General features: G+C 43.6%; 1 protein-coding gene across 2 annotated transcripts; it reads left to right on the top strand.

The window, feature by feature from the left end:
* Nucleotides 1-81,836: 81,836 nt before the first annotated feature.
* RGS17 (regulator of G protein signaling 17) lies at nucleotides 81,837-277,224 on the top strand. Of its 2 annotated transcripts, none has more exons than XM_077486289.1 (5): nucleotides 81,837-81,979; nucleotides 177,005-177,142; nucleotides 225,204-225,281; nucleotides 244,757-244,991; nucleotides 268,218-277,224. In XM_077486289.1, the coding sequence occupies exons 2-5, from the start codon at nucleotides 177,024-177,026 to the stop codon at nucleotides 268,404-268,406; spliced, it is 621 nt and encodes a 206-aa protein (XP_077342415.1). In that variant the 5' UTR covers nucleotides 81,837-81,979; nucleotides 177,005-177,023; the 3' UTR covers nucleotides 268,407-277,224. The 2 variants fall into 2 exon arrangements, with proteins under 2 accessions (XP_077342415.1, XP_077342414.1); XM_077486288.1 differs by having other exon boundaries at nucleotides 225,192-225,281.
* Nucleotides 277,225-288,358: the final 11,134 nt, after the last annotated feature.

Here is a 288,358-nt window from a genome sequence, read left to right as displayed (position 1 = left end):
AGGGAGCAGATACGATCTTCCATCCTCATGATTTTTTTGACCGTAATGACCCACTGTCGGATGGTTGGAAGGGTGGAGTCTATCCATTTGATTGGGATACAGGATTTAGTTCAATAGATAAATAAGGACTCAGGAAGTAATTATATATATATATATTTTTTTGGGGGGAAGCAGGCTGAGGTGTAAGAGATAGGCTGCAATGTTGTAGCCTAAACAAAATGCTGTAAGTTCAGTGATTCTGTTTTGTTTTTCCCTCCAGAAGGGTTGAAAATCAGGCATCTTCTATAGGTGTAAGTTTCAATTCTCATTTCATAGCCTCCTCTTGCACTAGGCTTACTTCCAAATCAATCACATTAACTGCTTGTTGTGGATGTTCAAAAATCCCCTTGCTATACTAAACAAATGATTGGACCATTACCATTTAATCAGAGCTGTATCACAGATGAGGCACAAAGCTTGAGTACGAGCATAACAAATGTTTTAAAGATCACAGCGTTGCAACATGGAGACCAATTTTTGATTTTCTTAACAAATGAAAAGTTAGCTGTGATTTAATTTTGCTATCAGATAAACTTCACTTTTCATATTTTATTTTTCCAGTTTTAATGTTCTCTTAAGTGTTATTAGAATTTGACATACCATCAGGGCTGTCTTTAATGTTGATTGGGCCCTGGGCAAACATTTTCTTGGGGCCCCCAACCGCTATTAGACATATAACAAATAGCAGCAAGACCCAAATCAGTTTACTGCAGCAGATCAGGCAGCAATTGCAATTGGTTGCCAGATGATACAGCATATTATTACCGATCACTGACTGGTTGCTAGAGGTTACAACACATAATTTCTGCTTCCTCATTCATTGCTAGAGGTTACTGCACATCATTACTGCTCACTGAGAAATGTAAGACAGGAGATGACCAGAGAGTGCGGATCTAATACAGGAGATGACCAGAGAGTGCGGATCTAATACAGGAGATGACCAGAGAGTGCGGATCTAATACAGGAGATGACCAGAGAGTGCGAATCTAATACAGGAGATGACCAGAGAGTGCGGATCTAATACAGGAGATGACCAGAGACTGCGGATATAATACAGGAGATGACCAGAGACTGCGGATATAATACAGGAGATGACCAGAGACTGCGGATATAATACAGGAGATGACCAGAGACTGCGGATATAATACAGGAGATGACCAGAGACTGCGGATATAATACAGGAGATGACCAGAGACTGCGGATCTAATACAGGAGATGACCAGAGACTGCGGATATAATACAGGAGATGACCAGAGACTGCAGATCTAATACAGGAGATGACCAGAGACTGCGGATCTAATACAGGAGATGACCAGAGACTGCGGATCTAATACAGGAGATGACCAGAGACTGCGGATCTAATACAGGAGATGACCAGAGACTGCGGATCTAATACAGGAGATGACCAGAGACTGCGGATCTAATACAGGAGATGACCAGAGACTGCGGATCTAATACAGGAGATGACCAGAGACTGCGGATCTAATACAGGAGATGACCAGAGACTGCGGATCTAATACAGGAGATGACCAGAGACTGCGGATATAATACAGGAGATGACCAGAGACTGCGGATCTAATACAGGAGATGACCAGAGACTGCGGATCTAATATACGAGATGACCAGAGACTGCAGATATAATACAGAAGATGACCAGAGACTGCGGATATAATACAGGAGATGACCAGAGACTGAAAATCTAATACAGGAGATGACCAGAGACCAGAGTACAGGAGGTGATAAACTAAGTAACCATTTTAAAAATTTTCATTGCAATGTACAGCTATACTGTTCATAAAAAACAGGTTAGGGTTAATATAACAGTCATCAAGCAGTCTATGGGGAGAATGACCTACCTAGCCTGTCAGGCTCACCACCCGCTCTCATTGATTCAGGGATAGCGCCTTCAGGGGTCCAGGTGGGGGGCCCTCAGGGTCCAGATGCGGGGCCCTCAGGGGTCTGGAGGCAGAGCTTGGAAAGTTCCGGGGGCGGGACTCGCAAAGGTCCGGGGGTGGGACTCGCAAAGGTCCGGGGGTGGGACTCGCAAAGGTCCGGGGGTGGGACTCGCAAAGGTCCGGGGGCGTGGCTCAAATGTCCGGAGGCGGGGCTAAAAGAGGTCCGGGGGCGGGGCTCTCATCTCTCCTACTCCGATGTCAGCTCCAAGCCTCCGAGCATACAGGCTGAATGGGCGGGGTCAGAGCGGCAGTGGAGCTCCCGGCCCCGCCCCCATCCCTGGCCGGGGAATACAGCAATTTATTTCTGTGCTCGGAGGGGTTATCATGGCATGGTTGGGGCCCCAATTTGCAGGCAGCGCGGGCACAAAGGACAGCTGCTTTGGCGGGCCCCCCACAATGACAGGGCCCAGGGCATTTGCCCCTTTTGCTCTGCGTTAAAGACGGCCCTGCATACCATCCAATGGTATTTCCTGGCAGTCTTCAAAATTTCTAAAAACAAAGATATATATGTACTGTTTTTATGGATCATCCCCTAAGGGTTTATGCGTAAAACGATATGTATTACAACTATTCATATATAGATAAAAGGCTTTCTATCACTGGCAGTGAATGAGTTGAAAAAAAAATAACCCCATAGGAAGAAAAACGCAATTGACAGTATTTAAGAAATTTATGAAGTAATTTACTAAAGCCGTTAGACTTACACTGGCTTGTGTTCACTGCCCAGTCAGCTTCAGAATCAATATAAAATATCTGAATATCTAACACATGAACAGAGACTCACCAGCTCTCTCTGTTTTTACCACTTAAATGGCCCAGCAACATCCCTTACCCTACAGTTCTTTTTACATTTTTTACTAAAATATGCAGATGCTGGCCGAAGCGGTAACTCTTATAGGTAGAAACATCTCTCTTCCACCCTGCTTGAGTCCCCCCCACAGCTACTCAATGATATAATCTTTCACAGGCTTCCACTTAGAGATGAAGGCAAGAAAAGCAATAAACCAATGGAGAGCACTAATACTATGCACAGTTTAGTAGTTGGGAACAACAAGAAATCAATTTATGACTGACTTCAATTAACTAAAATTTGAGTAGATGTTATGGGTGTAGCGGCAGGCTCCTGAAGAGCACGCGCTATGCGTTTTTTCAAAGTTAAACTTTACCCAAACTATAGTTTGGTCTGGGTCTATTTGCTTAAATTAGACTTCTGTGTCAGTCTGACTGGTGTAGAACTATGGTCTGGTCAGACGCTTAAGTCCCTCCTAGGAAATCGTTCGCAGACAGTAAAACTTGGAGAATTCACCTCTGAATCCCGGGCAGTCGCTTGCGGAGTCCCTCAAGGATCGCCTTTGTCGCCAGTCCTCTTCAACATATATATCCGGCCACTGCTCCAATTCATCAGAGTTTCAGACCTCTGCTTCCACTCGTACGCTGACGACATGCAACTTTACTTCCGTATCACCGGACAAAGAGACCATCACCAACAACTAGAAAATTGCCTCAATTTAATAGAAGGCTGGATGACCACCAACTCGCTCAAACTCAACGAATCAAAAACAGAGCTTCTTATCCTACACGCAAACCATAACTCCGTAACCAAGCCCTCCTGGACACCACCCACCATCTTTGGGCAATCCATCTCCCCAAAGACCAAGGTGAAGAGTCTCAGGGTCATCTTGGACTCACAAATGTCAATGGATGCACAAACAGGAGCAGTAGTTAGTGGTGCTCACCATCTGCTACGCAGACTAATCCCATTCATCCCACAGAAGGACAAAGCAGTGGTAGTTGGAACAGTCATTAATTCACGACTGGACTACGCAAACTCACTTTATATAGGATTACCCCAATATCAACTTGGGCGATTACAACTTATGCAAAACACAGCGGCAAGGCTGATAACAGGGAAAAAACCCTGGGAATCAATCTCCCCTTCCCTGAGGAGCCTACATTGGCTAACCGTAAAAGAATCGGATCACATTCAAGACCCTTTGCCTTACCCACAAATGCGTGCATAAAGTCGCTCCTCAATACCTAATTGAGAAAATAAATCATTACACACCAAACCGCTGTCTACGATCATCTAACAAAAATCTCCTTCTCGTTCCCAAAGCACGGTACAAATTGAAAGGGGAATCGGAGATTCGCTGTCCAAGGACCTCGGCTATGGAATACTCTACCAACCAACATCCGCCTGGAAGAAAACCACCAGGCCTTTAGGAAAAAACTCAAGACCTTCCTCTTCTAGTTGATGACAACTAAGCTCTTCACAGTGCCTTGAGGCGATTCAGTTCACGTTGTGCACTTTAGAAAATATTTTCATTCATTCATTCATTCATTCATTAAGTTACTCTCTTTCGGAGCCAGGTCAGTGGGAGTGGCCCTCTCGCTGTGCCCTCTGGGAGAGGGTATTTAAGATATGGATGTCACGTGGTTCCGGTCCAGTATGATGTGCTGACTACTTGGTCCTTGTCCTCCTGACCAGCCCCCAGGAAGCCCAAAAATAACCAGCAGCTCCTTCGGGGGTTAGTGCTACACGTGGGGGCTCGTAGTCTGGGATTTTACCATTAACTCGCAAAGGAACTGTACATGTGTTAAAGCAAGGACAGAGGGTTGTGTTTTGTAACTGTGCCATCCAAAGACCTCCTTAGAGCCATCTTTACTCAGACTTTCACTGAGGTGTGCAAGCGTGGGAGGAGCCCTTGCCGAAAAACCCACAAAGTTGCGCAACCTGAGCACCCCAGTGGAAAGAGTCTGAGTTCTTCCCTGCATGAGGCACCACGTGAGATTGTGCTGCGGAGGGAAGAAAGAACGGTTGACATTTTTTCTCAAAGTTTGGAGAAAACGTTTTTGTGAAGATGTATCGTGCTCCGGGTGTGCAGCCTGCGCAAGGACTGAGGATGCCTCTCTGAAGGGGTCCCACAGGAATACAGTTGCCTGGTACAGTACTTACGGACACGGCATCCGCCTGCTGCCGCAGGGGCGGTTTATTCTGTATACCACTGAAGACATTGAGGGCCTGGGTATGCTGTGTGGAAAGTGTGACGGCCTAGTCACTAACCCTCAGCCATTCTCCAGGTGCAAGAAGTGTGGAGAGTACACGTTCAAAGTGGAGCAGTCAGTTAAATCACCAAGGGCATACCGCATGAACTGGACCACAGGCTTGACAACCGAGGAGTCGGCCATCTTCACCCCTTTGGTGGGGCCTTCCACAGCGGTGACACCTGTCGTTACCGCCGTGACGGAGATCGCTGTGCCTCCTTTGGAGAAAGTGGGGCACACAAAGTCTTGCCGCAGTCGACATAGAGTTCCGCCACCGAGTCCGGCTGGATCCAATCGGTGGAAGAAGGATGCTTTGGGAAAAAGTCTGACTGTGAGTACACCTTTAGTTAACTAATCCAGAAGAATCCAGATATTCGGAGTTAGAGTCTCTGTCGGATATGGAAGATGATGACATTTTGGGGACATTGTCGGAGGAGTTGTTGTGGGCTGGGGGGATGACGGAACCCCCACTTGTACAGATGTTTCGGACTGGCTATCTCTAACCTCAGGGGATGGAACACGAGTGCGGAAAATCCCATCACGGTAAATGTGACTCTCCCTAAACCCGTGAACCTACCCACACTAAAAAGAGACTCTGCCACATTGGTACAACGGTCCCCAAACTCCTGCATACCGCCTGGGGAAGGAAGTGCCCATGCATTACCGAGATTTGCAAGGTCACAGAGACTCCTTCATAAGAGAGTGGCTAATGAGTACGGGTTGGAATTCCCCTATGTTCCAAGAGACATTATGACTGTCATTGAAAATAACCATGAGGCCTGGTACGAGGACTATGTTTGGAGCTATTTGAAAGTACTGGAAAAAGGCTTTTTCACCGGAGCTTTATGAACAGTTTGTCGGATGTCTACAGCATTGGAGTTACGGTCGGCATATCTATGAGGACAAAGTTGTGATCTGCAGACAAAGACAGTGCTGTGTACTTTATCACTACTGTGGATGCACAGGGGGAAAGATTTAACTTTGCCTGATCCCCGTTTTTACTGGTGAACTGTCAAGACTTTGAATTTTCAAGGAGAGCTTCTCCAGGTCTTCATCTCTTTTGCAAGAGGTTACCCCTCCTTGCTTTACATCACTTTACCAATAAGACAAAGAAAAATTTCATTCAATTTAAGGCAGATAACAATACCCCCCTCATGCGCATGTGGTCATACCTTCAGGCACGCAGCTACGCCAATAATAGTGCTTGCAAAAGTCACTTCATGAGAGACCTCACTGAGTTTGAGTCGATGTGCCTGAAAGGAAAACAGGTTCAGAAATCTACCTCTACTTCGTACGCATGGTTACAAAATTTAAAGACACCGGGCCCAGACAGGTTCAGAGAGAGATGGACAGATGAGCTGGGAATACCAATCATGAATGACGAATGGGAGAGATCCTGTATTCTGGCCCACAAATGTTCACTTAGCACAAGTATGCAGGAAACTAGATATAAAATCCTTACCCACTGGTATGCCACCCCACCCTCAATCCTCGGACATTTGCTGGAGATGCAATAAAAAAAAAGGTACCTTGCTACACATTTGGTGGCAATGCAAAATACTACTTCCATTCAGGTCAAAAGTGAGAGAAACTATCTATAAAATTACGGAAACGAAAATTACGCTTGATGCAGCCTGCTGCCTGCTACACATTTCAATGTTTTCCTTTAGGAAATACATATGATAAATTCGGCTAAATCTCTGATTCCGCTGTTTTGGAAATCAATGAATATCCCCACACTGAAAGACTGGTTAAACAGGGTTTCCTCCATCTGCGAGATGGAGGACACCAAGGCCCAGTATTCATGGAACGTTATCACAAAACTTGGTCTCCCTGATTTGTCTTTAGACACTCTTTAGACACACATGCAAAAATACATATTTTTATATATGAATTTCCTTGAAAACTAGTGTTGATACATGCTTGATCTTAGATGAAAATTTTTGGTAATTTAAAGCATCCTCTCAATACATGCCATACACCCTGGTAGGGTAACAACACTCTCTTCTCTTTCTCCTTACTTCCTTCTTTCTTGTCTTAACTTTGTCTCATATCTCTTCGAAAATAGCAAAAGTGTGTTTGTCTTATTTAACCATTTTGACACTTTCTTTGTGAAATGGTAGGGGTACTTTTGTACCCCCTTACCATTTCAAACAGGGGGGGGGCCGGGATCTGGGGATCCCCTTGTTAAAGGGGGCTTCCAGATTCTGATAAGCCCCCCGCCCGCAGACCCTCACAACCACCGGCCAGGGTTGTGAGGATGAGGCCCTTGTCCTCATCAACATGGGGACAAGGTGCTTTGAGGGGTCACAGACCCCCAAAGCATCCACCCAATGTTGATGGTATGTGACCTGGTACGGTTCAGGAGGGAGGGGGGCCGCTCTCTCGTCCCCCCCTCTTTTCCTGCGGCCTGCCAGGTTGCGTGCTCAGATAAAGGGTCTGGTGTGGATTTTTAGGGGGACCCCCACGTCAATTTTTTTTTTAATTTGATGCGGGGTTCCCCTTAATATCCATATCAGACCTGAAGGGTCTGGTATGGATATTTAGGGGGACCCCCACGTCAATTTTTTTTTAAATTTGACACGGGGTTCCCCTTAATATCCATGTCAGACCTGAAGGGCCTGGTAATTGAGTTTAGGGGAACCCCCACGCTTTTTTTTTTTTTTATCAATGAATGAATGAATTGTCGGCTAATACAGAGAACACTGTTTGTGTTGAGTGTTTTCTGTATTACGGGAGCCGACAATTTAGCCGCAAGTGATTTTAAAATACTTTTTCCTGCACAAATGACACTTTGTGCAGGGACAGTTCTAAGCACCAGAAACATGCGCTCCTTCACAGGCATACTATAGATACCCCCCCAGCTACGAAATTTAAAGGAATATTACACTTTTATTGTTTCACTTTAATCATTATTAAAATCACTGCTCCTGAAAAAAATGCCGTTTTTGAAACTTTTTTTTGCATTGATCCATGTCCCCTGGGGCAGGACCCAGATCCCCAAACACTTTTTAGGACAGTAACTTGCATATTACCCTTTAAAATTAGCACTTTAGATTGTGAACGTTCGAGTCCCATAGACTTTAATAGGGTTCTAAAGTTCACACGAAGTTTAGGTCTGTTCGCAGGTTCTGGTGCAAACCGAACAGAGGGGTGTTCGGCTCATCCCTACCGGGGGGTGATTTGGATAGAAAATTATTACAAATTAAAACAAGATGGATTTATTCTTTACAGGCGACTCGCTTCCCTGGCCTGAATGAGGGGATCAGCTATAAACCATTCTTGTAATGAGGTGGTTTTGGCCCCATTTGGGTGTACTTTAATTCTTTTTAAATTCATCTTGAGATTATCGCCCTGTGGGGATGGTTCCACTTATAGGGTAAAACTCGTACGATTGGTGCCTTTATTTCAGTGTATGATTATTGTAATTGATTTTATGTTATCTGTCATCCATGGAGTGCCTGCGGCACTCTGCCTTTGGGATTTGGCTTTGGTGTTATTGCCACTCCTAGCTGTCAGATATCAAACTACATATTTTTGGGGTTGATGTTTAACTTTTTTATATTCTGTGAAGTATGGTATATGTGAAATAAATTTGTATTTTTTTTTGTATATTTCTTTCTAATTTTTTTCATTTTCAATATTTGGTACCGCAAAAGTCCCTTACCTCCAAACTTTTTGTGCAAAAAAAGGTAAATTCTAACGTGAATCTGATGGCAGATTTACTGCTCATTAAGGACTGGGGTAGTTTGTGCACTGTGAACGCCACAGTACTGTAGGAATCAAGTAGCCTGTGATTGATTTGGTATTCAAGGTGGTCAGGTGTTTTTTTGTTTATTCTTCTTTTTGTGTTACACTACATTCCAATCGCTCTGAATGTCCATCTTTGAGGCAGAAGGCGGACCAGCTTTGATGGGTATCGCCAGCGATAATTAATATCATGATTGCGCAGTGTCTTTGTGATAGGTAGAAGGGATTTGCGCTTCTTCATGGTGAATTGCACAAGATCTGCAAAAAGTTGAATAGAGGAGTATTGCTTAGGTGGTTGTTGGTTTTTGCGGAAAGCTATCATAAACTGTTCCTTTGTATGAAAAAAGTGCACCCGCATCAAAACATCTCTTGGAATATTATCCGGAAGATGTGAAGGTTTGGGAAAGTGGTGGATTTTGTCCACAATCAAATCTGGCGGGTAGGCTTTCATGAGGTCACGTGCGTATTTCTGCAGTTGTGAGGGTTATGTAGTTTCAGGGATTCCACGAATCTTAATAATGTTCTTACGTGACCTGTCCCCGAGGTCAATCACTTTGGCCCTAAGCCATTCACCTTTTCAGACTGGTCATTGTGGGCATCTACCAAAGCCTTGAAAGAGGTAGCATACTCCCCCATTTTCTTCTCCACATGGTCAACTCTCTCTCCCAGCTAACATACTACGGCTTTAAAACTTCTCATGCAGTCTATCATATCAGCATGCAGGGAGAACAGCATATCTTTTAATGTAGTGTCTGATATTTGCTGGTTAGTGGTGAGAAAGGTGTTGATCGTGTCAGCAAATCCCTGGTGTCATTTAGGAATTCATGACATGTGCTTACCTTAGTGTTGCAGAGGTCTGACAGAGTTCCGACCGAACAGACTTGTGCACACACATGATTACACCAATATCTGTTTGTTTCGAATGCTGTGACATATGACGGAACTAGAAAAGGAAGTTCAATAGCCAGTAGCCAATAGCTGCCCTTGCGTTGTATTTGGTCAGTCGGACCAGCATACAGACGAACGGTTTTCCCGATAGAAATTGATTCAGTCAGAAAGATTTAAAACATGGTCTATTTCTAGGTCTGTCTGAATTTTTGAAGAAAAAAGTCTGAAGCCCACACACAATCGGAATATCCGATGGAATAATTCCGTCAGACCTTTTCTGCCGGAAAGTCCGGTCGTGTGTACGCAGCATTAGAGTGATAAGGTGTTATAAGTGCTTCACCAAAATCCTTTCCCCCTCCCCAAAAAAGGATTCATGCACCTGGAAGACAGTACCGGAGAAAGCAGATGGCTCCCCAGAATAATGAGAATAAAGAGAACTTTTGTGGTGCACCATGCACAAAATAATGTTTGCGGGACCGCGTCTGTCACGATCAGGGGTCAGGCTCGAAGACCAATTGCTATAGCAGTTGCAGGACTACCACTAACCAGCAGGATAGGAACACAGGCAGTCACCCTGGCAGATGACACAGGCTCACCTGAGGTGCGGAGTCTAAGTACTGACCGGTTTTCACCAGAGCTCCAGATGGTGGAGATGGATTTAGCTGCATGCTAGTACCAGGTCGCGGTCCTCAGGATCGCCCCACCAGGAGGTGAGCAAGCTGGGGTTGAGTAACGGATGAGCAGGTCATGATCAAACAGAAGCGTGGTCAGTAAGCAAGCCAAAAGGTCGGTAACGAGTAGTTGCAGGTTGGAAACAGGCAGAAGCGTAGTCGTGGAACAAGCCAAGGTTTGATAACGAGCAGTAGCAAATATAAGCGGCAGCAGGGAAGACAGGAGCGAGATACAGGCTGGAGATAGCACAATATTCTGGCAAGAAGGAAGTGCAGAGACATGGCTTATATCAGGAAGTTCATGGGTGGAGCAAAGAGTTCAAGGTTCAGCTGAAATCAAGGTACAAGGCAGGGTTGTCTAAAGGATCTGACAAGGCACTGTCCAGCATCTTAGATAGCTCAGAGAGAAGATTCAGTGCCAGACACAGCTGAGGTCCCGGGTTCAGGTCCTGACAGCATCCACAGTTCTCTTTGATGCCTGACGGCCTATTTAAAGGGTGCTCTGACCCTTGCTTAACGCTAACTGGTCTTCAGCTGTTTCCCTGTGACCTGCCTGTATCCTGTTAAATTATCTGTTGCTGACCTGACTTACCACTGACCTACCCTTTGGATTCTGATTATACTGCTGACTACTGGTTCCTGATTCTGGCGTGTCTCTGATGTTGCTTCTATCTGATGCCCTGGTACTTCGCTGCCCACTTGCTCCTGACTCTAGATGATCCTCTGACTTTGCTCCTGTTTCTTGTCTGGCTCCACGCCCCCTTCAAATACCTGAGCTTGCTTCCTCTCATCCAAGCTCCATTGGACACAGCGCACTCCTGTCTCCTGTCTGCTGGAAGTCTCAGCAAGCCACATATTCTGAATCTGCAAGCCTGGTGGAGTTCCCCTTTAATCTTGGGTGATCTATCCAGCATCATCACAGTTCCTGACCTGATGTTCTGCCTGCATCTCATAGTCCACAAGTCTCACCACACGCTCTGCAACCAACATCTACAGGCACTCGTGTTCCTCCTGTCCCTTGGCACCCTCTGTGTCACTCTCAGTGGGGCCTGGGCTGGAGAAACAAGGGAGGCCAACCTTGTTACTTCAGACTCCGACCAGGTATGTGACAGATGACACCAACACAACTGAAGCACTGGCAACCAGACAGATGGTCCAAGACCTTTGCCCCACACCTGCGGCAGTTCTGGAGGCCCAGGGTGAGGAGGAGGAGGCTATTAGGGATGGACGAAAGGTTCGGCCCGAGCATAAGTTTGGGCCAAACTTTGGTTGTTGGGATGTTCTGCAGAACACTGAACAATATGCTGTGTTTGGGGCAAATTCAAAAGCCACCGGAACACTGTTAAAGTCTATGGGACATTAACATGAAAAATCAAAAGTTTTATTTTAAAGGCTTATATGCAAGTTATTGTCAGAAAACGTTTTGGGGACCTAGGTCCTGCCCCAGGAGACATGTATCAATGCAAAAAAAAAAAAGTTTTAAAAATTGACTTTTTTTCGGGAGCAGGGATTTTAATAATGCTTAAAGTGAAACAATAAAAGTGAAATATTTATTTAAATTTCGTACTTGGGGGGGGGGGGGGGTCTATAGTACGCCTGTAAAGTGGCGCATTTTTTCCATGTTTAGAACAGTCCCTGCACAAAACTAAATTTCTAAAGGAAAAAAAGTCATTTAACCACTTGCCGACCACCGCACGCAGATATACTATGGCAGAATGGCATGGGCAGGCAGATTAATTTATGGGTATGTTACTCCCCTCCCGCGGGGTGCCAAGGCGGTCGACATCGTTCCAGGAGTGATCCGTGCTGAGGGGGAGTCCACTGATTCATGGCCACCCCCTCGCAATCGCTCATGGCAAATGAGAAGCTTCCTCTGCCTCTGTAATGTAAACAGAAGCAGAGGAAGTGATGTCATCTCTCCTCGTGTCAGTCTTTTCGGTCTGGCGCGCAAGGAGAGAAGACATCAAGTAAGTGCACCAACACTACACAAACAGTAGAACACATTGGCACACAAATAACCCACCAATCACCCCCGCTGCTCCCCCTATCACAGTGACACCAATAGCAGTTTTTATTTCTTTACTGATCACTGCATTGGTGTCATTTGTGACTGTTATAAGTGGTAGGGCAGTTAGCAGTTGGGCCCTTTATGTCTAGGGTACCCCCTAACGCCTCCAATAAAGGTTTAACCCCTTGATCATCCTCCCAGTTAAACCCTGTCACCAGTGTCACTTATGCTGCGTACACACGATCAAACAATCCGGTGGAACTTTTTGTACCCAATACGGCTGTGGATGTGCTAGTCCACCGTACTTTTGAAATGAACGGACTTTTCCCACACGGTGAAATGAACTGACTTTTCCTGCACGGAGAAAAGTCTGTTCATTTTGAGCGCGGCTCCAGGTAGCCAGGACCAGCGAATGAAGCGTCGCTGGCCCCGTCACCTGGTATGGACTTAAAGGGGAAGCCTTTAAAAAAAATAGTTTATTGCACAGCTCCGGGGGTCTTCTTCCGTCTTGGGGGGTCTTCTTGACAGACTCCTCCACTATCTTCTGCTAGCTCTTTTACTAGCGGAGGAGCCCGGCTTTCTTCTTCGTCACGTGTGGGCAGGTCCGCTTGTTCAGACAGTCCGGGGGACTTTACGGCGGTTTGTCCAGCAGACTTAGTCTGCCGGACAAAGTCTGATCGCGTGTACGCGGCATTAGCAATCTTTTTTTTGATCGCCATATTAATGTCATAGATGACGCTAGGTAGCCAGGTAAGTATTTAGGTTCGGCGTCAGCTTTTTATAGCATCAGGTACCCCCATATACTACCTAATAAAGGTTTTTAACCCTCTGATTGCCTCCTAGTTAACCCTTTCACCAGTGATCACATATAAGTATTACAGGTGATGCTGGTTAGTTAGTTTTTTTTTTATAGCGTCAGAGCACCTGCCGTTTATTACCCAATAAAGGTTTAACACCTTGTTCGCCCGGCGGGTGATATCAGTTAGCTTTTAGGGTCAGATAGGATCTGCATCGCCCCAGGTAGCGTCAGGTTAGTGCCAGTACCACTAACACCCACACACGCAGCATACACCTCCCTTAATGGTATAGTATCTGAACAGATCAATTACTGATCAGATCTATACTAGCGTCCCCAGCAGTTTAGGGTTCCCAAAAATGTAGTGTTAGCAGGATCAGCCCAGATACCTGCTAGCACCTGCATTTTGCCCCTCCGCCCAGCCCAGCCCACCCAAGTGCAGTATCAATCGATCACTGGCACTTACAAAACACTAAACACATAACTGCAGCGTTCGCAGAGTCAGGCCTGATCCCTGCGATCACTAACAGTTTTTTAGGTAGCATTTGAATCAGTCGCTAACAATCAGGAGCTTTTTTACCTGTGAGTCTCACTAGTGTACCACTAAATTTAGAGCCCAAAATGGCAAATCGAAGGTACACTAGTGAAGAGGCCTACACGTTTCTGAGCATGACAGATGTGAAGAGGAAGTCGCTCATCTGTCAGATTAAGGCTCAGAATACAATCCTGTAGATGACAGTGGCTCCATGACAGATAGCTCTGACGATGGAGTTGTGGTCCCTGCCAGACCCCGATATTCTTTTGCTGTTGAGGTGCAAGAACCGCAAAGGCTCTCGTATGGAGCAGAGAATTACTAGTGCCGCTATTCCTTCTGGTGAGCTGCCAAGCACCATCGGCCTAGTACACGCTGGTCGTAGTCAAACCAGCACTGCAGTAAAACGTGGTGACGTGGCGAGTCCCATAAGTGAAGTTCAAGCTGGTGAGGTGGCAAGCACAAGTAGTGTCCCGCTCCCACCAAGAGGAAGACAAACACAGGCCCTTCAAGCCCATAGTGCCCTTTCTGCTGCATTCGCCAATCCTAATTGGGAACCCACCACTTCTGCAGCACCCGTACTTCCCCCATTCACTGGTCAACCCAGCATTCAGGTGGAAACAGTTGATTTTACATCACTTGATTTTTATTCGCTGTTTTTCACCGAAGCTCTCTATAGATCTATTGTGGACCGAAGCAATTTGTATGCTGGTCAATACATTGCAGCTATTCCCCAGTCCTCCCTTGCCAGATATTAGAAACCAATTACGGTTTCCGACTTTAAGATCTTTCCGGGCCTATCCCTGCTCATGGGCATAACCAAAAAAGAGTGAGTTGCGGTCATACTTGGTCCACTGACCCAATTCACCATATGCCAGTGTTCTCTGCCTCCATGACCAGGGCACGATACCAGCAGATCTTGCGGTTCATGCATTTCAACAACAATGAACTCTGTTGTCCTCATGGAGATCCTGGATACGATTGGCTCTACAAAATATGGCTACTCATAAACCATTTCAACCAACATTTTGTAGACTTGTTTACTCCCCATCAAGTTGTCTGCGTTGATGTGTCCCTGATTACATTTTCTGGCCACTTGTCTTTCAAACAGTATCTTCCCAGCAAGCGTGCCAGATACGGGGTCAAGATGTATAAGCTCTGTGTCAGGGCCACAGGCTATACATGCAGTTTTATGGTTTACGAGGGAAGAGATAGTCACGTAGAGCCAACAAACTGCCCTGACTACATAGGGAGCGCTGGCAAGATTGTGTGGGACTTGGTGTCACCCTTATTCGGGAAGGGGTACCACTTGTACATGGACAATTATAATTATTACATGAGTGTGCCACTTTTTAGTCACTTGTTTGATCATCAGATTGGAGCATGTGGCACCGTGCAACCTAATCAGGGCTTTCCCCAGTGGCTTGTAGATTCCCATCTTAGGCTGGGGGAGAGAGCTTGCCTCGAGTGTAATAATTTGCTTGCTGTGAAATGGAAGGATAGTAAGAATGTTTTAGTTCTTACCTCCCTTCATGCAGACACGACGGTCTAAATTCCTACGGCGACTGGTGTTGTGGAGAAACCCCTCTGTGTCCACGACTATAACCTTAATATGGGAGGGGTGGACCTCAGCAACCAGTTGTTGGCGTCGTACCTAGTTGGGCCAGACACTGGTACAAAAAAGTGTCTGTTTATTTATTTCAATTGGCTTTGCTAAATGCTCATGTGCTATACAGAGCTTCAGGACGGACTGGATCCTTCCTTAAATTCCACAAAGAGATTGTCAGAGCCCTTCTTTTTCCAGATGGTGCTCCACCTCACCTTCCCAATCCAAATGCAGTAAGCCGGCTGCATGAGAGGCATTTTCCGTATGTCCCCGTATCCAATGAGTCCCCCAAAGAAAATGCTGTGTCTGCAGCAAGTGTGGATGTAGGCGTGACACCCGCTATTATTGTCTCTCCTGTCCTGACAATCCTGGTCTTTGCATTGGTGAATGTTTTGAATGCTACCATACACTAGTTGAGTATTAGCTTAGGGTACAGCACTGCACAGACTAGGACACACTTTTACAGGGTCTCCCAAGATGCAATCGCATTTTGAGAGACCCAAACCAGGAACCGTTATGCCGCGTACACATGATCAGACTATCAGGCGGACTTGGTCCGGCGGACCAGAGTCCACCGGACAATCCGCCCGTGTGTGGACTCCGGCGGATTTTTTTTCCTAAAAGTCCGGCGGACTTACAAAAGTAGTTTTGACTCAAAAATTGTCTGCCAGACTCGCAGTCTGGCGGACAATCCGGCCGTGTGTGTGCTAGTCCGCCGTACTTTTGAAATGAATGGACTTTCCTGCACACGGAGGAAAGTCAGTTCATTTTGAACGTGGCGCAGGTAGCCGGGACTAGCGAAGGAAGTCAATGACACGTTGCTGGCCCCAGATATGAACTTAAAGGGGAAGCCCTACACTGAAAAAACGCAGTGGGAGTCCCCCAAAGTCCATATCAGACCCTTATCTGAGCACGCAGCCCGGCCAGTCAGGAAAGGGGGTGGGGACAAGCGAGAGCCCCCCTCCTGACCCATACCAGGCCGCGTGCCCTCAACATGGGGGGTGCTTTGGAAAAGGGAGGCCGTGCGGCCCCATCACCCCAAAGTACCTTGTCCCCATGTTGATGAGGACAAGGGCCTCTTCCTGACAACCCTGGCCGTTGGTTGTCGGGGTTTGCTGGCGGGGGGCTTATCGGAATCCGGGAGCCCCCCCACCCTATGTGAATGCGTATGGGGTACAATGTACCCCTACCCATTCACCTGGTGAAAAAAATGTAAAAAAAACACCACACAAGGGTTTAAAATAATTTATTGCACAGCTCCAGGGGTCTTCTTCCGTCTTGGTGGGTCTTCTCGCCGGACTCCTCCGCTATCTTCTGCTAGCTCTTTTACTAGTGGAGGAGCCCGGCTTTCTTCTTCGTTGCCGCCTAGGGTTCTTCTTCCGACTTGGGGGGTCTTGTCCCACTCTTCGGTTCTTCTTGCTGGGCCTCCTCTTTCTTCCTTTAGCTCTTTTACTAGCGGTGGCCCGGTCTTCTGTCACCACCGCCGCCTCTTCTTCCGACTTTGGGGGTCTTGTCCCCCTCTTCGGTTCTTCTCCCGCCACAGTCCGGCGGACCTAGTCCACCAGAAAAGTCTGGTTGTGTGTGGGCAGGTCTGCTCGTTCGGAAAGTACAGCTGACTGATTGCGTGTACGTGGCATTACAGTTACATAACAGTGTGAAAAAACACAAAAAATATATAAAATAAAAAAAACTCTCTGTCTTTCTCTCTCTCTCTCTTTCTCTCCTCTTTCTATTGTTGTGCTTTTTTACTGTATTATATTCTGGAATGTTTATTGTTATTATGTTTTATCATGTTTGCTTTTCAGGTATGTATATTTGTTATACTTTACTGTTTGCTATGTTTTATTGTTAACCATTTTTTCATTTTCAACTAAGCTATTCAGCTGCAGCGCGGATTTATTTATCTTGACAGCAACAGCGTTTGCTCCCACAATACATAAAGCCGTTACTCCAGCGCTGTAGGAGGTGATTTCACCACCATAGTTAAAAAAAGAGCATATATGCCGAAGCATGGGGGCAGCAGGGGTGGAGGAGTGATTTGCTCCTAACTTTTGTGGGCGAATGCCCTCATGCTTCAGTATATATATATATATATATATATATATATATATATATATATATATATATTAGGCACAGATTGCATTAAAAAATGTTTATTTTTACAATTTTTTTTGTATTTGCTTTGCAGGTATGGTATGTCTTAGGCCGCGTACACACGAGAGGATTGTCCGTCCAACTTAGTCCACTGAAACGTGTTTCAGCGGACAGTCCGCTCGTGTGTGGGCTTCAGCTGACTTTTTCAGCGGACAGTCTGGCGGACTAAGTCTTTCGGAATTTCCGTAATACAGTCCATCCAACTTTGGTTTCAGCGGACAGTCCGCTCGTGAGTAGGCTAGTTGGACGGACTAAGTATGGCGCATGCTCAGAAAGGATTTACACGGCCGAAGGTTGCATTGCAGTGTATTGGACGTCGTATTTCTAGTCCCGTCGTACGTGCTGTACACGTCATCGCGCAAGCTTTCAACGGACTGTCTGTTCATCGTGTTGGTCAAGTCCGTTCATTCAAAAGTAGGACGGACTGTCTGTCGGATTGTCTGACAGACTTAGTTGGACGGACAATCCTCTCGTGTGTACGCGGCCTTACTGTTATACTGTAATGTTACTTTTTTTATTGTTAACCATCATTTGCTTAGCAGGTACGCCATTCAGTTGCAGCGCGGATTTATTTATCTTGACAGCAACAGCGTTTGTTCCCATAATACATAAAGCCGTGACTCCAGTGCTGTCGGAGATGACTTCATCACCACAGTTAGAAAAAAGAGCATATATGCCAAAGCATGGGGGCAGCAGGGATGGAGAAGCAATTTACTCCTAACTTTTGGAGCCGATGCCCCGATGCTTCAGCCTATATTTTTTAGGCCATTCAGCTGCAGCACTGATTTATTTATCTTGACAGCAACATTGTTTGCTCCCACAATACATAAAGCCGTGACTCCAGCGCTGTAGGAGGTGATTTCACCACCACATTTAAAAACAAAATGGTGCATGTATGCCCATCATTAGAAGTGGGTGGAGGAAGGGAGGTATTCTAATGGTGGGCATACCCACCTATCAATCTCTCTTTTTCGTTCAGCCCACAGGCTGCATGAAAAAAAAGATTACAATATATGCCCAACAAGGACCAGCAACGTACTGGTATATTGCTGGACTTTGAGTGGTTATACCAGAATGATGCCTGTGGGTTTAGGTGTCATCTTGGTATCATTCTTTTCAGCCAGCGGTCAGCTTTCATGTAAAAGCAATCCTAGCAGCTAGTTAGCCTCTAGACTGCTTTTACAAGCAGTGGGATGCAATGTCCCCCCACAGTCTTTCATGGTTTTCTCTGGCTCTCCTGTCCCAACAGGGAACCTGAGAATGCAGCCGATGGTTCCACCAGCTGACTATAGAGCTGATAAGAGACCAGAATGGCTCCAATCATTTCTATGGCCTAAGAAACCGGAAGCTACGAGCATGTCATGACTTAGATTTCGCTGGATGTAAACAGCGCCACTGGGAAATTGGGAAAGCATTTTATCACACCGATCTTGGTGTGGTCAGATGCTTTGAAGGCAGAGGAGAGGTCTGGGATCTAAAAGACCCACATTTTTCAAAAAAGAGTACCTATCGCTACCTATCGCAATCATAGAGGATATTTACATTCCCTGAGATAACAATAAAAATGATAAAAAAATTAAAGGAACAGTTTAAAAATAAGATAAAAAAGCAAAAAAAGAATAATTAAAAAAACTAAAAAATAAAGAACAACCCTGTTGCCCCCTGCTCTCGCGCACAGATGAGCGCAAGCATTGATCTGGCATCAAATGTAAACAGCAATTGCACCATGCATGTGAGGTATCACCACGAAGGTCAGATTAAGTGCAGTAATTTTAGCAGTAGACCTCCTCTGTAAATCTAAAGTGGTAACCTGTAAAGGCTTTTAAAAATGTATGTAGTTTGTCATCACTGCACTGTTTGTTTTAAAGCATGTACTCGGCCTAAGATCATCTTTTTTATTTCATCAAACATTTGGGCAATATAGAGTGTTTTAGTGCAATAAAATTTAAAAAAAAAGTGTGTTTTTCCCCCAAAAAATGCTTTTGAAAAATCGCTGCACAAATACTGTGTGAAAAAAAAAATTAAACACCCCTCATTTTAATATTAATAATTTTCATGTAAACAAAGTGTCAGAAAGGGCTTTGTCTTCAAGTGGTTAGAAGAGTGGGTGATGTGTGATATAAGCTTCTAAATGTGCATAAAATGCCAGGACAGTTCAAAACCCCCACAAATGACCCCCCAAGTTGCGGGAAAAATACACTTTTTTAAATTTTTTGCACAAAGTTGTCACTAAATGATATATTGCTCAAACATGCCATGGGCATATGTGAAATTATACCCCAAAATACATTCTGTTGCTTCAGAAATTATGGGGGAGTACGGGGATAACACATGTGAGACTTTTTAGGAGCCTAGCTGAGTACGGGACCCCAAAAACCATGCACCGCCTTCAGGCTTTCTAAGGGTGTAAATTTTTGATTTCACTCCTCAATGCCTATCACAGTTTCGAAGGCCATGGCATAACCCCCCCCCCCCCCCAAATTACCCAATTTTGGAAAGTAGACACCCCAAGCTAGAATATTTTGCAGACCTCGCTGTTTGTCACAAAGTTTTGAAAATGTAAAAATAAAAAAATTTCTTTCCTTTCTTCATTTTCAAAAACAAGTGAGAGCTGCAAAATACTCACTATGCCTCTCAGCAAATAGCTTGAGGTGTCTACTTTCCAAAATGGGGTCATTTGGGGGGGGGGGGGGGGGGGGTGCCATCTTGGCATTTTATGGCCTTCAAAACTGTGATAGGTAGTGAGGAGTGAAATCAAAAATTTACACCCTTAAGGTCCGTACACATGATCAGACTTTTTGACAACAAACATGCAAATTAGCTGTTTTGGAGCAACATCTGACCATCGTGACATCTGGCATCGTGTGTACGCAAAACCATCGGACTTTTGTACAAGGTACAAACACGCATCCTCAGAACCAATGCAAAAGATCAGATAACAATACAGAAGTTGACCAAAGGTGGCGCTGGAGTAATTGAACGTCTTCTTTTGAAGTGTCGTCAGTACATTGAAACGTCACTACGTTTGTGTTTGTTGCCTAAAAAGTCTGATCGTGTATATGCAATATCAACTTGTGGACTACGCCCTTTGTACAAAAGTCCACGGGAAAGTTTGTACAAAGTCCGATCGTGTGTATGAGGCTTTAGAAATCGTGAAGGTGGTGCTTGGATTTCGGGGACCCGTATGCAGCTAGGCACCAAAAAAGTCCCACAAATGTGGTATCCCCATATTCAGGAGAAGTAGCAAAATGTATTTTGGGGTGCAATTCCACATATAACCATGGCATGAGTGAGCAATATATCATCAACTTTTTGTACATTTTTTTTGTCATAATTCAATCACTCGGGACAAAAAAATGTAATATTCAATGGGCTCAACATGTCTCTCAGCAATTTCCTTGGGGTGTCTACTTTCCAAAATGGTGTAACTTTGGGGGGGGGGGGGTTGTACTGCCCTGCCATTTTAGCACCTCAAGAAATGTCATAAACTAAAATCTGTGTAAATTCCAGAAAATGTACCCTAGTATGTAGATGCTATAACTTTTGCGCAAACCAATAAATATACGCTTATTGATTTTTTTTTTACCAAAGACATGGCTGAATACATTTTGGCCTAAATGTATAACTAAAGGTGCTTGGGTGCTTTGAAGGCTGGGGAGGGGGCTTTAGGAGCTACCCCAAAGAACCCTCCCCATGTTGAGGGCATGTGACCTGGTACGGTTCATGAGGGGGGGGGCGCTCTCTTGCCTCCCCTCTTTTCCTGCGGCCTGCCAAGTTGCATGCTTGGATAAGGGTCTGGTAGGGATTTTTGGGGGGACCCCCACACCATTTTTTAAAAAAAATTGGCGTGGGGTTCCCCTTAAAATCCATACCAGACCTGAAGGGCCTGGTATGGAATTTGGGGGGACCCGTACGCAATTAAAAAAAAAATTTGTTCGGGGTTCCCCTTAATATTCATACCAGACCCAAAGGGCCTGGTAATGGATTGAGGGGCTCCCATACCATTTCTTTCAATTAATTTTATCAGTATTGCTGGGACCGACACTTCATTATAGCTGCGAGTACTTTTAAATGACTTTTTTTCATTTAGAAATGTAATTTTGTGCAGGGACTGTTCTAAACACAGGAAAAATGTGCCATTTTACAGGCATACTATGGACACCCCCAGGTACGAAACTTAAAGGAATATTTCACTTTAATTGTTTCACTTTAAGCATTATTAAAATCACTGCTCCCAAAAAACTTCAGTTTTTAAAACTTTTTTGGGCATTGATACATGTCTCCTGGGGCAGGGCCTGGGTTCCCAATCACTTTTTCTGACAATAACTTGCATATAAGCCTTAAAAATTAGCACTTTTTATTATTCATGTTCATGTCCCATAGACTTTAACAGTGTTCCTGTATTCTGCCAATTTTTTTTGCCTGTTCGGAATGCCCTGGTGCAAACGGAACCGGGGGGGTGGGGGGGGTGTTCTGGCCATTCCTAGTGGCTATCACTCCCGAACAGCTGTTCAGTATTCAGGGAGAGAAAGGAGTGGAGGTTGTCTCCCCTCCCCAACAGTTAGCCGGAGCAGATGATGTGAACGCTGAAGTGGTAACAGGGTAGAACACTACTGGCCTCTGCACACAACAATCCATTCCACAGGAGCTCCAGGGAGAGAATGCAATTGGCACCTTACATCTGCAGCTTGATCTGGTGTCAGTGGATGGGCCTGTGGTCTCCAATAACAGAAACCCTGCTATCATAAAGTAGAATAATAATGTATTGAACCAGGCAGGACCTCAGTGATGCAGGTTTATTAATAACAGCTCGGAATACAGGTTTATGTTCAAAGTATTACAAGATGCAGGTCTAATTTATATAGTTTCTTACAATGCAAGCATATTAGGCACAACATGACTGGTTCCTAATATCTACATCAATGTAACTAACTATAAATCTGACACTTGTGATACAACCAGACAAACTTATTCAGTCCCAGAATTCCTACATATTTATTAAAATGACTAAGCCCCCATTCACACCTATGCAAATTCGCAGGACATTTTAAAATACATTCATTTGAATGCATCTGGTTCACATATGTGCGTTGCATTCGCACTGTGCATTGCACAAAAAACGCGTGCGGTGCGAATTAAAACCCATTATCTTCGATGGGAACACATCTGATTCGCAGATGCATTCCGTTCTGAACACAAATTCTCTCCTTCTCCTCACTACACCTCCCCCCTCTCCCTGCTCACTGATCCACAGCTAAAATGCAGAGGAACCTCTGAACAACCGATTATTATCTTTCGCAGTGAAACTGGAGCTTCAATTCACAACACACATGTGTGAACCCGGGCTTATAGCTGGTTTTGTCTATGGTTTTATCCATTACAGTACTTGTGTAGAGACAGTATGGCACCCAGTCATGTTAAATCAAACCCTCCTTGTCCCGATAAGACTTTACCAACTCAAGGATAACAAATTACGACTTTGGGAAAATGAACTTTCAATTATAACACCATATGTTATATGTCTTATTGTTTTTCACTATACAATCATATGTGTATATATTCATATATTGGTTTCACAAAAAAGTACTGTATCATTTGCATATATACATACACATACATACACAAAGCTAACTACTTAATTCAATATTGTCTAAGTATCCATACATACATACATACATACATAAACATCAGTGTTCTTCTCATTCAATTTATTTTAACAGTTTTATTGAGGGCACTGTCAGAAACCATGAACCAGAACAAGAAAGAAGTACAATTAAATCACACTTGTTTATTAATAAAAAATAAAAAGGTAAATAGAGTAAACGTAGTCAAAGCTCAGAAGTCAGGGAACCAAGTGGAGCAACAGCAAGCAGGACAAGGAGCCAGAAGGGATGTCAGCAAGCCAGTCTTTAAACAGAACCGCAGGAAATGGTTTCTTGTGATGTGACCAAGGCGAAGGCAGAGATGAAGTGAGCTGGACAGCTTTAAGTAGGCAGGTCAGACAAGCAGGATCAGGAACAGCTGGTAACTGTGGAGAGAGATGAGAGCTGGCAATTAGCCAACAGCTGAGCAGCCAGCCCAGAGAAGGAAGGGCTAAGCCAGCCCTGACAGTACCCCATCCTCAATGACCCCTCTCCCCGGGAGGGCCACCGGGCTTGAGGGGAAAACATCTATGGAACTTGCAGAGGAGGACAGGGGCATGTACGTCCGAGGATGAAACCCAGGAGCGTTCCTCCGGACCGTATCCCTTCCAATGCACCAGGTACTGTATTCGCCCACGGAACCTACAGGAGTCAACAATGCACCTCATACTCCTCATGGCTCTCAACCAGAATAGGGTGAGGACGTGGCACCGAGATGGTAAATCGATTGCAGACCAACGTTTTCAATAAGGAGACATGAAACACATTTGAGATGCGCATACTAGGAGGAAGGTCCAACGCGTAAGCCACTGGGTTAATCCTGCGAAGGAAAGGCCCAATAAACCAAGGTGCAAACTTCAGTGAGGGAACACGAAGTCAGAGGTTGCGAGATGACAGCCAGACCCTCTCCCCAACCTGGTAGGAAGGCGCATGTAGGCGTCTGCGGTCAGCATGGAGTCTGTACCTATCATTAGCCTGACGCAAAGCCTCCTGGACTTGTACCCAAGTGGAACGAAGACAAGGGAGATGCTCCTCTAATTCAGGAATACTCTGCGGAACAAACGAGTCAGGTAACATGGAAGGTTGGAAACCATAATTCACCATAAATGGAGACAATTGGGAGGCAGAATTCAAGGCACTGTTGTGAGCAAACTCTGCCCATGGTAATAGGTCTGACCAGTTGTTATGGTGGTCAGTAGGGATGAGCCGAACACCCCCCAGTTCGGTTCGCACCAGAACTTTCGAATGGACCCCAAATTCGTACGAACGTTAGAACCCCATTGAAGTCTATGGGACTCCAACGTTTGAAATTAAAAGTGCTAATTTTAACGGCTAATATGCAAGATACTGTCCTAAAAAGGGTTTGGGGACCTGGCTCCTGCCCCAGGGGACATGGGTCAATGCAAAAAAAAGTTTTAAAAACGGCCGTTTTGGCGGGAGCACTGATTTTAATGACGATTAAAGTGGAAAAAAAAGTGAAATATTCCTTTAAATATGGTGCCTGGGGGGTGTCTGTAGTATGCCTGTGAAGTGCCACGTGTTTCCCGTGTTTAGAACAGTCCCTGCACAAAATGACATTTAACGGAAATAACGTCATTTAAAGCTGCTTGCAGTTTTAATGTTATATCTGGTTCCTGCAATATGGTTGAAAATAATTGAGAAAAATGGCATGGGTAGCCCTCCCTGCCCATTACCAGCCTATTTGGGTCTTGTACGCATATTAAGGGAAACCCTGTACCCATATTAAAAAAAGGAAATGCGTGTGGCCCCCAGGCCCTATATACTCAGAACAGCAGTATACAGGCGGTGCAAACAAGACAGGGACTGTGTAGGTTTGTTGTGTTAAGTTGAATCTGTTTGTAATTTTCAACTGGTACATTTTTAAAGTGTAGCTCCAGTCAAAAAAACTATTTTTAAGCTTTTTGGAAAACATAGGGAAGGGTTATCACCCCTGTATAATTTGTTTTGTCGTCCATCTTTTTTCATCTCACTTGCTGTTGTCTCCTTCCGTTTGCAAGTAGGAGATGTTTGTAAATTGGATGTTTGAAAGTAGGGGCCTGCCCTATATGCTCTGCAGAAATGGCGGAACAAGGTGTTGGTTTTGCCACAACATTGTAAGCCCTCAAAGTGACTCTTGGTGGGCGCTGGAGCGCCCTGCTGTGAACGATTATATCAAGAATTGTAATTACATGCCATTGTTGAACAGTGGTAGAAAAATTGACCTTTGGTGGTTGTGGTGCTGGTGCCACAACACTATAAGTCCTCACCGTTACTCTGGGTGGGCACAGGAAGGGGCCCTCCTGTGAAATATTATATCAAGAATTGTAATTACATGTCCCTGTTAAACAGGGGCAGAAAAATTTGGCCTTAGGCACTGCTGCTGGTGCCACCACACTGTAACCTCTCCCATATACTCTAGTTTTATTGCAGGAATTAGCCCTGCTGCAAAGCATTGCATCAAAACTTGTACTTAAACGCCCCTGTCAAACAGGGGCAGAAAAACTGGGCCTTAGGCACTGGTGCTGGTGCCACCACACTGCAACCTCTGCCATATACTCTAGTTTTATTGCAGGAATTAGCCCTGCTGCAAAGCATTGCATCAAAAATTGTAATTAAACGCCCCTGTTAAACAGGGGCAGAAAAATTGGGCCTTAGGCACTGGTGCTGGTGCCACCACACTGCAACCTCTTCCATATACTCTAGTTTTATTGCAGGAATTAGCCCTGCTGCAAAGCATTGCATTAAAAATTGTACTTAAACGCCCCTGTTAAACAGGGGCAGAAAAATTGGGCCTTAGGCACTGGTGCTGGTGCCACCACACTGAAACCTCTTCCATATACTCTAGTTTTATTGCAGGAATTAGCCCTGCTGCAAAGCATTGCATCAAAAATTTTAATTAAACGCCCCTGTTAAACAGGGGCAGAAAAATTGGGCCTTAGGCACTGGTGCTGGTGCCACCACACTGCAACCTCTTCCATATACTCTAGTTTTATTGCAGGAATTAGCCCTACTGCAAAGCATTGCATCAAAACTTGTACTTAAACGCCCCTGTTAAACAGGGGCAGAAAAATTGGGCCTTAGGCACTGGTGCTGGTGCCACCACACTGCAACCTCTTCCATATACTCTAGTTTTATTGCAGGAATTAGCCCTGCTGCAAAGCATTGCATCAAAAATTGTAATTAAATGCCCCTGTTAAACAGGGGCAGAAAAATTGGGCTGATGGCATCAACCAGAACCAGAAATGTTCTTCCAACATATCAGTGGAGGAGGAAGAGGATAGACAATCAACATAACAGGACAGTCACTCAGCATCAGCATAGGCAGTCTTGAAGGGATGTGATATTTCAAAAAAAATTATTCTGTTACATCAGCTTCAGGTGCTTGGTAGCTGTGGGTGATCCAAGACTGATTCATCTTGATGAAGGTCAGTCGATCAACTGATTCGGTGGACAGGCGCACCCTGTGATCGGTAACAAAGCCACCAGCAGCACTGAAGGTGCGTTCCGAAAGAACGCTGGATGCAGGACAGGCCAGTAGCTCAATTGCATACTGTGCAAGCTCTGGCCAGTGATCCATTCTCAAGACCCAGTAAGCCAGAGGATTTTCGGTGGGAAAGGTGTCCAAGTCTGACCTTGCCCCTAGGTATTCCTGCACCATGTAAATCAGACGCTGGCGATGGGTGCTGGAACCGATCATACCTTGGGGATGCGGACTAAAAAATTGTCTGAAAGCATCAGTCAGACGGCCACCTTCTCCACCGCTCTTTCTGACCGATGCCTCAGCAACACGTTGTCCAGGACCAGGAGTTTGTAACCTCCCAGTCTCTGGGAACGCGTTGCACAGACCTTTCTGCAAGGCCTCCCGGAGATGTCTCATCCTCTGCTCCCTCTGCAATGGCAAGATAAGGTCGGCAACCTTACCCTTGTACCGTGGATCAAGGAGAGTGGCCAGCCAGTAATGGTCCCTCTCCTTGATCCGAAGAATACGAGGATCCTTCCGCAGGCTTTGCAGGATCAGGGAGGCCATGCAGCGTAGGTTAGCTGAGGCATTCGGTCCGGAGTCCTCTGGGTCACTAAGGACAACATGATCCGCAGCTACCTCCTCCCAGCCACGTACAAGTCCACGTGTTTCTTGGGACTGTAAATCATCCCTACAAGACTGCTGCTGCTGCTGATGATGCTGAGTGCCAGCCTCCACCTCCATGCTGACACAATCATCCTCCTCCTCCTCTTCCTCCTCCTCATCCTCTTCCTGTGTGATGGGTGGCACAGCAGGAACACTAAAGGGGGCCTTGAGAGGCAAGGAAGTCCTCCTCTTCCTGCCTCTGTTCTGCCTCAAGTGCCCTGTCCATTATTCCACGCAGCGTATGCTCCAAGAGGTGGACAAGAGGTACAGTGTCACTGATGCATGCACTGTCACTGCTCACCATCCTTGTGGTCTCCTCAAACGGTGACAGGACAGTGCATGCATCCCTGATCATGCCCCACTGGCGTGGTGAGAAAAAACCGAGCTCCCCTGACCCTGTCCTGGTGCCGTAGTCGCACAGGTACTCATTGATGGCCCTCTGCTGCGTGTGCAGCCGCTGCAGCATGGCCAATGTTGAGTTCCATCTGGTGGGCATGTCACATATAAGGCGGTTCTTGGGCAGGTTCAACTCCTTTTGGAGCTCAGCCAGCCGAGCACAGGCATTAAATGATCGGCGGAAATGCACACAGACTTTCCTGGCCTGCTTCAGGACATCCTGTAAGCCGGGGTACCTGCCCAAGAACCGCTGCACCTCCAGGTTAAGGACGTGAGCTACACAGGGCACATGGGTCAGTTGTCCCTGTCGGAGGGCGGAGAGGAGGTTGGTGCCATTGTCACAAACCACCATTCCTGGCTTAAGCTGGCGTGGCGTCAACCACCTCTCGGCCTGCCCCTGCAGAGCTGACAAAACATCCGCCCCAGTGTGGCTCCTGTCCCCCAAACAAACCAGCGCAAGCACGGCATGGCATCGTTTTGCCTGCGTACTTGCGTAGCCCCTGGAACGCCTACGAAGCACCGCTGGTTCTGAGGACAGAGCACTGGAAGAGGCCATGGAGGAAGAAGAAGAGGAGGGGGTGGAGGAGAGAGGTGTGTCACAACCAATAGTAGCATTTTGGAGGCGTGGTGGCGGAACAACCTCCAACACTACTGCACCTTGTCCTGCATCCTTCCCAGCTGCCAGAAGAGTGACCCAATGGGCCGTGAAAGACAGGTAACGTCCCTGTCCATGCCTGCTGGACCATGAGTCAGCGGTAATATGCACCTTACCGCTGACCGCCCTGTCCAGCGAGGCAAGGACATTGCCTTCCACATGCCGGTAGAGAGCCGGAATCGCCTTCCGTGAGAAAAAGTGGCGTTTGGGGACCTGCCACTGAGGAACCGCACATTGTACAAACTCACGGAAGGGGGATGAGTCTACCAACTGAAAAGGCAGCAGTTGAAGTGCTAGCAATTTAGCCAAGCTAGCATTCAACCGCTGGGCATGTGGATGGCTGGGAGTGAACTTCTTTCGCCGGTCCAGCAGCTGGAGCAGGGACATTTGCCTGCTATAATCGGACGTGTGTGTACCGCTAGCAGAGTTCCCGGAAGCACTTGGCTGTGACACACCTAATTCTACACCTTCATTCCTCTCAGAGCAGGTTTCAGAGAGGACTGAAGGTCTAGTGGGGTTGGAGATGCTAGCTGATGAGGAGCAAGGAGAGGTCCGCTTTGTTCTTTGGTGTGGGTCTTTGAGGTACGCTTGCCACCGAGCTGCATGGCAGGTCAACATATGTCTGGTCAAGCATGTGGTGCCCAAGCGGCTGATGTTTATGCCACGCGAGATACGCTTGAGACATATGTTGCAAATAGCAGCGGTGCGATCTGATGCACTCGTCTCAAAAAAAGCCCACACCAAAGAACTTTTAGAATAACGCGCAGAGGCAGCGCCCTGCACAGGCGGAGCTCTGCGGTGTGATTCAGTCGGTGTGCTGCCCCTAAGCTGGCCCCGGAGGGCATCCTGCCTCATTGGACATGTGCCTCCTCCTCCTCCTCTCTCCTTCCAGGCACCCACGTGGAGTCAGTGCCCTCATCATCCCCTCCCTCTTCATCGCTGTAGCAAACCTGGCAGTATGCTGCAGCTTTTGGAACATGACTGCCAGATTGCTGTCCTTCTTGAGCATCCCCTCTCTCTGCGCTCATGCTACTGCCTTCCTCTAGCTGAGTGTCATCATCAGAGCCCACAAAACACTGGGCATCCTCCTGGAGCATGTACCCAACACTGTGCTCAAAGAGTTCAGGAGACTCCTCAGGAGGACGTGGTGGGTCTAGGGAAGGAGTCACTGATGATGACATTGAGAGGAGGGAAGACGATGCGTTGGCAGCTGCTTTGCTAGTACCCTGAGACTGGGTGAGAGAGGATGAGGAGGATGAAGAGGGCTTGGTCATCCACTCTACCAAGTCATTGGCATGTTGCGGCTCAACATGTCCAGCTGCCGAAAAGAAGGACAAGCGTGTCCCATGGCCACGTGCTGATGACAATGCACCGCGTCCACGACCAGCACTGTTGTCTCTAGACACAGAGCCTGCTTGCCCTCTTTTATCGGCTCGCGCCTGTCTGCCTCTCCTTGCTGGCCTTCCAGACATGGTAATGGCCTGAAGGGAGTTGGGTAAAAAAGCAGTTGGGTAGTGTATATTGTGCTAGAGGCACACAACACCCACTAACTCCTGCAGATGCCTTTATTATAGAACACCAGAGATAAAGGGGTATATACAGATGTATACTGTGCTGTGCTGGAGGCACACACAACTTCCAATAACTCCTGCAGATGGCAAGTGGTCTCAAATAGAGAAGAGCTATGTAGGTGGATATAGCGGTATGTACTGGGTACAGAGCACGCAGACAGCACGCACTAGCTCCTAACACTACTGACTGCAAGCTCTATTATAAAAGATAGATCACTAGCTATATAGGTGAGGTGAATATAGCGGTGTATACTGCGGTCAGGGCACGCAGACAACAACCACTACACAACAGCAAGATCGAAAATCGTCCGAAAACGATCGGTGTGTACTGTGTTGAAGGTACACAGAACACCCACTAACTCCTGCAGATGCCTTTATTATAGAACACCAGAGATAAAGGGGTATATACAGATGTATACTGTGCTGTGCTGGAGGCACACACAACTTCCAATAACTCCTGCAGATGGCAAGTGGTCTCAAATAGAGAAGAGCTATGTAGGTGGATATAGCGGTATGTACTGGATACAGAGCACGCAGACAGCACGCACTAGCTCCTAACACTACTGACTGCAAGCTCTATTATAAAAGATAGATCACTAGCTATATATAGGTGAGGTGAATATAGCGGTGTATACTGCGGTCAGGGCACGCAGACAACAACCACTACACAACAGCAAGATCGAAAATCATCCGAAAACGATCGGTGTGTACTGTGTTGAAGGTACACAGAACACCCACTAACTCCTGCAGATGCCTTTATTATAGAACACCAGAAATAAAGGGGTATATACAGATGTATACTGTGCTGTGCTGGAGGCACACACAACTTCCAATAACTCCTGCAGATGGCAAGTGGGCTCAAATAGAGAACAGCTATGTAGGTGGATATAGCGGTATGTACTGGGTACAGAGCACGCAGACAGCACGCACTAGCTCCTAACACTACTGACTGCAAGCTCTATTATAAAAGATAGATCACTAGCTATATAGGTGAGGTGAATATAGCGGTGTATACTGCGGTCAGGGCACGCAGACAACAACAAGATCGAAAATCGTCCGAAAGCGATCGGTGTGTACTGTGTTGAAGGTGCACAGAACACCCACTGCTTCAGACGCCAACACACTACACAAGGCCGCCGCGCTGGCGGCCTTATATAGTGTGGGGCGTGCACTACACAGCCTGAGCTATGATTGGCCACAGGCATCCTGCCTGTGGCCAATCATGGCTCTCCTCGCTGCTGGCGCTGCGATTGGCCAAGCATGCGGGGTCACAGTGCATGCTTGGCCAATCATGAGCCAGCAATGCACTGCGCCATCGCAGTGCATTGTGGGCCGTGAGCGCCACACGAATTTGGCACGAACGGACCAAAATGTTTGGACTTCGCCGAACGGACGAACAGCCGATGTTCGAGTTGAACGTATGTTCGACTCGAACACGAAGCTCATCCCTAGTGGTCAGAAATATAACAATGTAGGAATTGCTCCAAGGACTGATTGGCTCACTCTGCGGCCCCATTAGATTGTGAGGGATACGCAGAAGAGAAAGCAAGCTGGATTCCCAACTGTGCACAAAAAGCTCGCCAAAATCGGGAGACAAACTGACTGCCCCTGTCCGAGACAATCACCTTGGGTAGCCCGTGTAACCGAAAGATCTCCAAAGCAAAAATGGAAGCCAGTTCCCTAGAAGTAGGCAACTTCTTAAGTGGAATACAATGACACATCTTTGAGAACCGGTCAACCACCACAAAGATAACTGTGTTGCCCTGGGAGTTGGGCAACTCCACAATGAAATCCATTGACAGGTGGGTCCGGGGCCTCTCTCCATTGAGTATGGGTTGTAGGAGGCCTACTGGAAGGTGTCATGGGGTCTTACTCTGAGCACACACAGAACAGGTAGCTACGAAGGCAGTAACATCAGCCCGTAGACTAGGCCACCAGAATTGTTGAGAAATGGCCCAAATGAGTTGATTCTTCCCAGGATGGCCAGCTGCCTTGGGAGAAGGGTAAGTCTGGAGCACGGCAGTATGGAGACTCTCTGGGACAAAGCAGCAGTCACAAGGTTTCTCAGGAGGAGCGTGGACCTAAGCAGCAAGAATTTTGTCACCCAAAGGAGAAGTAAGACTGGTGCAAACCGTAACCAAGATACGATCAGGAGGAATCACAGGAACTGTAAACGACTCCGACTTGGAACTGGAGGAAAATTGTTGTGACAAGGCATCAGACCTTACATTCTTAGTACCGGGTAAGAATGAGACAATGTAATTGAAACTCGACAAGAAAAGAGCCCATCGCGCCCTTCTGGGAGAGAGGCGCTTAGCCTCAGACAAAAAAGGAAGATTCCTATGGTCAGTAAGAATAAGAACCCGCACAGTGATACCTTCAAGGGGATGTCTCCATTCTTTCAGGACTAAAATGATCGCCAACAGCTCTCTGTCACCAATCTGATAATTGCACTCAGCAGGTGACAATTTCTTGGAAAAGTAGCCACACGGATGCATAGCACTCTCAGAGTTAGGACGTTGAGACAGAGGGGCACCGACTCCAGTCTCAGAAGCATCAACTTCTAGGATAAAAGGCAACGTAGGATCAGGATGTGCCAACACAGGAGCATAAACAAAGGCAGCCTTGAGAGTCTCAAAGGCCTTAATGGACTCCGGAGACCAACTCTGTGGATTACCGTCCTTTCTGGTCATATCAGTCAGCGGCTTGACCAGAGACGAGAAGTTACGAATACATTTCCGATTGTAGTTGGCAAAGCCCAGGAAATGCTGCAAAGGACATAAACCAACGGGTCGAGGCCACTGTAGGACTGCCAAAAGTTTCTCTGGGTCCATCGAAAAACCAGCAGTGGAAATGACATAGCCCAGGAATGTAACCTGTTCACGATGGAACTCGCACGTCTCCAGTTTACAATAGAGATTGTTCTCTCTTAGTTTCTGAAGCACACGCCAGACATCTGTGTGGTGGTTCTCCAGGGACTTGGAAAATATGAGGATGGCATTGAGATAAACCACCACAAACTGCCAGGGCATTACAAAGGCCAAAAGGCATTACCAGGTACTCATAATGGCCTGTTCTGGTATTAAACACAGTTTCCACTCGTCGCCCTCATTAATGCGCACGAGATTGTATGCCCCTCTCAAGCTTCGTGAAAACTGTTGCTCCCTTGAGGCGGTCAAATAACTCTGTAATCAATGGAATCAGGTAGGCATTCTTAATCGTGACACGATTGAGACCCCTATAATCTATACAAGGTCTCAGTTCACTACTCTTCTTCTTCACAAAGAAGAAATCAGCACCAGCAGGAGACGAGGATTTGCGGATGAAACCTCGAGAAAGAGCGTCTGCAACATACTCTTCCATGGCCCTATCCTCCATGACCGACAAGGGGTAAACCCGGCCATGGGGAGGTATGGTAGCAGGTTGAAGGTCAATTGCGCAATCATAAGACCAGTGTGGGGGCAAACTACTGGCTTGACCTTTGTCAAAGACATTGCTCAAATCGAGGTACTCTTCCGGCAGGGAGGAGAGTGAAGAGGTGCACAGGACCTTGGATACCTTCAGGAAGAATGTCTCACTGCATTGTGGTGACCAGGAGAGAACTTCAGCCTGGAGCCAATCAAAAAAGGGGTTGTACCTCTGTAACCAAGGATAACTAATAACTATCAGAAACCTGGGTGAGGAAATAACTTGGAATTGGATTATGTCATGGTGAAGAGCCCCTAAGGCCACGGACAATGGAACCGTCTCATGAGTCCTATGGGCAGGCTGTAAAGGTCTCCCGTCAAGAGCCGCAATGACAAGTGGAGTGTCACGCAGCTGCAGCGGAATCGAGTGCTGCGAAACAAATGCAGCATCAATGAATAGGCCTGCAGCCCTAGAGTCGATTAGAGGCTGTATCTCGATGGACGACTCAGCCCAAGAAAGGGTGACCGAAACCAGGGGCTTATCCTTCTGGATAACCGGGGACAAAACAACGCCACCTAAGGTCTGACAGGACCTCAAGGTTCGGGCGTTTCCTGGACGGGTAGGACAAGACTTCAAAAAGTAACCTGCCTGGCCACAATAAAGGCACAATCTCTTCCTCTTCCTAAAGCCTCTCTCATTCGCAGAGAGACGCGTGAAGCCCAGGTGCATGGGTTCATCTTCACTAACCGACTTGGTACCAGGAGGCATGGGAGGTGAGGGAGGCATGGGTGGGACTGCAAAGCTCAGAGGCAAACGTACAGGAGGCTTCCACAAGCGCACCTTAAAAGAAAGTCTTTCTCTGAGTCCGGAGTCAATGAGGATGGCAAACAAGATCAAGCTCTCCAGCTCAGTAGGTATATTTCGGGCTGCTATCTCATCCTTGATGGAATCCAAGAGACCATGAGAAAAAGCAGCCATGAGACCCTCATTGTTCCAAGAAACCACCGCTGCCAGAGTACAAAATTAAATATTAAATGGCGTAGTCGGCAACAGTTCTCATACTCTGTTTGATGGACATGAGGCACTTGGCAGCAAAAGCGGAGCGTGCGGGAACATCAAATATCCTTTTACAGGAGGCCATAAACTCAGGGTAACTCAAGACAACAGGTTTTTGCATCTCCCATAGAGGGTTAGCCCAGGCCAAGGCTCTCTCAGAAAGCAAAGATATCACAAAACCTACTTTGCATTCTGTCCGTGAGAAATGCCTGGGGCAGCATCTCGAAGTATATCTCAACTTGATTGAGAAATCCTCTGCATTGAACTGGATCACCCCCAAATTGCTGGGGAAGTGGAGCGGAACCCAGACATAGCTCTTATAGAGGTAATACTCGAGGCAGGTGCCTGCACAGAGACTGGTGCAGCAGCAGGGATGGCCTGTGTAGCGGAGCAGCCACAGTGGGGGATTCCAGCTGAGCCGTGCGACTTAGGAGCGTTTGTAACGCCATGGTAAACTCATCCATGCAGTGATCTTGCTCATCTAATCTGGAAAAAATATTACCAACAAGTGGATTGACTGTATCTTCTGAATTCATGGCGTTTTCCTAATGTCAGAAACCATGAACCAGACCGAGACAGAAGTACAATTAAATCACACTTGTTTATTAATAAAAAATAAAAAGGTAAATAGAGTAAGCGTAGTCAAAGCATAGCCAGAGTCCAGTAACCGGATCAAGTAGTCAGCCAGTCCAGAGTTCAATCACCAGATCGGGTAATCAGACAGGACAGAAGTCAGGGATCAAAGTGGAGCAACATCAAGCAGGATAAGGAGCCAGAAGGGATGTCAGTAAGCCAGTCTTTAAACAGAACCCCAGGAGATAGTTTATTGTGATGTGACCAAGGTGAAGGCAGATGGACAGCTTTAAGTAGGTAGGTCAGACGAGCAGGATCAGGAACAGCTGATAACTGTGGAGAGAGATGAGAGCTGGCAATTAGCTGACAACTTAGCAGCTAGCCCAGAGAAGGAAGGGCTAAGCCAGCCCTGACAGGCACAAGCAGACCTTTTTGACCCTGTCAAACTGAATTAATATACATAACTTTCCCATATTACACATAATTACTTTTTAAGGAGTTTTATCACTTATTCTTGACAATGTTTATTTATTGCCTTCAAGGAATATTATCTTATCAGATTATAGTTCAACTGCCGTCAAAGTATTTCTTTTCTAATTAGCAAACTTAACTAAAAATGAACTATTCTAATGAACTTTTACCCAGTAAACTTGTGACTGTCTTATAAGAAATACCTGCATGAAGCAGAGAGGTCATCTAAAGTTCAACATTTAAAAATGAAGCCTTTCTCTATATTTATGAAATAACATAGTATACATTAATAAAGATTAATAACTATTTAATAATAATATTGATAAGACCACAGCTATATAATAATAATAATAATAATATAATTATTATTAATTATTATACATATCAATAAAACATTTGCAAATTAATATGAATAATATAAAATATATTGGTTAATATGAAATTCTAATAAAGGTTGACTGAAATTATGTAAATATGTAACTAACTGCGTTTCCGTTAAAAGGCTTCTGTTGTGTGGACTCTTCCTTCTTTAAACCTTAAGGTGGGGGTGTCCTCTAGGAATAAACTGGTGCTCGGTGAGTCTGCTATAAGGGCTATTGCCGTAAGACCTGAAGCAGATTTAGGACAAACTACTGGTAGTAAATGCAACAAGGGATAGGCGGTTGCCATGAAAATTGTCTAAAACATAATTTTTTACCCATGCAGGTTAAAAACAGCCATAAAAAGCCAACCTTTCGGCTATCATCTTAACACACAACCAACAAGTTATAGACCCAGGTACTAAACAGAATACTACAAGCTGGCATGTCTTGCATCCAAGCTGCTAATAAATGGCAAGTTGCTCAGATGTGAGGTTTGCAATCACAAAGCTCAACAATATCAACTACCAGCTGTGGAAGTTCAAGCTGGAGATGCTGCTAAAGTAAGATGACTTGTGGCAAGTACTGAATACACACATAATTACTAATATATCCACAGTGGAATGGGACAGGAAGAACAAGCAAACAAGAGCAATCATAAGTCTCCTAGTGGAAGATGATCAGCTCATCCACAGAAGCAAGGAAAATAGATAAAGGTAGGTAAAGACAGGGCTTTTTTTTCAGGGGGAACTTAGTGGAACTGAGTTCCACCACCTCTGGCTCAGACCCTCATGTTCGACTCGAACATTGCCTGTTCGCCTATTCGCCAAACAGTGAACAATTTGGAGCTTTCGCAGCAAATTCAAAAAGCTGCGGAACACCCTGTAAAAGTCTATGGGAGAAATCTAAAGTGCTAATTTTAAAGGCCTATATGCAAGTTATTGTCATAAAAAATGTTTGGGGATCTGGGTCCTTCCCAGGGGACATGTATCAATGCAAAAAAAAGTTTTAAAAACTACCATTTTTTCGGGAGCAGTGATTTTAATAATGCTTAAAGTGAAACAATAAAAGTGTAATATTACTCTAAATTTTATACCTGGGGGGTGTCTATAGTACGCTTGTAAAGGGGTGCATGTTTCCCATGCTTAGAACTATCCCTGTACAAAGTGTCATTACTGCAGGAAAAAAAAGTCATTTAAAAAGCACTCGCGGCTATAATGAATTGTCGGCTCCCCGTAATACAGAGAACATTCTCTGGATGGTCCAGCGCAGTGCATCCATCCTGTCTCCACTGGAGACACTACGGGAATCCCGCCAGCCTGACACGTCTTAGCTGAGGATGGGGCCACCCATCACCTGACCCCGCCCCCCTCTGATGCAAGGGGAAAGCCGGGCTTCCCCAGTGATGTATGGGTGACCCCGCCCATTTTCGTTACATCAGAGGGGGCGGGGTCACGTCACTGGGGAAGCCTGGCTTTCCCCTTGCATCAGAGGTGGGAGGGGTCAGGTGACGGGTGGCCCCGTCCTCCTCAGCTAAGACGTGTCTGGCTGCTGGAATTCCTGCAGTGTCTCCGGTGGAGACAGGATGAATGCTCTGCGCTGGACCATCGGGAGAGATCACCCATCTCTGGATCAGATCACCCATCGCTGGATCCCAGAGAAGAGATCAGCCATAGCTTAATAAAGGACTTTTCCCAATGGTGTGTGTGTGTGTTTTTTAACAATTTTTTACACTTTCTTTGTGAAATGGTAGGGGTACCATTTCAAAAAGGGGGGGCGGGATCTGGGGGGTCCCCTTGTTAAAGGGGGCTTCCAGATTCTGATAAGCCCCCCACCCGAAGACCCCCACAACCCTGACTGGTACAACATGGGTACATGGTGCTTTGAGGGGTCACAGACGCCCAAAGCATCCTCCCAATGTTGAGGGCTTGTGGCCTGGTACGGTTCAGGAGGGGGGGCGCTCTCTCGTCCCCCCCTCTTTTCCTGCGGCCTGCCAGGTTGCATGCTCGGATAAAGGGTCTGGTATAGATTTTTGGGGGAACTCCCCACCATTTTTTTTTTAATTTGGCATGGAGTTCCCCTTAAAATCCATACCAGACCTGAAGGGTCTGATATGGATATTTGGGGGAACCCCACATCATTTTTTTTTTAAATTTGACACGGGGTTCCCCTTGATATCCATACCAGACCTGAAGGGCCTGGTAATTAAATTTGGGGGAACCCCACACTTTTTTTTTTATCAATGTCTTTCAATGACTGTTCTCTGTATTACTGGGAGCCGACAATTCATTATAGCCACAAGTGCTTTTAAATGACTTTTTTTCCTGCAGAAATGACACTTTGTGCAGGGACAGTTCTAAGCACGGGAAACATGCACCCCTTTACTGGCATACTATAGACACCCCCAGGTACGAAAGTAAAAGGAATATTACACTTTTATTGTTTCCCTTTAAGCATTATTAAAATCACTGCTCCCGAAAAAACTGTAGTTTTTAAAACTTTTTTTTGCATTGATACATGTCCCCTGGGGAAGGACCCAGGTCCCCAAACACTTTTTAGGACAATAACTTGCATATTAACCTTTAAAATTATCACTTTTGATTTTGAACGTTCGGGTCCCATAGACTTTAATAGAGTTCTAAAGTTCATGTGAATTTTAGGTCTGTTCGCAGGTTCTGGTGCGAACCGAACCGGGGGGGTGTTTGGCTCATCCTTACTTGTGTAGCAAATATAGTTTGCTGTTTAAGTTTGAAAGAATGAGCAGCTTTTGTAGTGCAGTCCACATATCTTTACCCAGGGCTTTTTTTCTCAAACAGCAAACTATATTTGCTACACAAGCTATATAAGATGAGGCTAGAAAAAGACCAGAAAAGTGGGAACATGTGAATGCCATGCTAGAAATCTAGATCAGCTATGTGCAACTGGAAAGGAAAAAAATACCATGTGGTGGCACTACTGCTATGGATCCCAACTTTAATGTCCGGATCCACCCAGATGCCTGACAGCTGGCTCCCTCCCCCTCCCCAGCCCAGCATTCCAGTGAGCGCCGGAGGGGCAGAGAAGAGAGCAGGTGCCTGACAGTGACCGGCCCTCTGCTCACTGAAGACTGAGAACTGAGCAATCAGCAGTCTTTGATCGCTCAGTTCTTGGTGTAGAAGTGGCTGGCTGGGGACAGATGTAGAATCGATCTGACCTTTGTGAGTATCTATGTTTTTTTTTTTTTAAACTTGCACCTATCTTTCAAGGTGCACAAAGGCATAAAGCAAAGAAAGCTGAGCATGTTTTTGCTCTAAAAAGACTGGTCACCTGAAAAAGGACTGTTCCATTTGGAAAGCCAAGCAGCGAAGACAAGAGCCATCCACAAAAGAAAGAGTTAAAGCAATCACAAAAGAAACTGAAGGTATATCATGGAGTGGCACCTTTAAAGTGACTCAGAGTAGTATACCATGTGGTTGGTGTGTAGACTAAGGTGCAACATGCCACATAGCCAGTGATGAGAACTTCTTTACAGAAATTGATTTCAGTGCAAAAGACAAAGTCTTCCAAGAAAATGGGAAAAGTATTACTGCAGAAGGTGGTCAATGGTTCTTGAATTGCATCACACCATAAAGGTACAAGCAAAGTATCCTCATGAAAAAATGTACTGTATGTCCCGAACCTGCAAGGAACACTTTCATCAGTGAAACCCTTGCTAAAAATGGTCTCACAGTTCAGTACCAAGGTAATGAATGTCCAAATCAAGAAAAAAGTAAATCCTCAGAAAAGGAAGATTGTATGAACAGCTATACACTCATCTCCGCAGGTGAGCAAGCTAAAACTGCCACTCAGTATCCCAACAAAATGCATCAAAATGCGTCTGTATCACAGGCACAAAAGTACCTATGACGCAGACGATTGGGGCACTGAAACCCAGAAGCCATTAAGGAAATTATAAAGTGTCTGTGTGTGTTTAGAAATGCTTGTATATTCTGCACAGGATGGAAGTTTTTTCTTTCTGATCTCTCCTGTAATGCTGTTCACATATGTATAATGTTCTCCTATGCAAGTAAACCTGAATTCTTCATTCCTCAAGATCTCAGTGCCTCCTCATATCACATAACCAACAGTCTCATTCCTGCAAACTGATACATCTGGAAGAGACCTTGCTCTTTTGAAAAACAACAGGCTTATTAGTCAAATAACCAAGTGAAAATAGAGGAAAGAAAGCCTAAAAAGAAAATGAATGCAGCCATAACATATAAGAATTGGTAAGCTGCAATATAATAAATGTTTGCCTTTGGGTTTAATTCTGCTTTTACTGTAACAATTAGATTTAGGTTAAAGTAGAACTGTGCCCATGCTATGTACATTCTAATATTGGCATGTTTTAGGACTGGATTCACATGTATGCAGGTGTGGGACTGTGTGTAAATTGCACACTTTCCCACACCTACAGCAAGAATGCACTGCTGTTAGTATATATGTGCAGGCATGCCATTAATTCTTAATGACACCCCTACATACTGGAACCCACAGAGCATTTTTCTGTCCTGGAAAATGCATAGCACTATGCAGTTTCCCTGCAACTGTGATTTTAGAAGTGGTGCAGCAAACTTTTCAATGCATTTCCCACAGGTACAGCTGCCCATTCAAATGAATGGGCTGCTGTGCCTGAGCAAACACGGCTGCAAGGAAACCGCAATAGTATGGACCTAGGTTAACAAAAAATGTATCAACTTTAAAACAAGCCCTCAAATATCATTTTATCTGCAGCCACTGTAGAGCAAATTCATTTCCAAAATGTGCCTACTTATTGAGTTAGGTAGAGGTCTAATTTAAATGACACAGTTGTTTCTCAAAAAAGAAAAAAAAAAACCTTACAGTATAGGCATTTTCCTGAAAAAGAGAAATGACTTACTTATTTTACTTATCTCTCTACAGTACTATCAAAACTATCTTCAGCCAATGGGCTGAATCTTATGCATGCCACTCTGACACAAAGCTATTGTGATATGTTGTGATATATTGTGACTGTGCACTTAAAAATTCCTAGGAGACAAAGGAAAGGATTTTTTAGCAGAACACATCTCTTACTCCTAATCCTCTCCATTTTTAAACCTTAACACTTGACCTTTTAATATAAACCTTAAAGCAGTAATAAACCCAAAATCAAACATCTATTATATTGTAGGTTGACTGGATCCTGTCTAAAAAAAAATTTTTTTCCCTAGTATGTGTATGTATGACTGTGAGTTAGGGACCTTATATTGTAAGCTCCTTGAGGGTAGGGACTGATGGGAATGTACAATGTATAAGTAAAGCGCTGTGTAAATTGACAGCGCTATATAATTACCTGAAATAAAAATAAAAAATAAAATATTGCAGCTTACCAAATATTAGATGTTATGGCTGCATTATTTTTCTTTTTGAAGGCTTTAGTCCTCTGTTTTCACCTGAGGATCTAGCTAGTAACACACCTCCTGTATGCTTACATTCTGGATGAAGGAGCAATAGAGACACCTTTGTCACCAGTAGGGATGAGCCCAGTGTTCGATTCGAACCCATGTTCGAATCGAACATCGGCCGTTCGTCGAAAACAGAACGTTGTGGGCCGTTCGCATCAAATTCGTGTGATACGAACGTCCCACAATGCACTGCGCCAGTCGCAGTGCATTGCTGGCTGATGATTGGCCAAGCATGCACTGTGACCCCGCATGCTTTGCCAATCAAAGCGCCGGCAGCGAGGAGAGCCATAATTGGCCACAGGTTGGATGCCTGTGGCCAATTATAGCTCAGGGGGTTTAGTACATGCCCCACACTATATAAGGACGCCAGCACGCCGGCCTTGTGTAGTGTGTTGCGGCATTCATAGAGAGAAGGATAGGCAGGGACAGTGTCAGCTGTGCTTTACTTCTTTAGATTGCACTGTTACAGTGAGTGTAGTGTTCAGGGACAGAGCAAGATAGGCAGGAACAGTGTCAGCTTTGCTTTGCTTCCTGACCTAGCACTGTTACAGTGGGTGTAGTGTGCCTCCTGCACAGCATACACCTGAATCTACCTCCTCGTTGCTGGTGTAGTTCATTTGTGCAACACAGGCATCTGCCTAACATTAACATAACATATTTTGGGTGCGGGGTTCCCCTTAATATCCATACAAGACTGAAAAGGGCTGGCAATGGGCTGGGGTAGGGGGGTGATGGGGTAGCCATGCCATTTTTCTCAAAGATTTTCCTCCATATTGCCAGGACAAGACATTACTTAATAATTACTTAATTAATGCTTTAATAGCCGCAAGCAGTTTTAAATGGATTTTTTTTTTCCTTTACAAATGTTATTTTGTGCAGGGACTGTTATAAAGATGAGAAACACATGCCACTTCACAGGCATACTTTAGACACCCCCCAGGTACGATATTTAAAGTAATAGTTAACTTTTTTTTCACTTTATGCATCATTAAAATGACTGCTCCAGAAAAAACGTCAGTTTTTAAAACCTCTTTTTGCATTGATACATGTCCCCTGGGGCAGGTCCCGGGTCCCCAAACCCTTTTTAGGACAATAACATGCATATTGGCTGTTATAATTAGCACTTTAGATTTCGAACGTTTGAGTCCATTGTAATTAATAGGGTTCTAACGTTTGTGCGAACTTTTGGTCCGTTCGCAGGTTCTGGTGCGAACCGAACGGGGGGTGTTCGGCTCATCCCTAGTCACCAGCATTGTCAGTCTGGGAAGGGGGGGGGGGCAGTGTTAGACTAACAGATTTAGATGGACTTGACTAAATAATTTAAGCCAGACTTCATCTAACACTTTTTAAAGAGAAAACAAACCCTGCAACACAAAGGCATAATGAGCTAGTATGCATTGCATACTAGCTCATTATGAAATACTTACCTCAGGACGTTGCCCTGAATCGGCGTCGGCACTCCAGGTACACGGCGGACATCTCCCAATAGAGTTACTTCCAGATTTGTGGCTCCGGCGGTGTGATTGGCCAGAGCCACAATGAAGTCACGGCACAAGTCCTGCAGGAACGGTACCAGCAGCCCATTTCTTCCGTGTGCATGCGCCGATGATGTTAGCAGCAGCGCATATACTGACTATCTCCTAAACTGTGCAAGCTTAGGAGATATTCAAGGTAACTACAGATAAGCCTTGTTATAGGCTTACCTGTAGGCAAAAGTGGTGTAATATAGTTTACAACCACTTTAAGCAGTACTGTAGCACTGACCCCTAAAAGGGCCCAAAGGTTATTATGTCCCAAAGGTTATTATGTTAAGGTTATTAGGTTAATAATTTGTTTAAATTCCTTTTTCAATTTTTTTTATTAGCCACTTTGTATCCAGGACACTTCGCTCCTACATGTAAAAATCTACTTCTTTTTCTAGAAAACTACTTAGAACCCCCAAACATTATATATCTACAGATATATTGTTATGGATTGTTTAATACTTTGATAAAATTACTATTTCTATTATGTATACATATATATGCTAAATCTCCTTAGTCAATATGGTCACCTAGAGCACCCCCTCCCATCCTGTGAAACAGGAGTACTCAAGCCTCCAACAGCAGAAAACCTGGAAGAATCTGGCCAGAAGACCCTTTAGATAAGGAACATCCAATCCATGCCTGACAGCACAAACTATGACTGTGATGATGCTTTTGCAAACAATGACTCATGTTCTATATGATGTTGAAAGAGATTGACACACTGGACCCAGCTGCCGTGGACAAACTCCTTTAGAAGGGTGATAGTGCGGTGTAGCACGTCACTCAGAAGGGGGCGTCAGGGATGCAGATAGCGTGGAAGGAAGATATTATGGAACATCCTTATGAACTGCTGCATTCTTTATAATTTCCTAAGGAACAATGCAGCCAACTATCTGGCCTCAGTTGTGACTTAGGCTGACTCACTTGCACAAACAACGACGGTGCTTGAAACTGGCCATCCTGGCTTTCCCCCACAAGGTACAGCAAAGCTATGTGGACTACTTCGTGGGTAGGGGGCAATTGATTTACCAGAGAATCTGGAAGCTCTTTAAAATTATTTTCTTTTGAAAAACTAAACTCATATTTCATTTGATTTACTGTTTGTGTTTCTTATCTGTCTCCTAGCTTCTCCAATGGCCTTTTATTTTTGGCCATTTTCTTCAATAGTGCAAATGTAACTTATTTGATACATGAGGTGACAATCTCTTCTTCAGCCAACTATTATGTTATGTTGTGCTGAGGGTCTCTTACACACACACCATGTTTTTGTTGTTAATGTATGTAATAAATGTGAAAAAAAAGTTGCAATACCAGTGAATCTAGAAAAAAATAAAAATCTGCAGCTAGCATCAACAATATACGGTAGTGAATTGCATGCCAAACAGAAAAAATATAAAAAATCCAGGGTTTATGAAAATTTCTAAATCCCCAGAGTGACCCCTAGGGGTAGGGCTAAACTGATGACTGCCCGTTAGTGAAAAAACAGCATCATGTAAATACACAATAAATGTGTTGGTGTGCAATGAAACCTTGTATAATATAGACAAATGTGTAAACAGTAACTGTGAAATAAAGATAAAAAAAAACAACTCTAGTGAACAAAAAGTAAGTAGCAAGAAGATTGGGTACACTTACTGCAGAGTGGACACACGCGCCATATAGCGTTGGGTCAAACAGGCATTTGCACCATTCAATCCAGCAGGTCTTCAGTGGAACACTTATGCCCAGTACACACGAACAGAATTCTCGCTTTGATGGTGTTCCCGATGGAATTCCGACAGAATTCAGACGGAATTCCGCTCAAGCTGTCTTGCCTACACACGGTCACACCAAATTCCGATCATTTAGAATGCAGTGACATCCACCACGTACGACAGGACTAGAAAAGGGAAGTTCAGCACCACGGGCTGCTTCTGCTGATCTCGTGTTTATCACGCGTTAGTAGAAGTTTGGTTAGAGACAATTCACGCTTTTCAGACTTGTGCTTCAGATTGTTCCTGCTCTACAGTTTGTGCTTGTCTGTGCGTATCTACCTATCAGTGCGTGTAGTCAGTTCGCATTTGTTTGTCATTGCGGCCTATATTTTGGTATAGTACGCTTTGATTTTCAGTGCTCATTGTCCGATCGTTGCTGATTTGCATTTTGTTCTTTCAGGCCTTGCTGTTTATCAGTTTTTTCTGTTATCCGTTCTGACCAGCTGACCGTTTTGAAGCCATGTTGCGTGTACGCACTCGTCGTAGAGTTCGTGCTGTGCGGGGCCTTGGTGTTGGGGTTCTTACTTTGACACAAGCCCGGGCCATGAACAGGGTGGGGAGGAGTTCATGGACCAAGAATTGGTTGCTCCAGCTTGACCAGTTCTCTCATATGCCTTTGCTGCGTGAGATCCGTGAGAATAATCCTGATGATTTCAGGAATTATCTCAGGATGACGGACCCCGTTTTTCACCGTCTTTTGGCTTTGCTGTCCCCTTATATCAGCAGGCAGGATACCTGCATGCGGCAAGCCATCACTCTGGAGCAGAGGCTCGTCACTACGTTGCAGTACTTGGCGACAGGGAGAAGCCTTCAGGACCTCAAGTTCTCGACAGGCATCTCCCCCCAGGCTCTGGGAATCATTATTCCAGAGACCTGTTCTGCCATCATCCAGGTCCTGCAGAAGGAATATATGAGGGTAAGTTTTCTCCTTTAACATCACATTATATTTATTTACTGTTTGCTAATGTATTGTATTTCTTTCATCATTCTATAATTAACATAATTGTAATAAGCTGGGAATTTCCTCTTTGTCCTCATGCATGTTGGATTTTTGTATGCTCCTTTATTGTCCTTCATGCATATTTGCCTTCACTAACCCGCCCAGCATGCTATCCAAGGCCCATATACTCCTAGTCTAGTCACTTAACAATGTATTTTGTCAGCTCCATTGTAATGCTTTACCCTAAAGACCCCCTAAAATGTGTACAAATGTTATTGTTGTCCTTAAATTCATTCAGAGTGCCAGGGGCTTTTTTGGGGGGCCCAAAATCATTTGGAACCCCCCTCCCCCCAACAGCTAAGTCAGCTGATAGCAATCCTCTATCTGCTGACTTTGCCAAACCCAATACACACTATACCTACCTCTTTTGTGGTCAGATTTATGGATGAATTTCTCAAAGCATGTAGTGCAAGGGCCTGCCTGAATACTTTCGAATGCTACTGTTTCAAATTTTCTTCTCCTATTATTATCTTGATAGGTAATTGCAGAATCTACAAATGTGCTTCCATTTATTAATTTATTAAGCATAGGCTGGCCAAAGTAACACAAATTACTTTGTTACTCCATTACATAGTGGAGAGGGTGGTTACCTGTCCAAAACATACCTCCCCCCTAAAATATTTTCAAGGGGCCATCAGATGGGGGTGATGAATCTGATAAGTGGACCTTATATTTTAGCCTTTAAATACTCTTTACAAGAAATGTTATACTGATGTTGGCCAACAATGTTTGAGTCTAATCTGCTTGTAATGTTTCTGTTCAAAATTACTAATTAGATTTTTCTTTTTTGACTCCACAGTTTCCTTCAACGCCACAGGAATGGCAGACTGTGGCCTCCCAGTTTGCCGAGCGATGGGATTTTCCGAACTGCGGAGGGGCAATCGATGGGAAGCACATTCACATTGTCCCACCACCCCATTCGGGGTCATACTATTTTAACTATGAGGGGTTTCATAGTATCGTGTTGATGGCGGTGGTGTCGGTGACATATGAGTTTCTGTATGTGGACGTGGGGAGGAATGGCCGGATGTCGGATGGAGGTGTATTTACCCGGACCGAGTTTTACCGACGTCTCGAGAGTGGTGGCTTGGGATTGCCACCCCCTGGAGGAGAATGTCAAAGGACTGCCATTTGTCTTCCTAGCAGATGAGGCTTTCGGTCTGGGAAACCATGTCATGAGGCCATTCCCCCAGAGGACCTTCACCCCTGAGAAGAGGGGTTTTAATTACCGGCTGGCCAGAGCCAGAAGAGTTGTGGAGAACGCGTTTGGGATTCTGGCCAGCCGGTTCCCCCTGTTTCAAACGGCCATTAATATGGTGGAATGCAAACTTAATAACATCTTGATACATCCTGCATAACTTTTTGAAAAGAAACAACCCAAATGATGTGGTCACAATTGGGCCTGACGCCGGACTTCAGCAAACAATGATGTCCCTGGAAGCGGCCCGTCCTGGCATGCCCCCCCAAAGCGCCCGTGAAGTGCGACAAAATTATTTGCAATATTTTTCAGGGAGGGGGGCCATTGCTTTACCAGCACATGTTGAATACATTTTACATTTAATCTGCAAAAATCTGGATTTTGATTTTCTGCTTGTGTTTCTTTTTTCTGTCTCCTAGTGCACTTGTAGTGCCAAGTGGTTTGTAAATTATTATCTAAACCCATTGACACTGTAAACACCAATTTAAACACAAAAAATGGTATTGATCATTGAAAGAAGAAGCAACACATTGTTGAGTAAAAATCCTTTTACTCCGTACACATTCACATGTGCGTTGTAAAACATTTTTTGGTAAAAAAGTGTAACATTTTGAGCTATCTACATTTTTTTTTTTAAAGGTTACATGAACAGCCATGTTTCAAAACAGAACTTACTCTAACTAACTCTGGAACTTACAAAGTTCAACATTGAAAAACTTAAAAGGCAAGATCACACATTATATTGTCAAAAATGTGTGGATCTTGCTTAAAACAGATGGGGTGAAGTCACCCCTGTAAAAGCCTAATTTTGAAGATTCACACAAATTGGGAGTCAAACTGGGGATTTACATTCTGATCCCATGCCTAGTGTCAACATGTGCTATCTCCCATCATGGGGATAAATGAATGTGTTTTGGGGGTGCAACCCCTTCCTCTCACCTACTTGAGTTTTGAGGAAGGGGTTGCAGGCACAAAACGCATACATTGATATCCCCTGATGGCAGAGAGCACATGTTGGCATACTGTGTGCATCTTCAAAATTAGGCTTTTTTAAAATGTTGTCAAAATTTTTGCAAAAAACACAAAATGGTGCCAATTGTTTTGTAAATTAAATTCTTCCAAGGGCATCAATCATGTTCTTATGTTTTACTTCAATATCCATAGTTTTTTGTTTGATAATCTCTAAATCCTGACTACACCACATGATGTCCTGGATTAGCCTTTAGGCACTGTCACTGGTGAAATGATCTGATTGTTCTGCCACAACCTGTACATCACCTAAAAATCAAAAAAACACACCATGTATTATAAATATGCAAGCATACATGTCACGAGGATCCTGCCAGCAGCGGTCAGCCCGGACCTTCCGCCGCGGGTGCGCGGGTGCGCTCGCGCGGCCGTGCGCGCGTGTGTGCGCTCGTTGGCGCCAGGCGGGCTATTTAGCTCAGTTGGTCACATCCAGTTCTTGCTGTCTGATCTACAGCGTGCGAGTACCCTGATTCTGAGAACCTGCCTTCTGTGACCTGTTGACCCGGCTTGTTTACCTACTGCTCCTGCTATCCGCCTGCATCTGACCTCGGCCTGCCTGACCTTCCTTCTGCTTGTTCCTTCGGTGCCTTGCTGCCTGCCCGTTTACCGACCCGGCTCGTCCGACCATCCACCTGCCTGATCCTTGGTACTTCTGCTGACCGCCTGACCTCCGACCCGGCTTGCCTGACTACTCTGCTTCCAGCCTTCTGTTCTGGTGCCGTCTGCTGCTCTATCTCCAATAGTGGTTCCAGCACCTGCCTGAAGTCCTGCCTCTGCCAGAGTTCCTGCATTGGTGTCCTGGTTCAGCCTCTCTGCCTGCTGCCCTGCTTCAGCTTCCTGCACCTGCCTGCTGATCCAGTTTCCCTCCGATCCCAGCACTCCCTGATCCAGCTGTTGATCCTGCCAGACACTCGTGCCCCTCTTGACTCTTGTGTTACCTGTATACACTACCAGGGCCCTTGAGTCTGAGCCGCAAGAGAGGTCTCCTTCTGCAAGTCGGGCTCTACCACCAGGTACGTGACAGTATCAGACAGCCATGTCCGAGCCCGCGCAGGGAGCCTCTCCCATGGACGAACTTTGTCTGCATCTGGCTGGCCTCACCCAGGCTGTTAAGAGTCTCCAGGAGGCATACACGCGTTTGGAGGAAAGGGTCCAAGCTCTCACTTCGCCCACAACCGCTCAGGGGCCTCTTCCGTCCACTGCCGGCTCTAGCACCTCTTCTCCGACAGTGGTAATGCTGCCTCCCGAACCCAGGGTTCCCACGCCTGAAAAGTTTTCTGGGGAGCGAAGTAAATTCAGAGCGTTCCGGAACTCTTGTGAACTGTACTTTGCCCTTCAGCCTCGCACCTTCTCACTTGAGGCCACCAAGGTGGGATTCGTGGTGTCCTTGCTCCTGGGAGATCCTCAAGCTTGGGCTCATCGTCTACTGGAACAGAAAGCAGAGGTCCTAACCAACCTGACCACCTTCTTTGATACGATGGCCCAGCTCTACGAGGACCCTCAACTCTCCGCCACGGCCGAAGCCGCCCTGCATACCCTTCAACAGGGGCGTAGGGCCGTAGAGGACTATGTCGCTGAGTTCGGCCCTTGGAGTACTGATACGGACTGGAACGATGCGGCCCTTCGCTACCAGTTTCGGATGGGGCTCTCAGACCCACTGAAAGATGAACTGGCTCGTGTGGGAGTCCCACAAACTCTGGATGCCTTGATTAATCTGGCCATTCAAATTGATCGAGAGCTGAAAGAGGTCCTGGGCCTACTCGCCCCACCAGGATGCTGCCTCGGGTACCTAACTACTCTCATCCGGCTCCCATTCCTAGTCCTGTTCCAGCACCTGATACTTCTGAACCTATGCAGCTCGGAGTCCTTCGCCCTGCTCTCACGATGGAGGAGCGCCAACGTCGTCGGGTCAACAACTTGTGCCTTTACTGTGGGGAACCTGGGCACTACGTCAGGAACTGTCCTGCCAAGCTCCGTAAGTGCATGTCTGTCTCGTCTGGCTCTACTACTGCTTGGCTTAAGACCTCTTCTCACCTCGCCCTTTCTGTATCGTTGCAGCTCCCAGGAAAGACTTTGCAGGTCCCCGCTATCATTGACTCGGGGGCTTGTAGTTGTTTCATGGACTCTTCTTTTGCCAGTAAACACCAAATCCCTTTGCTGTACAAGGCTCAAGGACTCTCTATCCACCTGGCCGATGGCTCCACGATAAAATATGGACTAGTTACGCAAGAGACTACCCCCCTTTCAGTTTCTGTCTCTAATCTGCATCAGGAACTGCTTCGCTTGGACATTATTCCATCTCTTTTGTTTCCAATCATCCTTGGCATGCCATGGTTGCAGGCCCATAACCCTGCTATAAACTGGGTGACCGGGGAGATCACATTTTTCTCTCCTTATTGCCAGCAGTACTGTCTCCTGAAGAATTCTGGCGAATCCTCTGCCTTACTATGTCTGGATTCTGATTCTGAGCTTCGCCAAGCAGTTCCCGAAGTATACCATGACTACCTAGATGTCTTCAGTAAGAAGGGGGCAGAAACTCTGCTGCCCCATCGGGCATATGACTGCCCCATCGAACTTCTCCCCGGGGCTGAAATTCCCTTTGGCAGGATCTTCCCACTGACCGAACTGGAACAGGAAACTCTAAAAATGTACATAGACGAAAACCTGAAGAAAGGCTTCATTCGACCCTCCACTTCCCCAGCGGGTGCAGGCATCTTCTTTGTGGAAAAAAAAGACCATACCCTCCGGCCCTGTGTTGACTACAGAGAGTTAAATAAGATAACAGTAAAGAATCGATACCCGCTTCCTCTGGTACCAGAATTATTTCAGAGACTGGGAACTGCCTCTACCTTCACTAAGCTGGATCTCAGAGGGGCCTACAATCTGGTTCGTATCAGAAGTGGGGATGAGTGGAAGACAGCTTTCCTTACCCGTTCTGGGCATTTCGAATATCTGGTGATGCCCTTCGGATTGTGCAATGCTCCCGCTACCTTCCAGTATTTTATTAATGATGTCTTCCGGGACTATTTAGACTTGTTTGTCATTGTCTACCTTGACGATATCCTCATTTTTTCCCCTTCTCTAGACTCTCATCGCAAGCATGTTAAATGTGTCCTGGACCGGCTCCGGCAACACGGGCTGTACGCCAAGGCTGAAAAATGTGCTTTTGAACAAGAAAGTATCTCATTTCTGGGCCTAGTTATTTCTGTTGAAGGAATAAGGATGGATCCACAAAAGATTTCTGCAATTCTTGACTGGCCAGCTCCCACTGACAAGAAAGGGGTCCAACGTTTTGTTGGCTTCGCCAATTTTTACAGGAAATTTATCAAGGGGTTCTCCGCTATCATCTGCCCAATCACGCAACTAACCAAGCAAGGGGTGCGTTTTCATTGGTCCCCGGAAGCTCAAGTCGCTTTCGAGTCCCTCAAGAGACTGTTTACCTCCGCGGATGTCTTAAAACATCCCGATTCTTCTCTACCATTTGTCCTGGAAGTAGACGCCTCTGAAATCGCTGTTGGAGTTGTTCTCTCCCAACGACAAGGTACCAAAGCTTCACTTTTTCCAGTTGCCTTCTTTTCCCGAAAGCTGTCCCCCGCGGAGAGAAATTATGACGTAGGCGATCGGGAATTACTGGCCATAAAATCTGCCCTGGAAGAAGGGCGATACCTGTTAGAAGGAGCTGCTCATCCTATCCTGATCTACACAGATCACAAGAACTTGGAATACCTGAAGTCTGCAAAGAGGCTGAGACCGCGACAAGCTAGGTGGGCCTTGTCCTTCTCCAGGTTCTCATTCCATGTTACTTACCGGCCCGGCTCCAAGAACACGAAACCCGATGCCCTCTCTAGGATGTTTCACAAATCCGAAGGAACTTCACCCCCTGACACTATCCTGGCCCCAGGGAACTTTCTCCTGTTACAGGAAGATCTGCTCTCGCGGTTGAAACAAGCTTCCATGGGGTCAACACCCACCGTTGGAACTGAGTTACAGGTCAGGGATGGACTGTTTTGGTACGGCAGCAAAATCTTTGTACCCGAATGCTTACGAGTGGCCATTCTCAAACTTTGCCATGATCATGCACTAGCAGGGCACTTTGGTGCCTATAAGACTGCTGATCTTGTTCAGCGTACTTTCTGGTGGCCCCAAGTACTTAAGGACTGTAGGAGTTACGTGGAGTCCTGCACCACCTGTGCCCGGAGCAAGACCCGTAGGTCCAGAGCCTGGGGGTTATTGAAACCTCTGTCCATTCCAGATAGGCCGTGGAAGATGTTGTCTATGGACTTCATCGTCGACCTGCCCCCTGCAGCTGGGCATACTGCCATCTTTGTGGTGGTAGATCGGCTGTCTAAAATGGCCCATTTCATCCCGATGAAGGGTACCCCCTCTGCTTCCGAGACTGCCCAGATGTTTATCAGGGAAATAATTCGACTTCATGGAATTCCGACCAATATAGTTTCTGACCGCGGAGTGCAATTTACCTCACGGTTTTGGAAAGCGCTGTGTAAAGTCCTGGGAATTACGCTATCATTCTCCACCGCTTACCATCCTCAGACGAATGGTCAGACCGAGAGGACTAATCAGACCCTCGAGCAATACCTGCGTTGTTTTTCATCCTTTTCCCAAGATGACTGGGTCACACTGCTTCCGTTGGCCGAATTTGCTTATAATAATTCCATGCATTCTGCTACCAAGCAAAGTCCGTTTTTTGCTAATTATGGTTTTCATCCAGCTTTCCTTCCTAATTCCATTCCCGAATGTTCTGTGCCAGCAGTCTTGGAGACTATACATTTTTTCTCTTCGAACAACCAATTATTACAGAAGACCATGGCAAGATCCCAGGAACAGAATAAGGAAGTGTTCGACAGGAAGAAGCGGGGTGAATTGCTGCTCAAACCAGGTGACCGTGTATGGTTATCCTCTGCGAACCTTAGATTGTCTTGTCCTTCCAGGAAATTGGGCCCCAAATTCCTGGGCCCTTTCCCTGTAAAGAGGAAAATTAACGAGGTGGCTTATGAGCTGGAGCTCCCGGATTCACTCAGAATCCACCCTGTCTTTCACGTCTCCCTGTTGAAACCCTTTGTCCCCAATCCTTTTCCTGACCGGAATGTGAACCCTCCAGACCCTGTAATGGTGAATGGGGAGGAAGAATTTGAAATTGAAGCTATCCTGGATTGTAGGAAAAGGAACAACCAAGCTCAATTTTTAATTAAATGGAAAGGTTATGGCCCGGAGGAGAATTCTTGGGAGCCTGTGGAGAATATCCATGCAAAGACTTTAATCCAAGCTTTCAGGAGATTGCACCCTGAAAGATGGGCCCGGTTGGGCATCCGGAGGCTGCCCCTTGAGGGGGGCAATGTCACGAGGATCCTGCCAGCAGCGGTCAGCCCGGACCTTCCGCCGCGCGTCCGCGGGTGCGCGCCTGCGCGCGTGCGCGGCCGTGCGCGTGGGTGCGCGGTCGTGCGCGCGTGTGTGCGCTCGTTGGCGCCAGGCGGGCTATTAAGCTCAGTTGGTCACATCCAGTTCTTGCTGTCTGATCTACAGCGTGCGAGTACCCTGATTCTGAGAACCAGCCTTCTGTGACCTGTTGACCTGGCTTGTTTACCTACTGCTCCTGCTATCCGCCTGCATCTGACCTCGGCCTGCCTGACCTTCCTTCTGCTTGTTCCTTCGGTGCCTTGCTGCCTGCCCGTTTACCGACCCGGCTCGTCCGACCATCCACCTGCCTGATCCTTGGTACTTCTGCTGACCGCCTGACCTCCGACCCGGCTTGCCTGACTACTCTGCTTCCAGCCTTCTGTTCTGGTGCCGTCTGCTGCTCTATCTCCAATAGTGGTTCCAGCACCTGCCTGAAGTCCTGCCTCTGCCAGAGTTCCTGCATTGGTGTCCTGGTTCAGCCTCTCTGCCTGCTGCCCTGCTTCAGCTTCCTGCACCTGCCTGCTGATCCAGTTTCCCTCCGATCCCAGCACTCCCTGATCCAGCTGTTGATCCTGCCAGACACTCGTGCCCCTCTTAAATCTTGTGTTACCTGTATACACTACCAGGGCCCTTGAGTCTGAGCCGCAAGAGAGGTCTCCTTCTGCAAGTCGGGCTCTACCACCAGGTACGTGACAATACATCTCTTAATACCTGAAGCTGGGGTGTCAGACACTCACCTGCTGTGGTCTCAACCTCCACCACCGCTCTTTCCTCCACATCCTCAGCTTGTGACCTCTGTTCCCCTTGTTCAGGAGGTGAGGGGTTCCTGGTGACCTAATATTTCCCGATTCTTTGCTCTCCTATAAGAATGAAACAAAAGGTATACTTAGCACACAGATATTTGAGGCAACAAATATGAATGATAAACATTGCCTGGAAGTGGGGTACAATTGTCTGTTTGGGCAGAATTCCAATCTGAAGACATGATTTATTCCTTTACTAAAGCTGGAATACTTACCTTTTTTGGACCGCCAAGTATCCAATGGAGTACCTGTTTTTGACACCCTAAAAAGTTTGTTCTTGTGTCCCACACTAGTGCACCTGAGTCCAGATGTGTAAACAGCTGCTGAGTGTCCTCTCCATACATCACACTGAATCTAGTTTGCTATTCTTTCTAGGTTCAAACACATCTAGACAACAATGTCCTAAACTTCTTTTATTAAATTCAAAATTAGCATGAACAAATGTATTTAATCAGGTATCTGGGAAAACATTGTATTTATTTGAGAAACGAGCAATGTTTACTATGACCAATGACTGTGTGTATGAACATAAAAGTAGCCATTTTTACATGTACAACACCTTAAAGAAAAACACATGGTGCAGCATACAGTATTAATAATAATAGGAACACATGACAAATACTTTTTCGAAGAACTTTCTTGATCTTTCTATACTGATCCTGCTCCCTTAATTTTAGGTCTGACCAGCGTTTCCTCAATTGATCCTTGGATCGTCGTACCCCAAAATTCCTGTACAGACTCGTCACAACTTTAAGGTTACATACGTTTTTATTAAATTTTTTTATCAGAATATAGGCAATTAAAGATTGTAAAGTCAGTAAAAAAAGATAAGGTAGGAGCAGGGCCAGGTGTCCGACAATGGACTGGTGGGTCCAACAATGTTAAACACAGTATAAACTTTACAGGTAAGGATAGGATAAGGCATACTGTCACAGTCATGTAGCACATTAGGGTACCCATCTATATTCACAGTAGAAAGCATGTAATATATACAATACGGGTATCCTACTCGCTGGACTGGGCGCCCCTATGGGAATCTGCTGCGTCCAGTACCAGGGGAGGGCGGGTATTAACGCTAAGTCTGCTACGGCGAGCCTGACCGATAGGACAAGGTCCATATGGAACCCTTAATGTGCAGTGGTTACAAATTAGTGAACCAAGATGCCTGTAAGCACATAGAAAGGCCAAGAGAGGCCTGATAGGATGGGAAAGAAGAAAAGAGGTGGGGGAAAGTAGTGGGGGGAAAGGCAGACAGGGGGGAAAGGAGGGACAGGAGGGGAAAGGGGCAGGGCAAAGAGACAGCGAGCTTCATTGAGACTGGGAGTTTCAGTGTATAAGACCTAGGTCCATATGGAAACCTTAATGTGCAGTGGTTACAAATTAGTGAACCAAGATGCCTGTAAGCACATAGAAAGGCCAAGAAAGGCCTGATAGGATGGGAAAGACGGAGGCTTTGACTAGGGGGCGGGGAACCACTCCAAGATACGGGAGAGCACCGTAGATATATGATAGAGCTCAAAGTCTGGTAAGCCGGTACCCCCTTTTGCAGTGGGAGAACATAGAAGTTTGTGTTTCAGTCTGGGATAGTTCCCCTGCCAAATGAATCGAATGGCCATTGAACGTAGGGTGTGGAAGAACGCTGCCGGGAGAGCTATGGGAAGAGCTTGAAAGAGATATAAGAGTTTGGGGAGTATTTCCATCTTCAGGGTTTGCATGCGACCAAACCTGGACAGTGGAAGGTCCATTCGGCTTTCCGTGAGGCGTCTAAGTTTGGTAAGAAGAGGGCTGAAGTTCAGGGAATATATGTCTTGGGATGGCTGTTCCTAGATAAGAGATAGCGTGTACTTGCCACTGAAAAGAAAAAATATTCTTGAGGGAGGTGAGGGCATTATGTGTCAATGTTAAGTTTAGTGCCTCCGTTTTTGAAATGTTCAGTTTGTAATTACTGTGATGTCCAAATCAGTGTATCTCCGCCAGTATGGAGGTTATGCTGATGTGAGGTTGAGTTACATAGAATGAATGAATGAATGAAATACTTGTATAGCGCACAATGCGAACTGAATCGCCTCTAGGCGCTGTGGCGAGCTTTGATCATCTGCTAAAAGAGGAAGGTCTTGAGTTTTTTCCTAAAAGCCAGGTCATTTTCTTCCAGGCGGATGTTGATTGGTAGAGCATTCCATAGCCGAGGCTCTTGGACAGCGAATCTCCGATCCCCCTTGGATTTATACCGGGCTTTGGGCACGAGGAGGAGGTTTTTGTTGGCTGATCGAAGACTGCGGTTTGGTGTGTAATGATTTATTTTCTTCATTAGGTTTTGCAGAGCTTCTCTATGCACGCATTTGTGGGTGAGGCAAAGGGTCTTGAACGTGATCCGATTTTTTACGGTTAGCCAATGTAAGCTCCTCAGTGAAGGAGAGATGGATTCCCAGGGTTTTTCCCCTGTTATCAGCCTTGCCGCCGTGTTTTGGATCAGTTATAATCACGCAAGTTGATATTGTGGTAAACCTATGTAAAGCGAATTTGCGTAGTCCAGTCGTGAATTAATGATTGTTCCAACTACCACTGCTTTGTTATTCTTTGGGATAAAAGGGATGAGTCTGCGAAGCATGCGCAGCAGATGGTGAGATCCACTGACTACTGCTCCTATTTGCGCATCCATTGACATTTGTGCGTATAAAATAACCCCGAGACTCATCGCATTGGTCTTTGGGGAGATAGTCTGCCCAAAGACGGTTGGTGGAGACCAGGAGGTTTTGGTTGCGGGCTTATGATTTGGGTGTAAGATAAGAAGCTCTGTCTTTGATTTGTTCAGATGGAGGGAGTTAGTGGTCATCCAGTCCTCTATTGATTTGAGGCAGTTTTCAAGTTGTTGTTGGTGATCTTTTTTTCCATTGATCCGGAAATAAAGTTGCGTGTCGTCAGCGTAAGAGTGGAAGCAGAGATCTGAACATCTGATGATTTGAAGGAGTGGGCGAATGTAAATGTTGAAGAGAACGGGTGACAAAGGAGAGCCCTGAGGGACTCCGCAGGTGACTGCCCGAACTTCGGAGAGGAATTTTCCTAGTTTCACTGTCTGTGACCGATTTCCTAGGAAGGACGCAAACCATTGGAGATCTATGTCTTGGACTCCGGCTACTTCTGTGAGGCGGACGAGTAGAGTATTGTGATCTACTGTATCAAACGCTGCACTTAGGTCTAGCAGTACGAGGAGACACAGCTCTCCATCATCTGCTGCTTCGAGGGCGTCGTCCCAAATCTTGAGGAGAGCTGTTTCTGTTCCATGACCCGGGCGGAAGCCTGATTGCAAAGGGTCCAGGAGTTTGTGAGTATCCAGGTGGAGTTGAAGCTGATGTACTACAGCTTTCTCCATGATCTTAGAAATGGTGTTGAGACTTGTAATTGCCTACGGTTGTTTGGATCCTGAGGGTCCAGGTTTGGTTTCTTGAGTAGAGGTTTAACGATGCCTTGTTTGAAGATGCTGGGAACAATCCCTTCGTGGAATGATCGGTTTATGAGGTGTGTTATGGTTGGAGCCACGATGTCGGAGCATTCTTTCAGTAGTTTTGTGGGGATGATGTCAATAGGTGAGGTACTGTCACGCAGTTTATTAATGATGTTTTTGCGGTGTCTACGGTGATTGGGGATAGTGAAAATTTCGGCGGTTGCGGTATGTTGGTGCACATATCCTCTTTATGTATTTACTGGCTGAGGTCGGATGTTTTCTTCTGACAGATTGTTTCCCTGATGGTTTTTACTTTATCGATGAAAAAATCCGACAGTTTGTCACAGTAATCCTGGGATTCACTTTCTGGGGGTTCTAGGCACACCGGATTCATTGATTGATTAACCAGTTTAAACAGTTCCCGTGGTTGGTTTGTGGCCATTGAGATTGTAAATGAGAAGTGGTCCTTTTCGGCTTTGAAGATTGCTTTCCAATAATTCTCTGTGAGACCTTTGTAGTTAAAGTGGTTTTCCTCGGTGGTATTTCTTCTCCATGTTTTTTCCGCTCTTCTGCATTCTTGCTTTAGTATGGCGAGGGAGCTATTAAACCATCCAGAGTTTTTCTATCTGATGAGAGCCCTGCGTTTTGGTGCTACCGAGTCTGCTGATTGCAACAATGCCCTGTTCAGGGAGTTGAGTGTTTCCTCTGTAGAGTGGTTTAAGGTTATTGTAGTTATCTTGTGGGACAGAGTGGATTTGAAGGATTCGGAGTACAGTTTTTTATGCGATCTGGTCCAGTGCGTTGTTGTTACAGGATTCTGCTTTTCGTTGGTGATGTTGGTAGCGATTTTGAATTTGATGGCGTGGTGATCCATCCATGGCAATGTTATGTTGTCGAGTATGTTGACAACAATGTTCTGTTTGAAAATTAGGTCCAGGGTGTGTCCTGACCCATGCGTGGGAGTCTTTATCAGTTGCTGGAGACCCAGTTCTTCTAGTTGATTGATGCAGGCAGTCGCAATGGGGTCTTTGGGCTCGTTTGCCCAAAGGTTGAAATCTCAGAGTGCCAGGAAATTTTTGAATTTTAGGGTGTGCATTGCGAAGGATTCCGTGAGAGGTGAAAGAAGATTGGACTTTGGTCCCAGTGGTCTGTAACACAGTAGAATATGAGTGGTGTCATGGGGTGTTGGTTGAAGATGTAGCGTCAGGGTTTCCATAAAAGGCACTGGGTTCTGAGATGATGGTTTAGTGAGATCCAGGTGACCTTTAAAGATCACTGCTTTAAGAGGAGGAGATCATCCGCGTATAAGGAGAGTTTATAGTGGGCGGAAGAGGTGTGGATGCTGTGTATGTTAGGGTTAGCTCTAATAGCCTGGGCCAAGTGTTCAATCACTAGTGCAAATAAGAGAGGAGAAAGGGGGCAACCTTGTCTAGTGCCGTTTGCAATCGTGAATGTATCTGAGTGGGAGTCGTTTACCAGGATCTTGGCTGTGGGTTTGGAGTATAGGAACATGATGCGGGAGATCATAATAGGTCCTAGGCCTAGTTGGGGCAGGGTGGCATGAAGAAAGTGCCAGCTTACCCTGTCGAAAGGCCTTCTCTGCATCGCAGGAGAGAAGGCAGGTTGGTAGTCGGTGGCCCTGAACGTAATGGATGAGGTGAACAGTTTTGGTGGTATTGTCCCTGGCTTCGCGGCCGGGGACAAAGCCAACCTGGTTCGTGTGGATTATGTCTGGGAGCAGATGTGATATGCGGGTAGCAAGAATTTTTGCGTATAGTTTCAAATCAATATTTAAGAGAGAGATCGGTCTATAATTAGGGCATAGAGATGGGTCTTTGCCCAGTTTTGGAATGAAAACTATTTGGGCTTGGAGGAGGGCAGAAGAAGGGGTAAGATTCCTGTCAATGGCGTTGAAAGCTTTAACTAAAAAGGGGATAACTTGGGGTGCAAAGGTCTTGTAGAAGCGTGCAGAGAACCCATCTGGGCCGGAGCTCTTGCCATTTTTAAGGTGCTTTATGGCCGCCTGAAAGTCTGCATCGGTGAAGGCAGATTCTAAATCTGCTTTATCAGTGACTGGAATAGTGGGGAGTGTAGTGTCCTGGACATATGTGGATAGGTCTTGCAGGTGAGATGGGGAAGAGGTAGACAGGGGGGTAAGATTATATAAGTTGGAGTAATATTGGCAGAATTCCTCCCTTATGGCCATGTTATTCATCACTTTGCCTTTTGTTTGGGAGTTAATAAATGGGATGGGCTTCCTGGTTTGTCTGGGTTAAAGTGTATGCGCTAGGTGTCTACCGCATTTGTTGGCACATGAATAATGGGCAAAGCGCCCTTTATCCCTCACTACTGCCTCACGGTGGGCAAAGATTTGCAATAGGTCTCTCCTGGCATTAGTAAGTTCTAGCAACATTGTGGCGACCGGAGATTTCTTGTGCGAAGCCTCTAAAGTGGCTAGTGGTATTGAGGAGACGTGTGATATCATCAGTACGTGCGCGCTTGATACGGGAACCACGTTGGATACGTTTACCCCGAACTACGCATTTAAGCGCTTCCCACTGCATAAGCGGGTTGGTGGTATCGTGGGAGTGATCTGATGCGAAGTGTTTAATAGTCTGTACGATATCCTGTGGGCAAACTAAGTCAGATAGCAAGTTGTCCTTAAGCCTCCAGGAAGATCTTTTATTTCGTGGGGGTAGTCTTCCCAGGCCCATATGAATGGGGGCATGATCAGACCATAGGGTAAGGCCTATAGAGGAGGAGGGGGAGTAGTCCAGTAGGGATTGAGAGACAAAAAAGTAATCAAGTCGGCTGTAAGAGGAATGGGCTGGGGAGAAATAAGTATAGTCTTTAACGGTAGGGTGTAACAGTCTCCATACGTCTACTAGGGATATGTCAGATAAGAGTGTGCGCATTTTGGTCAGAGAGACTGGGGAGAGCGATGACTTACCAGTTGAGGCATCAAGGCGTGGTATCAAGGTGGCGTTGAGGTCCCCTCCCAGAATCTCGTTGGTCGTGCCAAACCGTTTAAGGCGTGAGATCACTTTAGTGAAGAAATGCTGCTGCTCTTGGTTGGGAGAGTAAATGTTAACCACAGTGTAAATCTTGTTAAAATGTGACAGTTTGATAAAGACATATCTGCCCAGGGGATCAATGTAGGTATCAAGGACATCTGGGGAGAAAGAGGCGTGAAATGCAATAGAGACGCCCTTGGATTTTGCTGAGGGATTGGTGCTGTGGTACCAATAGGGTAGTATTTATGCGGTAATTGTGGGATATCATCTGATCTAAAGTGGGTCTCCTGCAAGAGCAATACTTGAGTCCCCAGTTTGTGAAAATGATATAGAATCTGCCTTCTTTTCTCCAGGGTGTTAAGGCCTCTACAATTAGGAGAGGAAATTTTCAACGAGACTGGTGCTGCCATCAGTTGGGCAAAATAATGGGGTTATTTTGAGTATCAAAGGTGAAGCTCGCTGTCTCAGAGGGGGTGGAGGGAGAAGTGGAGAAGAAGGAACCAGTGGCTCCGGGTGGGGGGAGGGGGGAGAAGGGGGGAAAAAGCAGGAAGAGAGGAGATGTAGAGAGAGAGAGAAAAGAAAGGAAACCAGGCCGGATAGGCCAAACTATTAGAGTTGCAATCAACATATCAGCTGAAACCGCTATGGGCGCTGAAAACCCTAAGTGGGGGGAAATGCGGTCAACACACAGAGAGGCCCGTACACGCCGAGCAACACATATATAATTTCTGCTAGTCATTATAAAGCTCAAAACCTTGTAGTGCTAGTTAAATGTTAAACTACCATATGTGGGCCCCTGGAACGAATGTCCCAGGGGTCCACATCTAAACGATGTGCATCTAGCAGGACACAGGGAAACTCACTCTTATGGAGAACAGGACACATCATCATTAGGGAGAGGTGGGGGAAGGCTGGAGAGAGGGACCAGGTGGGGGGGGGGGGGGGGGGTGATGAGGAGAGGGGGAGAGGGGGGAAGCCCATGGTGAGCAAGGGACATTAGGGAATAACATACAGGTCCCTCCTATCACAGGGGGCCTGTACCCTGAAACAGAGTGATAGTACCTTCATATGCAGATAAGAAATAAAGGATAAGGGATTAGGTAGATTAACAGAATATCCCAACAACAGTGTATGCAGGTGCATCTTCAACAGTCAGAAGCCTGTGAAGGGAAAAAAAAGTTAGTCAAGGTAGCTGCATTAGGTAGTCATCCATCAGACGCTTTGGAGGCTTCAGGCTTGGAACGTTTGGTCTTCTTTTTAGATTGCCTTTGCCAGCCCGTGGTGACTTGGAATCCTGGGGTGGCCGCCTGGAGAGGCCAGTCTGGAATGGGGATCTGTGGCAGTTCAAAAGTTCCTAGAAACCTCGGGAGGTCCCCCAGAGTACGGAATGTCGCAGACTTCCCTTCATGGGATGCAGGGAGGTTGAATGGAAATCCATATCGATATTTAATTTGCTTTGCTTGGAGGGCCCCAGTAAGTGGTTTCAGGGCCCGCCGCATATCCAGGGTCAGCTTGGAAATATCGGGGAGTAAAGTCACTGGAGAGCCATTGAAATGTATGGCGTCTTGAGTACGTGCGGCTTGAATAATGGCGTCCTTAGTCGCATAGAAATGCACTCTGCAGATAACGTCCCTGGAGTGTTCCAGGTTGGGGTTCCGGGGCCCAAGGGCTCGGTGAACACGATAAAGTTCCAGCGGGGCATCCTTATCTTTGTGCAGCAGGTCATTAAACATGGCGATGACTGCAGGGGCCAGATCTTTGGTTTCTACAGATTCAGGTAGACCGCGTATGCGTATATTGTTACGTCTGGCCCTGTTTTCCTGGTCGTCCTGATGGTACATCAGTTGTTGGATTTGCAAAGTGTGCTCATGTAGCGCAGCCTCATGGGCTTGCAGAATGGACATGGTTTCCTCTGCATTGTGCTCCACCTCTTCCAATCTGTTTGTAACATGCCTCCGCAAGTCTCTGTACACAGGCCTCAAAATCATGTTTTGTAGGGAGGGCTTTAATGTAGGCTTCCATGTCCCATCCACCATATGATCTGTGAGAGTCAGGGGAATGGCTGGCCGAGCAGGCTGAGCCGGTTTCTGAGTCTGCAGGGGACCTGGCATACTGTCTGGTTCTCATATGGGGTGTGGAGCGCTGGGATGCAGCTCCCTGTGAGGCTGAGTGTGTGCCTGAGGTCCTGGCCGGCGCCATCTTGGATGGGGGGGCGTGATGATCGTGCCCTAAACAGGTGAATCGGGGGAACGGCGACCGTCTCCCCCACCTTTCTTCCCCATTACCGACCTGTTTGTGGCGTCTGAGCGGGTGAATAAGCTGTTGTGTGCCCGGCGTGTGCGGGAGCTCCACAGAGGCATGTCTTACCGCTCCATGCGCTAGGCCACGCCACCCTCTTCACAACTTTAGTCATGATCTTGGCCTTTCTCAGATTTGGGTTTGGGTATGGACCATAATTCCCATCATAGTTGTTCCTCCTCAAGATGTCGACCATCTCCAACATCTCAGCAAAGGACATATTTGTGGCCTTAAATCTCCTCCGGGTTCCTGGTTTCGGGCTTTCCTCCCCCTCGTTACTGCTATTATTATTATGCACCTGGTATGTCTCTGCCATGTTCCTCTCCCACTGCGACGAAAGAGACGAGGCAGGGAATATTCTAGAAAAGACGTGCCTATGTGTTTTTCTTCAAATAGCAACATTTTTTGGGGTGAGTAGGCAGGTACATTTCAAAAATACAATGTCAAAATTAACAAGGAACACCAACAAGAAACAGGTTTACAAATAAAACATAATAATGGTGTTGTGGAAACGTAACATAAAAAAGTAAAAAGAGAGCACTAGAAAATAATACAATTATCCAAAAATTTATATTAAAGAAAAAAAAGGACTTTACAAAAAAAAATATATATATTATGTAGATCTGGCTTAAATTAATATAAAGATTAGTCAGGAGATACCTAGAAATAATAAAAAAATAAGTTTGTGATAACTCTGTGTGAATATGAGCAGCAAAACAACTTCATTCTTCTAGCTTTATATAAAGAAGAGAATGCGCAGCACTGAACAATTAAAAAATTTGCAGTGTGAAGAATCTGCTATCTCCATTACGAATGCTAGTTTTACCAGACTGAGCGGTTCCGTCTCGTACTGGATACTGAGCGTGCATGATTTTTTGGCGTGTCGGAGTTGCATACACACGATCGGAATTACCAATATAAAGTCTTTCCGTCAGGAAAACTGAGAACATGCTATCAATTTTTGGCTGGCGAAAATTTGGACAGCTAAATTCCGATGGAGCATACACGTGGTCGCATTTTCCGATGAAAAGCTCTCATCTGTCTTTTTCTGGCCGGAATTCCGATCATGTGTACGCGGCATAAGATGATATAAAGATACACCTTGATAACCTCATCTGGGACAGTAGAGGGTAGATAGTACACACCGGAAACTTTGACAGGCAAACATGCCTGGTCCTTCAATCGATCACCAGCTGGAAGGGATATGTAGTACTCCAAGCGGTCACATTAACTGAACATCGAATAACAGAAATTCTCCAGCTGGTATTCTATTTCCTTTCCACGTGTGTTCAGACTAAGAGGATGTAGTGCATTAATGCTCAAAATAATCACCTTTTCTACTGCATGAATGAATTGCTTGTAGTCCCTAAAATGGCCTGATTTTGGCAAATTTTTGAAGCACAGTGGGGGTTATTTACTAATCCATTTTGCAATACGAGTGCACTTGAAAGTGGATGCAAAGTGCAAAGTGAATTTCCTTTAGTAAATAACCCCATTGTCACTGTAACTACACCAACTTACAAAAAAAACTGGTATTGAGCATTCAAAGAATTAGGCACACATTGTTGAGTATAAAACATTTTACTCCAAGCACATTCACATGTGCGTTATAAATGGGTTTTTAACAAACCAACATCTTTGGTGTATAACATGTATGTTTGACAGTATATATAGCCTTTTTTTGTGGTTAAAACTATAACATACACATCCCCAACTCAGGAGCTTACAAAGTTCAACTTTGATAAAGTGAAGGCCATATGAGACATTAGTATGTCAAAACTGTGTTGATTTTGCCTTTATCAAATGGGTTGATCTCACCCCTGTAAAAGCCAAATTTAGAAGATGCACACAAATTGGGACTAAACATTTACATGTGTGTCTTTTCCCTACATCTATTTTGATAAAGCCACAAAACACACAGTGGGGGTTATTTACGAAAGGCAAACCCACTTTGCACTGCAAGTACATTGGAAAGTGCTCTGAAAGTGCACTTGCAAGTGCAGTTGCTCTAAACCTAAGGGGTAGATCTGAAATGAGTGGAAGCTCTGCTGATTTTATCATCAAATCATCCTATCTGCAAGCTAAAATGCTGTTTTTTATTTCCCTAGCATGTCCCCTTCGGATCCACAGGGACTTTACTTCCAAGTGCACTTTCAAGTGTACTTGCAGTGCAAAGTGGATTTTCCTTTTGTAAATAACTCCCAGTGTGTCAACATGTGTTATCTGCCATCATGGGATATCAATGTATGCACTTTGTGGGTGCAACCACTTCCTTCAAACTAAAGTAGGTGAGATGAAGGGGTTGCACCACCAAAACACTTCCATTGATCCCCCATGATGTGAGCTAGCACATGTTGACACACTGGGCCTTATTTCAGAAAGGACAATTCACTTTGCCCTACAAGTGCACTTTCAAGTGCACTTGCATTGCACTTGTAGTGCAAAGTGGTTTTGCTTTTTTGAAATAAGCCACAGTGTGTGCTAGCTCCCATCATTCGGGGGTTCAAGCCCTTCCTTTCACCTACTTTAGTTTTGAGGAAGGGGTTTCACCTACAAAACACGTTTGATATTGACATTGATATCCCATGATGGCAGATAGCATATGTTGACACACTGGGGTTGATTTACTAAAGGAAAATTGACTGTGCAGTTTGCAAAGTGCAGTTGCACTCTGCAAGTGTAGCTGCTCCAGAGCTTAGTAAGTGAGCAAAAGCTCTGCTGACTTCCATCATCGAATCATGTGCAAGCAAAAATTCTGTTATTTTTATTTTCCTTGCATGTGATTGGGTATTCTTTGCAAAGTGAAGCTGTACCTCATTTACTAAGCTCTGGAGCAATTGCACTTTGCAGAGTGAAACTGCACTTTGCAAAGTGCACAGTCTAGTTACCTTTAGTAAATCAACCCCACTGTGTGCATCTTCAAAATTAGATTTTGCAATTACTTTATAACTTTAAAAAAATGTACAGCAATAACGACAAAATTTACATTTTTTTTAGGTTTTAGAATTGGCCTAAAACATCAATGATGTTGGTCAGTCTTTTTGAACATCAGAACATCATTGATATTTTGCTTGACCTTTTCTATATCCCGATTGCACACCATTATCTCACTGATGAGTACTTGTGTGCATGTGAGTTTCTTCTTCCACAACATACACATCACCTAAAAATAAAAAAACATACCATATATTATAAATATGCAGTCATACATCTATTACCTGAAGCTGTGGTCTCAGACACTGACCTGTTGTGGACACCATTTTAACCACTTCCTGAATCTCTGCATCTACATCCCTAGGTTGTGTGCTGAGTTCCCCTTCTTTAGGAGATGTGGGGTTCCTGGTGTCCTCAGATGTCACGATTCTTTTCTCACCTATGTGAATACAAAAATGGTATACGTAGCAGTAGGGATGAGCCGAACACCCCCCCCTCCCCCCCTCCGGTTCGAACGGAACAAAAATTCGTGCAAACTTTAGAACCCCGTTAAAGTCTATGGGACTCAAATTTTCAAAATCAAAAGTGATAATTTTAAAGGCTAATATGCAAGTTATTGTCCTAAAAGGGGTTTGGGGATCTGGGTCCTGCCCCAGGGGACATGTATCAATGCAAAAAAAACGTTTTAGAAATGGCCGTTTTTCGGGAGCAGTGATTTTAATGATGCTTAAAGTGAAAAAAAAGTAAAATATTCCTTTAAATAATGCACCTGGGGGGTGTCTATAGTATGCCTGTAAAGTGGCGCATGTTTCCCGTGCTTAGAACAGTCCCTGCACAAAATTACATTTTTAAAGGAATAAAAGTCATTTAAAACTGCTTGTGGCTTTAATGTAATGTCTGGTCCTGGCAATATGGATGAAAATCAGTGAGACAAACGGCATGAGTACCCCCCAGTCCATTATCAGGCCCTTTGGGTCTTGTATGGATATTAAGGGGAACCCCACACCCAAATTTAAAAAAGGAAAGGTGTGAGGGCCCCCAGGCCCTATATACTCTGAACAGCAGTATACAGGCGGTGCAAACAAGACAGGGACTGTGTAGGTTTGTTGTTAATTAGAATCTGTTTGTAATTTTGAACTGGTACATTTTTAAAGTGTAGCTCCAGTCAAAAAATCAATTTCTAAGCTTTTTGAAAAACATAGGGAAGGGTTATCATCCCTGTAACATTTTTTTTTTTTGCTGTTTGTGTACCTCTTCAGAAGATTTCACTTCTCTTTCTGTCCCAATGACAATTATTTTTTTTAACATTTGGGGTTTTTAGTCATTGGAGAGGAAACACGTTTTCCTATATCATTTCTTTCAGGAGAGAATTTCCCTTCCTAGGGGTAGATTTCATCTCACTTCCTGATGTCTCCTTCCGTTTGCAAGTAGGAGATGTTTGTAAGTTGGATGCTTGAAAGTAGGGGGCCTGCCCTATATGCTCAGCAGAAATTTGGGCCTAAGGTGTTGGTGGTGCCACAACACTGCAAGCCCTCAAAGTTACTCTTGGTGTGTGTTGGAACACCCTGCTGTGAACTATTATATCAAGAATTGTAATTACATGCCATTGTTGAACAGTGGTAGAAAAATTGAGCCTTTGGTGGTAGTGGTGGTGATGGTGCTGGTGCCACAACACTGTGAGTCCTCACAGTTACTCTTGGTGGGTGCTGCAACGGGCCCTGCTGTGAAATATTATAGCAAGAATTGTAATTACACGCACCTTTTAAACAGAGGCAGAAAAACTAGGCCTTTGGTGGTGGTGATGTTGCCACAACACTGTAAGCCCTCATAGTTACTCTAGCGCAGGAATGAGCCCTGCTGCAAAGTATTGCATCAGAAATTGTAATTACACACCCCTGTTAAACAGGGGCTGAAAAATTGGGCCTTAGCCACTGGTGCTGGTGCCACAACACTGCAACCCCTCACAGATACTATAGTTGGAGTGCAGGAATGAGCCCTGCTGCAAAGTAATGCATCGGAAATTGTAATTACATGCCCCTGTTAAACAGGGGCTGAAAAATTGGGCCTTAGGCACTGGTGCTGGTGCCACAACACTGCAACCACTCACAGATATTGTAGTTGAGTGCAGCAACAAACCCTCCTGCATAATATTGCATCATAAATTGTAATAACACACCCCTGTTAAACAGGGGCTGAAAAATTGGGCCTTAGGCACTGGTGCCGGTGCCACGACACTGCCATCCCTCACAGATACTCTAGTTGGAGAGCAGGAATGAGCCCTGCTGCAAAGTATTGCATCAAAAATTGCCTGTGGTATAGAATCTGAAGAACACCAGCAATCGGGGTAGCTTTAAATGCACACTGTGCAGATGGCACAATGCACCGACTGTAATTGCTGCAGCTGCCTGCCTGTGGTATAGAATCAGCAGAACACCAGCAACTGGGGTAGCTTTAGGTGTACACTATGCAGATGGCACAATGCACTGACTGTAATTGCTGCAGCTGCCTGCCTGTGGTATAGGATCAGCAGAATACCAGGAATTGGGGTATCTTTAGGTGTACACTGTGCAGATGGCACAATACACCGACTGTAATTGCAACAGCTTCAAATGAAATTCAATCACACTGTCTCTCCGTCTACCTCTCTCCACCGCCGCAACACACTACACAAGGCCGCCGTGCAGGCGGCCTTATATAGTGTGGGGTGTGTACTAAACCCCCTGAGCCATAATTGGCCAAAGCCACCCTGGCTTTGACCAATTACGGCACCCCGTTTTTTCCACGCTGTGATTGGCCAAAGAATGCGGGTCATAGTGCATGCTTGGGCAATCATCAGCCAGAAATGCACTGCGATTCCGCAGTGAATTCGCCGAAAGGGCGAACAGACGATCTTCAAGTCGAACATCGGTTTGATTCAAACACGAAGCTCATCCCTACTTGAGACAAATATCTTGTGGAGGAACTCCGTAAATGAGTGTTGCACACATTTGGCTCATCTCTGACACGGAGACTGCCTTAAAAGAAAAGTATGGGAATCCTTTTTTTTTCTTTTAATTATACTTACCTCGCTGCATCTGTCACAGCCAGCTGCAACACTGAAAAATTCACGATCTAACACTGCCGATTGCTCGGTTCTCTCAGCTCCCTGAGAAGAGCTGCTGACTGTCAGTCACTGCTGTCTGCCCTGCCTCCCTGTGCTCAATGGTGTGCTGGGCTGTGGAGGTGCGGGAGCTGCCGGATCAGCCTCTAAGGAGCACACTGAGAGACTGAGCTGGCTGCTGGTCCAGGCATGTGGGCGGATCCCATCTTCATTGTCAGCTGATGTCACAGAGCCGGTCCAGGTTTGGGAAAGCTTGCGACAATATGGTCAGGATCTGCCCACTTGGGTGGACCAGCATCTGGCTCAGCCTTGCAGCCAGGTGGTTAGAGCTTGAGCCGGATGCTCCCGTCCCCCTCCACAGCCCAGTGCTTCATCGAGGGCGGGGAGCAGAGCAGAGAGCTGGTGAATGATAGTGATCAGCAGTGATTAATTGCTCTGTTCTCAGTGTAAGAGCTAGCGGGGAACAGATACTGCATCCACCTAGGTACGTATGATTAAAAAAAAAAAAAAACTCATACTTCTCTTTTAGCCTGGGTTCAAACTATAGCAGGCATGTCCAAAGTCCGGCCCGCGGGCCAATTGCAGCCCACGTTCCAGTTTAATACAGCCCCCCTGGCAATTTGGATATATATATCTTTTGTGGCCCTCAGGGCCACAAAAGATATGTACCGCATTTTTATTGCCGCTGCCTTGGAGGGGACAGGGAGGGGCGCAGGGCAAGCGCTGTCAGATTACATACAGGAGAATCTCCTGTTTACTCAATGCATCTGTAATAGGAAGTCCCATCTCCTGTACTGCCCTTGGATGACTGTTCTGTCCATCATAGGAGGTGGGACTTTGTATTAAAGAAGCCACTGAGTAAACAGGAGATTCTCCTGTATGTAATCTGTCATCCCTGTCCCCCGAGGCTGCACTGATGGCAATGGTAAGGCTGCATTCATGGCACAGGTAAGGCTGCATTCATGGCTAAGGTTGCCGCCTCATCCCTTTAAACCTGAACACATATGAATTACACAGGTTCTGGGGCTAATTTAATGCAGGCAAGGCACCAAGGGTGTTTAATTACTGCCTTAATCACCCACAGAACCTGTGTAATTAATATGTGTTCGGATTTAAAGGGATGAGGTGGCAACTCTAATCATGGCACATTTCAGGCTGAATTCATGGCACATGTCAGGCTACATTGATTGCAAGGGTAAGGCTGCATTCATGGCAGTGCTGTGCTTTGGCCTAGGCTGACAAGGCCCAGGCCTAGGGTGGCACTTTGCTGGGGGCGGCAAATAAGCCGCCCCCCCCCCCCCCCCCACACACAAAAATGGCACCCGTGCCCTCCTCCCACACAGCAGGGCCACCATCAGGGGAGTACAGATTAGGAGTGCAGTGGCGTCGTGGCTGTGGAGGGGGCCAGAAAACAGTTTAAGTAGGAGCTGTCAAGCTGCGCCCCGTAAAGCCATGATTCTCTGAATGGCCCTCTGCTGTGGCCAATCATGGGGAGGGAAACAGCAGGCAGGAAGCTGGGCGGTGACGCGTGAAACCAATTAGAGCTGCCCTCTCTCTCTTCTCCCTTCGGCTGACAGAAAGGGGAGTAGGGGCGAGCGGGGGAGTTCTCTGCTGCTGCCGAATTCTCTGGTAAATGGAGCAGCAGCGCTGTGACAGGAAGAGGAGAGCTACGGGCTGTCTGTATCTCCCCCACTCGCCCTTTTCTGTCAGCCGAAGGGAGGAGAGAGAGAGCGGTACTAATTGGTTTTTCCACGCCACCTCCCAGCTTCCTGCCTGCTGTTTCCCTTCCCATGATTGGTCACAGCAGAGGGCCAATCAGAAGACTCTGGGGGGTATCATGGGAAAAGTAGTCCCTTAAGAGTGGCGGCCCCAGTGTTTCTACAGACATCATGCTACAGCACCCAGCATTTATGCACTCTGCTGAGGGGGAGAAAAGGAAAGTACTGTGCTGGGGGAAGCCAGAGAGGGAGCCACACTGTACCCCTGTACCCGCACCACCAGAGAGCCATGTTGTACCTGCACCACCAGAGAGCCATGCTGCACCCGCACCACCAGAGAGAGAGCCACACCGTACCTGCACCACCAGAGAGCCACGCTGTACCCGCACCACCAGAGAGCCATCCTGTACCCGCACCAGCAGAGAGCCACGCTGTACTAGCACCACCAGAGAGTCACGCTGTACCAGCACCACCAGAGAGAGAGCCACGCTGTACCTGCACCACCAGAGAGCCATGCTGTACTCCCACCACCAGAGAGCCACGCTGTACCCGCACTACCAGAGAGAGAGCCACGCTGTACCTGAACCACCAAATAGCCACACTGTACCCGCCCCACCAGAGAGTCACTGCTTTACCTGCACCATCAGAGAGAGTGCCATGCTGTACCCGCACCACCAGAGAGAGAGCCACGCTGTACCTGCACCACCAGAGAGAAAGCCTCACTGTACCCACACCATCAGAGAGCCATGCTGTACCTGCACCACCACAGAGCCACGCTGTACTCGCACCACCAGAGAGAGAGCCACGTTGTTCCTGCACCACCAGCGAGGGAGCCATGTTGTTACTGCACCACAAGAGAGGAAGCCACGCTGTACCTGCACCACCAGAGAGCCACACTGTACCCGCACCACCAGAGAGCCACGCTGTACTTGCACCACCTGTGAGCCACGCTGTACCCGCACCGTCAGAGAGCCACGCTGTACCCGCACCACCAGAGAGAGAGCCACGCTGTACCTGAACCACCAGATAGCCACACTGTACCCGCACCACCAGAGAGCCACTACTTTACCTGCACCACCAGAGAGAGTGCCACGCTGTACCCGCACCACCAGAGAGAGAGCTACGCTGTACCTGCACCACCTGAGAGGGAGCCACGCTGTAGCTGCACCACCAGAGAGAGAGCCATGTTGTACCAGCAGCACTAGAGAAGGAGTCACGCTGTACCCCCACCACCAGAAAGCCATGCTGTACTCACACCACCAGAGAGGGAGCCACGCTGTACTCACACCACTAGAGAGAGCCATGCTGTACCCGCTCCACCAGAGAGAGAGCCATGCTGTTCCCGCACCACCAAAGAGAGAGACACGCTGTACCCACGCAACCAGAGGGGGAGAAGGATGAAACCACTGCCAGGGTACAGACATGCTTCACTAGTGACTAGAGTCAGCCTGGGCAATCCAGAGTGAGCGAACGTCCAGCCGGAGGGATCACTGTTGCGGTTTCACTGGGTCTGGTAAGAGGGCCTGTTGGCTATTATCCATTACTGTTCCCAGGGACTGAGCCATTAGGAAGTGCCTAACCTGATATCCTCTAGGCCTTACTGACCGCCACAACAAGCTCCAACGCTGGGCCTCTGGTCCAAAAATGAGGGGAGTGACTCAACTTTTACCTTACCAGGTGACACCAACCCTAGTGACGCCATTGTCCTGGAGCCCACAACAAGTTCCCGTACTTTGTTTTGGTAACTGGTCAGACAGGGGTGCGCTAGCGTGGGCACCCAGGACATGTGGTCTCACAAGCGGCAAGCGGCTTTCCGCAGCAGCCGACACCTCTCTCCCCACTGTCAGCCACACACATTCTTCGGCTCCTGCTTCTTCTCGGCTCCAATGTTCTAGTGTACACAGCAAGGAGGAGGAGCCACAAAGGAGGGGAATGACGTCAGTGCAAGAGTCTCCCAAAGCACCCAGCACATATCCCCTTACTCCTCAAATTAAAAGATGCCGCATCTCTCTGTCCTCTTCCTGCGGCATCCCTCTGTCCTCTTCCTGCGGCATCCCTCTGTCCTCTTCCTGTGGCATCCCTCTGTCCTCCTCCCATGAAGATGACAGGGCGGATCTTAAAAAAGGAAGGGGTGTGGCCTTGACAGGAAGGGGTGGGACTTGTTTAAATTAGGGGGTGCGCAAGCTTAGTCAGGCCTAGGGCAGTACAAAACCTAAATACACCACTGATTCATAGCAATAGTGAGACTGCGGATGGACACTGATTAGATTGCATTGATGGGCACTGATCCTTATTTTGCTTCACAGTTGTTTATTTAAAATGTAATTGTTTGCCTGAAACTTCCCTCTTAAAGTGAAGGTGCGTGTTATACGCCGATAAATACGGTATATCCAAATAACACGCCCAAGCTCATCCTTAGTCCTGAGTGGGGCCACAAAAGATATGTATATATCCAAATAACACGCCCAAGCGCATCTCTTCACCACACACAGCCACAAAGGCAAGAGAATTCTTGTTGGGCAATGTATTAGTGCTCGGATGAACACACTTATGCTCTGTACACACGGTCAGACATTCCAACAATAAAATCCAACGGATTTTTTCCGACGGATTTTGTCCGAAACTTGTGTTGCATACATGGTTGGACAAAGTTGGTGGAAAATCCGATCGTTCGGAACGAGGTGACGTTCGTAGCATACAACGGGACTACGTAGAGGCTAGTAGCCAATATCTTTGGTCTCGTAATTTAATCTGAGCATGCGTGCCACTTTGTCCGTTGGAATTCTCTACAAACGATCGGAAAAAGTCAGATCCGATTTTGTTGTCGGAAAACTTTAGATCCAACTCTGAAACTTTTTCCGTCGGGATTTCCGACGGAAAAAGTCCATAACATAATCCGATCGGACCTTTTCCATCGGAATGTCCGACTGTGTGTACAGGGCAATAGACCGAATTTAAGTGGTTCAAAGAATGTCAGGCAAAATGGTTGGCCCTCACGCATGTTTACTTTATCAAATCTGGCCCTCTTTGAAAAAAGTTTGGACACCCCTGCACTATAGTGATGCGGGAACCAGCACGATTCCAGTGCCCTTTTCCTGCATCGCATTTCTTCCGCAGGCAGTTCACACTGACATCTGCAAACCACTGCGACTGTCAATAAAATGTTGATGACACCACCAGAGCGGAGTGCAAACTGTAGATTCAGACAGGAATCAGATCGCATGGGTGTTCTCAAGATTCCAGTGCGGGAAAAAAAGAATCCCTGCACCTTTTGTGTGTGAATTCAATGCAAGTTCAACCATAAAACTGTATGGCTGAACTCGCATTGCACAGACATCGCATGTGATTGGCATGCGGGTACGAATCACATGAGATGTCTGTGTTTGCAATAGTGTGAACCCGGGCGCAATGTTTGATTCTTCACATGACCACAGGCTCCGCCTGGTCCCAGGCATTGGTGAGCACACCTTTGGGTGAGGTGTTACCCCACGTGCACAGAGGCAGTAGACCCCGCCCACATGCATTGCAGTTTGTTGCAATGCACTGTGGTAAAAAAGTAGTGCACATCCTACTTCTTCGTATTGCACGCCACAGTATGGTGGCGGTGTGTAATGAACACATTTTACATGAGGTAAATTGCCTTGTCTAGGCACCCGGCAAGACTTCCCAGCAGTCAATGCGTTTTGGCCCTAAGCCCCCTTTCACACGGCGCTTCTAAACTGCCAGTAAAACACTGAGCGCTTTTGCAGCACTTTTCGGGTGCTTTCCAGGCATGTTTGAAGAACATTTCAGTCGCTTTTAGGCCTCTATCACACCGAGGCAGTTTTCAGGTGTTTTAGCGCTAGAAATAACCTCTAAATAACGCCTGAAAACCACCTCCCATTCAGTTCAGTGTGACAGGAAAAGGGAGAGGGCAGTTTCTTGCCCCCCCTTTTCCTCATGGGAGAGCGGCTGGATCAGCGGTTTCAAGTTCCCCCGCAGAGCCTGTGGCCAGCGGGGAAACAGCTGTTAGTCACATGTTTTGAGAAGGGGTACAGGTGACCTCTCTTCATGACATGTGAAAAGCCCGGGAAGAACTGGTTTAAACCAGTTTTCTGGGGGTTATAAAAAGGAGGTTCCGCTGAGGGGGCTCATTCGCCTCAGAAGAAAAGCTGTGGTGTTCTCTCTGGGATTATTCCCTGAACAAACAGCCTCTTCTGTGGCCAGAAGATGAGCCTTCTTCGGCGACTGATAGAGCGGGCAGGAGAGGACGGCGGAGAAGCCTGGATTCGCCAGTGCTTAGAATTACCCCGCGCAGCGTGTCAAGAAGCTCCGGTGGGAGCTACACCGCCTGTCAGCTATCCGGGTCCAGAGGAGAGAGGAAGAGAGCGGCCAGCGATGGAAGCCACGGAGATGTCGCTGCGGGGTGAAGAGGATGCTGAAGGTATGGAGGAGGAGACGTCGCGTCAGCAAGGAGGTGCCGCCCCAGGTCGGTCGAATGGGGCGGCGAAACGAAAGCGCAACCCCCGCCGGAGCTATTCTCCTACCCCGACGCGCCCTGCTGTACATAAAAGAGCTGGTCCTTCTCAGGACCATAGCAGAGGGCAGGTGGGCGGGGGAAGGCTTGGAGCGGGTAGGCGGAGCTGCCAGCTGAGCGGAAGAGCTCGATTGACTGAAGCGGTGGGCAGGGTCGAAGGCGGTACGGGAGGCGGAGCAACCTCTATGAGGGAGTGGTCTCCCTCTCCTCAGCGTCCAGCATCTCCTAGGCAACAGTCAATGCTGAATATCAGTGAAGCAGGGCCTGATAGTGAGCCTGCTTTACAACAAGGTAATACAGGTATGACTGATCCTTCTGTTAATGTTTTATTGAATAGTGTTGTGGATTTATTAACAAAGGTGTCTAAGGAATTATCCAGTCAAAAGTCTATTTGTCAACCAGCTATTAATAATGCTTTAACTTCTGATGTTTCAGCTATGGGAGTTTGGTCGCCAGCTAGTGGCGTTAATGCTAATGGCACACAGGATTTACCAATTCATTTAGAACAATTTAATAATATTTCTTATAGCAATGCTAGATCACAGAACTTGCCAGAAACTTGTTTAAAGGAATCCATGCCCTGTGACATTTCTCCGTTAGGTTATCATTTATCTCCAGTTGTTAAGGAAAAAATTTGGCGAGGGGAATTTTTGGATATATTGTCTCTTCTCCCTTCCGCTAAAGATTTCATTAATAAGTCAGAGAAGAAAGAGGATGATGATAGACGCAGACCTATAGCAAAAAACCTCAATAATTGGTTGCAAGCATTTTGTATTTTTGCAAGTGTGCTTTGTGAAAAATCACCTGAGAAAAGTACGGGTTTATTTCAACATTTAGATATTATAATTGAGGCATACAAAAATTTTGGTGGAGTGGCGTGGTTTAATTATGATGAAGCATTTCGTCAGAAATTATCAGTTCATCCCAGATTGCACTGGGGAGCTAAGGATGTGGGCCTTTGGCTGAATCTTTTTCTGCCACAGAGGCCAACAGTGGCAAGGCCGGTTTCAGCACCAACAGTTCAACACATGTCTGGTTACAAAAGAGGAATTTGTTTCAACTTCAATGATAGCCAGTGTAAATGGCCCAATTCATGTAAATACAAGCATGAATGCGCCTTTTGTGCTGGAGCGCACTCAGTTACAAAATGTTTCAAAAAAATGTCAGCAGCAAATTTGCAAGCGGGAATTTTTTCAAAAAGCACACACACCAGTGAGTATAGCAAAAATGCTCCCGTGGCTTCAGGTGTATCCAGACAAGTTGAAAGCACATCTTCTCATTGAAGGTTTTAGGGATGGTTTTTTATTGCCTTCCTTTCAGGGTCAAGGTTGTACTTTAGTTAAGAATTTGAAATCGGTATCTAAATTTCCCCAGGTAGTTTTAGATAAGGTTATTTTGAAATCTCAGAAGGAAGGGTGGCGGGCCCCTTTTCTTTCCCTCCGTTTGAAAATTTCAGGATTTCCCCTTTGGGTGTAGTGCCCAAAAAGGAAAAGAATTCTTTTAGACTAATTCATCACTTATCTTTTCCTAAAGGAGATTCCCTTAATGACCAAATTGATGAGAGCATGTCATCAGTTTCATATGCTTCTTTTGAAGATGCTTTAGTTAAATTGAGAATATTGGGGAAGGGAGCTATTTTAGCTAAAGCAGATGTCAAGTCAGCTTTTCGCTTACTTCCCATTAATCCTTCATCTTTTAATTCCCTTGGTTTTTTCTTTAATGGTAACTTTTATTTTGACAAATGTTTACCTATGGGTTGTTCCTTGTCTTGTTTTTATTTTGAGTCTTTCTCTTCATTTTTAGAGTGGGTAGTTTCTGCCGTTTCTGGGTCTCAATTTTTAATTCATTATCTAGATGATTTTTTATTTTTAGGTCCTCAGGATTCTTTTATTTGTGCTAACTTATTACAGACATTTTTTGATGTTTGCAACCATTTTGGTATCCCATTGGCTCATGAGAAGACTATATGGCCTTCCACTTGTCTGGAATTTCTAGGTATTATTATTGATACTGATTTAATGGAGTTTAGGTTACCTGAAGAAAAAATTGAAAAAATTTGCTCTTTATTGTTAAAACTGGTAAGGAAGAAAAAAGCCTGCTTGAAAGAGATACAGTCTCTTTTGGGCCTTCTGGCGTTTGCTTCAAGGGTCATGCCAGTGGGTAGGGTATTTTCCAGGAGATTTTACATCGCTATTTCTGGTTTAAAGTCTCCCTTTTCTCATGTGCGTTTATCCAGTGATATGAAAGAGGACTTGCTAGTTTGGTGGCAGTTTCTTTCTCATTTCAATGGCAGGGCTTTGTGGCAGAAGGATTTCATTCTTGATTCGGATTTCCTTCTCTTTACTGATGCCGCAGGGTCACATGGCTTTGCCGCAATTTGGCAGAAGCATTGGTGCGCTGAACGCTGGCATGTCTCTTGGGTAATGAAGGGTTACACTAAAAATATAGTCGTTTTGGAACTATTTCCTATCATTGTTGCGCTTGAAATTTGGGGTGCTTTCTTCCAAAATAAAAGAATTTTGATACGAACAGATAATAAAGGAGTGATGTATGCTATTAATTGTTTAACATCTAAGTCTCCGCCAGTCATTGTCCTTTTGAGATACCTGATATTTAAATGCTTAAGTTTGAATGTATGGTTGAAGGCGGTACATGTACCAGGTAAGGACAATGATTTGGCGGATGCGTTGTCTCGTTCACAGATGGAGCGTTTTTTCAAGCTATTTCCGGAGGCGGATCCAGTGGGACACTCCTGTCCAATCAACTTATGGGACCTGATCTAAGGCCCATTTCTGTCTCTATTATCAATTCTTTGGCACCTTCTACTTGGGCAGGATATCAGTCTGCTTGGTTTATGTATCAAGAATTTTTAAACAAGTTAGGTGAACCGTTGGGTTCGGTGTCTGAAATACTGTTATTGAAGTTTCTTGGTTCTTTGTTTGAACAAACTTATTCTTGGTCATACATACATAAAACTTTGTCAGGAATTTCTTTTTTCTTGAAACTAAATAACATGCCGTCTTGCATGCAGTATTTCTCTATAAAACAAGCTTTAAAAGGTTACAAAAGGAATAATTTTAGGCCTGATTCAAGGAAGCCCATCACTCCTCTAGTGCTGGGTCAGCTTTGCTCCGTGACGGATAAAATTTGTTTTTCTCAGTTTGAATCAGTTCTTTTTCGGGCAGCCTTTTCGGTCATGTTTTTTGCGGCGCTTAGGGTATCTGAGCTGGGTCACATATACATGTCTGAAGTTGTTATTTTTGAAAGTTCATTAAAAATTTTAATTAGCAGATCCAAAACGTATCAGGTAGGTAAAGGTAATTGGTTAACTTTAGATATGTGTATGAGTACTAGCATTTGCCCGGTGGCTCTAATACGTCAATATTATTCAATTAGGCCTTTGGGGTTTTCCAAGTTTTTTATTCATGAATCAGGGTTACCCCTTACTAAATATCAGTTCTTATGCGTTTTTAGGAGCTGTTTACAGGCCTTAAATTTAGATCAAGAACATTTGACGTCGCATTCTTTTCGGATTGGAGCAGCAACAGAGGCCGCTAGACTGGGTTTTGATGTTAGATCTATTAAGCGAATTGGTAGATGGAAGTCAGATAGGTACTTGCTTTATATTCGTCCTAACGCAATGCTATGATTTATTTCAGGTAACACTCGCATTGTGTGGATGATTGGACACTCCTTCATTTATTGGGCGAATTTGAGAGCTCAGCAGCGAGTTTATACTTGTAATTTAGGATTGGATGCTTCTAAATTTAAGATTTTTTGGTGTGGAAAGAGGGGAATGTTATGGTCTGACCTAAATTATTTTATTTCTCAGCTTCTTCTTCATTTTCCCTCTCCGGATATCTTAATTATTCATCTAGGTGGTAATGATATTGGTTACTTTAAAACTTTAGACCTTATTTTTCAGATTAGGGATGATTTACAGAGGATACAGTTGTCATTTCCCAATTCAGTAGTGTTTTTTTCAGAAATTGTGCGGAGGATAAGTGGGCTTTCTCATCCTTCTGTACGTCCTTTTGAGAAAATCAGGAAGAGAGTGAATAGGGCAGTATCCAAGTTGCTATCAAAATTGGGAATGCTATCCTTTAGGCACACTGAGCTGGAGGGGGGTATCCCTGGCCTTTTCAGACAGGATGGCATCCATCTGTCTGATATTGGCTTGGATATTTTCAATGTAAATTTAAGTTACTGTGTTGAGATGGCCGCGGGTTGGGGTTCTGTGGGCAGTTGGCCTTAGGTCCTCCTGCCCTTTTGGGGATTTTGTGTTGCTGCCTGAGTCGTAGTGACTGGGCTAGCTTTAAGTTTATTGGATGAGTTTTGATGGGTTATGTACAACATTTTGAAACCAATAATAAACAACCGCGGCCATTATTATCCAAACACTTGTCTTCTTGTCTTATTTCAAAGTTATTGAAGAAAAAAAAAAAATTCCGGCCTGCTGTCCCATGACAGGAAAAGGGAGAGGGCAGTTTCTTGCCCCCCCTTTTCCTCATGGGAGAGCGGCTGGATCAGCGGTTTCAAGTTCCCCCGCAGAGCCTGTGGCCAGCGGGGAAACAGCTGTTAGTCACATGTTTTGTGAAGGGGTACAGGCGACCTCTCTTCATGACATGTGAAAAGCCCGGGAAGAACTGGTTTAAACCAGTTTTCTGGGGGTTATAAAAAGGAGGTTCCGCTGAGGGGGCTCATTCGCCTCAGAAGAAAAGCTGTGGTGTTCTCTCCCCTCCCTCCCTCCCTATAAAATAAATTTGTATTTAATTGTATTTTAATTCTGTATGGTTATGTTAATTTATTCTGTCGCGGTTGTTGTTATGTGGTAAGTCACCTTTGCAAAAAAAAAAAAAAAAAATTATAATAAAATAAAAAATATATAATAATAATAATACTGAATTATAACAGCAAAGGGGGACAAGTTATTAAGAATTTTAAGTATAGTGTTCAAATATGTGCTACCTGAGCCGTAGTGACTAGGTTAGCTTTAAGTTTATTGGATGAGTTTTGTTGTGATATGTACTACATGCCCCTTTTGGGGATTTTGTGTTGCTGCCTGAGTCGTAGTGACTGGGCTAGCTTTAAGTTTATTGGATGAGTTTTGATGAGTTATGTACAACATTTTGAAACCAATAATAAACAACCGCGGCCATTATTATCCAAACACTTGTCTTCTTGTCTTATTTCAAAGTTATTGAAGAAAAAAAAAAATTCCGGCCTGCTGTCCCATGACTTTTCACACGGGGCAGTGTGCTTATGGGACGTTAGGAAAAGTCCTGCAGGCAGCATCTTTGGGGTGTATACAGCGCTCCCAAAATGCCCTGCCCATTGAAATGAACAAAATGAGCTTTTAACCCCTTCTTTGGTCGCTAGCGGGGGTTAAAAGCACCCCGCTAGCGGACGAAAAGTGCCACTAAAACAGCAGTAAAGCGCCGCTAACACTCAGGTGGCCCCAGTGAGAAAATGGCCTTAAGGCCCCTTTCACACTGAGGCGCTAAAGTGCTAAAAATAGCGCCTGCAAAGCGCCCTGAAATGCTCCAATACTCCAATGTGAAAGCCCTGAGGGTTTTCACACTGGAGCGGTGCGCTTGCAGGACGGTCAAAAAAGTCCTGCAAGCTGCATCTTTGAAGAGCTGTAGGAGCGGTGTATTTACCGCTCCTAAAGCGGCCCTTCCCATTGAAAACAATGGGGCAGCGCTTCAAACCTCAATCCTTTTTCGGCCGCTAGCGGGGATTAAAACTACCCCGCTAGTGGCCGATCAGCGTCGCTAAAATGACCGTAAAGCGTCGCTAAATATAGCGGCGCTTTACCGCCAGCGCGCTGAGCGCCCCAGTGTGAAAGGGGCCTAAAGAGCTTTTCAGGCGCTTTTGAAGACTTTTTGGCTAATTTAACACTGAGGCAGTTTTTCAGGCGTTTTAGTGCTAAAAATAGCACCTGTAAAGTGCCTCCCATTATGAATGCCTGAGTGCTTTCACACTGGGGCGGTGTGCTTGCGGGACGGGAGCAAACAGCATCTATGGGGTGCTTCGGAAGATGTGTATACAGCACTCCTACACCGCCACTGCCCCTGAAATGACTGGGCAGCGCTGCAACATATTAGCGGTTTTAACCCTTTCTTCGGCCGCTAGCAGGGGTTAAAAGCACCTCACTAGCGCCCAAAAAAAACACGCTAAAAATGACAGGAAAGCGCCGCTAAAACTAGCGCTTTCCATTCATTTCAATGGAGAGGTGCACTTTTGAGGAGCTTTTTTTTAGCGCTCCAAAGATGCTGCATACGGGAGTTTTTTCACCTACCCGCCAATGCGAAAGCATCCATTTGATTTTAATGGGAAGTCGTTTTCGTGAGCTTTTCAGGCACTTTTTTTTTTTGCGCAAAAACGCTTGAAAAACTCCACAGTGTGAAATGTGTCTAAATAAAATGGACGCAGATGAGAGAAATCCAAATTTCATGCATGAAGCGTTGTTATTCATGTTTAGAACTTTCTATACATATTAGATGTTTGAGGAGGACAGAATTCTCTCTAACACAAGCTCTGCCTCCATCCTCCTATTCACTCGTCATGTTTATTTGTTGCATTCTCTGAGATTTCAGTGACTGGGCTCTGACTGAAGCGATAGCCATGTTGCCGCTCCATCCTCGAGCCTCTAACGTTGGATTCTTCCTGACAGACTCTGACTACAAAACCCTCCCACGTTCGGCTACCTATGCCGAGTCCGGGGGAAGGGACCTGCGGCGGCCGCAGCAGCAGCGTTCTGAATGGGGAAGGATGTGTAGAAATGGTTGTAACCTTCTAGCTAAAGGATGTTCTGCAGCTCCCCTGCTGCTCGGGCAGCGCATGCGCGCAGCATCCGTGCTTCGCCCCCCCCTTTCTCCACCACCCCCTCCTCCTTGCCTTCTCTCTCACACTCTATTACTCCCTCTATCTTCTATGCTTCTCTCTCTTTCTCTATTCCTGCCGGCTGGGTGCTTAAGCTGGGCGAATGGCAAGAATACAGCTCGGCTAGAGAGCAGCCAGCTTCTCCCTGGACAAGCCCTGAGCAGGCAACCAGCTGCAGCAGACCCCCATCCAAAGCCAGTGGGTAAGAGCACAGCTCCCCTCCCCCCCTCCTCCTCCTTCTTCTCCTCCCCTGTCATCCCTGTCCACCTTTACCTTTCCCATCACTTCCATATCTAGGAAGTCCATGCAAAGTGCATTGAATGGTGCAGTTGCTGGCAGTCTCTTGTCATGCATGTTGTGATTTGTCATTCATTGTGATGGGGCATGTGCTGTTCCTGCAGCCCCCCTCCCCATGTGTAGATGGCATGGCAGTGGGCAGTGTGGCATGTGGGGATTGTGCATTTGTGTGGTGCTGCAGTAGCCGGATTTGCTCCTCCAGCATCACACCAGCAGCGGCTGGGGACGGATGAGGAGCAGATATTAGCAGCTGCAACAGATAGGGGAGGGAGCCAGAGAGAGAGCGGCAGAGGGGGGCTCACAATCCCCATCATCAGGAAACATTAGAAAAACGTGAGAACTGGAGGCGGCGGAGGAGGAGAAAGAAAAGCAGAAAAGGGAGGCGTGCGTCCAGGAAAAAAAAAAAAAAACAACTTCTACCTATGGTACCTATAGATTTCTATTTCTGGGTGCGGTACAGCCCATCATCTTTACCATCCGCCTCCTGCCAGCCACTAATATTCCAACATGTGATAATCAATAATCTGTATACGCGCTCACGGTGAATTAAGGTCATTGTCGATTTCCTAGTGTATCACGGGGGGGGGGGAGGAGATATGCGTAGTATTTATGTCTTCTGTAATGCATTGCAATTAAACTAGAGGAGCGCCTAATGGATGTGCCCGTCTGTCCTGGAATATCCCTGTTTGATCATCGTACATGGCCAAGACGACGGGAAAATGTTAATAGATGTTTAGGAATTGGGACTGATGGATGGGTTGGGGGGGCTTCTGTGTATCCACAGCATGGAAGAATGGGATAGGAAGATGTCTGATGCTTGAAGGCCAGGGAATAAGAAGCATTTATTATATTTACCGGTAAAAGCGTACAAGGTTAGGGATATCGTACACAATGCCAGAGAAGTGGGCAGGATGTGCAGGAGAGGAGTGTGGTGGCTATGACGGCGGGTAGTTTGTGCAGGAGAGGTGTGTGAAATGGATGATGGCTGGCAGTATGTGCAGGAGGGGAGTTTAGAGGGTATGGCAGTGGGTAGTATGTGCAGGAGAGGCGTGTGAAAGGTATGACAGTGGGTATGTGCAGGAGAGGAATGCAGAGGGTATGACAGCAGGCAGTATGTGCAGAAGAGGAGTGAAGAGGGTATGACAGTGGGTAGTATGTGCAGGAGAGGAGTGTAGAGGGTATGACAGTGGGTAGTATGTGCAGAAGAGGAGTGTAGAGGGTATGACAGCAGGCAGTATGCGCAGAAGAGGAGTGTAGAGGATATGACAGTGGGTAGTATATGCAGAAGAGGAGTGTAGAGGGTATGACAGTGGGTAGTATGTGCAGGAGAGGAGTGCACAGGGTATGGCAGCAGGCAGTATGTGCAGAAGAGGAGTGTAGAGGGTATGACAGTGGGTAGTATGTGCAGGAGAGGAGTGCAGAGGGTATGACAGCAGCCAGCATGTGGAGTAGAGGAGTGCAGAATGTATGATAGTGGGCAGTATGTGAAGGAGGAGAGTGTGGAGGGTATGACAGTGCACAGGCAGCATGTGGAGGATATGATAGTGGGCAGTATGTGTAGGAGTGGGCTGTGGAGGGTTTGACGGCAGGTAGTTTATGCAGGAGAGGAGTGTGACATGGTTAATGGTTGGCAGTATGTGCTGGAGAGGAGTGCAGAGGGTTTGACAGGCAGACAGTATGAGTAGGAGAAGAGTGTGGAGGGTATTACATGGGTAGTATGTACAGGACAGGAGTGTGGAGGGTATAACATGGGCAGTATGTACAGGACAAGGGTGTGCTGGGTAGGATAGTGGGCAAGTATGCGCAAAAGAGGAATGTGAAGGGTATGATGGTAGCATGTGCAGGAAAGGGGTGTGGAGGGCATGATAATGGGCAGGAGAGGTGTGTGCAAAGGGTATAATAGTGGGCAGTATGTGCACAGGATGGGTGTGGAGAGTATGATAGTGTACAGCATGTGCAGGAGAAGAGTGCGAGGGGTATTACACAGGCAGTATGTACAGTAGAAGAGTGTGGAGGGTATGATAGTAGGCAATATGTGCAGCAGAGGAGTGTTGAGGGTATGGTAGTGGGCAGTATGTACAGAAGAGGAGTGTGGAGGGTATGATAGTGGGCAGTATGTGCAGGAGAGGGGTGTGGTTGGTATTACACAGGCAATATGTGCATTAGCAAGGTGTGGAGGGTATGATAGTGGGCAGTCTGTGCAGGAAAGCAGTGTGGAGGGTATGATAGTGGGCAGCATGTACAGGACAGGGGTGTGAAGTGTATGATAGTCAACAGTATGTGCAGGAGAGGAGTGTGAAGGATATGATAGAGGACAGCATATGCAGAAGGGGGTGTGGAGGGTATGATAGAGGGCAGTATGTGCAGGAGAGGGGTGGGGAGGGTATGATAGTGGGCAATGTGTGCAAGAGAAGAGTGTGGAGGGTATGATAGTGGGCAATATGTGCAGGAGAGGGATGTGGAGGGTATGATGATGGGCAGTATGTGCAGGAGAGGAGTGTGGAGGATTTGATAATGGTCAGTATGTGCAGGAGAGGTGTGTGTGGAGGGTATAATAGTAGGCAGCATGTGGAGGGGAGGGGTGTGAAGGGCATTGCACAGGCAGCATGTGCAAGAGAGGGGTGTGGAGGGTTTTATAATGGGTAATATGTGCAGGAGAAGAGGGTATTAGACAGCCAGTATATACAGATGAAGAGTGTGGAGGGTATTACATGGGCAGTATGTGTACAGGAGAGGAGTGTGGCGGTATGTTAGCAGGCAGTAAGTACAGGAGAGAAGTGTGAAGGGTATGATAGTGGGCAGTATGTGCAGGAGAGGAGTGTGGAATGTATGATAGTGTGCAGTATCTGCTGGAGAGGAGTGTGGAAGGTATGATGAAGGGCAGTATGTGCAGGAGAGGAGTGTTGAGGGTATGGTAGTGGGCAGTATGTACAGGAGAGGAGTGTAGAAGGTATGATAGTGGGCAGAATGTGCAGGAGAGGAGTGTGGATGGTATAATAGTGGGCAGTATGTGCAAGGAGAGGGGTGTGGAGGGTATGATAGTGGGCAGTATGTGCAGGAGAGGGGTGTGGAGCATATTATAGTCAGCAGTATGTGCAGGAGAGGAGTGTGGCAGGTATGATAGAGGGCAGTATGTGCAGGAGAGGGGCGTAGAAGGTATGCTAGTTGGCAGTATCTGCAGGAGAGGAGTGTGGCAGGTATGATAGAGGGCAGTATGTGCAGGAGAGGGGCGTAGAAGGTATGATAGTTGTCAGTATATACAGGAGAGGAGTGTGGTGGGTATGATAGAGGGCAATATGTGCAAGAGAGAGGTGTGGATGGTTGGCAGTATTTGTAGGAGAAGGGTGTGGAGGGTATGATAGAGGGCAGTATGTGCAGGAGAGGGGTGTGGAGGGTATGATAGTGGGCAGTATGTACAGGAGAGGGGTGTGGAGGGTATGATAGAGGGCAGTATGTACAGGAGAGGTGTGTGGAGGGTATGCTAGTGGGCAGTATGTGCAGGGGGAGGTGTGTCGATGGTATTGCACAGGCAGCATGTGCAGGAGAGGGGTGTGGAGGGTATGATAGTGGGCAATATGTACAGGAAAAGAGTGGGGAGGGTATTACATGGGCAGTATGTACAGAACAGAAATGTGTACAAGAGAAAAGTATGTGTAAGAGAACAGTGTGGAGGTTATAATAATGGGCAGTGTGTGCAGGAGAGGAGTGTGAAGGATATGATAGGCAAGCAGTATGTACAGGGAGTAAAAGGGATGATGGCTGGCAGTATGCCCCGGAAAGGAATATGGAGGGTATAATGGGTTGGCAATATGTGCGAGTGAGGAGTGTGAAAAGGATCACAGCTGTTAGTATGTGCAGGGAATCAGGCGGGTGGTAGGTGTGTGAGCGAAATGTGAAATGATGGCAGGCAGTATGTGCAGGAGAGGAGTGCGGAGGGTATGACTGTGAGCAGTAGGTGCAGAAATAAAGTGTGGAGGGTATGATGGTGAACAGTATGTGCAAAAAAGAAATAAGAAACCCTGTATCTGACTTGCTGCAGCTTCTAATGCACAATATTAGAAGCTCACAGTGTGCAGTGAAATCAGAGTAGCCATTTCAGTACAGGAAAGGAGCCTGTAAAACTTTGTAAGGATGTAGTTCAGCTTGAAGTCAAATGTTTTCTAGTGCTAGACAGGCAGATACATGGATGAAATATATAACAGTAAACTCAATGTGGTATTGTGTATTGCTGTGCACAGTGTGCAGTAACCAACCGCATTTGTTGTTCATTTGTTTAGAACAGTCAGAAAATAAAATAAAGATATATGATATCTGAGAAGATATCTGAAGATGTCTGAAAGATAATTTCTGATTGGTACTTGTAAAGTTTTGGGCTTGGCAAGCTTTTTGTCTTGTTAAAATAAAAAAAACAGTGCAAAGAGCTATGTGTAATATTAGTCAACCACAACTAATTTTGCTTAGGCTAGGTTTCCACTAGTGCGACTTTTCATGAGATTTGGGACTGAAAAGTCACATGACAAGTTGTACCCCATGATTTCCAATGAGTACCGTTCATATCTGTGCGACTTCAAGACGCAGCGACTTCAAAGTAGTCCCTGCACTACTTTGGTCCCACTTTGATGCGACTTGAGGTCCATAGACCTCAAGAATACACAGGCATTGCTTCAAGTTGGGGCAAAAAATCGTAGCAAAAAGTTGCGGCAAAATCACGTGACTTTGGGGACGCAACAGTGGAAACATAGCCTTAAAGCTGAACTTCACCCAAAAGTTCAACTTTACCTCCCACACAACATCAATCCCCCCCCCCCCCCCATTGCATTTGGCAATTTTTTTTTTGAGGGGGGAATCAGATATCTGGTTTAGACATGATCCTGCTCCTCCACTTCTAGTCAGATCACCATGGCGATCAAAACGGAAATTTGCACCCCCTCAGAGGTCCCAGGAAGCTCCAAGACCATTCAAATAGCGCAATGCGGCTCGCGCATGCGCAGTGAGCTGCTGGCTATGAAGCCTCAACCAGTCACAGCTGGCTGCCTACAGTTAATATGCCAGTGCTGGGGACTGAAGCCCGGTGAAGAAACCAGCCGGGTGCTGACAGTTCTGGATCCTGGGACAGGTGAATGTCTAAATATTAGACAGCAGCTGCATTTTTTCTTTTCGAAAAGTGACTGAAGAACCACTTTAAGTTAAATTGACACTAAACAATATTCTTCAAAAATAATACATACAGTGCCTTGAAAAAGTATTCATACCCCTTAAAATTTTTCCACATTTTGTCATGTTACAACCAAAAATGGAAGTGTATTTTATTGGGATTTTATGTGATAGACCAACACAAAGTGACACATAATTGTGAAGTGGAAGGAAAATGATCAATTTTTTCATTTTTTTTTACAAATAAATATCTTAAAAGTGTGGCGTGCATTTGTATTCAGCCCTCTTTACTCTGATACCCCTAACTACAATCTGGTAGAACCAATTGCCTTCAGAAGTCACCTAATTAGTAAATAGAGTCTATCTGTGTATAATTTAATGTCAGTATAAATGCAGCTGTACTGTGAAGCCCTCAGAGGTTTGTTAGAGAACCTTAGTGAACAAACAACATCATGAGGACCAAGGAACACACCAGACAGGTCAGGGATACAGTTGTGGAGAAGTTTAAAGCGGGGTTAGGTTACAAAAAAATATCCCATGCTTTGATCATCTCACGGAGCACAGTTCAATCCATCACCCGGAAATGAAGAGTATGGCACAACTGCAAACCTACCAAGACATGGCCGTCCACCTAAACTGATAGGCCAGGCAAGGAGAGCATTAATCAGAGAAGCAGCCAAGAGGCCCATGGTAACTCTGGAGGAACTGCAGAGATCCACATCTCAGGTAGGAGAATCTGTCCACAGGACAACTATTAGTTGTGCACTCCACAAATCTGGCCTTTATGGAAGAGTGGCAAGAAGAAAACCATTGTTAAAAGAAAGCCATAAGAAGTTTTCTTTGCAGTTTGCAACAAGCCATGTGGGGGACACAGCAAACATGTAGAAGAAGGTGCTCTGGTCAGATGTCACCAAAATGTAACTTTTTGGCCCAAAAACAAAACGCTATGTGTGGTGGAAAATTAAACCATCACCCTGAATACACCATCCCCACGTGAAACATGGTGGTGGCAGCATCATGTTGTGGGGATGATTTTCTTCAGCGGGGACAGGGAAGCTGGTCTGAGTTGATGGGAAGATGGATGAAGCCAAATACAGGGCAATCTTAGAAAAAAACCTGCTAGAGTCTGCAAAAGACTTGAGACTGGGGTGGAGGTTCACGTTCCAGCAGGACAACAACTCTAAACATACAGCCAGAGCTACAATGGAATGATTTAGAATTGCCCAGTCAAAGTCCAGACCTAAATCCAATTGAGAATCTGTTGAAAGACTTTAAAATTGCTGCTTACAGACATTCTCCACCCAGTCTGACAGAGCTTAAGCTATTTAGCAAAAAAAAATAAAAAATACAAAAAAATGGGCAAAAATGTCACTCTCTAGATGTGCAAAGCTGGCAGAGACATCCCCAAAAAGACTTGCAGCTGTAATGGCAGCAAAAGGTGGTTCTACAAAGTATTGACTCAGGGGGGCTGAATACAAATGCACGCCAAACTTTTCAGATATTTATTTGTAAACAATTTTGAAAACCATTTATAATTTTCCTTCCACTTCACAATTATGTGCCACGTTGTGTTGGTCTATCACATAAAATCCCAATAAAATACATTTATGTTTTTGGTTGTAACATGACAAAATGTGGAAAATTTCAAGGGGTATAAATACTTTTTCAAGGCACTGAAAAAGTCACCCACTATTCAATGGCCTTGTAATTTATTTTCATGAAATAGTTTTACTGTGTTTTTCTGCCTCCTTTTTTAATGTCTTCCATGAGCTGCCAAACCTCTCCCTTTTTCTCCTCACTTCTGCTTGTTTGGAGCATAAAGTGAATGTTAGTTGTGATCATGTGCACTGCTCTATGCACACTAGAACGCCCATAGTCTATAGTTCATTTTGAGACTGAGCAAGAATAGCTGACTACTTTCCTACATACATTGGGACTATTGCGAGTGGTGGATGATGGTAAACCAACATAGCCACCTTGTAACAGAAAGTTGGATCAAAGCCGCAAAAGAAACAAAAGCGTTTGGAGATTGGGAGGAGCCTGGAAGCAATGGAAGGTACTTTTCTGAGTTTGTAATATATACTTATATAGATTTAGTTCAGTGTTTTCTAAAGAATAGTTAGAACAATCACACTGGTTACTTGCTAACTGGTTCTATGTTAATTACAATTTGTTAAGTTCAGGTCCCAACAAACTGAGCAACACAAGTCAGATCCATAGCAAGTAAAGGGAAGCCACACACAGATGACCTCTATATAGACAAACTCTATATGTGTTTAATTACACTTGACTGGCTAGATGACATTCCACCTGTAACCACGCCTCTTTAACGTGTTTCACCCGGAAGGGCTTAAAGCGGGAGTCCGCCGGGAGTTCCGCCGTTTTTTTTTTTAAAAGCCAGCAGCTACAAATACAGCAGCTGCTGACTTTTAAAATAAGGACACTTACCCGCCCAGCGCGCCGCGATGTCGGCACCTGAAGCCGATCTCTCGATCGTCTCTCGGGTGCTGCCGCCGCCATCTTGGGTATGGGAATCAGGAAGTGGAGCCTTTCGGCTTCATTTCCCGGTTCCCTACTGCGCATGCGCGAGTCGCGCTGTGCAATAAGGATGGACCCGCTGCCTCTGGGATCTATGTGTTTCCCAGCAGGCAGCGGGGGACTTTCGGAAAGGGGCGTAGATCTACGTCCCTTTTCGCAGAGAGCTATCCCGGAAGTGGGTGCAGATACCTGTACTGTACAGGTACCTGCACCCCCCTCCCCCCTGAAAGGTGCCAATTGTGGCGCCGGAGGGGGGGGATTCCAATGAGCGTAAGGTCCACTTTAGGGTGGACCTCCGCTTTAATCATAGAGGTGGAAGTGGCCAGGATGGGGTAAGCATTGATACACTGCAAACAATTAAAGCATAATTATAAACAATTTACAACATCAAACACGCCAGTAATACCAATTAAATAAAATTGAGGGTAGAAATAAGGAGGACAACCCCCATGTAGTTATAGGAAATGCAATGTACCTCTATATACCAGAAAGACTGATACAAAAAAAGAGATGTCTTACATAGTTAAATAGTTGGCAGGGTTGAATAAAGACACCAGTCCATCCAGTTTAACCCAAGTATGTGTGTGTCTGTTTTTGTCAGTACCATTTTCCATATCCCTTTATATTGTTTTTGCTAAGAAACGTTTTTTTCATTTATCTACAGTCCCTGCTGACAGCACCACATCCTTACCGCTATAACAGTAAGGAACCCCTCTCATTCAACTTCATTCCGTTCCTTCTTTAGAAACATGGCTAAAGTAATACTATAGACTTACATTTCAAAAAATAAATCTAAAAAACTTTGGCACTCTGGGCTCCTTCCCCTTGCCAAGTGCCCCCATAGCAAGCCGCTTGCTTTGGGTGCTTTCATGTGGGTTCGCTCCCGAGGCCTGCTCTGTGTGTCAATAAGACGCACAGATCTTGGCTTGGCCTCACACCCGCTCCCTCCTCACTGGCTGTGATTGACAGCAGCGGGAGCCAATGGCCAGTCTCTGAGCCAATGAGGTGGCAGAGAGCCGGGACAACAGTCACTCTTGTACACATCGCTAGATGAGGATCAGACTCCAGTAAATATTAGGGGGGCTGCTGGGGTAGCTGCATAGAATCCATGAAGGTAAAAAAACATTCAGGCTTTACAACCACTTTAAATTGTTTCTTCTGAATGCTAGAATCACCATTCAAAGATTTGTATATTGTTATCATATCCCCTCTTAAGTGTCTCATTTCCAGGGTGAATAAGTTTAATGTTTGTAGTCTTTCCTCACAACTGAGGTCCTCCAGCCTCCCTATTGGCTTTTCTGCCCTTCTCTGAACTCTCTCCAGTTCAAGCACATTCTTCCTGGGGATTGGTGACCAGAACTTGATGGCATACTCAAGATGTGGCCAAACTTGAGTTGTGTAAAGTGGTTGAATTATAGTTTTATCTCTTGAGTAGATACCCTTTTTAATGCATGTTAATAGACTTGCTTCCGGCAGCTTGGCATTGCATGCTTTTGCTGAATCTGTCATCTGCTAAGGCCCCCAGATCATTTTCCATGCGGGATTCCCCCAGAGGTTCTCCCCCTAGTGAGTAACTTATCTGTCATATAAGGTATACACCCACCTATTTTATTGAGGTCTAGTTATACATGTCACAAACTATCTAACAGACACTGCGCTATCCTTTAAAACAAAAAAAAACAAAAGTAAGCTGCTAACACACCACGAGGATATTTGAAAGTGCAACGTTATAAGTTCTATATAAAAGTGTAGCGCTTAAAAACCAGCATATTATACCATCCTTAAATAAAATAATATATACTCATATGTGAAACTTGTGCATATGTGTTCATTAAACATTAACAGCGTGAAAAAATAAATCAAAAAATGGACTGACCTATAAAGTCTCACTATAAATCGCATATATATAGTAATTACTATGTATATATATATATATATATATATATATATATATATATATATATATATATATATACATAAAGTAATTTTTATAAAACAAAAAGAAATCCAAACAGAGAGAAAGTCCAAAAAAACAGAGATGCAGAGTCTCTTGTATGTGATGTCTGTGTCTGATCCACAGGTGTGCAAGAAATCACCATCCACCTTCTTTACATATAAAGATCATGCAGGCACCACGTGGTATTCCCTTCACCAAGCGAGATGTACTCTTACCAAATCTATTGGATCCAAGCGAATATACATTCGGAGGATCACAAAAGCTTATATGTTTGTGTGTAGACTCCTTTAGTAGTACACTTTCCAAGGGGTTTTTAAGTGTAACCGTTCCGTTCGTGTACTGGGCAGTAGATTATCTCCAGCCATACACATCCATAAAAATAGTTGAACACATGTAAAGGAAAATAGGGACCAAATAGTGTAATTCCGTTTTTAAAAGAAATTTAATAAAAGGTAGTAAACTCACATGTGTACAGTAGATCAAGTGCTTTTCAATAAAAAAACACTCGGCTGCAGTGGAGTCCCGATGCGTTTCGTCCTAGAAGACGTCATCTGGGGGTTATCTAGTTATACATGAACTCAAGCCAAAGGTTCATAAAGTGCATGTAAATAAATGAACCTGCACCTATCTATGAAGTACTGGACCATATGATAAACAGTTATAGAAAAGTGACAATCTACATTGGTAGAATACATCTCTAGATCCTACAGCACTGGGGATTTTTCAAATTCCCCCAATATCATCACATGACCGTAAAAAGTTCAAATTGGGAATAGAAATCACCACATCTGAGGACTAGAACAATATTAAAGTCAGATTCATGTTAACAAGTTTGGAATAAAGAGATCAAAGGCTGTATAGCATGGGTGCACCACCTTCGGTCCGCCTAGGGTTGCCACCTTTTCTTCAAATCAAACCCGAACACTTTAGCGGCGCACAGCATTTTTTTTTTGTAGTATAAACTATACATATATTTTGCTATTAAATAACATTTCTAATCATATGAAGTTAATAAAAGAGTCCCCCCTTATATTTGGATCCACAGAGTTCACCTTTTACATCTGAACTTGCAGAGTTCCCTTTCACTTTAAGGGGGGACTCTGCAGACTCTGATGTAAGGGAGAACTCTGGAGCCTCTAACATAAGGGATGCTCTGGGAACACTGAGAACTCTTGATGTACGGAGAGGACTCTGATGTAAGGGGTAACACTGTGGCCTCTGGTGTAAAGGGGAACTCTGATGTGAGGGGTGCTCTGAGAACCCTGATTTGCCTTAGTGTACTTTCTCAGATACAGCAGGATAGAGAAGAGGGGAGACTTCAGTCACAGACAGGGCTGGGTGGTGAGCTCACTCACCCCTTGGCAGTCAGCACCTTTCATCTAGATGTATCTGAGGCTGCTGGACTGCAATCTCTGGCACTATGCCTCAGAAAAGGAAAGTTGGGGCTGGAAATTTGGAGTGTGGGCAGACACAGGGGAGTAGGGATGGGGAAAGAGGTGCAGATTGAGCCCTCTCTCCTCTCCCGTTTGTGTGCTTATTTGGGGGAGGCGGGGTTTGTTAATGCTGGCTTTAGGTACTGTGAAAGAGTAACATACACTCTCAGCTTAGACAACTGCAGCCAGCAACCCTGCTGGGAAGCCATAGTCCAATCAAAATAATGTGTCCGGGTTTCAGGCAGTCTAAAACTCGGACGTATGATTCCAAACCTGAACTGTCTGGGTGAAACCTGGACAGGTGGCAAACCTAGGTCCGCCAGCTGTTGCAGAACTACAAATCCCATGAGGTATTCCAAGGCTGACTGTTACAAGCATGATTCCCAAAGGCAGAGGCATGATGGGAATTGGGGAAACTGGGTAGTTCTGCAACAGCTGGAGGGCCGCAGGTTGAACAACCATTCTGTATAGTGTTAGTTCTTTAGTTAAGGTGTGCCTCCAGTTTTTTTGATATTTGTTACAGTCTGTAATTCCATTAGCAATTCTTTAGCCACAATATTAGGTAATAGTTAAACAATGAGGCTACATTCCAACCAGCAATTAGAACTGTTACGAATTGCAGCTGCAGGAACCTTCTGTTTTCTGCTGCAGTTTTCAACAGCTCTCAGCTTCTAGGTGTTGCTTCCGGCCCCGTTCACTATAATGACAGCATCTGTTTGTGGCTCTCTGCACAGCCAGCAATTACCTGCGCACACAAAGTGCGCCCAGCAGCGATCACTGCAGGTAATGGCTGAAGTCGTGAATAACTGCAACTAGCTTCAAAAACTGCCTCTACAGTTTTCACGGGCCTTAATCACCAGTGTGAATGTAGCCTGACTCTGAGGATGGGTATATTTTGAAATTAGATAAGATTTGAGATGAGATTTGAATTAAACTTTTTGAAAAGTCTACACCGTTACATTTTTAAGGATTATTTGAGTTATGCACCACCTAGACCCTGACCCTCTGCTCTTACACACTTCTGATCTCTCACCTTTCATACCTCTTATGAACCAGAGCATTTTTTACATTTCAGCTATGCCATGGGTCTGTTGATTCTGTGATAACTTTGTCATTACTTAAAGTACTAAGGGCAATACTGTTTTATTATTTTTTTTTATTTTTTTGATAGAGCCCATTTTAACCCCTGTTTGTTCTAGAGCTGCACAATTAATCATTAAACAATTGTGATCTCGATTCAACCCCTCTGACATCTCTATTGCAGAGTTTGCCGATTCTTTCATATAATAAGTGGAGAGACTTATCTGCTCACTCATTGATGGTCACAGCTCCTTTAATTCTTGACCTTAGGGTTATCACGCTACTTCATGAGAGGACTAGGCAGAACAAGTAACACATGTAAAAACAGCAAGACTGCACAGCACCACCCAGGGTCCCTCTGGCTATAACCCCTCACTCTGCTTCCTGCAGCTCAGTTTTTTTCTGACTAGTGTAGTAGAAGGACTTGGCTCCCTGAGGAGACCATTGGTCCAGGCATTTTTTTCATTTTTTTCTACAATTTTTGTTCCTGTGATCTACTATCAACAGCCAGCTGGGTGACAGGCTGGATAATATAGATCCTTGTAGTCTCCCCAGCCTGGCCATTGAGCGTGAGCAGACCCTAGCTACACGCTGAGTCAGCCACAACATGCCCCTTCTGCTCTAGGGGTGGCCGGTGAGTTATATGCTCCGGGGCACACATATGACCGGGCTACTGCTGTCAGTGTCACAGTGTGCTGTGGCCAGCAGCCATCCTGTACTGCTCAGGTGATGGATTTGTGGTGGAATGCGTCCAGCAATCCCGACAGGAAGGGTAAGTATGACTCTCCCTGTCTCAGCAGGATAGAGCAGCTGGGCATTCCCAGGGAGGTCGACTAGGGGAGTCTATCACTCTCCCTTTCCTCTCTCCCTCATTCCCTCCTCCCCCTGCTGGGGCCGCTGTGTGACTGGGCATGATGTGCGATGTATGTACCCAGGCCGGGGTTCCTCCGGGAGGGCTCCGAGCTTTGGCAGGGCTGCACTGGCTGTTAGGGTCCGTCTTTGTTGCCTGAGGTGCCTGAGTAAATTTACCTCAGGAGAGGCCGCTACCATTTTGCTGAGGCAGCGGCCATTTTTCTGCAGTCTTATGCATTGTATGGCTGTTAGCCATTTTCTAGAAGGTTCGGCTGCCATTTTCTTGGTAATTTTTGTACTAAGGACTTCTTGTAGCCCCAGCGCGTTTTTACCTCTAGTACTGGGTCTGTGTACCTCAGAACAGCGCGGTTTTCACTCTGAGCACTTTGTGACTGAAACAGGGCAGAGCAGTCAGCGGCAGCACAGCGCAGCACTCGGTCAGGGTGGTGAGTCCTGCGAAGGGGCCCCTCAGTCTGTGAGCAGCTAGGAGAGTGGGATTTGTGTACCTTGCCTTAAGTCCCTAAGTTGTGGCAGGCGAGTGAGGGTCAGCATGGCATCAGAAGATGGCACTCCTTCCCCAGACATCCCTGCTATTGCAACCGGCTCACCTGCAAAAAATGCGGTGCCTATGGATGCTTTGTCGGTGATCCTGGAGACCTTTGTTGCCAGGGTGGAAGTGGCAAATGGGCGCAAGGGGGGTAAAAAAACGCCCCCAGCCCCTACCCCCCATCTTCTGGGGAGAGCTCTGATTCAGACTCGGGTCCCGCGGTGACTGGCAGCCCCTGTTCTGACGTGTCAGAGGATGCGGTCCAGGACCGTTCGGACAGTGAGAATGACTCTGTGTCCAGGTTAGCACAGGAAAAAGCTAATAGGAGCACTTATCACTGCACCCTGAAAATACAAGATGCAGTAGGAACCTCTGCTGAGGTGGCGGTCCCTTTTGGGTCCCGCAAACCGGCCCGCACACCTAAGGTGTTTCCGTATTTGACTTATTTTGATAAGTTCATCTACAAGGAATGGGGAAGTCCGCAGCGGGCCTTTTCAGTCCCAAGAAGAATGGCGGTGCGTTACCCCTTTGAGGAGAGCCTCCTGAAAAAATGGACGTCTCCTCCGGTCGTTGACCCCCTGGTATCCAGGTTAAATAAAGTAACAGCGATTCCAGTAGAAGCGACTCCTGCCTTCAAGGATCCTGATGACAGGAGGGCCGAAGCAGTGGCCCTGTCCATGTTTACTGTAGTGGGGTCAGCGTTACGACCTGTGCTGGCCAGGGCCTTGGTGTCACAGACACTTACTGAATGGGCAAAGCTGTTGCACCGTGAATTGGAGAAGTAACAGTCTCCCCCGGTCTGCGTAGAGCTGGCAGACCAGGTGGTGCATGGCCTTAAGTATGTCTGTGATGCGGCCCTGGATACGGTCCCCCTTCTCTCTAGAGCATCAGTATCAGCAGTGGTGCTATGGCGCCTGATCTGGCTGAAATGCTGGTCCTGCGGACCAGGCATCTAAAAAAGCTCTGGCGGATTTGCCTTTCCAAGGTGAGAGGCTTTTTGGAGCTTCGATGGGTGACATTATTAAAAATGTTACCGGTGGGAAGAGCATGTTGCTCCCACAGTCCAGGAAGGGTAAGGAGCCATGCCATAGACAAGGGCCCTCTTTTTCCGCTCAGAAACGTCTTTTTTGCCTTCCCGGGTCTGCAGGTAAGCATTCCCAGTCCCACAAGGTGCCTGCTGAAGGACAAAAACGTCCCTAGTTTCGCAAGCCAAACTAGTCTGCGAACAAAAATGTTACCACATGAAGGTTTGCCCCCGCCCAACTCTCGGGTGGGAGGTTGCCTTTGGGAGTTTGCAGCCCGGTGGACCTCTCTACTGTCCGACCAGTGGGTTTGTGAACTGGTTTCATCGGGATACAATATAGAGTTTCTTTCTTGTCCATCAAACAGATTTTTTCCCTCCAACATACCTCTACTTCCAGCTCGTCGGGAAGCCCTGTACAGGACCTGCTACTGCGCGGAGTGATAGTAAATGTACCAACGCTGGAAAGGTTTCAGGGATTCTACTCCAATCTGTTTGTAGTCCCCAAAAAGAAAGGGGTACGTCCAATCCTGGACTTGAAGGCCCTAAACAGCTTTGTGAAAGTGCAAAGGTTCAGGATGAAATCAGTTCGCTCCGTGGTCGCTGCACTCCATCAGGGGGACTTCCTGGCATCCCTGCATATCCAGGACATGTATTCACATGTACCCATATGCCTCAGGCATCAGAGGTTTCTGCGATTTGCAGTCAGGGAAAAGCACTATCAGTTTGTGGCTCTCCCTTTTGGCCTGGCGTCAGCACCCCGAGTCTATACCAAAGTGTTAGCTCCAATTCTGGTGCTGTTGAGGCAACGTGGGATCGCAATCGTGGGTTACCTAGACAACCTCCTTCTGAGAGCAGGTCCGCCTCAGAATTAATCACTTCAGTCCTGGAAGGATTTACCCTCTTCCTGACCAGAGTGTTTTTTCTGCGATTCAGCACTGCGTCGCTTTAACTAACATTTGCACAGTCGTGTGACGTGGCTCCCAAACAAAATTGGCGTCCTTTTTTTCCCACTTTCTTTTAGTGGTATTTGATCACCTCTGCGGTTTTTATTTTTTGCGCTATAAACAAAAAAAGAGTGACAATTTTGAAAAAAACACATTTTTTTTACTTTTGCTATAATAAATATCCCCCAAAAATATATATAAAAAATTTTTTTTTTCCCTCAGTTTAGGCTGATACGTATTCTTCTACATATCTTTGGTAAAAAAAATTGTAATAAGCGTTTATTGATTGGTTTGCGCAAAAGTTATAGCGTCTACAAAATAGGGGATAGTTTTATGGCATTTTTATTAATAATTTTTTACTAGTAATGGTGGCGATCAGTGATTTTTATCGTGACTGCAACATTTTGGCAGACACATCGGACAATTTTGAAACATTTTTGGGACCATTGGCATTAATACAGCGATCGATGCTATAAAATTGCATTGATTACAGTAAAAATGTCACTGGCAGTGAAGGGGTTAACCACTAGGTGGCAGTGTAGGGGTTAAGTGTTCCTAGGGGCGTGTTTTTAACTGTGTGGGGGCGTGGCTGTGTGTGACACCACACTGATCGCTGCTCCCGATGTCAGGGTGCTGTCACTAGACAGAACGGGGAGATGCTGTTTACATCAATTCAACATCAATTACGTCAATTCTGATTGCCCCAGATTGGCCTCGGTGTCCTTGGTATGCCGACCTAGTACGACTAGTGCAAGGTCCGATACTTCATCCTGTTTTACCGTCGCTGGGTTTTAATGGCATGGCTGTTGAAAACCAGGTGCTAAAGGACCGAGGTCTGTCAGACTCTGTAATTTCCACTATGCTGAGGGCACAAAAGTCTTCTTCTTGGAAGATTTACCATCCTACAGTACAGACCAAAAGTTTGGACACACCTTCTCATTCAAAGAGTTTTATTTATTTTCATGACTATGAAAATTGTAGATTCACACTGAAGGCATCAAAACTATGAATTAACACATGTGGAATTATATACTGAACAAAAAAGTGTGAAACAACTGAAAATATGTCTTATATTCTAGGTTCTTCAAAGTAGCCACCTTTTGTTTTGATTACTGCTCCGCACACTCTTGGCATTCTGTTGATGAGCTTCAAGAGGTAGTCACCTGAAATGGCTTTCCAACAGTCTTGAAGGAGTTCCCAGAGAGGCTTAGCACTTGTTGGCCCTTTTGCCTTCACTCTGCGGTCCAGCTCACCCCAAACCATCTCGATTGGGTTCAGATCCGGTGACTGTGGAGGCCAGGTCATCTGGTGCAGCACCCCATCACTCTCCTTCTTGGTCAAATAGCCCTTACACAGCCTGGAGGTGTGTTTGGGGTCATTGTCCTGTTGAAAAATAAATTATGGTCCAACTAAACGCAAACCGGATGGAATAGCATGCCGCTGCAAGATGCTGTGGTAGCCATGCTGGTTCAGTATGCCTTCAATTTTGAATAAATTCCCAATAGTGTCACCAGCAAAGCACCCCCACACCATCACACCTCCTCCTCCATGCTTCACGGTGGGAACCAGGCATTTAGAGTCCATCCGTTCACCTCTTCTGCGTTGCACAAAGACACGGTGGTTGGAACCAAAGATCTCAAACTTGGACTCATCAGACCAAAGCACAGATTTCCACTGGTCTAATGTCCATTCCTTGTGTTCTTTAGCCCAAACAAGTCTCTTCTGCTTGTTGCCTGTCCTCAGCAGTGGTTTCCTAGCAGCTATTTTACCATGCAGGCCTGATTCACACAGTCTCCTCTTAACAGTTGTTCTAGAGATGTGTCTGCTGCTAGAACTGTGTGGCATTGACCTATTCTCTAATCTGAGCTGCTGTTAACCTGCGATTTCTGAGGCTGGTGACTCGGATGAACTTATCGTCCGCAGCAGAGGTGACTCTTGGTCTTCCTTTCCTGGGGCGGTCCTCATGTGAGCCAGTTTCTTTGTAATGCTTGATGGTTTATGCCACTGCACTTGGGGACACTTTCAAAGTTTTCCCAATTGTTTGGACTGACTGACCTTCATTTCTTAAAGTAATGATGGCCACTCGTTTTTCTTTACTTAGCTGCTTTTTTCTTGCCATAATACAAATTCTAACAGTCTATTCAGTAGGGCTATCAGCTGTGTACTGTATCCACCTCCTGCACAACACAACTGATGGTCCCAACCCCATTTATAAGGCTTGAAATCCCACTTATTAAACTTAACAGGGCACACCTGTGAAGTGAAAACCATTTCTAGTGATTACCTCTTGAAGCTCATCAACAGAATGCCAAGAGTGTGTGAAGCAGTAATCAAAGCAAAAGGTGGCTACTTTGAAGACCCTAGAATATAAGAAATATTTTCAGTTGTTTCACACTTTTTTTGTTAAGTATATAATTCCACATGTGTTAATTCATAGTTTTGATGCCTTCAGTGTGAATCTACAATTTTCATAGTCATGAAAATAAAGAAAACTCTTTGAATGAGAAGGTGTATCAAAACTTTTGGTCTGTACTGTACATGGAAGGCTTACATCTCCATGTGTGAGGAGATAGGGTGGCGTCCACGCACTTATTCAGTTTCCAGGATCCTGCTGTTTTTGCAGTGAGGAGTGGATCAGAAACTTGCCTTAAGCACCATCAAGGGACAGATATCAGCCCTGGCTGTCTTTTTCTAACGCCCCTTAGTGACTCACTCATTGGTGAGTACCTTTGTGCAAGGGGTTCGACACGTAGTCCCTCCGGTTTGACCACTGCTACCTCCATGGGATCTGAATCTGGTGCTATTGGCGCTTCAGAAACCGCCATTTGAGAACATTAGGGAGATTCCCTTGTTAACACTCTCTCAGAAAGTAGTTTTTCTAGTGGCTATTACATCTGCCAGGAGGGTTTCTGAGTTGGCGGCCTTGTTATGCAAGTCTCCCTACCTGATCATCCACAAGGATAAGGCGGTGCTATGTCTGCAGCCCTCTTTCCTTCCAAAGGTGGTTTCGGCATTCCATCTAAATTAGGATATTGTGTTACTTTCCTTATGTCCTAAGCTGACACACCCAAAAGAGGTTGCCTTACATTCCCTGGATGTGGTCTGGGCTTTACAGTTGTATCTGTCTGCTACGGCTCCCTTCCAGAAGTCATAATCTCTGTTTGTCTCAGTGGCTGGTCCGAAAAAAGGTCTGTTGTTCTCGTCGTCCACCATTTCTCGGTGGATAAGACAGATCGTGGTTCAGGCCTATGCCTTAAAGGGCGGGTGCCCCCTTTTCCTGTCACGGCTCATTCCACCAGAGCAATTGGGACCTCCTGGGCTTTTCAACATCAAGCGTCTGTCTCCCAGGTGTGTAAGGCGGCGACTTGGTCGTCCGTTCACATTTTCACAAAATTCTACAAAGTTGACGTAAGTGCATCTTCGAATGCTTGCTTTGGCTGCAGGGTTTTGTAGGTGGCTGTGTAAGGTTGCAATTACACTTTCTTTAAGTTACTAGTTTGTTGTAAATGCATCTTTTGATGCACAAGTTGGCCACTGTTATTGATGGTGTCCGTTTAAGATAGCGACTCCTCTGTTGAGGTGTTCCCTTTGTTGTGGGTGAAGTTATGTTTTTCTGTTTCCACCCCTCGTTTTTTGACACTGCTTGGGGATGTCTCTAAGGTCAAGAATTAAAGGAGCTGTGTCCGTCATCGAACAAAAGAGAAAATTGGATTTTTGTACTCACCGTAAAATCCTTTACTCTGAAGTTCATTGATGGACACAGAACCCACCCCTCCTATTTATGTTTGTACTGATTTTTGACGAACTGAGCTGCAGGAAGCAGGGGTGAGGGGCTTTAGCCAGAGGGACCGCCGCCTGGGCGGTGCTGTGCAGTCTTGCTGTTTTTACATATGTTACATGTTCTGCCTAGTCCTCTCCTGCAGTGGCGTTATGACCCTAAGATCAAGAATTAAAGGAGCTGTGTCCGTCAATTAACTTCAGAGAAAAGGATTTTACGATGAGTACAAAAATCCAATTTTTGCTAGAAAATTACTTGGAACCCCCGAACATTATATATATTTTAGCAGAGACCCTAGGGAATAAAATGTCAATTGCTGCAATATTTTATGTCACACTATATTTGCCCAGCGGTCTTTCAAATGCAATTTTTTAGGAAAAAATACACTTTAATGAATAATAAAAAAAAAAGGATGTGAAAGACGATGTTACGCCACAAGACTAGTTATCTATCTTCTAAGCAAAAAAATTGTGATTCTCATTTTAGTCAGAATCATGCAGCTCTAGTTTGTTCTATATTCCTATTCTGGTGACAACTCAAAATTTGGGTTTTTTATGCACGTTCACTCTTGGTGATAATGGTAAACAGGACAAATAGCGAGTGAATTTCCCTAACAGGGACACATCCAGCAATAAAAATCTGACAGCTGTACTTCTAACCATCTTCTTCTATCTCCTCTCCACTCAACTTTTTCTAAAAAAACAAATATGTTATACTTACTGCCTCGAACTTCATCTTCTGGGATCCCCTACTGGTGCACTGGGCTCCTCATCTTCAAGCTGCATGCTATGGTGGCACACCTGCCGGCTCATTCCCGAGGTGGGCTGCCAGCCCACCCCCCCCCCCCACTCTGTCCTCACAGGACTTGATCTACCACAGCAGGAGCCAATGTCTGCTGCTATCCTGTGAGGAGAGGAACACAGACCAGTGCCACTGCAGATGGGCACAGGGCTGGATCAATATAGGACTCAGGTAAGTATATAGGGAGGTGAGGGTGTAATACAAATACTAGGAAATTTTTTATCTTAATGCATTAAGGTAAAAATGTCTTGCCTTTACAACCACTTTTAATTTGAAACTTCACAGAAAAGGGGAAATATAGGAATTTTATGTTAAGCATTATTGAGCTTTAGGAAATGCACAACAAATCACTCAGGTGTGAATGGGAGCTTAAAGCGGAACCAAACCCATCAATTTAACTTAATTGTATCCCAAAATAGCTACACTCAAGGCATGTTGTGAATGATAACTGTCACAGTAAGCTTCTTTCACATTGGGGCGGGCGTCGACGGCAAAACATTGCTAGTCTTAGTGGCTCTTTACCGTCAATTTAGCATTGTTATTTGGGCGCTAGCGGGGAGCTTTTAACCTAGGCTAGGGGCTGAATAAAGGGTTAAATGTGCCCGTCCATTCATTTCAATCTGGAGGAGCGGGGTATTCTCCGCTCGCCCACCGCCCCAAAGATGTTGCTTGCAGGACCTTTTTTAACTTCCTACCAGCTCAGCGCCCCAGTGTGAAAGCACTCTGGCTTTCACACTTTGACTGCAGGGGAGGCGTTTTTCAGGCACTTTACAGGCACTATTTTTAGCCCAAAAGCGCCTGAAAAATGCCTCCAGTGTGAAAGGGGTCTAACATTTTCAATAAAACTGTAAAACCATCATATGCCTGATGTCATAACTAATCACATGCAGAAACATGCCAACTGCAGATCAGAGGCTAAGATGACAGCTTCCTTGGTTGTAAAGGAGAGGAGGGGTTTGTTCCATACAAACAACAAAACATTTCTCAGCACACTTACCAGATAGCCTGTAAAAAACAAACAAATACAGGCTGTATACAGGCAACACAGTCCTAAACAGTGCAACGCTGCCTTTGCGTCACTGCACCGAAAATCAGGGTTTTTTTTCCATTGAAATCTGTGCAGAAATCCACACAGATGTCTGTGAAATGCCTGTGTAAACTTGAGGTCTACGGACCTCAACTCGCATCAAAGTCGGACCATAGTAGTACAGGGGCTACTACTTTCAAGTCGGTGTTACTTGAAGGCGCACAGATATAAATGGTACTCATTGGACATTATGGGATATGAATTGTCATGCAACTTTTCAGTCCCAAGTTGCAGGAAAAGTCGCACAAGTGTGAAAGGGGCCTTACAGTCCTGTTTACACCTTGCTTTTGCTGGAGCTTCGATGAGGCTTTGGTGGGGTTTCGATGAGGGTTTGGTGGAGCTTTGATGGGGCTTTGGTGAGGCTTCATGGGCCTTCGAGGAGGCTTCAGTGGGGCTCCAACCAAGCTTTGCCATAGACTTCTATGGAGGCTTTGAGGATGCTTTGAAGCACCACTAAAGCTACATGGGGTATAATTTTTGAAGCAAAGCCAAAGCAGGTGTAAACAGGACTGTAAACTAACTATTTTATTTAGTTAAAGGGGGTTTGACTAGTGTTCAGAGAGCTTTAACAAAGCCTGTCTGAAGCCTTGTTTTGAAGCAAGTGTAAACTAGTCGTTAATGTGTGTTGAAGCCGAAGCATGTGTAAATGAGCCCTGAGAACAAACCTACAGAACCTGGTTTGTAACCCGTGGAATGCCTGTGAGCCCTATCTAGCATGTTTGCAAAAATATGAGAAAGTCACGATACCTCTTTAAGGCTCCTCTGTATAATTGGTCCTAACTCTAGAGTCTCCATGCTGGAGCACATATAGCAGTGGATAAATTAAGGGCAGGTTTGCCTGGGGGGGCCCATTCCCTCCCCAAAGGCGCAGAAGCACATTGGATGCTCAGCACAGTGGCAGCTGAAAGCATCCCATGCATCCCCAGGCAAAAAGCTATGCAGGGTTATCATATGCGGATGACCCCTTGATCTGCTATGAATGAACCAGAGAGGTTGCAATGAAGCAATAACAGCAATTCTACATCATAACTCTGCAGTAGTTGTTTTGTAAGTTTCAGTTTGCACAGGAGCAGAAAGATCTTCTTATGAGTACATAAAACATGTTAAGACTGCCAAAATGACAACTGGGAATAGCTGGTAAATGTGGTGGGAGAGCTATGGAAGAGGTGGAGTGGCAAAGCCAATGTCCATAACTGGTTAATGCAGAGGTGATTTCTTTAGAGTTGGGCAATATATGTAATAAAATTACTAGAATCTAGCACACAATACAGTGCAGGTCTTTAACCACTTCCCATCCCTAGGACGTACCCATACATCATTATCAAAATTTGCAGCCAGCGATAGGCTTTATTGTAAAAGTGATCTGAGTGAATCTACACGCCCCACGGTAGGGGGCACCTCTCACCCTTATTGCAACCCGCCATCACTACACTCAGGACGGCTGTAGACAGAGAAGTGGGAATGTTCGTTCCTTCCCCTCCTTTAGGACTAATGAAGAAGCTGGAAGGGACATGTATTATATCACTTCTAGTTTTGGTTGTTTGGTTACTAGCCACTTGCAGCTAGGCTATCATTGGAACTGAGCTTGGTTTGATCAGATGCTTTTAAATGCATAGGAGAGATCTGGGGTCTAATAATAAATGTATAGAAGAGATCTGGGGTCTAATAATAAATGCATAGGAGAGATCTGGGGTCTAATAAACTCTCTCACTGCCTATGCTACAACAAGGGATGAACAAAGGTTAAAGAAACAGTGTAAAAAAAGTATATTTCATAATATACATAAAAAAAAAAAAAAATGAAGCGCCCCCCAATCCCCTTGTGTTTACAAGCAAATGTGAATGCACACGTAGGTCCCCCACGCTTATGTAAATGGTGATTGCACCACACATTCAGGCTATCGCAGTGAACATCAGAATGAGAGCAATAATTCTAGCACCAGAGCTCACGTTTAACTCTAAAGAGATTTTTAGGTACCATAGCTTGTCAGCATTTGACAGACATGCAAAACTTGTTTGGTATCTGTTTACTTGGCACAGGATCGTTTTTATAATTTACCAAAAATGAGGGTACTATATTGTTTTTGTGTGCACTAAAATGCATTTATGTGCATCTTTCTCTGAAACTTTGGGTTTAATAAATGATTGTGCAAATATCATGCAATATTAAAATTTGCAACAACCACTATTTTATTCCAGAAGGCCTCTGTTTTCAGAAAATATTATGTTTGGTGTTCTAAGTAAGTTTCTGGCAAAAAAAAACAAACAGATTTTAATATGTATGAGAGAAATGTACAAATTGGCCTGGACTGTAAGTAGTTAAAGCAGAACTTCACCTGAAAACCGAAGTTCTGTTTTTCTTCCTCTTCCCCTGCTCCATCTATGGGCAGGCTGGTTGTATTGAAGTCAATCTAATGATCGATTTCAGTACAACCAGTCTATCCATTTTTTTTGTTCGATCACTGCTGGTGGCTACAGCTGCTGGCAGTGATCATTGTATGTTGATGGCTGGGAAACTTTCCGCTGTCAGAATACAATAGTTCTGTGGAAGGGATTCCCCGATCAACGCTGACCGCATTGAAGTCAGAAACTAGCAGTTTTTTTTTTCCTTTAACCCATGGTTGAAGGAAAGAAAATTACTTAATGCATAGACTGTCTAAGTTACATTGTCTTTGCTAAAGTGTGGGTATGAAGACTGATTCTGCTTTTTACCAGAGATCACATAACCAAACGAGGAGGCTTTTGGTCACATAACAGGCAAAGAACAGAGGACACAGCAGCATCTTCTTTATTAAATTTATTATTTCAGCTGTTTGTTTACCATTACAGATTAAACTTGATATATTTTTTGTAGGATTTGAGTGGACTTTAACACAGAGGTACCCTATGACCCCGAAACATGGGTCTAATACACAATTTTAACTTAACCCCCGAAAATTGCCACTTGGCCATTCCTTCCACCACATACAGTAAGTTAAGACCCAGCACTGACTTTCTAGGTAAAGTTGAAATTTGCATAATAGGACTCTCTGGGTCCTGAAGGACAAAACAGACACGTAGACACTTAGAGCTACTTAGAACTACCTGATAATGGATACCAGAGTCACCAAGACCAACAGTAATGGGAAATCCAAAATTATCTTCCCAGAGTTGTTACTGGAACGAGAAGAAATCTATCATTCTGCCAGTGGTGACCCCTGCTCCTGCTGTGACAAATGTCTAGAACTGTGAATATACTAGTAGATTTTTGAACGAACATTTGTACAAATATTCATCTGAACATTCATAAGAAAATTCTTTGTACCTTTCAATGACTGGAGGAATGTCATTCGAGAGTACTTCAAAATTTCATTTGCTTTTAACATTCAAATTTGGAATGAATTTAATTTCCCAAATGAAAACCACATTCACTATTAGAAATTTGTTAGCTCGAGAAAAGTTTTTCATCTTGCTCCTTCAAATTTTCTTGTCACAGCGGTCTAAAACAAATGGCAATTTGACCCCACTAACCATTAGAAAATTGAAGAAATATTCTTAAAACTGAAAATTTAGAACAAAATACAACTGGACTATAGCCAGCTTAAGAAAAGATTTCTCCTTAACCCCCATACACAGTATCAGATTTTCTGCTGATTTTTTCCTTCGGATTTACCAAAACCATATAATATGAGGCCAAATCTTAGGAGTTTCAATTTGTATGCAATCAGGCAGGCCCTTGCATTACATGGTTTTGGTAAATCTGAAGACAAAAATCAGCAGAAAATCTGATGGTGTGTATGGGGCTTTACTTTGAAGAGATTTAATCTTGCTCCTGGGTGCATGTTTGGGACAGAAAATTAAATGAGACAGAAAATGAGACAAACAGCAAAAAATAAATTGACAAGTTTTTTAACCCTTCCCTACGTGATTCACACACAAAAGAAAAATTGGCCATTGATACACTTTTTAAATTTTGATGAGTGCAGAGTTCAGGGGTGCACTATGTAGAGAATGCAGAGTTCAGGGGGGGCACTAAGTATAGAGTGCAGTGTTCATGAGTGCGCTATGTACAGAGTGCAGAGTTCTGGAGTGCGCTATGTACAGAATGCAGAGTTCTGGAGTGTGCTATGTATGGAGTGCAGAGTTCTGGAGTGCACTATGTAGAGAATGCAGAGTTCAGGGGTGCACTAAGTATAGAGTGCAGTGTTCATGGGTGCACTATGTACAGAGTGCAGAGTTCTGGAGTGTGCTATGTACAGAGTGCAGAGTTCTGGAGTGCGCTATGTACAGAGGGGTTTAGAGTTGCGTTATGCAGTGTGCAACACCAACCCCCCACACCTTCCTTGCATCTCTGCTCTTTTACCTCTCCCTACTACCCATGTATTTGGCTCTGTGGAGAGATCGCTCTCGCTGTCAGATTCTGGAGAACTGTCCTCGTCATGAGGGATCTGTTACATCTAGAACCCTCTGAAAGAAAAGCTGTCCCTCGTAAACACGGAAGGCTTCTGTGTTTACAAGTGAGAGCGGGGAGTGGGAACGGAGGGTGAGAAGCGGAGTTGGTGAAATAGAGTTCCACTACAATCCGACTGCAAAACTGGTTGGGAGGGTCACATGACAGCATAGCGGGCTGGATTTGGCCCACAAGCCTTGTGTTTGTGTTTGTGTGTTAAAGGATTTGTCTTAAAGTATAACTAAATGCAAAACTTTTTTTTTTTTTGTTTTAGATATAGTTTAGAGTGGAGAGAAATTAGTACGCCTGTTAGTTTGTATTGCTGTCTGTGTCTCCATTAGGGAGATCCACCCTCTCTATTTATCCTGTTTACCATTATCATTGAAAGTAAAAGAAATTCCACATTTTTGGTTGTCCCCAGAAAGGTAATAGAAGGGAAATCTTCCAATGGGGACACTAGTTCTGGTGACCTGGGGGCCCCAAGTGGTGCCTTCACTTTTTCACTGTTTTGGCAATGCAGCAGGAAGTTAATGGAAATTTCCCCTATGGGACACAGATGGCAAAAAAGAAACATACAGGGGTTATAACCCTCCCTTAGTCTATCCAAAATGAAAAGTAGAACTTTTGACTATAGTTCTAATTTATTGTCCATCCAGTTCTAAAGGGTTGGTGATTTGACTCTCTACTGCAGTTAAGCAAACAGCTCTATCATATTCACGCCCCCATCCTCTGTGTTCTGACTTAACTACAAGGCAATAACTTTATCTTCAGCTTCATATAGGGCTTACACGAATAGGTGATCTATTTATCCCTTGCATCAATTCAGACAGTTTAACTCAATAGATAACTCACTGAATGGAAAGACAGATGACGAATCCTCTCGAATGTTCCGTTTAATGATGGGTATGCATAGATAGAAAAACGTTGAAGTTGTAAGCCACATGTAAAGATTTTACAGCATGAGGTATTCTCTGCACAATGACTGAGAGAGAGGAAGGGGAGGAGAATATACAGAACTATGGTGGGAGAGAGAGTTCAGAAAGACAGAGGAAACAAATCTTAAACACACAGAGCATAATAATTCACATTGTGTAACACAACACTGTGATTGGGCAAAGAAGGAGTACACTTTACGTATCTCTCTGATCATTCTGTTCTCTCCTCCTGCCAATATGTTTCTGGTCAGTATACAGTATGTGCAGGCAGCACATCTGATTTCCCTAGTCTTGTGCCGCTCTTCCCTATTCTACTTCTATTACACACTATATGAGCATGGTACTCTACTTCTTTCTGTTTTTGGGGGCCTTAAAATGGAGAAACATTTGTCAGTGAAGACTGACCAAAGGATCCTGGCTTGTCTGCATAGAGAGTCACATTGGCTTTGATAAGCATAGTCACATGTGGGTTTGAAGGACATGTGGTGTTTTTCCTATACTTGATCTGCTGATTCCACGGATTAATATTTGTGTTGCTGTATCCCGGAAATCATCTTGAACTATACCATTTGGTTTTGGATTTCTTTTTTTGCATAAACGTTATATCTTTTTTTATGAAATATAAACTTTTCACTTCTTATGTTATTTGATTATGAAATTTTTCCACTTTTTACGTTATTTATGATAATGACTGATTGCACATTTATGTCTATGATTCGCTTTATTTGAGTTAGCGCGGCATCTTACAAAGAATATTTACTGTGTGTTATGTATGTTATCCTATGCTGTAGATCTTTTGTTGCAGCATTTATTTTATTTTATTATTTTTCCTTTTGCACCATTTGCTTGGTATTTCTTTATTATCTCTATTTTTATTAACGTCTCTTTACTGCCTGTCAATTTCTCTCTGAAGAGCGATCGGTCTTCAGAGAGCAATTGACAGGCAGTAAAGAGACTAAAGACCAAAGACCAAAGCTTGTGTAAATGAGCACTTATAGGGCTAAGTCCATCTTTTACATTATGTTTCATGATACACCTATATTTTTTTTTTTGTTGGGGGGGATGTAGAATAGTGCCATTCCCCAGCCTCTACCCCCAGATCGATCTCTCTTTAACCTGAATCATGGGGTTCGTCTCCCTGCAGGTTTCTGTTATTTAGCACATCTGTGCATGGTTCAGCTCCACAAGTGTAGGGACTGGAGCTGGAGGAATAATGTGCAGGTACTTGTGCATTGCAATGACTGCAGTTGCAATGCTTTGGAGGTTCAAATGAAAAAAATATATATTAACCCCTTCCCACCTGCCCCAGCATTCCTTTAAACAGGCTGCTTTAGGCTGCTTTGGGAAAAGCATTCTACTGTTGTTTTTTAGTGCTTCATGCAGATTTTTTGTCCATCTTTATTTGTACTTTGAAGTGGATCCTTTTGCAAGTATTGTGTTGCTTGTGATCATGCTTTTAAATAATTTTTTGAAATACACTATGGGGGTTATTTACTAAAGAAAAATCCACTTTGCACTGAAAGTGCAATTGGAAGTAAAGTTGCTGTAGATCCGAGGGGGACATCAAAGGAAAATAAAAAACGAGGGTTGTCCCGATGCCACTTTTTTAAGACCGAGTACAAGTACTGATACTTTTTTCAAGTATTCACAGATACCGATTAACGATACTTTTTTTAATGTCATATAGCACTAATGGGCATTGATAGGTGGCACACACTAATGGGCACTGAGAGGTGGCATGCAGTGATAGCTGGCACTGATAGATGGCGCTGACTGATGAGCACTAATAGGTGGCACTGATTATGCAGCACTGATGAGCACTGATTGGTGACACGCACTGATATGTGGCACACACTGATGGGCACTGCTAGGTAGGACGCACTGATGGGCACTGATAGGTGGCACACACTGATGACTGGCACTGACTGATGGCTGGCATTGACTGATGGCTGGCAGTGGCACTGGCTTGATGGGCACTGGCTGGCTGGGCACAGATGGATGGCACTAACAGATGTCACTGATGAGCACTGATTGATGGCTGGCAATTATGGGCATGAGAGGATTTATTTTTCTATGGTGCCTCTGCGACGCCCATCTTGGTACACCTTGCACTCAGCCTCAATAAAGCAGTAGCGGACATCTTGTTACACCCAGCCTGAACTATATGGACTGGGTGTAACAAAATGTCCGCTGCTGGCATATTGTGGCGAAGTGCAGGGTGTACCAAGATGGGCACCGGGATTTTCAAGCACTGACGGTGTAACGGCAACACGGAATGTCACTTCCATTACCGAATGTAACAGCTCCGGTTGCCGATCCCGATGCATGATGCAGCTGTGCCCTGCACTACCTGCTTGAGGACTCGTTCTCCTCTGTGCTCTCCGCTTCACCCACTGACTCCGCCCGCTGACTTCCTGTCTCTCCCATCCCAGGTATTGGCTAAGGCATCAGGAGCATTTGTGCGAGTACAAGTACTCACACAAATGCTCGGTATCGGTCCCGATACCGATACTATTATTGGTATCGGGACAACCCTATAAAAAACAGCATTTTAACTTGCACATGATTAGATGATAAAATCAGCAGAGATTCCAGTAATTTCAGATCTATCCCTTAGATTTAGAGCGACTCCACTCCCAAGTGCACTTGCAGTGCAAAGTGGCTTTGCCTTTTGTAAATAACCCCCTATGGGCGCATAGTGATCATTATCTTTATAATAACATAAACAATTGTGAAAAATTAGTCATAGAATGTAAAAATAAATTATAAAATATAAATATATATATATATATATATATATATATATATATTGTGAAAAACCACAAAGTGATGTAGACCAATTAATCATTTAAAAACAATTAACAAAAATCAATAAAAAAACTGTGTTTTTATACTGTGCATTTTTAAAAAGTCCCAAAGACAAATCTTCAATGGAATAATGATGAGTGCTCATATAAGCTTCTGATGCAGCACCTGGATATCTGCAACATTAACTAGTGGGTACTTTTATATCCCAGTGGAGAAAAAATAAAGCCAGATGGCCTTTTACTGGACGAGATGGACCAAATTATAGGGGTCAAACACGCTTGATACGCACAGTGATCACCTGCGATGTTTCTACTCGGTCTGCTCCAAATATTAACCACTCTCATCCGTTAGGAACAAATGGAATGATTAGACAATTCCAGACCTTCCAGCCAATCTGCTTTATTTTTCCGCCGTCGCCTCCTCCAGCACCTCCACCACTTTTACAAGTGCGTTTGACCATTTATGTGATGGTCCACTGGATCTGGTAAGAAGCTCATCTATATGGTGGCACTCAGTGGTAGATGCACAGGAAATTGGGAGTGTGGAAAATGGAACGTGAATTCAATTTTTGAATTTTATTGTATACGCATATTTTTAGAACCTTTGCTGATCGGTTCTTATGGACTAATTTCATTTTGTCACATTTTTTGCACTTTATATTTTCTGTCACTTTCTCTATTTTTATTTATTGTATTGGTGTATCACTGTGTCACTAGCATTTTGATTTATCTTTTTTGTTATTTTTATTCTCTTGCTGTTGGTGTCACAATTGCTTGAGTGGCTGCTTTATCATTTATTTAAGTATATACAGTATGCTCTGGCGCAGATTTTTATTTTTAATTCCTTTAAACAGGTCTGAACATCTGAGTAAAGGGAGGGATCAGTGATCATGTGATAGGAACCTAGTCCTGCCGGCCACCGCTCTTTAGCCTGGACTGAGAGCTGTCTTGGAAAGCTCAGTCTTTGTGCCGAGAGCTTGCAGTGAGCATGCTCTCAGCACATCAGCAACACATTAAAGCCCACCCTTTCGCCACCTCACATACTGTATATATTGTGCGTTCATAAAGGGGTTAAATGCGCGCTTTATTTTTTTTCTGTTTACAATAACGGGGCATTTTATATGAAAGAAGCCTTTAATGATTTTTGATAAAACATAGCGCTGCTAATAGGTGTTTTTTTATATATGCCTGGAGTGCGGCTTTAAAAACAGAATATTGTTTGTCATGATATTTTGGCTGTTAAGTGTATTGTTGCTGCCAGTGGATGTTTTTTCCTTCTCCTGTGGTAGAACAAATATAATGCCAACTCCTACTCATACTGAAATACAAATCGGATTTTCTATGTGTAATCTGCTATTTATTTTACTGAATAGTTGCTGAAAAAACAAGGGCCCCCCCTCTTTTTATTTTTTCTAACAATGTCCTTTCAGCATCGTTGATAAGCATTTTTTTTTCCAGCGACAATATTGTGTCGTAAAAAAATGATAAACACCTTCCTCATAATACTTAGATGTCAACATTATAGACCACTACTTGCAGGATTTCCACAAACAGCACAACAGATTGAGCTTGTGTCTTGATAAACAGGAGCTGTGTTTGGTAAATGAGATCTGAGTACAGATATGTTCTTTCAGAGAGATCACAGAACTGTCCCCGACAATACTTTCATCCCCCCCCTTTTCCTCAGAAGGCTGATGCTGTCTTTGTTCATGCATTAGCCAGGGACAGCATGTACTTCTAGGACCAAAATACAGGTCCAGGGATGAGGCTACCTCTTAAATCCCGCCGTTTACTCAGTAGCATTTATGTTCTTGGCTGTGTATATTCATTTCTAAAAAAAAAAAAAATGGTGCGCTAATTCAAGAAGCTATGCAGCAAGATAAACAAATATATAAATACCTATCCTAAATTTCATAAACATATAGAAACAATAATATGCAATAGTATATCAAACAGGGATAAAGTGCTCTGATCAAAAACATATTCATCTGGTTTTACATAAACATAAGTCCCAAATAATAAAGTGCATGTGCATCAAAAAGTGATGAGATGTGAAGATCGAGTGCTCAGAAAAACAGTTCTTGAATTTGTGAACACAATTGCACCCACTGTTCAGGCATCCACCAGGAGTGTGCACTAGCAGCTCACCTTAACCACTAGCCGACCACTCGCTGTCGTTATACGGCGGCAGGTTGGCTCTCCTGTGCAAATCGCCATAGCTGTATGGTGGCTTTTGCGGGCGGATGTGTGCTGGCGGCGGCATGCACTCGCTCCCGCCGCATACTGCGGAAGCGTGCCCACGGGTCAGGCGGACACGATGTCCACCGGTGACCCGCGATCGCCTAGCACAGAGGCAGAACAGGGAACTGCCTATGTAAACAAATGGATCCCCATTCTACCAGGAGACATGACAAAGATCTTCTGTTCCCAGTGATCGGGAACAGTGATCTCTGTCATGTCACTGCCAGCCCACCCCCCCTACAGTTAGAACACGCTGAGGGAACACACTTAACCCCTTGATCGCCTCCTAGTGTTAACCCCTTCCCTGGCAGTGTCATTTTTGCATTGATCAGTGCATTTTTATAGCACTGATCAATGTAATAATGTCACTGGTCCCCAGAAAGTGTAATTTGGGGTCAGATTTGTCTGCCACGATATCGCAGTCCCTCTAAAAATCATGGATTGCCGCTATTACTAGTAAAAAATGTAAAAGTCCCCAAATGTATTCTGTAGTTTGTAGACGCGATAAGCAAACCAAGCAATGAAGGCCGATTGAATTTTTTTTATAAAAAATATGTAGAAGAATATTGTGACAGACCTAGCCAGGACAGAGGCTTTTGGAGGGGACTGAATGTTAGCCTCTTGCTTCTGATTATGGCCCTGGATTTTAAGGGAACAATACTCTTTGTGAGGTGAATGAGAAATCCAGTCTGATCTGTACTAATCGGACTCAATCTTGTATATATTGTATATTGTCTCATGCTGTTGTGTACTATTTTCTGTGATCGTTTGGGGTGTGACTGTATTCTATTATTCTATTGTGGCTGTCTGCCTCAAATATTATGAGATGTGTAAGGGTCCTTTCACACGGGGCGGATCAGTTCTGATCCGCCCCGTGGATATCCGTTTGCTCAGCGGGGATCACTCCGCCGATCCCCGCTGAGCAGGGAGATGACAGCTCCGTCTCTGCACACTGCGCAGGGACGGACCTGTCACAGCGCCGCTCTCCCCTATGGGAGATTGGATGACGACGGACCGCAGTGCCCGTCGTCATCCGATCCGATCCGCAGACGGATGGAAAAATAGCTTTTTCCTCCGTTACACTTTTTCGGATCGGAGCGGGTCGGATGTCAGCGGACATGTCACCGCTGACATCCGACGCTCCATAGACCTCTATGGAGCACCCGTTCAGGTCCGCCTGAAAAACTGACAGGCGGGCCTGAACGGGACATCAGTGTGAAAGAGGCCTAAGTGTGTTTGCTGTGAGCAAAGAGGGAGGGCGGAATTCTTCCAGCAGCCCCCCTGCTGATAAGACTGTTTACTAATGAGAAGTTGAATACACCTGACCTGTGTGTCTGTTGTCATTGGACAGTTTAACCCGCCTTGTTTTTCAAGGGTGGTGGGAAAGAGTCTCTGAGTATTTTATCTGTGGTGTCCATGTGTGATAAAAAATGTGTTTGTTGTTTGCCACTCCAAGACTGGTGTTGTCTGGTGACTGTGTGAGCTAAAGAGTCTTGGATAGGGCTGGTTCTGGACAGAGGAAGCATAGACAGTGGACAGAGACCTGTTTGAGGACAGGGGCTCGTCACAAATATATCTCGGCCTAAACTGATGAATAAATTTGTTTTTTTTATATATTTTTTGGGGTATACAGTACGTATTATAGCAAAAAGTAAAAAAAATAAAAACATTTTTTTTCTAAATTGTCGCTCTGTGTTTATAGCACAAAAAATAAAAAACGCAGGTGATCAAATACCACCAAAAGAAAGTGCTATTTTTGGGAAAAAAAGGACGGCTATTTGTTTGGGTACAGCGTCGCACGACCGCGCAATTGTCAAGGGACGCAGTGCCGTATCGCAAAAAATGGCCTGGTCATTACGGGCGCAAATCCTTCCGGGGCTGAAGTGGTTAAACAAAGACCACACCAGTACAGTCTAGTAGTGTTTTGGTATGCAGATCCTTAGAAGCTGTTCACGTTCCTCTCTTCTCTCCTGCGTCAGAATCCACAGCGGGTTTGGCAAGATTTTAATATATGGATCCTTTATGGAAAATCATAGTCTACTCTCCTCTCCTTATAGCATAAACCCAAGGATCTGGTATATGGCACAGTAATCGAGGATAAATATCCGTTATGCTGCTCCAAATCAGAAACAGTTTCCTGAAATCAGGGACAGTTGGGAGCTATGCATCGGTCACATTTTAAACACTTCAATGTAAAGTGAATTTTACTAAATTTTAAGCTTTTATGTGTAAATGCTCAGTTTGAGGGCTGGTTCACAGCACATGCAATTTAGGCTACTTTCAGATTTTGGCGTTGTGGGCGTCGGCGGAAAAGCGGAGCTATATTTAGCGGCGCTTTACCATCGTTTTAACGGTGCTATTTGGCTGCTAGTGGGGTGGTTTTAACCCCCGCTAGCGGCTGAAAAAGAGTTAAAACCCCTGGCATAGCGGCGCTGCAACAGCACTATGCTGGCAGTTTAGCGGCGCTGCCCCATTGTTTTCAATGGGAAGGGGCGCTTTAGGAGCGGTGAATACACCGCTCCTACAGTGCTGCAAAGATGCGGCTTGCAGGACTTTTTGTACCGTCCTGCAAGCGCACCGCTCCAGTGTGAATGCCCTCAGGCTTTCACACTAGAGACACCGGAGAGGCACTTTACAGGCGCTATTTTTAGCGCTGTAGCGCCTGTAAAGCGCCTCAGTGTGAAAGTAGCCAAAGGGTGTTTTTTTTTCTGCATCAAAAACACACGGACAGTAGGTTAAATGGATTTCAATGACAAAATTCACACCATTACAGTGCCAATTCAGTCAACAAAAGTAGAACATGCTGCATTTTTTTTCTACAAGGAACGTCACAGGAGTGCATTGAAAGCACATGAAAAACGCACGAGAACACATAAAAATGCATTAAAAAAGTACATGCAGAAAGTCATCCAGACTGCGTTTCTGTGGTGTGAACTGGCCCTAAGAGTAGAATGCCCAGTTTTTTTAGAAAAGCTTTTTATGTTAATTTCTCTGAATTGTAGTTTCAATTTTTTTGCTGGCACCTAAATTGATGATTATGCTTCACCAACCAGAATTGACCTCCTGAAATGTGGCCTGCACAGACCTCCTCTCTCACCCTCTGTAAATGTATGTCTGGACAGAAAAATGTACCTAGCAGGCAGCCTGTGCTCTCTATAGAGGTCTCAGGGTTCTCCTTTTAATTATCTTGTACTTTTAAATACATGTGTGGTGTCAGTCACCTTGCTAAATGGCTGCCTTATACACCGTACTCTATGGGGTTGATTTACTAAAGGTAAATAGACTGTGCGCTTTGCAAAGTGAAATTTCTTAGTAAATGAGTAAAAGCCTTGCTGACTTCCATCCTCCAATCATGTACAAGCAAAAATGCTGTTTTTTTGCATAGTAAAGCCTAACCTCATTTACTAAGTGCACAGTCTAGTTCCCTTTAGTAAATCAACCCCTATGTGCAGTATAGCTAGTAGTGCTTAGTTTTGGGAGCTCTTTACTCCCTGGATCAGGGCCAGTGGAATCTCTCAAGTACTATTTAATCCCACAGATATATTGTGCTCAAAGTTTATACTAGAAGCAGTTGGTAGGTTAAATATATTTTTAAAACACTAATCCCTCTGGAAACTGAAAGCATTTTATCTGCTACTGGGCAGCCATCTGTGGTATGCTCAGTCAAATATCATAATATGGCCAATTTACTTGTGTTTGGGGTGTGGCTGAAGAAAATCCACACAAGCAGACTGAGAACATGCAAACTCCATGCAGATAGTGTGCTGACTGGGGCTCACACTGTCATGTCACAGTGCGTAAATTATGCTCATAAGCCCCTCTCCAAATGCAGCTTTGGGGCATTTTTTTTAAGTCTCTTTCAGTGTTTTTCAACTTTTTTGTAGTACCAGGCGTTTAAGTGGGTACAAACATGCAATTGATGGATGCGTGGGGTTAAGAATTAATGGCACTTGTGTGCAACTGCAAAAGGCAGTACATTTTTGTGTGGTGCGTTAAAAGGAGCGATTTCACACGTTATATCGCACTGCATCTGGTGCGAAAAATCCCTAAAATGTAGTTTGTAAAGCAGAGTTAAGGGGTCCATAGGTTAAAAGGCCCCCCTATCCTTCCCACTAGTACAGTCCCCCCTCCAACAAAATCCCACATCTAGCACAAATCCCCCCTCCAAAATCCCCTCTCCTAGCACAAATCCCCCCCTCCAAAATCCCCTCTCCTAGCACAAATCCCTCCCCTCCAAAATCCCCTCTCCTAGCACAAATCCCCCCCTCCAAAATCCCCTCTCCTAGCACAAATCCCCCCCTCCAAAATCCCCTCTCCTAGCACAAATCCCCCCTCAGAATCCCCTTTCCTAGCACAAATCCCGCCCCCCTCCAAAATCCCCTCTCCTAGCACAAATCCCCTCTCCAAAATCCCCTCTCCTAGCACAAATCGCCTCTCCGAGCATCCCCCAATGCACCCTCTTTTCCCTAATGTGCATGGCCACATAGGCTAAAATTGAACTGAGTTTTAAGACAAAAAAAATGCTAAACGCCTGTCTGCGGTTTTTATGCCCATGTACACGAGGCCCTAAAATACACTTGTGTGTTTAAACTCGAAACATCTGGGTTTTTGTGAATCTGTGATTCCGGTAGAATCTCTAAGCCCTTGTACACACGGTCGGAGATTCCGTCGGAATGTTTCCTATCAGACCATTTTGTCGGATATTCCGACTGTGTGTGGTCTGCATCGGACTGTTTCCGTCGGAATATCCGACGGACCAAGTTTTCCAACTTGCCAGTAAAATTTTCTGACAAAATGCTCCTATCGGACATACTCCGATCATGTGTAGCCTACTCCGACGGACAAAGTGCTACGCATGCTCAGATCAAATTCCTAGACCAAAGCTATTGGCTACTAGCCTGAACGTAGTCCCGTCATAACGAAATAACGTCATCACGTTATGTACAATTGGATTTTCCGACAACTTATTCCAACCGTGTGTATGCAACATCACTTCCGGACCTCTTCCGGAATTAATCAGTCGGAATTACTCAGACGGATTTGGTTGTCGGAATCTCCGACCGTGTGTACAAGGGCTTAGAGCACGTAATACATAATTTCCTGACAGTTTTTAACGATGTGGGTTTAATGACACTTCAATAATTTTCCATTTGGATTTGTTCATGAGTAGTAACTGACAACTTATAGCTAATTTGACTAGATGGCATTTGTTAACCAACAAGATTTAAAATTTTATTGTGTTTAAAAAGTTGAAACATTTCCCTGATTACCTCATATATAATAATGAACACTCATTTTATAATATTTGATTACAAACTGCACTAAAACAAAATATAAGAAAATAGCTATTTTTTGTTAACTACTTTCACACCGAACCATTTTGCTGGCTTAAGACCGGACCACTTTTTGCGATTCGGCACTGCGCCGCTTTAACTGACAATTGCGCGGTCGTGCGACGTGGCTTCCAAACAAAATTGACGTCCTTTTTTCCCACAAATAGAGCTTTCTTTTGGTGGTATTTGATCACCCCTGCGGTTTTTATTTTTTGCGCTATAAACAAAAGAAAAGCGACAATTTTGGAAAAAACACATTATTTTTTTACTTTTTGCTATAGTAAATATCCCCCCAAAATATTTAAAAAACATTTTTTTCCCTCAGTTTAGGCCGATACGTATTCTACTACATATTTTTGGTAAAAAAAATTGCAATAAGAAATTATTGATTGGTTTGCGCAAAATGTATAGCGTTTACAATATAGGGGATAGTTTTATGGCATTTTTATGAATAATTTTTTTTTACTAGTAATGGCGGCGATCAGCAATTTTTATTGTGACTGCGACATTATGGTGGACACATCAGAAATTTTTGACACATTTTTGGACCCATTGTCATTTATACAGCAATCAGTGCTATACAAATGCATTGATTCCTGTGTAAATGACACTGGCAGTGAAGGGGTTAACCAGGGGTGGCAGTGTAGGGGTTAAGTGTGTCCTAGGGGCGTGTTACTATCTGTGGGGGGTGTGGCTGTGTGTTAGTGAACACTGATCTCTGCTCCAATCACAGGAAGCAAAGATGAGTGTCACTTGTTGCTAGGCAGAACGGGGAGATGCTGTTTACTTCCGCATCTCCCTGTTCAACCTCCCAGTGATGCGATCGTGGCTATCCCTGTGGCGACCGGACTCACGGGGGTCTCGATCGGCACGTGATGGCATGGCGGCAATTTCAAATGGACATACCTGTATGCCAATTTGCCTGCCCGTGCCATTCTGCCAACGTAACATCATCGTGCGCCGGTCGGGAAGTGGTTAATGTGTTAAATGCAGTATCAGCAGTAATTTACTTTTTATTTAAGAATGCATAAAAAACAACAAAAAAGCACCAAACTGTTAATGACTTATAATAACTGCTGTTGTTTATCCACATAAAAAGGTGTATTTAATCACATACTGGAACTCCGGAAAATTTACCCCCTTCATGACCAGTCCATTGTTTGCTATATGGCACTGTGTTAGTTTAATTGACAATTGTGCGGTCATGCAACACTATACATGAATGGAATTTATGTCATTTTTTTCCCCACAAATAGAGATTTCTTTCGGTGGTATTTGATCACCACTGGGTTTTTTATTTTTTGCATTATAAACAAAAACAAGACTGAAAAGTTTGAAAAAAAAACAATCATTTTTACTTTCTGCTTTAAAACATATCCAATAAAAAAATCTAATTTCTTCATAAATGTAAGCAAATATATTTTCTGTTACAAATTTTTGGTTTGCACAAAAGGTATAGCTTCTACAAATTATGGTATATACACTTTATTTTTATACTAGTAATGGCAGCAATCAGCGACTTGTAGTGGGACTGCAATATTGCAGTGGATTATTGGGCACTAACTGACACTTTGTGGGAACCAGTGACACTAATACAGTGATCAGTGTTAAAAAATATTTACTGTGATGACACTAGCTGGGAAAGGGTTAAACATCTAGGGCAAACAAAGGATTACATGTGTGCCTAATCAATGTTTTTGTGTTTACTCTGTGGTGCTTTCATTAAGGGATGTGCTGGTTTTGATTCCCTGCTTTGCAGGGAGACAAAATCCAGCACATTCTCAGTGACAGAAGTGAGCTCTGTATTGTTTACATACAGAGCTCTGTCCTGTCTTCCTCCACTCTGATCAGCGGGTGTCGGCAGGCATTCATTTTCTGGCACCCGCTGATCGACTTGTGCTGTGACTAATCATGGCACAAGTGGCACACCTGCAGTGCATGCACGCATTCCCTACCTGGAAGAGCAGAATCACGTGTATATATAAGAGTTTCTGCACAGCTGTAGCGGTAAAGCTACAGTGTGTGATCGGCAACTAGAGAACTGCACTTGCTTAATAAAATTAATCATTCACACCTTCTGTTTAGTATAGGGAGAAGGGACATGCACACCGGGCTACTAGGTATTGTTGAAGCACCACGCATGTAAGTACACAGAGCTTTTAAAGCTGCTGTATACACCTGAAATCACACAAAGCTCATATAAAAGTAAATAAAGCAGATCTTTTATTGATACAGACATATAAACATTATTGGATTTATAAATGTGTATCCGCTACAGCATGAAGAAGAAATCCCTATAGGAGTGCCCTATAATTTCCATTGGTAGATGTTATTAACAAATACACAAAGATGCAAAAATCATCTCATCACTCAATTGGATCAATTTCACTCTTTTCTTTCAATTCTACTTCCGTAAGTGATATGGGGAGAGTAATAAACGGGGAAAGAAAAATGCTAGACAAAAGTCCCCAAGTGGCTGACAGGGGAAACATTAGATGGGCACAAAAATTAGAAATTGTACTTCCACAGTTATAAAGAAATTATGTTTCTAATAGCTAAAATGGTCCCAAAGGTAAGTAAAACCTCAAACATCTAGCACAGCCATTCTCAACCAGAGTTCCGTGGAACCCTAGGGTTCCTTCAGAGGTGGCTAGGGGTTCCTTGAGCTGTGGCTGATTTACCTTTTGTGTGATGGTGCCTACATAGATCTGAGCAAATGCCACGTGAAGGAGCCAGTGGTATGACACCAATGATATTTATAACTCTCGGCAAGGGGGCCTTTCTTACCACCACTGTAAAAAAGGGCATTCTTCTCACTGAACACCAAAGTAAGGGGCATTGTTCCCACTGACCCCCAGTGGGTTTTATCAGGGGTTCCCCCCGAGACATGAAAATTATTTTAAGGGTTCCCCTGGGGTAAAAAGGTTGAGAAAGGCTGATCTAGCACAATGAAGACCCTAATAAAATTGAGGGCAGCTGGATAGATATGGGTGCATATACTAAGGCATGGGTCCCAGAAAAGAAACAATCCAAATGATTATGGGGAGCTCACACAAGGTAGAATGACTAAAGGAAAAGTGCTGTAAAGGGGTTTTAAGCAGACCCGTTTTTTGCCTTGCATACTTAAAGCATGGGTTTACTATAAAGAAGAGATCATTTACTCCAGCCCAAGGCCCTTTTCACATGGAGCGGATCTGCTGGACAGACTCCGCCAGCTTAGCGGGAGATCGCTCCATTGATCCACGCTAAGCAGGTGGATGACAGGTCTGTCTCTGCTCACTGCGCAGGGATGGATCTGTCAGGGCCCCGCTGTTCTCTATGGCGAGATCGGATGAAAACGGATAGCCTGTCCATTTTTATCCGATCCGCTGGATGGAGGGCAAACGTATCGCCATCCGTCTGTTTGGAGGCGATCTTGTTGGATTTGATAGTAGGCGGGTGTCAGCGGAAACTTCTCCGTTGATATCCACCTGCCCATAGAAATCGATGGGTGGCCTGCTCGGATCTCCCTGAAAAACGGACAGGCGGTTATGAGCAGGCCGATCTTGTGAAAAACAAAATACATTTGTAAGAGTTTAAAATATATTAATTTAGAATCACAAGCTTAAAAGTAGACATTTTAGGTCAGTGTTTTTCCTACAGTGAAAATAACATATTTTCTAAGTGTTCAGAAATTGCTCAATATTGCTTTGCAGTCACATTTCCAATTCACGATAGATAACTAACACAAACATGAGTCTTTCATAACTGCCAGAATCCCAATCTGTCTTTTCCAAAACAGATGTTTCAAATTTGTAATATTAGTTCAGTAATACTTGCATGATGTAAGTCTAATAAAATTAAATTTGAACTAATGCTTAAGGTTGTTAAATAGTCCAATGATTTGAAAATATCAGTTACATGGCTGACAATAAGGCTACTAAAGGGCTAAAAATAATGCCTGCAAACCCCCCGAGTGCTTTCACACTGGTTGCTAGTGGCTATCGCTAGCGATAATCACAGGTAAGTCCTAGCATGCTGGTTGTACCTAAGTTAATAGATTGACTAACTTTGTATATTCAGCCTGCCCATATACGGTTAAAATCTTGGCCAGTTCAGCAAGAACATTGGAGATTGGAACAGTGCATGGCATATCTATGTCACATTTGATTGGTGCCAGTCAAGAGCTAAATTAGCCATGATGCTTAGCCAGTAACCCTTCTCCCTGGGTTCAGATCCTGAAGGAGCAATATAAAGAGTCTGGCCCCACTCGACCCAGGATGCTAATTTCAACTTTGCTTCTCATTGTTAGTCAAAGCAGACCTATGTTTCTTGCACAGTAGGTCATAATGATGAACTTTCGTTAAAACATTCTAATGCTTTTAAAAGCTCACAATCTCCCATTCTCTTAGCCATCTTTCACCACAACTCTGGACTATTTAGTAACACGTCTGATCTGCTTAGTGCATGGGTGCTCAACCTGTGGCCCTCCAGCTGTTGCGGAACTATAAATTCCATGAGGCATTGCAAACCGATGACAGATACAATCTTGATTCCCAAAAGCAGAAGCATGATGGGAATTGTAGTTCCGCATCAGCTGGAGGGCCACAGGTTGAGCACCCATGGCTTAGTGTTTTCCTCTTCCCATTTGTCTGTTCCCCACTTTCTTATTCTTCACTATGTGTCTCCAACTGCCCCACTCAGCTTCTCATTCCTCCAGTCTCACCAGCTTCCCTCTCCTTTTCCCTACTGTCCAACTGCACTTGGTGGCCAGTGCTAGTCTAGTGCCAATCAAAGGCACCCCTCTCCACTTTGGGTTCAGATCCTGAAGGAGTATATTGGAAACCTTCTGGGAAGTTAGAATTTGCTTGACATGATCTTAAAACCCCTTTCACACTGTGGCGCTCAAAAACTGCCCACAAAACGTTAGGCGTTTTTGTGGAGCTTTAGCACCGTTTTTGTGGCGCTTTTGCGGCGTTAGCGGTGCGCTTTTTTTAACCTCCCTGGCGGTGATTCAGTCTGGTTTTAGGTGCTGAAAGCGGTACAATTATTTTACATGGAAATTTGGCATTTTATATTGTAGTCCTGTAATTCTTAGGAATAACTCTCTTAAATCTGTTCAAACCAGAGTCTAGCAGACATCCCGGGTATGATAAAGTTTATAATATAATAAATAATAATAAAAATTATTCAATAATGTAATCAAATCCTAAAACACTGAAAAAGGGACACTTTTTGGTTGCTATGGACAATCTCCAAATTTCAGGCAGAAAAAACTGTATTTATAATATAAAAGTGCATGCAGGGCACTGCGCAGACCACTAGGGACAAAGGGGGTGTGTATTTTTTTTATACAGTACTGTAATCTGTAAGAGTACAGTACTGTGTGTGTTTTGTGTCTTTTTACTTTTTTGAATTTGCCGCCGTTCTCCCAGCTCCCGTGCGCCGTAACGTCGCAGGGAACGGAGCTCGGCGGCATTCGACACAGCGCGGAGGACATCGCTGGATCCAGGGGACAAGGCAAGTAACTCTCCCTGTGTCCTCCCTGCATCCAGCAATGCGATCCCAAGTCTGGCTCGGGGTTACCGCTTCTGTTAGTAAAATCCCAACCTGAGCCAGACTTGGGATTACCGCCAGGGAGGTTAAGGTCATGTAACAACGTGACCTTAAAAAAAAAGAAATAAGAACTGTTTTGTGGTGCTTTTGAAGTGCTCCCCATTTAATTTCAATGGACAGGGACGTTTTTGAGGTGCTTTTTAAAGCGCTCCAAACATCCCCTAAAGATGCTGCTTGCAGGACTCTTTTGCACCGCCCCGCTAGCGCACTGGTTCTAATAAAGGTCTGTGAAGTCACTGTTTTAAAAAGGGGCAGTGGTGTTGCCCCCCCCAAAATACATTGACTGTTTTTATATGACTTTTTTTTTTACCAACGATTAAAGTGATCTTGGACTCTTTCATCTGGTTTTGGTCTGACACTCCTTTCTGTATTTCTGTGGTTTGAGTTTTTACTGTTGGGTGTCCATCAAGGGAAGCATTGCGGTGTGGGAGCTCCTCGTGAGAGCTATTAAGCTTGTTTGAAGTTTTTCTTCATCTGACTACACGTGCAAGTCCAAAAATTCCCAGCACCTCTTTGAGAATGTTGTTCTGATGTCCTGAGGTCAGTCAGTAAGTATTTTGTTTGAGACATTTACTATTTGGATCAAAAAAAAAAAAACTGAAGTTGCTTGCCATGCTCAGAGTTATGGTAGCTCAGCCCGTTGAACTGCTTTTTAACTGTAAATCCCAATATTTATCCACACCAAATAAATTTCCTGTTTGCCAGACATTGGCAAACCCACTTGATGGCAATTCTCAGCTCTTAAACACTTTCTGACCCCCTATAGCAGTTTAACTGCTACAGTGATCCCACCTTCCACTTGCAGGGGGAGAGAGCTCCACCGGCGCACCATTTCTGCTGTGAATGTTCACAGCAGAAGCCGTTTTGCGTTGCCGAGCACTTAATGTCCACCAGCACCTACCGATCGTCAGGCATGGACTAGAAATGGAAAGAAATGTAAACAAGAGCGAGTTCCATTCTGACAATGGGAAGCAGGGGCTCAAATCCATCTCTTCCCCTAGTAAAAGCAGCGCACATAGTCACATAGTTGGTTAGGTTGAAAAAAAGACACAAGTCCATCAAGTCCAACCTGTGTGTGTGCTTTTATGTTTATATTACATTGTATATCCTTGTATGTTGTGGTCGCTAAGGTGCCTAACAGTTTTTTGATATAATCGATGCTCCACGCCGAAACCACCGAGTTCCACATCCTTACCACTCTAACAGTAAAGAATCCTTTATGCATTTTGAGGTTAAACCCCTGCTCTTCTAATATTAGTTGTTTGTGAAATAGTAAACACAAACACTGGCTAGGCACACATTTATCCTTTTGATCGCCCTTGGTGTTTAAAGCGGAGGTTCAGACAAAAATGGAACCTCTGCTTTTCGAAACCCTCCCCCCCCCTCCAGTGTCACAATTGGCGCCTTTCAGGGGGGAGGGGGTGCACTGCAGATACATGTATAATACAGGTATTTGCAACCACTTCCGGGCATAGACGCCCACGGGAGTCTACGCCTCTTTCCGCCCCCCCCCCCCCCCCCTGTCTGCTGGGAAACACATGGATCCCAGAGACAGCAGGGACAATCCGGATTGCGCAGCGCAACTAGCGCATGCGCAGTAAGGAACCCCTTAACGAAGATGGCGGCGACAGCACCTGGCTGCGGGTGCCGACATCGCGGGTGCCCTGGACAGGTGAGTGTCCATATTTTAAAGTCAGCAGCTGCAGTATTTGTAGCTGCTGACTTTAAAAAAAATGTATTTTGGTGGACCTCCTCTTTAACCCCTTCCCAGACAGTGCTAGTACAGTGACTGTGCATATTTTTAGTAGTAAAGTGATTGTAAAGGCTCGTTTTAACAAACAAAACAAACAAAAAAAAAAAACATGTTATACTTACTTCCTCTGTGCAGTTGGTTTTGCAAAGAGAGCAGCCCGGATCCTCCTCTTTCGGGTCCCTCTTTGCTGCTCCTGGCCCCTCCCTCCTATCTATTGCCCCCATAGTCAGCAGATTGCTATGGGAGCACTGGAGGTGAGTCACAGCTCCATGTGTCCATTCAGACATGGAGACCCGACCCGGCCCTGCCCCTTCTCTCCCCTGATTGGCTGATTGACTTTGATTGACAGCTGTGGGAGCCAATGGCACCATTGCTGTGTCTCAGCTAATCAGGAGGAGTGTCCCGGACGGCTTAGACATTCATGGACATCGCTGGAGAGAAATGGGGCTTTAGGTAAGTAATTAGGGGGGTGCTCCATGTGTCTGAATGAACTAAAAGACTAAAAATCCTTACCGGCTGTTGGCCTGTAGTTCTCAATGAACTACCGGGGCGCTGTGACTTTTCCTGTCACTGAGTATTGGCTTTCCTGTACACCATGTATGAAAAACCTGATACATTGATCGCTGATCGCTGCTGCAATGCTTTCCAGGCTTCTGCAACACAAAATAATAAAATGCACATTTTTTTACCTACAAAAAGTAGAACTCTGGGCAGCCATTTGCATTCCCACTCGGTCACGGGTGACAGGAATAACACCACTCTAAGAACCCAAGTTGGACCGGATGATATTGGTCCCACGGGTTAGGCATTCAGACCTAGCACTACCTGTCACGACTCGAGTACGCCTCTTCTAAATATATAATCATATTAGTTATAGGTTTGTTGACAAGATATGCCTCTGTATAGCACTGTTCTGCTAGCCACGACCAACGCAGCATTGTTATAGTGCCTCCTTTACTGCGATTTGAAAGGGTCGTGGCAGCACTTTTTGTTCTTGATGTTTACCTGTCTCGCATGTTTGTATGCTTTCAATAAAATCTTTTATGGAAAAAAAAAAAGTAGAACTCTGACTGTATCACTTAGAGACAATGAAATTGCATAAAATCTATCATAGTTTATAAAAAAAAACTGAACATAAATCATATTCGTTGCACATAATCGTCAACCAACAGTGTCTTAGATCAACACGTTTCACAGTTTGTTCAGAACCATATTTATTACATAGCAGACAAAATAACACATACAGTATAACAAATACTGTCTCCTTTCAGTCAGCCAATAGGGCAGAAAAAACACGATTAAAAAACTATTTCATAGATTTCCCCTGGATTCTACTTTAGTTTGCCATCTCCCCTGAATACCAGCTTATTTTATGCCTATTTATGCTTGTCACATGCCCTCATATCCAGCTTGTTCCCAATTTTTGCTTCACTATTATGAATGTGCGTTGGTTGTCACCATTATGCACCAAATGCATTTAATGATTTTTAATAAATATATACTTGCATTACTTACCAAGTTTATATGTGTCAGCTTAAGGCTAGGTTCACACTGTTGTAAAAAGTGTCATATGCATGTTGGTGCACTGTGATGCCATTCATTTTTAATGTTATCCCAACACACCTTTACAACTCATCTGCATTGCAGTGAACCACAATGCGTGGTGCACCAAGGAGGGACTGAGGGCAATGATATAAAGGGGGTTCTGTGATGGAAGGGGTCTGTGATGGAAGGGGTCTGTGATGGAAGGGGTCTGTGATGGAAGGGGTCTGTGATGGAGCGGTCTGCGATGGGGCTGTCTATGATGGGGAGGGGAGTGTGATAGGGTAGTCTGTGATGTAAAAGGGTGATGTGAAGGGGGTCTAGGAAACATGTAAAGGGGGGAGCTTGCCATGTGTAGGGGGGACTGAGGGCACTGACTAAAAAGGGGGGGCACTGGTGTAAGGGATTGTTTACAGAGATGTGCAGAGATGTATGTTTTTCTGCACCACATCAGTTACTGGACTTCACACTAACAAGTGCCCACACAGTAGAACCCTACATTTCACCATAAGGGCCTAAAGGTTGGGGTGACTGTGACATGCACGGGAGGCTGTGATGTGAAGGATCTAAATCATAACACAAACATGACACTCTGACCTCTGCTGATAGGACATTTTACCTACCAGATCCCTGTGAATTTTCATTTTGTAACCCTGTTCTATGGGGTGTCTGTGCCAGGCAGCAGTTCAGCTAGAACTGATGCTGATGAACCCTCTGGCCACCTTTCACCCACCTCGCAGCTAGCAGTGGGGTGGAGGCTGTTAACCCTGCATGCAATGCCTGTGTAGTTTGCTCACTGCATAGGCAGAGAATCTGCAGATATTTCACATCCTATACTCGATCTGGTGAGGATTTGTGGCAGTTTTTCTGTCTCAATCACTTTGTTAATTAGGCATGGATCCTGCACAAGTATGTTTTACTCAAAAATAGAAACTGGCAGAGGTGGAATACACTCACCGGCCAATTTATCGGGTACACCTTTTCAATTGCATGGTAACACAAATCGCTAATCAGCCAATCACATGGCAGCAATTCAATGCATTTAGGCATCTAGACATGGCGAAGATGACTTGCTGAAGGTCAAACCGAGCATCAAAATGTGAACATGGCATTGTTGTTTGTGCCAGACAGGCTGGTCTGAGTATTCAAAAACTGCTAATCTACTAGGATTTTCACACACAGCCATCTCTAGGGTTTAGAGAGAATTGGCCGAAAAAGAGAAAATATCCAGTGAGCGTCAGTTGTGTGGACGAAAATGCCTTGTTGATATCAGAGGTCAGAGAAGAATGGGCAGATTGGTTTGAGATGATAGAAAGGCAACAGTAATTAAAATAACCACTCGTTGGGGGCGTGGCCTGGCAAGCAATGGAGTAAGACGTGTTGTGAGTGAGCTCCCGTCCGCCGTTCATCCTGCTTTCACCCTGAGCTTATAATTCCAGCCAAAAGTTGCAGTCTGACTGCTCACATCCTGGCAGAGCACCGAGGACAGATGTCGCCCTCCAAAAGGAACCAGGGAGCCGCGGACAAGCTGGCGCAATTCCGCCGCTCGGGAATGGACCGGCAGGCCGAAGATGGCGCGAGCACGTGTGCGGATGCAGAGCGCCAGGCCTCGGATACCACCAAAGTGCTGGATGCCATAGCGGGTCTCCAGGGGACACTGACGGCCAAAATCGACGACGTTAAAACTGACATCTCCCTACTGAGGCAGGATATGTCCAAGCTCCGGGACAGGGTCACCGAGGCGGAAACGAGGATAGGGGCGGCCGAGGATGTTCTGCACCCGCTGAGACATGCTGCGGAGGAAATGCAAAGACAAATCCACCAGCTACATTCCCACCAGGACGATATGGAGAACCGATTGAGGAGGTGTAATCTTCGGTTCATCGGTCTCCCTGAGAAGTTGGAGGGAACGAATCCGTCCGAATACCTGGAATCCCTTCTTATCAACACGTACGGACGAGCAGAGTTTTCGGTAATGTTTGCAGTGGAACGAGCGCATCGTATTCCTACGAAGCCTGCGCCTCCTGGAGCGCCACCCCGCACGTTCATTGCGAAGTTTCTGAATTTTCGTGACCGCGACAAGATTTTGAGGCTCTCCAGGGAGAAAGGCAACATCCAAGTGGAGAACTCCAGAGTGGCGGTGTTCCCAGATTTCTCCGGGGAAGTACAAAGGAAAAGATCCCTCTTTCAAGAAGTTAAGCGACGTCTTCGCACGCAGCATCTCAAATATGCCATGTTGTTTCCGGCAAGGTTGCGGGTTGAGGAGGATGGCCGTGCCCAATTTTTTGACGACCCAGCGGCCGTGACGGCCTGGTTAGACCAACGAGGCAGGCCGGTCTAGTGTCTGCGGCATCGGAGGTTCTGTGAGTATCCTTGCACCCGGCTTGACTATGCCCTATACAGTACTGCTCCTTCTCCACTGCAGTTTGCAGAACAACAACCCCTTTACAAATATGGAGCCAGACTTACCCTGTGTTAACTTTGGGGGGAAATCGCACAACCTGAGCCCCATGTCGCTATTACTTGCCTAAACTATCTCGAGGAAACAGGGGGGGATATGGGGCGGATGACCCCCCACGGCTATTCTTTCCCTACACTCAGACATATTGTGCCACTGTTCCTGGGATATTTTTTGGTTGGCTGGAGGAGTGTAAAAGACCTGACTTGTTATATACTGTCTTTACTGGGGGCATGCAATATACTCAGTTCCTATGTTACTGTATTGTGGACAATTATGGGGGAAGGGGTCATACCGGGGTGGGTGAAATGGTTGGACTCACGTTACCGACACAACTGATGTTTTGCTAGGCGGGGGAGCTCACACATGGGGGGGTTCCCAGATTCACTGGTCCCTGCTACACGTTGGAACTTCGCTGGTTGACAGCGTGAAGAGTTGCCCCCTGTGGACTGTTCTCAACTAGCTGCACTATGTATAACACTGTTCAATATAATGTGCCTCCAGTTGCGTCCATGCACTGGATGTTTAGCGTTGAGACGTTGGTTTGGGTTGCTATGCTTTCACCATGTTGGGGCGGTGTAAAGCTGGGTGGGGGGAGTTGGGTTGAATTGTTTGATGTTTATTTGCAAGGGAAATACCTATTAATTGCATACAGGCTGCGGTATGGGGAACCGGGGGCAGGGGGGGGTGGGGTGGGGTGTGTACGGCCGGAGAGAGGCAAGCGTATGGCGGCACTCTCGGGCTGGCCGCACCGGAGCCGCACCTGCCCCTCGTTTATACGTTGGACAAAGCTATGGCAACGTTGAAGTTTATGACTTGGAATGTTAGGGGGATGTGTAATAAAATTAAAAGGACTGCTGTTCTGAACTTCCTCAAGTCACAGAGGGCCGATGTAATAGTTCTAGTGGAGACACATATAACTGGCCACCTACAGGCGGCATTAAGACGGCCCTGGGTGGGATGGGTGTTTCATAGCACTCACACGAGCCAATCCCGGGGGGTCTCGGTGTTGGTGGCTAAAAAGGCCCCTTTTGAGCTGATAGCGCTGGAGACAGATCAACAGGGCAGGTTTGTGTTTCTGCACGCCCTCCTCGGGGGCAGCCCGTTCCTCCTTTTGGCATGTTACGTTCCTCCCCCGTTTACGTTTGAGGTGATTACCAAGGGCTTGGCGTACATGGCTCAGAACCCCTCGGTACCGGTGGTGTGGATGGGGGATTTTAACATGACCATGCATCTGGGGATGGACAGGTCGGGGGCGGGGACACAGCAATCTGACGGACGTACCTTGACCCGTTTTGGCAAACTGATGTCGGAATTTGCACTTTCGGATGCTTGGCGTCACCAACACCCAACTACTAGAGCATACACTTGCCATTCCACGAGTCATGGGACGCTGTCCCGGATAGACCTTATTTTGCTGTCGAATATTTTACTGCCCAGGGTGGGGGGTTCGGGGATGGCACCGCGGGTCCTCTCGGATCACTCCCCATGCTGGGTGACTATTGTTCTCCCGGGATCGCCGCCTAGGCGGGGGTGGCGGCTTAATCCTTTCTGGTTATCTAGCCTACTGGATATAGAGGCCATTGCAGGAGAGCTTAGCCATGTACTGGACGAGACTGAAGTTGCTTACACTGACCCGACGAAATGGGATGGGTTTAAGGACCTTGCTCGAGAGTTACTGTCCAGAAAAATTGATCGCTTAAAACGCTCCTCGGGCCTAGCTGTGCAGTTATCCGCGACCAAATTACAAGAGATGGAACAAGCGTACACTGCTGACCCCAGTGCGGATAGGCTACGACAGGTTAACTTACAGTCTAGACTTGTATCTCAGCTCCACATGGAGAAGGCTAAGCAACACATATTTTTCAGCAGACAGAAGGTATTTGAACACGGGGAGAGGGCCGGAAGGCTCCTGGCATACCTCTCGAACCTGAATGACAGGCCCCCGGTGGTGGTGTCCCTACGGACTCCGCAGGGTGCGGAGGTTACGGACCCCGCCTTGGTGGCTGATATGTTCAGGACTTTCTACCAGGAGTTATATCGCTCCCACCTTACATACACGAGGCAAGACATACAAACGGAATTACACACAATACATTTCCCGAGGCTTAATGCTGACCAAGTTAGGATGCTAGAAGCCCCTATTTCTAGTGAGGAGGTAGCGGAGGCAGTTTCTCAGTTGGCTAAGTCTAAGGCCCCGGGTCTAGATGGTCTGCCTCTAGAATTTTACTCCACTTTTTCCGAAGTTCTTGTCCCCTCTCTGACCAAATTGTACCATAACATATTTAGCGAGGAGATCCTCCCCCCGTCCATGCAGGAAGCACAAATTATAGTACTCCCCAAGCCAGGGAAGGATCCAAGGTACCCTGACTCCTACAGACCTATATCCCTGTTGCAAGTGGATGTCAAGATCTTGGCAAAGATCTTGGCCACTAGGCTAAATCAAGTCATACTGGCTCTGGTCCACCCCGACCAGACCGGATTTATGCCGGGGAAGAATACGGCTATGAACATACGGCGGCTGTTCATGAACCTACAAGCGCGCCATGACAACGCGGGCACACGGGTCGTCGTAGCGTTAGATACCGCGAAAGCGTTCGACTCAGTAGAATGGCCATACCTATGGGAATGCCTTGGTAGCTTTGGATTCGGACCCAACTTCCAGAAATGGATACGTATCCTATACCAGTCACCTAAGGCTAGGATTTTTGTCAACGGGTGGATGTCGGAACAGTTCCCATTGGAGAGGGGAACTAGGCAGGGATGTCCCCTGTCCCCTCTCCTGTATGCCCTGGCGGCGGAACCTCTGGCCTTGGCTATTAGGGCATCTCCAGATGTAGAGGGCCTACGGGTTGGCAATATGCTGGACAAAATAGGTCTATATGCGGATGACACGCTCTTGTACTTGGCTGATCAGGGTCCATCTCTACGGGCAGCACTGAACATCATAGAGCGTTTGGGTAATTGCTCGGGGCTACGCATAAATTGGGATAAGTCTCAGGTTCTCCCTATTGACCAGTTTCCACCACCACAGACCATCCCAGAACTCCCCCTGCAAAGGGTGAGGGAGATTAGATACCTGGGGGTGCAGGTCACAAGAGACCTGGGGGATTACTACACACTTAATATAGAACCCCTATTTTTGCTGCTCAAACTCAAGACACAGGCCTGGGCCAAATTACCTTTGGGGGTCATGGGCAGGATTAACCTAGTGAAAATGATACTATTGCCCAAAATTCTATACATGGTCTGGCACGCCCCGCTGCGTCTCCCCATTAGATTGTTTAAAAAACTGGAGAGCATTCTCAATACTTTTGTATGGGGTCATAGCAGGCATAGGTTGGCCTGGCAAACGCTTAAAAATCCCGTGGACATGGGGGGAGCCTCGCTTCCGGACTTACAAGAATATTACCTTGCAGCACAGTTGTCCCATCTGCACTATTTTAACACGGCGGAGGCCTCTAGATATCGAGCCCTGGTGGGAGGCGATCCGGGTGATCCTACGCTGACCCCATTGCAGGTCATCTTCAGAGGCGGACAGGGACAAAGGCGGCCATGTAGATATAATGATGGCATGCTAGACCATCATCGAAAAACATGGGAAGCGGCCTTACGGAAACTGAATATAGGGCACATTCATTCACATACACCACTATGGGCTAACATCCATTTGGTGGAGCTGCAAAAGCTCCCTGATGCAGGACTCTGGGCATCGTACGGGGTGGTACATTTATATCAGGTGATGACGGAGTCGGGACCGAAGTCATTTCGATCTCTTCAGGAGGAATTTGCACTACCACGGCGCCTACAATTCGGTTACCTCCAGTTGCGACATGCGTTGAAGGCACAGTTCCGTGATACGGAGCTGTCCCTTCCTCGCCCCCCGCTCCTCAGCATACTCTTAGATACTGACTCCAAAAAATTGATCTCCAATCTCTACTCCACACTTCACCTCCCCAAGACAGTAGCAGTAATCCAAAAAGCCAAAACAAACTGGGAACCAGACATGGGGGTCATTACCGACACTGATTGGGATGAAATCCTGGAGAGTGTCCCGAAGATGGCCCACAAGCTTTCAGATAGACTGACGCAACTGTACATTATTCACAGATCATACCTTACGCCACAAAGACTTGCTAAATTCAGACCGGACCACTCTCCCAGTTGTCCGGCCTGTGGTCACAGTCCCGGTACGTTCTATCATCAAATCTGGGAGTGTGATCGTCTGCAATCGTACTGGCTACAGGTTGTTCAATTTTTACACAATGTCATGGGCTCTCCGGTGGCACTGAACCCAAGACTGTGTATCTTGGGGCTACTGCCAGACGTAGATATCGACAAGTACCAGGCAACATTTATACACGAAACCCTGTTTGTAGCGAGAAAGGCGGTGGCCCGTATGTGGATGAGGAGTTCCCCTCCCACTATTGGCGACTGGAAAAGGGATGTCAATTCCATGCTGCCGTTTAAAAAATTGCTATATCAACACAGGGGATGTTTGCAAAAGTTTTCCAAAATATGGGACAGATGGCTAGGCGATGGGGAAACCTGCATGTGAACTGGTGTGTACTCTAGGATGAATGTAGGGACTCACTATAGCAAAGGCAGACTGAATCGGTAGTGAGACACAGAGTAATAAATATGGGGGAGCTGAGGAAACTAACTTTGTGCAGGGGGAGGGGGGGGGGGTGGGGGGTATGGTACGACAAATGTATTGTATAAGGGTGAAACACGGTATGCTGTGTTAGTCATGTACCCTGAGGAATCTGTAACATCTGATAGGCCTGTACTGCTATGCTACCACCCTGTTCCATGAGATTGTTTTACTGAATGCTGACTATGTTTGTGACCGCATGTTTTTAATAAAGTTGGTTTTCCCAAAAAAAAATAATAACCACTCGTTACAACCAAGGTATGCAGAATACCATCTCTGAATGCACAACACATTGAACCTTGAAGCAGATGAGCTACAGCAACAGAAAACCACACCGGGTGCCACTTCTGTCAGCTAAGAACAGGAAACTGAGGCTACAATTTGCACAGGCTTACCAAAATTGGACAACAGAAGATTGGAAAAACCTTGGTTGGTCTGATGAGTCTTGATTTCAGCTGTGATATTCAGATGGTAGAGTCAGAATTTGGCATAAACAACATGAAAGCATGGATCCATCCCGCCTTGTATCAACGGTTCTGGCTGCTGGTGGTGGAATGGTGTGGGAGACACTTTCTTGGCACACTTTGGGCCCCTTAGTACCAATTGAGCATCATTTAGACTCCACGGCCTACCTCAGTATTTTTGCTGACCATGTCCATCCCTTTATGACTACAGTGTTATAGAATGACATTGTAAATTTTCAATCAGGATCTGACATAGTTTTACTAATAAAGATAGTTTAATTACTTAAAACAAAATGTGTACAAAAAGACACAAATAACACTGGTAGGTAGCTAATATTCTATCCTATAATAATTGACCTAGTCATGAGTGCTAGTAATTGGTTTTAGTGCTTTGGTTGATATATGTATCCACCTGTTTCTGGAAAAAATCTTCTTTGCAGGTTGCGGCCATTTGTTTGAAACCATGGTTATATTAAAGCATTTGTATACCCACAAAAAAAAGAAGAAAAAAAAAACCTGTAAGGCAAAGGCACACTGAGCTAGCATGCACTGCATACTAGCTCATTATGAAATACTTACCTTAGAAGGAAGTATCGGCATCGCATCCCTGTCACTGCCGGGTGAGCTGACATTTTCCCCTCTGCGTTTCTTCCTGGTTCGTGACTCCGGCGCTGTAAATAGTGATAACGTCACTCCCGTGCATGCAAGCCGGAGTCTAATTTCTGGCAAGGAGCTCTGGTTTTCCGGCAGCATCTGCCGGACCTTCAGAGCGCATGCACCGCTGATGTCAGCAGCCGCATGCAAGGTGAATATCTCCTAAACTATACAGGTTTAGGAGATAATCATTTTGCCTATAGGTAAGCCTTATTTTAGCGGCGCTTTACCACCGATGCCCGGGCGCTGTGAGTGTGAAAGTGTCCTTAGTTTTGGATAGAGTGGAGGGGGATTAGAACACCTGTCAGCTTGTATTGCTATCTGTGCATTCATTGGAGAGATTCACACTCTTTTTTTCCTGTTGACCCTAAGCACTGAAGGTGAAATTAAAAGAAAATCACAATTTTTGTGTTGTCCCAAAAATATATAATTTTTTTTTTCCTCAGTTTAGGCCAATAGGTATTCTTCTACATATTTTTGGTAAAAAAAAATCGCAATAAGCATATATTGATTGGTTTGCACCAAAGTTATAGCGTCTACAAAATAGGGGATAGTTTTATGGCATTTTTATTAATCATTTTTTTTTTTACTAGTAATGGCGGCGATCAGCGATTTTTGTCGTGACTGCGACATTATGGCAGACACATCGGACAATTTTGACACATTTTTGGGACCGTTGGCATTAATACAGCGATCAATACTATAAAATTGCATTGAATACTATAAAAATTTCACTGGCAGTTAACCACTAGGGGGCGGGGAGGGGTTAAGTGTGTCCTAGGGGAGTGATTCTAACTGTCTGGGGATGGGCTGTGTGTGACATCACACTTATCTCTGCTCCCAATGACAGGGAGCAGACGATCAGTGTCCTGTCATTTGACAGAACGGGGAGATGCTGTTTACATCGGCATCTCCCCATTCTTGAGCTCCGTAACACGATTGCAGGTATCCCCGTGGCGATCGAGTCCACGAGCACGGTCACGGAGCTCGCGGCAGGCGAAATTCAATGTAACGTATGGATGCGTTACTTTGCCCAGCCGTGCCATTCTGCTAACGTATATATGCCGACAGCGGTCGGCAAGTGGTTAAAAGTGTGCACTAACATTCACTTGTGCACTAAATCTTCAGTGCACACTGGTAGTCGCTTTTTGTTCCATATAAAAATGGCTTGGTAATGTTCGAAATTCGCCTATACAGGCTTTTTTTACTATGAACTCTGGTCACTTTTTGGAACGCAGTGATGTCAACTGGCTCTTCTTTACCTAGGACCACACTTTACAGAGGGTTCCTAACGAGGCAGTGTGGCTTCCATATATACAGTATTTGCAAATGTTCTGCAGCTTAAAGCTAAGGTCACACATATGCAGCTCTGCGGGCCGTGTTTTGCACAGGCAGGGCAGCCCATTCATTTGAATAGGCTGCCGTGCTGTCTGAAATGCAGGGAAAAGGTCCCCGCAGCATTTTAGAAATCGCAGTCTGCATGGGAATTGGAAGTGTGATTTCCAGTATGTGCAGTGTGCCATTAGGATTTTTGTGGGTGGGTGCAGCTAAGGTAACCAAAAATACAGAAAATATTTTTGTTTGTTTGTGCTGTGCAAAGCCCTTCCATGTGCACCTTACTTCAAAAGCTAGATATTAATTAAGGTGATTGATTTTTTTTAATATAAAACACAGCACAGGAGGTGTATGCCCCAATCAAAGAAATTCTCTAAACAATTGTTAGGAGAAACAATCTCAGTTCATAAGTCCATGAATTATAAAGTGGATTTAGTAGCAGTGGCAGCCATCCTGAGAGCGCGTCCAACTCTGAAGTGACGTGAAGAAAGGGGGGGGGAGGCGCCAACTGAGTGTAGTATTAAAGTATAGGTTTTATTTACACATGGTTAAAAACACTTACAAGATGTATAAGTAAAGAGTGCTCATAATAGGGTACTCAGCCCAAATATCCTGCCATTCTGCAGGCTCCGCTGGCTGGATCCAGGTCACTGGTAGTGGATGGATGCACGGGCGCCCTGTTGCAAAAGGAAGTCTCAGGTTAACCAGCATGGACTGCGGAAATTAAGTCACCAGAAGGAGTTGAAGCCAGGGCTGGACTGTTGCACCCCCCCCCCCCTTCTTCATGCCGTTTTTTTATAGCTTGCTTCCTTTAATTGGTGTTTGGACACATTGGATACCTTCAACTGCCATTGGTATGCTTTGCTGGGCTTTTAGTGTATCCCTGAACCTTTTGGGGGGGGATTGGCTGACTACAGGCATACCTACCCTTTTAATGTTTTTTTTTTTTTAAACAACAATGTTATACTCATCTGCTCTGTGCAATGGGTTTGCACAGAGTAGCCCTGATCCTCCTTCTTGGGTCTCCTGCTGGTGCTTCTGGCCCCTCCTCTTCTCCAAGTGCTGCCATAGCAAGCTGCTCGCTATAGGGACACACGTTTGTGCTCGCTCCCGAGCCCCGCAATGTGTGTTCATTACATTCAGCCTTTACAAGCACTTGAATTTGTCCTCTGCTTTATATGCTACATTATGGAGATTCTCAAGTATTAGGGTTAGAACCGCACTTTACAGAGGGGTCTTGGCAAGACAGTGCGGCTTCCACATACGTTTTCAAATGTGAGAACAGTGGCAGCTGGTGCTCAAAATTTTTTGGGGGGTGCAAACTGAAAAAAAAAAAAACTGAAAAAAAAAAACATAAATTGAAGCCTCACTATGCCCATCAAATACAGCTACTGTGCCCATCAATTGCTGCCATTATGCCCATCAAACACAGCCACTGTTCTCATCAAAGGCAGCCACTGTGCTCATAAATTGCCACCACTATGCCCATCAAATGCAGCCACTGTGCCATCAAACGCAGCCACTGTACCCATAAATTGCCACCACTGTGCCATGAAGCGTAGCCACTGTAACCATAAATTGCCACCAGTGGGCCCCATCAATTGCCGCCAGTGTGCCCCATCAATTGCCGCCAGTTTGCCCCATCAATTTCCGCAAGTTTGCCCCAACAATTGCCACCAGTGTGCCCCATCAATTGCTGCCAGTGTGCCCCATCAATTGCCACAAGTTTGCCCCATCAATTGCCACCAGTTTTCCCCATAAAATGCTGCCAGTATCTCCCCCCCCCCAGCCCCCGCCCAGCACATACCTGTCTCGGGTCAGCACATTCCTCCACCCTCCCTCCGAGTCCTCAATGTCTTCTCCCATCCTCTTCTGCTATGATTGAATTCCCGATAGGCATCCAGTCACAGCGCCTGTCACTTCAGCCAATCAGGTGACAGGTAAACAGACCGGTGCACCTGATTGGCTGAGAGGCGGTGTTAGGAAAGTGATTTATTTGATTCCCTAACACAGCACTACGTAAGCAGCAAACGCACAGCAGTGTGACTGCTGTTTACCAATTTGGAAGCCTATTAGAGCCCACGGCTCTAATCAGGATGCCTATTAGAGCCACCGACAGCTCTAATCAGCCACTTCCGAAAACATCCCTGCTGTAATTCAGATGCCCGGAGCATCTGAACAAGGAGTTGGACACCTGAATAAGGGGCGGCAGCTGCGACAATAGATAGATTCATGCAATGTATGAATCAATCTATTGAAGAATGACGGGTGCAGGAGAGAGGGGGCGGTGCTCCTGCGCCCTCAATTGATGCACTGTGAGAGAATGTTAGCACTCTGTACCTGGCAGGTTAAACATGCACATCATTGAACATAGGCAGTTTCTCCAGGAAATCCATTCTGCCATCTTTCTGAATGGTGCTCTTCTATTTTTAGAACATCTAAACTTCTGGGAGTGCTGGAATTGACAGAGAATAGAAGATCTTCAACTATAAACAAACTATAAACAAAGTACTGATGTAGGGTGGGTAGAAAGAACCCCTGTAAGTAACTGAAACCTTTGATGAACAGCTTGACTTTTTAAAGGAAGTGAAAAAATAACAGATCTATTGGTGAAATCAACTGGTAATAAAAACCAAAAAAAAAGCTGTTGCGTTAATGACAGGCTACATAGTATGCCATTTTTTCTTCAGGAATCCCAATTTCTACCCTTAATTTGAAACAAGAAGCAGAGCAGCAGCTCTGCTAATAATTTTAAAGAGCATTGAATAACAGGAACCCTTATGGCCCATTTAGGTGTGTGTGTGTGTGTAGAGGGGCTTTTTGTAGCGTTTGGTAGGTGTGTTGTCTTGCATCAAAGTGCATTCTCTTTGTGTTTTGACATGTGTTATTAAGGCACGTTTCCAATTTTTAAATTAGTATTTTTAAGTGGAAAGAGTTGAAGTGGATAGAGCTTTTTTTCCAATCAATTTTTATTGAGATTTAAGAGAAAGTATACAGCAATAAACCTAGTTGTGGACGCAGCCACTGTAAAAACAATGAACAATGAAAGGTATCTTGTTGAAGTAGTCCTAAAGTATAGTATGACACACACAATGGTACTAGTGTCATACATCTGGTAAACACGTTACAAGGCATTGACTAAGCTGTGGATAGCAAGCAGACTACTGCCGTCCATACACGGTCGAATTTCAAAAGAATTTTCTTTCGAAAATCGTATCTAAGAATTTTCGTACGAATTTCACACCATTAGTGGCCGATTTTCACGCGGCAATCAAATTTAAGGAATCGGACATGTTGGACATTTTTGGAAAAACAAACAATTTTCTAATCAATGATGGGAGAATCGTGCAAGAAATGTAACAAGAAAAAAAATGCGCATGTGCAAGAAAATAAAATTTATGGAGAGAAAAGAATATTCCCGGCCACAAAAATTCTTTTCTGTAGCAACATGAGGTGAAATTGAAGGCTTGGTCGGCCGAATTTTTGAAAATCAATGATGGCATCATCGGATCACAAAAAAAAACTTTCTGATTTTGAAAAGAAAATTCATTGGAAATTCGACCATGTATGGCTTGCTTAAGATAAAATCATATAAAGAGAACCACTCAGGTATTGCGAGATCTAAGGATAGTTCCTGTTCCCATCTACTGCTTGCTATGTTATATTTAGGGTCATGGTCAACAAAAAGCATAGCATAAATGTCAGAGATTAGGTGTCTTTGGGGTTCTTGTCTTAAACAAATTGATTCGAATGGTGTACGCTGTCGGGTCCAGTCAGTTCTGGGTTGGGATCTGTCAAGAATGTGTCAGATTTGGATGTAGGGTCAGAAGGGGAATGAGTGATTATATAATCTGGGAAGAAAGTGATTGAAGAGTAATGCCACGTACACACGATTGGAATTCTCGTCGGAAAAAGCTCTGATGGTTTTCCCGACGGAATTCCGCTCAAGCTGTCTTGTCTACACACGGTCAAACCAAATTCCGATCGTTTAGAACGCAGTGACGTACAACACGTACGACGGGACTAGAAAAAGCAAGTTCAATAGCCAGTAGCCAATAGCTTCCATCTCGTAGTTGAATCTGAGAATGCGTGATTTTTGGCGTGTCGGAATTGCATACACGCGATCGGAATTTTCCGATAAAAAGTTTTTCCGTCTGGAAAATTGAGAACAGGCTATCAATTTTTGGCCTGTCGGAAATTCAGACAGCTAAATTCCGATGGAGCATTCACATGGTCGCATTTTCCGATGATAAGCTCTCATCAGTCTTTTTCTGGCCGGAATTCCGATCGTGTGTACGCGGCATAAGGAGACAGCGTCTATGAAAAAAATGTTCTCAGCAGACATTGGGATACGGCCAGACGCCTAAGAGAAAGGAGGCGGACATGCCTTGTGGAAAGTCTGGATTTTGGCGCAACGGCGTCAGGGGACCTCGGATAGATGAAATTTTATATTTACGGCGGGCTTCTCTGAAAGTTATTAGCATAGCGTTATTAAGTGGGTGGGTTTTACATGCTGTAAAGAAGGAAAAGAAAGGTGCATGGCCTGTTGCATGAATCACTGAAACAAGTAGTTTATTATAAACAAAATGGGCATATACAAAGTGATACTACATATTCATACATATGAATAAAAGCAATGTTAGACACTTAGTAGATTGATATGTGATGTTATCCACAGAAGGGATACTTGTATGATTGGCTAACGCGTTGCGAGGGTTTTCCACTTCGTCAGAGCCTTAGAGAGCCAAATCTAGTGTGTCTTTAAATTTAAATAAAAATAGAGGAAGCTGGATGGGTAGTATAGCACTACATAGGTGGTATAGTTTTGCGGGCAAATTCTGTGGGCATGCTGCATAGTTGTAGGGCCATCTGTTGTTATTGGTGGCGTTGGAACCCCCGGTGGTTGGCTTCAGTATTGCAGCAAAGGATCTATGGGTGGGTATCCACAACGTTGCCGGGTTATGCCGAGCAATTCACCTGCGCTGTGGCTGTGTATTGTCTCCTACCAGGCTGTAGCCGTATTGTGCTTCTGGATGTATGTTTGAGTGGAATTGAGCGGCTTCTCCATGTGGCCATGTGACACTGATACAGGAAGTGCTCCTGCCTGTATCAAGGTCACACTGCGCAGCCGCTCACTTCCACTCTACTAAATATGGGTCCTGGGTCTCAGGAGTAACAAAGGTGAGTACATCCCTAAGTGAAAATGTCCAAATTGGGCCCAATTAGCCATTTTTCCTCTGCGGTGTCATGTAACTCATTAGTGTTACAAGGTCTCAGGTGTGAATGGGGAGCAGGTGTGTTAAATTTGGTGTTATCACTCTCACCCCCTCATACTGGTTACTGGGAGTTCAACATGGCACCTCATGGCAAAGAACTCTACGAGGATCTGAAAAAAAGACTTGTTGTGCTACATAAAGATGGCTTAGGCTATAAGAAGATTGCCAAGGTCCTGAAACTGAGCTGCAGCATGGTGGCCAAGACCATACATTAGTTTAACAGGACAGGTTCCACTCAGGACAGGCCTTCCCATGGTCGACCAAAGAAGTTGAGTGCATGTGCTCAGCGTCAAATCCAGAGGTTGTTTTTGTGAAATAGACATGCGAGTGCTGCCAGCATTGCTGCAGAGGTTGAAGTGGTGGGGGGTCAGCCTGTCAGTGCTCAAACTATATGCCTGGCTGTCATCCCAGAAGTAAGCCTCTTCTAAAGATGATGCACAAGAAAGCCCGCAAACAGTTTGCTGAAGGCAAGCAGACTCAGGACATGGATTACTGGAACCATGTCCTGTGGTCTGATGAGACCAAGATAAATGTATTTGGTTCAGATGGTGTCAAGCGTGTGTGGTAGCAAGCAGGTGAGGAGTACAAAGACAAGTGTGTCTTGCCTACAGTCAAGCATGGTGGTGAGAGTGTTATGGTCTGGGGCTGCATGAGTGCTGTAGGCACTGGGGAGCTACAGTTCATTGAGGGAACCATGAATGCCAACATGTACTGTGACATTCTGAAGCAAAGCATGATCCCCTCCCTTTGGAGACTGGGCCGCAGAGCAGTATTGGAACATGATAACGACCCCAAGCACCTCCAAGGCAACCACTAGCTTGCTAAAAAGCTGAGGGTAAAGGTGATGGACTGGCCAAGCATGTCTCCAGACCTAAACCCTATTGGGCATCTGTAGGGCATCCTCAAACGAAAGGTGGGGGAGCGCAAGGTCTCTAACATCCACCAGCTCAGTGATGTCATCATGGAGGAGTGGAAGAGGACTCCGGTGGCAACTTGTGAAGCTCTGGTGAACTCCATGCCCAAGAGGGTTAAATCAGTGCTGGAAAATAATGGTGGCCACACAAAATATTGCAACTTTGGGCCCAATTTGGACATTTTCACTTAGGGGTGTACTCACTTTTGTTGCCAGCCATTTAGACATTAGTGGCCGGGTGTTGAGTTATTTTGAGGGGACAGCCAATTTACATTGTTATACAAGCTGTACACTCACTACTTTACAATGTCAGAAAGTGTCATTTCTTCAGTGTTGTCACATAAAAAGATATAATAAAATATTTACAAAAATGAGGGGTGTACTCACTTTTGTGAGATACTGTAACTTTTGCTTGTTCAATTAAGCTTTAACAAAAAAAACTGGAAGCTGAACTGGTTTCTATACAGAGCTGCATCAGATTTTGCAATTTTATAGTTTTAGTAAATCAACCCCTGTACGCCTAATCTTTCCTAGATTGTAAAAATGCCACAATGTCTCCACAACCAAAAACGAATCTTTGTATTTCTGCAAAAAAAAAAACGGTTTACAGAAGTTTGTATTAAAGTTATAAAGCAAGAACTCATTTAAATGTGCAAAGAAATCTGAGAGTCCGTCATTATAGTACTTAATGCATTAAGATGTGTTAATGGTGCATTTTAATGTGTTTGCATTGCTTTTAAAAAAAAAAAAAAACTTGCCAGATGCCCCCTCTCTGTTTTTTTTGTATGGATTTTTGTATTATATCAGCTAATAACACCTTCTAATCGCATCTCAAACACGCTGTAAATGCCATAGGGGGTTTGTGAAGCATTTGCAGCGCGTTTACATTGACATCAGTGGTTGGGGAGCCGCAAAGCCTGACAAACAGCACATGTCAGGTTAATTTTGATGCAATGCAGCATTGTGATAATGCTAATGCAACCATGTGATCAACACTTAGTGCTGCAATGCACACAAATTTGACAGCTGTTTGTGGAGCTTCAAAAATGCCCATGAAACGCATGCTATTGAAGCTAGTGTAAACTTAGCCTAATTGTGTACAGAAGTACCAACAAATATGTCATTACATACAGTACAGTATTCTGATGGTCATTATTATTGCTACAAAACAACTCTTTAACCCCTTTCACGCTGGAGGCTTTTTTTAGGCGCTTTAGTGATACGAATAGTGCCTGTAAAGCGCCTGAAAAATGTCTCATCTGCAATCCCAGTGTGAAAACCAGAGTGCTTTCACACCGGGGCGCTGCGCTGGCAGGAACTTTAAAAAAAAGTCCTGCAAGCAGCATCTTTGAAGCTCTTTAGGAGCAGGAGCGGTGCTTTGTGTGCGTTTTTAACCCTTTATTCGGCCATTAGCGGGGTGTTAAAGTGTCCCGCTAGCAGCTAAAAAGCTCCTCTAAAACTACGGTAAAGTGCCGCTAAAAACAGCGCTGCTTTACCGCTGACGCCCTCACTCTGTCAGTGTGAGAGTGTCCTTTTTATTTTTTCTAACTTACTACTACACCACCTCTGTTAGAACTTGCTTGCTGTGATGGTGAAGCTTACAATTTATACTTAGGTCTTGAGATCCCTTATGCTGAATAAGACTACAGGCATACCCCAGTTTTAAGTACACAATGGGGTTTATTTACTAAAGCTGGAAAGTGCAAAATCAGACTCACTTCTGTATAGAAACCAATGAGCTTCTAACCCCAGCTTGTTCAATTCAGCTTTGGTTATAAAACCTGGAAGCTCATTGGTTTCTGTGCAGAAGTGGGCCTGATTTTTCACTTTCCAGCTTTAGTAAATAAACCCCATTGTGTACTTAAAAGTGGGGTATGCCTGTAGTGAGCTACTAAGAACAGAGTGGTTAGCTGGAAAATGTATGGTAAAGTGATTTGCCTGTATTGCTTCCCTTCTCCGTTCTTCCTGATTCCTTTTGTCTACAGCCCTTGTACCTAAGGCCAGCCACATACATGGAGCAAATATCTTTCCTGCAACCACAAGTTGCAGGACAGAAGTTTGCTTGATTTGCTTGATTCCCCATCAACACAGACAGTGATGATGCAGAAATCCCTCCTGCCAGGCCATTGTCTTCTTTGGCAGGGGAAGCCATCTCCACCGGGGAAGATGGTGACTATTGCTATTGGCTATAGCAGCCGCTAGTGATAATCACAGGTAAAACCAGGGCATGCTGGTTGTACCACAGTTGATTGATCGATCAACTTGGTACTGTCAGCCTGACCATACACAGTTCACATTTCAGCGGATTCCTTCTGAGCCGGCCGAGATTTGAATCACGTATGGCCTGCCTAATGTGATGACTATGCTGACAGCTATCCTGCTACTTGGCCTTACTTTAGACATACTTCATGTATCGCAGCAGGGAGATTCCCGGGGAATCACATGAAATTCATGCTATGGGGCTATATAATATGTAGTTATAACCCTAATTCTATGTAATCAAATATCAAAAATTGTAGGTTCCCCCTTCAAAAAAAAAAAACAGTCTCCTTGCCTGTGACCTCCATTTCAGGGATTTATTTTAAACCTTATGTAGGTTTTCATATGAAATCTAACCAGCAGTACATCTTCCCTTTGTTTATGTAATACTAAAATGTTCCAAACCAGGTGCATGTTTGGTGGCAGTAATCTGGGAACTGACAAATTCATGTGTCATTCTTTGTCAGCTGATATACTGTAACTATCTGAAATGGAAGACATTTTCTTGTAATTCTCTTTTAAATAGAGACTTTCAGTAGAGGAAAGGTACAGCAAACCTGCTCAGCCTGTAAGGAATCCTTGAGCACATTGCCATCTAGTGTTGTTTGCCTTTAACAAAGGATGGTGTCAAAAATGTTCCATAAAATGGAAATAAGCAATAATATAAGGAATTAGTACAATATATTTTGAATATACTTTATAAGATATATATATATATAAATTTAAAAAATCAAAAACCATATTATAAATGAGTAAGGAAATTCTATAGCTGTTATGCCTAAATGGAATCATGTGACTGGTTATACTTATTTACCAGTAATTTAGTGTCTAGCGGTTTGTTAAACTGCAACTTTCCAGCAGTATACAATCTAACTTGCAATGTAAACAAAAATAAAAAAATGAAATGAAATGAGCTATAACTTTGCAGGGTCTTTACTTTGACTGCCTCTATAACTTTAAAGAAATGGTGATACTGTGGGGTTGATTTACTAAAACCAGAGAGTGCAAAATGTGGGGCAGATATACATGGTAGCCAATCAGCTTCAAATTTCAGCTTCTTCAAATAAGCTTTGACAATGAAAACTGGAAGCTGATTGGTTTCTGCACCAGAGTTTGCACTCTCCAGCTTTAGTAAACCAACCCCTGTGGGTATAATTTTCTAAATGACATGTGTGTGTGTATCCCAGTGTGATGAGCACACAACCAGCCTGCCCGTGCCACTGGAATTTACTGCGGGCAGTAGTTACTGTACATGTGCATATCATATAGAGATAAAACAACATTAAGCATGCACTGCCTAATTTACAGCCTCCTTTACACCTTTTCTTTTAGATGCATTTCCTATCATGCTTAGCGAAATAAGTATTTTCTGTTCTAAATCAAAGAAAAACATTCGACCAGCACAGGACATAGCCTAATAACATTATTTTTTCCCCAGTTGCACAGAACTAATGTAGCTACACTTTCTTTCACTGTGCAAACTGCTTTGTATATTTTTTTTACAAATGCACCTAGCTACATTAGGTTTTCTTTTTTCTTAATGTCAGGTATAATTTTGACACATCCATCACTTAGCCCCCTTTATCCAACTGAAGGCACAAAAGCAGCATTAGGTAGAACCACAGAGTATGTATTGAACATCAGTATACAGGGAGCTAGATATGTCCAGGGGTCACAAGTGCTGTGCAGCCACGTGAACCCACAATGCAAGCATATTACAGGCATACCCCACTTTTAAGCACACAATGGGGTTTATTTACTAAAGCTGGAAAGTGCAAAATCACTTCTGCATGAAACCAATGAGCTTCTAACCCCAGCTTGTTCAATTAAAGTGGTTGTAAACCCTTACAGACCACTTTAACCTACAGGTAAGCCTAGATTAAGGCTTACCTGTAGGTCCAAGAAATATCTCCTAAACATACATGGTTTAGGTAATATTTGCAAATGACAGGCACTGCTGTCTACATCGCATGCTCTGTAGACAGTGGCATGTAGGCGCACTAAGCTTGCCGCTGCTAACGGCAATCGGGCCATTAGTGGCGACTCCCACATGCATGCGCAGGGGAGACGTCATTGCGGCTCCGGCCAGCCACAGCGCCAGAGCCGTGATACCCTGAAGTCACTCCAGGTATCATGGCAGCGTCAGAGGAGGACGATGAGGGTCGCTTTGGGGGCTTTCATCTCAGGTAAGTTATTAATAGTGAGCTAGTATGCTATGCATACTAGCTCATTATGCCTTTGCCTTGCAGGGTCTATTTATATTTTTATTAAGGCTGAACTTCCTCTTTAAGCTTTGGTAATAAAACCTTTAAAGTGGTTGTAAACCCTTACAACCAACTTTGACCTACAGGTAAGCCTAGATTAGGGCTTACCTGTAGGTCCAAGAAATATCTCCTAAGGGTCCATTCACACAGGGGCAACTCAGATCCGACTTCAAGTTGCCCCAAGTCGCCTCAGGTCGCACAACATGTAGAAATCAATGTAAGTGAATGTGAGCCGTCTTAATGCACACTACTGAAGTCGCTCCGACTTCAGAAAAGGTTCCTGTACTACTTCTATCCGACTTGTAGGCGACTGGTACCCATTGATTTCAATGGAGGTCGCCTCCAAGTCAGATCTCCGTCTATACGGAGGCGACTCTCAGAGAATTATCAGCTCTCAAAAGGAGTTCCCCATGAGAGCTCATTCTCTGATTGGCCACAGCAAGTCGCCTGGCCTGGGGCGGCTTACAACACTACTTTAAGTCGCCCCATGCCAGGCAAAGTCGCGTTCAAGTCGCGTTCAAGTCGCCTCCAAAAGTCAGGTTGAAAGTCGTGTTGCCCCTGTGTGAACCGAGCCTGAACCTACAGTGGTGTGAAAAAGTGTTTGCCCCCTTCCTCATTTCCTGTTCCTTTGCATGTTTGTCACACTTAAGTGTTTCGGAACATCAAACCAATTTAAACAATAGTCAAGGACAACACAAGTAAACACAAAATGCAATTTGTAAATGAAGGTGTTTATTATTAAAGGTGAAAAAAAATCCAAACCATCATGGCCCTGTGTGAAAAAGTGATTGCCCCCTAAACCTAATAACTGGTTGGGCCACCCTTAGCAGCAACAACTGCAACCAAGCGTTTGCGATAACGTGCAATGAGGCTTTTACAGCGTCCTGGAGGAATTTTGGCCCACTCATCTTTGCAGAATTGTCCTAATTCAGTTACATTAGAGGGTTTTCGAGCATGAACGGCCTTTTTAAGGTCATACCACAACATCTCAATAGGATTCAGGTCAGGACTTTGGCTAGGCCACTCCAAAGTCTTCATTTTGTTTTTCTTTAGCCATTCGGTGATGGACTTGCTGGTGTGTTTAGGATCATTGTCCTGCTGCAGAACCCAAGTTCGTTTCAGCTTGAGTACACGAACAGATGGTCGGACATTCTCCTTCAGGATCTCTTGGTAGACAGCAGAATTCATAGTTCCTTTTATCACGGCAAGTCTTCCAGGTCCTGAAGCAGCAAAACAGCCCCAGACCATCACACTACCACCACCATATTTTACTGTTGGTATAATGTTCTTTTTATGAAATGCAGTGTTCCTTCTACGCCAGATATACTTGGACACACACCTTCCAAAGAGTTCCACTTTTGTCTCATCGGTCCACAGAATGTTGTCCCAAAAGTCTTGGGGATCATCAAGATGTGTTGTGGAGAAATTGAGACGAGCTTTGATGTTCTTTTTGCTCAGCAGTGGTTTTCTCCTTGGAACTCTGCCATGCAGGCCATTTTTGCCCAGTCTTTTCCTGATGGTGGAGGCATGAACGCTGACCTTAACTGAGGCAAGTGAGGCCTGCAGTTCCTTGGACGTTGTTGTGGGGTCTTTTGTGACCTCTTGGATGAGTCGTCGCTGCGCTCTTGGGGTAATTTTGGGCGGCCGGCCACTCCTGGGAAGGTTCACCACTGTTCCATGTCTTCGCCATTATCTTTGTGGATAATGGCTCTCACTGTGGTTCGCTGGATTCCCAAAGCTTTGGAAATGGCTTTATAACCCTTTCCAGACTGATAGGTCTCAATTACTTTCTTTCTCAATTGTTCCTGAATTTCTTTGGGTCTCGGCATGATGTGTAGCTTTTAAGGATCTTCTGGTGGACCTTATACTGTGTCAAGCAGCTCCTATTTAAGTGATGCCTTGATTGTGAACAGGTGTGGCAATAATCAGGCCTGGGTCTGGCTAGAGAAATTGAACTCAGGTGTGGACAACCACAGTTATAGTATGTTTTAACAAGGGGGGCAATCACTTTTTCACACAGGGCCATGATGGTTTGGATTTTTTTTCACCTTTAATAATAAACACCTTCATTTACAAATTGCATTTTGTGTTTACTTGTGTTGTCCTTGACTATTGTTTAAATTGGTTTGATGTTCCGAAACACTTAAGTGTGACAAACATGCAAAGGAACAGGAAATGAGGAAGGGGGCAAACACTTTTTCACACCACTGTACATGGTTTAGGAGATATTTGCCGAAAGACAGGCGCTGCGGTCAACGGCATTATGCCGCGAGTGGCGGCTCCCGTGCGCATGCACGGGAGTGACGTCATCGCGGCTTCGCCGAATGACAGCAGCGGAGCAGTGAGACCCACCAAGAAGATGGATGCGCCGGACTACAGGGGACAGCGGTGACTTTGCTGGCTCCTGTGTCAGGTAAGTGACACATAATGGACTACTATGCGATGCATAGTAGTCCATTATGCTTTACCTTTGCAGGGAATGAAAGAGGAAGTAAACTCATCAGGGTTTACTTCCTCTTTAAACTCATTGGTTTCTGTGCAGAAGTGAGCCTGATTTTGCACTTTCCGGCTTTAGTAAATAAACCTCATTGTGTACTTAAAAGTGGGGTATGCCTGTACAATGATTTATGCCTATTGTTTGTGTTAGTAATACAGACCCACAGGTTTAGGGATATATCTTGATGACATTAGACATGCAGTGATAGGATATTAGAAGGTTCCATAAAATAAGACTTTTTTTGAATTATTAGAACACGATTTTATAATGAAGTGAATTCAGATTCTAAACTCATTTTGGATTATGATCCTTATCTAAGGAGTTTCTAAATAATTATTCAACTTGTCGCACATAAGACTTATTTTTTCAACATAACCACGATTTTCTTCCACTCAGTGTTCGTGTTTGATTAATGTCAGGGATGAGGATAATAAACATTGAGGTCAATTTACTAAAACTGGAGAGTGCAAAATGTGGTACAGCTGTGCACGGTAGCCAATCAGCTTCTAACTGCAACTTGTTCAAATAAGCTTTGACTAAAAAACCTGGAAGCTGATTGGTTTCTCTGCAGAGCTGCACCACCGGTTTTAGTGAATCAACCCCAGTGTGTGCCTGATACCAAAGGAGTCATTTTCACTCCGTGTCTACCTAAAAGTTTCCATTCAGTTTGTGTGTGTTATGTTTTTCTTATGTTTTGTCTGATGATGGGTATTATATTTTATTAGATCTGCTTTTTTCCCTCTCTAGATCCATCCATTTTGTCCTGACTCAATGCAAGTGATAAATAGCCTTTTATCTATATTTACTGTAAAAAGATGTATAAATGGACTCTTACACATGATACCTCAGGGGATAGTGCATTAATACAGAACACAGAATTCTTTATTTTTAGAGATTTGAAGATAGACAGGAAACTCATTACACTGTATCCAAATCCTAATATTCAAGTAAGTGGAGTAACTCAGTAAGTGACACGCTCATTCTACTGAGACGGCATATATTCAGGGGGAAATTGCTGCAGCATTATATAGGTTCTGCCAATTTGTTATACATCATGCAAGATCACACTGTAGTAAAACAGATTTTTAAAAAATATAGAGATGGGTTTGACATTTTAAAGCTGAACTCACAGCAAACAGCTATATAGCCAGTTGGTTTGTATCTCTGCCCATCTGATCCTGAGATTTAGTTAAAGCCCCTTTAACACGGATGGACCTGTCAGTTTTCAGGCGAACCCGATTGGACCCTCCATTATTCTCTATGGAGCGATGAATGTATGAATGAATGAAATACTTGTATAGCGCACAAAGCGAACTGAATCGCCTCTAGGCGCTGTGGCGAGCTTTGATCATCTGCTAAAAGAGGAAGGTCTTGAGTTTTTTCCTAAAAGCCAGGTGATTTTCTTCCAGGCGGATGTTGATTGGTAGAGCATTCCATAGCCGAGGCCCTTGGACAGCGAATCTCCGATCCCCCTTGGATTTATACCGGGCTTTGGGCACGAGGAGGAGGTTTTTGTTGGCTGATCGAAGACTGCGGTTTGGTGTGTAATGATTTATTTTCTCCATTAGGTATTGCGGAGCTTCTCTATGCACGCATTTGTGGGTGAGGCAAAGGGTCTTGAATGTGATCCGATTTTTTACGGTTAGCCAATGTAAGCTCCTCAGCGAAGGAGAGATTGATTCCCAGGGTTTTCTTCCTGTTATCAGCCTTGCCGCCGTGTTTTGGATCAGTTGTAATCGCGCAAGTTGATATTGTGGTAATCCTATGTAAAGCGAGTTTGCGTAGTCCAGTCGTGAATTAATGATTGTTCCAACTACCACTGCTTTGTCATTCTTTGGGATAAAAGGGATGAGTCTGCGAAGCATGCGTAGCAGATGGTGAGATCCACTGACTACGGATCCTATTTGCGCATCCATTGACATTTGTGCGTCTAAAATAACCCGAGACTCTTCGCTTTGGTCTTTGGGGAGATAGTCTGCCCAAAGACGGTTGGTGGAGACCAGGAGGTTTTGGTTGCGGGCTTATGATTTGGGTGTAAGATAAGAAGCTCTGTCTTTGATTCATTCAGCTGGAGGGAGTTAGTGGTCATCCAGTCCTCTATTGATTTGAATGTAATGGACACGTGTTCGCTTACACCTGCCGACATCCAATGCGGAAAAAACGGTCCATTCCTCATCCATCTAGCGAACTGGATCAGATGGCAGTCAGGTAAAAACTGACAGGCGGTTTGTTTACATCTGACCACTCATAGAGAAGATCGGGCTGTGTCTGCTCCAGGGTGGATTTGATTTAAATCAAGTCAATTTAAATCACAATTTAAATCACTAGTAAAAAGGCTTGGTTTAATCAACTCATTTTAAATCATAATTTTTAAAGAGCAACTGTCATCTCTGTCCCGTAGCAGATCCTCCTCTGACCCGCTGTTGACTCACCGACAGTCCCATTCACTTTAATGGGGCGTCTGGTGATGCGGCAGTGACACAACAAGGTGAGGGACGTGGCAGCAGCAGGTGAGTGGATGCCCGCTAACAGGCGTTACCATGATGGATCTGAAATGATAGGTGCTCTTTAAATGTAAGGATTTATTCTTGCTGGTAGTTAGAATCTTTAATATTTGAAAACAAAATGTACGTTTCCTATTTAGATTAAAAAGCTGTCAGGTTAGTCAAACAGCGATATCAGAACCGATTCAATCATACAGTTTGTAGTGTACATAGATTTGCAAAACAATGGGATAAGGGAATATTGCTGAACTTTGTTTTATCTCATGGTTACAGTAAAACTGTGTGAATGCATCAATGCAGTGCACGTTATCTTACCTTGCAGAGCTTGGATTCATTGAATGAGTTCACCAAAAATGTAAATATTACAGAATATACAGCCTTATGCTACATAACTAAGCTCCATTTCATGCTGAATAAATTCAATTATTACTGTATCTTAAATAGAAGATTATCTTTAGATAGATTTTTACTCCAAAAGCATTTTATTAAAATATATTTGATAAAAATCAAAACAATTAAAAAAAATGTCTGTTAGGTTGCTCGTCTTCTGTAAGTAACCCCTGGTAGCCTAGGCTAGGATTGAAGAGCGGAGGTCCCTTTCACCGGTGGACAAAACATTACACATACACGCTATTGTACGTGAATAATGAATGTGCCTATTGAAGCACACACAACAATTTTATTTAGTTTGAACAGAAGGACAGCCCTGTGGTTTAACCAATCAGGTAATTCATACATACATCGACATTTTTCTTAAACTCATGACATTATCTAAGTCAAAGGTGAAATACAGTCTTCTGATAGTTATTTCGTCATTTCAACATCTGCTGACTGACCATATTCTTGCGTAACCAGTCCTATCTTAGCTTTGTACCTCTTACCGCAGACAGATGCATCCTAATATGTCAACATCTTGCACCTTAATTCTGAACTTAGTGAAATGCACGCCTAAGCATATTATCTTAGACCTTTAACCTAGTACCGTATATCTTTTGGCAACCTTAATAAGTATTCCCTTATAATCCTTCCTTTGATCATTCTGTGATTTACATAATGATCATTCCTTTTCTAATTTAATAGCACAGGCTTCATACTCCGAACCCTTGTGCTCTTGGTTTCTATACCATACCGTTGGATCCTTAACAATGGAAGTGAGTTTCAGATCCTTCGGAGCGACCGTGTTTCCCTTTTTACATAAACATTTGATTATCTTATAACAGGCATATAAAAATAGAATGAAGAGAATCACAGTGACAATTGTCATGGCAGCATTTCGGAGCCAAGATATTAATCCCCCAAAACTAAAACTGCTCGAGAAGGGATCCCAGTTTTTTCCTATGTTCCTTGCCTCTTTCTGTAGTTTATTTACCTCTTCCCTGTGTTGGGCAATAACGTCATAGTAGTCTGGGACTTCGATGCTGGTATTATGAATCCAGGTACAGCACTCATAATCCTCAGTAGTCTCACAGAGGCCAGTAAGGGCTGCACTCATACTTTCTATAGCCAACTCATGTAGTTCTAGTTGCTTCCTAATTGCCCTAGTTTCTAGATTTAGTTTGGTTATGTCATCAGAATTTTCCTCCAGAATCTCATCAATTATGCCAGTGTAATTATTTAATCTTTTCATTAGGTCAATTCCCCACCCTGTCCAGGAAGGGAACCATGCTCAGGCCATATCTTTTCCTAAAAACAATTCTCGTTTATTACGGTGTCTAAGGGGATATCTAGGATGCATGCTGGCTTCAAGGAGGTGACTTCCCTTGTTATCCCCTAATACCCCCATAATAGGAACCAGGGCTGCAAGGTAACACCACCCCTGGGGTTTGGTTGGGATCCAGGGGTGACAGAGTTTGCCGCAGCATATATATATGGTATTTCCTAGAGCTAGGGGTCGTTTATGGAACACGTTCCTAAGAGTATCAGAAAGGCCAGAGAGCACCAGAATTGACATTAATTGGTGTATTGTAGTCTTGGTACTGGAGCTAAGAAAGTCTAAAAAGGTGGCATTTAGGGTGGGATCTGAAGTATGGAAGAAAGAAGGACTGTTAAATGATGTCATTGAAATGTTAAGTTTTGCTTGTTTGCAAACCTCGGCTCCATCTGTGGTGTTTCCCAGTCGGAAACACCAGTCTGGGAAGTGGCTTCTACCTATAATTTGGAAAGTGAGGGTTTTATTTGGACGGGTCCTAGTAACATTCGTTAGGACGATAGGGGGTGTTCCATTAAGGAGGGGGGTAAAATTCAAGGGGACTGCCATGAGAGGGATTCTAGCTGTACTGGGATGTAGCTTGCTGCAAATCCAGCATTTCTCAAAACCAGATTTTTTGAGCATAGCTATATTTGAATTTTAGTAGTAACATCTTGTTAGTCAGTCCCTTAGGTGACTCATTAACGGGTACAATACTTCTACTATGTCTTTGGCCGGGGGTATTATTCATCTTAGGTGGTCCACATATCCCTTTTAATAAACCTAAATCTTCTGGATGATATATACAGTTGGCTATCAACCAGGTTGGTAGGAACACTACTAGGGTAATACAGCATAAGAGGCACAAGGCCTTCCCTGACACTGATGGAGAAAGCATCTTTGTTTTTTTTAAAGTATTGATTATTTGTTATCTAAGAGTTCTGTTCTTCTTCTTCGTTTCTCATCCCGGCAGTTGTTGGCTCTGTTTTGTCCTTTTGAGGGGGTGTGGGATCTTCCAGGGAAATTTGTTCTATGCCTCTCTGAACTTCTTGTAGATCTTGTTCTTGGGAGTTGCTGCTCTCTGTCACTGCCAGGGGCTCTGGAGTCGAGGGAAGCTGGGGACACTTTTTAAGACGGCTGGCGTGGATCCAGGTGTTTCCTAGGTCTGTTAACACTGCGGTCCTGGATACCTTTTCCACCTTCCATGGTCCTGAGAAAGCCGGTCCGATACTCTTTCTTTGTGCTAATTGTTTGATCAGCACTTTATCCCCAGGGATGAAGGGATGCGTTGGTTCTGTGGGAAGAGGGAAAAAAGGTGACAGAAACGTGTTCGTTCATTTCATGAAGCATACTTACCAGGTTTTTCACGTACATTTCCTGTTGGGAATAAATGTCAATATCAGTGTCTTGGTCTAATGGGGGTAATTCTATGTTTGCGGGGATTCCCATGAGGACCTCAAAGGGTGATAGTTTTGTTCTTGCATGTGGATCTTCCCCTCTTTTGACCAAAGACCTTCAGGGTCTTTGGTCAATCCTTCCTTTGTCCAAAAATGGACATCATCTTCTGTGGCCATTGATTGCATCTGTGCTATGACAGTTTTAAAGTTAGGTGCTGCGAAGTGTTCCTTGAAAAACATTGTTGTGGGGGCAGGTGGGTTAGGGGAAAAGGCAGCAGCTCTTTTAGCTTCTCTGTCAGCAAGAGCATTCCCTTTTGAAACACGACTGCTGTCAGAGGAGTGTGCCTTTACTTTAATTATGGCTACCTTTTTTGGAAGAAGAATGGCTTGGAGGAGAGCACTAATCTGTGTGGAGTTGGCAATTATTTTGTTGTCTGCTGTTTTAAAACCTCTATTGGCCCATATCACACCAAAATCATGCACCACTTCAAAAGCATATCTACTGTCTGTGTAGACGTTCACCTCTTTACCGGTGAATAGAATGCAGGCCCTAGTGAGGGCTTCTAACTCTGCTACCTGGGCTGAAGAAGGAGGTAATGATTTTGCCTCCAGTACGATGTCTGGTAGTTGAACAACTGCATAACCGGTTAAAAAGGTGGAGTCAGAGGGACGTGAGCAGCTACCGTCAACGAAAACATCCTCTGCACCTGAGATAGGGGTGTCAGTGAGATCCGGTCTGGGACTGGTAATAGCAGCAACCTTTTCCGAACAGTCATGTATGTCTGGGTCATGTGGTAAACGCAACATGGAATGCAAAAGGCGCACAGCGGGGTTGCTGGCAGGCACATATTTGAGTGTGAGGTTATCAGTGTTCATCAGTGTTATCTCATAACCACTAAGTCTTTGCGAGGTCATATGTTGGGTATTCATGTTCTGAATAAGATGCGTGACTGAATGAGTGGTATAGAGAGTCAATGGGTGACCTAGCACTAATTTGTTTGCATCTTGTACAGACATTGCACAGGCAGCAAGATTTTGGAGACAGGATGGCATTCCCTGTACTTGGATGGGGAGTTTTTTTTAGATAGGTAGGAGACAGGGCGGTAGCCTGTTCCATGCTGTTGTGTCAAAACCGCGGCAAAAGAGGTCCCCGAGACTACACAGTATAGTTGAAAAGCTTTACCATAGTCTACCAACCCTAGGGCGGGAGCATTTGACAGACTGTTTAATAGAGCTTGAAAAGCTTGTAGTCTGTCTTCAGTCCAATCTATTAATTTAGGGGCTGTCGAGCCAGTAGCCTCTCTTAGGATACTATCATAATGAGAACAGTCAGGGATCCATTGGCGGCAATATACAATTGCACCCAAAAATGAGAGTAGGGCGGCCTTGTCTTTTGGCGGACTGAGAGCTTGTAGGGCTGCGGCACGTTTAGGTGACACCAGCCTTGTTCCTTCTCTAAGGATACAACCTAAGTATTCAACCTGGGACTGGCACCATTGCACCTTCTTCCTGGAGGCGAGGTGTCCAGCTCGGGCTAAGTGTCCCAACAGTGATGTTGAATCGACCGCACAGTCTTCAGCAGTTCGACTGCACAGGAGCAAGTCGTCCACATACTGTATCAGTACCGACCCTCGCTCAGATGTCCAAGACTTGACAGTCTCGTTGAGTACCATAGAGAAGGCGGCTGGACTGTCTACATACCCTTGCACTAAACGCGTCCAGGTTAACTGGCCCCCGGCCCAGGAGAAAGCAAACATAGGTTGGGCTTCCTCCGCAATGGGAATGCTAAAGAAAGCATTCGCTAAATCAATTACTGTGTAGCATAGAGAGTCTGCCGGTATGCATGAGAAAATAAAAGTGATGTCTGAGACTAGGGGTGGGAGGGGAATCACTTGTTTGTTTACTGCTCTGAGGTCTTGTACAAGTCTCCACTCCCCACTGGCCTTTTTTACGGGGTAAATGGGCGTGTTCCAGGGACTGATGATCGGTCTCAGGATACCTTTTGATATGTAATCATTAATTTGAGGGGAGATGCCTTGGACTTTCTCTGGGGGTAGGGGATACTGTTTTTGATATTGTATCCCTGCATCTGATCGCATTTGGGGTGCATATGGTGTGCAATTAATAAAGCCCACACTACCTTTGTTTTCTGCCCAAATTGTGTGATGGTCAAGGGAGGAAGGTATCATTAGAAAGAAACTCCTGTGTGCATGTCTTTTTGGGAACCCTCTGTGTGCATGTCGCTTAGGGCCATGTAAGTCACATAATGGTGAACTAGCGGTAAGGGAACCTTCTTTATTAAACTTAATGGTAATACACAGTTGTGCCAAGAGGTCCCGTCCCATACGGGGCACAGGGCATGAGGACAAGACGGCAAAAGTTTGGGTACATAATTTCTGTCCTTCTGGAGTGGCTACAGTCAGTGGTGGAGTGATGGGATGGGTGACAGGTGTCCCATTAATACCAACAGAGTTTCCCTCGGTGCATTATTTGTGGCTGTGTAGGATATTGGGGTAGTGGTTGACGAGGGTTCTGGTATGGCAGATAACGGGGATACTGTGGGCGGGTCTGGGGGTTAAATCCCCTGCCTCTGCCTCTCGCTCTAATCTGTCCAGTCCTATAAGGGCACTGGGATTTCCAATGTCCTTGCTGTCCACAATTGCCTATATTTTCCAAGGCATTTGTTCCATGCACAGAAACAATCCTTCATGTATTGTGGGTCAGCCCCTTTGCAGGGAGGATAAGAATGCTTATGTACCTGACAAATTTTACTGACTTCTTGCCAGTCTTCCTCTGAACAAGGACCTTGGGTCCTGGGTCATGGATTCCCAATTGGTGACACCTTTCCCAGACTTGTGTCCAAAATGGTTCTACCTGGGGGCCAGGGATCATATTACTGACAAATTCATAGGGTGATGGGGTGGCCATGGCTTGGGTTGCTGCAGTATTCCCCATCTAGTAGTCTGGGCAGTGTGTGTCTAGTGGCAGGACACAGGTGATAACACCCGGTTTGTCCAACAATCCGGTCTCTGGTCTGGGAGTAGGATCCCTGATCTTTTTTGGGGCAGATGGACTTATATAAAACTATGAAGATTTACCCTTAATATACGATGAAGGGTAAATTTTTCCTGGTGGCGGGATATACCCCTCTTACACCAAGTCTGCAAGAGAACCCCCCTGGTCTGGTGGTCAGTAAAATCCACTTGTCATCTATTCTTAGGAAGAGTAGACCTAACGTGCAATGGGGGCAGGCGGATGCTATGTCACTACAAGAGGGCTCCTCATATTCTGCACTTATTTAAACAACAACAATTATTTTCCTTATACTCTATATTAAAACTTATACTCTATATACTTACACGTGTACCTAGAGAGAAACAGACATATTCTTAATATACTTTAAGACATGAAATAACCGTATTGCAATACATTTATCAATTTATAGTGCACTTTTTTTTTTAAAAAAAAAAAAATTTTCAAATGGGCGTCCACTCCACCAATCCCTTTGTCACGGGCGTAATCTACTACTTCCCGTGTTAAAAATACTATCACCAATAGTTTTAAGTCAGACCAACCTAGTCGGACTCCCCTAAACCTATAAATTCCTTGCGAGCCCTTTTCACCTCCCGAGTGACCAGCCTAGTCCATCGCGAAGGCACAGTTACTTCTTTTAATTTTAAACTAAGTTCGTAGCGGCCGCCCGGACAGAGTAAGTGTTTACACCATTCACCAATCAGGTAAAAAAGAGTAAAGTGACTTACCTGTCGCAAGACGAGACGAACCCCACTTTGCTGGTACCAAAACTGTTAGGTTGCTCGTCTTCTGTAAGTAACCCCTGGTAGCCTAGGCTAGGATTGAAGAGCGGAGGTCCCTTTCACCGGTGGACAAAACATTACACATACACGCTATTGTACGTGAATAATGAATGTGCCTATTGAAGCACACACAACAATTTTATTTAGTTTGAACAGAAGGACAGCCCTGTGGTTTAACCAATCAGGTAATTCATACATACATCGACATTTTTCTTAAACTCATGACATTATCTAAGTCAAAGGTGAAATACAGTCTTCTGATAGTTATTTCGTCATTTCAACATCTGCTGACTGACCATATTCTTGCGTAACCAGTCCTATCTTAGCTTTGTACCTCTTACCGCAGACAGATGCATCCTAATATGTCAACATCTTGCACCTTAATTCTGAACTTAGTGAAATGCACGCCTAAGCATATTATCTTAGACCTTTAACCTAGTACCGTATATCTTTTGGCAACCTTAATAAGTATTCCCTTATAATGTCCCCATGTTTTTTTTTTAAATCATTGATTTTTATCCACGCTGGTCTGCTCAGCATAAGCACAATGAACAAGGACCAGCCATCGCTTGCTCTGCGGGGATCAGCAGACAGATTCCCCGCTGAGCAGGTGGAGTCCTGGCGGAGTATGCGTCATGTGAAAAGGGCCTAAAGTGTTTGCCTTTTCAGAAAAAATTAAAAAGAGAAAACTAACATTGTATACCCTTCCAACTTCCCCATTCCCTGTTATTCATCATACTTTTTAAACCTACCAAACCTTACTTCCTGAGCCCCAGTAGACTAATACAGATCACTCACCTCCTTGCCCGAGCCTATGACTGGACAGTGAATTCACAGCTACAGTTTTGCCCCTACGTTCATAAGTTTTTTTTTTTCGTCCTCTTATTTTTACATACAGAACACCTGATTGGCTCCTAGTGCTGACCTTCCCTTTCCCAGTCTATGTGCTGCTCTATTAGGAATCATAAGAGGCTATTACCAAGACAGATTTAATAGTCACACTGCTTTTATTTAAAAATGTGTCATTATGTTTGCATTACCACATGACTGCTTTTGTTTGTTTTGTTTTTTTTATCTGCCTAGAGTTCAGCTTTAGGCCCCTTTCACACTGTCAGAGCGTTCAGGTCTGCCTGTTAGTTTTGGCGGCGGACCTGAACGGGCGCTCCATGCTAGTAGAGCGACGGTTGTCAGCGGTGACATGTCCGCTGACATCCAACCCGGTCCGATCTGCCAAAAGCAGACGGATGGCCCTACATTCAGATCCATCACTGGCGGATCGGATTGGGTACGATCGGATGACAACGGACATGCTGTCCGTTTTTATCCAATCCCTCCATAGAAACCAGCAGCACTCGATAAGCCCCTCCCCACTCAGTGAGCAGAGAAGGACCTGTCATCCGCCGGCTCATCGGAGATCAACAGAGAGATATCTGGCAGACAGAGGCGGACTCCGAGGCAGCGGATCCGCCTCGTGAGAATGAAGCCTTACAGCTGAAGTTTAGTTAAAAAATATGTAATTAATTAATAAATCAACTCTATTACGAGAACTGGGCATCACTGGAGAAAAGATTTGCATACTAAAGAGCAATCATCAGGATGATCCAGTGGTTTTTAGCCTGTCTGATTTCTTGAAACTTTTTCGGAATATCTTCGAGGAACCGGGTTGTGTCTCTTCAGCAGCTAGCGCTCTTTTATGTCTCCGTCAAGAGTCCGCGTCTGTGGGACACTATGCTCTTCAGTTCCGTATCCTCACAGCTGAATTGAGCTGGAATAATGAGGCCCTAGTTGCAACCTTTTTACATGGCCTCTCTGATAGAGTGAAGGATGAATTGGCAGGAAGATCCCTTCCTGCTGATCTGGACAGTGTCATCACCTTGTGTAACCAGATCGATATTCGCTTTCAGGAGAGGGCTCTGGAAAAAAGATGCCAGCACTCCCCGTTCTTTAGGCAGCCTGAGCCCCCAGTCCCTTCTCTTTGATCCGAGGAGCACCCCCTGCCTACCGAGGAACCTATGCAGTTGGGCTGGACTAAGTTATCTCCCGAAGAACGTGCTAGGCGCAGAACTCTGGGCCTATGCCTCTATTGTGGGGCCAAAGGTCATTTCCGTGACACTTGTTCTCTTCGTCCGGAAAAACGCTCAGGGCTAATACATCTGGAAGGTGGAGTATTAGACCCTGAAATATCACCTTCACCTTCTCCTTTCTGTGTTGCTTCATGTCGGTGCTTCCTCTCGTTCGGTCTCAGCACATCTGGATTCCGGAGCCGCTGCCAATTTCATGGATTGGGAGACTGCATCCTCCATGAGACTTACCCTTTTGCCCCTTACAACACCATTGGTGGTCTTGACGATTGATGGCACGGTTCTCCCAGGGGGCCCTATCCGCTTTCAGACTCTTCCTGTTAAGATGTCAGTAGGGACACTCCACCAGGAGTGGATATCCTTCCTTGTCTTACCTAAGGCTTCATCTCCTATCATATTAGGTCTTCCTTGGTTATGGCTCCATTCTCCACACGTTAACTGGTCTGCTGGACAGATCCTGGCTTGGGGTTCCTCCTGTTCCTCTTCCTGCCTACTCAAGGGTACCCCAAAGGAGAAACTTCCTGTTACCACCATCCCAGTATCTTCTGCTCTTCCTCTATATAGCGATCTCTGGGATGCGTTCTGCAATAGTCGGACTGATGCACTCTCTAGGTAATGTGGTACTCTGGATGAGGGGCCCACCTATGAACCTGAGTTGATCATTCACTCCAGTTCGCATAACCATTTACCTTTGCCTGTCCCTAATCTCTCTTGGACGCACAGCCAGGCTAACTTGTCTGCAAGTTCCACAGTTGCTATGCCCTGTGATGCAATTGAGATGGTCGCTACACCTGACAATACTATTCAGTCGACCTCTGCACCAGTTATGCCAGTCCAGCCCATGCCCAATGAGCTTCCTGCTTCTAGTTCAGCACCTTCGGTGACCTGGCCTCACCCTACTGCTACTATGTCCGTTCAAACCCGTTTAAGAGGCTCAATCCATCCTTTGGATAGAATACCTAATTCGGCCAGGAGGGGTTTTCAATCTTTTCCTCAGGGTTCTCTGCATTCTGTTTGTGTTGCAGCTATCCAGCTTGACTCTTGTGACATGTCACCTTCTAACCAACCTGACCTCAGGGATCCACTGACCTCTGCCCAGTCTGGTGGTCCTGTTATGGATGCCCAGCTCATCTTTAAGGGTGTGGGGGACCCTGCTCAGACTCCTGATCTTCTCATGCCCTTACCCATTCCTAAAAAGCCTTTAATCCTCAAGTCCTTTCGTCCTCTCCCTACCTCGGTTTCGGTCTCTGAGGATAATCTAAAATACGAGGTTAGTCAAGTTTTGGATTCCCGGCTCCGTAAAGGCATTCTTCAGTACCTCGTACTTTGGAAAGGGTTGGGCCCTGAGGAGAGGTCTTGGATCACTGCATCTGAGGTCTTTGCTCCTTGTCTGTTGAGGAGGTTCCATCTGGAGTTTCCCTTTAAGCCTGGACCCAGGCGGGGGAGGGGAAGGTCTCGTAAGAGGGAGGGTACTGTCATGGTTATGCAGTGATCTTCCTGTTTGCTCATCTCCCCTCATGTGTTCAGGCTAAGAGGCCAGCCACTTCCACCTGGTGGTTTTTATAATCTCTCCTCTAAGCATGGCTCCACCCCAGGCCCTATCAGGGAACCTTATATTAACCTGTGCACTGCAAGCCAGCAGGGCTGATCAACCTTTGTGTGTTAGCTTCCTGTTACCTGCCGTGTGCTCTGCTGTTATTCTGTTACCGACTTTGGCGTGTCCTTTAGAGGTCGACCGATATATCGGCTGGCCGATATATCGGCCGATATTTGCCGTTTTTTAAATAATCGGCATCGGCCGATTGTGCTGATAAAAAGCCGATTTAGAACTACAGCGGGACTTTGAAATGACTTCTGTATAGAAGTCAGTGTGAGTTGCCTGAGTCGTCATAGCAACACTTTCCTCCTCTCTGGGCAGACTGCCAAGAAAAGAACTAAATGATACAATGTTTACACTTCAATGAATGAAATCATCTCTGTGTGTAGAAGTTTTCAGTTTAACCATTTAAAGACTAAATATTTTCTGACACTTGTTGCTTACAAGTAAAAATCCTGTATTTTCTGCCAGAAAATCATTTAGACCCCCCAAAAATTATATATATTTTTTTAGCAGAGATCCTAGGGAATAAAATAGCGGTTGTTGCAATATTTTATGTCACACGGCATTTGCACAGAGGTCTTTCAAATGCATTTTTTTGGGAAAAAAATACACTATTTAAAAATAAAATAAAACAGTAAAGTTAGCGCATTTTTTTTTTTCGTCCAAAAGTTTTGACTACCTGTTTTTATTTAATACATAGGTTTTTATTTTTATTTTTTTATCTAAATCATACATACAAGTAAACTGATTGGAGGTTTGTTTTGTTTAATAAATGTTTAAATGTAAGAAATTTTCTGTATCACTTATGAAGGCTGCTTTCACACTGGAGCGTTGATGGTAAAACGCAAGTTTTAGCGGCTCTTTACCATCATTTTAGCGGTGCTATTTGGCTGCTAGTGGGGCACATATAACCCAGCTAGCGGCCAAGGAAGAGGTTAAATGCGCCCATGAAGCACTGCTACCAAATCGCATTGCATGCGCTTCGGCAGTGGTGCCCATTCATATCAATGGGCAGGAGTGGTGGAGGAGCGGTATACACCACTCCAAACGTGCTGCTTGCAGGACTTTTTTTTTTAAGATCCTGCCAGCGCATCGCCTCAGTGTGAAAGCACTCTGTCTTTCACACAGACTGCAGGGGAGCCATTTTGCAGGCACTTTACAGGCGCTATTTTTAGCCCAAAAGCGCCTGAAAAATGCCCCAATGGGAAAGGTGTGTTAGATGAAGGGGGATTTAAAAAAAAAAAAAATTAATAAAAAAGGAAAAAAATAAATAAATAAATAAAAATCGGCCTAACATATCGGCCCAAAAAAAATCGGCATCATATATCGGCTATCGGCCGCCATGATTTCAAAATATCGGCATCGGCCAGAGAAAAACCCATATCGGTCGACCTCTAGTGTCCTTGACTATCCCTGTTTGCCTGTGATCCTGACCTTTTGGCGTGTCCCTGACTATTCCTGTCTGCTTGTGGCCCGACCTTGGCTTTGTCCCTCACCATACCTATCCTCCTGTTGCCTACTGTGGGAGTGAGCTGGGGGTCGCGACCTGGAGCCAGTTGCAGCGAAGTCCATCCTCACCACTCAAGGCTCTGGTGAACACCTGCTGGCTCTTAGACTCCGCGCCCCAGGGAATCTTACGCTCTAACCCCGGTGGGATCCATCTTGGTGTTCTGGCGGCCCTGCCTTCCTATCACCTTGACCCCCGTCCGCAGCAGTCAGCCGTAGGGTCCACAACCTTGCGGTGCACTCCTAATCCCTACGGGGTGCATCTGTCACCTGGCCTCAAGGTGACCTGACACCACATCATGAAGGCCAAGGAACACACCAGACAGGTTAGGGAAAAAGTTGTTTTAAGCAAGGTTAGGTTATAAAAAAATGTCCCAAGCTTTGAACATCTCACGGAGCACTGTTCAATCCATCATACGAAAATGGACAGAGTATGGCACAAATGCAAACCTCCCAGGACATGGCCGTCCACTTAAACTGACAGGCCGGGCAAGGAGAGAATTACTCAGAGAAGCAACCAAGAGGACTATGGTAACTCTGGAGGAGCTGCAAAGATCCACAGCTTAAGTGGGAGAATCTGTCCACAGGACAACTATTAGTCATGCACTCCACAAATCTGGCCTTTATGGAAGAGTGGCAAGAAGAAAGACATTGTTGAAACAGTTTGCGAGAAGCCATGTAGAGGACACAGCAAACATATGGAAGAAGGTGCTTTGGTCAGATGAGACCAAAGTTAAACTTTTTGGCCTAAAAGCAAAGTGCTATGTGTGGCGGAAAACTAACTCTGCACATCACACTAAACACAACATCCCCACCGTGAAACATGGTGGTGGCAGCATCATGTTGTAAGGATGCTTTTCTTCATCAGGGACAGGGAAGCTGGTCAGAGTTGATGGGAAGATGGATTGAGCCAAATACAGGGCAATCTTAGAATAAAACCTGTTAAGAGTCTACAAAAGACTTGATACTGGGGCAGAGGTTCACCTGCCAGCAGGACAATGACCGTAACTTATACAGCTAGAGCTACAATGGAATGGTTTAGATCAAATCATATTCATGTGTTAGAATTGCTCAGTCAAAGTCCAGCCCTAAATCCAAATGTGAATCTGTGGCAAGACTTGAAAATTGCTGTTCACAGACATAGCTTGAGCTATTTTGCAAAGAAGAATGGGCAAAAATGTCACTCTCTAGATGTGCAAAGCTGGTAAAGACATCCCCAAAAAACTTGCAGCTGTAATTGCAGCAAAAGGTGGTTCTACAAAATATGGACTCAGGGTGGCTGAATACAAATGCACGCCACACTTTTCACATATTTATTTGGAGAAAAATTAAAACCATTTATCATTTTCCTTCCCTTTCACAATTAGGTGTTAATTTGTGTTGGTCTATCACATAAAATTCCAATAAAATACATTTATGTTTTTGGTTGTAACATAACAAAATGTGGAAAATGTCAACGGTTATGAATACTTTTTCAAGTCACTGTATCTGTATTATATTTTGCTTTGCAAGACAAGACCTAAATATTTATTAAATATTCATGTGATGACTACAGATTATTCCATGACAGGCCCAATTCATTTGAAGACAAATGCCATAATCAAACATTAATGACCATTTAAGAGTAAGCTCAGTTACTGATCAATAACAACACTCTCTTTTCTCTCTCAATCCATCTAAATTATTAGGACTACATTAAACAGTAGTCTCATGAGATGCATGTTTCCTAAGCCTGCAATAAACAAAAGAGCAAATGTTAATTGCAGCCAACAGAATGTTTTGAAACAGTATATATAATTATATTATGTCCCTCTTTCACTTAGGGTACCTACATCCCTCAATGATCTATGGTATGAATAAGCATAATAAAAGGAATGGAAGGAATTTAACCATTTCCCGACCAATGCATGCCGATGTATGTCGGCAGAATGGCACGGGCAGGCATATTGGCGTACAGGTACATCCATTTCTATATGCCGCCCTGCCATCACGTGTGCGCCACCGGTCAGGACCCCCGTGAGTCCGGTCGCGGGTCCCACGGACTCGATCGCCGCGGGGATACCCACGATCGTCTCACGGGGAGGCTGAACGGGGAGATGCCGTTGTAAACAGCATCTCCCCGTTCTGCCTAGCAACAAGTGACTCTGATCTTTGCTCCACGTGATTGGAGCAGAAATCAGTGTTCACTAAGACGTAGCCCAGCCCCCCACAGTTAGTAACATGCCCCTAGGAACACTTAACCCCTACACTGCCACCCCCTGGTTAACCCCTTCACTGCCAGTGTCATTTACACAGGAATCAGTGTATTTGTATAGCACTGATTGCTGTATAAATGACAATGGTCCCAAAAATGTGTCAAAAATGGCGATGTGTCCGCCATTACTAGTAAAAAAAAAAAATATTAATAAAAATGCCATAAAACGATCCCATATTTTGTAAACGCCATAACTTTTGCTCAAACAAATCAATAATCGCTTATTGTGATTTTTTTAACAAAAATATCTAGAAGAATACGTATCGGCCTAAACTGAGGAAAAAAAATGTTTTTTTATATATTTCTGGGGGATATTTATTATAACAAAAAGTAAAAAATAATGTGTTTTTTTCAAAATTGTCGCTCTATTTTTGTTTATATCGCAAAAAATAAAAACCGCAGGGGAGATCAAATACCAACAAAAGAAAGCTCTATTTGTGGGAAATAAAGAACGTAATTTTGTTTGGGAGCAACGTCGCACGACCGCGCAATTGTCAGTTAAAGCAACGGAGTGCCGAATCGCAAAAAGTGGTCTGGTCTTAAGCCAGCAAAATGGTCCGGTCTGAAAGTGGTTAATGGCAGCACAATATTTGGCACACCAATAGACATAAAATCATGATTTGTATTATTACGTTTTTATTAAATATACAGTGTTATATAATTCGGGATGTGTTTGGTTGGAGCAACAGGCCCAATTTTCCGAGGTAAAATACTGTACTCTGGGGGCATAGTTGTTGATTTACTAAAGGCAACTAGGCTGTTCACTTTGCACGGGACGTTTGTAAAGAATTTTATGCAGAGCTTAGTGAATGAGGTGAAGCTCTGCTGACTTCCATAATCCGAGCATATGCAAGCAAAAATTTCGTTTTTTGTATTTTCCGTGCTCGTTATTGCTTTGGAGAAAAGCCCCACTTCTATGCAAACAAATACCACTGTTAGGGGGAAGAATTGTAGTAATGGAGGAGATGGCCATCTCAAAACCTCAAGGGGGGGTTACCACTTTGCAGTCATGTAGAAATTATCAATTGTAGCAGGTTACTAGACTACTAATAAGGCCTCTTTCACATGAGCAGGCTGATCTGGTCTGCCTGTCAGTTTTTTTCCTATCTCGATCAGATCATCCATTGCCCTTTATGGAGCAGAGGCTTATGTCTGTTTACAACTGCTGACATCTGATCCACTAAAAATAGAGGGAAGGGGGATCCATTCCCCATTTGTCTGGCGGATCAGATGACAGTCGGATGTAAACACACAGGTGGTCCATTTACATCCAACTTTCCATAGAGAAGAGCAGACTGCATAAGCAGAGCGGACACAGACCCGTCATCCGCCTGCTCGGCGGGGATCAGTGTAATGGTGTGAAAGAGCTCATAGAGTTGAAAGAAGTGAAAGGTAATACGTCAGCTCTCAACTTACCTTTGATGGGACCGCTTCACATCAGAACTACACAGGAACAGGCCTTTCCCTCACCATGTTTTGATGTGAAGTGGCTCTTAATTTGACCCTGCTGCTAACTGGACAAAGTAAATCAGACGAGCCCATAAAACAAGTAGATTTATATTTAAGTCTCTGATGGGCGGTGTTCTGAAACCTCACTTACTTCATAAGGACATGCTACCCACCATTTTTGATTGTGTCAGGTAGCATGTCCCTCACTGTACAAATGTGGTGTGAGGCTGAATTCACACCACTTACATTGACATGGGTTAACATGTATTCTTGAATTTATTATAATGATGTTAATTTTTTTCTTTTCTTTTGCACACGATCAAAAATACTTTTTTCCCTTAACATGCTTTGCAACACATTGGGGGTTATTTACGAAAGGTAAATCCACTTTGCATTGCAAGTGCACTTGAAAGTGCACTTGCAAGTGCAGTCGCTCTAAATCTAAGGGGTAGATCTGAAATGAGTGGAAGCTCTGCTGATTTTATCATCCGATCATGTGCAAGCTAAAATGCTGTTTTTTATTTTCTTTGCAGTGCAAAGTGGATTGTCCTTTAGTAAACAATCCCCATTGCAACAGATTCTGCTATGTTTAAATATAAAATGTTCCTAATTTGGCCAGCACACACTTAAGCCTCGTACACACGATCGGATTTTCCGACGGGAAATGAGTGATGACAGGCTTTTGGCGGAAAATCTGACCGTTTGTAAGCTCCATCGGACAATTGTTGTCAGATTTTCCATGGACAATCGTTCGTAATGGAGAATTAACATTTGTGATGTGGCAAATTATGAAATCTCTAAATGCAGCATACATTCTTGTCTTCTTTAATGGGATAATAATGAAGCTGCTTTGCTGTTAATAGTGATGATGTTATTGCAAACACATTTTCAAAGGCTTTTTTTTTTCTAGTGATATCAAGAATAAAATTATTAGGCTTTTTTTTTATTTGGGCAAGTTACCACAACACCATTATCCCCTAGTTTTTAAGATCAAAGATACAACTATGTTGGTGTCCCTTGTCAATTTTACATAGCATTTTTGTAACTGCCTACTCCCAAAATGTCATTTGAAGTAAAACACAAAGCCAAGTATTATTCTCCACAATTTTTTTATTGTGCATTAAAAAAATGTAAAAAATTTAATTAGACATGCTATCTGCCAAAAGAACTTAACCAAAAAGTGCATTCTATGCATTCGAAAATATAGAAAATATACCAAATCAAATCATTATTATTCAACCAAAAAATAAAATAAAAGCCTCTTGCATGTGTCCTGCTTCTTAATATAAGAGGTCAACAATGCCAAGAGTTGGTGAAAGCAGGGGTCCGTCATCCGGAGATGATTCCGGAAAATCAACTGAATTATTTTCCTGGAACATCTGCAGCAAAGGCATATGCAACTCCTCCTCTTGTTCCTGGACTGGACTTGGGTCAAAGCAATAACTCCAAGGCCAATAATACATAACACGTTATCTCCTCCAATTCTGCAACATGTCTGGTTGACGAACGGCCACTCTGAAACATCTGAAAAGCACGAACTGAAAAGCGCTAAGTGAAAAGCGCAAAATTAAAAGTGGGAATCAACACTCACCAAACTTCTACTAACACGAAAATTAACAGAAGAAGCCCAAACGTTGGCACTGAAAAACCACGTAGTACGTCAGTACGTTCATGTTTGTTAGCCAACAATTCCTTGCCATTTGTATGCAAGACAAAATCCAGGCACGCACCTTCGGACAAAAGACAGAGTTTTTGTCTCCGGGAAATCCAATTGGGTGTACGAGGCTTAACACAAAGCATGTTGGTCAATAAATAAAATTTGTCTTATCATTATGCTGGGGCTGTTTTGAGCAACACAGCACAATGCTATTTAGCCTACTTGCTTTAGTAGTGATGATAACAGATGCACTGTTGTACTGTTTTTCACGTTGGGTTAAAAAAAAGTGGTTTGTTCAGTTAATGGTTATATTTTTACAGTACTGTTTTTTGTTTTTTTTCCTAAGAGCATTCACAACACTTACCACAGAAAAGAAAAATGGTGTCATTAAATGCTTTGGTATTTTGAATGATGTAAATCAACTTTGTTCTACTCTGTTTGATTTTTCACATTGTTAATGATTCCTTTATAAAAAATAAAACATATAATCAAGTTATAATAGCACAATTCTTAATTTTGTACATGTAGTTTAATATGTCGATCCATTCAGCTTGCAACTAAGACTTTGCTAATTGCAGTGCCTCAATAGAACATGTAATATCACATTATATTGTAGACAATGCCCTCCAGTTGTTCTGTTTATTCCTATAAAATATATTTTCAAAAGGGCTTTCTTCCTCTGTAAGGCCAAATATTAGCAGAAATGAAGGGTTTGCACATTGATTAGGGTATGTTTAGTAAGTGAATCCCTCTCATTGCAGGAAGCATCAGGGATTGGATAATCAGTGATTGTCGACCCTACTACTAATAATACTACTTGTTTTGTGTGTTAACTACAGCCTCATGAGGAAAGGTTTAATTGTCATTTCATATAAGAACTAATGGTCCATGCGCACACATTGAGCATTGCTTTTTTTCAGATTGGATTGCTATCAGTCATTTTATAGAAAATGCATTTCTATTGAAAAACCAAGCATATAAGCATCCCTTACCCCTGAATGCAGGTAAGGACCCCCAAGTGGCTCAGTTGGCTAACATTTCACCTAAGGGTTTAATCATTGAATTTTTGTGGGGTATAAATATTGCAGGCCAGTCAATTTTGATAGGATTAACCAAGTTTATTTAGTCTGAGAAACCCAGAGAAAGAGGGAGGGATTAGGGAACAGAATAACTAAAGAAGTATTTAAAGACTCCAGATCCTCATTACAGTCAAGACAGAATAGGATCTTTAAAGGAGAAGTATAGCCAAAGTTATTTTTGCTATACTGCTCTGTGGATCACAGTAATACAGTTCGTCCTGCACTGCTGTGCTATGTTTTCAGCCTACAATGGACTAAAGCCCGCGGTTGGCTGACGTCACTCAACCGATCCAATCTGTGGTAAGATCTTGACCTTATAGTCGGGATCCACCCAGATACCTGGACCGGATCCCTCGAGATTTGAGCCAGCTGCCCTAGCCCAGCGCTCTAGTGAGTGATGGAGGAACAGAGCAGAGAGCTGGTGATTGACAGCCACTGCTCTCTGCTCAGAGCGAAGGAGAGAACTGAGCAATCAGTGGTGTTTGATCATTCAGTTCTCAGTGCAGAAATGGCGGGGGACAGATGCAGCCTCGGATTGATGCTGCATATACCTAGATGAGTATAATTTTTTTTTTTTTCGTTTCAATAATTTTTATTGAAGATATAAGTAGAAGAGTGAACAAACATTGTCAGAAATCACATTTGAATAAAAATAGAAATTGTCAAAAGCACATAGTAGGACATAGTTGTCAATCAAGGTTAAAACAACATATCTATAACAGGTGCTGAAGGTAAGGCAATGTGTGTGATCCAACATTCCAAATGGGCTCATACTGTGACACGGGGGATCATGGAACACCACTCCTAATGATTTTGTGAGGTTTTAATAAGAACATTTTTTAACAACTTATTATAATATTATAATATTAACAACTCTCACCAGAAGGCGGTAATAATACAGCAATAGAGAATGCAAAACTTTCAGGTGTGGGGTTGTGGATGAACCGATATATTTCTAAAGTACTCATAATACCTTGAGTGTACCTAGTAATGTATGTGTACTTATATTGAAATTATATTGAACTATATGCAGCTTTTTAGTAGAGAAATTATCAAAATAGGGTAGGTTAAAATAAAATAAGAAGGTGATGGGGAGGTGTGGGGGGAGAAAGAAGAGGGAAAGGATGTAGAGAGCATTGCTATAGACTCCATATACAAAGCAATGGGGATCTAGTGTGTGTTGGTGATATCATAAAATTACCAGGTACATTTTTGTGCGTACCACTGGGACCAGGGGTGCCATAGATTATGGGTTTTGAATTAGGATGGTTTTCCCTTTAATAGGATCGATTCATATCCGTAATGAGAGTGAACTAGTGTTATTACTTCCGTCAACGTTGGGGATATGTTAGTTTTCCAGCATCTAGTTATGAGTAGTCTGGTGGCTGAGTATGTGTGTGCTTATTAGTCTGAAAGATGGTGGCAGTAATTCAGTGTTCATATTCAGTATGGCTAATTGTGGAGAAAGTTTGATGGGGAGTTGACATATATCCTGTATAATGTGTTCCACCTCGGTCCATAGGTTTGACTGAAGCTTGTATGGTCGGTGAGTATAAATTAAGATTTGGGTGTCTGGTTGTGGTGCTATATAGCCAACATTTGCATCCTGGCGTCATGGTGTTCTCAATGTTCCCACATAATGTGATTGGGTGTGTGTTTACCCAGTCCTTCATTTGAGACAGTATGGTGGCTGAATAGTAGTCTTTAATGTCTACATAACCCATGCCACCTGCCAGTTTGTGTTTGATAGTTTTTTGGTAACTATATCTGGATTTTTTACCTTGCCAAACGTATTGGTGTATAATGGATTGGATAGATTTGATGTTAGTAAGTAGGATAGGTAGTGTGCGAATTATGTAAAGCATCTTAAGAAGTATGAGCATTTTAAAGGCTGATAGTCTACCAGACCAGAATTCAAATTTGGAAAGTTTGGAAGTTTCTTCAATAAGCATTTGTTTCGCTACAGTGTAGTTGCTGTTAAAAAGATTTCTAGAAGATTTGGTAATCGTAATTCTTAGATAGGATATACCTGTGTCAGCCCATGGGTATGTGTAGAAATTACAGAGAAGGTTGCTAGTTACAGCATATAAACCTAGGTCTAGAATGTATGACTTATTTTCATTGACCTTGTAATAGGAAATGGTACTAAACCTTTGTAACACAGATTGTATCGAAGCCAGGGAGGATATAGGGTTGGTTACCATCAGGATTACATTGTCAGCAAACAGATTGATCTTGTGTTCTACTGATCCAATTTTGAATCCTGTAATGGATCTGTTTGTTCTAATATGTTCAGCCAAGGGTTCCATTATTAAATTGAAGATAAGGGGTGATAAGGGGCAGCCCTGGCGAGTGCCATTAGAGATTGGTAATGGCTCAAACAGCATCTCAGATGTGTACACCTGGGTTGAGGGTCTTGAGTATAAAGCCACTATTGCCGAAAGAATGTGGCCTTGGAGTCCGAACTTAAGAAGAGTCGCACGGAGATGCATCCAGTTGACTCTGTCGAACGCCTTCTCTGCATCCAAGGATAGAAGCAGAGAAGGCGCTCGCTCAGACTCCGCATTATGAATTATAGTAATGATTCTGCGGGTTGCATTAAACGTTTGCCTACCTTTCGTGAACCCAAAGTGGTCTAGGTGAATTAGTGATGGCATAATGTTTACTAATCTTGTTGCTATGAATTTAGCATATATTTTTGTGTCAATATTGAGAAGCGATATGGGTCGAACATTTTGTGGGGAGGGGGAATCCTTACCTGGCTTTGGTAGTGTAATGATTAATGCATTTAACATTTACTGTGGGAGAGAAGAGGAGGAGGCAACATCGATGCACATTTGAGCCAAGAATGGAGGTAGAATGTTGTGGAATTGTTTGTAGTACTCCCCTGTAAGACCGCGTACATGCGATCGGAATTCTGGCCAGAAAAAGACAGATGACAGCTTTTCATGGCAAAATGCGACCGTGTGTATGCTCCATCGGAATTTAGCTGTCTGAATATCCGCTAGCCAAAAATTGATAGCATGTTCTCAATTTTCCAGACGGAAAAAACTTTCTATCGGAAATTCCAATCGTGTGTATGCAATTCTGAGGCGCCAAAAATGCTCAGATTCAACTACAAGATGGAAGCTATTGGCTACTGGCTATTGAACTTGCTTTTTCTAGTCCCGTCCTACGTGTTGTACGTCACCGCATTCTAAACGGTCCGAATTTGGTGTGACTGTGTGTAGGCAAGACAGCTTGAGCGGAATTCCGTCAGAATTCCGTCAGAAAAACCATCAGAGCTTTTTCCGACGAGAATTCCGATTGTGTGTACACGGCATTAGAAGGGCCTGAAGCCTGGTAGATGTTGGTAAAAGATTTGTTAGTGCAGTGTGGCTTTGCATATTTTTTAAAGTGTGTTTCTTGCACACATATGATGTCACAGGTAGATTTCTGGGTTGTGCGCCACAGACAGGCTCTCTTTGCCGGATGGTTAAGTCCTTTGGCGTTAAGTGAGATGAATTTTGGCGAAGGGTGCAGTGTAATGTACGGGCTAAAGTCTTACTCACAGTTTGTGGAGGTGTTTGTCTGTGTAGAAAGATCCACTGAAGTTCTCGTCCTTCTGCTTTGCGTGCTCTCGGGGGGAAGAGATGTGAGGTAAAGAAAACTATAAGGTGGGATAAAGTAAACTTTAGCAAAGAAAAAAGGGTAAACAAAAATACAAGAACTGACAGCAGTGGAGTGAAACCGAGACTGCTGTGATGTTGTGGGGTGAAAGTTTGTGGAGCAATTTGCAACGAGCAAGGCATCCGACCGGAGATTAAGTAGATTGGGTATATGTGAGCCTACTATTCAGGTAGAGGCTAGTGCTTACCAGCATGGTGGGTTTCATTGGAGGATTGAGTGATTTCCTTGCGAGTGATTTGTGCTGGTTTAGATGGATCAGGAATGATTCCCCATATGTTGAGTAGCTTGAGGCCTTCTTTCACTGTGGAGATGTTATGTTTGATTCCATTTTTGGTGACTATGAGTTTGGTAGGAAAGCCCAATTGGTAAGGGATCTTGTGGTTATTGAGTGGCTTGGTAATAGTGTTTAGTTGTCTTCTTAGTTGATGAGTATGCTGTGAGAGATCAACGTACAGATTAGCGTACAGGGCTGGGAGTTGACCAAGATGTCTTCATTTGAGTAGAAGTTGGTCTTTAGCGTGAAAGAAATGTATTCTCATCAGGACACCACATGGAATTATATAATTTTTTTTTCATAAACCTCATACTTATTTAAATTATACCAATACTCTGTGTTCTTCTGACTATAAAGCAGTTGCAGCACACAGACTCCTTGAATGAGCCATCAGACTTCCTGCCATTTCCAATTTCATACCCAGTTTCTCTGGGTGCTTTTTCCGCACATGAAGTTCCTCTCTGGTACTCCTATTCAAGGTTCCAATTTCACTCTTCCAGGTAGTTTCTCTGACAAGGAAGTGCAAGCTTTCAGTCTCCAAAAACATGGAACGGGAGGTCAAAAAACAGCTACATACACTTCCTTCCCAAGCAAAGACCTAGGAGGCAAGAGAACTTTCTGAGATTACCCCCAAATATTTATATCCTTCCTCGGCATGCACCACTGATAATAAATCTCCTGATGTTTGGCCAGAAAGACGTAAATATTCATATCTTAGATTTTTGGATTCTCTTACACCATTGCCGGGACACTCCTCAAGATCAGGCACAAGCAAACAATAGCACTGAATATGGGGAAAACCTGAAAAAATCAAAACTATCAATTAGAGCTCATGCATACTACAGCATAGCAGCACCAATATTAAGAATCGGGACACTACTGCTTAGGGCGGGGTTCCTACATGTAATACAGCACATGTGCATAATACATACAGTACATGTGCAATTTATTGGGCAAGTGCAACTGCTACCCCCAAAGCTCTCCTCTTCACCCTCCACAGCAACCCTGTGGATTATAATACTAGCCTCCCATCTGGCAATCCCAGTAGTTTGTATAAATACTGTAAATATACATATGTATGCTCGCCATCTCATCCTTTTAATGCCTCTATCAGAACAGGATCAGCAGGTATTAACAACTTGTTGAAGGAGACGTCTTCCATTACTGAATTTCTTTGTGAGTGTGGCATGTCACATGACCTAGTGCAGAGTGCTGTAAAATAAGTAATGGAGGAATGAACAAAGCGTAGGCTTGCTTTACACTCAGCCTGTGGTGATGTTAACAACTAGAATGATTATTAATAATGGTGCATAACTGCACATGATCTCACATCTTTTCTTCTGATATTTTTTTAGCTACTTTGGACTCGCTGAAATGCGAAAAAGGCAACAGTCACAAAATGAAGAACCCTCACCTGTGTCGCAAGCGCCTGGTGGAAACCAAAGGCCGAACACATGCTGCTTTTGCTGGTGCTGTTGTTGCAGCTGCTCATGGTATGTCTTGCAGTATATTTGATACCTTATCCAATACAGGTAAATAAAGTACATACCATATATTGTTTCCTGCCTTTAGGTAAAGCTGTAGGTACAGTTATAACATGTGCTGGATGAAAGAACATAGCAGGTTAGATATAGTAATGGTGCTTCAAAGTTTGCGTTATAGAAATTTCTCATCTAATAACCTCTGAATGCATTTTCATGCCACAAGAATACTCAGTTAACTTCTAACATGATCCAGGAATCAATGCAGCTGTGCTGTATTCCGAAGAATTTGTCAGCCTTGCTCAATGATACTTTTAGTAGGGCTTTTCTGAGGGATGGTAGCTTTTACCAGAAGTGATTCTGGGCATTCTGTGTGACAGCTGAGGGAAAACGAATAGCTGCTGCAACCAGGACGGGGCAAGTGAAGACATGTAGTACCATGCAGTATTTAAGAGGGGCTGGTTGAAAGACAAAGGCCAGGAGTAATGTAAATGGTACCAGGGGAACTAATGCAGCAGTCTTATTATTGGGGAGGATACAGTATGATAACACGCGCTCTGAGTAACTGGAAACATAGGAGGTCATTAGGTAGAGTCATTATTAATCATTCATTTTTTTCATTAATTGCTCAAGAGCCACATATGGGATGACGCAGTTCTAAACATATGTCCTATGCTAATCAATTATACTGTATCTAAGCACATACAGTATCTCACAAAAGTGAGTACACCCCTCACCGTTTTGTAAATATTTTATTTTATCTTTTCATGTGACAACACTGAAGAAATTACACTTTGCTACAATGTAAAGCAGTGAGTATACAGCTTGTATAACAGTTTAAATTTGCTGTCCCCTCAAAATAACTCAACATACAGCCATTAACCACTTACCCACTAGGCACTTAAACCCCCTTCCTAACTAGACCAATTTTCAGCTTTCGGTGCTCTCACATTTTGAATGACAATTACTCAGTCATGCAACACTGTACCTATATGAAATTTTTGTCCTTTTTTTCACACAAATAGAGCTTTATTCTGGTGATATTTAATCACAGCTGTTTTTTTTTTATATATTGCACTATGAAAGAAAAAAGACTGAAAATTATGTAAAAACTTGCATTTTCCTTCGTTTCTGTTATAAAATTTTGCAAATTAGTAATTTTTCTTCATATATTTTTGCCAAAATTTATACTGCTACATATCTTTGGTAAAAAAATAGCCCAAATCGGTGTATATTATTTGGTCTTTGTGCAAGTTATAGAGTCCACGAGCTATGGTGCCAATCTCTGAAAATTGATCACACCTGAAGTACTGATGGCCTATCTCAATTCTTGAGATCCTAACAAGCCAGGAAAGTACAAATAACCTCTAAATGACCACTTTTTTGGAAAGTAGACATTCCAAGGTATTTAGTAAGAGTCATGGTGACTTTTTTTAAGTTGTAATTTTTTCCCACAATTCTTTGCAAAATCAAGATTTTTTTTCTTTTTTCTTTTTGACAAAATTGTTATATTAGCAGGTTATTTCTCACACAGCATATGCATAGCTCAAATGACACCCCAAAACACGTTCTACTATTCCTCCATGCTTGGCCAGTCCATCACCTTTATCCTCAGCTTCTTTAGCAAGGCAGTGGTTGTCTTGGAGGTGTGTTTGAGGTCGTTATCATGTTGGAATACTGCCCTGAGGCCCAGTCTCCAAAGGGAGGGGATCATGCTCTGCTTCAGTATGTCACAGTACATGTTGGCATTCATGGTTCCCTCAATAAACTGTAGCTCCTCAGTGCCAGCAGCACTCATGCAGCCCCAGATCATGACACTCCCACCACCATGCTTGACTGTAGGCAAGACACACTTGTCTTTGTACTCCTCACCTGGTTGACGCCACACACGCTTGACACCATCTGAACCAAATAAGTTTATCTTGCTCTCATCAGACCACAGGACATGGTTCCAGTAATCCATGTCCTTAGTCTGCTTGTCTTCAGAAAACTGTTTGAGGGCTTTCCTGTGCCTTATCTTTAGAAGTGGCTTCCTTCTGGGATCACAGCCATGGCGACCAATTTGATGCAGTGTGCGGCATATGGGCTGAGCACTGACAGGCTGACCCCCCCCCCCCTCACCTCTTTAACATCTGCAGCACTGCTGGCAGCACTCATACGTCTATTTCCCAAAGAAAACCTCTGGATATGATGCTGAGCAGGTGCACTCAACTTTCATGGTTGACCATGGCGAGGCCTTTTCTGCGTGGAGGAGGAATAGAGCTGCGCTCTAAACAATGAACAAAAAAAGCCTCACATGATAAATGCAAAACAGGATGAATAATCTATATAAAAACAAATACTATATAAGAAATGTCCATGAATTGTTCAAAGATCAAAAATCCATCGATAGGTGACCTATGACATATACATATAAGTCTGTGATAATGAATTCTCAATATGATGTGACAAATCACATTAACAAAGTATGTATCGACCGCCACATAAATTGCATGCTTACCAGCTTTCACAAGCTGAATCACTTGTGGCTAATACCCAGCCCCAGCCTTTTCCTTGCAAGTTGTCAGGGAGATACCACTCAGAGCCGGGTAAACTTGCAGAGCAGAGGAAACACGATGTGCAAACTTTCCACTGGATAAAATCATCACTCAGGCACCATGATTGTGGATCTACAATGTGAAGATCTTACTTATGATTGTTATAATAAGTTCCAGGTCAAAACAGACAGAAGGGTTACTCAGAAGACAATCATTTAGTCTCCATGGAGCGGGACCTCTGGTACCTTGTAAGGAATCACACGTGGTCCAAAGCAAGGGGGTGATCAGACCAGGTCACCTCCCCCATTTTACTGGCCCAAAATAGAGGTACGTTTGCGGGGTTTGTGAAGAAGTTGTCTATTCTAGAATAGGTACTGTGGACATGGGAAAAGAACGTATAATCCTTCCTGGGTGGGTTTAATTTTCTCCAAACATCAATCAGGTTATGGTAATATAATATTTTGTCTAATTTAGATCCAACTTTGGGGAAATGTCGTGGAGCAGACGAAGGCCTCCTGGTTTTTTTAAAGATAGATTCTAGGGACATATTGGAGTCACCTCCAAAGAGAATATCTCCTCCCAGATCAGGGGACACAGTGTGCACTCATTTTCAAAAGAAGGGTAGTTGGCTCATGTTTTGTGCATAATAAGAGATTGAGGTGATGGTGTCCCACCAGTATCAAGTACCTGCCCTCCAGGTCACGAATCTGCATCTCCAGTGAGAAAGAGACTCACTTGAAGAAACATATTGCCACACCCCCAGTCTTATGCGGGCCATTCGCTAAGTAGATATGAGGATAGTAGTGGTGTAGAAATTTGTAATTCGGGGGAAAATGTGTTTCCTGAAGGAAAAGCACCTCTGTGCGTGTAGGGATTTGTAGTGTTGGAAAGTCATTCTATGTTTAACTGGAAAATTAAATCCCTGAACATGGTGCGTAACAAATTTAAAGGGGAGGCCTGCAGTTAGGTTCGCCATGGTGCACCCAGGAAATAGTAAACTCACTCACCAATGCCTCAAAAGATGGCTTGTGGGATCTTCCAACTGGTGAAGTTCTCCTAGAAGTCAGGGCCCAGGACTGAGGGACTCTGAAGTACATGAGGATTTGAGGAAAGAACGAAGAGTAGGTGAGGGAGAGAAAAGGAATAAGCCATACAATCAGAACAGGTACTGCAAGGAACAATATTAGGACAAATCACTTAGAATATTTTCAATACCTGAGCTATAACAACGAAAAAAATGGGTTTAAACCGTTGTAGTCAATAAGTGTCATCCCTGGATCGGACCAAGAGCCAGTCCCACTCCCTTCAACAAGGAAGGGGAACAAAATCAAACAGGGCAGATGACAACCGCCACCGGCCACTAACACATCCTTAAGTCATCAACTTCAAGCCATACATTTTTAACGAGGAGAGGAAGTCTCTTTGTGTCTTTTCACAAAACTAAAAGATAGTACTTGTTTTTTAAGAGAGAGTTTCCTTCCTTCTTGAAGATAACAGAAAACTTAAGAGCCATCAGAAGATGCTCCAACTGTGATTCGCCCTAGGATCAATTGGGGAAAATAGTGTCAGAGATAGTTTGCAATGTAAACGTAATAATAGTTACACAATGTTATTGAAGATAGATTTTTCTCTAAAGCCTAAGTATTATTAATTACGTGACTGGTCTTAGAGTATATGACAACCTGTATATTATATTATGGAAAACAATTCAACCAATAAGATGTCCTTTTTAAAAATATTTTTTTATCCATAATTTGTAATTAAATATATATCTTGATCCATTATGTAAATAAATTATATTACACAGACCAAGAATAGGTGTATATATAGTATCACAGTTGAACTGTAGATTAACTTAACTCATATACCTAGACATTGGGGGTTATTTATTAAAGACAAATCCACTTTGCACTACAAGTGCACTTGAAAGTGCAGTCGCTGTAGATCCGAAGGGGATATGCAAGGAAAATAAAAAACAGCATTTTAGCTTGCACATGATTGGATGATAAAATCAGCAGAGCGTCCCCTCATTTCAGATTTTCCCCTCAGATCTACCACGACTGCACTTCCAAGTGCACTTGTAGTGCAAAGTGGCTTTGCCTTTAGTACATAACCCCCATTGTTTCCTTATAGGTTGATACTGAACCATATTAAAAGTATAGGCATGACAGCCTTTACTTAACAAAAAGTACCTAAGCTGCAGGAAGCATTAAACTTGAAAAGGGAGAAAAGAAAAAATCTTGTACCTTAAGATTAGATCGTTCTTGCGGCCGCTCGTCTCGTTATCCAGCCATATAATGAGGGAGATGCGAGTATGAGCTGCCGCCAGTGTGTATGAATAAGCCTCCCTCCCCAATCAGCTGTTACAGGCCCAGGCTTTTCAGTAATGCTTCATCTTCAGGGAAAGTCGAGAAGGCGTGTTTTTTTGTTATGGAAGGTGAAGTTCAGCCGGAACGGAAAGGTCTAATGATATTTGATATTGTTGGCAATGAGTGGTTGTAGCAGGGGTTTCAGTGCTCTGTGTTTTTGTATGGTAGCAGACGAGATGTCAGCAAAAATCACCATGGAGTGAGCTCGCAGGGGCAAATCCGCAATCTCTCTAGCTCTAGCCATCACGCTTTCCTTCACCGCATAGTAATGAGGTTTTACTATGATGTCTCGTGGTAGACCATCTGACCGGGGTGCAGTCAGGGCCCTATGGGCTCGATCTAGTTCCATTCTGTGGGAAGGTATATCCGGAATAAGGTGTGAAATCAATTCTTTAACTATGGCTTCAGAGTCCATAAAAGTTTCAGGAATCCCGTGGACCCTGACGTTATATCGACGAGCAGTTCTTCAGGTCATCAATCTTGTTCAAGGCGTCACCCAGTCTCTTATGGATATTCTCTATACAGTAAGTGTTTTGGTTAATCCTGGTAATAGTGTCGTCTAGTATGCTTTCCAGGGTTCCTATGTGAGTCCCCAATTCTTGGAACTCATGTTTCAGATCTGCATGATGCATTTACTGGCCTTTTCCAGGCCCTGGTCAAGCAGTGTGGAAAATCTGGACAGAAGTATGTGGTCTCCTGAATATTCAGTGGGCAGTGGAACAGCCTGTACATTGAATGCATGAGGAGGGCTATCATCCAGGCTCCCCTGGCTGAATAACATGTCCCCCACACTGTGAGGAGATTATGTCTCTTTCTGGTCACAGTGAAGCTGCCTGGGAGGTTACCTGCTAAGCTGTGTGACGAGGCAAGTTCTCAAGTTGTGGCTGTGGGGGAGGCTGCTGCTTGTGTGTGAGCCGTGTATTTGTAGCGGCGGGCAGAAGGTGAGTGGGCCAGCAGGGAGCGGAGACTTCAAACATCTGCCATCTCGGCCTTATGCATGCTCCCTCCCTCTGTGTATATCTTACAGCAGAGTTTGCAGCTATTTAGGTACCATAAGTACACAGCTCAGTTATTTTTTCCTATTTCTGTTCTGAGTGGAATCTGTCCTCTTAAACAGCTGTATAGTCTTGGCCACTGTGCTGCAGCTCAGTTTTGGGGTCTTGGCAATCTTCTTATAGCTTAGGCCATCTTTTTGTAGAGCAACAACTCTTTTTTTCAGATCGTCAGAGAGTTCGTTGCCATGAGGTGCCATGTTGAACTTCCAGTGACCAGTATGAGAGAGTGAGAGCGATAACACCAAATTTAACACACCTGCTCCCCATTCACACCTGAGTCCTTGTAACACTAATGAGTCACATGACACCAGGGAGGGAAAATGGCTAATTGGGCCCAATTTGGACATTTTCACTTAGGGGTGTACTCACTTTTGTTGCCAGCGGTTTAGACATTACAGAGGAAGTAAACCCTGATGGGTTTACTTCCTCTTTCATTCCCTGCAAAGGTAAAGCATAATGGACTACTATGCATCACATAGTAGTCCATTATGTGTCACTTACCTGACACAGGAGCCAGCGAAGTCACCGCTGTCCCCTGTAGTCCGGCGCATCCATCTTCTCGGTGGGTCTCGCTGCTCCGCCGCTGTCATTCGGCGAAGCCGCGATGACGTCACTCCCGTGCATGCGCACGGGAGCTGCCACTCACGGCATATCGCCGTTGACCGCGGCGCGCCGCTGTCTACGGCGCATGCGCCGTAGACAGCGGTACCTTTTTTTCGGCAAATATCTCCTAAACTGTGTAGGTTTAGGAGATATTTCTTGGACCTACAGGTAAGCTATAATCTAGGCTTACCTGTAGGTCAAAGTGTGTTGTAAGGGTTTACAACCACTTTAATGGCTGTGTGTTGAGTTACTTTGAGGGGGCAGCAAATTTGCACTGTTATACAAGCTGTACACTCACTACTTTACATTGTAGCAACGTGTCATTTCTTCAGTGTTGTCACATGAAAGGTTATAATAAAGTATTTACAAATATGGGTGGGGTGTACTCACCTTTGTGAGATACTATAACTGTCTGGTAGGGAAGTCACTGACCACCATACACAAGCCAGCTATCCTGAAATATTAAAATTACCAGTTAACAGTAATTATGATTAATTAATTGAATGGTAGAATGTTCAAGGGATTATATTGTCAGATTCTTTAACCTCTATGACTCCATTGCCATATGTTCTATACTTCTGTAAAGTGCCACAATATTCCTTACAATGTAATCTCAGTCAGTAAATATAGGATCCCCATCAGACCCCCCTTATATAATTATGAACTAGCAAGGGGTCTAAAAAGTTTCTACTCCAGATCAATACAAAGCTTCCACTGCTAACATAGGAGCGTTATTTGATTGTCTATGGAGCACGGCAAATCCTTTGGATAAACAGAACACTTCTATGTATAGGAAGACCAACTCAACCCCTTTTCTGGATGCCCTTTCCCCCTAGTTTTTTTTCATTAGTCTTGCCTTCTTTTCAAAAGTTTTCAGGCCACTCACATGATGTGCATGGTCCTTTTCACCTCATCTCCAGGGCAGGTATGTCCTCAGTGATGCAGAGAGTGTCCATTGTGTCATCCTCTGCATTATTGTTCTGTTTGTAGAGTACTGTGGTGATGCACCCCCAGAGGTTGGGTCAATGATACCCTGCACTCCAGGCAGAGGATTGGCACTGGATTGCTGAATAAGTGAGCCTTGCAGTGCTTGAAAGGATGTGAGTATTGTAGTGAACACAGCATTTTAAGTTTTACAAACTCTGGGAAACTATTGCAGACTTTTCTACCGTATATATTTTTATATATTGTTTAAAGAATTTATTCTTGTTAGGCGTTGTACTATAGTCAGGGGACAGCCGTATTGCTGACTTTATCATTGTTTTGTTTTTAATCAATTTCATATTATCTTTATGTTTTTTTTTGTTTTTTGTTTTTTAATTTATAACCATTGGCATATTAAATTCCAGCAGTCTGTCGCTTCATACGTTTGGGTCGACATTATTTTGCCTTAGCTCGTGTTTACAATGCTGTATTTGAATATGTCTTAACCAGAGATGCACAAATCTCTTTTTGGTGCGATTCTCACACATTCATTGGTTGATTCTCCTACTTCTAAATGAGGCTTGAATTGTACCTAGAACCAGCAAGGCTTGACTCCAAAAAAAGAGGCTTGACTTACAGAGTGAGGCTTAAATTCTTGCACCCACAGCGAGGCTTGAATGCTCTCTGGTGGTCAACTTGGATGCCTTTGATTAGAGCGGCAGGGATAGCTGTACCCTGACTACTTTTGGACAGTATATATTTGCGTGGTGTAGGACATCGACCCCTTGCCCCAGATGACGTTAGGTGGAGTCCATGTCCATTATGTACCATGCACGGCAACCCTGTAAACTGCTTGAAACTATCTTGAAACTATTAATGATTGTTTCATCCTGGATTTCTGTAATGCCTTGTACACACAGTCGGACATTCCGACCACAAAATCCATCAGATTTTTTCCGAAACTTGTGTTGCATATACACGGTCGGGCAAAGTTGTCGGAAAATCCGATTGTTCAGAATGTGATGGCGTTCATTTGTTACAACGGCACTACGTTGAGGCTAGTAGCCAATAGCTTTGGTCTCGTAATTTGATCTGAGCATGCATGGCACTTTGTCCAAGTGGAATTCTCTACAAACGATCGGAAAAAGTCCATTCTTTTTTTTTAGTCGGAAAATTTGAGATCCCGCTCTCAAATTTTTTCCTTCTGAATTTCCGACGGAAAAAAGTCTGATAGAGCCCACACACGATTGGATTTTCTGACAATATAATTCGATCTGACCTTTCCCGTACGAATTTCCGACCGTGTGTACAAGGCATAAGTGTTTAGCACTGATTTCTTTAAACAAAATGGCAAGTAGTTTTACACTATGTGGCTGTGTTATCTTCCTTTCATGGGCCCTACTATGGAGTAAACTTTACCATCAGCCATGACAGTACCACCACCTGCATCATAATAGAGAAAGCTGATCTTCTATACTTCTATATCACGCTTGTCTAGACTTCTATAATTTGTAGTCTAGACCTCTGGTAAGGAGGCATTTTATATCAATATCAGTGGAGGTACAATTGGGTGATCAAAACGCACATCAATTATACTCATTGTTACTGGATGTTCATCAAGGAATTTGCCTGCATTGTTCAGAATAGCACCAGTTGTTCACACTTTATGGACACTTGTTTAGTCATTATCTATGCAACATTTTTTTGTTTCACGTTTATCACCAATGGTTCTGTCGTGTTCTTGCCAGCAGCTTGCGCTTTTATATTTAGTCTGAATATCTGTGCAATAATTATTTTGTTTATGTTGTAACTATTGCAGACAGACTAGACTCTGGCCTTGAAGTGGTTGTAAACCCACAAAAAAGAAAAAAACCTGCAAGACAAAGGCATGATGAGCTAGTATGCTATGCATACTAGCTCATTATGAAATACTCACCTTAGATCGAAGCCCCTGCAGCGGTCCTGGCACACTGCTCTGCCCAGCGACATGTCTCCCAGAGTTATTTACGGGTTTTGCAGGCACTGGTGCTGTGATTGGCCGGAGCCGCGATGACGTCTCTCCCACGCATGCGAGCAGGAGCCCATCAGCTGAAGCAAGGGCACAAACGAGCCGTTGCTTCAATGCGCATGTGCCGATGGCGTCATGGCACATGCTGATACAGGGGATATCTCGTATATCCTTATTTTAGGCTTACCTGTAGTGAAAAGTGGTTTGTAAGCGTTTACAACCACTTTAAGCTGTGTACCTAGCTGTTTTTGCTAAGAAGAGAAAGAGTATGTTTCCTTTCCTGAAAGAAAGTGTTTTGAGATGTGATTAGATCTCCAAAAAAAGCCAATAAGTACTTTATCCTAATGAAAGTACGGGATGATTTACAGACTCATCATCTAGAAAGAGATGCATTGGTAGAATTGTTATACCCCATTTAAAACTTGAGCCCAAGTGAACATAGTTTGAACAGTCTCTGCCCTAAAGGAAACTGTTTTGACAGAACATCTTTAGGCTGCCATTGCTGACCCATCTTTCTTAAAAAATATATTTCTCAGACTTCCATGCTGACCCAATGGCTTCAACATTTTTTCCTGTCACTGATCAAGAACAACTCTGCAAAACGGTAGTTCTGACCCTTTTATGACTTCACCTGCTTCTAACTTGCAGGTTACAAGTGATTGACTCAAAGTATTGATCAGATGATTTACTCAGGGTTAGCAAGCACTTTAGAAGCAGGTCAGGATGGCAGTATGTTTCTGCCAGTACAGGAGTACTTTGTGCAGTGTGAAGCATGACACATCTTAGAGCAAACAAGAATAGAAGACAATGTTATGGTATTGATAAGAAATGGTAAGAAAAAAAAAAGTTTAAAAAAGGCATCACTTGCAGCTGTGAAAATGAGTGAGCAGCATTGTGATCTCAAAAATCACTCTGTCCAAAAGAACATCTGTAGTTGCTAGCTTCATAAACATTTGAGGTGATTGATCATCTGCTCTTATTTGGTGCATCCTCTCAGATAATTTTATTATCTTTTTTTATTTAGCATTTGTTTTAAGAACTTCACTCGGGTAACAACTGAATTGCTCTTTTTGGCAAATTGCATTCTCTTTACCTAAAAAGAGAGAATCACGCTAAAATGTTACATTAAAAAATTCATGGGAAAATGTGCAAAGGTATATGCATGACTTTTTTGCATAAACATGCAGAACAAAATTGATGTGAAAATTAATTAATTTTGTTATCATACAAACACAACCAGTCAAAAGTTTTAGAGCACCCTGATTTTTTCCAGTACCTATTGAAGTCCATGTAGTTTAACATTTAAGTTTACTCTGAAAATAAATCAAAACAAACAAATTAGAGACAAAAATGAAATCATAAAATCATCTTTTTTTTAAATGTAGCCTACATTTTTTGTGTGACTTTCAGAAATTTGACTTTTAATTCTGTTGTAGCTCTGGGTCAGACAGACCTGTTGCTGTCAGTTTCCTCCAGTTTCTAAATGCCTTTTGTAGGAAACATTATTTACTGACACTGGCTTTCTTTGCAATATCAAACCAATATAATAATTGCACATGTTCTGTCCTCATTACACGTGGTTGAGGTATAATTAGACAGACAGCTAACTCTCCTCCCTTAAAGTGGTTGTAAACCCTTACAGACCACTTTGACCTACGGGTAAGCCTAGATTAAGGCTTACCTGTAGGTCCAAGAAATATCTCCTAAACCTACACGGTTTAGGAGATATTTACTAAAAGACAGGCACCGCTGTCTACTGCGATGCATAGTAGCCCATTATGCTTTACCTTTGCAGGGAGACAAAGAAGAAGTAAACCCATCAGGGTTTACTTCCTCTTTAACAACTCATTGAGGCAGGCGTTAGGTCCTTTTTTCAACTTTTATTGCAAGGAAGTTAGAGTAAAACTACAAATAAAAGAAATAACATTCAATCAGTGTATACAATATACAAAATATGCAGTCCTGATACACTAGCCTAGCTAGAGAAAGGGGCTATAAACATACCAGTGATGTTTCCAATAGAATTGCAGCTAAATAGGTGTGGAGTCCTCTGGAGAAGATGCATGGATGAAAATAAAATGGCTACTGGGTGCTGTCTCTCAGACCTCATGGACTAGTCAACTGGAATAATGGGAAACTACAGTGGCTTTTAAGCAAAAATCTGTCTACCTACAGTAATAATTCTATAGAACTATAAGTATGCTAAGTATAAGTATGCTAAATAACCACTAGATGGCGATATTACAATTTACTTTACATACCATTAGCATATTCAACAATTAGCAAAAGAACATAAAAAGCACTTGCTGAAGGCATGACACTCCCCGCCTGGTATCCCATGGATACCAACTATGATTGTCCCTCTACAGAGAGTAGTAAAAAAAAGTTTGGACACAGATCTCAGGAAAAGTTTAGGCTCATCTTGCCTAATGACCTTAACCTCAACTTTTCTGACTTTCCCATCTTCACTTGGAAACACTTGAGTTATAAGGCCCATAGGTCATTCATTTCTCCTTGACTGAACAACGTTGCCAGTTTCAAAGTTGGAGTACAGAGGGATTGGGTTTCTTTAGGGGACAGTCTCTTGAAAATTCTTGTGGTTTTGAAGGCATTTTAATTTTGATGATCTGCTGGCTTATGATCAGTTGATACATGCCACTGGGTAGGCTGTGTAGATCTCCCGATCCTCAGAACTCTTATGCACATAGAATCTCCTGCTATCGTTGTAAACGTAGCCCAGCTATACTTTGCTGTCCTAGCTATAAAACTCTGTTTCCTCAAGTTCTACATCTATTTCAGACGTAATCAGTTCTGCTAGCTCCACTGCTAGAACAGCAGCACAAAGTTCTAATCTTGGAATGGTGGTCCCAGGACATGGTGCTAGCTTAGCCTTACTGATTACAAATCTAATATGGACTTACTTGACCCTTGATGTCCACTGACATAAGGTAGGATGCTGTAGCTATTGCTTTTACTGAAGCATCGCAGAATACACATAGCTTTCTGGACTGAACTTCTGCAGGGGAAATGTGAGCATATGGCCTATGTATGTGTAAGTTGAATAATGCCTTTAAAGAGTCTCTCCATGTTACCCATAATGTCTCTTTCTTGGGAGGAAGAGGAGAATCCCAATCACATGTCTGCAATCATATGTGTCTGCAGCAAGTTCTCTGAGCAGAATCTTACCTTGGACGGTCACAGGTGATGCAAACCTGAGTGGGTAATACAGACAGTTTATGGTAGTTAAGACACCCCACCGTGTTAAAGGCTTTGTCTCCTGGTTGACCTGGAAGGTGAGAGTGTCAGGCTTGAGATCCCTATTGAGCCCTAGGCTGCGCTGCATGGGTAGCGAGTCTGTTGCCAAATCTACGTCTTTCAATTCACTGGCATAATCTTGAGAGGGGAAGGCCTCCATAATAGCCCTGCTATTTGAAGCTATCTTATGCAACCTAAAGTTTGAACAGGCAAGTGTGCGTTGAGTCCTCTTAAGTAGACTGATTGCAACCTTTGCAACATTTATTGTATGTCAGCAACTATGGCGATGGCTTCCCTGTGGAATCTGATGAGAATGGCAAGAAGTGTGTTTTTGACATCTGGTCCTTTAAAGAGGACGTCATTAAGAGAGATTCCTTTATACTGGGAGCTGAAGCCAAATACTTCTCGGATTTTCTCTGGGTTCTTGGGATGAAAAATACCGAAAATTGGTAGGTACCGGCACTCTTCTTTCTCTTTAACCACTTGCCGACCGCCGCACGACGATGTACGTCGACAGAATGGCACGGGCAGGCATATTGGCGTACCTGTACGTCCCTGCCTTCCCGCGGGTGGGGGGCCCGATCGGGCCCCCCCCCCGGTGCCTGCGGCGGTCGGTATTCGTTCGGGAGCGATCCGGGATGAGGGGGCGGCCATTCATTCATGGCCACCCCCTCGCGATCGCTCCCGACGAATGGAAATCCTTCGTGACATCACTTCCTCTCCTGTAATGTAAACACAGGAGAGGAAGTGATGTAATCTCTCCTCCGTGTCGGTATTTTTCGTTCCGGCACCGAGGAGAGAGGATCGGTGAGTTGCACCAACACGACACTTCACAGTAGAACATGCCAGGCACACTCACACCCCCCCTTTACCCCCCGATCACCCCCCCAATTACCCCTGCCCCCCCCAGTCACAGTGACACCAATGCATTTTTTTTTTGCATTGGTGTCATTTGTGACTGTAATAACTGTTAGGGCAGTTAGGGTTAGCCCCCTTTAGTTCTAATGTACCCCCCTAACCCCCCCCAATAAAGGTTTAACCCCGTGATCACCCCCCCCCCCCCCCCCCCCGTCGCCAGTGTCACTAAGGCTGGGTTCACATTGCAGCGGTTTATGAGAACGGATGTGATTCGCACCGCACTGCAGTGCAAATCACATCCGATCTCTGCGATTCGAGTTCAGCCATTCGCCGCACCCGCCGCAAATTCGCACGGGACCCTTTTTTTGGTCCGCAGCAGAATCGGATCGCATGGGTGTTCACACCATGCGATCCGAGTTTGCAGATCGCACTGCGATATGCGAACTGATCTGGGGGTGTCATTAACATTTCACTGACACTCCCAGCAGTTCGCATAGGGCAGTGTGAACTGCCGCCGGGAGGCATGCGATGCGGGAACCCGCCGCGGATTCGTGGCGTTCCCGCATCGCTCCAGTGTGAACCCAGCCTAATAAGCGATCGTTTTTCTGATCGCTGTATTAGTGTCACAGGTGACGCTAGTTAGGCAGGTAGGTATTTAGGTTCGCCGCAGCTTTTTATAGCGCCAGGGACCCCCATATACTACCGCATAAAGCACCCTGATTGCCCCCTAGTTAACCCTTTCACCAGTGATCACCATATAACTGTTACAGGTGACGCTGGTTGGTTAGTTATTTTTTTATAGTTTCAGGGCACCCGCCATTTATTACCTAATAAAGGTTTAACCCCCTGATCACCCGGCGGGTGTCATTTGTGACTAATAACTGTTAGGGCAGTTAGGGTTAGCCCCCTTTAGTTCTAAGGTACCCCCCTAACCCCCCCAATAAAGGTTTAACCCTGTGATCACCCCCCGTCGCCAGTGTCACTAAGGCTGGGTTCACATTGCAGCGGTTTATGAGAACGGATGTGATTCGCACCGCACTGCAGTGCAAATCACATCCGATCTCTGTGCGATTCGAGTTCAGCCATACAGATAGTATGGCTGAATTCGCGTTGCACCCGCCGCAAACTCGCACGGGACCCTTTTTTTGGTCCGCAGCAGAATCGGATCGCATGGGTGTTCACACCATGCGATCCGAGTTTGCAGATCGCACTGCGATATGCGAACTGATCTGGGGGTGTCATTAACATTTCACTGACACTCCCAGCAGTTCGCATAGGGCAGTGTGAACTGCCGCCGGGAGGCATGCGATGCGGGAACCCGCCGCGGATTCGTGGCGTTCCTGCATTGCTCCAGTGTGAACCCAGCCTAATAAGCGATCGTTTTTCTGATCGCTGTATTAGTGTCACAGGTGACGCTAGTTAGGCAGGTAGGTATTTAGGTTCGCCGCAGCTTTTTATAGCGCCAGGGACCCCCATATACTACCGCATAAAGCCCCCTGATTGCCCCCTAGTTAACCCTTTCACCAGTGATCACCATATAACTGTTACAGGTGACGCTGGTTGGTTAGTTATTTTTTTATAGTTTCAGGGCACCAGCCATTTATTACCTAGTCTCACTAGTGTACCCATAAATTTAGGGGTGTCTACTTTCCAAAATGGGGTCATTTGGGGGGGGGTTTGTGCCATCTTGGCATTTTATGGCCTTCAAAACTGTAACGCCCTTAGAAAGCCTGAAGGCGGTGCTTGGTTTTCGGGGCCCCGTACGTGGCTAGGCTCCCAAAAAGTCCCACATATGTGGTATCCCCATACTCAGGAGAAGCAGCAGAATTTATTTTGGGGTGTCATTTCACATATGCCCATGGCATGCGTGAGCAATATATCATTTAGTGACAACTTTGTGAAAAAATTAAATAAAAATAAAAAGTTTGTAATTTTCCCGCAACTTGTGGCAAAATATAAAATATTCCATGGACTCAACATGCCTCTCAGCAAATAACTTGGGGTGTCTACTTTCTAAAATGGGGTCATTTGTGGGGGTTTTGTGCCATCTTGGCATTTTATGGCCTTCAAAACTGTAATAGGTAGTGAGAAGTGAAATCAAAAATTTACGCCCTTAGAAAGCCTGATGGCGGTGCTTGGTTTTCGGGGCCCCGTACGCGGCTAGGCTCCCAAAAAGTCCCACATATGTGGTATCCCCGTACTCAGGAGAAGCAGCAGAATTTATTTTGGGGTGTCATTTCACATATGCCCATAGCATGTGTGAGCAATATATCATTTAGTGACAACTTTGTGTAAAAAAAAAAAAAAAAAAAAAAGTTTGTAATTTTCCCGCAACTTGTGGCAAAATATAAAATATTCCATGGACTCAACATGCCTCTCAGCAAATAGCTTGGGGTGTCTACTTTCTAAAATGGGGTCATTTGTGGTGGTTTTGTGCCATCTTGGCATTTTATGGCCTTCAAAACTGTAATAGGTAGTGAGAAGTGAAATCAAAAATTTACGCCCTTAGAAAGCCTGAAGGCGGTGCTTGGTTTTCGGGGCCCCGTACGTGGCTAGGCTCCCAAAAAGTACCACATATGTGGTATCCCCGTACTCAGGAGAAGCAGCAGAATTTATTTTGGGGTGTCATTTCACATATGCCCATAGCATGTGTGAGCAATATATCATTTAATGACAACTTTGTGTAAAAAAAAAAAAAAAAAAAATTTTTTTTTTGTCATTATTCAATCGCTTGAGGCAAAAAAATAAAATATTCAATGGGCTCAACATGCCACTTATCAATTTCCTTAGGGGGTCTACTTTCCAAAATGGGGTCATTTGGGGGGTTTTGTACTGCCCTGCCATTTTAGCACCTCAAGAAATGAGATAGGCAGTCGTAAACTAAAAGCTGCGTAAATTCCAGAAAACGTACCTTAGTTTGTAGATGTGACAACTTTTGCGCAAACCAATAAATATACAGTTATTGACTTTTTTTTTACCAAAGACATGTGGCTGAATACATTTTGACCTAAATGTATGACTAAAATTGTCAGTCAAATACCTTTAAAAGAAAGCTCTATTTGTGGGAAGAAAAGGACGCAAATTTCGTTTGGGTACAACATTGCATGACCGCGCAATTACCAGTTAAAGCAGCGCAGTGCCAAAGTGTAAAAAGACCTCTGGTCATTTACCAGCAAAATGGTCCGGTCTGAAAGTGGTTAAGAGGTGGGGCCACTTCTACACTTCTTCAAACATCTTACTCACGAAGGAGAACAAATGCTCTTTCATTTCTGTTTTCCATTGAAGATTGCGCCTCAGAGAAGAAAATAGTTTTAGAGCCTGTAGTCTGTTATTATGAAGACAGGGTCTCTGTGTTTTGAAAGGCAGGGGTGCTACCCAGCTGTTTGTATCATTTTTGTAGAATTCCTGTTCCATTACCTTCAAGAAGATCTGATCTTCAATAGACAGGGCAATCTCATGGTCTTCTTTTGAAAAACTGAGCATCCCAACTGATCTTTGTCTTCATTGCAGGGAAAATTGATTGTGTAAAGGTTGGATTGTATGACACTTGCAGGTTTCTCTTTTATGATGAATCTGTTGGGGCAAGGTTGGAAAAGGGTTGGACGCCCATTCTCTAATGTCCTTGTAAAAAGAAAGTTCACGCTGGTTGGTTTGTGAGCATTCCCTAGGTTAACATTGCCTATAATGACCCATCCTATGTCCAGCTTCTGAGCGTAAGTGGAGTTGTGGGGGGCATTGGTATGTTTTCTCACCTTGTGAACTCTAATGATATCTCTCCCAAGCAGAAGTGCTATCTGAGCCTGGGAATCAAGCGTATGGATAAGATGTGCTGTGTGCTCTTCAGATGTCTGTGGTGAAATGCGTGTGCCCGGAGCTAATGCGTGTGCCCGACAGGCGTGATGACCCCCGGGCACCGATCGCTCGTGACAGAGCGAGAACCGGGATCTGTGTGTGTAAACACACAAATCCTGTTTTTTTCAGGGGAGTAGAGACAAATTACGTGTTCCTTCTAAGGTTGAACACTGATTTCTCTTTCCTCCTAGACAGTCCCCCCCCCCTACAGTTAGAACTCAGTGAGGGAACACTGTTAACCCACTGATCGCCCCCTAGTGTTAAACCCTTCCCTATCAGTGACATTTATACAGCAATCAATGCCTTTTTATAGCACTGATTGCTGTATAGTTGTCAGAGGTCCAAAAAATGTGTCAGAAGTGTCCAATTTGTCCTACGCAATATAGCAGTCCCAATGAAAATAGCAAAAAGTAAAAGATAATGGGGGTTATTTACTAAAGGAATTTTCAGTGGATTTTTGGTAAATAACCCCCATTGTGTTTTTTTTTCAAAATTGACGATCTTCTTTTGTTTATAGCGCAAAAAATTCAAACCGCAGAGGTTATCAAATACCACCAAAAGAAAACTCTATTTGTGGGAAAAAAGGATGTCAGTTTTGTTTGGGTACAGTGTCGCACGGCTGTGCAATTGTCCGTTAAAGCGACGCAGTGCCATATTGCAAAAAATGGCCTGGTCACAGAGCAGCCAAATCTTCCAGGGCTGAAGTGGTTAAAGGTATCAAAGAAGGCTGAGCTAGCAAGTGATCTGTTGCTTTTATCGTCCAAGATTGTGTACAGCTTTACTGCTTTTTGTCTGTGATCTATGGGGTAAACTATGACAAGACAAATCGTGGAGCATGATTTGCCAAAGAGACCTTCTCCACAGACTTGGGTGCACTGGGGTGTCTCTACAGGAAGTACTGTGTCTTGCTGCTATCTGTTGTGCTCTTCAGCCTGGTTTGAGGGAGTAAGAGTCTATGGCGTTTGGCCCTGGATGTAGTGCCGTATTGTGGTCTGTGCTGTCACACTCTGAACAGTTTATGCCTGCTTTGCAGTTCTTTACAAGGTGTGAAGTTGATGTGCAGCACCTGTAGCAAAGTCCGTTTTCTTTGAGGAAGGTTTTCCGATCTTGGAGAGGTTTTTTTCTGAAACGTGTGCACTTTAGCAACGGGTGGGCTACTTGTGAAGGGGACACTCTCTGCTTGGGTTCTCTGTTGGTGATATGCTTGTTTTGTGTACTGCAACAGATATGTCTTTGAAGTTCTGAGTTGAAGTAGGCTTACCTGTCCTAGGGTAAGCAGATTCAGGTGATGAGAAGACAAAGCTGGGATAATTTTTAATCTTTGCTTGTTGGCAAACAAAGTCCACAAAGAAAGAGAATGGTGGGAAAGGAACATTATGCTTTTGTTTTTAGTTGGAGCCTCAAGTAACCCACATTTCTTGAAGGCTGTAAGGCAGTTTTTGCACTATGGGGTTAACACCACGTCTGTACCTAGAAAGGCAAGGCCTGGCAAATATCCTTCTGCCTTGGCTAATTGGAGCTCTGTCACCAGTTAGCTTAACTCTCTCAGCTTCTGGAAGCCTTTGTTAGGAATCTTAGGGCAGTCCTCTATTCTTTTAAAGAGTTAACTTTCTATGGCTTCTGGGGAATCGTAACACTCAATTCTCCCATATCATGCTCAGTCCTCTGCTTGGGTAGTTAACATTATTGTCTCTGATTCTTCTTGCATTCTCTGCTGACTCATTCCCCAGCCATGTGACTAAAATCAGCCTCCTCACTTGCAGATAGATCTGGATCATTTATTGCATTTCTGAAGAACGATCGCCATGTTCTATAGACTACAGGCTGGTCGTTGTGCCTTGTGAGTCCTTTTGTCAACAGCTCATGCCATGCAAAGAAATTGAGGAAATCCAACATACCTTCATCTTTGTCTGAGTAGTCTGGAGGTGCTCTGTTGTGTGGGGCACTTGGTGGGTATTTGTGGTTGTCAGAAATGCTGTTGCTGCCCTCCAGTCTCATTTCAACAGATTTATCTGGCAAGATAGACCTTCTAGATTCGCCAAAGAAGTTCTATACCGCTCCGCAAAAAGAGGAGGCCTAGGCGTCCCTCAAATTTGGCTTTACTACTTAGCCTGTAGATACAAGCAACAAGCCCAATGGAAAATTAGAAACTCTAGGGTACCTTGGGTCAAATTTGAAAAGGAATCCATCACCCCTCTGTACCTCCCTGGGCTGATGTGGTCCTCAAATCAATATACCATGGAACTGGTAAAAAAAATCGGATCGTAGCTTTGAGCCTACATCTATGGAAGCAATACAAGACTAAATACAACCTGACCTCACAAACGCCCCTAGGGGCCTCTTATGTTGGCGACCCTAGATCCCCCCCCCCCCTGGCATATGACTACCCAGAAGCTTTCCAAATTTGGACTGAACATAAACTGACCAAGCTACGCTTCACCACCTGTACGCTTTCATCTAGCATCTGTCAAAGAATTTTGTATTTAAATGGAGTAAGCTCTAAGATGAAAATATGTTATATGCTTCTCACAGTTAACTCTATGTTATGGCCTCTATATGGAAGGATGTTGTTACTCATTATGTATGGTAATTCTGTTACTTTCAATAAAAGCTTTTGAAAACAAAAAAAAAGAAATGCTGTCGCTGGGATTAATACCCCGCGACCCTTCCTTTCTAAAGTGGGTGACTGTATCATAAGGGTTTGATAGCTTGGATGCAGATTGCACTGAAGGCTGACCGAGTATGGGATTATTTTCTTGTTTAATGTAGGGTGTGTGGATGGCAGGAGTTGACTCTGCTCTTGTAGCTGAATGCAGGCAGTCAACTGGCTTGGCATGTTGCAGCACATAGTTTGTAGTACGCTGCAAATTGTCATTTCATCTCAAGTATGTTACTGAGTCGCTCACTCGTGGGGTTTGCAAGTTCCTCTAAGATCTCTGCCTCAACTACTGCTGCCGCTGCTTCCTTCTCTACAGCCAATTTCTCAAACACAGATTCTATGCGTAGCTTCTCTAATATCATTTGCATCTCTTTTTCGGCAAAGGCAGCCTTTACTTTGGCAGCTTCTGCTTTTGCACGGGCGGTAGTGACCAAGTCGCTCCTCATTGACCTCTTTGAGCTCTTGGAGCTATCCGAAACTTGGGACCTTGCCTCGAATGGCTCTGACTTTTTCTCTGACATGATGTCTTGCAATGTGGAAGCCTGTTAAAGGCTACTGTTTCATTGGCTTTCTGTGTGCAAGCCAGGTTTGGAGCCGCCATTTTACTGTTCTGCCCTCATTATTCGGGGCTGAGGTATAATTAAACAGAAAGCTAACTTTTCTCCCTTAACAACTCATTGAGGCAGACGCTAGATCCCTTCAATATTCAATATTCAATCAGTGTATACAATATCCAAAATTTACATTCCTGACACACTAGTCTAACTAGGGAAAAGGATTATAAACATACCGGCGATGTTTTTGTTAGGCTGATGATAGAATTACAGATGAATAGATGTGGAGTCCTCTGGAGAAGATTCATGGATGAAAATAAGATGGCTACTGGGGGCTGTCTCTCAGACCTCATATACTAGTCAATTGGAATGATGGAAAACTACGGTGGCTTTTAAGCAACAATCTGTCTACTTACAGTAATAATTCTATAGACCTATAAGTACAGTAATAATTCTATAGACCTATAAGTATGCAAAAGAACCACTATATTATGATATTACAATTTACTTTACATACTAGTAGCATATTTAACAATTAACAAAAGAACATAATAAGCAATTGCTGAAGGCATGACAGCATTTTCTACATCATTATTAGAGCAATAAATTACTTCCTACAGTGCAATATTGTCTAATGCTTCAAGAGTTGCAGCAATACTTTCACGACTGTGCCAATTAAGGGGGCTGGGCACGCCACTATTGTGAAGCCACTGGGGGTGGACCACCTGTGTACCCACTTGTGGGGTCACAACAGCTAGCTTCCCTTTAAACAATGGCAACTGCAAGTGTAAGTCCCCTAGGGCTACAAAAGCATCCCTTTAACTTCAGGTTCTCTGGAACCTTATCCCCATCATCCCCCACTTCCTCTGCGGGTTTTGAAGAAGAAAATGACCCCCCCCCCCCCATAAAAGCTCCTTGGCTCATAGCCTGTGCAATCAGGCAGGTAGAATTAGGTGTCTACATCTACCCTGGCACTGTAAGGGGAACTCTGATCTAAGGGGTGCTTTGGGAACCCCGATTTAAGGGGAGCTCTGATGTATGGGGAAACACTGTGGACTCTGGTGTAAAGGGGAACTCTGATGTAAAGTGGTCTCTGCTCACCAAACCCCCTTTACATCAGAGTCCATAGAGCACCCCTTACATCTGAGCCCCCCTTACTTTATTGTACTCACTGGGAGGCAGGAGAGAGAAGGGAGGGGGGAGACTTCACTCACAGCGGATGGATGGTGAGCTCACTCACCTTGGATGGGGCATCGGCAGTCTTCACCTTTTTTCTCCACCATGCATCTGCTGGCTGCTAGGCTTCAAACCTCCCTCCCACGCATCCCCTTTTCTGAGGCATACACAGGAGGAAAGGGCAGAGAGGAGCAGGAGCAGATAAGCTCATCTGCCATCTGTGCAATTAAGAGGGGAGAACTGTCAGTGCTGGCTTTGGGCTGGGGAAAGAGACACGCTAAAGGTGCTGCAACCAGCAACCTTGCTGTAGAGCCACGGTCCGAGCTCTTGGGCCCCCTCTATAGTGATGGAACGCCAGGGCCCGGTTGCAAGTGCGACCTTTGCAACCTTGGTAGTTCCACCACTGCCATATGCACTGCATTAATTTGTATGAGACACATTTTCCATCCTTTGTCTTCAAATTCTCATTGCTGTAATCCAAAACGAATGTTGTTTTGACCCCACTGAAACAAAACAATGTCTTAAAACGAAAAATGTTGAATGAAGTTTTTCCAGTGTATGGCCATCTTTAGTCTCAGCATTGTTTAAATCATTGCATGAAACACTCAAAACTGGAGGATAGTTTATGTACTATCTCTAAGATTTTGGTTTAATTTGGTAGACACAAACCTAAATGTTTCAACAAGGTATTTCCATATCATTCCTTTTTTTTATAGCACCTGGTTCAGACCTTTTATCCTATTGAAATGCTTTTTGGTTCATTGCTCATTTGAAGAGTTCCTTAAAAAATTTACTTCTCTCCTTTTGTGGAGCCACTTGTGTCCAGGCTAAACAAAGCTATGGTGATCCCAGCAGAGAAAGTCCTACTTACCAGAATGGTGTAATCCATCACTAGATCCAGAATCAGGTCTGTGGCCTAATTTCACCAAGGGTAAGCCTGCTGAATATATCTAGCATCTAATGCCGCGTACACACGGGCGGATTGTATGGCGTACTTAGTCCGTCGAAACACATTTCAGCGGACAATCCGCTCGTGTGTGGGCTTCAGCTGACTTTTTCAGCGTGCAGTCCGGAGTACTAAGTATTTCCGTTTTTTCGAAATTCTGTCTGTCGTACTTTGGTTTCAGCGGACAATACGGTCGTCAGTATGCTAGTCGGACGGACTAAGAATGACGCATGCCCAGAAAGGATTTACAGGGCGGAAGGGTGCTTTGCTGTGTCTTGGACTTCCTATTTCTAGTCCCGTCGTACGTGCTGTACACGTCATCGCGCAAGCTTTCGACGGACTGTTTGTGCATCCGTGTGGTCAAGTCCATTCAGTGGAAAGTACGACGGACTGTCCGTCGGATTGTATGACGGACTAAGTACGCCATACAATCCGCTCGTGTGTACGCGGCATTACTCTTCTAGGTGGCAGTATAATCCAACAGTTAAGATGTAAAGAATTCTATTGTCTCCTTAAATGAATGCAGAGAAAGGATTTTTCGGTGACTTAAATAAATAATTTTTGTGACAGTTTACCACTTACCTGTGTACCAATTTCAGGTTATTCACTATATTTAAAATGCCAAAATGTCAATAAAATTTGAGAATTAGCAGTCTTCTAAAACGTTTTACTGCTAGTATATAAAGTAGCTATACCAGTAAGTACAGGTTTGTATCAATGATAGCATGATGAGTCAACTTTTTAATATATATATATATATATATATATATATATATATATATATATATATATAATCTCTCCGGTCACATCTCTTGGTTACAAGACACAAGAAATGAGGAGTTTACAAAAATAATAGTAAGTACTTATTTGCAATATAGTGCAGTACTGTAGCATTTGCAGAAATTTCTACAGGGAGCATATTGTATTCCCTATTAAAATGGCCAAGTATTTTTACATTCCACATGTAGGTAAGAAATTGCCAAAGACAGAGGAACTTTCTTAAATAAATGATCAGTTTGGTAATATTAGGACAGATATAATTGCAGTTCGGAAAGCAGGCTCCTGTTTGTTCACAACTGTTAAAAATAAAAGTGGGGTAGGAAGTGAAATCTCGCTAATGGGTTACAGATGAAAAATATTAACAGCAGTTAAAAAAAATGTTTTGCATTTAGTTCTACTGTAAAGCAGACCACAGAGAGGTTAATGGGTGTCTTTTTACATAGGATTAAAGTGGATGTAAACCTTCACCTTCACATACTGTATACCCAGCAAAGTGAACAGCCTCAGATGATACACAGATATGAAACAAATCTCCCTACATAAGTTTTACATGTATATCTGCTGTCTTCACCTTGCTATAGTATATTCTTTAGAAAGTGCACATGGTGTTAGAGATTTTTTCCTACTGTGCAGCACTGTGTGTGGATTCTTGGCATACACTGTGTGACAGCTGATTGGAGGAAAGGCACACACCCCCTTTCCACATAGACAGAGGAAGGAAGAAATGTGCAGAGCTGTGCGGTGAATAGACAAGCTCTCCTAATCTATTTATAGTATTCACCCAACAAAAATTTTAGGCTGTTGTTAGAGAACTTGTCAGAAGTTATCATGCTGATAACAGAAGAACAGAGCAGCAGAAAGACACAGGACTTTGGGCATTGGAGAGAGATAAGAAAACAGTGCAGATATAAATGCACTGTTAGCAGCTTTCTGTATTCCTAAAGTGATAAGGCCTCTTTGAGATGAAATCCTATAAGCTCACTTTAGTAATGTAAAGCTTGCTCTATTTGTTTGCTTATTCTTGTCATATTATCTGGCTCAACAAACTTCAAATTAACAATTGTAGAAGATGGTTGAAAAAAGTTGGGTGCAGTATAAGAGCTTTTTCATACAGAGCTCTGTCCAATATGCCCAGCAATGGATCCATGAGCAGATCCCATGCTGAATCAGAGCTGAATGGAATGGATGTCATCTTTTTTACATCTGTGTCTGTTTATTTTATGCCTGGTGGACACAGGAAAACATGTGACAGCTCTTTGGATGTAAACCAACAGGCTACCTCTGATCTGTCATGTTTAGCCCTGGAAAAAGACACAGTGGCCTTGTAATGGGGAAAGCAAATACAATTCTAGGATGCATAAATAGAGGGATCACAAGCAGGAGGATGGAGGCCCTGATTATCATCATAGATCTTTAGTTAGACCTCATTATGAGTATCATGTCCAATTCTGGAGACCTCTCTTACAAAAAAGATACGGATCACATAGAACAAGTCCAGAGATGGGCAACAAAAATGGTGAAAGGTCTGAGGGATAAAACATATCAGGAGAGACTTAAGGAACTCAATATCTACAGGAAAGGGGAGACATGATTGAAACTTTTAACCACTTGCCGACCTCCGCACGACGATGTACGTCGACAGAATGGCACGGGCAGGCATATGGGCGTACCTGTACGTCCCTGCCTTCCCGCGGGTGGGGGGCCCGATCGGGCCCCCCCCCCCCCCCGGTGCCTGCGGCGGTCGGTATTCGTTCGGGAGCGATCCGGGATGAGGGGGCGGCCATTCATTCATGGCCACCCCCTCGCGATCGCTCCCGACGAATGGAAATGCTCCGTGACATCACTTCCTCTCCTGCAATGTAAACACAGGAGAGGAAGTGATGTAATCTCTCCTCCGTGTCGGTATTTTTCACCGAGGAGAGAGGATCGGTGAGTTGCACCAACACGACACTACACAGTAGAACATGCCAGGCACACTCACACCCCCCGATCACCCCCCCAATTACCCCTGCCCCCCAGTCACAGTGACACCAATGTAATTTTTTATTTTTTTTTGCATTGGTGTCATTTGTGACTGTAATAACTGTTAGGGCAGTTAGGGTTAGCCCCCTTTAGTTCTAAGGTACCCCCCTAACCCCCCCAATAAAGGTTTAACCCCGTGATCACCCCCCGTCGCCAGTGTCACTAAGGCTGGGTTCACATTGCAGCGGTTTATGAGAACGGATGTGATTCGCACCGCACTGCAGTGCAAATCACATCCGATCTCTGTGCGATTCGAGTTCAGCCATACAGATAGTATGGCTGAATTTGCGCCGCACCCGCCGCAAATTCGCACGGGACCCTTTTTTTGGTCCGCAGCAGAATCGGATCGCATGGGTGTTCACACCATGCGATCCGAGTTTGCAGATCGCACTGCGATATGCGAACTGATCTGGGGGTGTCATTAACATTTCACTGACACTCCCAGCAGTTCGCATAAGGCAGTGTGAACTGCCGCCGGGAGGCATGCGATGCGGGAACCCGCCGCGGATTCGTGGCGTTCCTGCATCGCTCCAGTGTGAACCCAGCCTAATAAGCGATCATTTTTCTGATCGCTGTATTAGTGTCACAGGTGACGCTAGTTAGGCAGGTAGGTATTTAGGTTCGCCGCAGCTTTTTATAGCGCCAGGGACCCCCATATACTACCGCATAAAGCCCCCTGATTGCCCCCTAGTTAACCCTTTCACCAGTGATCACCATATAACTGTTACAGGTGACGCTGGTTGGTTAGTTATTTTTTTATAGTTTCAGGGCACCCGCCATTTATTACCTAATAAAGGTTTAACCCCCTGATTACCCGGCGGGTGTCATTTGTGACTGTAATAACTGTTAGGGCAGTTAGGGTTAGCCCCCTTTAGTTCTAAGGTACCCCCCTAACCCCCCCAATAAAGGTTTAACCCCGTGATCACCCCCCGTCGCCAGTGACACTAAGGCTGGGTTCACATTGCAGCGGTTTATGAGAACGGATGTGATTCGCACCGCACTGCAGTGCAAATCACATCCGATCTCTGTGCGATTCGAGTTCAGCCATACAGATAGTATGGCTGAATTTGCGTCGCACCCGCCGCAAATTCGCACGGGACCCTTTTTTTGGTCCGCAGCAGAATCGGATCGCATGGGTGTTCACACCATGCGATCCGAGTTTGCAGATCGCACTGCGATATGCGAACTGATCTGGGGGTGTCATTAACATTTCACTGACACTCCCAGCAGTTCGCATAGGGCAGTGTGAACTGCCGCCGGGAGGCATGAGATGCGGGAACCCGCCGCGGATTCGTGGCGTTCCTGCATCGCTCCAGTGTGAACCCAGCCTAATAAGCGATCATTTTTCTGATCGCTGTATTAGTGTCACAGGTGACGCTAGTTAGGCAGGTAGGTATTTAGGTTCGCCGCAGCTTTTTATAGCGCCAGGGACCCCCATATACTACCGCATAAAGCCCCCTGATTGCCCCCTAGTTAACCCTTTCACCAGTGATCACCATATAACTGTTACAGGTGACGCTGGTTGGTTAGTTATTTTTTTATAGTTTCAGGGCACCCGCCATTTATTACCTAGTCTCACTAGTGTACCCCTAAATTTAGGGGTGTCTACTTTCCAAAATGGGGTCATTTGGGGGGGTTTGTGCCATCTTGGCATTTTATGGCCTTCAAAACTGTAACGCCCTTAGAAAGCCTGAAGGCGGTGCTTGGTTTTCGGGGCCCCGTACGCGGCTAGGCTCCCAAAAAGTCCCACATATGTGGTATCCCCGTACTCAGGAGAAGCAGCAGAATTTATTTTGGGGTGTCATTTCACATATGCCCATGGCATGCGTGAGCAATATATCATTTAGTGACAACTTTGTGAAAAAAAAAAAAAAAAAAGTTTGTAATGTTCCCGCAACTTGTGGCAAAATATAAAATATTCCATGGACTCAACATGCCTCTCAGCAAATAGCTTGGGGTGTCTACTTTCTAAAATGGGGTCATTTGTGGGGGTTTTGTGCCATCTTGGCATTTTATGGCCTTCAAAACTGTAATAGGTAGTGAGGAGTGAAGTCAAATATTTACGCCCTTAGAAAACCTGAAGGCGGTTCTTGGTTTCGGGGCCCCGTACGCGGCTAGGCTCCCAAAAAATCCCACACATGTAGTATCCCCGTACTCAGGAGAAGCAGCAGAATTTATTTTGGGGTTTCATTTCACATATGCCCATGGCATGTGTGAGCAATATATCATTTAGTGACAACTTTGTGAAAAAAAAATAAAAAAAAATTAAAGTTTGTAATTTTCCCGCAACTTGTGGCAAAATATAAAATATTCCATGGACTCAACATGCCTCTCAGCAAATAGCTTGGGGTGTCTACTTTCTAAAATGGGGTCATTTGTGGGGGTTTTGTGCCATCTTGGCATTTTATGGCCTTCAAAACTGTAATAGGTAGTGAGAAGTGAAATCAAAAATTTACGCCCTTAGAAAGCCTGAAGGCGGTGCTTGGTTTTCGGGGCCCCGTATGCCGCTAGGCTCCCAAAAAGTCCCACATATGTGGTATCCCCGTACTCAGGAGAAGCAGCAGAATTTATTTTGGGGTGTCATTTCACATATGCCCATAGCATGTGTGAGCAATATATCATTTAGTGACAACTTTGTGTAAAAAAAAAAATATATATATTTTTTTGTCATTATTCAATCGCTTGAGGCAAAAAAATAAAATATTCAATGGGCTCAACATGCCACTTATCAATTTCCTTAGGGGGTCTACTTTCCAAAATGGGGTCATTTGGGGGGGTTTTGTACTGCCCTGCCATTTTAGCACCTCAAGAAATGAGATAGGCAGTCGTAAACTAAAAGCTGCGTAAATTCCAGAAAACGTACCTTAGTTTGTAGATGTGACAACTTTTGCGCAAACCAATAAATATAATATAAGACATGTGGCTGAATACATTTTGGCCTAAATGTATGACTAAAATTGAGTTTATTGGATTTTTCTAATAACAAAAAGTAGAAAATATCATTTTTTTTCAAAATTTGCGGTCTTTTTACGTTTATATCGCAAAAAATAAAAATCGCTGAGGCAATCAAATACCATCAAAAGAAAGCTCTATTTGTGGGAAGAAAAGGACGCAAATTTAGTTTGGGTACAACATTGCATGACCACGCAATTACCAGTTAAAGCAGCGCAGTGCCAAATTGTAAAAAGACCTCTGGTCATTGACCAGCAAAATGGTCCGGTCTGAAAGTGGTTAAATACATCAAGGTGGTGAAAAAGTTCAGATGGCAGTATTTTCAATATGAAGCTACTGGGCCTCCAGGACATGACCTGAAACCAGCAGGTGGAAACTTCAAAACTAATCTTAAAAAGTATTATTTTACTGAAAGAGTGGTTGATGCTCGGAATAGACTTCCAGGAGAGGTAGTGAGTCAGTCAAAAGTAAGTGGATTCAAACATGATTGGGACAAACGTGGATCTATACTCATACAAAAAAATAAGGGAAAACCCCCCAAAAAAATCTTATAGAACTACAAAAATGTAGCAGACTTGATAGACCATCGCTTTTGTCTGTTTCTATGTTCTATGTAACCTTTTCTGGTTTTTTTTCCGGACCTAGACAGATAGAGGTAGGTGGGTATACACAGACACTATTCTGTTTACATCCACATGTCTATAGGGCTTCATGAAGTTTCCGATCAGGTCTGCCTGAAAAACTGACAGGCAGACCTGATCGTAATGCCTGCATGAAAGGGCCCTAAGCCTGCATTAGTGAAAGTTTTTTTTTCCTATGTGTATGAACTTTTCCTTGTCAGTGTTCTGTTGTCAGAATGAAGTTTAATGGTGATTAGTTTGTATCTGAGGCTGGGTGGTTGTCTGGAAGCCATAATCATGGGTTGTTGAGTGCTTTCGAGTCTCATCTGCTGTTATGATTGGTTGCTTTAATAATATTCTGTATACCCTCAAGTTCAGGATTATACCACGTGTAGTTACTAGTGGTACATAGCTGTTTATTTTATGTATTTTGGTGGGTACAGCATTTTGGTGGATTTGATGTACCCTTTCTTATGGAAGGTTCTGCTGGTACTTTCTGGTGTCTGTTTCTGTCTTCTGGATCAGAGCATATTCTTTGAAGATAGTTGCATCAATGATTAAAGGGGTTGTAAATGTAAATGTTTTTTCACCTTAATGCATTCTATGCATTAAGGTGAAAAAACATCTGACTGTGCCGGTGCCCCCAGCCCCCCGTTTTACTTACCTGACCCCTCAAAAGTCCTGCGCTCGCCCCCGACATCCTCTTCGCCACTCAGCCTGGCCGCTGATTGGCTGGAGAGGATGGATTGAAAGCAGCGCAGCCATTGGCTTGCGCTGCTGTCAATCACATCCAATGACGCGGCACGCCGGCGGCCGGGTATGAATTTATTTTTGCCCATTATCGGCACCTTTTCGAGAGATAGGCTGCTTTCACACTGAGCAGTTTTTGAAGTACTTTTGCATCAAAAAAAGCACAAGAAAAGCTCAAGAAAAATGCACCCCGCTGTGCTTCTGTTGTGGTGTTAAAAATCCTGCTTGCTGCATATGTGGTCAGTTAAAAAAAAACGCACCGCCTCATTGACATGCATTGAAAACTCAGCAAGAACACATCAAAAAAGCACCCACGATGTGTTTTTTTATGCAGTTTTTAAGTCACATGACCTATGAAAAACACAGAAAAATTATGTGCGTTTTCAGTGGCCACATTATCAGCACCTTTTTTTCTATCCGAAAAACTCTTGATAGCCCTAAATTCGACCGATAGTTTTCGGTGGCCAAAATTTCAGTGCATCCCTAGTTATAAGCAAGAAGTGCCCAGAATGAAACAGACCACTTGCACCAGAGGGACAAAATTCTAGTTACAGGGAAATATTCCAGCACCTTTATTATCAGTACAATTGTAAATTTGGCCATGAACAGGTCAATTTTTTTTCCAATTTCTACAGAATTGGCCAAAGATTGAGCTAGGGGTAACCCTGCAGGCACAATTCAGTTTGAGGAAGGTCCATTTAAAAAACCTGATTGAAAATTATCATCTGAACAGTGAATGCATCCTATCAGATGCAGCCACTGTTTGTCAGTGCTGTTGTATTTAGGCAGCTGCGGGTGCTGCTGCTGCCTGAATACAGTAGCCTGGAGTAGAGACTCCTCCATTCAAGCTATTAGTCCAGGGGCTGAATGAGAGAAACTGAGCTGCCTTTAGTCACTTTAGTTCTATTTAAAATTCCCTGCTTTTCATAGTTGTATGTTGTCTGATTGTGAGAAATTTGCTGTGTGGTTATGTATAGTACAAGTTCTAGTTTTATTCAATAACTCAATCCCTCTTTAGAAGCTGTGCCCATATTGAATTATGACATCATTTGCTTTCACTCCTGATAGAGGAATACATAAAAATGTACACATACATGGGCTTCTTTTTTTCTTTTCACCCCTCTGGGGCTAAAGCAGAAAGGTTCATATAGATTGTGTTCAAAGCCCTTGTTGAGATGACAGTTACCAAAGGGCTAACAGCAAAAACCTGTGTCACATAGTAAAGATGAAAGGAATACATTAACTAATGATTAAGTATATATTTTACTTTAGCAATGCAATCATAGTTTAAACTGTTGTTTTGTTGCAGGTATTCACGTTGTTTTGCTGAAACAATACCTATTTTACTTTGATTGAATGTTTATTGTAAATATCACAAAGGTTTCAGGCTTCAAGCAGCTAAGTACATATACTGTATGTGGTTTGCTACAGCGCACTTGCGCTAGCCCTTCAAACAGTCTACCATTTGCTCTACTGAACAGATGGACGAGGTAGACAATAACACTTCAAATGCCCTAAATGAGTGCAGTTACCAGGGGTATTTCTAGGAACTCAAAAGACCTAGGCATGATAGAGTACACCATCTAGCAATCACATTGTTTTTGTGTTTAAAGTAGGCTTCAGCTGCAGGCCATAGAAAGGGCTTCAGCTTATTTCCAAATTGAGATTAAGACCATTTTCCTCCTAATGTTAAGCCCTGCTTTCTGTTATTCCTCTGTCAAATGTCAAAGCTTGGGCAGCCAAAAAATTCTCTGGCATTTGACTGTAAAATGGCAAGGATGGAACTTGGTAATGAAAGAGGCAGCCTTAATCTGTTGCTTCAATCTCTCAAGCCTGCCCATTGATCATTGAAGCTGATCATAATACTAAAGCATCTCTTTAGGAAGACATAAGAAAAGGCAGAACCAAGCTTACAGTGACACTTATGCCGCATACAGACGATTGAATTGTCCGGCGTTCTGTGGTCCGGCGGACCGAGTCTTTTTCATCGTAAAGTCCGGCGGACTTAGAAAGTAGTTTTGACTCAAAATTTGTCCGCCGGACTTGGCTTTCAGCGGACAATCCGTTCGTCAGTGTGCTAGTCCGGCGGACTAAGAATGACGCATGCTCTGAAGCAAGTAAGAGAAGGAAGCTATTTTCTACTGGCTATTGAACTTCCTTTTTATAGTCCCATTGTACGTCATCGTGTTAGAAATCATCGGACTGTCTGGGGCCAAGTCTGTTCGTTATAAAGTTCGGCGGATTGTTTGCCGGACCAATTCTGACAGACAATTCGATCGTGTGTACGCGGCATAAAGCTTTCTTTTTTTTTTAAATAACAAACACATCATACTTACCTCCACTGTGCAGCTCGTTTTGCACAGATTGGCCCCCGAACATCCTCTTCTGGGGTCCCTCGGCGTCTCTCGCAGCTCCTCCCCGCATTAGATAGCCCCCTAGGAGAAGCGCTCTCTTGAGGGTGTTACCTTGTGGGCGCGCTCCTGAGTCAAATGTATGACTCAGCCCTGCCCCCCACCCGGCGCCCAGGTCATTTTGCTGGTGGGCTCGTCCCCGGGGTGAGATAGAGGGGGTACAGGTAAGTAAAACGGGGGCTCGGCGGGGGGGGGGGCTGCAGCATGGTTTTTCACCTCAATGCATAGAATGCAGTGAGGTGAGAAACCTCAAAGGTTTACAACCCATTTAACTTTTATGCCTTGTACACATGGTCGGACTTTCCGACGGAAAATGTGCGATTGGATCGTGTTGTCAGAAAATCCGATCGTGTTTGGGCTCCATCTGACTTTTTCCATCAGAATTTCCAACACACAAAGTTTGAGAGCTGGATCTAAAATTTTCCAACAACAAAATCCGATTGTTTAAATTCCGATCGTGTGTAGACAATTCTGACGGACAAAGTGCCACCCATGCTCAGAATAAATTACGAGACGAAAGTTATTGAATATTGAAAGGGCTATTGGATACTGCCCTTTATTAGTCCCGCTGTACGTGGTTTATGCCACCTCGTTCTGAACGATCAAATTTTCCAACAATTTTGTATGACTGTGTGTATGCAAGACAAGTTTGGGCCAAAAGCAAACGGATTTTGACGTCGGAATGTCTGACCATGTGTACAGGGCATTACTGTTAAGTTGAGCAATGTTTTTCTTGAAAAAAATCTATGTATAGTTAAAGCACCGTGCTGTTAGCTCAAATAGGAAGTTGGGAGTTCAGTAAATTTCTGGCCAATTAAGTGTTTTACTTTGTAGTGCTTTTACGTGGATAAAAAAATTAGGGAAATAGGCATGTTTCGAAAAGATGTACTGAATAGGTTTTCTTTGTCCTGACAAACACTTTAAAGTCCAACTCCAGGCTAGAAGAGAAAAAAACAAAAAAAGGGCTAAATGCTCATTATGTCTAAGTGGAGATGAAAAGATTACATTTCTTACCTTACCCCTCACTCAGGCCAGCTCAGCTGCTCTCTTCTTCTTATCCTCCGGTGCTTGGATCTGTGGGCGGTCCCTCTGCATCATAACATACTGTGCAATGCATGGATTTTAACGCTGCATCGGATGTAGAGGAAGCAGAAGTGTGACTGCAGCCCGGAGTCCCTTAGAGAAGAGGCAACAGGGGACTGATTGCTGGTAAAAGAAATTAGGTAATTATTGCACCTTTTTCTTCTACCCCTATGCAAAAATGAGCACTTAACCCCCACAGTGTGAAGGCTCCCCTGCAAGGGTAGTTTTTTTTCCTGTCCCTGGAGTTGGGGTTTATGCAATAAAGTCATAAAAAATAAAACATTTTTGAAACCAGGCTATATACACAAAATTAAAGGTACAGCAAAAAAGAGGAAGGGCTGTTAAAAACATCTTGGGGTCAGTTCACATCTTTCAAGAGCATTTTGCCTGCATTGCCATTGAACTTTATGTAGGGCATGATGTGAATCAAAGATGCCAGCGGGATTTTAAGCACTGCACCAAGCCATATCTAAATGCACTTTTGTGAACATGCCTTTATTGTCCAATTATAAAAAAAATAGAATGCCAAATAATACAACCTAGTTCACATATTAATAACAATAAGTTTCATACCAAACCAATAGAAACTGGTAAGAAAATCCACACTGAATGAAACTTTATAAGACCCGTCACTAAATCTAAATGCTCAATTCTGGTAATGTTAGGACAGCTAAGGAACATATAATACATCAAGCTTTGCCTTTGAACACATCAGTCTTGGTAGAATTGATTACATGGTACATGATTGCATTCAGATGGCCTGCTGAGTAAGTACAGACTCTTAGCATCATGCCTCGGGCATCCTTATGATGCACTATTCTTCCAAGGGACTATCATGCTATTCTTTTACATACTGCTACAATTGTTGCATTTATCTTTTTATTCTACAATCAGGCAAGTGATTCTTTCTTGTGGCAGCCATGATTGCATCACTTTATTTTAGTAAAGGACTGCCACACGATTGACTTTTTTTTATTTATGACCTAGTATTATCTAATTTGACAATAAAGATAGATTGTTGACTAAAAGTATTACCTTTTTGACAGCCTCTGTGTTCTATTCATACCTTGGTGGATAACCGTTTGCTCGTTCTTGAAGCAAACACAAGAATATAATAAAATGGCAAAATTACAGCAGCTGCTGGTTGCTGACTGCATAATCAGTCACCTTAATGCTGTTTCAAGCCTTCTTAGTTACTATTTCTCAAAGTGATGGGCAGCACAGTGGTGTAGTAGTTAGCGCTCTCTCCTCACAGTTAGAAGGTCGCTGGTTCAAATCCCAACCACGACATTACCTGCTTAGAGTTTGCATGTTCTCCCTGTGCCTGCATGGGTTTCCTCCCACAATCCAAAGACATGCAGGTAGGTTAATTGGCTTCTGTCCAAAATTGGCCCTAGTATATGAATTGGGACCTTGGATTGCAGGCTCCTTGAGGGTAGGGACCAATGTGAGTGTGCAATGTACAGGGATAGGGACAATTGTAGAAACTCAGGATGGACTTGTGTCTTTATTCAACCTATGAAACTATAATGAAATTTAGACACAGTAGTCTCCCATGCCATAATGCAATGCTCAGTGTCTGAGCCTTTTTTTTTACAACCATGCAAGTCGCTATTTGCATAGCTGATTCTAGAGACTTTGGGCTATACTGGAATTGAAGTTTTTGCAGTAAGAGGTATTTACTTACAGCATATATACTTAGGTTTACTTCAGAGCCCAATTCTTGGCTAATTTTATTATTTTACCTTTTACAAATTCCCCCAGCAACTTAAAATGATATCTCTGGCTGCCATATTAACCTCCTCTCGGGTGCTGTCCCCTGCAATAATTTATTTTTTGCCAATGATGCTCAACATTATTCAAAACAGAATAGAGTTAAAGTCCCAAGCGAGGCAACACCACCACACCCTGCACTCACAGTGTAATAATGCATAGAGTGGCACTGAGGTCATCGCTTTGACACTGCTTTCTGCATTATTGAGGACCGCCTGCCACTGTAGAAGACCTGGAGAGGAAGAATTTCCCACTTGTCACATGATCAGCCTGAAGACACCTGGAAAAGGTAAAAATAAAAACACATGGGGGGCTCCAAAGTGGGAGGGGAGCACCAGGTATAGAACCTAGGGTTGGACTTTTGAAGGCTGTACCAGGGGTGGTCCATCCATTAAGGGTACATGTATGCCACCTCTCCTTTCCATCCCCCTATTCATGCATCTGGCCCTTTTCAGGACGCTGGACGCATGGATTACAGTGGTGGGGGTGTTTTTTGAAGCACCTGATTGAAGCCAGAGGCTCTAATAGGCTTAAAAATAGGATGGGCTCCAGTCGCAGAGTATTGCGCATGGAGCCCACCCAGGTTTGTTAGAATAGCGAATGAATATTCACTATTCAAAAGCTGAATCACCTCTCCGCCAGTCAGGAAACACGGGTCTGATATCCGTTTTCCGATTGGCTGAAAGGACAGACGATCCTACTGGACGCCTAGGAGGAGGAGGAGGGAGATGCACAGCAGAATGCATGTCCTGACTGTCCTCCGGGGTGGGGGGGTTACCGCTGACCGGGGGGGTTGTTTGCCCCCCCCCCCCCGAAAGGAAAAATAAAACAGCCACCATTGGGCTGTACCTTTAGTAGTAAGTTACTGCTAGCAAAGCCAAAGTAACTACCTGTTGCTTCTGCCAGTTTCTGCTCTCTCTGTGGACCTTTTGTGACAGAGAGACAACAGTAACCACAGGCTCCTACTGCTGTGTTAGCAGTGTAAGCCTCTTATGCTAAATTTAATGGAGTTAATTAATCACCACCACCAGTGAAATTCAATAGGAGAAGTTACATGGCATAGATTCCAGAAGCAGATCGATCCAGCTCAGAGTTTATTTATTTATTACAGGTACTTACGTAGCGCCAACAATTTACACATCACTTGACATATATATTACACATTCACATCAGTCCCTGCCCTCAAGAAACTTAAAATTTAAGGTCTCACATTCAATACATACACATACTAGGGCCAATTTAAACAGGAGCAAATTAACCTACCAGCATGTCTTTGAAATGTGGGAGGAAATTTGTGTAAGCATAAGAAGAACATGTAAGCTCAAGGTAGGTAGTGTCATGGTTGGGATTCAAACCAATGACCCTGGTGCTACCGGGCTGAAGTGCTAACTACTTAGCCCCTGTGAGTTGTCTACAGACTTTGAGCAAACTTTTTGACTTGAGTTGCAATATTAACTTGTTAGCGTGATGTAGGTTATGGGATGTTATACATCAATGTCAGCAAAGAGCACTGAATGGGGGTCAGGAAGCATACATTCTATTAAGAGAAAAATGTATTGTAAGGCATTTCAAGGTGAAAATCAATTAACGAAAAGAACATACTGTGGTACAGGTGTATAAAGAGAACAATATGGGTAAAGCCCCATACACACTATCAGATTATCTGCTGAGTTTTTCCTTCAGATTTACCAAAACCATATAATATGAGGACAATCCTTAGGAGTTTCAATGTGTATGCAATCAGGCAGGCCCTTCTACTACGTGGTTTTGGTAAATCTGAAGGAAAAACTCAGCAGATAATCTGATAGTGTGTATGGGGCTTAAGACTTCAATTGGGCTTTAGGTGAGGAGATTCCATTATTAATACTCATCCTGTAAGTCCTACAGGAGCATATATGTTTCTACATTTAGGATCAGCGAGCTAAAAAATATAGTACAATGTTGACTTTTTGCTGATTTTCTTGAATCAGGATCAGTCTACCCAAAACGTTTTCAGTTATTAGATGCTAGAGAATAAAATCACTGTTCTCATATCTCTACGTGGCTTTAATAGGACCTATGTTCTTAAACTCCTGGGTCCACGTAGTTGCTGTGGACATTATGTGGGATTGCATATCAGACAAACTCAAAGATGGACAGGAACTTGGCAAAATAATTAAGTAATTTGCCAAAATATCTTGCTTTTGGAGTGTCAAAGACATGTAAGAAGCTAGGAGTCCACTAGGGTCCCCATGAACTAAAGTACCATTTAAGACAAACTATCCATAAGGTAAAAAAAAAAAGGAATTGTCCTATTAGGGATAGAAGAGCTGGCCTCTTTTATGTGTTTTCATTCCGTTAAGCATAAAAAAATTATAGAGATTGTTTAACCACTTCAGCCCCGGAAGGATTTACCTCCTTCCTGCCTAGGCCATTTTTTGCGATACGGCACTGCGTCACTTTAACTGACAATTGCGTGGTCGTACGAAGCTGTACCCAAACAAAATTGATGTATTTTTTCCCCCACAAATAGAGCTTTCTTTTGGTGATATTTGATCACCTCTGCGTTTTTTATTTTTTGCGCTATAAGCAAAAAAATAGCAAGAATTAGCGGTGATCTGCATTTTTTATTGGGACTGCGATATTGTGGCGGACAGATCTGGCATATTTGACAATTTTTGGGACCATTGACTGTTATACAGGGATCTGAGCTAAAAATAGCCACTGATTACTGTATAAATGTCACTGGCAGGGAAGGGGTTAACACTAGGGGGCGATCAAGGGGTTAACTGTGTTCCCTCAGTGTATTCTAACTGTGGGGGGGGTGGAACTGCTAAGGGCAAGAGACTGATCGGTGTTCCTATATACTAGGAGCACACGATCTGACTTCTCTCCTGTCAGAATGTGGATTTGTGTGTTTAGCACACAGATCCTTGTTCTCTCTCTGTCAGGAGCGATCACATGTGCCCGATGGACATCGCGGCTGCCTGGCACGAGCATCGACTCTTTAGTACCATGGTGGGGGCATGCCCAATATACCCCTTAAAGCTGCCACAGCACAGCTATGACAATTTGTGCAGGGACGGTCGGCAAGCGATTAAACAAGGATCAGCTAAAAGTGGACCTGTACTTTTTTTTCTCTAGCCCAGTGGTTGGCAATGAACAAGGTTTAGTGGGTTTCATATGCAGCCCCTAGAGATAGGCTGAACACTCCCCTGTTTAATTTGCGCCAGAAAACCCGAACAGAGAAAAAGTTCTAACCCAAACAGCAAACCATAATTAAAGTCTATGGGACCCAAACTTTAAAATTCAAAAGTCCCTAGCGGAGTTGCAGAAGGTAAATTGATCCTCAGGGGGATTTTAATGTCCCTTTGGATCCTAGAGTAGACACCTCCTCTGGGACTTCTTCCGTCCCAGTTGGTACCAGGAAACATATTATACTTTGTCTCTCCCTGTCTGGTTCAACTTACTCCCCGGAGTGGCGTTGGCGTTTGAATGAAAGCCTATTGCAGACCCCTGAAATTGGGGATGATGTGGTTAAAGAGCTCATAGCGTATTTTCGGATATGGTGTGGGAAGCACATAAGGCAGTAATTCGGGGGATCCTGATCAAACATGGATCCCGTTTGAAGAAGGCTCGAGAAGCACAAATAACAAAACTGCTTGAGGATATCCAGGCCCTTGAATTGCAACATAAGAAGACACCGGTGCCTTCTTTGGGGAATTATCTGGCTCATCTGAGGCGACAGATAACAGATCTTCATTGCTTTAAAGCTAAAACAGCAATACAATCAGGCAAAAAGGTCTCATATGAATTTGGAGATAAATGGAGCAAACTGTTGGCTGGGAAGCTTAGGGAAAAGGGTACGGCTTTTTATATACACCGTATAAAAGGGAGTGATTGACAATTACTCTCTTTGCCAAAAGAATTTGTTCTGGCATTTGGGGAATAATATTCTTCTTTTTATAACCTCTCCTTTATCCCCTTCTTCCCTGGAGGAATACCTCTCCTCAACATGCCTTCCTCGTCTGCCTTCCCCAGTTTGTTGTAACCTAGAAGCCCCTATTACAATCGGGGAATTACATACGGTGATAAAGATGGTTAAATATGGGAAAGCACCAGGCCCTGATGGATTTACCGCACAGTATTATAAAAACCTCCTACCACTGCTAGGTCTGCATATGATTAAAATGTTTAATGCCTTAGGTCAGAATAACGCATTTCCCTCAGATGGCACATATTTCAGTTATCCCAAAAGAAGGGAAAGACCCCTTGGATTGTGGGTGTTATTATTCCAAATCAGTTTATTTCTCACACACAGCATATGCATACCACAAATTACACCCCAAAACACATTCTGCTATTACTCCCGAGTACGGCAATACCACATGTGTGAGACTTTTACACAGTGTGGCCACATACAGAGGCCCAACATGCAGGGAGCGCCATCAGGCATTCTGGAGCACCCAGGACAATTCTGACATTTCTCTCCTACATGTAAAAATCATCATTTATTTGCTAGAAAATTACATAGAATCCCAAAACATTATATATGTTTTTTTAGCAAACACCCTGGAGAATACAATGGTGGTCGTTGCAACTTTTTATCTCGCACGGTATTTGCGCAGCAATTTTTCGAATGCTTTTTTTTTGGAAAAAAAACAGTTTTGTGCTTAAAAAAAAAACACAGTAAAGTTAGCCCAATTTTTGCATAATGTGAAAGATGAAGTTACGCTGAGTAAATAGATACCTAACATGTCACTCTTCAAAATTGCACACGCTCGTGGAATGGCGCCAAACGTCGCTACTTAAAAATCCCCATAGGTGACGATTTAATTTTTTTTTTTACTGGTTATATGTTTTGAGTTACAGAGGAGGTCTAGGGCTAGAATTATTGCTCTCGCTCTAACGTTCACAGAGATACCTCACTTGTGTGGTTTGAACACCGTTTTCATATGTGGGCGGGATTTACGTATGCGTTCGCTTCTGCATGCGAGCACATGGGGACAGGGGCGCTTTAAAAAAAAAAAATTTTATTGTTCATTTTACTTTATTTATTTTAGTTTGAAATTTTTTTCTCCAAAAATAAATTTTTTGATCACTTTTATTCCTATTACAAGGAATGTAAACATCCCTTGTAATAGGAATATGGCATGACAGGTCCTCTTTACAGTGAGATATGGGGTCAATAAGACCCCGCATCTCACCTCTAAGCTGGGAAGCCTGAAAAAAAAAAAAAAAAAAGATTCTGGCTTTGATCGTATTGGCAAGTCAGTAGAAGCACCGGAGGGCGGCGGGAGGGGGGGGGATGTTTATGGCTGGGTATTGCAGGGTATAACCGACTATGGCTGGGTATGGCTGTGTATCTCCGAGTATGGCTGGGTATCTCAGAGTATGGCGTTGCAGAGTATTGCGTTGCAGAGCATATTGGCGGGTGTTGCAGGGTATTGGTGGGTGTTGCAGAGCATTGCAGAGTGTTGCAGGGTATTGGCGGGTGTTGCAGAGTGTTGCAGGGTATTGGCGGGTGTTGCAGAGCATTGCAGAGTGTTGCAGGGTATTGGCAGGTGTTGCAGAGCATTGCAGAGTGTTGCAGGGTATTGGCGGGTGTTGAAGAATGTTGCAGGGTATTGGCGGGTGTTGCAGAGCATTGCAGAGTGTTGCAGGGTATTGGCAGGTGTTGCAGAGCATTGCAGAGTGTTGCAGGGTATTGGCGGGTGTTTCAGAGCATTGCAGAGTGTTGCAGGGTATTGGCGGGTGTTGCAGAGTGTTGCAGGGTATTGGCGGGTGTTGCAGAGCATTGCAAAGTGTTGCAGGGTATTGGCGGGTGTTGCAGAGCATTGCAGAGTGTTGCAGGGTATTGGCGGGTGTTTCAGAGTGTTGCAGGGTATTGGCGGGTGTTGCAGAGTATTGCAGAGTGTTGCAGAGCATTGCAGAGCGTTGCAGGGTATTGGCGGGTGTTGCAGAGTAGTGCAGGGTATTGCTATCTCAAATGGCACCCGCCAGGGCTGCCCTCTGTTGCCCTTAGTATTTGCTCTTTCATTATAACCATTATTGAATAAAATCTGGCAAAATCCCGATATCTCGGGGCTACAAGTAGGAGATCATAATTATAAAGTTTCAGCTTATACAGACAATTTGCTTTTTTATATGCCTAACCTACATGTTTCATTGCCTAATCTTATGAAGGAGATTGAAGGCTATGGAGCTTTATCAAATTTAAAAATAAATTACACCAAATCTGAAGCTATGGGAGTTGCATTGTCTCTTTCAGTGCTTCGCACTATACAACTTAACTTTAACTGTAAATAGACATCTTCAGCGTTAAAGTACTTGGGTACTCATATACCATCAATTTTAGTCAATACTTTTGCGGCAAATTTTCCATCTTTACTAAACTCAGTACGATTCTTATTGGATAAATGGCACCAAGGCTTACACTCTTAGTTTGGCCAATGTAACATCATCAAAATAAGTATTTTTCCAAAATGTCTGTACCTTTTTCAGGCACTACCTATTCATCCTTGAGGTTGATGCATCTTTCATCCTTGAGGTTGATGCATCTGAGACTGGAGTTGGCATCCTGCTGTCTCAACATCCTTCCACTGAGACCGCTATGCATCCTTGTGGCTACTTTTCCAAGACATTGTCTCCTTATGAGATTGGGGACAGACAGTTGTTAGTGATCATTATAGCCCTTAAAGAATGGAGGCATCTCCACAAAGGTACCACTGTGACGGTTCTTATTCTGACTGACCATAAGAATCTCACATTTTTGTCTGAAGCTAAACGCCTCTCTCTCAGAAGGGCGCGGTGGGCTCTTTTCTTGTCAAGCTTCAATTACAAAGTTTAATTCTTAACTGATACTAAGAAAGTAAGGGCTGATTCATTGTTGCGACAGTTTTCCTCTGCTTCCAAGATGGAGTCAGTTCCTGTTCCTTTGATTCCTCCCATTCGTATTCTGGCTATGGTTCCCTGATTAAAACTGGCACCACGGTTTATTATGCCTTTCCGTATTCTCTGTAGGATCAACCCAGTGGCTTACGCTTTAGACCTTCCTTCTAATATGCGTATTTCAAATGTATTTTATGTCTCCTTATTAAAACCTTTGGTATGCAACTGCTTCACCACCTCAGTACCACGTCCTCACCCAATTTAGGTTGTGAACCATGAGGAGTATGAGATACAATCTATCATTGATTCCCGTAAGTTCCATGGGTGCATACAGTACATGGTTCATTGGAAAGGGTACAGTCCGGAGGAATGGTCTTGGGTCTCATTCTCGGATGTGCATGCTCCTGTCCTTCTTCGTGCTTTCCATAGACATTTTCCCCTCAAAACTGGTGGTCCTCTGAGGGGAAGGGGTCATTGAGGAGGGGGTACTATCAGGGCTGGGCTTAGCCCTTCCTTCTCAAAACTCTGTGCTCAGCTGCCGGTTAATTGACAACACAGCAGCAGCACTATTGGTTCCTGCGGCTGTCAATAAACGTCAGTTAGCCAATCAAAAGAGAGAGGGGTGGGGCCGGGTCGGGGCTCCGTGTCTGAATGGACACATAGAGCTGTGACTCGGCTCAGGTGCCCCCATAGCAAGCTGCTTGCTGTGGGGTGCACTCAACAGGAGGGAGGGGCCAGGAGCAGCGAAGAGGGACCCAAGAAGAGGAGGATCCAGGCTGCTCTGTGCAAAACCAGCTGCACAGAGGTGGTAAGTATAACATGTTTGTTTTTTTTAAACAAAACTTTACAATCAATTTAAAGTTAGAGAAGAGTTGATGGGGACTGGATGAGAAGGTGTTAATGACAGTAATAAAATAGGTCTGCTTGACAGTGTGAAGGTAAGAATTGTATTTTTGGAGGGCAGATTTATATTGCTTGAGGTGTTTGAGAGACGTAATCTTACGCCACAGGTACTCAAGAGAGCGGCTGCATTTCTTGAGACTTCTGTGAACTGCTTGCCAGGATTGTAGGGATCTGATTCTGTGTGTAGTGAGGGGGCAAACTCCTCCAGGGTAGGAGTTTCCTCCTCCAGAGGAAAGGGATCTATTGTAGATGGAAGTTGCTAGATTGGGGCAGGAGAGGGGCGATATGTTGTCATAGAGGTGGTCAGTAGAAGAATAGAGAGGAGAAGGATTGAAGTAGTGAAGGTTTCAAAGGGTAATTGTTAAGCGATTTGAGGGAAAGGCAGTGAAAGACAAGGAAAGAGTGTAACTATTAAAGTGGTGATCAAAGAGAGGAAAAGGATTGTTGGAGAGGTTGCACAGAGTGTTGCCATCAGAGTGAGTAGAAGCCTGTACCCATTGCTTCAGGTCAAATGAGGAGGTTAGACTAAGAAGTTTAGAAGTAACAGGAGTGTTTGCATTAACAGGGATGTTGAAGTTGCCAGAAGGATTGTGGGAATTTCAAAAGAGAGAAAGTACGTAGCCAGGCAGAGAAGTCATCAAGGAAAGTTGATAATGGTCCAGGGGGTTGGTAAATCACAGCAATTCTTAAGGAAATTTGGGAAAATATCGGTATATAGTGTCTGATTCATGAAGCCAGGTTTCGGAGACAGCAAGTAAATTAAAGGAATTAGTGACAAAGAGGTTGTGAACAGCGGTGAATTTGTTGCAGACAGAGCAGGCATTCCAAAGGGCACAGGAGAAGGGGAGACTAGTTTTGGGAAGAAGAGGAATGTAGACTAAATTGCATAGATTGCGACTGCTGACAGAGGATGTGGGGTGATGGGTGGGTTAAGTACAGTTAAATAAGGGTGGCTCAGTGTTTGGGGATTTATCGCCAGAGGTTAGGAGAAGGGTGAGGGAGGTATAATGAGAGTGTGATATATATGGGGGGACATGCCTCAGCATCCTGGGGGTTTTATTAGCATGTAGGATTAGAATTAGAATGAGTGATGAGTGGATTAATAAGAGATGGGAAGAAGTGAAGGTGATATGTACAGATTGTGAGGGGGAGAAGTGGGGTGAAGGAAAGGGAATTTAAGACCCCTTTTACACCGAGGTGGTTTTGTAGGCGCTATAGCGTTAAAAATAGCGCCTGCAATCCGCCCTCAAACAGCTGCTCCATTGTCTCCAGTGTGAAAGCCTGAGGGCTTTTACATTGGAGAGGTGCTCTGGCAGGACGTCAGCAAAAGTCCTGCCAGCAGCTTCTTTGGAGCGGTGAAGGAGCAGTGTGTTTATCGCTCCTCCACCACTGCTCCCCATTGAAATCAATGGGGCAGCGCGGCTATACTGCCGGCAAACGCCGCTATTGCTATGGCGGTTTTAACCCTTTCTCGGCCGCTAGTGAGGGTTAAAAGTGCCCCGCTAGCAGCCAAAATGTGCAGCAAATCCGACGGTAAAACGCCGCTAGAAATAGCAGCATTTTACCGCCAACGATATGGGTGCCTCGGTGTGAAAGGGCTCTAAGGAGAGAGGCTGCAACTGTGAAAAGGAGAGGTATAGAGCCATGTTTCAGAGTAATGAGAGCTGAATGGGAAACAGGGTTATTTGTCTGGTTATTTGTAAAGTAGTTTTCTGTTGATGTTCGCTTTGTGCAAATACCTGAAGTGCCAGACCGGAAGTGTCACTTAAATAACGATAAATAAAGAACACGTATCCACCCTAAAGGTGGTCTTGTTTTATATCATGGTGGGTGTGGATGGAATTTGACAATTAATCATTCAGGAGTTAATATTAGGCACATAGCTAGCACAGAAAACATTTCACACCACAATCAAACTGCAAGAGGACCAAGAAGCCAGGATTGTAAAGATAAGACAGCCCATAATTTAGGTAGGAGAGTTTAAAACAAAATAAACATCAAAAGTGTGTGAACAGGGCAATAAATGGAAGTGAAACAGCAGTAACATAAATGCAAATTTTACCAAAGAGACATTTGAGCAGTCAGTCTATGTTCGGTTTATGGTGGATGGGAATAGCAGCAATATAAATGCAGGTTTACTTTTTACATTATGTACACCCCTCCAGTGACACCTTAACATTTGGAGTTTCCTATTACATTGAATGTTGGTGATAACGGTCATCAGGACAAAATATAATTGCCCTTATCTATAGCATTAGTAAACATGATTTTTTCTTAAGCTGCGGTAGTCTGAATGATTTCTTTTTAGGGTCTACAAGCAAAATGAGTTGACCTAATGATGGCATCATCAAATGGTCTGACAAATCATTTTTTAGAATGTTGCTTGAGCATTGGATTGATAATATAACCGTGCATGGGCAGCTTTGGAATTGAAGATAGATTTAGTTTCACTTATGCCCTGTACATATGATCGGACATTCCGTGGATTTTTGTTCGAAGGATGTTGGCTCAAACGTGTCTTGCATACACAGTCACACAAATGTTGGCCAACAATTACATCCAAGACATATGACGAGCCAAGAAAAAGGAAGTTCAATAGCCAATGCAGCTCCTTCTGCTTGATTCTGAGCATGCGTGAACTTTTGTGCGTTGAACTTGTGTACACACAATTGGAAATTTCAACAACAAAGTTTTGTTTGCGGAGAATTTGAGAACCTGCTAGCCAACATTTGTTGCCGGAAAGTCCGACAACAAATGTTCGATGGAGCACACACACGGTCAGACTTTCAGCCAACAAGCTCACATCCAACATTTGTTGTCGGAAAATCCAATCGTGTATACGGAGCATTCGTTTGTAATGTAGCACAAGTGTTACAAAGAGGCAAGGACAGCACAAGTAACCAGTAAGGTGTGCCGCATGCACATGAAAAGAAACATACTGCCAAGAGGCTAGAGAGGAGAGTAATGAGTACTTAGTCTACTGGTTTCCCTTCATTGATCAATCACATATTTGGGTAATAAAGTATACATAGCTGTACTTTTTAACAGCAGTATAGAAAAGTCAGGTCACCAACCTTGCTCTTCTGTTTATCAGGGGTGTGTAAACCTCCTGAGTGGATGGACAGAAACATAAATACTTTGGCAGATACAACAGCTTACATAAATGTGTTTCAGCTGTGTATTTAGCTGTTTTCCTGGAGTTCAGCTTTAAGATATATTTTCACTTTTGCAGCCAAATTGGGATAACAATTTCTTTATTTCATGTTTACCTTAAGTCCCGGTTCACACTATTGCGATGTGGGTACCAGCGCCATTCAAGTGCCGTTTCCCGCATGGCATTTCTCCTGCAGGCAGTTCACACTGCCCTCTACGATCCACAAAGTTATTGACACTCCCACATCATTTCGTAGATCTCAGTGCAAACTGTGACTTCGGACAGGAATTGGATTTGATTCCAGTGCAGGGAAAAAAAAGGTTCCTGTACCTTTTCTATGCAAATCCAATGCGAGTTCAGCCATACAACTGTATGGCTGAATTCACATTTCACAGACCTCGCATGTGGTCAGCACAGCAATGCAATGCGAATCACATGCGATGTCTGTGTTTGCATATGTGTGAGCCCAGAGTAAAGGAGAAGTATAACCAAAACTTTTTTCACTGTACTTCTCCTAAGCCCTTGTACACACGGTCGGAGATTCCGTCGGAATGTGTCCCATCGGAGCATTTTGTTGGATATTCCAAATGTGTGTGGTCTGCATCGTCGGAATATCTGTCGGACCAATTTTTCCAACTTGTCGGAAATATTTTCCGACCGGACAAAGTGCCACGCATGCTCAGATCAAATTCCTACACCAAAGCTATTGGCTACTAGTGTGAACATAGTCCCGTCGTAACGAAATAACGTCATCACGTCAGATTTTCCGACAACTTTGTCCGACCGTGTGTATACAACAGTTTCGGACAAAATCCGACTGACAAAATCCGACGGATTTGGTTGTCGGCATCTCCGACCGTGTGTACAAGGGCTAAGTGTCACATAAGTACAATTCGACAGCAGAATTTTGCAAGATACCGGCTGATGTCACAGAGCCGGTCCAGGCCCAGTCCTGTGCCAGCTGCTCCCATCCCCTCCACAGGCCAGCGCTTCATTGAACACTGGAGGGGCAGAGCAGAGAGCTGTTGACTGATAGTCACCAGTTCTCTGCAGCCTGAAGACCAAGCACTGAGCAATCAGCGGTGTATGATTGCTAAGTTCTCCATCTTAGAGCCGGCAGGGGATAGATGCAGCATTGAATCGAAACCCAGACTTTTCTTATAACATAGCATTACTTGAAAAAAAATTAAAACCGCTGGTTAACTTTTTAAGTGCTTTTTACTTGCTTAAAAATCCTTACATGCTCTTCCTGCTTTGGAGTGTTGTTTCACATAGTTAACCCTGTCTGTACTGTTTTTGCAGCTGTTATCTGTAAAGTAGATTTGACTACTGTCTGTCTTAACAAAGTGTTAAACATTTAGAAACCACCCTCCTGTATTGTTTGTTATTGAGGGATAGATGAGACTGTCCCTCACTGACAATGACACTGAAACTGTCTACAAATTCTTCAGCCATAAAACGGTCTCCTTAGAAGACATTGTTTTATGTGTTGTGTAAAGAGGAACACATAACAAGCATAAATTGGGGTTTTCTCATTAGACCGCAAAAGTGAAAATATGCTTTAAATGAGAACATTCTCAAATCTGAATTTTTTAATAAAATTGCTGCAGTCATTTGTATTGTATTCCAGATAAGGGGTCGTGAAGACATACTAAACCATTTTAAACCCTTTACTTAATTAAATGCAGTTAGATTTTCTTTTAGATAGGTGCCTGATAACTCTAACATTACAGTTGTCTTAGAAAGCTCTGACATATTATCTCAGAATTTCATTTTTAATTGGTCCCAAGGCTCTTCCTGCCATTTACCATGCTTTCTGTACAACTATATTTTTTGACAAGCTGACCTAGCAAAATCCTTGATATTGTCGCTAATTATGTATTTAATAACACTGTTTAAATTGCTTAACTTTCCCTAGACAAAATAAAGTGTTGTACTACATTGCAGCCTCACTGTTAGGAATGAAGATAGAGGGGAGAATTCAGGAAGAATGGCACACACGACGAAAATGGAGAGCATCCAAGTTGTAGAAGAGTGGTAAGTTTCTTTTCCATGTTACAAAACCCCCACCAAATGTACCACAATGCTTTATCTGTGTAATACATTTTTTAGACCTAATGCTGTCCTTAAACAGCCATTAAAATAAAGGTATTCAAAGTATGACCACTCCTCCAGCCCATTTTTTTAAGGTTGGCTGTGAGGGCTAACTAAAGCCCCAGTCTGGCTAGTAATTCATTTTGATCTTCTATTTTAGAAAGCTATTAAACCTCCTGCTTTAGCATTATTTAAAAGGGATATGCCAAGAGTTCCTGACAAACTTTCTGTAGCATTGGAGTGTAAGCCCTTGTACACGCGGTTGGACATTCCGACAACAAAATCCGTCGGATTTTGTACGACGGATTTTGTCCAAAACTGGTGTTGCATACACATGGTCGGACAAAGTTGTTGGAAAATCCGATTGTTCGTAATGTGATGAAAATCCGACGTGATGGCATTATTTCGTTACGACGGGACTATGTTCAGGCTAGTAGCCAATAGCTTTGGTCTAGGAATTTGATGTGAGCATGCGTGGCACTTGTCCGATCGGAATTCTCCACACACAATCGGACAAAGTCCGATCGAATCATGTTGTCGGAAAGTTTTATAGCCCAGCTCTAAAACTTTGTCCATCGGACATTCCCACGGAAACAGTCCGATGGAGCCCACTTACGGTGGGATTATCCGACAACACGGTCCGATCGGACGTTTTCTGTCGGAATGTCAGACCGTGTTAACAAGGGCTTATACACTGTAAAATCATGATAGCCAGTGGTTATGGAATTATTTGAGGGCATGTATGTATGTTCTTAATTAAAGTCAATGTAAACCACAACTGACAAACATAAACAATTGTCATGCTTTTTTTCTTGTAGAAAATACTGTTTTTACCATGTTTCCATCTTTTTTTGCACTGCTGATCTCTTTCAGCCCACATGCATGCACTTTAACAGCAGCTGCATGGTTTGCTTATGGTTTGATTCCTTTCGGTAGTAGCGGTAGAATATGCCTGTGCAATGAGCAATTTGTGGGAATTGGGAACCTTTGGCCGAAAAGTCGTAATATTTTCCCATCAGTATTAAGGAACAACTTAAAATGCAATGCATAGCTTTTGCCCCTGGTCAGCTGAGTCACAAGAGCCAATCATTTAAAGAAATAAATAACTTGTATGAAAGGGTGAACTGACAGCAGCCATGTTGTTAGCGTGTGGTGGAATTGTTAGGGAACGCTGATATTTTTTCCTTTTTTGGGCATTTTTACTTACTTCCCATGGCAGTGCCCAGGCTTCCCTTGACCTTTGTCTGGCAATAACTTGCTCCTTAGCCCTACAAATGACCAAACTGATTAACAAGATTTCATGGGATCAATTGGATTTGCCTCCGATTTTGCAAACTTCAAGCAAGGTTCGTAAAACTGTTTTGGATTCTCTAATAAAAATACAGGAGAGCAATTATGAGAGATGTTTTATCCCATAACAAAAGGTGCCTGAACAAGAAATTTCATGGTAGACTTACCAGATATTTTTAATGAAAGCTTCAGATTTTAGAAGAACAAAAGTTACTTTTGAAATGACAATAACAAATTTAAGATTGTATGAGTTTTTAGTGATTGTGTTTACTTTACTTTACAATTTTGATCAATAACAAATATCACGTGCTTCTAAATTTTAAATGACTTATAAAGTCATTATATTTTTAAAAAAAAATATCTGGGCTGCTATTACTGAGCTCCTTTTTTCACTTCTCGTACTTTTAACCAGAAGTCATCCATGCAGTTACCACCTACAATGCCACCTGGTGGTGAAATTCATTTCTGTATGATGACTATAAAATACATTTGTGTACTGTAATCACTATTGGGTTTGAATGTTTGGATTTCACTTTACAGAGCATGATATACAACAGCAGGAGAATTTTGCCAAGGCATATACTGTATACACAGACCGGAGAATGTACAGTGACTGTACAGAGGAAACTAAGATAATAGAACATTTCCAGGCAGCATTTTCAATTAGCACTGGAATAATGATAAAGTTGCCGGTCTTCACAAAATACTGTAATTTGAATGAATCTATAAACTAGTGATCCAAAATAGCCATTCCTTTTTTAAATTTAATAATTCAAAGCGTGGTTTCTTTGACATAAGGGAGATCATTGTTTTCTCTAAGTGTGGGAAAATTGTAAGCATACTTCACACTTATAATGACTGTGGCAAATTATGCAATAATTAGGATTCCATCACTTCAAAAGCACTCACATGTCACATGCATAATATTTGCCTGGAGATGGGCTTTAAAAATAGGCCGACTGCACTTGATATAATAATACAACAAATATCCCACACAGGTTTAAGCCTCACAACAGGAAAATGGTGAATAAAAACACACACAAAAAGATTAAAAAAAAAACAAAACATTAATACCTAACGTGATTAAAGACAATGAATTACAGAAATAGCAGTAAGAGCTTTATTCCAGTCCATTTCTCAGCAGGGTCTACTGGCCTAGAAGTGTTAATGAATACTAAACTTATACATTAAAGTGGAATTTCACACAAAAAAAATGAGATATACCACTAAAACACATATACAGTGCCTTGAAAAAGTATTCATACCCCTTGATAGAGCAACACAAAGTGGCATATAATTGTGAAGAGGAAGGAAAATGATAAGTGGTTTTCAATTTTTTTAACAAATATATATCTGAAAAGCATGGCATGCATTTGCATTTGTATTCAGCCCCTGAGTCAATACTTTGTAGAACCACCTTTCGCTGCAATTACAGATGCAAGTCTTTTTGGGGATGTCTCTACCAGCTTTGCACATCTAGAGAGTGACATTTTTGACCCATTCTTCTTTACAAAATAGCTTAAGCTCTGTCAGATTGGATGGAGAACGTCTGTGAACAGCAATTTTCAAGTCTTACCACAGATTCCCAATTGGATTTAGGTCTGGACTTTGAGTGGGCCATTCTAACACATGGATATGCTTTAATCGAAACCATTCCTTTGTAGCTCTGGCTGTATGTTTAGGGTCGTTGTCCTGCTGAAAGGTGAACTTCCGCCCCAGTATCAAGTCTTTTGCAGACTCTAACAGGTTTTCTACTAAGATTGCCCTGTATTTGGCTCCACACATCTTCCCATCAACTCTGACGAGATTCCCTGTCCCTGCTGAAGAAAAGCATCCCCACAACAGGATACTGCCACCACCATGTTTCACGATGGAGATGGTGTGTTCAGGGTGATGTGCAGTGTTAGTTTTCCACCACACATAGCGTTTTGCCAGAGCACCTTCTTCCACACATTTGCTGTGTCCATCACATGGCTTCTCACAAGCTGAAAACAGAACTTCTTATGGCTTTCTTTCAACAATGGCTTTCTTCTTGCCACTCTTCCATAAAGACCAGATTTGTGGAGTACACAACTAATAGTTGTCCCATGGGCAAATTCTTCCACCTGAGCTGTGGTTTTCTGCAGCTCCTCCAGAGTTACCCTGGGCATCTTGGCTGCTTCTATAATGCTCTCCTTGCCTGGCCTGTCAGTTTAGGTGGACGGCCATGTCTTAGTAGGTTTGCAGTTGTGCCATACTCTTTCCATTTTCTGATGATGGATTGAACAGTGCTCCATGAGAGCTTGGTATATTTTTTATAATCTAAAGCCGCGTACACACGGGCGGACTGTCTGGCCAACTTAGTCGGTCGAAACACATTTCAGCGGACAGTCCGCTCGTGTGTGGGCTTCAGCAGACTTTTTCAGCGTGCAGTCTGGCAGACTAAGTATTTCGGAATTTCCGTAATATTGTCCGTCAGACTTTGGTTTCAGCGGACAATCCGCTCGTGAGTAGGCTAGTTCGACGGACTAAGTATGGCGCATGCTCAGAAAGGATTTACACGGTGAAAGGTTGCATTGCTGTGTATTGGACTTCCTATTTCTAGTCCCGTCGTACGTGCTGTACACGTCATCGCGCAAACTTTCGACGGACTGTTTTGCATCCGTGTATGGTCAAGTCCGTTCATTCGAAAGTAGGACGGACTGTCCGTCGGATTGTCTGACGGACTAAGTTGGCCATACAGTCCGCCCGTGTGTACCCTGCTTTAAACTACTTAACAACTTTATCCCTGACCTGCCTGGTGTGTTCCTTGACCTTCAAATTGCTGTTTGTTCACTAAGGTTCTCTAACAAACCTCTGAGGGCTTCACAGAACAGCTGTATTTTTACTGCGATTAAATGTATGCTCTTTAAGGGGGAACCCATGCCGTTTTTTTTTTATTTGGCATGGAGTTCCCCTTCAAGATCCTCAGAGCACTAGTCGCATGCCAAAGTCGGGTCAGTTAAGACGGCAATCCGACTTTGATCCAACTTCAGTGATAATCAATTGGCTGAAGTAGGATCAAAGTTGGCCCAAAGTAGTGCAGGGAGCATTTTCAAAGTCGGGCCAACTTGTGACGTCTGTCATTGGGAAACATTGATTTTCACACGTCATGCGACATGAGCTCCCAATGTCGACGTGTTTGTCATACCAGTGTGAACCCAGGCTCAAGGGGTTGTTAATTTTTATTAGCTTTGTTTTTGAATTGCACATGTATCATTCACACATTATTGTCCTATGTAATTTAAAGGGACAGTAACCATTTATTCACTTGGATTCTTCACTGGATATATTTCTGTTTTGTGACTTAGTTTTTGTTGATTTTATTTATTGTTGTGTTTGAGTGCAGCACTGTTTTTACTATTTTACTGGAAGGTTTGGTTTATTGACCTTTTAGTGCTAACTGCTGTTTGCTTTATTTTTTCTGCTAAGTGCTGACTTTACATTTTTAATTTATTTATAACCAAACTGTAAAAAATGAGCAAACAATCATCAATTACAAAAACATTATTAAAATTATATTTGGCCAATTATTAACAACTTCAGCCCCAGATGATTTTACCCCTTTCCTGACCAGAGCATTTTTTGCGATTCGACACTGCGTCGCTTTAGCTGACAATTGCACGGTCGTGTGACATTGTACCCAAACAAAATTGACTTCCCCACAAATAGAGCTTTATTTGGTGGTATTTGATCACCTCTGCGTTTTTTATTTTTTGCGCTTTAAACAAAAAAGAGCGACAATTTTGAAAAAAAAAAACAATATTTTTTACTTTTTGCTATAATAAATATCCCCAAAAATTATAGATAAAAAAATGTCTTTCTCAGTTTAAGCCAATATGTATTTTTCTGCATATTTTTGGTAAAAAAAAATCTCAATAAGCATGTATTGATTAGCATCTGCAAAATATAGGATAGATTTATGGCATTTTTATTATTAGTTTTTTTTTATTAGTAATGGCGGCGATCTGCAATTTTTATCGTGACTGCGTCATTATGGCAGACACAGACACTTGTGACACTATATTGGGAACATTGTCATTTATACAGTGATCAGTGCTATAAAAATGCACTGATTGCTGTGTAAATGACACTGGCAGATTTGTTTTCATCATCTGTGTCCCATTGTGGGCATTTGCCTTTACTTCCTGTCCCATAGCCACAGCAAGTGAGAGGAAATCCTTGCAAATGAAGGGAATTCCTTGGGGACCCCCAGGCCACCAGAACTAGTGTCCCCATTGGAAGGTTTTCCCTCTATTACTTTAATGGGGACAACCCAAAATATGGGAATTTGCATTTATTTTCACTTTCAATGATAATGGTAAACAGGACAAATAGAGAGGGTGGATCTCCCTAACAGGGGCACAGACAACAATAAAATCTGTCAGGGGTTCTAATTTATCTCTTCTCTATCCAATACTAAACAAAAGTTTTGCATTTAGTTATAGAGCGTATAAAGGAAAATCCCAAATGGAATATTAACTGACCACATGTCATATATCTGCATTTAAATACTGCACATAAGCAAACTTTTGAAAAAATATCAGACAAGTACCAGACGTCAGCTTTAATTTGGACACGTCATTAAGAGTTTCCTCTATATTAGTGGGCAGTGCTGGAAGACTCCAAGGGAAGGCAAATATAGCATAAGTCTTCTATGTATATGACTGACAGTGTTGAAAAATTAGCCCTTCCCAATTGGCAACCATAGTCCTCTCATCGGGTCACCATAAGTCACAGAGCAACACTCCATGCGACACAGACTGTTGTTGCACAATAAGGGAGACACCAGCCTAAGCATGCAGTCCAAATGCCCACATTTTTCTTAGTAATAAATAGAGATGCTTAGCCATCCATATGAGGAACACATGCTTCAATCCGTCCTGTAAGGCAGTGGTCCCCAACCTTTTTGGCACTGGGGACCGGCATTGTGGATGAAAATTGTGGCAAGGCCCGGGGGGGGGGGGGGGTGTTCGCATGGGGGACAATGCGGCTTTTCGCGGCCAATTTGTCAGGAAATGGCTGTTGTTAGCACTTCATCACAACACCATGGTTATTATGGTGTCAGGATGATTGAAGTGCATCATTTTTATTATTATATTGTAATATAAAATTAAATAGTTCAACTCACCATAATGCAGAATCTGTCACTAGATGCAGCTTGTCACTTGCTACCAGCTTGCCACGTTGCCTATCACCAGATTTCCACATGCCACATCGCCTGCCACCAGATGCAGATTGCCATATATCATCAGATGCAGATTGACACATGCCACAGTCACATGTCACCACATGCAGATTGACACAGTTCAATGCCACCAGATTGCCACATGTCCCCAGATGCAGATTGACACATGTCACCAGATGCAGATTGCCACATGTCACCAGATACAGATTGCCACAGTCACTTACCACATGCCACCAGATTCGGATTGCCACAGACCCATGCCACCAGATGCAGATTGCCACAGACACATGCCACCAGATGCAGATTGCCACAGTCATTTGCCACATGCATATTGTAATAAAAAATGAAATAGTTCAACTCACCATAATGCAGAATCTGTCACTAGATGCAGCTTGTCACTTGCTACCAGCTTGCCACGTTGCCTATCACCAGATTTCCACATGCCACATCGCCTGCCACCAGATGCAGATTGCCATATATCATCAGATGCAGATTGACACATGCCACAGTCACATGTCACCACATGCAGATTGACACAGTTCAATGCCACCAGATTGCCACATGTCCCCAGATGCAGATTGACACATGTCACCAGATGCAGATTGCCACATGTCACCAGATACAGATTGCCACAGTCACTTACCACATGCCACCAGATTCGGATTGCCACAGACCCATGCCACCAGATGCAGATTGCCACAGACACATGCCACCAGATGCAGATTGCCACAGTCATTTGCCACATGCATATTGTAATATGAAATGAAATAGTTCAACTCACCATAATGCAGAATCTGTCACTAGATGCAGCTTGTCACTTGCTACCAGCTTGTCACGTTGCCTATCACCAGATTTCCACATGCCACATCGCCTGCCACCAGATGCAGATTGCCATATGCCATCAGATGCAGATTGACACATGACACAGTCACATGTCACCACATGCAGATTGACACAGTTCAATGCCACCAGATTGCCACATGTCCCCAGATGCAGATTGACACATGTCACCAGATGCAGATTGCCACATGTCACCAGATACAGATTGCCACAGTCACTTACCACATGCCACCAGATTCGGATTGCCACAGACACATGCCACCAGATGCAGATTGCCACAGACACATGCCACCAGATGCAGATTGCCACAGTCACTTGCCACATGCCACCAGATGCAGATTGCCACAGACACATGCCACCAGATGCAGATTGCCACAGACACATGCCACCAGATGCAGATTGCCACATGCCACCAGATGCAGATTGCCACATGCCACCAGATGCAGATTGCCAAAGACATATGCCACCAGATGCAGATTGTCACATGCCACCAGATGCAGATTGCCACAGTCACTTGCCACCAGATGCAGATTGACACAGTCACTTGCCACCAGATGCAGATTGCCACAGACACATGCCACTAGATGCAGCCTCTTAAATGCAAATTGTCACTAAGCAGAGAGGCAGTGGAGTGGAGTGGAGTGGTGGGTTCCGCGTGAGAGAGAACAGAGGTGATGCGGGGCGGGCTGTGAGAGATTATGTAATCTCTCTGCTCCCCCGCTTCACCTCCAACAGTATACTGGCCAGGCCGTGTGGGCGGAACAGCGGTGATGTGGGCGGGCGGTGGGAGATGATGTCATCTCTCTGCTCGCCTGCTTCACCCCCAGCAGTGTAGCGGCAGGGCTGTGTGGGCGGAAGTGCGGTGACCTCTCTGCTCACCGCCGCCGCACCCCAGTGCACACTTTGCGGCCCGGCTGCAAACGGTTGAAGACCCCTGCTGTAAGGCACATATGGTCTAGTCCATCTATGGAATATATGTGATCTGATCTTTCTTGTAAAGAGACTTAATTAAAGGGGGGCTCTCCAGAGTGCTGGAAATAAAGGGAGAAAGAAGGAAGCTGACGAGTTTCACCAGTCATGTGGTCTGCATCGATTACAATAATAGGACATACCTTAGAATTTTTTTTTAAACCAAGATTCTTTTTCTATATTGCTGCTGGAGGTTGTCCTCAGCCTAGATTTTGGAGTCCTACATTTCAACCCCCGCTGGAATAGATGTTGCAAAGTTTGCCTGGAAGTGACCGTCAAGCACAGGGTTCCACATGGAATGTTTTCCAGACCCTGGTAAAAGTTACTTGTTTAATTTTGTACAGGTCTAGAGCCATCGACCTTGCCTTAGCACTTGTTCTGTCTCTGAAGTCTCTCTCAGTGAGTAGGCCAACCAGGCTGTGAGCCAGAAACTCAAAATTTTATGATTGGCTGGGACCCATTATTCCATGTTCCTGCTTTTTTTTGCATAGGAAGGGGTTAACATTGTGGAACTGATTGCTTGGTAGAGTGTCACCTATGCGTACCCTCTTTCTCTTGATACAGTGTCGGGGAAGCATCCCCCTACTTCTGCAACCCTCTTTGTTAATGATCATAATGATCATACTGTCAGTAGACTTTGCTACAAACTTGAGGCAAGCTGGTAGAAGGATGAGTTATCCTGAACTGTCCTACAGTTTTTTTGTTTGCTAGTATCCAGACCTTCTGTAGGCAGCAGTATAACCTGAAGGTTTAAGACACCCTGTGACCCTTAATGGACTCCAAGAAAAATATTTTATAGTGAGCACAAATATCCTTAATTAATATGCCGGTAAGACTCATCTTGCAAACATGTGAAAATGAGCATAAACTTTTACTCAATGGTTGCATATGAAAAATACACAACGGGAATATCCAGGGCTTTAAAGTTACCTGATTAAATACTCGTCTACTGGGCAGTTTTCCCCCTATCCTGACCAGGCCAATTTTAAATTTTCAGTGCTGTCGCACTTTGACAATTGCGGGATCATGCAACCCTATACCCAAATAAAATGTGTATCCTTTGTTTGAGACAGATAAAGCTTTCTTTTGGTGGTAATTAATCACCACTGGGTATTTAATTGTTTGCTAAACAAACGAAAAAGGCCGAAAGTTAAAAAAAAAAAATGTTTTTCTTAGTTTCAGTTATAAAAGTTTGTAAATAAGTAATTTTTCTCCTTCAATGATATGCGCTAACAAGGCTGCACTGATAGGCTGCACAGATGGGCACTGATAAACGATACTAATGGGCACAGATGAAGCACCACTGATGGGCACTGATGAGGCATTACTGATGGGTGCTGATGAGGTGGCACCAATGATAGGCACCATTGATAGGTGGCAATGATAGATGGCACTGATGGGCAGTGATTGGCAGCACTGGTGGGCACAGATTGGTAACACTGGAGGGCACTGTTGGGGCAGAGGATATCTACACTGAAAATAAGGGCACTGATCAGTGTCCAGATGATCATTGCCCTGATTGTCAGTGCAGATGTCCCCGTGTGGATTTGCCGGTGTCCGACTCTCCTCTCCTTATGCGCTGTCAGCGTGAGGGGAGGATTGCCGATAACTGACAAATCATGTTTACATCTGTGATCAGCTGTGATTGGACACAGCTGATCACGTGGTAAAGAGCCGCTGTAATTGGCTCTTTACCCAGTCTGTTATCAGCTGCATCCAAAGGACGCAGCAATCACAGATCACTGCCGAAGCACGCTGCAGTTGCTGCAAATGCAGAGCGAGCATGGGAGAAGGTCATATGACTCTAAAAACTTCATCAAAATATGTTGGCCTTGTGTAGCACACCCAGCCCTCTTCCTCCCCTTAAAGCTCTTTATTTGCATTTACCAGCAATTGATGACTGTTATTTTATTTATTTTGTTAAGTATAAAGAAGATTTTTTTCATTTATAACAGATCATCTACACAATAACAGGAAAAGAAATAAACCTATATTAAAATACCTTGTCCTATCTACTTTAAGCTAACAATAACCTTTCTCCTGACCCCGACATTTGGGGGTCCACACACAAAATCTACTAGAAAGACTGTTATTTTGACAGGAAGGACTTGTTTCATTTACACAGGAGTAGATCTTTTTGTTCCTTTTTAAACCGACAGCATCTGCAGTGACAAGAAGAGTTAAGCCTCGTACACAAGATGCGATTTTTGGCCAACCGACCGTCTGATTTTTGTCAAAAGAGCATGTGCCAGGATCTTGTCTTGCATACTAACGGTACACAATTGTCGTGCAACAAACATGAACGTAGTGGCATACTATGAGGAATTTCAGCTCTTGAGTACCACCCTTTGGGCCCTTTCTGCTAATTTCATGCTTGGTGAGCATTGATTCGGAGCTTGCGTGCTTGTACTTTCGACTTTTGTGTGATGGACTTGTGTACTGACAATACGGAAATTAGACAACAGACCGTTGTCCGCCAACAATTTCCTAGCCTGCCATCCAACATTTCTTGGCCGAATGTTGGACAACAATTGTCAAAAGCAGCGTACTAACGATAAGATTTTAGGATAACAGTCTGTCAACAGACAATCCCCTGTCAACAAACGTGTGTACGAGGCTTAGAAGCAAGGTTATTATTGCTTAAATGTAACTTCTCTGGTACATTCATAGCATTCAGCTAAAGGAACCTTGCAAGATAAAAAAATATATAATACATTTAAAAAAAACACACATTTCCTATTAAACATATACTATATTAACAAAAGTATTGGGACACCTGCCTTTACACGCACATGAACTTTAATCGCATCCCAGCCTTAGTCCATAGGGTTCAATATCGAGTTGGCTCACCCCTTGCAGCTATAACAACTTCAACTCTTCTGGGAAGGCTGTCCACAAGGGTTAGAAGTGTGTCTATGGGAATGTTTGACCATTCTTCCAGAAGCACATTTTTGAGGCCAGGCACTAATGTGGATGAGAAGGCCTGGTCTACTCTTATTTATCCCACTGTGTTTTATCGGGTTGAGGTCAGGACTCTGTGTAGGCCAGTCAAGTTCCTCCACCCCAAACTCGCTCATCCATATCTATATGGACCTTGCTTTGTGCACTGATGTGCAGTCATGTTGGAACAGGTAGGGGCCATTCCAAAACTGTTCCCACCCCCCTCCACCAAATGATTTGGACCAGTGCACAAAGTAAGGTCCATTAAGACATGGATGAGCAAGTTTGGGGTGGAGGAACTTGACTGGTCTGCACAGAGACCTGACCTCAACCCGGTAGAATACCTTTGAGATGATTTAGAGTGGACTGTGAGCCAGGCCTTTTTGTCCACATCAGTGCCTGACCTCATAAATGCGCTACTGGAAGAATAATCAAACATTCCCTTAGATACACTCCCAAACCTTGCACAGTGCGGCCTGGGATTAAGCTCGCACAAGTACCCCCATAGCAAGCAGCTTGCTATGGGGGCACTAAGAGAAGAGCAGGAGCTCCAGTTGGGGACCTCAGAAGAAGAGGATCGGAGTTGCTCTGTGCAAAACTATTGCACAGAGCAAGTAAGTATAACATGTTTGTTATTTTAGAAAAAATAAAAATAAACAAATGCTCCTTCTGCCCCTGTTCTTTGCTGTTATTTTACAGGTTTTTTTTAATTCTCAATTGACTTGCCAATAATATTTTTTTTGTTTTCATTTGTATGTTTCCTCATTTTGTGTGACACAATTAGAAAAAAGCATTACTTAGGCCGCGTACACACGCGCGGACTGTTGGCCCAACTTTGTCCGTCCAACAGTTTGAGCGAACAGTCCGCTCAAACTTAGCATGGACGGACATGGCCACACACGACGGACGAACAGTTTGCTGAAACCGTGCGCGATGACGTGAACGGCACGTACGACGGGACAAAAAATACGACGTCCTATACACTGCAATGCAACCTTCCGACGTGGAAATCCTTTCTGAGCATGCGCGAGACTTAGTTGGCCGAACAAGCCTACACACGAACACGAACAGTCCGCTGAAACCTTGTTTCAGCGGACAGTTTTTCGGAATTTCCGTAAGACCTTGTTCGGCCAACTGTCCGCTGAAACTGTCCGCTGAAGCCCCACACACGAGCGGACTGTCCGCCCAAACACTGTTCAGCGGACAAGGTTGGGCGAACAGTCCGCGCGTGTGTACGCGGCCTTAGTTTGTACATAACTTTGCTATGCTTTGTAATATAAAAACTTTTTTTTTTTTGCGTCATTATACACAGGAGAAACAGTGTATAAATATTAATTAATTAAGTAATTTACTTTTCCTTAAAGTGGAGGGCCACCCTAAAATAAAAATAGCATTAATATTCTCAAAATAAATAAAAAACAATAATACTTACCAGAAACCACTGTTACTAGGCAGTCTTCCTAATCTGCCTCTTCCTATTCCACGGTGCTTCCTCCTCTTTGGCGAGCAGCCCCGTTGCATTCTGGGACATGTGTTTCCCAGAAAACAATGGGACCATTCACTAAGTGCCACGAGACTCACGCATGTGCAGTAGGAAACGGACAGTGAAGCCACAAGGTTCCACTACCTGTTTCCCTTGGTTAAGCTAGCAGCCCTGACAGCCGATCCGATGGACGGATCAGCCTGGGGGGGGGGGGGCTGACCTTGCGGGCTTGCTGGACGGGTAAGTATCCTGTTTAAAAGTCAGCAGCTACAGTGTTTGTAGCTGCTGAGTTAAAAAAAAAATTGTGGCCGGAACGCCCCTTTAACATAGTAAATTTAAAAAAATATATACACTATATACAGAACCACAAAACCCTTCCTTTACACTGGCATGAGTTGTAAATCTTGGATAGTTAACTAATTAGGATATCAGACAGTCAGTCACTCCCTATAGTGATTTTCAGTATAATCTGTTTTATAAGTGCAAAAAATACCTGTTGATTCTGCCACAAATCCAGTGCTGTCCTGTGCTCTTTGCAGTGTTATCTCAATCAGACTCTTTACCACGTGATTAGCCGTGTCCAATCATGGTTGATCACAGTGTAAACAGGAAGAGTCGTTGATCGGCTTTTCCTCACTCACATCTGTCAGACGTGAGTAGAGGAGCTCCGACCGGCTGCTCTTCTGACAGGGGGGTCTGTGCTGATTGATTATCAGCGCAGCTCCCCCATGATACCCACACTGGACCACCAGGTATGCCACCCATGGCCACCAGGGATGCCAATCAGTGCCCACAATGGATGCCAGTCAGTGCCAACAATGGATGCCAATCAGTGCCAAACAATAATGCCTGCCAATCAGTGATGCACATGAGTACCATCCATTAGTGGACATCAGTGCCACCTATCAGTGCCCATCCATGCCACCTGTCAGTGCCCATCAGTGCTACCTTTTAGTGCCCATCAGTGCCACCTATGTGTACCCATGAGTGCTCCATATCAATGCCACTTATCAGTGCCCATCAGTGCCGCCTATCAGTACCCCATCAGTGCCGCATATTAGTGCCCATCATCACTGCCGCCTCATCAGTGCCATCTCATTTTTGCCACCTCATCGGTGCCCACCAATGCTGCCTCATCAGTGCCTATCAGTGCTGCCCCATCAGTGCCCATCAGTGAAGGAGAAAACTTACTTATTTACAAAGTTTTGTAACAGAAACAAACTTTTTTTTCAAAAAAAAATTTTATTGTCTTTTTTATTTGTTTAGCAGAAAATAAAAATCCCAGAGGTGATCAAATACCACCAGAAGAAATCTCTATTTGTAGGGAAAAAAATTATAAACATTTAGTTTGGGTACAGTGTGGCATGACCGCGCAATTGTCATTCAAAGTGTGACAGTGCTGAAAGCTGAAAATTGGTCTGGGCCTGAGGGTGTATAAGTGCCCTGTATTGAAGTGGTTAGGGTAGGATGCCCTAGTTGTACTTCAGTGAGCATTGCAACAACCATAGACTATCAAGTGGCACATTTAAAGAATTTGTATTACATAGATTCCCACAGCATCTAAGTCTGGGAAATCCTCCATCTCTGGGAAGGTAAAGCACATCTTTATTTTGGCCAGTACCCAAACTATGGTTTAACCTCATATAGAGAGGCAGCCAACAATCCAGGACCAGACTGTTTAAGAAAGGCTATTTAAAACTCAGTGTTTCTTGGGAATCAAATATATGTTTACAAAGCAAGACCTTAAGATATGTGCCCACCGAAAATAAGATAAGAATGGGAAAAACAGCAGTAGTGTGTTCCAGTGAACAACTTTATTACAAAATACTGTACATATTTACAGTAGCTGGAGGACAGGCATACATTGTGATTATATTATCAACATATAAAATATATTTAAGTATAGATATTTAACACAACTAATGGGGGCCTGGTATACTTCAAACACGTATACAATATTTTATATACTGACTTTACTTGAACAGAGATTAAATTCCTCTAACACAATTATCTTTCAAAACATGACAAACAGGATAAATGCCCCACAATTTTAAGCTTATATTGTGCCTGCTTGTATTTAGTATATAGCATCTATATTTATACCTATCAAGTCAACAGAAGAGAACATGAAAAAAGGACAAGCACACATAAAACAAAAAAATAAGACTGACCAGACATCTTAAAATGTTTAAAGTGTTTGTTAACCAAAAAAAAAATATATAGATCATATTTCCTTAAAGCATGTTATACAGTACAGTGCTTGTGTTTGGCCCCTTGTATCACCTAAAAAACCTGTCTGATCCTGCCTGGCTATGCCCTCCCCTCTGTTTATCATGGCTGCTGACGAGCCCTGCTCGTTCCTCCATAACCCCCCGCTTGTGTCAGTGCCTGTCCCCTCTTGATGCTATCATAACTACTATAAAATCCTCCCATACCCTCTGTAACATAACAATATATGTCCCTGTGCGCCTGTGTTATATAAAAAAAAAATGGCGATCTGTACCTATATCAAAGCAGTTCCCGGCGCTCACGCAACCCCTCGGCTCTCTCTCTCATCTCTTCCCCTCCTCTCCGGCTGACGTCAGCGGGAGTGCTGTCAGCCAGGCATAGGAGAGAGCCAAGGAGTCACGTGAACACCGGGAGCCACTCTGATATAGGTACATATCGGCATATTTTTTATATAACACTTGCACAGGAACACATATTGTTATGTTACAGCGTGGATGGGAGGTTTTTATAGTAATGGCTTCACAAACAATTTAAAAATCGCCCCTGCAGGGCATGTGACAGCAGCTTTTTGCCTATATTGTGCCCAAATGACAAATACCCATGTAGGTCTTGAGGGTGTTTCTAGGTAGTTCCAAACAAAACGCAATACAATCATGTGCACATGTGTGTACTAGTACATTCCAAAATAGTTGTATGCAAATATGACTGAATCCAGTTGTGGTTGGAGATGTCCTCCATATCTAGAGACCTCCTGTCTTGTTTTTTTTTTTTTTTTGTGTATCCCCTGCGATTAATGCGTATATGTACAGTGTGAACAGTCCAAATTAACATATGCAGAGTATATAAATCAAAGTCCACTTGGGTTCATTGGTGTTCCACTTTTTACTGTGCTGTTCTATAGGTCCAGGGTTCATAGGGCTTTAACAGGAGCTATTCCCCAAATGGTAAGGATTGGGCATATAATCTCAGTCTGGACACATAATCAATTACAATGATGTAGATTTATTTCAGTACCATACTCTATCGGGCCAAACTTGAGTCAGTAGGGTTGATTTACAAAAGACTATTTACAAAAGATTATTCACTCTACAAGGGGAGTTGCAATAGAATTGTCCCCAGAGTTTGGTGAATGAGGTGAAGCTCTGCTATCATTCATCATGTGCAAGATAATATGCTGTCTTTCTTTATATATCCCTTACATGTGATTGGGAATCCTTAGCAAAGAGAATTTTTACTACAGTTACTAAACTCTAAGGAAAAGTCCCTTGCAAAGTGCAATTTCATTTGCAAAGCAAGCAGATTTTTACCTATAGTAAAATTAACCCCAGTGTGTGAGCTAAATAGTTTATTACTGCATACATCATTGTCCAGTCCTATCAGCTACCAGCGGTAATGTTGGTTTATTCATATGCTACCGGTTACTTGAATCTCAGCACAGAATATAGATCCTCCACTCATCATTTATGAAGAAAGGCTTTGCTCCAATTAAAGAACTATAAAGGTAAGAAATTGTTTTTGAAACTACGATATTTGTGGGTATGCTGAGAACACATAACCATTTAGTGGGGGTTTCTCAAAATTGTCTGCAAAGGTGGAAACCCTTATAGGCTTTTTTATTGTGATCACAGTGCCATGTATGTCGTAAAAAGTAGTTACCACATTCTTCATAATACTTTTACCTGTTACTGTTTAATTCATACATGCTTACATGCTGTTTGGAGACATCATGTACTTAATGAACCGTGGAAGAGAACAAGCACAGAACAAAGGTGTATTCACCAGTATTGCCTGTAGGCTCCTGCAGCTGATTTTTTCCACGTTTCGAACATGTTCTGCACCCTTATAGGCCTTTTTAGTGTGGTCACAGTTCCATGTAAAGTGTTGTGAATTTTTATTTTGCATATATGTCACACTTAAATCAGATCATCAAACTGCTGTCCAAAGCTGCCTGTCCCTTTATGAATATCGAATCCCCCCCCCCCCCTTTGCTAAATCGTGAATGAACTGTGTTTAACCACATTTTTTTGAAAGCTGAATTCAATTTCACTTGCCACACCCAGGCCTGATTACTGGCAGGCCGGTTGAATCAAGAAATCACTTAAATAGAATCTGTCTGAAAAAGTGAAGCATGCTAAAGGATCTCAAAAAGCAACACATGCTGTGATCAGAAGAAATTCAAGAACAGATGAGAAACAGTGTCATTTACATATATGTGTCTGGAAATGGTTAAAAAGCAATTCCTATGGCTTTGGGACATGGTAAAAGCTATTATTCACAAATGGAGAAAACTTGGAACAGTGGTGAACCTCCCCTACCAAAATTACTCCAAGAGCACAGTGACGACTCATCCTGGAGGTCATAAAAGTACCCAGAATAACATCTATTGAACTCTGTTAAAGTAGTTGCAAAGGCAGAAGGTTTTTTTTTATCTTAATGCATTCTATGCATTTAGATAAAAAACCTTCTGTGTGTAGCAGCACCCCCCCCCATACTTACCTGAGCCCCATTTCTATCCAGCGATGTAGATGTGTGCCTCTGTCATCTGGTACTCTTCCTCCTGATTGGTTGAGACACAGCAGCGGCGCTATCGGCTCCCAATGCTGTCAGTCAAAGTCAAAGTTAGCTAACCAGGAGAGGGAGGGTGGGGCCGAACTGCGGCTCCATGTCTGAATGGACACATGGAGCTTCAGCTCAGATGCCCCCATAGCAAGTTGCTTCCTGTGGGGGCACTCAACAGGAAGGAGGGGCCAGGAGCACCGGCGAGGGACCCGAGAAAAGGAGGGTCCAGGCTGCTCTGTGCAAAACCATTTCACAGAGCAGATAAGTACCCTAGATGTATACACACAGTGCCTGTTAACCCCCCGAGGGGTAATATATTCTGGTGAGTGTGGTCCTGAAAGGGGGAGCACAAGTGGAAGCACTTTCACATAACAAGGATATAGCTATATTTATTGGGAAGAATAAGCAATATAAGTAATATTGGCAGTATAGCATGTTATTATCAGCACCAGGATTTTTATTCACTGGATGCACATTGTTTGGTATCTCCTAAGGAGGGGAAGTGTATTAGATGAGGTTTTTAATTTTTTTCTTTCTTTATTTTCTAATACATACCCCAGGAGGATTCCTGAGGGGGGAGGTGGTTTATAGTTCTGTTAAATCATTTGTTTTTACACATACCTTATTCACTTTATATCCCATACCAGGGTTGTTTACATGGCACAGCCAAGAGAGGGAGGTGCACTATACAGAAGATCACCATATTGTCTGGGACCTTTTTGAAGCATTTTTGGCAGTGCCACACCAACACCAATCCCACAGTTTAAAAACTTGTTCACTAAACTGATTTTTAAAGATTAGTAAAATTTTACATATTTGGTCGCTTGTTCTTGTATGGATTAGGTCATGTCCCTCAAAGGCAAGTGTTTAACTAAGTTATCCTGGTTGTGAATTTTCCTATCTTTGTTCATGGCAGAACTGACAAAATGCAAAACTTGCTAGGATGTTCCTTATCCAATCATTGCAAAGTGCATGTTAAATTATACAATGGGTTAATTATTGTTAACTATGTTTGGTGCCGTTACTAAGTATTTGCACAAGTACTTATATTTTATATATTAAAACCGATACCCAGTTCACATATATGCAAGTTGGATGTGTTTTGAACCGCATCTGATTCGCATGGCATGTGAAACTGCATCCTTTTCATTGGAGCTGGGTCACTATACTATACGGTATGTATGTACGGGCCAGCCTCAGAGTGTTTTTAAAAAAAGTCCAGTATGATTTTGAGTCCAGTTCAGGTGCGTTTTCCATTGTCATACAGATTGACAATTCGCACCTGAATCACTACTGAACCGCTGAACAAGGCCGTGCCAGAGGGGGCTTAAATCCTGCTGTCAAAACCGGGCTGCACATATGTGAACCCTTACAGTTACAGATCTTCATATTCTTACTGTCACATGACACTAAATATAGGTATCGGTAATTGGTATTGGCGGTTTTATTGGTCGGAAGTTGCAACAGCTGAGTCTGATTTTAATAAAATACACTTGTGCTGTCATGTAATTTATGTGTTATAAATGTGCTTGTAGTTTTTGCAACTTCTGTGGTTTTGACAAAGCACTTCTATAGTGTGAAACGCGTCAACCTACCTGCATTTCCCCTGCCTGTACCCATCCAGAGCTATTAATATTTATGCTTCAATAAAGACTTTATACTTTATTTTCTGTGTGGGTGTGCTGCCGATCTGCGGATTCTCTGTTCCATGGTATTGGCGAGTACTTGAGAAAAGGTATCGGTACTCATACTCGATTTTAAAAAGCTGGTAACGGTGCATTCCTACTGATCTTTCAATCAGTAAATCCCAGTATTAGTAAAGTAAATGTATAAGTTAGTTAAAACATTTGTACGTCCCAAATGTTTACAGAATGATGTTAATGTAATTATTTTGAATTTCAGCAAAAGCCCTACTGCAGAGGAAATCATATCTTGGTCCCACAATTTTGATAAAATGATGAAAAGTCCTGCTGGAAGAAATCTGTTCCGGGAATTTTTACGCACAGAATACAGTGAAGAAAATCTTCTCTTCTGGCTGGCATGTGAAGACCTGAAAAATGAGCAAAACAAGAAACTGATTGAAGAAAAGGCTAGGAATATATATGAAGATTACATTTCTATACTCTCACCAAAAGAGGTACTTTTTACTATACATATGCAAATAAAGGCCAAATACACATAAATCAGTCAAGTGGAGATCAGTCAATGTGTGTAAGCTACACTCATTTCATTCTCCATATATGCTCCTGTCTAAATTTGATATTCTAGTAACCACAGTACCTGCAACTTATGCTTTAAAATTTAAACCGAGCCAAGATATTTTTATTAGTTTTGAATTACTGTGGCAAGAAAAAGTATGTGAACACATTGGAATTCACTGTATTTCTGCAGTATTTTGCCATAAAAGTGACCTGATCCTCAACTGAATCACCTTCTGTGTGCAGAAGAAGGTGATTTTTACCTGAGACCATCTTGATCCAGCAACGCTGCAAAAGTGTCTCTGCTGCCTGGGACTCCTCTCTCCTCATTGGCTGAGATGGCAGCGTGGCACCATTGCTCCTGCTGCTGTCAATCAAAGTCAGTGAACCAATGAGGAGAAAGAGGGGGTGGGGCCAAACCATGGCTCTGTGTCTGAATGGACACACAAAGCTGCAGCTCAGCTTGGGTGCCCCCATAGCAAGCTACTTGCTGTGGGGTCACTCGGCAGGGGGGAGGGCCAAGAAGTGCCAAAAAGGGATCTGAGAAGAGGAAGATCAAGGCTGCTCTATGCAAAACCACTGCAGAGAGTAGGTAAGCATGACATATTTGTTATTTTTAACGAAAATTAACTGAGACTTTAGTATCACTTTAAGCTGATAACACGCAAAGAATTCTAATTTGTGTTATCTTTACTGAACACATCCATTAAACATTCACAGTACTGGAAAAAAAGTAAGTGAACCCTTAGGGTTAATAGCTGGTTGAACCTCCTTTGGCAGCAATGACTTCAGGCAAGCGCTTTCGGTAGCTCTAGATTAGACCTACACAACATTCAAGAGGAATTTTTGAGCATTTTCTTTACAACACTGCTTCAGCTTTGACATAATTCAAAGGGGTTCTCATACATTTTCTTGCCACTTTACCTCATTTGGTAAAAAAAAAAAAAAAAAAATGACTGCAGTTCTCCTGCAGCTTTGGAGAATTTGATAGTAAACATCTGGTTATAGACATTAGATAGCTGCTAAATATAGAGCAATGGTCTGTAGCTGTTTTGCAAATAATTGTTGCATAAACATGAATATGTCACCTGAATCTGGCCATAACCAGATCAAATTTCAGCCATTTCCTGCTGGATCAGCTGAAATTCAAACCATTGGTGGCTCTGTGGGCACCACCTGGCTCAACAAACTTCTATCTGAATCTCAAAGGAGCCAGGTAGAAAAGGTTGGCCAAACAGTGACTGCATCCAATCAGGGCAGTCACTGTTTGGGTAATTAGAAAGCTGTAAGCACTGGCTGTTTTAATATAGTAGTCAGTACAAGAAATTCCTCTATCTGTGCTGGATGTACAGCCCAGCTTTGGCAGGTTTATTGGGATGAATTTACAGGTGCTCCTGGCACTGCCCGTAATCTGGGAAAAACATTGGTGATCATGGATATCATGAGAAAATCAATCCAACTGACACTCTGTTCTCCTAAAACAATCAGCCAGGGGTTTCTGCCAAACGCCTTTTAACATTACTGTCATCTCTCTACCCTCCTATTTTTTCCTGATCATTTTATGCTCGTGGAAAGAAGAAGATGGGGTATAGGATTAACATAAGAATGTTGTTTTGTGCAAGGCATATAAATGGTAAAGAGGCATCACAGAAGTAAATATACTCAAATTTCAATTTTATTAACAAGAATTTAAATAAGAGCCTTTAAGCATGAAAAGCGACATAAGCAGAAGTATTGCCAATGCTTTCTTTGGTCATGCCTCCTTTTTGGGTCACAGGAGCACACCTATTTCTGCATGCCTGTGACCCAGAGTCATCCGACAGAGGCTAAAACCCACTATCGGCAGCTGTCACAGAGCCGCTCTAGGCTCTGCAGCAATCCCAACAATAATGTTGGGATCCACCCAGATGCCTGACTGGCAGCTGATAAACCTCTCAGCCCGCCGCTGAGAGCCTAAGCCTGCTGCTCCTGCCCCCGCCACAACCCAACACTCCAGTGAACGCTGGAGGGGCAGAGCAGGTGATTGACAGTCACCACTCTCTACTCAGTGAAGGCCAAGGACTGAGTGATCAGCGGTCATGTGATCACTCGGCTCTTGGTCTTAGAACTGGAGAGGGACAGCTGCAGCATCAGATCAACACTGCAGCCACATAAGCAAGTATAATTTTTTTTCTTAAATCCTGCAAGAATAACATATAATAATAAAATGGTTGTAAAGGTAGAAGGTTTTCTTACCTTAAAGTGATACTAAATGTTTGTAATTTATAAAAAAATTTAATAAATAAGATGCATTAAGGTGAAAAAAACCCCTAAGGTTTACAACCCCTTATTTATTTTCTGGACTTCTGATAAGGACCTGTCACCTGCCCATCCTATTACATAGGGGTTTATTAGCCCCCTTGTGATAATAATAAAGGTAAATAAAGTTAAAAAAAAAGTCAAAAAATAAATTATAATAAAAGAAAAAAAATTAATAAAAAAAGCACCACCATACACACCCTAATGCATACATAAAAAGAAATCGCATCACCCACGTGAGGTATCACCCCAACCGTCAGAGTGAGAACAATAATTCTAAAGCCATAATTCATGGTCATCTCTAAACTGATAACCTGTAAAGGTTTTTAAAGTGCTACCTTTGGAGAATTTTGGATACCATAGTTTATGCCTAATTGGGTATAATGTGTTTGCAAGCATTAAAATTCATTTTAGTGTACTTTATTACTATATTTTATTAATTTATTACTATACTTTATTACTAGTACTTTATAATATTAAATAGCTGTGCAAATATCATGCAACATAAAACATTTCAATTGTTACAATGGTATTATCCAGAGTCCCTGCTTCCAGAAAACATATACTGTAATTGCTTGGGGATTTAGAGTAATTTCTAGCAAAAAAAATGCAGATTTTGCAAAAAATTACCCCAGTAAACTTTTAAAGTAATTATAATAACCTTGTAATATTAAAGTTTTTAAAATGATATGGAAAATGTTTTTATAACAATATATATAACCCCTTCTCTGCGTAATCAAACAATATAGTGCTCAGATCACTAGTAGCGCTGTGAAAAACATATAAACAAATAGAACAAAAAATATATGTGAAAAAATATATATAAAATAAAGTCCACTGTGCTCAAGGTGAAAAAATGATTTTAAACAAAGCATAAGAGTCCAGTGCATTCTGTCCCAAGAAACGTTGAAGTAATTTTATAAACACAAAGTCCACTCCTGTGTCTTCTTTACATATGCTTTAAATACATATGGCCTTCGGTGACTACCACTAATCGCCCCAATCCAGTGTAACTCACCAGATCATATTGCCTCTCATAATTCAGATTTTTATAATTCATAATTTTTAGGGCAGCATCCAGACCCAGTTTTGCTTCTCCTTAACAACCTCTCCTTCTGAACTCTGCTTTCAGTGTGATAATAGGCTCCTGAAATGTAAGGGAAAAAACGCTTCCAATAGTGTAATAAAATTCAAAACCAACATTTTATTCTATATGAAATGAGGCTCACCAGACAAATTCTTTTTTTTTCCAACAATAAGAATTTTATTGAGTTCAAGAAAAGAGAACAGAGTAATAATCTGACTCACACATAAGATAAGTTCATAATGGACAAAATTATAGAGAATATAAACGCCTAACAGATGGTGCTTTCAATAAGAAAAAATTGTAGATCAAGTGTTCTATAGTAGTCCAATATGAGGATAAGATAATAGGGAATAAAACTATAGTGGTAAACATTACTAGAAACAGTAATAGAAAATGGCAACATCCACTAAGTACTTATCAGTATGAAAGAGATAGCCAGTCAACACAACAGTTCCACACCTGTTCGAATCTGGGTAATGTATTATCTCTAATAGAGAGGGATTTTTCATATGTGTAATGAAGTTTTATTAGTGCCACTAATTCTGAGATCATGGGTGCCAGATTTTTTTTTCCACAATCTGGTGATCGGTGATTTGGCTGCTAATAGTATTTGAGCTACTGCATTTCGATACTGAACAGGGAATCATTTAATTCCCAATTCCCAAATTGAGTATAGCCAAAGATGGGTCTGGAGAAGTTATTATACCAGTGATATTGGATGTCTGGCACCAGAAACTCTTACATGTCCAAAATATATGTAGGATATTACCCACTTGACTGCAGCCCCTCCAACATAAAGAAGAGTGGTTAGAGAACATTATAGGGGGTGAAGTACCATCTAGAAATTATTTTTGATATAACTCCCAATGATTTATGCAATGCGCAATAGACTTGGAGTAACGCAAAGCTTTAAGCCATTGAGCATCTGAGAAAGTGGAGTGTAAATCTGTTTCCCATTTTATCATAGATGGAGTTCTGTGGAAAATCTCTTTACGCTGGAGGAGAGAGTAAAATAGGGAGATACCCTTGGTTTTAGAATAAAGAACAGTAAAAAACGTCCAGGCTGTCAGGTCACCTGAGGCCAAGTGACAGATGCACACCGTTGGGGTCAGCAGTGAATTGCTGCAGATGGAACTCTGGGTGTTTCAGGAAAGCAGGTCCACTGGAGCACCAACATGGATCCCATTGGGAACTAGAGCAGGGCACGGAGTCTAAGAGCCAGCAGGTGTTCACCAGAGCCTCTAGTGGCGAGGATTGACTGTTCTGCAACTGGTTCCAGGTCACGGCCCCCCAGGGTCTCCCAGTTAATGCTCACGGTAGGCTACAGGAGGACAGAGCAGAAGCAGCAGCCCAGGACAACAAGGGACAACAAGATAAGCCAAAGATTGGGGCAACTAGCAGACAAGTATAGACAGAGAAAAATAAACAAGATATAAAAAAAGGATAGATAGAGAACATGCCAAAGGTCAGGGTAACAAGCAGGCAGGGATAGTCAAAGAACAAGCCAAGATCGGTAACAGAAACAGACGTAGAGCACATGGCAAGCAGGAGACAGGAAACCAAACACACAATATTGCTCGGGCAAGGCAGGCTTGGACAGCACAGTGTTAAAATAGTGTTTCCTGTAGAGACTAGGGTGGAGCCACGCTGAGGGAAGATTACATAACCATGCAGGCCCAAGGCTGATACACAGACCAGAGTTAAGCAGACAGGGCATGAAGGTATTACTGGCGATTCATGACAATACCCCCCTTACGAGGCCTCCTCCTCCCTGCTTGGGACCAGGCTTGGAGGTGAACTTCAAATGGAACTTCCTCAGAAGACGAGGCGCAAAGATTTCAGATGCAGGAATCCAAGACCTCTCCTCAGGACCAAAACCTTTCCAACCCACAAGATATTGAACACCTTTACAGAAGTAAGAATCTAAAATTTCACTAACCTCGTACTCTTAATAATCCTCAGAGACTGGAGCCAAGGTAGGGAGAGGATGGGAGAACTCAGAGGAGAAGATGGGAGAACTCCTGAGGCTTTTAGGGATCTGGAGTTTAAAACAAACAGGATTTGAAATTTAAATTTGAAACAGCTTTGAAATTATATTTCAAGGACCAATGAATCTCTGGGCAAATTTCAGAGAAGGAACCCGTCTGATGTTTCTGGTGGAAAGCCAGAATTTGCCTCCTGGCTGTAAGGGAGGCGGCTTATGCCTGTGATAGTCAGCAAAACCTTTGAATTTGTTGGCGGGAATCATGAACATCAACCCACGTGGAATTGAATGATTCCTGAATGGTAGCCAAAGCTGGGACTTCAGAAGAACAGGTCATAGGAAGAGAGGATGTCTTCCATAAACAGAGACAAAGGGTGTCTTCTGAGATGATTATTGTGAGAGAACTCTGCCTATGGAGTAGAGATGCCCAATTATTGTGATGAGCCGAGACCAAGGTACAGAGAAAGACCTCTAACTCCTGTCTGACCATTGGATTGAGGATGGTAAGAAGAGGTAAAATCCAAGATAATGTTGAGGGATTTGCAAAAGACTCTCCAAAAACAAAAATTAAACTGAACAGCCCTGTCTGAAACAACATGGGAAGGGACTTTATGAAACAAAAATGGGAACCAAGGCAGGAGCAGAAGGTAAACCAGGAAGAGGAACAAAATGGGCCATCTTGGAGAATCAATCAATTACCACCCAAATGACCGTATTCTCAGAAGGTGGAAGATCGGTAATGAAGTCCATGGCAATGTGAAACGAAGGCTCCTTAGGAATGGGCAAAGGCATGAGAAGACCAGCAGGAGCTTTTGTGGAGGACTTAAACTGGGTACAGACATGACAAGCCTTAACGTAGTCTTTAACATCAGAATGAAGAGTAGGCCATCAGTAGTGGTGGCTAATGAGTAAGAAAGATCAGAGGGCCCCGGCATGACCTGCCACCTTGGAATCATGACTCCAATGAAGGATTTTAGTTCTTAACTTGGTTGGAACAAAGGTCTTGCAAGGAGGAATTTTTTAGTCCAGGATAGAATGAGCAAGAACACATGAGGTAGGAATGATCGACTCAGGTTCGGATGTGGCCTCCTCATCCTGAATGTCAAAAGACCTAGAGAGTGCATCAGCCTGACTGTTGCAGGAACCAGGTTTGTACGTAATAGAAAAATTTAAACGGGAAAAGAAAAGGCTTCACCTGGCCTGTCTGGGATTCAGAAGTTTGGCATTCTTTAAGTACTGAAGATTTTTATGGTCAGTGAAAATTGTTATGGAGTGCGCTACTTCTCCAATGCCAATTTAATCGCAAGAAGTTCCCGATCACCAATAGCTTAATTTTTCTCTTCCTGAGAATTTTTTGGGGAGAAAAACACACATGGTTGACATTTGCGCTCAAAGGTTTGAAGAAGCACAGCTCTCACCCCAGTCGAGGAAGTGTCCACTTCAATAAAAAATGGATCCCCAGAGTTAGGTCGCCCAAACAAAGGTCCAGAAACAAAGGCCTGTTTCAAGTCATGAAATGCAGAGACAGCTTCAGGGGGCCACTCCTTTGCATTTGCACCCTTCTTGGTCAAAGTGATAATAGGCGCAGCAATGGAAGAGTAATTCCTAATGAACTGTCTGTAATAGTTAGTGAACCCAAAAAAGCGCTGTGTGGCCTTGAGGCTTGCAGGAAGATGCCAGTTGGTAATGGCTGAGACCTTTCCAGGATCCATACGAAGACCTAAGCTAGAGACAAAGCATCCCAAAAACAGAACCTCTGAACATTTGAAAGAGCATTTCTCCAGCTTGGCATACAGATTGTTTTCTCTAAGGCCCTGAAGTACAATCCGGACATGGTTTCTGTGAACAAGCAGATTTTCTGAAAAGATGAGAATGTCATCCAGATAGATGACAACAGCAGATCCCTGAAGATCTCGTTGACAAAATTTTGGAACACAACTGGGGCATTACACAGACCAAAGGGCATAACCAAGTATTCGTAATGCCCATCTCTAGTATTAAATGCTGTTTTCCATACATCACCCCTCTGTATCCGGATCAGACTGTATGCACACCTAAGATCCAACTTAGTGAAATTGGAGGCGCGTTTCAATCTGTCGAACAGTTCCGGTATTAAGGGTAAGGGGTATCAGTTTTTGATTGTCAAAGCGTTTAAGCCTCAATAGCCAATTCAGGGTCTTAAGGTCCCATCCTTCTTGGCTATAAAAAAGAACCCTGCTCAAACAGGGGATGAGGATTTCTGAATGAACCCTCTCTTTAGATTCTCCGCAACATACTCAGATATGGCCTGGGTCTCCGGAATGGACAAGGGATAGGGCAGGGTTGCACTGGGAACAAGGTCAATGGCACAGTCAAAAGGCCTGCGAGGAGGAAGTACCTCAGCCGATTTTTTTGCAGAATACATCCTCATGATATACAGCAGGAAGAGCAGGAGATACTGATGTGGTGGCCACAGGAATTCTCTCCTTTGGGGTAGCCTTGAGTAGGCAGGATGAGAAACAAGAGGGACCCCAAGCCAGAATCTGCGCAATAGTCCAATTAATGTGTGGAGAATGAAGCTGTAACCAAGGAAGGCCCAATACAATGGGGGTTGAGGCTTTAGGTAGCATGAGAAAGGATATCCACTCCTGGTGGAGTACCCCTATAGACATCTCGACAGGGATGGTCTGGAAGCGGATAGGCACCCCAGGAAGAACAGTACCATTAGTCACCAAGACCACTAGTGAAGTGGTGAGAGGTGAAAGAGGAACTTTTATGGAAGATGCAGTTCCCCAGTCCATGAAATTTCCAGCGGCTCCAGAATCCAGGTAGGCCACAACTGCATGAGGGGAAGCTTTGAAATGGAGGATCACAAAAAGAACGAGACGGGATAATGCAGGTGATTTTGCAGGGTCCAATATGCCACCTTCCAGATGTATTAGACCCGCTTTTCTCAGACGGAGAGAGCAGGTGTCCCGAAAATGACCTTTGCCCCCACAGTAGAAACACATGCCCAAAGTTCTGTGCCTAAGACGTACTTCAGGAGTCCAGCTGCATAGGTTCCACAGCTGGCAAGGGATGCCCCACACACCGAGGAGAGGGGAGCTCGGGCTGGCTAAGGACCATGGACCATGGTACTGACGCCTTTTTTCTAGGGTTCTCTCCTAGAAGCAAATATCGATCTGATTGCAGAGGGAGATGATATAATTCAGACCTGAGGGAATGGTTCTTACTAACAACTCATCCTTCACTCTGTCAGAGAGGTCTTGTAAAAAGGTTGCAAATAAGGCCTCATTATTCCAGCTCAGCTCAGCAGTTAAAATGTGAAAGTGAAGGACATACTGTCCCACCGAAGAAGACTTCTGACGGAGACATAAAAATACATTGGCTGCAGAAGAAACATGGCCTGGTTCCTCAAAAAAAATATTCCAGAAGAGTTTCAGGAAGTTTGACAAGCTGGAGACCACTGGGCCATTCCTCTCCCACAGAGGAGCAGCCCAGGCTAAAGCCTCGTTGATCAGGAGGGAGATAATGTAGGCTATTGTTGCTCTATCAGAGGAAAAGTTGGAGTCCCAAGAAATGAGAAGGAGCTGGTGGATGCAACTAATTTGTGGTAGGGAATGTAAGCAGAGTAGTTACGACTGCCGGCTGTGATTGAGGTTGTTGAACCTGGGATTCAAAGGAAGCCTGAAGTTGTTCAAAGCAGGAAGGCCAAACCTTGCAGGAATTTCATTACTTGGGTCTGATTAGACTCCTGTGTCTCGAGTCTGTGGACTTTGCCCTGCAGCTGATCAACGGCAGTTAGCAGCAAATCAGCCAGGTCCAAGGCCCGAGCAAACTGTCAGGTCACCTGAGACAAGGTGACAGATGCACACCGTTGGAGTCAGGAGTCTACTGATAAGGTAGTGGACCATATGGCTGACTTCTGCGGATGGAACTCTGGGTGGTTCAGGAAAGCAGGTCCACTGGAGCACCAACACAGATCCCACTGGGAGCTAGAGCATAATATTCTCCAGGGCGTGGAGTCTAAGCCCCTGTACACACGGTTGGAGATTTCGACAACCAAATCCGTCGGATTTTGTCCGTCGGATTTTGTCCGTCGGATCTTGTCCGAAACTGTTGCATACACACGGTCGAACTAAGTTGTCGAAAAATCCGATCATTCAGAACGTGATGACGTAATTTCGTTACGATGGGACTACGTTCAGGCTAGTAGCCAATAGCTTTGATGTAAGAATTTGAACTGAGCATGCGTGGCACTTGGTCCGATCAAAACTCTCTACACATGATCGGAGTATGTGCGATCGAACCAGTTGGTCGGGAAATATTTCCAACATGTTGGAAAATTGGGTCCGACGGATATTCCGACGGAATCAGTCCGATGCATACCACACACAGTGGGATTATCCAACAACACGGTCCGATAGGACACATTCCGACGGATTCTCCGACCGTGTGTACAAGGGCTAAGAGCCAGCATGTGTTCACCAGAGCCTCTAGTGGTGAGGATGGCTTGCGCTGCAAATGGCTCCAGGTCGCAGCCCCCAGGGTCTCCCAGCTCATGCTCACGGTAGGCTACAGGAGGATAGAGAGGAAGCAGCAGCCCAGGACAACAAGGGATAGTCCGGAGATAAGCCAAAGATCGGGGCAACTAGCAGACAAGGATAGACAGAGAACACGCCAAAGGTCAGGGTAACAAGCAGGCAGGGATAGTGAAAGAACACGCCAAGATCGATAACAGAAACAGGCGTAGAGCACACGGCAAGCAGGAGACAGGAAACCAAACATACAATATTGCTTGGACAAGGCAGGCTTGGACAGCACAGTGTTAAATAGTGTATGCTGTAGAGGCTAGGATGGAGCCATGCTGAGTGAAGATTACTTAACCACACAGGTGTGAGAGTGCAGGCCCAAGGCTGATATACAGACCAGAGCTAAGCAGACCGGGCATGAAGGTATTACTGGTGATTCATGACACAGGCCTGTGGATGTGCATATATAATATGAGGGTTTTTGTGTCGTCTTCAAGAAGTGACCAATGCAGAAAATAATCAGAGGGGTAAATATTATAGGTGATTGGTTCTCTTTATGGGAAAGGATGAAGTGTCAACAGGGGACTACAAGTCAGCTAAAAGGAGTGCTTTTAAATCTTTGGTTTATACCAGAGTGGCTTCTATACCCAAACATTATCTTAAGGAGAGTGAAACCAATGTCTTAGTTGAGTGAGTATAGTAATCCTTAAGACCTATAAAGCCAACACTTACAGCTTTTTTATGTTTGAGTAAGTGCACATAGAAACACCTTGCTCTTTTATTTACCCAAATACATTTTTTGAGAAGGTAAGTGAGCAGAAATACATCTGTTTAATTGAGATGGGGTAGGTCTGGAATATATAAAGAATTGTTGGTAATATCATAATCTCGAATATATGGCTAATCTGCCCATCCAAGAGAGTTTTCAGTGGGACAGTTGGTTGGTTTCCTCCATTAAGTTTGCGATGAGCAGTTTGTAATTTGCAGATTTTTAACTGAGGGCATTGATATAAGAGCTAAGTATAGTATACCCTTATCTTGCCAGGAGTAGGGTAGTTTTTGTGAGAGACTGTTTTAAATTAGTTTTTGGACACCTAAATCAAGAATTAAAGGTTTGGAAAAATTGACTTTGTCCTACAAAATGGAGCTGAAATGATTCAATATTTAGTAAGCACAGGGAAGGGAGACCAGTGGGTTTGTGAGAATCAGGATCACATTGTCAGCAAATAAGTTAATGACATGTGGACCGGTATGAAAAATAAACCCTGTAATGGAGGGGTGTGAGGGAATGGATTCATCCAGGGGTCGAATTATAAGGTTAAAGATGACAGGGGATAAGGGGTAACCTTAGTGGTTGCCACTGGAGATGGAAAAGGATTTGGATAAAAGGCTGAAGGAGAAAATTGTGTGGATGGTGTAGATTATAAAGCCATAATTGCAGAAGAAATTGTACTTGTGAATCCAAATTTCAATAATACTTGTTTCATATAGGAAAAAAGAGGGTGTCCAGCTTTGTTCAGTACGTATTATATCCACAATCTATCTAGTAGCATCTGATGTCTGTTGATCCCTGGGAAAGCCTGATTGATCAGGCTTGACCAGGGTAGGTGGAACATCAAAAAGGCCCTTGGCTGACAATTTAGCATAGATTTTTACATCAGAGTTCAACAAGGAAAATGGCTGAAAATTAGCAGGGGTGGTGGGATCTTTGCCCGGCTTGGGAATAGTGACAATATTAGCAGATAGCATTTCATCTGGCAATCAAGCAGCTTTGGAAAAAAGTTGAACCATAAAAGGTGTTAAGTCAGCAGCAAAACACTTGTAACAAGCATTTAAGAAACCATCAGGACCAGGAGACTTGCCGGAAGACAACAAGTTGATCGTATGAAGGATTTCTTGTTCACTGAGGGGGCATTTACATTTTCAATTTGGGGGATAAAGCTGGAATATCAAAAAAGTCACGAATGTCCTCATCAGTGGGTCCTCATCAGTGGCTATTAAATTATAAAGGGCACTGTAGCAATTGTTGAAAGCATTGGCTATATTCTGGGGGTTACTTAGCCGCTGTTTTCTAAAGGGATGGCAAATGAAGGGTAGTCTGGATTTGGTGCTACGAGTTTTAAGCCTGTTTGTTAAACGCTTGCCAGCTTTATTGTTAATACATAGTAATGGTTTTTAAGGCATCTCAAATATTGCTCATGCTGAGAGTAGGAATGAGACGAACAACCCCACCCCCCTCTTAAAAGTACTCGCAGCTATAATGAATTGTCGGTCCCGGCAATACATATAAATGTCATTAAAAAATGGCATGGGATTCCCCCACAGTCAATTACCAGACCCTTCGAGTCTGGTATGATTATTAAGGGGAACCCCGAACCAAAATGTAAAAAATTTGTCCCCCCAAATTCCATACCAACCCTTCAGGTCTGGTATGGATGTTAAGGAGAACCCCACGCCAAAATAAAAAATAAATGGTGTGGGGGTCCCCCCAGAAATCCATACCAGACCCTTATCTGAGTGCGCAACCTGGCAGGCTGCAGGAAAAGAGGAGGGACGAGAGAGCACTCCCCCTCCTGAACCGTACCAGGCCACATACCCTCAACATGGGGAGGGTGCTTTGGGGTACCCCCAAAACACCTTGTCCCATGTTGATGGGAACAAGAGCCTCATCCCCACAACCCTTGTCTGGTGGTTGTGGGGGTCTGCGGGTGGGGGGCTTATCAGAATCTGAAAGCCCCTTTTAACAAGGGGACCCCCAGATCCCGGCCTCCCCCTTGTGTGAAATGGTAACAGGGTACAAATTTCTAAGGTCTGAGGAGGATTGTGGTAAACGATGGTCGGAGGGAAATTGCCCAAAGCTCAGCAAGGTGTTACATTACTTAAAAATCTCAAAGTGGCAAGACAGTCAGGATGTCCTTCAGAGGGAGATCAGGATGAGGCTGCAGTCATATGAGGATGTTAGTGATGAAACTGACAAAATGAAGCATGAAGTGTATATGGGAAACAAGTGGCGCTAAGTTTGGACAGTAAGAGGGTGCCTGTACATAGAATGCAGAGAGGGACCAGGGTCACCCCACTTATCATTAAACCAGTGTTTAAAAATGTGATTCCTTCTAAATTAAGTAAAGAGAAAGAGGGTGGTCTGGTGGAAATTGACAGAGCGCTTTAGAACTTTACTGATATCCGACCCTTAAAGCTTAGATGTCCACCTCATGTTTAAAAAGGTACCAAGATTAGTAAACTCTCTACTGTCAAGGTGGCTAGTGTAGGCCCAAGGGAAATGGAATGACAGCGCTTTTGGAAGCTTACTCTAAAAAAAGCATGGGAGTGTCTTTGTAGAGCCCGAGTAAAGGCAGCAGGGGGACATGAAGGGTGGGTGGTAGCTTGCATGGTCATGCCAAGGTGAGGAGGTTGTATTGGTGTGTTCCTCCCTCTGGGTCGAAACCAAGGGGGGATATGTGGTAGAGTGGTAACCCACCAGTGTATAAATACAGGATTTTCAAAAAGACAGGTTGAGGAGCTCCAGTGTATTTTCTTGTTTTGCAGGAAACTGGCTTTTCAGTTTCCTCATTATTTGCTTAAGTTAACTTTGGGACCTCGAGCCTGGGGATTTCTTAGAGATCTGGGTGGGATGAAATCCCCAGTCCTGGGTCTGTGTTTTGAGACTCACCATAACACTGATTGTTCAGGTGTGTGTGGGCCTGATAGTAGAGTCAGGGCCAGGGTTCTGGGCTCCACCTTCCCGAGGAGTTCAGAGAGTGCATGTGTGCACAGTGAAAGCCAGAGACCCAAGTCTGAGGATCAGAGAAGTGAGGGGCTGCTATCTATATGGACGGTGTTGGCAAAGGAATAGTCTGAAGGAGACAGATGAGAGCCTGAAGTGGAAGGCCTGAGCAGCAAGTCTGAGTGAGCCTTAAGAGCCAGGTGGATTGGTATTTTTTATATGTTGTTATTTTTTGAGAAGAACCCCGGTGTGGGCAACCAAATGAATGTATGAATTTTCCTTTTTGTTTACTTTCAATAAAAGTGGGCTACCACGCCCTTAAACTAAAGTTCCTGTTGGCTGGAAACTCACTGAAAATGCATCTACCACTGAGCTAGACATCCCCCAATGTTACAGTATATATATAAATATACATATACTAAATATATATACACAAGACTGTATATATATATATATATATATATATATATATACTGTATATATATACAGTATATATATGTATCAAGTAGTATAAAAATGAATCAGTCCAGTTACTGTAGATTTCAATACTAAAACAGCGCTCAGAATAAAATATAGTCCAAAGTAAAACCATATAATAGTGATAAAAGTCTTTTTATGTGCAGTATAGGTGATGATAGTGGTTCAATCAGCGTTGCAGGGTGATACTGGTTTTTATTCCAAGTGTTGCTATAATGCCATCCACCAGAGTTTCATAGGATTTCACCACGTGTAACACATCCCCTTAGGGGGTTAAACTCACCAGACAAAGCTGATAAAAACGCCTTTAAGGAGGTATTCCCTCAATAGGTTACCACATTTCCATTATCATCCACTAGGGTCCAGCTGTCAAATGTGCTCCATAAACGTCATAAAATATAGAGAAGAGTTGTACATAGCGTAATTTTATTTTATTTTTCAACGTTAGTCACACAAGTTAAAAGACCCCCCTATAGTAATATACGTACATACATTATTATATTATATCTATACACAAATGTGACGTAACGCGTAGGATACCAGAGGCAATCGAGACACCGGAACAGACGCATAGGTACGAGCTCGGCGCTCGTTTTTACAGTGTACTACTGACATTAAGAAAATGTGAGTTTTTTATTGTTTTATTTGAATAAAGGCCAATATTTTTTGCAACATACTGCACCATGGTAGGCCTCTCTTTATCTTCTCTCTAATACATTGAGTATCTACCTGAGTGATTCAAGTTACTGACGCCCAGCGGAAAGGCAAAGAAAGGACCCTCCCCCTGGCTTTACTCCATAGGAACGCCTAGGAAAAGACCGATCCGAAGGGATCCATTCCTTTAAATCTTACTACATGCTGTGTACCTTACAGCAGTAAGGTAATCATTTATTTTAGCCACGGGTGTCAGTGACACTGAAGACCCATATCTTATCACTTAAAGGCACAGTACCACTGAATATCAGGATAGCAGCACAAAGTGTTCTTGTGAAACACTTCCACATCTGCACTACTGTTGCACACTGGACCAAGAAACATACGTCCAATATTTGCACTAAGAGACTTGATACACTCAATTTACTTTAAGTTTTCTATTCATTTATTTATATATATTTTCTCTATTTTTTTTTTTCTGTTTATATATTTATATATATATTTAATTTTTTACGGATCTCTCCTTGATGAAATAGTTACTGTATAATTTTGAAATCACATATCACTTACTCACTGATATATTTTTATGCAATTTTGCACATGTTGGATATACATTTTATATATTTTTTTTAAAGATTTTTGCACATTAGGAATTTTAAGATGAACATCTATGTCCCTCTTTAACGTATTTATTTATTTATGATATTATTTTGGTATATGATATCTACACATTTGCACTTTATTTTTTGATGTATGTTCTCTAGCTATAATCACTAGCTGATAATTCCACATATAGGATAATATATAATCTTATACAAGGAGCGCAACACCACCCCTTACTTTTTTAATCTACGTACATCAATCAAGAAATAGTTCAGCATTTGAAAAAAGTTAGTGCTCTATCACCATTTCCTGTCATCCAGCGCGTCCGCATGTGTCTCCTTGCTGACACTACCAAACACTTCCTGGACCTGGTTAGCGGTGGAGCGCAATCGTCACTTCCGGGAACGTCGTTTGATACATTGTGGCCTTTGGCCACCGTTCAGCACGCCAGAATCCAGCACAGCTCTGACCACCTCGATCACTCAGGCATCCCCCATGCAGAATCTGCAATGATTTCCCTAGCCTAGGGAAGTGACGATTGCGCTCCACCGCTAACCAGGTCCAGGAAGTGTTTGGTAGCGTCAGCAAGGAGACACATGCGGACGCGCTGGACGACAGGAAACGGTGATAGAGCACTACATTTTTTCAAATGCTGAACTATTTCTTGATTAATGTACGTAGATTACTATAGGAGGGTCTTTTAACTTGTGTGACTAACGTTGAAAAATAAAATAGAATTATGCAACACTTCTCTATATTTTATGATGTTTATGGAGCACATTTGAAAGCTGGACCCTAGTGGATGATAATGGAAATGTGGTAACCTATTGAGGGAATACCTTCTTAAAGGCATTTTTATCAGCTTTGTCTGGTGAGTTTAACCCCCTAAGGGGATGTGTTACACGTGGTGAAATCCTATGAAACTCTGGTGGATGGCATTATAGCAACACTTGGAATAAAAACCAGTATCACCCTGCAACGCTGATTGAACCACTATCATCACCTATACTGCACATAAAAATACTTTTATCACTATTATATGGTTTTACTTTGGACTATATTTTATTCTGAGCGCTGTTTTAGTATTGAAATCTACAGTAACTGGACTGATTCATTTTTATACTACTTGCTACATAATTCTCTTATTCTTTTTAAATGGCTGCTCATCCTTCACCCTCTTTTTACCTCACAATAACTAGAGGGGATACATGTATACGATATATATTTTAACATTATTGGTGGGCTGAATTTGACGCTGAGCTGTGCATTATAGGCCTTTTAAAATACACCTCTTATATATATATATATATATATATATATATATATATATATATATATATATATATATATATATATATATATATTAATACACTGCCTGCACTGACTGAATATTGAGTAAACACTGAATATATAGTCTATGCTAAATGCAGAGTGTATATATATATATCTCAAATACACTGCCACTAACTGAATAACCTGCCTGCTTAATCTAAAGCCGCGTACACATGGGCGGACTGTATGGCCTACTTAGTCCGCCGAAACACATTTCAGCGGACAGTCCGCTCGTGTGTGGGCTTCAGCAGACTTTTTCAGCGTGCAGTATGGCGGACTAAGTATTTTGGAATGTTCGAAATACTGTCCGTCGTACTCGCATTTCGGCGGACAATCCGCCCGTGTGTATGCCAGTCCGCCGTACTTTTGAAATGAGCGGACTTTTCCCGCCCGGAGAAAAGTCCACTCATTTCGAGCGGGTATCCAGGTAGGCGGGGCCCGCGAAGGAGACGTCGCTGGCCCCGACGCCTGGTATGGACTTAAAGGGGAACCCCAACGCCGAAAAAAATCGGCATGGGGGTCCCCCCCAAGTCCACAACAGACCCTTGTCCGAGCACGCTACCCGGCCGGCCAGGAAAGGGGGGCGAGCGAGCGCCCCCCTCCTAAACCGTACCAGGCCGCGTGCCCTCAACATGGGGGGTGCCTTGGGGAAGGGGGGGGCGCGCGGCCCCCCACCCCAAAGCACCTTGTCCCCATGTTGATGAGGACAAGGGCCTCTTCCCGACAACCCTGGCCGTTGGTTGTCGGGGTCTGCGGGCGGGGGGCTTATCGGAATCCGGGAGCCCCCTTTAATAAGGGGGCCCCCGGATACCGGCCCCCCACCCTATGTGAATGAGTATGGGGTACAATGTACCCCTACCCATTCACCTGTAAAATAAAAGTACCAAAAAAAACACAACACACGAGATAAAATACTTTATTGCACAGCTCCGGGGGTCTTCCGTCTTCGGGGGTCTTCTCGCCGGACTCCTCCGCTATTTTCTTGTAGCTCTTTTGCTAGCGGGGAGTCCGGCTTTCTTCCTCGCCGCCGGCCTCTTCTCCCGACTTCGGGGTCTTGTCCCCCTCTTCGGTTCTTCTGCCGGGCCACCGCGCCTTCTTATAGCTCTTTTACAGGCGGTGGCCCGATCTTCTGTCTCCGCCGCCGCCTTCCGTTCTTCTTCTTCTTTTTCTTCTTCTCCAGGAGATGTTGCCTCGACGATCTCTCCGGCCAGAATGCCAGGGACGCACTGCGCGGCCACTTATATAGGGACAAGGGGCGGTGTCACATGGCTTTATGTCACATGGGTTGGTCACATGGGTTGATGTCACATGGGGACTATGACATCGTAAGGGGGCGGGGTCACCATGTGACACCAACCCATGTGACATAAAGCCATGTGACACCGCCCCTTGTCCCTCTATAAGTGGCCGCACGGTGCGTCCCTGGCATTCCGGCTGGAGAGATCGTCGAGGCAACATCTCCTGGAGAAGAAGAAGAAGAAGAACGGAAGGCGGCGGCGGTGGGGGCGGCGACAGAAGACCGGGCCACCGCCTGTAAAAGAGCTATAAGAAGGCGCGATGGCCCGGCAGAAGAACCGAAGAGGGGGACAAGACCCCCGAAGTCGGGAGAAGAGGCTGGCGGCGAGGAAGAAAGCCGGACTCCTCCGCTAGCAAAAGAGCTACAAGAAGATAGCGGAGGAGTCCGGCGAGAAGACCCCCGAAGACGGAAGACCCACAGAGCTGTGCAATAAAGTATTTTATCTCGTGTGTTGTGTTTTTTTTGGTACTTTTATTTTACAGGTGAATGGGTAGGGGTACATTGTACCCCATACTCATTCACATAGGGTGGGGGGCCGGTATCCGGGGGCCCCCTTATTAAAGGGGGCTCCCGGATTCCGATAAGCCCCCCGCCCGCAGACCCCGACAACCAACGGCCAGGGTTGTCGGGAAGAGGCCCTTGTCCTCATCAACATGGGGACAAGGTGCTTTGGGGTGGGGGGGCCGCGCGGCCCCCCCTTCCCCAAGGCACCCCCCCATGTTGAGGGCACGCGGCCTGGTACGGTTTAGGAGGGGGGCGCTCGCTCGCCCCCCTTTCCTGGCCGGCCGGGTAGCGTGCTCGGACAAGGGTCTGTTGTGGACTTGGGGGGGACCCCCACACCGATTTTTTTCGGCGTTGGAGTTCCCCTTTAAGTCCATACCAGGCGGCGGGGTCAGCGACGTCTCCTTCGCGGGCCCTGCCTACCTGGAGACGTGCTCGAAATGAGCGGACTTTCCTCCGCGTGTGTGGGCAAGTCCGTTCATTTCAAAAGTAGGGCGGATAGTATGGCGGACTTAGTACGCCGTATTAGTCCGCTCAAAAAGTGGTGTGTGTGGTCAAGTCCGTTCATTCGAAAGTATGACGGACTGTCCGTCGGATTGTCTGACGGACTAAGTTGGCCAGACAGTCCGCCCGTGTGTACGTGGCTTAACTCAAGCTATCTCTCTGTCCACACCAACAATACTACACATGGCTGCTCTGTAAGCAGCCTTATATAGTGTGGGGTGCACATCCTGCCCTCTGTTACTCCACAAAGACCAGTCACCATCCCTTTCCACTTCCCCTCAGTCAGACTACGATGACTTTTTTCAAATTTAGGTACACTCTGGGGGTTATTTACTAAAGGTAAATCCACTTTGCACTGCAAGTGCACTGAAAGTGCACTTGCAATAATAATACCAATTATCCTCCTTTTTTAATGATAGGCCTCACTCACAGCCTATAGGCACATTGGGGGTTATTCATGAAAGGTAAATCTACTTTGCAATACAAGTGCAAACTACAAGTGCAAAATGCACTTGAAATTGCGCTGAAAGTGCACTTGGAAGTGCAGTCGCTGTAGATCCGAGGGGGACATGCAAGAAAAAAAAACCAGCACTTTAGCTTGCACATGATTGGATGATAAAATCAGCAGAGCTTCCCCTCATTTCAGAACTACCCCTCAGATTTTCACAGCGACTGCACTTTCAAGTGCACTTTCAGTGCACTTTAAAGTGCACTTTGCACTTGATTACTATAGGAGGGTCTTTTAACTTGTGTGACTAACGTTGAAAAATAAAATAGAATTATGCAACTCTTCTCTATATTTTATGACGTTTATGGAGCACATTTGAAAGCTGGACCCTAGTGGATGATAATGGAAATGTGGTAACCTATTGAGGGAATACCTTCTTAAAGGCATTTTTATCAGCTTTGTCTGGTGAGTTTAACCCCCTAAGGGGATGTGTTACACGTGGTGAAATCCTATGAAACTCTGGTGGATGGCATTTTTAGCAACACTTGGAATAAAAACCAGTATCACCCTGCAACGCTGATTGAACCACTATCATCACCTATACTGCACATAAAAATACTTTTATCCTATTATATGGTTTTACTTTGGACTATATTTTATTCTGAGCGCTGTTTTAGTATTGAAATCTACAGTAACTGGACTGATTCATTTTTATACTACTTGCTACATAATTCTCTTATTCTTTTTAAATGGCTGCTCATCCTTCACCCTCTTTTTACCTCACAATAACTAGAGGGGATACATGTATACGATATATATTTTAACATTATTGGTGGGCTGAATTTGACGCTGAGCGGTGCATTATAGGCCTTTTAAAATACACCTCTTTTATATATATATATATATATATATATATATATATATATATATATATATATATTAATACACTGCCTGCACTGACTGAATATTGAGTAAACACTGAATATATAGTCTATGCTAAATGCAGAGTGTATATATATATATATATATATATATATATATATATATATATATATATCTCAAATACACTGCCACTAACTGAATAACCTGCCTGCTTAATCTAACTCAAGCTATCTCTCTGTCCACACCAACAATACTACACATGGCTGCTCTGTAAGCAGCCTTATATAGTGTGGGGTGCACATCCTGCCCTCTGTTACTCCACAAAGACCAGTCGCCATCCCTTTCCACTTCCCCTCAGTCAGACTACGGTGACTTTTTTTCAAATTTAGGTACACTCTGGGGGTTATTTACTAAAGGTAAATCCACTTTGCACTGCAAGTGCACTGAAAGTGCACTTGCAATAATAATACCAATTATCCTCCTTTTTTAATGATAGGCCTCACTCACAGCCTATAGGCACATTGGGGGTTATTTATGAAAGGTAAATCTACTTTGCAATACAAGTGCAAACTACAAGTGCAAAATGCACTTGAAATTGCGCTGAAAGTGCACTTGGAAGTGCAGTCGCTGTAGATCCGAGGGGGACATGCAAGAAAAAAAAACCAGCACTTTAGCTTGCACATGATTGGATGATAAAATCAGCAGAGCTTCCCCTCATTTCAGAACTACCCCTCAGATTTTCACAGCGACTGCACTTTCAGTGCAATTTAAAGTGCACTTTGCACTTGTAGTTTACACTTGTACTGCAAAGTGGATTTGCCTTTCGTAAATCACCCCCATTGTTTGCAAAGTAGACAAAATAACCCACCCAGTTATCCTAACGTGGATTGCTAGGTGCATGTGGTTTGCCAGTCAGGAGCTGCTTTGGGCAGCACTCAATGGAAGCGTTCGCCAGGTGATCGATCGGCAAGTATATCCCATTGCCTCAAGAGTGTCAGCCCTTCTTCTAATGAGACTATGTAGGAAGTGGAGACCTTATTGGTTACCTCTAGTTTTGCTGGATATTTCCATTAATATGGAATATTATGATTTCTTAAAGCCTTCGTAATAGAGAGTAGGTTATTTTGCTGCTGTAGCGGGAACTGCAACAGTTCTAGGAGAAGTTGACGTTTGGAGGCTTTTTCAGGAAGTTGATCTGGACGTCAGAAGGCTGTTAGGAGTTATTTAACCTGGAAGAATTGGACCCATAGAATAACATCTCTCTGTAAAAGAGAGCAGCATATTTTTCATTGTTGCATCTGCCACAGGTTAACTTGTGGTAGGAAATGTAGTAATGGGGTAATTTTCAAAAGAAGTAGAATGCTGCAGCATCTGTGCCTACCTCCGTGGACATGTCCTTTTCTTTATTGTTAGTGGAGTCTCTTTGGAGGGCTTTGAAACTGGCAAGAAGGAAATTCACACTGTCTAGGACCTTCCTTAGGCTGCAGTAGAGGGCTAGATACTGGCTATGTTATATGACAGGGGTGTCTGTGTGACAAGATTATTTGCACATAATTACAAATATTTTTAGAATTGTTAGCACATGTATTACTTAGCTTCACTATAAACTGCAAGATTTAAGTAAACATTGAATAATGATAAAATGCCTCTTTGTCTATTTAGCTCTTTTATACCTTACCTTAAAGTGTAAATCCATGTTTGTTTAAAAAAAACATTTCTCATGACATGGAAATGAAGGAAGATACTGGGGCTATCCTATCAGTAAAGGGATTTATGGCAGTTTTTGCACAGGGTGTCTGGATTCTGGGCTGGCAGTTTCTTCATGGCAGAGGATCTCCACAGTTTTCTTGGCTTGTAACCAAATAAACCTGAGTTTAATGTATCACAATAATAATTACTTTCTCAGGTATACATTTATTTCAACAGGAATTAAGATAGGAGATAGTGCAAATGTGTTTAGGGGGCTCCAAAGCATCTCATTCATCAGGGCTATAAAACACAACAAAAATTATATTCATATAAAAATGTGTATAAAAATATGCATATAGAAACATATGTTTCTTCACACAGTCATGATCCTTCATCTGTCTTTAGTGTGAAGCCGATCACATCACTTCCAAAATGTCACACTTAATACCCAAAGCTCATTCTTGAGTATGCACACCCTGCCCTCTGTTACTCCACAAAGACCAGTCACCATGCCTTTCCATTTAGTTTCAAATTTAAAAATTATGCACCTGGAAATGGGTGGTAGGTAGGAGGGTAGATGATGCAGGGTGTGTGCTAATGAGATCGTCTGATCAATTCCTTCCTGTGTCGTGACCTAAAGTCTGTCCAGGAAGTAAGGCAGAAGCAATGGAGAAGTGTTTTTAAAAAGCCATGAAGAGAGTGAGGTAAGTGTGTGTAGAATAAATGGAAAGCTGTTTTATTTTTGCAAAAGAAGTACATTAATGCTATATTGGTACATAGGGGAGCTGGAACTTAGAAAAAAAGGCAAACGTATCATTTAATATACATTATTTATACTTTATCTTTTATATATTTTGTTTAGTTATGTTTATATAGCCCTGATGAAGGGGGTGATTTTGAAGCAGCCAAAATGTGTTGACTTCCTCCTTTATTTCTCATTGGAATAAATTTATACCTGGACAAATAATTCTTAGTGTGGCCTTTTCTCAGGTCCATAACATATATCAAGGCTACACAAACATTTTTATATTTTAGTGTGAATAATAATGTCCATCCTAGTTCAATTTGTAGGCAGCTATAAATTTCAAAATCAAAATGTTATATATTTATATACACACACAAGCTATGTTGGTCTACATTATAATCTGTTTACTGAAACGGTCTATGTTTACAGGTCAGTCTCGATTCCAGAGTTCGGGAAGTAATCAACAGGAATTTACTGGATCCAAACCCACACATGTATGAAGATGCTCAACTTCAGATTTACACACTGATGCACAGAGACTCGTTTCCAAGGTTTTTGAACTCACAAGTATATAAGACTTTTCTTGATAGTATGGAAAGCTCCACTACTGACTCTTAGCTGAACCATCTAAAGAAACAATATGTTTTTCTTTTATAAACAGAACAAAAAAACGTAGTTTAATAACATCAGACACTGAGTTCCTGGAGAACTCTGGTCGTGCACTACTCAGGCTACTGTGAAGAATACATTTAAAGAAAAAAAGATACTGCTTTCTGTCTCCATTTCCCAAGGTCTTTCATGCTTGAGTTTGAGAAATATACAACACTGGAATTGCCACGTTTGTCTTATACACAGTTCACTTAAGTGTACAAAACAATGATCTATTTGACGGACTACAAAGAAACTATGTTATCTCATACTGCATGTGCAAAAATGAGTTTCTCTTTTACTCACCAATCACGTGTTGCAATATACGTCAAATATGTACTTAGCACTACTTTGTGTGGAACACAGTGTTACTTTGGAAACAAAATGGAAGCAAACTATGGTTTGCATTTCTTGGTTGGCAATGTGTATTGACAAGATTACTGTAAACTTTAAATGGCTTTTTGGTGTTAGAAGTAAGATTATGCAAAGCCAATACATAAAAAAAGTTAACCTTTGGTAGAAGTGAAGGAGATAGAAGCTGTAATTCTCAGATGTTCACTGCCAAACTGCGGCTTTTATTTTTGTTATAGAGTTTGCAATGTCAAAGAAGCACAAACCATTTAAAAAAGGATATATGTCTGGATGACCAAAACTCTTGAGCTGACATTGTTTATTGTTGTTATGAGAAAGTAGCATTTTTATGTACATTTCAGATGTCATATACATACATTGATTTGAATAAAACTGGTCATCCAGTTTTAATAGTGTTGTTTACCATAATGTATTACAGCAAAAAAGTAAATAACAAAAATAGTTTAATATTTTAAAAATAAAATCTAATAAAAAAAAGTTTACCTATATGTAGCATTTGGAAACCTTTTAATGAAACATCCGTCTTTCGTATTACTGAGTAAGAAAGCTTTGAATGCATGGTTTAAGCTTGATGAACAATCGTTTTTTTTTTCAATAGATACATAAATTTAGTATAGCTAGTTGTATATCTCCTTGTGAGGAACTGTAATAACCAGCATTAAAACCAAACCATTATTGTTTAGATGGAAGGCAAAAAACCAGCAAATTTTCTAGTGCTGTCAATATATATATATATCTATATATCTATATATATATATATATATATATATATATATATATATATAGATAGATAGATAGATAGATATATAGATATATCATTTGTTTGACAGAGTATAGGCCCTGTGTTAAGCAAAGTGTATTAAAATTCTTTCATATGTTGCAGAATTTAATATCACTGTGGTGATACCAAAATATTTGCTTTAGGTATTAATTGCATGTCTTTTAAGTGGCATACCTGGCCTTATTTGGTTAACAGACAAGAGTTATTTACTTATTACTACCTCTATTTTACTTTTATTTATTAGTTTATATTGTATTTTATTTTTTCACAGGCTTAGAATCTTTTACTTGAAGGATTGGATTTTCTGTTTGCATGTTTAACATACATGACAACATGTATCATAAAATATTTTACATATGTATCTTGCATAGAAATCAGGATAAATGGATTAAAAGGGCTATTATATGCTCCCTATGCAAATAGTTTACTTATGTTGGTATTTAAGGTAATATTACATTTAAATAAACAATAAATTAAAAGTAGAAGAATAGCTTATGTTTACAGTGAGGTTACTGAGTATTCTGAATTTAATATTCAGCACTTTTAAAATGTTATTATTTATAAAGTTGTAGATAAAAAATAAAAAAAAATATTTATTACAATAATTGCTTTAGTAAAAAAAAAAAATATTTTGGCAAAAAATATTACTGTGCTGTTCAATATTTTATTCATATTGGTTCTAACGGATAACCATATGAATAGTTGTGTAAAGATAATCTATAAGTAAAAAATATAAGTGAACATAGCAAAAAACAATGTTTATTTTCATTTTAGTGTTTCTCTTTCTTTAAGATATTACATTTAAAAAAAAAAAGTTCCTTCTGATTTCAATATTTGCATTTGCTAAGCACTACTTTTCTCCTGAATTAACTTGTATTTACTGTATTGTATTTTTTAGTGTCATTTTAATGTTATTGTGCTTAAGGCGCAATAACATCGTACAGATCTGTACAGACATTGGAAAATATGTAAAGGAGATGAAAGCAGAAGTTTAACACATCCACAACTACTTTAAGGGCAGAAACAAGGTCTCTTTTGTCTGAGACGAAAGCTCTCTTGTGCCATACCAGGAGAAAGACGAGCAAGACTTCTCCACTTTTGATTACACAGTTAAAACCCAATTGAAGTTCAAGCAAAAAAAAAAATACATACAATAGCTTGAATAGTGAACAGGAAGCACTCTCAGCACCAGTTCTAAATTCTTCTCCTCATCCTAGGTTGCAGAAAGGACCACTGCTATCTGTGAGGTAGCAGCAGCATATCTGCAACAGGTCAAACCCATAGCTGGAAGTCTCCAATCAGTAAAGCTCATGATGAGTGCTGATTGAAGAGGTGTATCTGTGACTTGGTGGGCAGGTGGGTATTTGCTGCACTTCAGACCACTGAAGAGTGGCCGTTGTTTATAGACCAATAAGAGCGGTCCTCTCTGCAGCCTGCTTTGGGGGGAGAGGATTTAGGACTAGCACTAGGAAGCAGTTATGCTGTTCTCAACGGTAAGACACTTTTATGCTTTCAGCTCCCTATTCAACCTAACTTTATAGTTTTTAATCTTTCAATTGTGCTTTAAAAGAAATACCCTTTTCTTGAAATAATAAATACAGGGCTTGAAATCTCATTTTTGAAAATTTTCAATATCTTTTTGACCAGGTAACATACTGTGTATTAAACTGGCATTTTCTTGACAATTTCAATGTCCCAATACTTTTTAATAACTTTGAATGCATGATAATTATATTAATTAACAATGGCATTACTAGTGCCATGAAAAAATAAAACTGCATGGGTCGTGCTTGAACCAGATTTTTCTCTTAACTGGTTTTGAAAATGCACAAGTGTTATGTAGCTGTATCCAACCTTGAAATATATAGATACATGGGAAAATATTTTTTATGACATTAAAGGTGCAGTCAGACTTAGTTTGCTTGTAGTTTTTTAATCACACCAACTACTTAATTTTGGCATTGGACTCCAGTATAGATGAGCTTAATGAAACAGATTAACGTTTACACTTTTTGCCTAAGACTTCAGCTAAATAAAAAATTAGCCCAGCTGGAAAATACACAAAAGTCAAATCTTTGATACCATACGGGTTGGGTCACCCTTGTTTTTTTAACTCTTGTGTACTTCAATATAGACAGTTCCCTTTGGAGGTTCTAGTCCCCCTTCCCCATCTTCTGTAATGGTAACATCTTTCTTTGCCAGACCAAAGGCATTACACATTAGAGTGAGAATCTTCACTGAAGAGGTTTTTATACTGGGATCCCAGAAAGAAAAAAGACAACTCGTTTAACTCACAGCTTTCCTAACCAGAACAAATGCATCTGAGATATGGTTTTGGTTATTTTTATACGTTACTCATTCACAAACCCTTGCCTCTGTGTCAGGTTTTTTAAACTGGTACTTTTTTGGGCCACACATTTCCTTTTACTCTCTGTAGTCTTAGTGCAATCTGAAAATTTACACCAAACTGTCCTGTAGATTATTAGGGATTCACATTCTTAGCCCTTGTACACACGGTCAGAGATTCCAACGGAATGTGTCCTATCGGACCATTTTGTCGGATATTACGACTGTGTGTGGTCTGCATCGGACTGTTTCCGTCGCAATATCCGACGGACCAAGTTTTCCAACTTGCCGGTAAAATTTTCCGACAAAATGCTCCTATCGGACATACTCCGATCATGTGTAGCCTACTCCGATGGACAAAGTGCCACGCATGCTCAGATCAAATTCCTAGACCAAAGCTATTGGCTACTAGCCTGAACGTAGTCCCATCGTAACGAAATAACGTCATCGCGTTATGTACAATCGGATTTTCCGACAATTTAGTCCGATCGTGTGTATGCAACATCACTTCCGGACCTCTTCCGAAATTCATCCGTCGGAATTACTCAGACGGATTTGGTTGTCGGAATCTCCGACCGTGTGTACAAGGGCTTACAGTGCTGCAACTGATATTTCACATTTTTTGAACCTTTATTGCAGTTACTTTTTTAAAAATTTCCAAACATAAAAATCAAAAACAAACAGCTACATATTCATATGATTTACATGAATGGTGATTCGCTTTATTTTATTATTTATTTGTTTATTCATTTATTATATTTAGCTTTTGTCAGGATTGCGTTGTCAGTTTTGTCCCCATTGAAGAGTTTTCCCTCTCGTTTCCTGCCAGGACAGTGAGGAAGGGTTAGAACTTCTAATGGTGTTTTTAAAAACCTTAAAGAAATTGTAAGGCCGGGTACACACGCGGGGACTGTTCGCTCAACTTTGTCCGCTGAACAGTGTTTCGGCGGACAGTCCGCTCGTGTGTGGGCTTTCAGCGGACAGTTTCAGCGGACAGTCTGCTGAACAAAGTTTTTCGGAAATTCCGAAAAACTGTCCGCTGAAACAAAGTTTCAGCGAACAGTCCCCTCGTGTGTAGGCTTGTTCGTCAAACTAAGTTCCGCGCATGCTCAGAAAGGATTTACAGGCCGAAGTTTGCATTGCAGTGTATAGGACGTCGTTTTCTAGTCCCGTCGTACGTGCCGTTCACGTCATCGCGCACGGTTTCAGCGGACTGTTCGTTCGTCGTGTGTGGGCAAGTCCGTCCATGCTAATTTTGAGCGGACTGTCCGCTGAAACTGTTTGACGGACAAAGTTGAGCGAACAAGTCCCCGCGTGTGTACGCGGCCTAACTCCTCCCAACACTATCCAAAACTAAAAAAGAAGACATTTTGTTAGGAGTTAGGCTGCATATAGATGGTCAGGTTATTTTTGTTAGCTGGCAGGCTGCACAAAATAAATTGAACAGATTTCCCCAGGTTTTCTAGGGAGAACCCAGTTTTGCTGTGTAAACCAATTATGCTCAAGAAGTTATTAGAGACTTTCACCAGCCTAAACATGCAGGTAAAAGCACAGAAAAGTTAAATATTTTAAATGCTTATTTGAAAAATTCCATAGCAAAGCCCCCTCCCTTCTTGCAAATCACAACCCTCTCCTTTATTGGGAGTGTCGAATAACTATTGACATCATATCCAAGATTGCACACCCAGCAGTAGTCTCAGGGTTTTTCGATGTTTACAGGTAAACAACATGCTTTAAATACCTTAAAGAGGAAGTAAACCCCAATGGATTTTACTTCCTCTTTTGCGCCTCGCAAGGCCTGCAAATGAAAAGCATAATGGGCTAGTATGCATCACATACTAGCCCCTTATATGACACTTACCTGCAAACAAAGCCTGCAGTGTCCCCTGAGCAGGCCACGTCAATCTTTGCCCCTCTTCCTTCCGGGGCCACAGACTCCGGCTCTGTGACTGGCTGTAGTCATGTGACATCACTCCCGCGCAAGTGGCACAGTGGTCCGTTTGTTCACAGCACATGTGCCAATGACGACATTGGCACACTACAAGTGAAATCTCTCCTTAACGGTGCACATTTAGCAGATATTTCCACTACCTATAGGTAAGCCTTATTCTAGTCACCAAAAAGGGTTTACAGCCACTTTAAATGCACATATCACCTATGGGAAGACTGTCTCTTTAAGCACCATTCATATTTGTTTTTATATTAAAAAAGGTAAGGTTAATAACTTTTAGATAGGACATATCTCAACTGGTGCACAGTACGAGTATCTTTCTTGAACAAGCTTAATGACATAAGGACCGGCCTTCAGCATTCTTCTGTCTACTGTGCATCCCAAAGCTTATAAGATTTATAACTTATAAGACTATAGAAGTCTAGACTGTCAACTGCAAGGATGTCCCAAGTTTGAATACTATATAAATAAACTTTTTTTAAAGTAACTGTCAAATTTGATTAAACAAGATGTGGTTGATTATTATTTTTTTATTCATGGTTCATGCTTTAAACATAATGCATTTATAATTTGTAAGTATGGCTGCACCTTTCTGTGTATAAAAAATGAGTTAACCTTGACTGTGCCAATGGGTGCATAGCATTCATTTGTCAGGCTGTAAGTGAAATTTAGCAAATAATAATTAGGGTTATTATTTGTTTTGAAAACTAACAAACAGAGTGGTGTGTATGTATGATGTGTGTGTATATGTATACTGTGTATATATTATATACAGTATATGTGCACATGTGTAGTACTATTATAACACTTTAAATTGAAGTTGGTTGGGTTATATAAAATATTTACACATACTTTTCCAATACAGAAATTGGATTGCAGACAGATTTTATAGTAAGCAAAACAAGAATGAAACATATTACAAATCATATACATAGTAATTTTTATGGTTGGGCAAGGGTGAAGTTATGTGTTTACACGTGTGTGAGTTTTACATTTAACTTTGAGGCCAACAGTCTCATCTCTTTTGAACAACAAAGCTCCGCATTCAGATGGTGCTAGATGATAGCCATTTAGCCTTGTACTATGGCTATTTTGATGTCTCAACGTAATAAAGTTACTGGTTGGGGTGCCAGTTATGCCAAAGATGCTATACTGATGCAGTTTAACCGGAAGTTGTATATAGCCAATCAGAATGACTGATATGTTTCCATGTTTAAAAAAAAGGTACCCACAATACCTTCAAATTCAATTCAATTAGATCTGATTAACAGTGTCAGCTTGACAGAATCAAAACTGAGCTTTCAATTTGATAGTTTAGTTGACACATCCAAATCTTTATTTGGAACCAAGCTGGCCACATCTACTCCTTTTTATGTCACTGAGTAGTATATGAATGAATTGTTGCATATTATAATACTACAAGAGACACTGACACACCTGAACGATTGACATTGAATATTTTCTTTAAAAAAATTGATTTAATAAATACTTTCCTATGGTTTTTACATACAGATGTGGCACTGCAGTTATCACCTGCTGCGTCTGTATGAGGGACCACAATCAAATGAAGTTCATGGTAAACATAACATACATTGATACATGTATTATACATGCAGTTTGTTTCACTATACAGTGCTTTAAAAGGTCAATTTACTCAAAACAAATATTGCTGAAAATTGCATAGCTATTCATCCAGTGAAACTGCATGTATATTTGTTCTATGTGAACTAATAAGCTATTATGAAAATGGGGCAAAATGAAACGTCCTTAAGTGATTTTCTCTTCTAGTCAGTTGTTCTTCAAATAGTAGTAAAGATAGGTTAATTCATACCAAACTGATTAAATAGCTAATTGCGAACATAAACCATTATTGCATAGATGACAATGAATATCATAGAAAAGTAATGCATCTTAGTAAGAAGATATAAAATGTAGGAATTCTAGAGATAGCTAGAGGGAATCTGAAAATAAATGTGGATCCTGTAGTAGTAACAGTAATATTTATTTGAAAATTCCCTCCAGTGTTCTTATTCTTATATACATCAATATCTCTTTAACTAAGGTGTGTTTGATTCCTATGGTCCTCAGCTCCATCCATTGGCCAGAATGCAGTATTTTCCCAATGCACTTTATGTTCGCTATGAATAAACCCATCTTTAATATTGCCCATAATATTTGAAAAATAATCGACCAGATAACAAAATAGCTTAAGAACATTAAATTTTCCCCGATTCTCACAACAGCTGGTTAGTTTGCATAGAACAACTGTATACGTGGTTTCATTGGATGAATAGCTATGCAAATGTTTTTATATAAATAGACCCCTAAGGGGCAATCTACTAGTTGAAAGACCCTAACCTGTGTTCACTTCATGTTCCCATTTATGGTTCATGGCTTACAAAAAATACACCCTTAGAGTGACAGCCTTTTATAATAGCATGGTAGGTAGTCGGAGCTGGGAACTTAGCTCCAGAAATCTTGCCACCAGGGCCCCCAAGATGTAAAAGAAATCTATAAATGATTTATCTTTCTAGGAGCAGCATTCCCTTTCTTAAAACAGTCTTTTGTGATATGTGCCCTACATGTTCATAAGAATTACTGTATAATGCAACACGTGGTCTTCATAAAGATGAAGTGGTTGTGGTTTACAGTGTGATCACTTACAAGCAAACACAGCCTAATTGTAATTTCACTACCTCATCTATCATTAAACCCTTAATGTAAAGAATAAAAGCAAGAGGTAAATATATTGTTTTTATGAATTCTAATATATTATAACCTCCTGGGAAATATTATTAGTACCTAAATCTTTAAAGTTGTTTCAGTTCAGCCTTTGGCAATCTGGCATTAACAGTATTCTTTCCTCAACCAAAAATTCATATCTGCATACCAAATAACATAATATTTTAGCAATTTCCATTATATTTCTTTGATAGCACTTTGATTTTTTGGAATTTTCATGATGGAAATTGCTAGTTATTTTATTACATGGGAATATATTGTGTTTTCCCTTTAAATGTAATGTTTAACAATAACATGAGTACAGTATTTAAAATGATGTAAGTGCTTTGTGCATTAGTCTAGCCATCGAATTTCAACTGCTAAAACTTCCAGCAGTATAACTTTAACAATATTTTTGTTATATTACACAAATGGATGTACTTTGTTGCGCTGTAAATGAAATATGTCACTATTGTTGTAAATTTCAATTAAGATTTGAAACAAGCAAAAATATACAGAAAGTCTAAAAAGATCCTATTATATTAAGTTCTGAAAATGTTATGCTTAAAACGGTTTTGCACCTTTTATAATATAATAAAGCATATTTCTTTAAACTGCTCATGTTTTGAGTATTACAGACTGTGTACTTTGCCGGAAAAAATTGTTATTGAGGCACATTGGGGCTCCCCTTATGGATAGCAGGGCAACAAGTGATTTCTACACTGATGTGTTTGTATGTGTAACTTTTCTGTAATGTATTTTTAATTTGAAAAGATATCCAAAGCCTGAAACAAAAAATGACATTTATTGCAGTTTACAAATCCATTAATGTGGTGGTTATATCAGTTCTCTTTTTTCAAGCTAAAACACTTTCAGCAAGTCCATTAAATACCTGTTGATCTTGCCAGAAATGCTGTGTCCTTGTCAGTTCCCATGAGCTGAACTGGAAGCAGAATTATTTTTTTTATTAATTCTATCACCTCCCATATAATGGAGATAAACTAATTAGCAAATATGTTTAAAGGAGAAGTATGTCCAAAGATATTTTAACCTTACTTCTCCTATAGATCATAGGAGTGCACTTTGTTTTGCACTCCTGTGATCCATTTTCAGCCAACAGTAGGCTAAAGCCCACTGTAGGCTGACGTCACTCGTCGGAAAAGGCTCTGTTAAGATCCCGACTTTACAGTCAGCATACATCTAGATGCCTGGACCGGCAGCTTGCGCATCCTCTTATCGAGACGCTGAGAGACTGAGCCAGCCACTCCCACCCCCTGCACAGCCCAGTGCTTAATTGAGAGTCAGTAACTAACAGTCACTGGCTCTCTGCAAACTGAATACTAAGAACTGAGCGGTCAGTGGTTTTTGATCGCCAAGTTCTCGGTGTAGAGCCAGCAGGGGACATCTGCAGCTGGGATTGGTGCTGCAGCCATCTGTGGTATGATTGTTTATTTTTTTGGGATTCCAGAACTTGTATTCCTAAACTTCTTTTATAATCCAGCCTAGTGCAACCACCATGGCTTCCTACATAGATACAGTAGAGGAGTGAACATAGCCACTCAGAGACTTTAGGAGAGTTTTTTTGATGAATTACCAGGTGAATAATAAGTGGTTGTAAACCCTTACATAAATGAAAAGTGCCTGATCCCCTGCGCTATTATGTGTGCTAGAATCTGTGACAAAACAATGTCTATTATAAAACAAGAAGGTCATTTGTTAAGGGTTTGCTGCTGAATACCCAGAATGTCCCTAAGAGATTGAAAAAATATTAATGCTAGTAATGGTACAGCGCTCCCCTGGTGACCTTAAAACGTGAAAAGAATGTCCCGAAAAGAATGTACTGTATGTGGATCCTCTATTAGAGAGATGAATGCAATATAAAGAAATAAAAATAAAGCACTGAAAAGACTACAACAGTGTCACTTGTAACAAATAAACATAAATGGTGATAATCAAACACATTACACCAACACTGTGATATCAGTGTCTGTGCATGGTTTATATCATGCGTATAAGCCGGTATTAGGTAGGTATATGTAGCATAACAAAATACAGTCCAAAGGATCAAAGGGAATTTGTTGGTACTGTGCTAGCACACAAACACCTTCAGTGTCCCTCCACCTTCACTCATATGCGCTCACCTCCACTTTGGACCTAATACAGGTCATCGTGTGCCTTGCCCTTTAAGGGGTATAAAGATCCTCTGGTGGGTGGCTAAATCCTCTGTTGGTACTTTCAGTGATCTCAGATGGTAATGAATCCTTAAAGGTGCTTGCAATATATCTTACGGTGATCCTTAGCATTAATGCTCAGGAAGGAGTAGAAGAAATTAACATAGTGCTGAATATTTTTAAGTAACGTTAATAAAACTATTTAAAAGTTAAAACTCACATTTGTTGGTGCACTAAAAACTGGTGCACTCAGATCACAGACTTGGCACATTCAGGGTATGCAGCCCCATTAAAGTGGATGTACTGTAAACCCAATTAATGAAATTTGAGCTGGGCACATACTGAATATCTGTAGTGTTTTCTTATCTCTCTCCAAAGCACTGACTCCCATGTGTTTCTTCTGTCCCATAGGTCTGTTAAAAGCCTGATAACTTCTGACAAGTTCTCTGAGGCGGGAGATAAAAGCAGCCTGAAGTTTGTGTAGTGGGAGGTTGCTATAAATAAATTAGAACAGCAATGGTCTATTCAGAGCAGAGCTCTTCATATTACTTCCTTCCTTTGCCAATGTGGCAGTATGCCAAGAATCCACTCCTAGTACTGAACAGGGAGAGAAAATCTGTAACACGATGTGCACTTTTTAACCACTTGCCGACCGCCGCACGACGATATACGTCGACAGAATAGCACGGGCAGGCATATGGGCGTATATATACGTCCCTGCCTTCCCGCGGGTGGGGGGCCCGATTGGGCCCCCCCGGTGCCTGCGGCGGTCGGTATTCGTTCGGGAGCGATCCGGGATGAGGGGGTGGCCATTCATTCATGGCCACCCCCTTGCGATCGCTCCCGACGAATAGAAATGCTCCGTGACATCACTTCCTCTCCTGTAATGTAAACACAGGAGAGGAAGTGATGTAATCTCTCCTCCGTGTCGGTATTTTTCGTTCCGGCACCGAGGAGAGAGGATCGGTGAGTTGCACCAACACGACACTACACAGTAGAACATGCCAGGCACACTCACACCCCCCCTTTACCCCCCGATCACCCCCCCAATTACCCCTGCCCCCCCAGTCACAGTGACACCAATTGCATTTTTTTTTTTTTTGCATTGGTGTCATTTGTGACTGTAATAACTGTTAGGGCAGTTAGGGTTAGCCCCCTTTAGTTCTAATGTGCCCCCCTAACCCCCCCAATAAAGGTTTAACCCCGTGATCACCCCACGTCGCCAGTGTCACTAAGGCTGGGTTCACATTGCAGCGGTTTATGAGAACAGATGTGATTCGCACCGCACTGCAGTGCAAATCACATCCGATTTCTGTGCGATTCGAGTTCAGCCATACAGATAGTATGGCTGAATTCGCGCCGCACCCGCCGCAAATTCGCACGGGACCCTTTTTTTGGTCCGCAGCAGAATCGGATCGCATGGGTGTTCACACCATGCGATCCGAGTTTGCAGATCGCACTGCGATATGCGAACTGATCTGGGGGTGTCATTAACATTTCACTGACACTCCCAGCAGTTCGCATAGGGCAGTGTGAACTGCCGCCAGGAGGCATGCGATGCGGGAACCCGCCGCGGATTCGTGGCGTTCCCGCATCGCTCCAGTGTGAACCCAGCCTAATAAGCGATCATTTTTCTGATCGCTGTATTAGTGTCACAAGTGACGCTAGTTAGGCAGGTAGGTATTTAGGTTCGCCGCAACTTTTTATAGCGCCAGGATATACTACCGCATAAAGCCCCCTGATTGCCCCCTAGTTAACCCTTTCACCAGTGATCACCATATAACTGTTACAGGTGACGCTGGTTGGTTAGTTATTTTTTTTATAGTTTCAGGGAACCCGCCATTTATTACCTAATAAAGGTTTAACCCCCTGATCACCCGGCGGGTGTCATTTGTGACTGTAATAACTGTTAGGGCAGTTAGGGTTAGCCCCCTTTAGTTCTAAGGTACCCCCCTAACCCCCCCAATAAAGGTTTAACCCCGTGATCACCCCGTCGCCAGTGTCACTAAGGCTGGGTTCTCATTGCAGCGGTTTATGAGAATGGATGTGATTCGCACCGCACTGCAGTTCAAATCACATCCGATCTCTGTGCGATTCGAGTTCAGCCATACAGATAGTATGGCTGAATTCGTGTCGCACCCGCCGCAAACTCGCACGGGACCCTTTTTTTGGTCCGCAGCAGAATCGGATCGCATGGGTGTTCACACCATGCGATCCGAGTTTGCAGATTGCACTGTGATATGCGAACTGATCTGGGGGTGTCATTAACATTTCACTGACACTCCCAGCAGTTCGCATAGGGCAGTGTGAACTGCCGCCGGGAGGCATGCGATGCGGGAACCCGCCGCGGCTAGGCTCCCAAAAAGTCCCACATATGTGGTATCCCCGTACTCAGGAGAAGCAGCAGAATTTATTTTGGGGTGTCATTTCACATATGCCCATGGCATGCGTGAGCAATATATCATTTAGTGACAACTTTGTGAAAAAAATAAATAAAATAAAAAAGTTTGTAATTTTCCCGCAACTTGTGGCAAAATATAAAATATTCCATGGACTCAACATGCCTCTCAGCAAATAGCTTGGGGTGTCTACTTTCTAAAATGGGGTCATTTGTGGGGGTTTTGTGCCATCTTGGCATTTTATGGCCTTCAAAACTGTAATAGGTAGTGAGGAGTGAAGTCAAATATTTACGCCCTTAGAAAACCTGAAGGCGGTTCTTGGCTTTCGGGGCCCCGTACGCGGCTAGGCTCCCAAAAAATCCCACACATGTGGTATCCCCGTACTCAGGAGAAGCAGCAGAATTTATTTTGGGGTGTCATTTCACATATGCCCATGGCATGTGTGAGCAATATATCATTTAGTGACAACTTTGTGAAAAATAAAAATAAAAAAATTAAAGTTTGTAATTTTCCCGCAACTTGTGGTAAAATATAAAATATTCCATGGACTCAACATGCCTCTCAGCAAATAGCTTGGGGTGTCTACTTTCTAAAATGGGGTCATTTGTGGGGGTTTTGTGCCATCTTGGCATTTTATGGCCTTCAAAACTGTAATAGGTAGTGAGGAGTGAAGTCAAATATTTACGCCCTTAGAAAACCTGAAGGCGGTTCTTGGCTTTCGGGGCCCCGTACGCGGCTAGGCTCCCAAAAAATCCCATACATGTGGTATCCCCGTACTCAGAAGAAGCAGCAGAATTTATTTTGGGGTGTCATTTCACATATGCCCATAGCATGTGTGAGCAATATATCATTTAGTGACAACTTTGTGTAAAAAAAAATTTTTTTTTATTTTTTTGTCATTATTCAATCTTTTGAGGCAAAAAAATAAAATATTCAATGGGCTCAACATGCCACTTATCAATTTCCTTAGGGGGTCTACTTTCCAAAATGGGGTCATTTGGGGGGGTTTTGTACTGCCCTGCCATTTTAGCACCTCAAGAAATGAGATAGGCAGTCGTAAACTAAAAGCTGCGTAAATTCCAGAAAACGTACCTTAGTTTGTAGATGTGACAACTTTTGCGCAAACCAATAAATATACAGTTATTGACTTTTTTTTTACCAAAGACATGTGGCTGAATACATTTTGGCCTAAATGTATGACTAAAATTGAGTTTATTGGATTTTTCTAATAACAAAAAGTAGAAAATATCATTTTTTTTCAAAATTTGCGGTCTTTTTCCATTTATATCGCAAAAAATAAAAATCGCAGAGGCAATCAAATACCATCAAAAGAAAGCTCTATTTGTGGGAAGAAAAGGACGCAAATTTTGTTTGGGTACAACATTGCATGACCGCGCAATTACCAGTTAAAACAGCGCAGTGCCAAATTGTAAAAAGACCTCTGGTCATTTACCAGCAAAATGGTCCGGTCTGAAAGTGGTTAAAGGATATATAAAGCTAAAGACAGCACTACTTCACCTTTGGAAGATTTGGCTGCTCAATGACCAGGCCATTTTTTGCGATACGGCACTGCATCGCTTTAACTGACAATTGTGCAGTCGTGTGAAGATGTACCCAAACAAAATTGACGTCCTTTTTTCCCCACAAATATAGCTTTCTTTTGGTGGTATTTGATCATCTTTGCGGTTTCTATTTTTTGCGCTATAAACAAAAGAAGAGCGACAATTTTGAAAAAAAACACAACGGGGGTTATTTATGAAAGGCAAATCCACTTTGTACTACAAGTGCACTGCAAGTGCACTTGGAAGTGCAGTCGCTGTAAATCCAAAGGGGACATGCAAGGAGAATAAAAAACAGCATTTTAGCTTGCACATCATTGGATGATAAAATCAGGAGAGCTTCCCCTCATTTCAGCTACCTCTCAGATTTACAGCAGATTTATACCTTCAAGTGCACTTGTAGCACAAAGTGGATTTTCCTTTTGTAAATAACCCCCATATCTTTTACTTTTTGCTATAATACTTATACCACATTTTTTATCAAAAAAACTAATTTTTTCCTCAGTTTAGCCTGATATGTATTCTTCTACATATTTTTGGTATAAAAAAAAACGCAATAAGTGTATATTGATTGGTTTGCGCAAATGGTATAGAGTCTACAAATTAGGAGATAGAGTTATGGCATTTTTATTATTTTTTTTTACTAGTAATGGTGGCGATCTGCGATTTTTATCAGGACTGCGATATTGCTGCGGACAAATTGGACCCTTTTGACACATTTTTGGGACCATTGACAATTATACAGCAATCAGTGCTATAAGAATGCACTCACATCGGCTCCGGGTACACGCTGCGGGCGCGCGCACTCCTAGTGGCCAAAAGCCGAAGCGACATAAGGTAACATCGTTTCACCCAGCCGTGCCATTCTGCCGCAGTAGAACTGCGGCGGCTGGTCGGAAAAGGGTTAAGGATCCCTTGGCTGTTTGTAGTAGCCTTCCAGTAAACCCTTACACCACATACCCAGTGAAGTGACTGGTCTCGGGTGATACACAGAAATTAAACAAATCCCCCTACATAAGTTTTACCTGTTTATTCGCAGTCCTCTCTACTTCTGTTTGAAGTCCAAAATGTATAAAGTTTGTCTGAGCTGTCAGAAATCAGGGGTGGGGAGCTACACACTGCAGATCTCAGTGAGGAAAGCTCCCAGAGCCATTTGCAGCACAGAGACCCCGCCCCCCCCCACCCTTTACACAGCACCCAGGAACAAAATTGAGGCTGTCAATCACAGTATGTGTGCCGAAGCTCCCTTCCCTGTCTCCTTTTTCTCTTGGTGTCAGGAAAACCTGTCAGAAGAGACCCATGCAGATAGCAGAGGAGCAGGGCAGCAGACAAAAATGACACTAAGTGCTCAATATTGAGATAAGTACACATGATAGAGGAGTATGCTTTGTTCATATTTCATGTCTGAGGTTTACAACCACTTTAAAAAATAACTATTGTGTGCACCTCATGTAAGGATTGGTAAGCTATAAAATTTTACGTTTGGTTTTGGGTTTAGATTCATTTTAGCTTGTTTTGGTGTGTATGAAATTAGAGAATGGCCTAGCCAATTGTGGCCAGTCTGGGGATTGTTCATATGACAGCTGCTTGATCAACACGGATTTTCCTGGCTAACCACAGTACATCCCCTTCATAAGAACAAAAATGCGAGTGTACTAATACTGTCATCAATGTATTGAATGACAAGATCTATCCATTTAAGTATAATAGCACTCATTTATTTTATTAAAATGAACAAGTCAGGTACACTTGCAATAACATTGATATTGCAGCTTCCAGAATCAGAAAAAATGGTGGATTCTGGATGTGAGAAATGGGGGTTGATTTACTAAAGGCAGATATACTGTGTACTTTGTAAAGTGCAGTTGCCCTCTGCAAGTGCAGTGGCTCCAGAGCTTAGTAAATGAGGTAAGGCTTCACTTTGAAAAGAGTACCCAATTATGTGCAAGGAAAATAAAAAAGTTGCGTTTTTACTTGCACATGATTGGATGATGGAAGTCAACAGGGCTTCTGCTCATTTACTAAGCTCTGGAGCAACTGCACTTGCAGGGTGCAATGCCACTTTACAAAGTTCAGTCTTTTTTGCCTTTAGCAAATTAACCCCATTGTCTCTGTTTTTTCACAGTGGAGACTGATGCAGGGGCCTTTTCTTTGTAGAACATGCTCTTTTTGGGGTGCCTTTTAGTCAAGCAGACAACTGGGTTTTCATAAGGGATACCAAATGCAGGTATCCAGCGGTAGCAGGGATCATCAGTGGGCTAAATGTAAGGAAAATTAAATCAGACCAAGTATGATTTTTTTTTTTTAAATGTATTAATGCACACAACACCAAGAAACCATAAACAAAGCAAAAGTGAAAAATAAAACGTGATTGTGAAGAAAAACCATACCAACAGCCTATCTATAATACTCTATGTAGAAACGGAAAGAAGCCTACATAATCAGGGCATGACCAGGACGGAGAACAAGGGGAGGAGCGATGGTGTAACAGGATGTAAGATATTGGATGCAAGATACAGGATCAGGCAGGGAAGTGGCTCACAGGCAGAACACTGAGGCACAGATAAAAGTTAAAGGTGGAGTATATGCTTTCCCAGCAGCCAGCATCAGGTAGAGTCTTATTACTGGGACCTGCCGGGAGACACCTGTTGGTGGTTATTGGAACTGCACCCTACAGTAAGCACCTCCCCCTTGAGGAGCAGCCTCTGGATGCTTCATTTAGCCTTTAATCTAAAAGTCTGTATGAGTGACCCTTGTGCTAGATAAAGCTAAAAATGGAGAAGGTCTTCCATTATGTTAAGACATTTTCAATTTCCTTAAGCCATAGTCATTCAACCTGTCAAAAACTCACCTCCAAAGTCTGGCACTTGGCTAGGTACCCCACCACTGGTTTCTGGAAACTGGCTGGGTTCCCCGCAGATCAGACCCTTTAGAAGACTCAACACTTGAAACATGCAGTATAACAAGGCTGCAAATATCCCAACCCTGGTATTCATTGAGCCACCTGCTGGTGGCACTGTGGTTCCCGCAGTTCTGGAGTCACCAGCGAGTGTCTACCAGCAGGCAGCAGATTCCAAATATTAGGCTCCACCTGTATAAAAGCTCCAATCTAGATTATTATTTTTTTTAATCTTAGGCAGGAAGGGGGGAATACCACCTCTGTCAACTTTTTCTTGTCTACTTCACATGTCAAGAAAACAGAAAGTGAGGGAAAAGTGTATATATGCTTACTAAAACTGTTCAAAGAAACTAGTGTGGACAGCCTCCTGTAGCTGGATTATATTAAATAAGCTATATTTATTTTTTCATTATTAAACTTTACTATATTAGGGCTGTATTCAGATGTTTGCTGTGGGCTACCATGCACACATGACCAAGTGTCATGTCTTGGGCACTTAAAGTGGAGTTCTGTCTAAACAAAAAAAAATTTAAAGTCAGCAGCTACAAATACTGCAGCTGCTGACTTTTAAAACAAAGACACTTACCTGTCCAGGGTGCCCGCGATGTCCTCACCCAAAGCCGACCCGTCCCTTGGCTCCGGGTGGAGACGCCAGCAACTTAAGTAAGGGAGTCAGGAAGTGAAACCTTGCGGTTTCACAGCCTGGTTCCCTACTGCGTATGCGCGAGTCACACTACACGTTCTGAGTGGTCCCTGCTGTCTTCTGGGACCTGTGTATCTCCCAGAAGACAGTGGGGAGGACAGAGGAGAGGCTGGACATGGCGTAGATCGCCGCGGATACTGGGGCAATCTTTGGTCGGAAGTGAGAGCAAACACCTGTATTAGACGGGTATCTGCTCCCCCCGGAGTGGGAGAGAAATCAGGACAGTGGAAGTTCCATTTTTGGGTGGAACTCTGCTTTAAAGCCGAACTATGGGCAAAAACAGAAGTTACATCTACCGTATGATCCAGTCTGTCAATAGCATTAACATTTCAGGTTTTATTTCACCCCATAGCATAGTTTGATTATTAACTGATCCTGCCAGTAGATTTATGACTTTACTTACTGTAATAGGTTACATTTTTTCTTTTCTAAAAAAAAGTTTTGAACTTTATTAATAAAATATGATTGTTGGAAGCATCCCTGTCAGTATACTAGTAATGGCCTCCTGCCGGACAGCTTGGCTTGCATATAAAAGTGAAGAGAAATATAAATAAAGCAATAGTTTTGCAAAGCACTCAAACTCACAGGCTTCTTTTTGCAAATAAAGATAAAAGAGCAAAGCTATATTCCTATAATTCTGCTGTAGTGCATATGGAATAAGCTGTTTTTGCAGATACCATAATAATCTAATATCGCGAGAAATGCTGACAAGGGTGACATCAGCTCAGCAGTGAGAATTCCTCATTCTGGTATCTCAGTGATGCAGAGTAAGACAAATGTAGAAGATTGTTCCTTTGAGCATTTTTTGTAAAGGGTAAAGTTCCACATTAAAGCCTATTTAAAACTACTGGTATATGTCGACAACTACAGGGTAACACTGCTGTTATGTGATTTCACTTCAGAATGAATAAGATTGTTATGCTCTTACAGGTAGTGGAAAAATAATGCATTTGCCAACAGATTCAACAGGTAATAAAACTAAGTTAATAATACTAGATGTGTTGCGCTATCCCAAGTGCAAAATTTATATCATGATCAAAGAATATTAAAGGTCATATAAACAACATACATAATTCATAAATTTGAATGAACGATTAAATAAATAAGTAAATATATACATAAATTCATAAATAGTCCACAGCAAATGTAAGAATTTATGAAACTTGTGTGCTAGTAGTACCAGCAAGATGCAGATACATTTCACAGTGCTCTAATGTGCTCCAAACAGAAAAAGGGGCATGAAATTTCAGTGCCTCCAATCTTCACAGTGCAAACCTCTTACCAGAAATTTTAGACCTCTAAAAGGTTTTATGGGATGGATGCATCGATGTTCCTGCCAGAAACCATGAATGGAACTGAGACAGAAGTACAGTTAAATCACACTTGTTTAATAATAAAAGTAAATAGAACAAACGTAGTCAAAACATAGTCAAAGTTTGGTAACCAGAAAGGAAGGTCAGGAAGCCAGAGATCAGCGTAGTGGAATAGCAAGCAAGCAAGATCTGGAGCCAGAAGGAATTTCAGCCAACCAAGTCTATAACAGGAACGCAGGAGATAGTCTGTGATGTTGACCATAATGAAGGCAGAGATCATCTGGGCTGGATGGCTTAAGTAGGCAAGACTGACGAGCAGGATATCATCAACAGGTGAATCACTGTGGAGAGATAGGAGCTGGCAATTAGCCGACAGCTGAGCGGCCAGCTCAGAGGAAGGAAGGGCTGAGCCCAGCCCTGACAGTACCCCCTCCTCAATGACCCCTCCCCGTCGGAGGTCCACCAGGCTTGAGAGGAAAACGTCTATGGAAATCATGGAGGAGGACAGGGGTATGTACGTCCAAGACCCAAGAGCATTCCTACGGACCCTACCCTTTCCAATGCACCCATGGGAGTCAACAATGGACTGTATTTCATACTCCTCATGGTTCTCAACCTGTACAGGGTGAGGAAGTGGCACCGAGGTGGTAAAGCGGTTGCAGACCAAAGGTTTTAATAAGGAGACATGAAATACATTTGAGATATGC

This window comes from Lithobates pipiens, unplaced genomic scaffold (assembly GCF_037356315.1).
Source record: "Lithobates pipiens isolate NorthernLeopardFrog02 unplaced genomic scaffold, aLitPip1_a1.2 Scaffold_18, whole genome shotgun sequence".
Classification (NCBI taxonomy): Eukaryota; Metazoa; Chordata; class Amphibia; order Anura; family Ranidae; genus Lithobates; species Lithobates pipiens.
This window is presented reverse-complemented; position numbering and strand designations above follow the sequence as displayed.

Bases quoted from the DNA above. Each gene is read 5' to 3' on its own strand.
- RGS17 (XM_077486288.1), top strand. From the start codon at position 177,024: ATGCGAAAAAGGCAACAGTCACAAAATGAAGAACCCTCACCTGTGTCG. The intron at 225,282-244,756 runs GTAAGTTTCTTT...TTTGAATTTCAG, and splicing joins ATCCAAGTTGTAGAAGAGTG to CAAAAGCCCTACTGCAGAGG. The intron at 244,992-268,217 runs GTACTTTTTACT...CTATGTTTACAG, and splicing joins CTATACTCTCACCAAAAGAG to GTCAGTCTCGATTCCAGAGT.